The sequence below is a fragment of the Rattus rattus genome, chromosome 4 (genome assembly GCF_011064425.1).
Source record: "Rattus rattus isolate New Zealand chromosome 4, Rrattus_CSIRO_v1, whole genome shotgun sequence".
Lineage (NCBI taxonomy): Eukaryota > Metazoa > Chordata > Mammalia > Rodentia > Muridae > Rattus > Rattus rattus.
The window spans coordinates 180,403,344-180,607,614 of NC_046157.1; the positions used below are offsets into that span (position 1 = coordinate 180,403,344).

Genomic DNA, 204,271 nt, shown 5'->3' on the forward strand with positions numbered 1-204,271 from the left:
AGAGGACTGAAGTTAGATGTTTGCCCAAGATTCATCTCCAGACTTGGTTGGGCTAGAAATCACATGGCCGGTGAGTGATCTGCCTGTCAGCTGGGTGCTCAGCTGGGTGACTTGGGCTTCTCACGAAACTTTCCTAGAGTCTGAACAGCTTTGGGCCAGTGTGCTTCCTTGGTGACTGGGTGGGCTTACTGGAGAAGCAGCTCTGTTGTACCAGTGACAGACACTGAAACAGCACACAGTAGGAAATGCTTCTTTCAGCTCAAGGCTTCATGGGTGTCTGTCCATTCTGGTGAAGAGGGCGTGGCAGAGCAGTGCAGTTCACAGCACGGTGATGAGGAAGAAGAACCAAGACGACACAGTGAGGGCCTAGAACACAAGGGAGCTCACGTCCTCCAGCTAGGCCCTAGCTCCTAATTTCACCATCTCCCGATAATGCTGTTGTATGATGATTCCATGAAGGGAGGGGTTCGCCACCCGTGAGGTGAGAGGCTAGAGGTGTGCTTTATTAATTGATACACATTTATTTTAGGATGTTAGGCTTATTGATTCAACTACCATAGGTTTATTTATTTTATGGGTAGGAGTGTTTTGTCTGCATGTGGAAGTAAACACAACATGCATGTCTGGTGCTCTCCTAGATGTTTCTTAATTTAGCCAAATCGACAAGATGGCCATCGCAGGAACAATCTTTAGAGACAAATGACCACATCCGGACCCCTCACTCCTCCATTTCCTTTTTAGTCATCTCCCATCTCTCAGCTCTATCTACTTCACTCTCCTAGCCTCTCAGCTCTACCCCACTCTTCAGGTCCCAGCCGCGCTCTCGTCGGGATGCTCCTGCATCACTGCCACCACCTCCCAGTGCTTCCTTGATGCCTGGATTTCTCTTCAATTTGTGTAGACCTCCTCCCTAATGGTGAGCATTTTGTTTTTTGTTTTTTTTTTGTTTTTTTAGAAAATAAACCTTATATTAAGAAATACAATTGAGGGCTTGTTGAGATGGCTCCTGGGTTAAGGCACTTGCAGTCAAGCCCGTCAACCTGAGTTCAACCTCTGGGACCCACAGGCAGAAGAAAAGAACTGACTCCTACAAGTTGCTCTCTGACCTCCATACCAGCATCCTGGGGTGCTGCACACCATGCATGTGCACACATGTGCAAACACACACACACACTCACAAAATAAATAAAATGTAACAAAATGCTTAAAAAGAGATGCATTTGTATACAGCAAAGCACACCAAATACAAATGTATGATAACAGAAGCTGCTTATGTCCATAATGAATAAAACTCTGTCAGCACCTAACACCCCCTTACCGTATCCTACACTGATATGGCCCACACCAGAAACAGCTATTTTGTTGACTTTTATGGAAACTACCTCTACACTTTATTTCTGCCTTTTACCACCTAACTGTTCATCCTTAAAATATAGTTTAGTCTTCATTTGCTCCAATTTTTTATATAAGTAAAATTATACAGGACCTAGGTTTTTTGTCCAAGTCTTCATATTCGGAGTGTGAAACCACAATAAAGTGTGAATGCCCATGGCCCAGGAATGTATGTTTGTGTTGCCTCAAATTCCACAGCCCACCATGGATGAGGCTATCTGGGCTGTGCGTTGGTTTGCTTTTCGTATTTAGTGAGACAGGTCTCACTCTATAGCTCTGGTTGCCCTGGAACTCACTTTGTAGACCAGGCTGGCTTTGAACTCACAGTGATCTGCCTGCTTCTGTCTCCCAAGTGCTAGGTCTAGGCACTTACAGTAAAGTAGCACACAGGAAGACGGAGTAGCAACACCTGCCTGCCTCAGTTGTTACTAACAGCATCCTTCAGTTGTTGCATCTCCAAAACTTGGGAGACCAGCTTGGTCTTCATCAATGCCAAGAAAGCTGAGGCTACACAATGGGACCCTGCCTCAAAAAATACCATAAAATACATTTTAAAGCTTTTTGATAGCTCTAAGGATGTGAGGTCAGACATGGGAGGGCAATGCAAGGGGCTAAAAATAGCCCGGGATGGTTGGGCTCTGGCTTGCAACATTTTAACTCTCCATAATCTTGAGGTCCCTCATTTGACCTTGTGGAATGCCCACTACAGGTGTTGCTTTTGCTTTCCGCAGACTTTCAGTTTCCAGTATTCCTTGTTAAATTCCACTTTCTGATGTTTCCACTTCTCTGCTCATGAGCAATGCTGATCTCAAAGGCTTTTTGTTTGGTTGGCAGGCATTTGTCTTGCTTCTGCTTTTGGCTTTGGCATTAAGGTAATACCAGCTGTATACATTACAGCACTCTGCCTTTCATATTTATTGATGTGTATTTGAATGCTCCATTTGCACATGTGCCTGGTGACAGAAGAGGGCATTAGATGCCATGATAGATTGTGTTATGAGCCACCATGTAGTTGCAGGAAATTGAACTCAGGTCTGGGAATTGAACTCAGGTCTGGGAATTGAACTCAGGTTCTCTGGAGGAGCACCACTGTGCTCTTAACCTCTGAGCCATCTCTCCAACCTGCACTCTGCCTTTCTACTTTCTAGAAGATCATGTAGTATTGATGTTGAATATTTTAATGTTTGGCAAAATTTCTTTAGTAAAACCATCTGGTCCTAATGAATTCCTTTTTCACTGCTCTCACTGCTGCCCATTTGGCACATGCGCAGTAAGCTTTCTGACTTTGATTCAACCTGCTTGCTGTTCTATAACCTGCCGTATCCTTTCCTACGTCTGGTAATCTTTGTACCCTCGTCTGCCTTCCCTGATGCCGATGTAAGCTTTGCTCTCTTTTGATTGCTTTTATGATGTGTATATGAAGCTTCCCTTTTACATCAAGCATGCCTCTGTTATTTGATATGCAGTGACTTTACTGTAGATGGATCTTAGTTAGGTCCTACCCTTTTCCCCCACCCCAGCCTACCCTACCAGACTTTTAATCTATTTGTTTAGGCCATTTACATTTACTGTAATAACCAGCTTCTAGGGCTTGAGTTTGCCATTTTATCTTCTGTATGCTTCTTTGTTGTTTTTGCTTCTCTGCTCCCATTTTTCTGATTTTTTTTTTTTTTACCTAATTACCCTTTCTTAAGATTCCATTTGATTTGTCTACAATGTTTTCGGTGTATCTGTTTATAAAGGTTTTTACTGGTTGTTTTAGGAATTGCTGTGCGATGTATCGCCTTTTTCCCTCCTTACTGAGTTGAGTTTTGACTAGTTCAGATAATGTGCACATCTTTATAACTCCCCATGTACAATTGTGTTAAATATCCGCCCTATCCACATCTATGATCACATCAGGTATTATAATTTTGCATACATTTAGTTTGTGTACATTTAGTACTGTGGCCTTGCGCCCCCCTCCTCCCCCTTGTGACTGCAGGTTACACATAGGGCCTGCTTCCCATGGTCCCATGTAGGGCTTGCTTCCCATGTCTTTTGGCCAGGCTACATGGTGCGACGTTTCCCCCAGCCCCCATAGCCTGCTTTTTAGGGAACCTCTCATGCCTCACATGGTATTGGTTCTCCTAATGAAGCTCTTCTTTGGGCTGAAGGCCTGCTCTTCCCCCAAAGGACCCTATCTCCTAAAAGCGTCTTCTCTTCTGAAGGGTGATCTTGCAGGAGCTCCTTCCTGTGTATCGACCATTAAGTCCTATCACTCTGGAGACTATGGCAGGACAACAGCAAGTTCAAGGCAATTTAGCAAGAATCTGTCTCAAAAAAAGCATTCTTAATGAAGAAAAAAAAATTCTGGTTCCAGCTAACTGATGGCATTCTTGCCTAACATCCACAAGGCCCTGGGTTTTACCCACGGTACCCTGAACAAAAACCAAATTCAAAACAAAACAGAAACCTCTTTTCTTTCCATAGAGTCAACATGCCTATTTACCCACTCAAACATCTCAACCCTTTGCTGGGTCTTTATGACCACATTTGTAAACGCTTTTTTTTTTTAATTAAAAAATATAGAACATAGGCATATACATTTTAGCACGTGCTATATATAGTCACATAGTGACTCTATTGGGCCAAATACAAAGAGAAAGGAGGGGAAAACATAGCTTTCTATGCAGTACTATCCAGGAGCCAACTACAGTCCGCCCTCCAGCGCAGCAACATGAGCCCCAGATTCTGCCAGAAAAGGAGTGTGACGGTGAATTGGCTGTATATAATTTTTACTAAGACAGAAAAGGATGCAAATGATTTTTAGACTAGAAAGAGATTCGTTCCCCATTGTAGTCTGCTCAAGGTTTCCCCCTAAAATAAGTTGAGCGCTGTAGAGTTGAAAGGGCTGACCCTAGGAAGGGTGAGTGGGCAGAGGAAGGTGTGACCCGATCAATCTTAAGGTGCGAGCGGGCAGCATACATCCGTTATCTTCCTCCTCCTCTTCCCCGCATCTTCATCTTCCTCTCTTCTCAGGCTTTCTTCACCAGATTCTCCCGATTCTTTCTCTTCATCACGGCCATTGATGTCGGTTGTCTTCCACCCCAGCAGCATCCATGTCAGGAACCAGGTCATACCGCATAGATCTGGCCGTGCGAACAGCCTTCTCCTCGATGAACTCTGTCTGCACCTGCTTAACACCATCAGTGTGATGGTTCACATTGTTACTTTGATGGGATCTATACTCTCCAAAGACAGAAAGCTCTGGACATGTCTGCAAGGGCTTTCTAGATGAGGTTAATGAACACCGGAAGTTCCACCCTACCTATTCAATCAAGTGAGAAAACAAAATAAAACAAAACCAAGCCAGCTGAGCACCAGCTCTCATCGCTCTTCCCTGACTGGATACAATGTGACCAGTTGCCTCTGCTCCTGCCTCCACGCTTCCCATAATGCATTTCTCTCCCTTCAAAGCCCCTCCTTCTTTCAGTTGCTTTGTTCTGGTATGAGCTGCAACAGTAAGACAGGCAACTAATAAAGTCAGTAAACCAGGAAAAGAAGCGCCCTGATTATTCCTGCCTTATGCTCTCTCTGTGTCTCCGTCTTTCTCTGTGTCTCTGTCTCTGTCTCTCGTGTGTATGTGTGTGTGTGCGTACACAGGCTTACATATGAGGGGCACATGTGTATGAGCTCATGGATGTGGAGGAATCATATCCCATTTACATACAACATACACAGCACACATGCACACACATACACACACATACACACACATACACACACATATCATTATGTACATATACCTTCCTCCTTATTTCATAAGGCAGAACTCTCATTTAGACCTGGAGCTCACCAATATTGCTACTTCTGCTAGCTAGCTTGCTCTGTCAATACTGGGTTTCTACTTTCTGAGGCCAGAATTACAAGCAGATCACCATGCCTGCCCAATGTTTACATAGGTTCTGGGATCTGCACTCCAGCCTTCAGATAGTCTTACTGTGGTCCAAGCTCTCAGCAATCCTGCTCAGGGTTCAGAATCCTGGGATTACAGGCATGAGTCACCATGATTGTTTCAAGTTTTCCTTGTTAAAAGGTAATTTCCTTTAACCTGAGATGGTTCAGTGGTTAAGAGCTCAAACTGCTTTTACAGAGGACCTGAGTTCAATCCCCAGCACCCACACTGGGAAACTCCCAACTACCTGTAGCTTCAGCTCCAGATATCTTGACATTCTCTCTCCCCCATCCCCCTACCTATACACAAAAATTAAAAAAAATAAAATAAAATAAATCCCCTTTCAAAAAGTTAGTTTTCGGCTTAAGGACACCCATAGAAATGAGAGGTCTGAAGTTAAGTACATTAGTTTTCTTTTCTCTGAGAATGTTCTCATTCCCTGCCCCCATCCCTGGAGGATATTTTCTTTGGTCACTGGATGTAGAATTTTAGGTTAACAGCTCCATTCTGTGTTTCTTTCAGTTTGATTGGTTTTGGAATTAACTTTTTGAGATATAGTCTCTCTGTGTAGATGACGTGGACTTGAATTCTTGATCTTCTCCCCCCACCCCTCCCCAGGACCCTCCCCAGGGTCCTGACATTACAAGTGTACACCACCATATCCAGCAGACACAGGTGTTTAAAAAATATTCATTAGATAATTCTAACATCTTTGTTCTTTTGGTGATTGCCTTTTTTTTTTTTTTTTGGAGCTGGGGACCAAACTCAGGGCCTTGTGCTTCCTAGGCAAGAGCTCTACCACTGAGCTAAATCCCCAACCCCGGTGATTGCCTTTTTTAAATTCAAATTTTAGTTTTTTTATGAGTTTTTTTTTTTAAACAGTGAATGATGTTTCGATTTGATTGATGCCTATACATTTGTGTCTGTGCAGGACTCTCTCCTCTCTACAGCCTCTATTTTCGGTGGCTTCCTCTGGTACAATTTCAGGAGTCGAAGAGGGTCAACCTCTCATTGCTGACAGACGGACACAACTTGAAGAGACTTCTCATTTCTGCTGAACAGTGGACCACAAGGTATCTGGAGACTATTCTTGCTGTATATGAGTGTCCCATTCTTGGTCCAGTGTGACCTCTGCTGACAACAGAGGGTGACAAGGTTGCTCTAGGAGAGTCCTGATCTCCCAGTGGGTATCCTTTGATGTCAATCTGGAGAGGTATTAGGGGTTCTTGTGGTAGCTGGGCCAGGGAAGAGAGCTAGCTCTCCATCTGGCTTTTTTCAGATAAGAGGGGTGTTTGAGTAGAGTAGTCTGGCTAGGCAGCCCCTTCCCTAGAGCACGTGTCTAGAGAGAGCAAGCCTGCTGTTTTATCTATGTCAGTTGGAATTTCTGGGTTTCAGCTTCTTTAGAGTATTGACTGGAGGAGGCAAAGGCAAGCCCAGAGGTAGGCGAGAGTGTGCGTTATCTTGTTGTTCTTTGAATCTCAAGGTCTCTCATCTGCCTGCTTTTTCTCTCTGTGGTTCAGAGTTTTCTCCTGGTTTATCGAGCTCTGTAATTAGCACTGAAGTTCATAGGAGGGAGAAGGACAAGTGTATCATGCTTCCTCACCTAAGTAACGTGTAAAATGATTTCTGATAGTTTGACTTGTTGTTTTCTAATGTTTCACTAGAGCAAAAGAAAACTACCTAGTGACCAGAGAGGTGACACAGCACTGGCTGCTCTTCCAGAGGACCCAAGTTTGATCCCCACCATTCAATCTGTTACTCAAATTCCAGGGGACCCAACCCCCTCTTCTGGCCTCGTCAGCACCAGGCACACAAGTGATGCACAAAACACACATAGCAAAGCACCTGTGTACATAAAAGAAGAGAAAAAGAAATATACACAATAAGGGAAAGCCATCCTTGGAATTCTGAAATTTCTTTCTGTTACTACTGTTTCTAGTGATACTAACAGTGGTGCAGTTCTGGTGATAGAAACAATGTTACTATTTCTAATGATAAACTACAAAACTGTTGCAAGTGCCCACCTGGACCCTGCCACATGTGTTCTGACATGTTCCAGGTAGGCTAATCTAAGCTATGATGTTTAATAGCTAAGTGTATCAAATTCATGTGCACCCCACTCCATGTTATGCAAGGAGCAGCAAAGCAAAGGGGAGTGGGGGGGGTAATGTCAAAAAATGGTTTGGTTTTGCTTGAGATAGTCTTCTTAGGTAGGGAGAGAGAGAGAGAGAGAGAGAGAGAGAGAGAGAGAGAGAGAGAGAGAGAGAGAGAGAAGACCTGGAAAGAGTTTGCAGGGCTGAATATGATTAAAATATAAAACCCTCAAAAATTAGCCTAAAATAACTCTGAAAGCAAATAAATAGAGAGACATATATAATGGTGAAATAAATTTGGCTGGAGGAACATGAATTAGAAAAGAAATACACATTTCCCACTTCCCCATGCTGACCCTATGTTTTTCAGCCTGGCTGTCCCTACTAACTGGTTTTTTATATTTTACTTTGTTTGGGAGTGCTGGGGATTGAACCCAGGGCTTTGTACATGGTAGGCAAATGCACTACCACTGAGTTATACCCTCAGCCCAAGCCTTCCTTCCTCTTTCTTTTATGTATACACAGGCACATATGAGGACTAACACCGGGGTTTCAGAGACTCACACATACTGGGCAGCATACATATTAACACCACAGTTGATATATTCCCTGCCCCCCTTCCTCTGCATCTTGCTCCTAAGTATGGAGTTTGTGGTGAACACGCCCTTGGCTATTTTTTAGAGGGCTTGAGCAATAGACACCTGTAAGCAAAGTCTGGAGATTTGCTCCTGGCTGATAGTTGATGACATTTATAGCTTAGAGGAAAATTGCAAAGACAGCTATGGTCATTAGCATTTCATCTTGGACATAGTGAAAGTAGGTTATGTATATTTATTTTATTTTATCTATTTATTTAAACTGGTTCTCAAGTAGCCCAGGTTGACCTCAAACTAGCTGAGGAAGACCTTGAACCTTGGTTCTCCCGCTTCTACCTCCCAAGTACTGGGGAAGCAGGCACATATACAACATCCAGTTTTATGCAGCACTTGGAACTGAGCCCAGATCTTCAGGCATGCTAGGTAAGCATCAATTGATCTGCACTCCAAGCACCTGTGCGATTTTAAAAGTCTGACACTGCATTTTAGGTATGTTCTAATGTGGGAGTTTTTAATTTATCACCTATGGCTGTAAGTAAACATGCTCCTACAAGACATGCTCATGGCAGTCTGGGAAGCCAGGTACAAAACAGCTCAGTTGATATTCAACTATGACATTTCTGCCTGAAGCTGTTTAAGGAAAGAGTTGTGCACTCTGTCCTTCTAGGAGGATTAGCAGGCTACTGTTAGGATGAATGGAAGCAGATCAGAGGGAAAGTCCACCATGAGATCATCTAAGGAAACAGCTCAAGTTCTGTAGAGCATGACCTGTTTCTCATTTTTACCCATTTGCTCAGGAAGCCTCTTATGGACCAAACATCCAATGAAGTGTGCACTGTGTTCTCATCAGTATCAGCTCAATCACAAAGGGTGTGGCTGTTAGGGTATGTTTTATTAAACAAAATGCAGTACTAAAACACAAAGCAAATGTTAAGGTGAGTTGTGATTCTCTTGAGTTGCAGAAGCAAATCGGTTAATTGTTAAACATTCAAGTTACCATAGAATAAGCTGATAAACCAATAATGAGAAACACTAAACAAACAAAGATGAAGGGAACCGCTCTGTCAGGCCAAACGCTAAGGAGTAGTAAGAACTGTGAATCTTACAGCATTTAATTTCGATCTTAATATCCACCCCTCAGCAATGTCTTATCTGTTATTGACAAGAAATATAAAACATCAAACACCAGCATTGGCAATAGGGGAAGAAAATAGGCCCTTTGATACAGTCAGAAGATAAACTGACAAGGTATTTGGAATGTGTTCTGGTTTGATTTTTGTTGCTGTGATAAACATACTCGGATTAAAAGCAAGTGGCTTCCACTTCCAGGTCACAACCCATCATCCAGGGAAGCCCCAGCAGAGACTCAAGGAAGGGAGGAACCATATGGAAATACTGTTTGCTGCCTCACTCACAGACCCATGCTTAACTAGCTTTCTTAGATGCCAGGACACCTGCCTAGGATGGTGTAGCCCACAATATCTGGACCATCCTGAATCACTTAATAATCAAGACAGTCCCCCCACAGACATAGCCTCAGACCAACCTGAGGTAGGCAATTCCTCAATTGGGCTTTTTTCTGAGATGACCCCAGGCTGTGTTACACCCAATCATAAGGCAAAGCAGGACAGGGGGATAATTAAACAAATTTTACTTGATCTGCTAGTTCTATTGTGACATAATTGCAAAAGTCTGCCTCATTCTAAGTATAGAGATGTTCATTAAGCAATAATGATAATCGTGTCCTAGAAGTCATCCCAAGCATGTTTATTTGGAAATCAGTCAAAAACTATGGTGTGCAATGAAGTACTGTTCACCTATTAAAACAAGTTAGATGTTTCTATGTTCCACATGAAAGAAAGATCCCTAAGATTTTATGTACAAGAGGATTTTAGGCCGTTAATAGTTGCTAGGGGAGACAAGCATTCTCTTCAATGGTATAGCCATTGAAGGTAAGTTGTCTATGATTCTATAAGTAATGCTAATGAAATTCATTGAGTCACAGACAGACAGTCAGTCAGACACACGCACACAACAAAAGACATAAAAGTGGAAAAAAGGTTTGTTGGGAATAGGAAGGAAAAGAAGGGGTGGGAAGGGAAAACAAGAGAGTATTAGGGTGGTGATGTGATTATATATATATATATATATATATACTATATGTGTGTGTGTAGAAATGCCACAATTTAATTCATTATTATATAATTCTATATCATTAATATATGCTAATAAAGTTCCCTTTACACAGAGATTTATTTATTTATGTATATATGAGCCCTGTCTGAATGTAAGCCAGCATGCCAGAGAGGACATCACATCCCACTACAGACGGTCATGAGACACCATGTGGTTGTTGGGAGTTGAACTCAGGACCTCTGGAAGAGCCAGCCAGTGTACTTAACCACTGAGCCCTCTCTTCACCTCATAAAGCTCTTGATGACTACATAGCAGTGATTGTATTTAAGAAGATAAATTAAGGTTAATGGAGAGAGAAGCTAGTTACTTTTGTGCTGTTGTGATCACAATACCTGGTCAGGTATGTGGAGTCCATCATGGCGCAGGAGGCATAGCGGCTGAGACTGGATTCACCTGATATAGGAGTTTGCACTGTGGCTTCCTCGAGTTCTCCACAAGTCAGAAATCAGAGCTCAGGCCTGAAACAGGGTTGGGCTATAACCTTTAAGACCCTCCCTAACCTACTTCTATAAGGAAAGCCCCATCTCCTCAAGATTTCATAGCCAGCAGGGCATAGTGGAGTATACCTGTAATCCAAGCATGTGGGAGGCAGAGGCAGGTGGATCTCTGTGAGTTCAAGGTCAGCATGATGGGAGTGTGTGGTGCAGCCTGAAGTGTCCTCAAGACTCCTTTCTACTGTTCTGATGCAAAGCAGTTGCCTTCTCTTTAACAGCACTAATCCTCTTTCTCTCAAAGGTTTACTGATTTTTGTTTTCTGTGTATGAATGTTTTACCTACGGGTATGGATATGAACCACGTATATGTGGTGCCCACAGAAGCGTCAAATCCCCTGGATCTGGAGTTAGGGATGGCTGTGAGCCATCATGTGGGTGGTGGAAACTGAATTTGTGTCTTCTCTTAACCGCTCATCCATTGTTTCAGTCCCACACCACTAATTCCGTTAACAAGTGGGCTCCTTTTCTGGCCAGATGGTATGGATCTTATAACTTTTGGCCCCTGCTTTTGCTTCCAGTTCCCACTACAAACCTGGCTAGATGTGATAAATAGTAATCGTGTCACAGCGTGAATCTATGCTGTTTTGAAATTTCCTCTGTCAAATTAGTCCATTACTCTAATACTTAGCTACACTCAAATTTTCCATATTTGAAAGAAAGGTAGACTTTGTTTTATTTGGGCTTGTGGTGTTTGTTTGTTTGTTCTGTTTTGCTTTATTTTTGTTTCGTTATATCTGCAATCCAAACTTCATGAGTATGGCCTACTGTCTGAATCTCCGTTGGCATTCTGATCTTCCACACATGTACCACAATAACTGTCAATCTCTGCCTACAGCCTTCTACAGATTCTCTCACCGGCATCTCCAAACAACTCAAAAACTCCTCCCACAACCACTTCCAGAAGCCTAAGAACTACATGGTTAGTCACAGTCACACAACCCCACTCTTGATACCAACTTTCTCATTGGTGACTTTTGCATCACTGTAAGCTTGATACCTCACAGAAACAACTGAAGAGAGGAAAGATTAATTTTTAGCTCATGGTTCAGCCAATTGTGGTGAGGAAGGTTATGGCAAAGCAGTCTAGTTCATGTCAATTTGATGAAGGCTGTTCTTATTAAGGTAGACCAGGAAGCAATGGCACAAGGCAGGGACCAGGTGTGGGTATAAGCTTCAAAGACCCATCTCTAGTGATCTACTTCTGCCAGGTAAGCCCCAACTCCCAAAGGTTCCACAGTCTTTCTAACAGTGCCACTAGCCAAAAAACAAGACATGAGCCTGTGACGGGCAGTTCAGATTTAAACAATAACAATATATTCTGTAGTGCTTGAATTGTTTCAACCATCTACACTTTTGGTTTTTGTTTTATTTTGCTTTTCATGACATGGTTTCTTTGTGTAGTCCTGGCTGTCCTTAAAGTAGCTCTATAGACCAGGCTGGCCTTGAACTCACAATAATTCAACTGCATCTGTCTCCCAAGTGGTGGGATTAAAGGTGTGCACTGCCACTGCCCAGTCTCTTGGAGTTTTTTGTTTGCTTATTTGTTTGTTTCTGAAAAAAAATTACTTTACCCAACGGACACAGTGAAATGTCCAATATATTCAAATGATTTGATCACATTCAAAATAGTATAGTCTCATAATGGGCAAATGGAGACCTTCATAAGAAAATGAATGTTGGGGTTGGGGATTTAGCCCAGGGGTAGAGCGCCTGCCAAGGAAGCACAAGGCCCTGGGTTCGGACCCCAGCTAAAAAAAAAAAAAAAAAAAAAGAAAATGAATGTCAGCTGGGTATGGTGTCAAACAACTTTAATCCCTTGGGAGGCAAAGGAAGGCAGATCCCTAAGTTCAGGGCCAGCCTTGCCTACAGAGCAAGTTCCAGGACAGCCAGAAGTACAAAGAGAAACTCTGACTAGAAAATAATAAATAAATAAATAAATAAATAAATAAATAAGAAGGACAGATGGACAGATGGACAGATGGACCATTGAGTCTAGAACATTCAGTTGCTTGGACCAAGTGATTGGGAAGTCAAGGCCCCTCTCTCTCTGTCTCTGTCTCCGTCCCTCTCTCTCTCTCTGTGTATATGTCTGTCTGTCGGTTTGTCTCTCCCAAATTGGTTATGAATTTTAATTCCTGGTCCTTGTGGTCAGCACTGTGACGCTGAATTATACTCACTTCCTTATTTTTTGAGACAGAATCATGTATAATTCCCCACAATTCCCCTGCCTTCCTCTCCTCAGTGCTGGGATTATAGGGATGTGAAGTCAGGTTCTCTGGAGTCCTGGTCAACGACTGACCATGTATCTTGTGGTGTCTAGAAAATTATTTCTAAACGTATCTGAGATTTCAATCCATTTAGATTTCATTGTTCCATTGGCTAATAGTGAAGAAGCTCAAATGCATTGGAATAAAAACCCATGCTCAAACCGCAGTCAGTGCTGGTGACCAGACACACTTCAGGTCCTTTGGGGACTGTGACATGCAGTCCCACGTGTCAGTTCACTGTTGTGTCCTCGGGACACAAGTGTGGGCTGTTGAATGGCTTAGAACACTGCTCCAGGGTAACTACACATGGACCTCTTAGTACACGAAACTCAGTAAACCTTTCACTAATTTTCAAGTCTTATTTGTTGAAGTATAACTTGCATTTAGAAATGTCCCAAGCCACAGTGTTCAGCTTAAATCTTCACATGCAAACACCTTACACTGGGCCCTGACCTCTACCCAGATCAAGCACCCAGCAGACCGCTAGTGCCACTCTGAGTAAATATACAGCAGAGGTCTGTAACTGGCCTTTAACACTAAAGACTAGCTTTCAAAGCTTTGGTCCTTATTTTCTTGTTAGAGCTTTGCTTATCTGGTCTGTGTGTGTGCATTTGTGTGTGTGTGTCTATGTGGCTATCTAGGTGTATATATCTATGTGGCCATGTGGATGTGTCTGTGTGGATGTGTGTCTATGTGCATGTGTCTATGTAGGTTTCTATGTGTGTGTGTGCACGCGCGCCTATGTGTGTCTATGTGTGTATCCATGTGTGTGTATGTGTGTCCATGTGTGTGTATGTGTGTCCATGTTGTATATCTATATGCGTGTCTGTGTGTGTATATGTGTCAATGTATGTGTATATATATGTGTGTGTGTATTTATGTGTGTCTATGTATGTGTCTGTGTGTCTTTGTGTGTGCCTATGTGTGTCTATGTGTGTATCTGTGTGTGTGTATGTATGTGTGCCAATGTGTATCTGTGTGTGTATGTGTGGGGGCCTATGTGTGTCTATGTGTGTGTGTGTTTTTGTGTGTGTGTCTCTGTGTGTGTGCCTATGTGTGTGTGTATCTATGTGTGTGTGTGTGTGCTTATGTGTGTGCGTACAGGTAGAAGTCAGAGGATAGCTTGCAGGAGTATGTTCTCTCCTTTCTCTATGTGGACCTGGATCAATCTCAGATTGTCAAGTTTACCCACCATCTCTCACAAGTCCTTTTATTGTTAAATAGGTCACGCAGAGCTGGGTTACTTAAGCAACAGGGGGCAAATGTGTTTTAATCTATTTTGTTCTCTAAGAAAACCTCTCGCTATCTTTTAACTTATCTTCTGGGCTCACCATGTTCTTTTTGAAAACCATTATGCAAAATATCTTAGATTAAATAAAGCTCTTTTAAAGAAGAATTTTTCCAAGGCTCCTCCCTAGTTATACTTGAACTTTTAGCATGCTCTAGAGATCAGAGAAAGCTTAACAAGGTGGAACAAGGAAATGAATTACAGAAGGGTCTGACTTTTCCTTTCTGTCTGAGTTCTGTTTTTCCTACCAGCTCTATCTGCCATCATCTTCCTAAGGATTGGGTTGTAGCTCTGCAAAGTTACAGAAACATGTCTTCTGTCTCAGAATAGTATTGCTTATTTGACATCCAAAAAGAAATGCAGGGTGGCTGTGGAGAGATGGCTGAGTATTTAATGACACTTGTGCTCTTGCAGAAGACCTGGGTTCAGTTCCCAGCACCCACGTGGTGACACACAATATGTAACTCCAGTTCCAGAGGATCTGGCACCCTCTCCTGGCCTCTGTGGGCACCTCGTACACTTACTATACAGACATACATGCAGACCAAACACTCATACACATAAACTAACAATCTTTAAAAGTTAACAAATCCTGTTTTTAAAGGAAGAATAAATACAGGGAAACCGTAGACTTGGTGCACAGAGACCACAAGGAGGCGGGTCCTGAACCGATTTTGTTTGGATTTAGGGAATTACTAGAGTTCCAAAATACCAACCTAAAGGTTCCTGACATTGGACTTCCTGTAAAGGTGTGACTTTGGTGGAGTTCCAGAGTTTTTGAGAAGGACAGTCTCTGTTTTGCCACCAACAAGCCCAGGATTCCAGCCTGGTCATGAGGTAACTTCATGGGCCAGTTCCATCCACAGCTGTTGTGTTTATAAAAAGTTAAAGGAGAGAAGAAATATGTTTTGGTGGATATGTATTCAGGTATGGGGGAAGGGAGTGTCTCCTCAAGCCCATGCTAAAGCATCCTTACCCCCTGCAGGACCAGCCACATGACAGTATAGAATAAAATAGGGTTTATTTAGGGCATGGGGGGGGGAGTTGAGAGGGGAGTAGAGACAGAGAAAGGCAGAGAGAGAGAGGAAAAGGGGAGGAGGAGAAGTAGGGAGGAGAAAGTGGGAGGAGGAAGGAGGAGGAGGAAGAGGAGGAAGGGGAAGGAGGAGGAGGGGGAGGAGGAGGGGGAGGAGGAGGGAGGAGGAGGAGGGAGGAGGAGGAGGAAGAGGAGGGAGGAGGAGGAGGAGGAAGAAGAGGAGGGAGGACGGGGAGGGGGAGGAAGAGGAGGGAGGAGGAGGAGGAGGAGGAGGAGGAGGAGGAGGAGGAGAGGAGGAGAGGTAGAGGCTGGTCATGAGCCTGTGGAGAGAGAGGGGGGAAGGGAATGGGGAGAGAAGGGGAAGGGTCGAGAGGACAGAGCAGGAGCAAGAGAAGATAGAGGGGGTGAGCAGCTCCTTTTATAGTGAGTCAGGCACAGCTGGCTGTTGCCAGATAACTGTAGGGTGGAGCTTAGACAAAATGCTAACAACCACTGCTGTTGTCTATGGGGGCTGAGAATATTTCAGTCCAATTCCCTTTCAGCTCTGCTGAGCGACATGAGAAACAGCCTACAGGAGGCTGCAGTTGGCAGTGGTAAAAACAGCCCAGCCTGTACAGACATCAACCCTGACCTGAGAATATGGTCAAAGGGTTGGAACGTGGGCATAAAGCCTTCAACAGTAATCGGTACAAACTTCATTTAGCGTCACCGTGAATGGTGTTGGGTGTAGTGCGAATTACAGAAGTGGTCCCCACCAGATGTCCAAACCGTAGAAGCAGAAATGGCAAGGGTATTTACTCAGGGTCTTGACCATCTCAGCACATCACACTCACCCTTTAACCTACTTCCTTCAGAATATCTTGACCCATTAACTCTGAATATATTCCTGTTAGGAATGGTCCAAGCAAACTCAAGTCGTGGTTAGCCCTTAGAATGACACAACATGATATTTCACCCAGGAAGAGAGATGTAGCAGCCAAGGGGCCAGTGCTGTGTACCCCAACGGCTATGACACGGAGCATCATGGGGCACAATCCCCTTTTGTTCTGAAGCTCACAGGAGTGGCAGACTCCTGGGAGAAAGTAGGACTGGGGTGAGGCTCCCCTTAGTCAACTGCACTGCACTCAAGACTGTGATTCCATCTAAACTCCTGGCTAACTCAGGATTTCTGTGAAGCAATGAAGCAAAGGCTAGAACTCCTACCTCTTGACCTGGCAGGAATTTACATCAGAATTTACCACTATCACTAAGACATTTCTTGCAGTTCAATACTAGAGAGCTTGCCTACTATGAGGTACTAGGTTCTATACCCTGTATCCAAAAAAACAGACACACAGACACACACACACACACACAGACACACACAGACACACACACACAGACACACACAGACACAGACACACATATACACAGACACACACAGACACACACACACAGACACACACATACACAGATACACAGACACACACACACACAGACACACACACAGACACACACACAGATACATACACACAGATACACACATACACAGATACACAGACACACACACACAGACACACACACACAGACACACACACACACACACAGACACACACAGACACAGACAGACAGACAGACACACACACACACACAGACACACACACATACTCACACATACACATACACACACAGACACACGCACACACACAGACACACACAGACACACACAGATACACACACAGATATACACACATAGACACACAACACACAGACACACACACACATAGACACACAGACACACACACACACACACAGACACTGTGGTTGGCAAGACAGCTCAGAAGATAAAGGCACTTGCTGCCAAACTAACAATTTGAATTCCGTCTTCAGAACCCACATGGAAGGAGATGGAAGGAGAGAACTGACCTCTGACCTTCACATACGAGTGTTGCCGTAAAAATAAAAAGCAGTGGCATTGGTTCCCCCTCATACCCTGGCGGTCACTAGTTCATGCTCCAACGGGCCATTGAAACTATGGCTAATTCATCTCAGATTAGTATCTCTCCCAACAGCTTTCTATTAGCCTCGAACTTTCTAGTTCCAGCCACCTGGTAAAATCAAGACTCAACAAACTATAACCCAATAATCAGATTTACATGTTAAACTCTCAATCCACAATACATCCACACAATAAATTTACAGCCAATTCATAAGGATTCAATTGATAGGATATAATTTGCCCATCTAGACAACACAAAATCCTGTACACATCCATCCCTTAAGAATGGTCCTAACAACCTGTAATATATACAGAGAGAAATCGTAACATCCGCCGCCATGTTCTCTCAGCTGCCTCCTCCTCGCTCTGGCCTCCTCTGCCTCTCTAAAACTTTTCTCCCATCCATTCTTCCTTCTCATCCAATGACAGGCCTCATTCTATCCTGTACTTGAAAAATGACATCAACCTACATACGAGCCATGGCCCACGACTGTGAGCAAGTAAATGACTAATTAATTTAAAATAATAATAAAAAGTACTGATATATTCCCTGACACATATTTTTCTGACAAAAAACTCTCTTCTTTATATCTAAAAGTTGGATGGAAACACACACACACACACACACACACACACACACACACGCAGTCACTCACAAGCACATCCACAGTCACACACACATACACATGCAAACACACATAAAACCAAGCAACCGTGTCAGTGACATTTCAGGCTGTTACCCAACAGTAGTTAATAAGGGTACTAGGAAACAGCCATGAAAGGCTCTGGGGCCTGAACTCAGGATTACCTGTGGGGAGCATGGAGGAGTAGCGCTCTGAAGGCACTCAAGCCAGGCTATGATGGGAAAGGCTCCATCGATACCACTTAGAACACTTCTCATTATTGTTCATGCCAGACAGGACTTGCAAGTGACCTAGACTGCTATTATAGGCCAGCTGGAATATTTTTTAGGAGACAGCTGCCTAAGGAGAAAAAATGTAAACCACAAGCATCACACAACAAAATTCCACCAGCGAGTCCCCTAGGCTTCCCCAACTCTCTACTTAGAGCCATCCCAAAGAGTCTTCGCTTATTGAGTAAATAGTGTCAGAGGAGTATACCCATCAGTGAGGAGCTAAGAGATAGCTGGCAACACCAGTGGCAAAGCCATCCCTTCTTACTAAAGCACCACCAATCAGCTTTTATGTCCAGTTGACAAGATGGCTCAGTCTGCAAGCAGGACGACCTGAATTTACATCTTCAGAACCCAAGTGAAAAGCTATCACGGTGGCAGTCACCTGAGACCCTAGCACCTGAGGGCAGAGGCAGATAGATACCTGAGTTCACTGGCCAGCTGGCCACGACAAAGTGAAGGTTCTCAAAAACAAACAGATAAGGTAGAGCATGATCAAAGACCCCTCTTAGTGCACATGTGCACACACACGAACACCCGTATACACACACATGCACACACTCCCTACATGCCACCTCCCAACAGACACCGATGAAAATGTATACATCACCAAACACCCAAGACTCATCACATGTCAGATTCCACCAAAAGAACACAGGAAGCACAAGATACCAATTTTTCATGCTGGATGTGGTGGCTCACGCCGTTAATCCCAGCACTCAGGAGGCAGAGGCAGGAGGATCTCTATAAGTTCAAAGCCAGGGCAAGTGAAACCCTGTATAAAAAGGGGGTGGTGGGGAGGAGCAAAGGCTTTGTTATTCTGATGAATTAATCTTCCAACTTAACTTTCCGTATTTACTTTTAGGGACTGTTGAAGAAAATAAGATGAGACACTTCAAACACAGATCCCAGAGCACCCTGTTAAATTAAAAGAACAACAGAGAAGACACAGCAAATCCTGTTGGAAACATCCACCATCCTCCAATCTATTTACCTTCCCTTAAGCTCCCACCCACCTACCCCTTCCAGTACATTTGATACTGGGGATGCAACCGGGCTTCCTCCATTATCAGGCAAACTCTCTACCAATGAGCTACACCTCCAGCCCCGTTTATTACTTTAAAACAAAGTCAAAAAACATTTCTTCACTGGATGGCACAGTTTGCAGCATGGGAGCTGGGGATGCTGCTCAGTTGTAGGATACAAAACTTTCTGGTTCCATTCCTAGTACCACTAAACAAGCACCAGACCAAAGCGTGTCGGTTGTACCACGTGGGTTGATGTCTACATGCAGGAGAGCGCAGGTGCAAGATAAGGCAAGGTCTGTGATTGGGCAGTGAGAAGGAAAGGGAGGTGCAGAGTGTTTGAGAGGCGAGAGAGACAGGAGAGGGAGGGAGAAGAACCAAGATGGAGGACGAGAAGGACGACCCAGATCTGTGTGGCTTTAAATAGCCACAGGTAGCTATGAATACCTTTAAGGGATGGATGATTACAGGACATTCTTTCTTATCTAGGCGGGCAGTTTATATCAGTACCAGTTGGCTCTGAGTTTATTGTGTGGACGTTTTGTGGAGTGAGAATTTACTGCTATGAGTCTGATTGATAAATTACAAACCTCTAGAGTTTTGGTTTGCTGGGTTACTGGGAATTGTGACTATAACTACAAGGGGGCAGATCATTGCATAGGGAAGATGTGGCAGCGACCCATTGAGGGAACTTAGTGAGTCGTATGGAGACATTTCGGGAGCTCTGGGCCAGAGCCTGCTGAGATGGGAACGTCCTGCTGGTGCTATGTGGCCCACTGGTGCTGGCACTGGCGTGAGATGGTCTTCCACCTGTTTTGTTTTTGTTTGGTTTGGTTTTATTTTGTTTTGTTTTGTTTGACAAGGTCTTACTATGTAACCCTGATGGCTCAGCCTTGCTCTGTAGGCTAGACTGGCTTCAAATTTACTTGTTTCTCCCGAGGGCTAGGATTAAAGTCTTGTGCTCTAAGGCCCAGCTTATTTTCCCATAAGGCATATAATTAAGAATGACACTTTCTGAAAGGCCCTTGTGACAACGCGAAACGACTCCTACACTGGTAGTGACATTTAGTCACTTTGCACAAGGACAGTCCCTGCAAGATCATCCTTGAGTATCTAGTCACCGTATTCAACGTCTACACGTGTCATTTGTCTAAATAATATGGAAAGACAGGGAAAGGGCTGATTTAATTTATTGATTGCATAAATCATTTCATCTTATCATCTTGGTTCTATTCCTCATTTTTTAAACCAAAAATGACTGCCTATTTAATGATAATGAAGTATTTCCAAGGCAGAATACTTGTCAGCATACCTTGAAGAAAGTGAATTGTGAATCGTGAATATCTGTAAGGATCCCGACAGGAAGTGACGTGCTTGCTCTGGATTCCAACAACCAACATGTGAGCTAATGTTTTATGCATTTTTCTGGTGATTAAAAAGTAGGCTTAAAAAGATTCTAAGGACCAGTGAGATGGCTCAGCAGGTGCTAAGCCTAAACTTAACCCTGGAACTGATAGGTAAGAGAAGAGAACCAACTCCTGAAAGCTGCCATCTAGTCTCCATGTGCTTACTGTGACCGGTGCTCACGATAGGCTGGGTGAGAAGAAAGCTATGGGTGCTGAGGCTGAGGACAGACCTGTGCTGGGAATATGGAGGGGCATGTGTAGCCAGAAAGAGGAAACAGGTCAAATTTCAAACAGGAAGTTTCTATTAGATCCTTAAAGGCTATGCATGCCTTCTGAATGACCAATGCCTGAACGGAGATAGATAATTACAACCAAGCTGTGGTTTGGGGCAAGCAAGAGAACCATGTGAGAGAGCTGGGCCAGGAGATTAGAGGCCCAGGTTCCATTTCCTCCATGGTGTCTGTCTTAGTCAGGGTTTCTATTCCTGCACAAAACATCAGACTAAGATGCCAAGAGGTGAAGCCAACTGAAGCGCTCATCAACTGATGAGTGAATTTTTTTTTTAAAAAAAAGTAGCTTAGGGCTATTGTTCAGGTGAGAAAGTGCTTTCCCCAGAACCCACATTAAAAAGTTGCGTGTGGTGAAAGCACATGTGATCTCAGAGCTGGAGTGGAGACAGATGTATCTCTGGGACTGCTGGCCAGTCAGCCTAAGCAGTAAGTTCAGGCAACCGGAGACCCTGCCTTAAAAATCAAGATGGACGGCACTCGAGGGATGGCATTTGAGGTTCACCACTAGCTTCCTCACACACATGCACCCACATAAGTATGAACACAAACATATACAAGCATGCAAACATGCACATGCACACGCACGCACGTGCACACACACACTCACACACAGAGGCACACATGTACAAAGAACATAGTACATATATGCAATGGGATACCAGTTGACCTTAAAAAGAATGAGATCTTGTAATTTGTGATAAGAGGGACAGAACTGGAGATAATCGTGTTTAGTGGGATAAGCTAGGCAGAGAGGAGAAACAAGTACCACATGACCTTGCTTAAACACAAAGTCTTAAAAAGTTCATCTCTAAGAGTCGAGAGTAGGTGGGGGAGACGAGGGGGAGGGTTAATCGATGGATCGATCATTACTTTTCTGTTGCTGCTACTGACCAAATGCAACTGATGGAGGACTTTACTTTGGCTTGGGGTTCCAGAAGGATAAAGCATCCCTCACAGCAGGAAGGCAACAGAAGCAAAGAGTGTGAACCACGAGTAGGTGAAGTATATTCTCTCAAAGCCCACCCCCAGTGACGTACTTCCTTTAGCAAGGCTGTGCTTCCCAAATGGCACCTCCGACACTGGACCAAGTGTTCTAACGCCTCAGCCTTTGGGGGTCCATTTCTCACTCACACCGCCACAGTGAGTATTAAGTTATAAAGGAGAAAGAGACTCAGTGTAGTGCCTCACGGTAATGCGGTGTAAACGGCAATCACTGGCTGTGCGTTTCAAGGACAGGAAGGTATGACTTTGAATGCCTGCATTGCAAAGACAAATTCTGAGGAGACAAATGTGCTTAAGCTAACTAGAACATTAACGTATAGACATACTTTGACTATATGGGCACCACATTGATATGTATAAACATTTATGTCTTGTGAATAAGTTAAGAATGCAGTAAGTAAGTGAAATCACAGTCAATTAAAAAATGTGTGTTGTGTAGACGTCAGTATATGTGTAGGTGTCCTCGGAGGACAAAAGAAGGAATCAGATCCCTCAGATCCGGATTATAGACAGTCGTGAGCCACCCCTGTGGTGCTAGGACCTGAGCTCCATTCCTCTACAAGAGCAAGTGCTTTTTATCATTGACCCATCTCTCCAACCCCTCTTAATTTTTTTTGTGTAGTACCAGGGATTGAACTTGGGGCCTTGTTCATACTAGGCAAGTTCTCTTCCACTGAACTATATCCCCAGCCATATTAATTATTTTTTTACAAAAAAGTGATGCATTAAATAATTTTCACACGACGATAAAGTAATGGCTTATGGTTATATTTAAAAAGTAAGAGAGGTTGGGGATTTAGCTCAGTGGTAGGCGCTTGCCTAGCAAGCGCAAGGCCCTGGGTTCGGTCCCCAGCTCTGAAAAAAATAAAAAAAAAAAAAAAAAAAAAAAAAAGGAAAAGTAAGAGAGCCTTGTCTTCCAGAGATAGCTCCTTTAATACTTCTTAACAGGAAGAAGACCTGGAAAGGTGGCTCAGTGGGATTCTTGCCACCATGAAGCACGAGGACCTGAGTTTAATCCCTGAGACCACAAGGTAGAAGAGAGTCAACACTTAAAAGTTGTCCTCTGACCACCACAAGCATGCGTCGGCACACACATTTAATCCCAGCACTTGAGAGGCAGAGGCAGGTAGATTCCTGTGAGTTTGAGGTCGTCTGGTCTACATAGAAAGCCCCAGGTCATCCAGGACTACATAGTGAAACTTCGTGAAAACAAACAAGCAAAAACCTTAACAGTTGATCATAGTAAAATTAAATGACACCTACACGGGGACTTGTTATATTGCTTTCAACAGTGTCTACCCGACACTAACTGCCTAGCGTTGGGTCAGATTTCACAGGCTCAAGGTACAGCCTCCACACAAGACCCTCCTGATGCTTTTTCCCAGCTGTAAGCTCCAGGGTTTCTTGATCCTTCATGACTCTGACCAACTGACTGCAGATTCGTAGGTTCTCACTGTGTCCTCCGACTTGGTGATGCCTGGAGTGACTCGCATAACACGGAAAAATGTCACACATACGAGAACCGTTTTACTACAAAAGATGTGAGAGAGAGGACATGCAGATACTTTGAGCACAGTTTCAGAGGCATGCATAGTCTGAGCTTCCAAGCGCTAAGGACCTATCGCCCACTGCTACACTGACATGCCATGATCGGGCCAAGGACTTTGTTGTTGAGCCCATGTTCAGGGGACACTGGCATTTCATTATGTAGCTTGACTGGTGTAACCATTGGGACACATGAGATTGGGCTCAGTCTTCTCCCTGGAAGTCAGAGATCGGCTCCCAACACAAGACTGAAAGACGTAACTCTCTAATCCTGTGGCTGAAATCCTGAATTCTCTGGTCTGGCTGGCCAGATCCAGAGCTAGTACCTGTAGGATGATGTCATTATGCATCGAGGTGAGTCCAGGATAAGGTGAAGCCTCTCATTGGATGAGAAGGAAGGGTAGGCGGGGAAAAGTCTAGGAAGAAGAGGAAGAAGAGGAGGAAGAGGAGGAGGGGAGGAGGAGTGTGGACCAAGACAGTGTCTGTGGAGGAGGATGGTTCAGATTTAGGTGAGCTAGATTGATTTTATCTTGTCTAGGTGGTTTATATCTCTATGAATCGGCAGTGAATTTACTGTGTGGATGAATTGTGAATTGAGATTTTTTAAAAATTTTTCTTTGTGGATTGAGAATTTAACATGTAAATTTTTTTAAAGATTTATTTTATTTATTTCATGTATACGAGTACACTGTTGCTGTCCTCAGACACACCAGAAAAAGGCATCCCATTACAGATGGTTGTGAGCCACCATGTGGTTGCTGGGAATTGAACTCAGGACCTCTGGAAGAGCAGTCAGTGCTCTTAACCACTGAGCCATCTCTCTGGCCCTAACATGTAAATCTTATTGCTAAATTACAAGTTTCTGGAACTTTAATTTTACTGGGCTAAAGAGGACAGCGCATGGAAGAAACGGTTGAGAGGCAGTTGGAGCATGTGGATCTGGTTCTGTTGCCAGCTTGGAGAACGCACAGGGTCCTCAGAACGAGAGGTGTGTGTGTGTGTGTGTGTGTGTGTGTGTGTGTGTGTGTGTGTGTGTGTGTGCATGCGTGTGCAAGAGAGAGAGAGAGAGAGGTGGGGGGGCGGCGGGCATGGTAACTACCGCCTAGGGAAGCAGCCAGAGTGAGCGGATCCAGTTCCCGGAAACTGATAGAAAACGTTTCTTTTTAATCTTTACCACAACAAGTACCAGTATCAGTTTCATAAACTCGGGTATATAGTTCAGGGACATTCTTTTGCAGGAAGCTGGCCTTACATCATTGCTGGAACTCTATAAGCAGTAAGGTTGTACTCTTGCACAGTAATGGAGCCTGCCATCCACAGGGTGTAAGACTAGATGGCTGGATGAACAGTCAGCAGGAAACTGAAGAGCGGCCTTGAGTCTGTGGAATGTGCTGGAACTCAGGAGGACAGAGTGAATCCGAGTTTGTTCATGACGCCTCTAGTAGACAGGAGAGAGGCCCCTTCTTGTAGAACCAATTGTACTCGTTAAGCCCAAGAGATCCTGAGGAAGGGCCCAGGGGAGGGGAGATGACCCAGCAGATAAGCAGAACTGTGTGTGAGACATGTGGTGGCTGTTGTTTCTGTCCAACCTTTCCCATTTCATATGAGGCTCCCCTGAAGGCCCACAGTAATCAGAATGAGCTTGTGGGAAGTGAGGCTGGTATAAATTATAAGGACACCATGTCATACCGGCCAAAAGCACACATTTGCTAGAGCACACACCTGCAATCCTAGCACTAGGCCAACCAGACTATAATGGCAAGAACTCTGCCTCAGAAAAAAACAAAACAAAACAAAACAAAAAAAAAGCAACAAACAAACACCCAAAGCTAAAAACAAAACCTAAATAGGTCCAGTGAGAGGGCTCAGCAAGTTAGAGTACTTGCTGCCAAATCTGATGACTTGAATTGGATTCCCTGAACCCACGTAGTAGAAAAAGACAATGAATTCCCATGAATATTATTATTTCTTCTTCTTCTTCTTCTTCTTCTTCTTCTTCTTCTTCTTCTTCTTCTTCTTCTTCTTCTTCTTCTTCTTCTTCTTCTTCTTCTTCCTCCTCCTCCTCCTCCTCCTTCTCCTCCTCCCCCTCCTCCTCCTCCTCCTCCTCCTCCTCTTCCTCCTCCTCCTCCTCCTCTTCCTCCTCTCTCTCTCTCTCTCTCTCTCTCTCTCTCACACACACACACCTCCACACTAAATGCAACTTTAAACATTGATAGAATAAAGAAATAAGCAGAATGATAACCCACCAATAATTCTGTCTCTGGCTTAGACGTTTAAAGCCCTTTAACATCACCTTGCTGTTTTAAAAAAAATGTTCTGATCCTATAAAGTCCTATGGCAAATACATCATTCTTTCTCCTCTCCACTATAGACACATTTTAAGAATGGAACCACTGTTTGCATGGACTGGCAAAAGCCTGTCATTCCAGCCCTGGGGAGGCAGAAGCAGGACGGTTGTAAATCCTAAGTCAGTCTGGCCTACATAGCAAGACTCTTTCAAAAAAAGGAAAAAGTAAGAAAAACTACCATCTTATTGTTACTTGTGAAGTATGATTTTCCTGTAATTATTTGAAAAATATCTCTTTACAAAAAAGGAAAGAGACCCATCTCCTTCTCCAGGGATAGCCCAGTAAGTGAGATGCCTCTTTGTTACAGACTGGGACCATTCCGGAAAACCACAACCAATCAAAATGCAGAGTTGTGGAACCCAGACCCAGTGGTTAAAAACAAAAACCAAATAAAAACCTTGCCTGCACGTAAGGCTCGGGAAACCTTACAGAAAAGGAGGCAGAAAGGTTGTAAGAGCCAGAGGATTAAGGAGCTTGTGTCCCCTAGTCACTTCAGACGCTACACCCGAAGTGACTGCCCAAATGTGAGGTCAACATGGAGGACGCCAAAATATAAGCCAAAGAGAACACATAAGAATTTGGGGGCCTGAAAGCAGCCTTCCTGCCCACTGGGAGACCCGTGTGCTTGCAAAGATGTGGGCTAAAGTTGGAGTGAGAGCGTTGAAAATAATGAGCTACGTGAAGGTAAGAAGTGGCCCGCCGCGCACCACCCGAAGCCCATGCCTGCTTCCTCTCTCCCCTTGCATCCGGAGCAAGGGGAACGGGGTTCGGGTTCGTAGGGAGGTCAGTGCGCAGGTCAGCTCATCCCATCATAGGCACGGTCAACAGCAGAGAGTAGTAAGTGCGTGCTTGGTGCTTAGCTAGCCTTCATAGTTCATACAGTCCGGGACCCCAAACCAGGGAGTATTACCTCCAGCTTTCTGTGTGTTTCTCAAAGCTTCGCCGTCGGAGCTCCCAAATGATGCTCCTAGATGCACATCTGTACTTCAACGTCCCAGTAGCAAAGCCAAGTGCGCCGACCTGCTACACTACCTCCCCTCCAAATGAGGTGACAAGTGGGATTTCACTACTTTACGTTAAGAGAAGAGCTACTCTAGGGAATTTCTTTTTAAGTTTATGGAGTCTTGTGAAATATGTTGTTTTGCTGGGATGGCTATGAAATATTGTTTTGTTTTTTAAAAATGAGAAATGCGGGGTGGGGGATTTAGCTCAGTGGTAGAGCGCTTAAGGCCCTAGGTTCAGTCCCCAGCCCCGGAAAAAAAAAAATGAGAAATGCAAGTACAACTTGCAAAATTTTAAATTGAAAACCTGATGAACCCCCTGATTGAATCCCCTGGACTCACATGTTAGAAGGAGAAAACTTATCCCCACAAGTTGCCCTCTGACCTCCACGTGCATACTGTGGTGCACCATACACACACACACACACACACAGACACACACACACACACACACACACACACACACACGCACCATTCATAGTACATTGGTAGCCCTTCCAGTGCCTTGTGGACTCTGCTTTAACATCTGCCCAAGGGGGCATATCTTGCCGTCATTTCTGACTTTGGTGATGCAGGGAGCCCAAAGGAGGGAAGATGCCCTTGGCCTGGCTTAGCCCACTCAGCCATCATCTGCCAGCCCCAACAGCCAAGGACCCCAGAGTTTGCCAGCCCTCTTCAGCCACTAGGAGATAAGCCATTTTGTTACATCCCTCCCATTCATGAAGAAAGTAGGACAGTGTCTTTGTGTTTTCTAAATCCAAAGTATCGTTTCAAAGAAAAGTGTACCAACAAGACTTAAAATTGAGCTATGTTCTGATTATATCTAAGTCAAGCGGCAAAGGGGCGAGAGTGTCGGACGCAGGGCGCTCAGGCAATAAAGAAGGGAGAACTCACAGCAAAAGCCATGCACGTGAGAAAATGGCTCTGCGCTGAAGAGATCAGCAAAGGTATTAGCAACCTTCACAACTGCGGAGAGTGTAGAAATGTCTATTTGGTTTCTAGAAAATTGCCTGTTTCCTCTTTGTAACAATTTGATTACATCCATATGTCTCCGCCCCGGCCCAGTCTGCCACCTTGAGGGGCCAGCTCCCTTTGTAGGTCCTTCCCGAAGCAGCCATCTTAGACCGGCCATGGGTTCTACCTCGTCTGTCCGCTGCTCTCCCTCCCACCCTCACCCTCATCAGTACACCATGGGCTTCCAGACAGCTAGTGTACCACACTGCCTCTCTAATCCGAGAGCCTGTTAGATGAAAGGAGTTTCTGTTCTTGTCGGGTTAATGTTCTCTGAAGAGACTTTTAACAGACTCGTGGGTAAGGTAGGAAAAAAATATATCAGAATGTGGTACAGATTAAGAGGATGTTGGGGGTTAAAAAAAAAAAAATCTCCTTGTTCTCTTCTAGTTAGGAACCAACACACAAAATGGGGAAGGAAAGAGGCTCAGACACAACAGACCTTTTGGGTTAGGGAGGAGTTTCTCAGAATCACTGATTAAAGTTGGCAGGCAAAATAGTTTTCTAAGATTGCTCTGTTTCTATAGACAAAAGCAGGCACTGTTTCCCAGTGCCTCTGTGTCTGGAAGTTCTTGTCCTTCTTATATTAAAGGTTCAGGTTCTGTCATGGTTTTCAGATAGTAAATGCCCCCTACAGGCCCTTGTGCTGAGAGCTTAGCTCCTAGCTGTTGGGGATTGTTTTGGAAGCTTCTGGAAACTTTAGAATATAGTATCTCCTAGCTGAAGGAATATGTCACAGTATGGATTTGAAAATGATACTTGGGGAGCTGAAGGGGTTTGCAACCCCATAAGAACAACAATACCAACCAACAGGGACTAAATCACCATCCAAAGAGTGCACATGGACAGACCCATGGCTCCAGCTGCATGTGTAGCAGAGGATGGCCTTGTTGGGCACCAAAGGGAGGAGAAGCCCTTGGTTCTACCAAGGCTGGATCCCCCAGTGTAGGGGAACGTCAGGGTGGGGAGGCGAGAAGGGTTAAGTGGTTGGATAGGGAAAAGGGGATAACATTTGAAATGTAAATAAAAATATATCCAATAAAAAAGAAAAAGAAAATGATACTTGATCCCCAGTCCACAAAAAGAATTAACATAGGCCCAGCAGGGCAGTGGTAGCAGGTGCCTTTGACTCCAGCACTCTGGAGGTAGAGGCAAGTGGATCTCTGTGAGTTTGAGGCCAGCCTGGTCTACAGAGTGAGATCCAGGACAGCCAAGGATACACAGTGAAACCTTGTCTTGAAGACAAATAAAAAGCAACAAGAAGAAAAGAAGAATTAACATAGGCTCAAAAGTTGTAAAAAAAAAAAAAACCCTTTTTTTGCAACTCAAATGTGAAACTTAAGGGCAATTTCATCTTCATCATCTTCTTCATCATCACCATCATCACCATAAGTCAGCAGCTCTGGGGTTGGGTAGGCAAGCCAGTCCCACCTCCTGATAGACTGAGAAAACAGAGAACACAGAGGCCAAGAGACCAATGAAGAGCTTGGAGTAGGAGTTCTGCTACAACTGGCTGTGACATTGCAAGGGAGAGCAGGGGGCTCTGGGTCATTAGTCTTCTCATCTGAGAAGTGGGAGTTGCTTTCCTAAAATGCGTTTTAGCAAACAGACCCCGGCTCCCAACTATGAACAAAGACTACCACAGACATTTCCAAACCTGTGGCTATTGTGGAAACTTGATCTGTGGCTTTATGTTACATTCTGGTCCAGTTCTTAGGGTTGCCAAGGTAACTGACCAGCATGGCGGCCAACAATGGAACTTCCGGAGGAAATAGGTGTCATTCTCCAGCCAGCAGATTTTCAAGAGTAGCTTTGACAGCCTCCTGGGGTGTTACACATTGCAACTCAATAACAGCTGTCTTTCACACTGATAAACTAGAACAACAGCAATTGACACTACATTGCTCTGGGCAAAAAAGTAGCTGCGCGGCGCTGCTCCCCCCCCCCCACGTTTGCACTGAGGTGATTAGGAAAGAGCGGTTGTATTTTTACGGAGTCCAGGAGAGGAAACAGACTTCATCATACTCCTTTGGAAGGGGGATCTGAAAGAAAGCATTGTGCCTGAGAACCCAAGACAGCAGACGCAGGACTGGAGGGATTAGGACTTCCTGAAGGTATGTCCAAAACGATTTCTCATATTTAAACATGAACATGCCTACTCATATGCATTCCACAGAATATTTCCATCCCCACCCCACCCCCCAGCCAAACACTTTCAGGTCTTTTCTTCATTTGGTATTTTTCTGGTATTATTCTGATGATATTTCCAGGAGATGGGAGTTGGGGGAGGAAATAGCAATAAAAAGAAGCTGTCTTACAAGCTATTTGTGTTGTCTTGAGACATTTAGGTTGGATGACTTGTTAGAGTACATTGCATAGAGCTATTAAACAGATGCTGCTCGAATTTTTTGAGGCAGGAAAATAAGGCATAATTCTACAACACAATTTCACACACATCTACCGGCTTGTGGTCTCTGCGATAGATGTGATAATGGCAAGAACGATAAAGACTTGCTCACATGTTCACATGACCATGGGACCAGAACTGAATGAGGTGGGACCTGCCTGCCAGCCCAAGGAAATTGGGAGATTTAAGGTCAGGGAATAGTTTGAGCCCAGCATTCTCAAAGACTGCAGAGCTGGATTCTGGAACTTTCTAATCACTTAACAAATATTTATACATGAATTGATGGTGGATGAATGGAAGGAAGGGAAGGAGGAAGGAAAGAAAGAGGAAGGGAGGAGGAAGAGGGAGTGAGGAAGAAGAGGGAGTGAGGAGAAAGAGGAAGGGAGGAGAAGGGAGGAGGAAGGAGGGGGAGGGGACGGAGGAGATAGGCACTTGCTATGAGTTCTCATAAAAATCAAATCCCAGAAACTGCCCCCTAAATCTGGAATGTAGAGACGCATGAATTTCCTGTAGGGACTTTGCATGAAATTGTTCTCTCTAAAGAGCTCTTGACAAAGTGGGGCCAGTGCTCTGAAGTCAGAGAGCAGCCTGACTTTGCGCGTTACTCTACAGTTTTAAGCTCCTTAGGGAATGGTTTACTACAGTACCAGGAATAATAGTGACACCTAGTGACACTTCCAGTTATCGTCTCTACACGACTGCCCTTGACAACTGTGTTTTGGTTTTTGGTTTTAAAGGAAAGCTCCACTGAGACCAAGTACAAAGGCGACAAGTGTATTCTGTGATCGCCACCATCTTTTCAACCTGAGAAGTCTTTCTTCAAAACTGTAGTATGTGGGCCAGCCTGGTCTATTTACAGAGTGAATTCCAGGACAGCGGCACTACACAGAGAAACCCTTACTTGAAGAAAAAAACAAAAAACGAAACAAGCTAACAACAAAAGAAAAGAAAAAAACTTCAATCTGTAATAAACTTCCACATCCTCTTTCAGTTTCTGAGTGACACGCTCACGGGATCTCTCCGCCCTAAGTTCTTCAACAGTTTCTACATTCAGATTCCAAGGCTTGTGCTCCTACATAATGCATAACATTTTTAAAAATTTAGTATTACTTTACTTACCAGTTTGGGTGTTTCGTCTGCAGGTTTGCCTGTTCACCATTTGCGTACCTGGTGCCCAAGGAGGCCGGAAGCGGGAGTTGGATCACCTGGAACTGGAGTTACGGCGGTTATGGGTGTGCTGGGAAGTCAAACCTGCAGCCTCTGCACGAGCAGCGAGTGGTCTTAACGAGGAGCCATCTCTCCAGCCCCTGTAAGGCGTAACATGATAACTTACCACGCTAAACAGTAATACGTGCATGGATCATGCTAAGAGCTCGGACACGTCATGAGCACCTTACTGGGTCCTGCTGCCAGATCACGGAAGGCGGGGGCGAGCTGAGGGTTGCTCTGAAGAATGCCTGAGAAGCATTCTAGGAAAGATCTGAGTTCAGGAAAAGGGGTTAAAGGTCCATACTGAGCCCAGGGCAGTTTTTGCCCCAAGCTGTCGCCTATTCCTCCCTGAGAGATTTTATCAGTGCAAGATAATTTCTGTCTGTCATATTTTTCTCCCTCAAGCCTTCCAAAACCTCCTGTTCCTTCTCAAGCCTCAGCCCCTGTTCAGATTAAGGTGACACTGCCTGGCCTTGAGTCTCCTGCAGGGAGACTGCAGATAGATTTGTACAATTTTCCTTTTGTTTGTCTATTGTCAGTCTAGCCCAGTGTCCTGGCTGGTTTTATGATACAAGGTGGTCATGGAGGAGGGAACCTCAGTTGAGAAAATGCCTCTATAAGATCAGGTTGTAGCAAGCCTGTAGGGCCTTTTCTTAATGAGTGACCGATGGGAGAGAACCCATCCCATTGGTGGGTGTTGCCACACCTGGGGTTTTCATCCTAAGTTTATAAGCAGGCTGAGCAAGCCATGATAAGCAAGTCAGTAAGCAGCAGCCCTCCACGGCCTCCGCATCAGCTCCTGCCTCCAGGTTCTTGCCCTGCTTGAGTCCCGGACCTCATCACTTTTGACAATGAACTGTTATGTGGAACTGTGAGCAAAATAAACCCTTTGCTCCCCGCGATGCTCTTTTGTCTCAGTTTCAGCACAGCAATAGAAACACTGACTAAGACACCCAGCCGCTCACGTTACTGAGCTCTCCACTTCCCTCTAACTGAAGAGCGTCTTGATTAGACTGTAGGTCCCAACTGTTTAATCGGGAAGTTGTAGGCTTGATGTTTTTGTCAGGAAGGTCAGAAGCTAGATTCTGTCCAGCAAGCAGGATGACGTCTGTAGTTCAGTCTTCTTACCCAGAAGACGAGATGACAGTGCACACACTACCCAGGACAAAATGTAACGACGGAGGCTTCTATAACTCCTGTATGAAGATAACAAACGACTGGTGTCTTCTCTGCTCATCACTTTCCTGGGCCACACCCACTGCGCTCAGACCACAGCCCCATTGCTTACTAGCTAGCTGTGCTTCCCTGAGAAGCCACTCCTATTCCTCAATTCCTCTTCTGTACAAACCAAACCATAAAAATACCAGCCCCAGAGGGCAGCGGTGTACCATGCTTAGTACAGAGTGATACCAGAAATGTTGGGGTCCCTCCTTGGGGGCTCCCAGTTTCATTAATAAAAGGATTTAAGAGGCTGGAGAGATGGCTCAGTGGTTAAGAGCACTGACTGCTCTTCCAGAGGTCCTGAGTTCAAGTCCCAGCAACCACATGGGATCACCAACCTTCTGTAATGAGATCTGATGCCCTCTTCTGTTGTGTCTGAAGACAGCTACAGTGTATATAATAAATAAATAAATAAATAAATAAATAAATAAATAAATAAATAAATTTTTAAGAAGGATTTAAGAACAGATTCCTAGGAGAGCTTAAAGACAACTTTATTAGTTTAATATAAGAACCCAGGGAAAGCAGGCTGGTAAACCCCAGACAGCTGCCTGGAAGAGCCTAGAGAAGAGAAAGGAAAAGCCACACCACATGAGTTCAGGCCACATGGAGATGAGCCCTGTGGACGACGAGCAGCCGCAGGGCAGAGGGGGCAGCTTTTGAGAAAGGGTAAGGAAGCCCCAGAAAAAGCACACTTGTGTTCTGGCCAGCATCCAAAGGGGAGACAGAAGAGAAGGAAAAGGAAAGGTTGTGTCTTCCTGAGAACCAGGGCCGAGGAAAAGCAGGCAGACCTGGCAGAGCCTCAGGAGAGCTCAGCAGCAGCAGCAGCAGCAGCAGCAGCAGCAGCAGCAGCAGCAGCAGCAGCAGCAGCAGCAGCAGCAGCAGCAGCAGCAGAGCGAGGGGATTCAGGACAGGAAAAGTACAGTATCTCACGATATTTACCTCTTTAGCACAGCTCAGGGTGGGCCTGCCTTCCTGAGGGTTGGACCCTTGGCCAAAGGATTGACCTGCCCAACTGGATTAACTTCTGTTTGTGTCTGTGACAGGGTCTCACTGTGTAGCCCAGGTTTGCCTGGAAGGGACTATGTAGACCAGGCTGGCCTAGAACTTGAAGTGATCCTACCGACTTTGCCTTTGACATCATCCCTGACTCTGGATTAATTCTTTTCTTCTTGAGACTTTGTATTTATGTGTCTATGTGTTCATATATCTAAGGAGGCTGAAAGTGGGTATAAGGTCCCCTAAAGTTGGAGTTACAGGTAGTTGTGAACCACCACATGTTGTTGCTGGAGACCCCAATCCTCCACGAGAGCAGCAAGTCTCCAAACCATCTCTCCAGCACCCTGGACTAACTCTTAAGACAGGAGACAGTAAGTGGTAGTGGTGATCAGCTTTAATCCTAGCACAAGGATGCAGATCCCTGAGTTCAAGGGCAGTCTGGTCTACAGAGCAAGTTCTAGGACAGCCAGGGCTAGCTACAGAGAGAAATGATTTCAGAAAACCTTCCACTCACAAGGTAGTGGTAGTGGTAGCAGCTGGAGAGATGGCTCCATGGTTAAGAGCACTGTTTGTTCTTCCAGAGGACCCAGGTTCAATCCCAGCACCCACATGGCAGCTTGCAATTATGTCTAAGTCCAGCTCTAGAGGATTCAACACCCTCACATACATGCAGGCAGGCAAAACACCAACAATGTACCTAAAGTAAAAAATTTAAAGTCACTAAAAGAAAATCAGTAATCAATAGCACGTGTCTACCTGGAGTCAGATTCTATTTTTTTTCCTGTAACAATAGAAAAAATACTCAGAACATTCTATTTATTCATACAGGGTGTAGCCCAGGCTAGCCTCTAATACTACATACCCAAGGTGAGCTTCAACTTCAGATCTTCCTGCCTTCGCCTCCCCAGTGCTGGGATCACAGGCCCGTGCTGCCATGCTTGTGTTTTCATGAGGTGTTGATGGAGCCTGAGGCTTCATGAGTAAATACCAGGCAAGAGCTCTACCAGTGAGCCACGTCCTCAGGCCCCTCTACGCCATTTAAGACCCTTCATGTGTGTGTGGTTTACAGACACACATACCCATAGGATCTCAAAGAGGGCAGTGTTAGATTTTTCAACACCAAGGTTATTTATTGGACATCGATTTTGTTTTGTCTTAAACACTGAAAGTACCTCCTGGTACCCTACACCAGTCCTTCCAATCTGGCCATAACACGGCACAGCTAGACTGGAGGTCAGTGGGCCGAGGACAGCTGTGTCTGCATCAGCCCAAGCCAAGTGACCGCATCTCTGGGTGCCATGGTTCTCTAGGTGGCTTGACTTCTTTGTTGCCTCTACACGACACAGCCACAATGAGTTTCTCAAGCACAAACCATGTTTTTTTTTCTCCTACCTACATCCATGAGATTCCCTATCTGGATTCTACACTTGAGTTGAGATCGTCCTCATGTTGTTACTGCCACCGTGCCTTGGGGGAAGTTGGGTCCTGTGAGTCGGCCTCTGTACATGGACCCCTGGTCAAGCAGACCTCAATGGGGCCATACTTCCTAAGAAGCGTTTTCTGTCCACTTTTCATCATGTGATGTTTTTTGTCACCACACAGTATTTATGTGGCCTCCCCTCTCCTGTCTGTCCTGGCCTTTAGTCAGGAGCACTTACAAGAGCTTGCTGGGTAACAGTCACTAGATAAATGGCTTGGTGTCTACTTCGGTCTAGTCTTAATCACATGACCAGCCACTTGTGATACTTTGTGGTGAAAAATGGAAACAGGAATGCTTCTCACCGTCACATTCCCCATTCTAGATGGGAGCTTAGGCTTTTCTCAGTGAGGTAGTAACTGCTCCTTTTGCAGAGTCTGAACACCTATCAGACTGCTGTCCATGTCCCCCTGAGCTCAACAGCTGCCTCATTTACATGTCTGAAGAGCCCAGTAAGAGAAAGCAGCCCAGGGTGCTGCACCAAGCTACGAGGCACAGGCAGTGAGCAGTGCACATGCTGACTTAGACAACACCTTCAGAAGGAAAAGTAGGTGTCACAACATCAGGCTCCCCTCTAACAGTCTACCTATCTCTCCTTCCCTAGATCTACACTGTGACCCTCCTTCCCTAAGTCTACACTGGGGAGGGAGGTTTGAACAATGGACCTCACATATGCTAAGCACGTGAGATGCGAACCACACCCAAGTCTGTTTAGAATCTTGTCTTCTGTTTTCTTCCTGAGGCAGAATTTTGTGAAAAAAAATTTTTCAATCATTTTACACCAAGATGATTTTAGATGTCAGCAATGACTACTGAGTGCTGCCCCAGCGTGAAGGAACGCGTTGGCACTTTCGGCTTTCTGCGGACTTTGGCTCCAGTACTGTGAGCGCTGGAATTAGTAAGACAGAAAGGCAACTCTCACCAACTCTGCTTCTCTGGGCCCAGCACTCACTCCCACCCAACTTACAGGACAGGCTGGGGGCGTGGCTGATACAGCAGGCTAAGGCCCTGGGTTCAACCCTCAGCAACCACATCCACCTCCGGCACAGGGCCGTGAGAATCCAACTCCTCAAACTCTAAGAACCAGGCAGCAGAGGAAACCTTCACGTATCCAGAATTACCTATGTCCTCACCACCTTAGATCAATCAAATATTTGTTTTCCTAGTCGGCACTCTATACTTAGCATTTAATGGCATTTTCCTAGAAGATACAAGATCAAAGGTGTAACTAGCTCTTAAGATGCTAAAGTGTATTTAAAAGTTCTGAAGATGTGTTATAAAGTCTGAATTTAGAAAAAAAAAAAGTTGGAAGCCTGAAGAAAGGAGTACCCCAAACTATCACTCGTTTGTTTTATACTCCACTTGAGTCAGCATAATCTTTATTTCAAAATAACATTTTTATTATATAAAAATGTAAAAAAATCCAGCAAAACCAGAAATGCCGATATATTTTCCTGGGCTTTCACATTGGTTGATTTTTTTATTTGCATCTCATTTTCAGTACAATTTACAACATTGTCCCCGTTCCAGTCTGATTATACACATGCTAAGTGGCAGAAAGGGTCTGGAATAAATATATTAAAAAAGAGGAAAGGCTGTGAAACTAAGTGGCCCGCAGTAGGTCCTTAGGGGGTGTGGGGGTGGGGCTGTCTGAGAAACCAAGTGGTACACAGTAGGTCCTATAGGAGGGGGTGTCTGAGAAACCAAGTGGCACACAGTAGGTCCTATGGGAGGGGGTGTCTGAGGGACTAAGTGGCACACAGTAGGTCCTATGGGAGGGGGTGTCTGAGGGACTAAGTGGCACACAGTAGGTCCTATGGGAGGGGGTGTCTGAGGGACTAAGTGGCACACAGTAGGTCCTACGGGGTGCGTGTCTGAGACATGAAGTGAATAAGGAAACTCAACAGGAATGTCAGCTGCAGCCCTTCAGTCATCTTTGTCTTTCGCTCCGTGCTTGAGGATGCGCGTGAACTCGATGTAGTTGAAATTCCCCTTTTTGTCGATGGGGGCCTCCCTGTACAGCTCATCCACTTCCTCATCTGTGAAGCGGTCGCCCATGGTGGTCAGCAGCTCCCTCAGGTAATCCTCCTGGATGGTGCCTGGAGGGCAACAGAGGGCGGGCTCTAGGCACAACTCCACAAAGATAGCTTACTCTCCTCAGGCTACCACACTGTTCCCAGCCACTCCAGAGCACTCTACTAACACTAAGTGATTTTTTAAACGTGGCAAAATGGAGAGATGGCTCAGTGGTTAAGAGTGTAGGCTGCTCTCCTCAAGGACCTGGGGTTCGACTCCCAGCACCCACAACCATTTGTAACTTCACTTCCAAGGAGCTTATGCCGCCTTCTGGCCCCTGAAGGTGCCAGGTGTGCACAGGCCTCCCTGCCACACACACACACACACACACACACACACACACACACACACACACACACACACACACACACACACACACCTATAACACTTAAGACACAGAAAACCAAAACTTGTAAAAACCACAGTATAGAAACACAAAGTCAGGCAAAAATTAAGAGGGGGCTGCCTTCTAAAATCAGGTAAAAATTAGTAAGTGGCTGCCCAGAACAAGAGGCAGTGTCACTAACAGCCAATGCAGGGACAGCCTCATGCCAGGACTGGGGGGCGGGGATACCAAGGTGACATGTGAGACCCAGCAGGAGGTCTGTGCATTAGAAGAGGAGAAATGACTGAAGGAAGGATGGGGAGAGGACAGTGAAACTGGAAAGAAAGGCTTTTCACACTGAAATGTGCTTTTCCAGAGGAGCAGGAAAACGGAGACAGAAACAGCAGAGCCCTAGGTGGCCCAGAGACACAGAACACTGAGTGTTCACGCTATGAACCCTGCTTTTCAGAGAAGCCAGGGTTTCATGGTCCAAGCCCATCTAACGGACCCTAGACACTTAGGATCATGTTAGGAAGCTTAGCTTGAAGTGAGATTCAAAGGTGAACTGGACAGGCGAAGTCGTTTCATGACCTACAACAGATCTATGGCCAGGCCATTTCTGGTCCCACTGCCACATTTTAAAATAACAGGATTGGTTAGTTTGGTTTTAACCAAAAAAAAAAAAAAAAAAAAAACCCCAAAAACAAAAAACCCACACACGTTGAAAAAATGTCCCAAAATATACTCCATGTACTCTAAGGTGAGGTCAGACGGATGCACACATGTGCAATATTACCTGTGGCTTCCTCATCGAAGCAAGCGAAGGCGTTTCTGATGACGTCCTCTGGGTCGGTGCCGTTGAGCTTCTCTCCAAACATGGTGAGGAACATGGTGAAATTGATGGGGCCCGGGGCCTCGTTCATCATGGCGTCCAGGTAGGCGTCGGTGGGGTTCTTCCCTGTGAGGGCGCACATATTTTTAAAAGGGTTTTATTACATTTACATGCAATACACAGGATACCGCCTGCGTGGAGGTCTGAGGGCAACTTTTAGAAGGTGGTTCTCTGCTTCTGCAAGGGTTCTGGGGAGCCCTCAGGCATAAGACAAAGTGCCTTTCTGTACTGACCCATTTTGCCAGCTTCTTCATTGATTTTCATTAAAAACCAAACAAAGAAACAAACACCCCGAACTCTCAAACTTCGGCAGGAAACACCACAGCGTCACACACTGAATATTGATTCTACATTGGTTCATCAAGGGTTGTCTCAATGCCAGTTATTAAAAGAAAAACCAGCAGGAATGTTTCCAAGTCTGATACCGTTGCCTATGGATTATATGCTTCAAAACTCTAAGATGAGCATCCGAGTTAAAACCGTTAGGTCAGCTTGGGACTGGCAGCTTATTCTGAACAATACTGCAGAAAGTACTGTCAGCCGAGTGCTACTCTCCTGCCACACCCTTCTGTGTGCTGAGGGAACTGGACTGCTCACTGTAAAGAGAGACCCTGATTTCAGCTCCCACTGAGAACAAGCAGCAGCCGGAGAACCCCCTGACAGCGAAGGGGGGACAGCACTGCACAGGAAAGGTCTTGGGGAAGGGCTTTGAAAATCGGTTCACCTACGGGTCTGGAGAAACCTGGAACTGAAACCCAGTATTCCAGACACCAAGTCTGGTGCCATCTGCCCTATACAGCCTCTTGTGAAAAGGACCGGCTAACGTCAGTGTCTCAAAGGCCCCTTCAGACGTGGAGTTGACACACTCGAAAAGGGTGTGTTGATAGCATCTCGGATCCAAGGAGACATCTCAAGAATTATACCAGACTAAACGCTGGTAAATGGCTGGCCCACCCAGAATCCGGGTGACGAAGGACGGTTATTCAGCCCACTACACCGCTCAACTCGCCTGTAGTGACAGAGCCACTGAGCACATGAAAACAGGCGAAAAGGCCACTTCCCCATGTGTAGATCTCACCTGACTCTCTTGTAGCATTCGGGACAGAGGGCAGGGGGGAATGACTGTAACCCAGAGATCAATGGATTGATTTTGTGTGCTCGAGCTCGTGTGCATGTATACATGTGTGCATGTCTGTGTGTGTGCGCGCTCATGTGCGTGTATACATGTGTGCGTGTGTGTGCGTGCTCGCACGCTCACATCCATCAGTACTGTGGCGCATACGTAGAGGACTGAAAACAACTTCCAGGAACCAGGCCTCTCACGCTGAGTCTGTCACCAGACTTGGCAGCATACACCTTTACCTGCCAAGCCATCTTATCAGCCCCGTTAATGGTTTTTAGAAAAAAATTAAACTACCATCTCTCGGTCTCTCCGAGCATTATTATGGAAATCTTTTCTTCCTGGGGTCCATTTTGAGTAATGCCACCCTTCCTTCCTTCCTTCCCAGACAACCATTGTTAGCTACGAGTGGTACCTCTTTGTTCATGACCTGTCCTCTACCACAGGCTATCACCCACTGTGTATTATTAGCCGCATTTGTTACTGCGACCCCTGATCTCTTTGCACCTAGCCAACATCACGCAAGACGACGCGACGCGACGCACGCACGCACGCACGCACGCACGCACGGCTTTCAGGCTCACACAGACACAGTCTACTCAGCTAACAGGAACAATGCCTGCCAGGTCCCCACCCTGCAGCTGAGCCCTGCTCCTTATCAGGGCACCGCCCACACCTGAGAGCTTCTCAAAGGTCCTGAGGAACAGGGGTTATGACAGAACAAGTGACCCAGAGGTGGACTATCACGGGGGAATGCACAGAAAGGCTACCCAGAGACGCCAGCATGTCGTGCAGGTCCTCCTTGTCGATGAAGCCGTCCCGGTTCTGGTCGATCATGTTGAAGGCCTCTTTAAACTCCTGGATCTGGGACTGGTCAAACATGGCGAACACGTTGGACGTTGCGCGCTGAGGGCGCTTTTTGGTGGTCTTGGTCTTCGCTTTTTTGCTCGACATGGTGGCGGTTCAAATCTGAAAATACACAAATGAAAACAATGCATAGTACGTAAAGCGAGAGGGGTATACACATCTAAGACAGATAAATAAATAAGTAAAAACCTTTCTCTTTCGTTTTTATAACAGGGGTCTCATTGCGTAACCCCGGCTGGCCTGGAATTCAAGTTGCATGCCCAGCTAGAGTAAAAATATCCTAATAAGGAAATTTGCTTGGAGAGGGTAAGACTAAGCATGTCCAAGCTTTATTTCCAACATGACCATTAAGGTGGATTTTAAATGACAGAATTTGTCAAGTAACTTTGCATCACATTTCACAAGGTTAATTTTTTGTTTTATTTCTTTTGTTTTTGAGATGGGGTTTCCTCTATGCAGCCCTGTCTGTCCTGCAACTCACTCTGCCTATGAGTGCTGGGGTTAAAGGTGTGGGCCACCGCTTCCTAGCAAGACTAATTTGAGATTTAGCTTTTATCTTTAATTATGTGTGTATGTCTGTGTGTGGGAATGTGCACGAACGCAGTGCCCACGGAGGCCAGAAGAGGGCGTTGGAGCCCAGGAGTTGCAGTTACAAGGCCACTGTAAAAGCTCCCAAGACTGATTTTTATCATTGGAGTTTATAGGAACAAAGTATCTATTACAATGCATGGTGAGAACCGAGTGGATACTGTAGGCAGCACTAGGGTAGCCAGACACAGTGCTCACCTTTAAAATACATCATCTAGACCCACTTTCCTCTTAGACTTCTGAGCTGTCCCTGTGTTTCCACCGTTTGACAACTTCTGAAATTCATCATCTTCCCAATTATTCCTAGAGATTCTGTAAGTGGCTTGGGTGTTACCCTCCACTCTGCTCACAGACGTCGGCAATTTAACTGGCAAACAGGATAATCCCCACCCACCCCCCCTTTTGCATCTTATTTTTTAACCCAATAGGGCTTGATGTAGTTCAGGCTGGTCTTGAATTTGTCATCAGCTAGGTAGGTCATCGCTGATAACTTAAACTCTTGGTCCTCTTATCAGTCTTTTGAATGCTGGAATTATAGGCATGGTACATGCCCTGGCTGCATTTTAAACAATATTAGCAGATGCATGATGATGCTTTGGTCGATGACCGAGTATACGATGGTGTAAGCCACACGGTCTTGTTCTGCAGCAAGCTGTCCTACCTGGTTTTGTGATCGTGTATGCTGTCTGCAGAGCAATGAGACCACCTAACAAAGCTGTTCTCAGACTCCATCCCCATTAGTAGACAACGCACCACTGCGAATGGAGCACAGTACTGTTGGCTTTGGAGTTAGAAGCCAAGTTAAAAATCTAAGTCACAGGTGACTAGCTATATATCATGTGAAATCTCACAAAATATCAGGCCTAGTTTTTTTTTTAAACACATATGTTTGAGCCTTTATTATTCTTATGTGTATGAGTGTAGCCTTCATGTATGTCTGTACACATGCATGCAGTGCCAATGGAGACCAGAAGAGGGTGCTGGATCCTCTGGGACTGGAGTTACAGATGGACATGAGTCTCCAGGTACTGTTGGGAGGGGTGCTGCTTACTGGCTTCTCATCATGACCTGCTTTCTTACAGAACCCAGGACCACCAGCCCAGGGATGGCCCCACCTACTACCATTGGCTGGGCCCTCCCACATCAATCACTGAGTAAGAAATGCCCTACAGGCTTGCCCACAACCTGATCTTATCGAGCCATTTCTCAACTGAGGTTCTCTCCTCTCTAATGACTGTAACTTATGCCAAGTTTAATAAAACTCACCAAAATAGGTTTAACCCCAGGTTCTCATGCATGTTATAGTATGCTCTCCCAGAGAGCTATGCCCCAGGTGTCAACCGGCTTTCTAAACACTTTACATACTGGAACTGTCAGATAAAAGGTTTTCTTGTGTGAGAAGTACTCGTTTTATTTCAAGATTTAATAGATATTAGCAGTCTGAAGGCACAGGTAAGTTCTATCAGCTGAACTTTTTTCAAACTTACCAGAGTAACACTTTATTTAACAAATAACCTGTCAGTTGTGTCACGCTGAGCGTTAAATCAGAAATTCCTATATTAAACACTTGACAAGACAGGGCCAAATGTGAGGATTTGGTTAGGGAGCGTGGCTTGTGAAAGAGAACTGGGGGGCAGTGCCACAAAGCCTCAGCGTGGTCCCTGAATGAGGGGAAAGGGGAGGCTGACAGGTGAGAACACAATCACTCAAATCACTCACTGGCCTTTATCAAAACGTGCTGCAAAGCCAGTGGCTGACTGGGACAGCACTCCAGCTTGAGTGGTGTTAGCAAACCCTTTCTGTCTGTCTGTCTGTCTGTCTGTCTGTCTGTCTCTGGAACCCACCCCTACTTACCAAGTGTGTGCTGACGTTTCCCTAAGCACTCCTTCATTAATGCTTGTCCTTATGTCTCTATCAAAGGTATTTGTGTACACGTGTATGTGGAGGTGCAGAGGCCAACAGTGGGTGTCTCCCTCAGACGCTTTCCACTCTATGTATTTATCGTGTAAGCAGCATTTTGCCTGCCTGTATGTCTGCAGGCCAGATGAGGGCACCAGATCTCACTAGAGATGTGAGCCACCGTACAGTTGCTGGGAATTGAACTGGAAGACCAGTGTTCTTAACCATATCTCCAGCCCCCTCCACTCTAATTTTTGAAGCAAGGTCTCTTGCTGCACCTGGGGAGCTCACCAACTGGCTGGTGGACCAACGAGCTCCTGCCCGCCTCCTCAGCACTGGGATTTTAGTGCACTTATGTGCGGGGGTGGGGGTTAGGGGTGGGGGGGTGGGGACTGGGGCTGGGAATCTGAATGCAGAGACTCACGCTTGCATGGCCAAGCACTTTACTGACTGGGTCATTTACCCAGTCCTAAAACGGTTTCTTCTTATTTATTTATTTATTTATTTATTTATTTTTGGAGAGCACTTTACTGACTGGGTCATTTACCCAGTCCTAAAACGATTTCTTCCTTCCTTCTTTCTTCCTTCCTTCCTTCCTTCCTTCCTTCCTTCCTTCCTTCCTTCCTTCCTTCCTTCCTTTCTTTCTTTCTTTCTTTCTTTCTTTCTTTCTTTCTTTATTTTTGGAGCTAGGGACCGAACCCAGGGCCTTGCGCATGCTAGGCAAGCACTCTACCACTGAGCTAAATCCCCAACCGGTTTCTTCTTCTTTTTTTTTTTTAAAGATTTATTTATTTTATAAATGTGAGTACACTATAGCTGTCTTCAGACACACCAGAAGGGGGCATTGGATCCCATTACAGATGGTTGTGAGCCACCATGTGGTTGCTGGGAATTGAACTCTGGAAGAGTAGACAGTGCTCTTAACCGCTAAGCCATCTCTCTAGCCCCTAAAACTGTTTCTTAAGAAACCCACCTTTGGGCTGAGCATGGTTGTGTACACCTTTAATCCAAGCACGGTCTACAGAGTGCGTTCTAGAACAGCTGAAGCTACAGAGCAAGATCCTGTCTCAAACAACAAAAAAAAAGGAAACCCAACACACACACACACACACACACACACACACACACACACACACACACACACACACACACACACTGTTTAGGGTCTTACTATGTTTATAGCCCAGCTGGACTTGGATTTATGATCCTTTCGCCATTGTTTCCTAAGTGCTGGTAGTTCTATATGTTCAAGGTCCTGGGTTCTTATCTCCAGAAGCACAAAAACAAAATATACACCACACACACACACACTCCATAACATACTCACACACCACACACACACCGCACACACCGCACACACACTCCATAACATACACATCAGCTGAAAAGCAAGCAAAGTTGTATCAAAAACGATGAGGAGCCTGGGTCCAGAGCAAACGTCCCCTCTTGCTTGCCTTCTGAGAGAACTATCTTGGCTTCCTCTACGTTCTCACCTCTGAAGTAGAAACTTATGCTTTCTTTGGACAGTCAGTTGTGTCGGATGGCGTTCTGCTGGGGCAGACACGTGAGGGAACATGTCGCTGAGGCAGACACAGGTGAAAGGACTCATAATGAGGGATTCTTCACTAACAACACACACATTATTGAGTCACCTTACATTTTGTGGCTGAGCTCCATTTGTTATGACTCCACAGAGAGAAAGGCACCAAAAAACTGAGGGTGCTCTGGTGGCTTCTTGTAGCTCCTGTGGACTCAGGCTGACTGGCAGAGTGATGTCAGCTCATACAGACTCACGTGCCGAGGCAAGGCCCATGGAGGACATGACGTTTGGATGAGTAAAGCAGGACTCAATGGACAGTTACGAAGGCTTGCTTGCAGAGCTGGCTTTGCAAAGCTTCTTTGGTCTCGAGTCGTTGTCTTTGCTGATCTTTACTTCATTGAGAGGCCGGGCAACGAACTTCTCCTGGAGTCCCTGTTGGTCCTGCCGATTCGTTCAGCAGAGGCCTGGCTGTTTCTGCTGGGTCGTGCCCCCTCTGCTCACTCTTCTGCTACCCCGACACGACTGAACTGGGCTGCTGATATATTTGTATTTGCGAGTGGCTCGAGCTGCCTCTGCTGAATCCTGTGAACCAGACTGATTTCCTGATAACGCAGATTGGGTTTGCTCCAAAGAACAATTTCTAAACTGGTTCACGCCCCCCTGTCCTAAATAACCTTTCTTTTCCATTACTTCTGGTGGGTGGTGGGCTAGAGGAGAAGTTGAGAGAAAAGCGTATGCCTACTCACCCCCACTCACTCCTCAGCCCTCAGCAATGGCCTGGAGCCCACAACCTCAGGAAGTCTTTCTTCAGGGCCTGCACTGTACTTGACGCTGTGGGCTATGGGAACGCTGCCCTCCACTGCGGCCTTAGTTCTCCTACTTCCAGGATTGGCCCACCGCAATTTCTTCTGCTCCCATCTCCCGCCAGACACCCGGGTTTCCCATGTCCTGGCGTTTCTGACAGGGTTTCACTATGCGTCCCAGGCTGCTGTAGAATCCTCCTGCCTCTGCAGTGTTCGGGCTCTGGGCTTACACCTTCACCTTGAGGTGAAGATTCACATCCAGCTGTCAAGGCAACAAGCCCATTTTGGACATCCCACAGACACAACATCAACATGCTGGAAACTGGAAACAGAATCTACTATCCCCTCCCTCAGCTTCCCCAGCTTTCAGCCCCCCAACTCTCCTAGTCGGGAAGCTAGGAGAGTTCTCTCTAAATCTCTCCCTGGTAAACAGTCCTCAGATGTGTTCCTCTGCCTCATTCCTGTCACCACGGGACAGCCCACCTCCATCACTTGAGACAGCTTCTTCAGATCCTACCTCTCCGGAGCCAGTATCAAGCATGTACTACCACACTTTAAAAAACAAAAACAAAAAATTGTGTGTGCCCACACATGTGTATGTATATTGGAGACAGCATTTGAGAATTGGTTTCCTCCCACCACATGGGTTCAAACACAGGCTGTCTGTCAGACCTGGCAGAAAGGGCCTTTATGCAGACGTTTTGTTGGCCTCATGCACAATCATTACACACACACACACACACACACACACACACACACACTCTCTCTCTCTCTCTCTCTGGAGGGCGGTAAACACGAGTGGAGAAAGTTAAACAGCCTGGCATTAAATGAAGCTTCCTGCCTTTGGAGTGAAGCAGCTGAAGCCCAGAGAGTAAATAACCCCCAATGTGTGGAGAGGCTACCTCAGTAGGCACACTCAAACCCTGCTGAGGTAACCTCTCCACACACGCACCCCTCCTCTTTCCCGCTAACCTCTCTTCTAGCTATTGTTGCTCACTTAAAAACTTTTCAGAGCTCTCAACAGACGTGAGCACGGGTTTCTGAGCGGTGATTCTCCTCTGCACTCAAATCATGTGAGTCCAAACTACAGTGGAGAAAGCATGTGGACAGTCCGACTGCACCAGGAGCGACTGACAGGAGAAGCCAAGGCTTGGACTGATCGTGCGGTGAGGCAGGTCAGATGTGGTTAACAAGCAGCAACACCTTCTATCAGCCATGATTTAACAGAGAAACCTTTATGCTCAACTATTAATGAAAGTGCTTTAGGAGGAGGGAATGCCTTACCCAACCCCCTACCCTTAGACTTCAGTCACGGATGAAACTATTTACAATAAATCATAGCCCAGGATGTAAATTACCTTTAACTAAAAAACAGAAGGCATTTCCTCCTCAAACACTGAGGTTTTTCTCTGTACATAGTGAACTCGGGGATTCTTGTGATGCCGGCTCACACCGTGGGCGGGGATGCAGGAAGCTGGCCTTACGGGCGACATAAATGTCTGAGATCCAAGTCATAAACTGGCAGAAAGCTGTGAGTCTCACCGTGCCTGCCTGGCTTACTCAGGCTCAGAAAGATGCTGAGAGCACATGCCGCCGCCGGCCGCCCAAGGATCCCAACGTCCCTTTGATGCTCCCCCAAGTATCTGTCGACACCATGGGCCAATAAACACTGCCCTTCCAGCATCGTGCTCCAGCCACCTCAAGTTTATTAACAAAGCTGATGCCTGAGCCTTAGTCCAGCCTAACAGGAGGGAACGTAGGGAGTAGAGGCCAATTCAGCTCTGAAGATGCACCAGGCTGGAGCTGGAGAGTTTGGTTCATTAAGGACACTTGTTGTTCTTGTGGGTGACCTGGGTTCGAATCCTGGCACTCACACGGAGGCTCACAACTGTCTGTAACTCTAGTCCCCGGGGATCTGACACCCTCTTCTGACCTCCACAGGTACCAGGCGCGATGCATAGACGTACAGACATACACAAGGCAAAACACTCATAAACATGAAATAATTAAATACGTTTTCGTAAATGCACTAGGCATCTCCAATGTACAGTTAAGGTTGAAACCACTTAGTCCACACTGGCTGTGTGCGTGTTCAGCTTCCCCCGGCTTTTCAAAGTTGGTCAGTATGGGAAAGAGGAGATACAGGAGGCCTGGGTTTTAGTTCCAGGTCTGACACCGGCACGTGTTTGGCTTCTAGCTATTTCACCTACCTCGTTCCTCTCATCCATGCAGGGAGTGACTCGTGGGCTAGGAAGATGGCTCAGTTACTGCTTAGCCTTTGAGCATAAGGACTAGAGATGGCGCTGAGAATCCATGTCTAGAGACACATGCAGGCCACCGGAGACGGTCGCAAAAAGAGGGCAAAAACACCTAAGGGATGACACCAGGGATAGCCCTCTGGCCCCCACATGTATATGCGCATGCACTTACATACATGTTAAGGGGCAACTCATAGCCAATAGTTGGCAGCTAGTAAATTATTTGCAGTCTGCAGGAAGGTTTGTTTAGTAGTAGCCCCCAAGATGACCTTTAAAATATTAAAAAATTAGCTTGCTAATTTTATTTATTTGTTTGTTTGTTTGTTTATTTATTGTCTGTGAGTACACTGTTTTCTCTCTTCAGACACACCGGAAGAGGGCACTAGACTCCATTACAGGTGGTTGTAAAGCCACCATGCGGTTGTTGGGAATTGAACTCAAAACCTCTGGAAGAGCAGCCAGTGTTCTTAGCTGCTAGCCATCTCTCCAGCCCTTGTCAATTTTTTTTAATGGTTCATTTTATTTAAAGCTCTGAATTTCAGAGATCCTGAACAAGTGCAGAAGGAATCACCAGATTAGCACTCACAGATTCTTGGGGCAGCGAGTACTATGAGAAATATGCGCCCTACACACTACCAGCCCCCCCCCCCCGCCTAAGTTTTGCTACCTGTATGGTTCTTGATGGCACTGAAACTCTATCTCCCCTCTTGCCAAGGTGGTCGTCGGGTTCCAAGACGACCCTCAACAGCTGTCACTGTGCAGTCACTGAAAGTGGAGGGTGAAGGGTAGACCTGCGAGAGCAGAGTGCATTGTGCAATGATGTTGGTTGATGGTTACAACAGACATTGCATCCCCTGCTTGCTCTGCTGTGAGTCAATCTGCCGATGCTTGCACCAGATAGCAGGGAACTGAGGCCTCCTGCAAAAGCCAGCGGCAACAGGCCATCCACCTGAGCCAGCCGCACTGGACACAATCCCTTCAGATGCCGACAAGCAAGGCTAAACTGCTTGGAGGTTCCTGGTTTTTAAAGAATGGAATTTATTGGCCGGGTGTGGTGGCACAGACCTCTGATCTCAGCACTTCAAGTTCAAGGACAGCCTGGTCTCCAGAGTCAGGTTCCAGGACTGCCGGGACAGGTTATAAAGATCTGTCTCAAAACCAAAGCTAAGAGCAACAGCGGCCGCTACCCTGCCAGGTATGCCTCATAGGTACAGAAACAAAGTTAAAAGCTCTTTGTTTTGTATCCACTGGAAAGCAGCAAAGCCCTTGTTCTGTGAATTCTTTAAGAGTGACTGAGGAAACACCTTTGTTTCAGCCTTCAAGCCACAGAAGTCTACAAAGTTCAAAAGGATCCACCAGGTGACTGGGGAATTTTCTACTTCTGGTAAAAGAAAAAAAAAATGTGACTATGATAGAGTGCTAGAACTCTGCCCCGTAGGCTCTCCCAGATAGGTCTCCCACTCACCACTACCATCCTATCTCGTATTCCTCTACTGCTGTGCGGGTTTTTCTTGCTTTCTAATGACAGCTTCCTTCAAAGCTCTATCCCTGGACTTGCTTAAGTGCTGGTTGAGAAAACCTGTATCTCAAAGGTGCCACTCAAGCTGGGTGTGGCACTCTCCAGCCTAAGGCGAGAGGATAGCTGCAGGTTCGAGGCTAGCCTGGGCTACATAGTAAGTCCCCAGTCACCCTGGTTTCAGAGTGAGGTTTTGTCTCAAAAACTGAACCACACAGCACAAGCCCTAAGATCTAAAATCAAAACTCGCCACTGATTGTTGGTAGATTAAGGAGAAAAGGGTGGAACTGGTTCTGTGGGCCACGGAGTTGTAAAACAATCAAAGTTTAGGGGCTGGAGAGATGGATAGTCAAGAGTGCTCACTGATCTTGGCAGCTGAGATACCAAGGGGTGTGTGTGTGTGTCTGTGCAACCAGGGAATTTTGATTTGTGAACAGATGATTCACAGGAGAAGCCAATGAAGGTGGGAATCACAGACTGGTTCCAGGACAAAAACTAAGGTCTTTTAAATTCCATTTTGTCTTTTCCTATGTGTGTCAAAATCTAGAAATTTCACAGGGATTCTCCCGTAATCACCATGGACAAGATTACTTATTGTTGAATGACTGGATACAAGACCAGTTTGAAGGCAGCAATCAGAAAGGGAATTCCATATATATATATATATAATTTTCAAATTAAAATGCTTCAAAATTAACCTCATATGCTTAATGACAAATAATTGGTTTTATGTTACATACGTAGTTTTTTTTTTAAATTCCATAATTATCTTTCTTTTAACGAGCCAAACACGATTTTTATGACTTTCCTTCACGTCGGGCAAGTCTGCTGATATATATTTTCACACTCAACCACAGACACTACTGTTCTCGCTTCTCCCTTACAGGAGTTCTGTCTGGGTGTCCCTGACAGTCAGCTCTCTGCCCATGCAATAACCCAATTAAGTTATAAATGTTAACATCATTGCAGAAAGTCCCAGAGGTCAACTGTGTAGGCCACCCCACCCCCTTCCCGGGCCAAACTTATTTGGATATCTTTTCCTTTCTTTATTGAGACAAAGCCCAGTCTGACTTCAAACTCAGGAGTCTCCTGCCTCAGCTTCCAGAGTGCTAACTCACGACCTTGAGCTGCTCTTGTCCGGGCTTCTTTTAAGTCAAACGAATGCATGCTTGTGTAGGTCTGACTTTCCTCAAACACGTTAGTCAGTGCCGTACACTTTATTCTTTCCTACTAGTGAGTAGGATGACATTGCCCAATAATCTACAAACACCTTTTCACAGCCTTTCTACTTGGATTATAGTCTAAGAAGACTGCTTGCACATGGCAGGCACCAAATAAATACCCGGTAAGCAACAACATACACATAATTAATTTCTCCCCCACCACAAACAATATTGCACACACTAACGTTCACGGTGAGGTGTTGGATTTGAGCACCCCTAAAATAAGGCTTTGTTTTCCCCGCTAGAGTCTACCCATGAGTCAGCACACACTCAACCACTTCACAAAGCCCACCAACTAGCTACCCCTGGCTCAGTACCTGGAAGGAACATTAATAACTCAGGACAGGCTACAGGTGTACCAGTCACTGGGGCAAGCCTGACACATGCATTAATAATTAATCCTCACTGCAGCTTATAACACGGGCTCCGCTGTTGTATCAATTGTCAGACAAAAGCTAGGAAGTGGCAGAAGGAATACCAGCCACAGGACACGTCCCACCAGCCCCGGGTCCTTCGTATCAGCAGTTCCAAGTGCCCACCGTGAAAACTTCAGTTGAAGCCGTCGGCAAGGCCGATGTGTTCCTTGAGGTGAATGTGAAGTATGACGTTAAGGACACAGAACCAGGGAGGTGCCGCCTTTAAGGTCTCTCTGGACTCCCTTTCTCTTCCGAAGTCCAAGGGCCTGGTCATGGAGAGCACGCCCACAAAGAATGGAGTAGTTATGGCTACCTCCCTCTAATGTCTGGAAATAAGTCCAGAGGTGACACCACACCCAGAGCCTTAAGGGACGCCAGTTTACTCCTCTAAAAAGTCATATAATCTTCCTCTAAGTGTCGGGTGTGCTCCCCACACAACCTCTAATAAAGAGGGTAACAAGTTTGCTAAGGTTCATTTATTCACCTGTCTTTCTCCCTCCCTTGTACACAGTGAGTTCCCAACACCCTTATCTCCTGTTGTCTGGCTTCTGCCAGGTAAGGGGGGGGACTCGGTGATCAAGCTTCAGAGGGAGGAAGGGAAATCTGCTTCGCCCACCGTGTGGAACTTGTCAGAGAACAGTCAAAGATGCTGGTAACCAGGGTATATGAAAGTCACCCCTACACAGCTGTATCCTTCAACCTTGGGGACATTGGCTCCATCCTTGGCTTTCCTAACTTTGGTCAATCATCACCTGGGGATCTGTCCTTCAGAAGCTGCAGCTCAGTAAACTCAGCTTCCTCACTGCAACATAAACGAATACGGAAGCAGCCATCACAGAATTTACTTTATTTAACCTAGTATCCAAACAGGAAGAGCAATCAGGTGCCTGTGTGCGCGCGCGCGCGCGTGTGTGTGTGTGTGTGTGTGTGTTTGTGTGTGTGAGAGAGAGAGAGAGAGAGAGAGACAGAGAGACAGAGAGACAGAGACAGACACAGACAGTCAGAGAGAGAGAACGAGGAGTGAGCTCACAGAAAAATATTGGTGGCACCATACGAATTCCTGAAGTGATCCCAGGGAAATGACACCATCTCTGAGTATCACTTTCTATAATCATAAATTAGAAGGGTTTTAGGACATAACTCTGTAAGGATTTATTGAATCAGAAAATGCTGTGATATTTCTCTAACACACAGGACTACAGCCAAGCCATCTTTAACAAAAGCTGTCAACCGGATCCCCTAAACATCCTTTCATCGCGTTACTTCCTCGTAGAGGATCCAAGCGACTCCCCAAATCCTGTTACATAATTTTTCGTTTCTCATCGAGTTTTCAATACACCTATAAAAGAGGTCTAACTTGGCTAACTTCGTTATTTTTTTTTTTTTTTTTTTTTTTTTTTTTTTTTACAGGAGTAGCCCAGGGCCGTGTATACAAGAGCCCTACCTTCCTCTTTCCCAGCTTGTATTCGTTATTGCTCTGCTCCCTTCGGGCTGATCTCCTGTGCTTCCTGTTCACAAGACACGACGCCCACCTTCTGAGCTTTTGCTCAGTACCCCCCGGCAGAGACCCACCAATTCCTTTTGTATCCCTTGCTCAATAAGTTCTCCATTCTTTTCAGCTTTCTTTGAATTGTCCTTCTCTAACAATGAACTACATCTTTGCAAGACCTAAGACACGGTAAGAATTTATGCAAATCGGCACATTTTAGCATTTACTAACCACGAACCCTAGTACCGGTTTCTGGTTTCCTCTGGCAGGAACCGTGCACCAGCCGGCTTCTCCTCCCCCAAAGCGTCTAGAACGGATGCGCCCAGTTGCGCTAACTCTCAGCTTGGACCTGAAGCCTGCAGACGCGGCAGGTGCGGGCAGCAGTGCACCAGGTGTCAGTCATCGGATGTCGCAGGCCCTGTGCACACGGTCCCCGGGCCCTCGTTCCACCAAGGGTTCACCAGCACAGGAACCACGCAGGGCCTCGTCCGGAGCCGCCTCCGCTCCGCCAGCCGAAGGCCCCGCTGCCCGCAGGGTCCAGGCGCGGTCGCGCAGCACGAGGGGCAGAGGCGGCCAGGGGATGCCCCGCGGGGCCGAGAGCCACTCACCTGACCTGAAGCTGCACGCACAAGAGGACCAGACGGGCGACTGCAACCAGCGGAGGCTGCGGCGGGACAGTGGAGGCGCCGCACTTCCGGCCCGGGGGCGGGGCGGAAGGAGCACCGGCGAGCCCGGCGCGACCAACCGCGGCAGGGGGGTGCTGTGAACATTTTGAAGACTCCAGGGCCCGGCAGCCAGCGGCGGTGATTAACTTGGCTGCGCGGCCTGAGGAGCTCAGCCCAGATAGCCGTGAATACAGATTCCCCAGGTCCCTGGCACGGCATCCCACTGCCGCAGCCGTCCCAGCCTGCCCGCCTCCCCGGCACCCCGTGCAGGTCCCGCGGCCCTTCCGCATTCCCGGGCGGAGGGAGGAGCGCCAGCGCTGGAATTTGACCCGGGTGGGCTGGGAGCCGCCCTGGTTTGGGGGTCCCCAGGCGCTGACAGAGGGCAGTCCGAGGTTGCCTGACTTAGCAGAGGGTAGCTGGCCCGGCTAAACTGAGTTTTAGATAAACAGTTTTCAAGAGAAGGAATGTAATCCGGAAGAGGGCGGCGGCTGAGCATTCTCCAGAGACCACCACAAACACCCTCGCTTATTTGAAACTTCATTCCAGCCAGTGGCCTTTACTTTCTCCCGCTGGAGTTCATATTCTAGAAGTCTCATCAGAAATCCCATGTCAGACCCTGGTGGCTTCGATTCCAGCAATTAGGAGGCAGAGGCAGGATCTCTGTGGGTTGAAGGGCCAGTCTGTATACAGAGCTAGTTCCGGGACAGCCAAGCTACACAGAAAAAAACCACTTCCCTTCCTACCCACCCTCCAAAACTCCTACAAGGTAGGAACACCATGGGCCTCCAGCACTGAGAATCCGTGTACTTTTGCACAGCAGTCCGTACAAAACAAATACAACTTAGGGGCAGTGAGATGGCCCAGCAGGTAAAGGTAGTAGGTTCTCAGGGCCCACAGAGAACAACCAACCCCTGCAATTTGTCTCTCTGAGCTCCGTAAGCAGACACCAGGGAGGGAATGTGCAGCCTTCTCCCCAAAGTAGTAGATAAACTGTAAATAAAATAACCCTCCAAATCAATTGAGGGTGGTTTTAAATCTGAGCTTGAAAATCTGGGCCGGAATCTCGTAGGTCTGAGGTGGAGAGTAATTTGTGTTTTTAGTAGGTGTCAAGTGATGCTGATGCTGTTTCTGGTCGCGAGTATTCTTTCCCTTTGATCCCCTTTGTCCTCGAAAGTCATTACTTAAATAATTATGATTCTTATAAAATTATGGCTCTTTTACAGTTTGTTACAGAAGTCTACCACTACTTCCTTAAATCCTCACTCTAGGCGATGTAAGATCAGTTAATGAGCAGGACGTAGTGGCACTAGTGGCACACACCTTCAATCCTGGCACCCCAGTGAGAGAACAGGGAAATTTAATAAGGCAAAAGTCCCTCTCAAAAAAAGAAAAAGAAAAAACAAAAACAAACCCAGAGTACTTGCTATGCAAACACGAGGGCCCTGGTTTGAAGTCCCAGCATTGTGTAAGGGCCAGGCTTCCTCTCTGTGTATACAGGACTTCATCTCTAAGGATAGGCCCTTTATGCCCTCCTTTCAGGATTCTTTTCAGGGACCCGCAGGCAAATCAAACAAAAATAAACTACAATTTGAATATCGGCTGCATTCACACACACCTCTTTTTCCACATCTCTAATTTCTGTAGCAAACTTAGAAGAAAGCATTCCTATTTCAGATGAGGAAGGTGACATTTTAAGAATGTGAGGACAAGGATCTACCGGGGCACCAGGAGGGGCTTAGTCAACCACACCTAGCTCCAGATGGATGCTGCTTTTTGATCATAAAAGGGCCATTATGAATAGCATTAATGCATTTTTATAAATGAATAAATAGGTCGACAAAGAGTAACTGGTTTGCCTAAGGCCACAAAGCCTTGAAGCTGCAAAACTGGGACTTGGAAATGCTGAAAGGTCTCACCGGCTGGTGGCAGCAGTTCAGGCCTTTCATCCCAGCACTAGGGAGACAAAAGCAGGCAGGGGCCAGCCTGGAGTTCCAGAACAGAGCTGCACAAAGAAAACCTAGCGGGAGGGATAAGAGTAGTGGAAAAATTTGACGCCAGAGCCCCAGGGATGGCGCACTCCCTACACCTCTGTGGCTTGACACTACCCTCCTCCCTCCTAAAGCTAGCATTCTCTGTTTTTGTGGGCTGTACACCCCCCCCCCCAAGCTCTCTTAGTCAGTGTCTACCTAACCCTAAACTTCCTGTTGGTCATCAGTCTCCCATGTTTGGTAGAAAGAGGTTCCTTTCTCAGAGCCTGAGCTTCCACTGTCTTTTATGCAGTCACATTCATTTCCTGGCCTTTAAGTAACGGGTTCCTCTGTCAAATTCAGTTTGGGCACTGGAGTCCAGTGGCAACGTAACTGTAAGGCAGGTGGGGCCTGTGGGCACCGGAGTGATTTGCTGGGGCTTTGAAGGTGGGGGGCTAACCCAGAGGTCCTCGTTACAGAAACTTTTAGGGACCATCTTCATTCAAGCCCATGGGTAGAGGAGATTCTGAGAGCTTTTACTGGCGGCCATTCTTGCTTAAGCAAAGCCCAGCTACTCAGCAGAGAATCCTAGTGCCAAATTAAGGAGACTTAATTCATACAGGGTCGACCACCTACTGTTCCTAACAGCTATTTAAGGGGTTGCCCGGATGGAAATGGATGTTGCAAGAGAGAATTTTAGTAGTGATTTTTTTTCTCCCCTACTTAGAAATAACTTTATTCCTCACTGAAGATTTGTTAGCAAATCAGAGGTGATATGTTTAGGTGTTTTTCTTCCCTCTTCAGTAAAAGTGGAAATCCAGCAAGACTCTGAGTGGGTAAGCTGGAAAAAGTATTTTGCTTAAAAATCTGAATAAAATTCAAGCAGGAAATTAGGGCAGATTTCTGTGAGTCTAATCTCGAAGGAAGCAAAGAGTAGGTGTTACTGGTTACTAGTCCCCCACCCCCATTCTACAGGACTGAGATTACCCGGTTAAAACCTCTGGCTCTAACACCAGCTTCTCAAAGGCATTCCTAAGGCATTCCGTAATTGTTTATCAAATGAGGTAATGGTCTCCCTCAAGGACAGTCTTTCAATAGCATAGAAGTTTGAAGCACACACCCTGCCACCCCTGTGTTTCAAACCTTTTTACACTCAGGGACTTTTTGAAACATTAGAAACCAAACAGAATAAAAGTGTTTTCTACTACATAATTAACTGGGCTACCGTTCTTGGTTCTCAATTATCAAAAATAAGCCGAGTTATTTTTAGGATCGAAACAATGACCTCACTTTCCGGACAGCTGTTCTGACTGTGGGTAGGTCAGGAATGTCTGAAATTCACATGGACTTAATGAGGAATCTCGGCATAAACGAACTGGTCTTTTAATAGGGGTTGTTAAAATAAGGAAAAACTGTATACGACAACAAAGTACTGTGTGTATTCCCAACAGCTGGGAACACAGAGACATCTGTCCTTTCCGTTAAAAGCGTTCCAAAGACCCTTTAGAGCTGAAATCGTTAGTAAGTAGCACAAATGAAAATTGGCTGCTCTTACTTTAGCTACAGAAAGTAACACACAGACGTTTAAGGGGAGGCTGAGCTACCCCAGGGGTCACAATTCAGGAATTATTTTCCAAACTGGAAGACAAAGTCTAGGGTACCCAAGGAGGGCTTTATCTGATTTCCCAGGAGGGAGAGAGAGATAAACAGGAGCAGAGGAAACTGGGATTGCCATGGAAACACAACTGGAAGGAGTGGGAGCAAACCCTGACAGGCTGTCATTCACCTCATCTACCCTGCTTGGGGGAAAGACGCGGTAAAACTAAAAGTCAAGTGGGAAAGAAGGCTAAACAACTAAGTATTTTATCAGAAAGTTTAATTATCATTCAGAAAAAATTGAGTGGATAACTTTCTCTGAAAAAATATACTGACTCTGTGGCTGCAGTTATTACAAGGGACAAGACTGTCTGTAAGTTAAATCACCTTACGTTCTCATCGGACAATGACAGAAAGTCCCGTTTCCAGTCTGATGATAAAGGTACACGTGGCCCAAAGTGGCTGAGAATAAATACAAAACAAGAAAGGCAAAAGGCAGGAAAGCAAGGGCATGCGACCGGCTCCAGGAGGAAAATCTCAGAAATACCCCAATGGCAACAGGGACGTTTGGCTGGAAGCCACAGCTCTTCAGTCATCTTTGTCCTTCGCTCCGTGCTTGAGGATGCGCGTGAACTCGATGTAGTTGAAATTCCCCTTTTTGTCGATGGGGGCCTCCCTGTACAGCTCATCCACTTCCTCATCTGTGAAGCGGTCGCCCATGGTGGTCAGCAGCTCCCTCAGGTAATCCTCCTGGATGGTGCCTGGAAGAGAAAGAATGGAGCATCAGAGCACCCATCCTCATCCTCAGCCTGTGTGTCCACCAGCCCTGCAAACGCCAGGAGACAACCAGATCCTTAGCGGTTACTCTGCTGTCTGCCTGCCCCACATCCTTTGTGGCTTGGTGCACAAGGACATACCTACCATACAAGCCAGTGCAACAGGTGCCTTGTAACCTGCCACCTGCCATCATTTCCAGGAAACACACACGCTGAAAGTAAGGCAGTCACTTGCAGGACAGAAGCAGAACCCTGTGTCAGCCCTCATTTCTTTTCTAGCACCAGGCATTTTAAAGGGCTCCCCAAGTAACTTGTGTGCATGATGATTGAGAACCTTTAATATACTATCGACCAAAAAAAAATGAAACAGATTTAATCATAAAGCAAGAAAGACTGACAACTTGCTAGTGTGTGAAATTAATATACTAAGAACACGTCCCACAAAGTGAGCTCAACAAATGAATTAAGATTAGAAAAGAAAGTTCAATCCTCTGTAATAAAAAAAGACCCCTAAAATCTTAGAAGTGTAGCTTTGTAGAAATAAATCATTGACTCCAGCCAATTCACTTAATTAGCACTTAAGTCAACCGTGATTGGGAATAAGCGTACAACTAAAATCTATCAATCATGCTCATGTCCAGAGAGAGACACAAATAAAGAATTTGGTGCATGGAAAGAAAGGAAGGGCTTGGGGTTGGGGATTTAGCTCAGTGGTGGAGCGCTTGCCTAGCAAAGGCAAGGCCCTGGGTTCGGTCCCCAGCTCCGAGAAAAAAAAAGAAAAAAGGAAAAAAAAAGAAAGGAAGGGCTTATTGTTTTTAGGAGCAGAGAGAAAATTGTACCAAAAAACAAAACAAAACACACTCACTTGTGCTCAATTGAGCCTCTTTTGTGGATGAGGGCCATGTGTATGAAAATCAGAAGACACCCATACTATGCTGTGGAGAGTCCTGAGAGCTAGAGCGAGGAGACCATGCCTATGTCAGCTGCCCATGACAACCCCTGGCATTTAAGACTAGCCTACATAAGGCAGGTATTCAGGGGTCCTCCCTCTCTACACACACCTGCTCAGCCACAAAGCGGAAATCTTAGGAAACGTGCCCATATGCTTTCTCTGCCAAATGTTGACTGGACAACATTTTTTGTTTGTTTAATGGTTTGGTTTTTTTTGAGATATAGTTTTCTTACTAGATAGCCCAAATTCCGATTCCCAACTCTACTTCCTGATTGTCACTGCATCCGATCCTTACAACAGCTTTGTGAAATGGGTCACATTATTGTCAGTTTCATTAAAAAACAAAAACAACAGAACCTAACGAAGTAGTCTGCCCTGAGTTACGTAGCTATGGCACAGCAGCAGCGTTCTGAAATCAGGTAGCCTGATCCCAGAGTCTAAGCTCTGCTCTGGGTGTTCACTGTGCTGTAGTGCACAGCAATTTATGAGGTTGCAATATATGTCACTTACTCATTTCACCCAGTACTGACAGCCAGCACCTTGGGGAATTAACTTTGTTACGTAAGAGAGTAAACACGTTTCCCAAAAGGTTCCCAGGGTACCCGAGGCTTCTGAAGACACTGACGCTCAAGGGAGGACCCAGGCGAGTGATGAACACAGGCCAGAAAGCTGCAAAGAAAACTCCACACAGTGCTGAGTGCCGAGTCCCCACGTTGAAGTCACTAATACCCTGCCACATCATTAAAACAACTTTGTGATTGAAGGCTACCCCGGCTTACCGATCGCTTCCTCATCGAAGCAAGCGAAGGCGTTTCTGATGACGTCCTCAGGGTCGGTGCCGTTCAGCTTCTCTCCAAACATGGTGAGGAACATGGTGAAATTGATGGGGCCCGGGGCCTCGTTCATCATGGCGTCCAGGTATTCATCAGTTGGATTTTTTCCTAAATAAAAGGAGCCACACTCGCAATCATGTTAATATTCCAATTGTTAATCATGGTAAACATTCTAGCGGAAAATGAAAGCATTTGGGTCCATGACAGGAAAACTAGGGAGGGGGAATGCGCATGCTGAGTGCAGTCCCCACAGAATCCAAAGGGGCTGGACCCTCCCTCCCTGCAGCTACTGAACGCGAGTGCTGGGTACTAACCCAACCCTCTCTGTGCAAGCGGCATGCACTCTTATCTCTGAGCAACGGCCCCAGCCCTCACTTTCTCAAATAACAACCCACATCCAGGTAGGAATGCAGACACAAACAGCCCTCCAGTCCAACCCAGAGACAGGTACCCACCAGGAAACACTACTTCATGAAAAGAATGAAGGAAATTCTATGCAATACATCAGCACTGCAAGTGGACATTACCCATTGAAGCCAGCATATCGTGCAGGTCCTCCTTGTCGATGAAGCCGTCCCGATTCTGGTCGATCATGTTGAAGGCCTCTTTGAACTCCTGGATCTGGGACTGGTCAAACATGGCGAACACGTTGGACGTTGCGCGCTGAGGGCGCTTCTTGGTGGTCTTGGTCTTCGCTCTTTTGCTCGACATGGTGGCGGTTAAATCCTAAAAGCAAGAATTCAAGGGGAATAAAATCAGTACCTAAGATTACTAAGTATGAATCACAATAGTGATTAACAAAAATAAGTGGAATTGTCTTTACATACGACTGAGACTACTTGGTCAGAGCCATGTCTCAGTGGGGTGACATAACTGTGTAAAAATTTCATCCCAACAACCAAACTAAAAGGGAAAAACCAGTCTAGAGCTTTGAGTTTACTCACTCTTAAAAGTTGAAAGTCTTTTTTCCACTAAGGATTCCGATCAACATCCACTCAAAGCAAACAGCATATCAAGATTACATATCCCCACCACCACCATAGCGCTCAGTAACAAAAGAAAAGTAAAACCAAGGAGAGGGTTTGCTTGGGTTGGAGGGGGGTAGATACATGGGAAACGGCAGTTCTCATATAAGGGAACTATGGGGCTGCTAAGGAACACTAATTCATCGTCAGAACCTTATCCTTCTGTAGCTCACACCTAAATTAGCCGACCCACTCTGTCAGAGAAGGGAGGTGGCAAGGCTGACTGACTGAACAGGTCTTCCCTCCTACTCTCTAAGACTAAAGTCATTCTTCCACATTCAGGTAACATTTCAGATTGTACCCACGCTTCAGGAACATTTTGATGAAAGGCTAACAACAACAAAAATAGAATATGAAGTTAATCCACCAAGAGCCAGGTCTTACAGACTTTAGAGTACTTAGAGACTTAACAGTAAGTACTTCACACAGACCTGTTGTTCTGTGAACGGTAGCTGCTCTCAGCCACTGGATATAATTAAAGTTTCTCATTTGAAATCAGAGCACAAGTTATAAAGCAATTTCATTTAAAAAACATCTTAAAATCATAGATATTATCTTGTTCTCTAATAAAATTTATCCCTGTAAAACTTAAAAATAAAAATATATTTTTTTCCAGTGAACACTCAACTTTAAAATAATATGACATTCTCCAAGTGGAAAATCCCATAGTTATCAGATAATAAAATCCTGCATACCATTCTTCGGAGGTGAAGTGGAGATGACAGTATGAGGAGTCCTGCTCGGCAGGACTACGACACTCGGGAGTTATATTCTCCAGGCTGGGCTAAAACAGGCACGACTGACTTCACTCTCTGACCAAGATAACAGTTTTAAAGCTTACGTTCTGAAAACAACATTCAGCCATGATTCCACAAAGCACCATGCCCTTGCTCTAAAAATAAGGCTGTGGACTGCAAAGAATGAACCGCTACCTAGATTCCAGCACCCCAAGTGACCCTGAGAATGTTTCCTACGAGCTAAAAAAACAAAACAAAACAATTTCTTACATTCTTTCCTTGATTACAACACACCAACAGACTAAAATTATGGAAACAGTTAGAAAAGTCCCGCTCACTTTGCTTTTTATCTAAATCGTGCTTCAGATTTGAGAGGGTATCTATCTTATAATGATAGCTGGTCGCAACTCTAGTTATCCACCCCAGAGAGTTAGGCGGTACAGTGGAATGACTCTGGAAAGATGCCCTACAAGGCAATTATGTAGTCTCAAATTTCTACTTTTATTTATCCTTTTGGAACCTATTGTAACCATTCCCAAGTGTGCATTTTCAATCTAATGTCCTCTGAGGCTGCACATCTCATTTACAACACAATGTTGTGTATTCTTCCCTTTGGAGCTAAACAGTTTAACCACCAGGCCACATGGAGAACATCATTACATCTCTTAAATGTGCTCAAGAATGTTCAATATTTTAAGTACAGCATGCCTTTGCAAGGCAAAAAAAATCTTCAAAAATAGCCTGTTTTATATGATAATCTTGTCTTCCTTCCCCCAATAACCCAGGAAAATAGCCGACGAAGGTGAAATTTTTTAACCTACAAAATTCTCATGTAAAACTACATTTGATGGGGGTACTGTTAAAATTCCTTTATAAAAATGCTTAAAATGTTAAAAGTAACATTGATTTTTAATAATATATCCTATTACTTAAAGCATGCATTTAAAAATTAGCAAATGCATTATAAAACAGTTGAAAAGAAGTTTTATTTAGCATTAACAATAGCTTCACACGGAAGTTTAGTGAATTCCATACTTAATTCAACTGTATTAGGACCAGCTAATTATATTGATGTATATCAAATGTCACTGGCATAGAACATGTGTGTGACTCATCTTAAAGAACAGTTAAAACACAGAGAGACAGAAATGCAGTAAATGATTGGCTCAACTTAGGCGATGAGCTACACACTTCCCGTTCCAGAGGAATGACTCTCAAGTTAAAACAATGCATAAAGGTGAGGAAGAAGTGAAGGGGGTGGTGGTGAATGCTTTAATCCCAACACTGGGAGGCAGCGGGACCTGTGGGCCTCAGGCAGCCAAGGGCACACATTGAGACCCTATCATCAAACACTGACAGTTCAGAATGGTCCCCTTATTCCTACAGGATCAGAGAGAAAACTATCGCTATCTTCAGAATTAAGATCAGATGCTCGTCTTCATGGAGTTAATTCTGTCCGAATCTGGTAATGTGGTGCTGAGCAAGTTACTCCCGGGCCTCGACTCTTTCAAGACGACAGTGATTCACAGGTCTCCACACTGGAACCCGGAGCTTCACAGCCATGGCATGGCCAAATACCTTCTACACAAAACACCACCAAACCACAAGCATGTTCGGAACACCCTCAGGTAAAGGAGCACAGAGACAGCAGAGAGAACCTTTGTGAGTGGCAGTCTCCTCTCTGCTGTGGTTCTACACAAGTGAGGCTGTAAAATATAATGCTCAAGTTAGTTTAAGAAGTTAGAGCTAAATAAAACTGCAAATATTTTAACTTAGGGTGTATGGCAGGATCATCTGAGATCCCCACTTTGAGGGCTTTGTGAAAGATCTTTGGTATGAAACTTAAGAAGCAGAAGATTTGCCAGCCGGCCTTCTAGAGAACATATGAAAGTTTCAGAGCATCAGAAAGAAAAGGAAGGGGGCGGGTGGTCAAGACGGTTTCTGTTTACAGACGGAAAGGAGTCTGACTTAGTTTTAAACTAAGACAGGGTTGTAGCAATGCGTGTTGTATGGTGTGGGTTGTTCTGCAGTTCTGGATCATGTACGCTAGGTATGCACTCTGCCACTGAGCTACATCCCACCCAAGAAGTTTCATGTTTTAGCAGTTGACTAAATGGGAGCCTCGTGATTAAGGAAGACGTCAGACTATGAAGACAGCCTCGAAGAGGCTTTCTACACATGCCGAGGGCAACCAGATTTCACAGAATCTTTAGAAATGTAGAATTTATAGAAACTATGATAAAGTTTGATGTGGGGCTCATAACTGGGCTTATAATCCTAGCCCTTGAAGCAGAAAGACCATCTCAAGTTCCAGGTCAGTCTGGGCTAAAAGGAGACCCTATCCAAAATAACAAACAAACAACAACAACAACAAAAAAGCAGCCTATGAAACCTTTTAATCCACACTAAGATATACCTGAGATTGCCTAAATTTAAATAGTAGGATCTCACATGCCTAAACTAGTAATAGATATAAATTCTTAATAGGACATTTACACTACAGCCTACTAACTTAATATCTTTTAATAAAAAAACTCTTTTAAAACTGGGAAATATATCCTTTGGAAAACTCCCATTTCAAAACCTCACAGTGTGGTAGCACCTAGGTATGGCTTGCTTTGAAATCCAGATCAAATCAATGCACTTTTTTACAAGACGAGATGGGGGAGGGCGATAAACTCAGTTTTTTAAAGTATATTTTCAAGCTGGTATTTCAGTTTCAAGGAAAACCACGTTTTTACTTCTTAGGCACACTTCCGGTTGAGAGTCAGCTTGGATCTTCCTAGACAGCCACACCCAAGAGTTCTGAGCACCTTTAAAAAAGTCATTAGTTGCCAGGATTGACTAATGAACCACGCTTCACTTTTGAAGACAAAAAATGCTTTTCTAATTAATCCTCATCAAAAGCCATCCAGAAAAAAGAAAATACCAACAATTTTAGTGGAGATTCACTTTCGTCACCCTTTGACACAAATTTTGCACTAAAGAAGTTAAAATCTTAAAAGATCCCTAAAGATCTTATATATTTACATGCCTACTGACTCTTAATGTCAGGCAAACAAAACTTCAATCTCCTCTCTGTTCAAATACCACTTTTAAAAGTTCTACTTAGAGGGACGCGCGCTGAGCTGCAAATACAGGGCCGAGGGCGGCTGTGCTACGGTTTTATCCACAACTTTCTCGGTTCCCGCAAGTTTACGTTAGCAACTCAACAGAGCTCCGGAGTCAGCTCTGTGGGGCTCTGGTTTCGCGGGTAGGCAATGGTCCAAGGCGCACGGCGCTGGCGAGCTAAGCAACATTTCCCAAGATCCAAGTTTGGGAAGCAGAGCGACTTCTGCGCCCCGGCTGCCCCGGCTGCCCCGGCTGCCCCGGCTCCCCGGCCCCTGGCTCCACGCCCCGCTCTCCCAGGGCTCGCGGAGACACACCTGCCCAGGTGCGCTCCCCAGCCGCGGCTCCCGGCGGCCCCCACGTTCACCGCCGCCCGGCGAGGACACCTCCTGGGGCCGGGCCACACCCGCTCGGCGGCCAGCACCACTCACCCTGCTCAGCTGCGAGAACCAAGAGTGAGCGTCTCTGCGAAGCTTTGCCGCCGCCCTCACAGACTTTCTAACTTTCCAGCCGCCCAAGAACGGCCACTTCCGGCCTCCGCTCGCAAACCGGAAGGAAGCCTGGCGGCCATTCTCCGCCGCCTCTATGGGCCAGCCCTGACGGGAGGGGGACCTCAGGGAAGGTGTCAGAGCAGATGGCGGGCTCAGGGCGCCGATGAGAAGTACCGAACGGGGAGTTTAGGGCTGAAATGACCGTGTGGAGGACCTCTCGGTCTAATTACTGACTCTTCGTCTTTCTCGCGTCTGCGTTTGAACTGTGATTCTGTTTCCTCCCCCCCCTTCAGCAGATGGTTGCGCCTGTCCTGGAGCTCTCCTCTGCCCGCATTCCAGAGCGTGGAGAGAGGCGGGGAACCCCGTCTAAGTCCATTTAGGGAAATTGAGGAGCGAAGTGCCGCGGGTCTCACGTGACTAGCCTTGGCTCCGCTCCCCAGCCGGGCGCCCCCGCTCGGCTGGAGTGCGCCTGCGCGGGAAACTAGAGTGAATCAGCGTGTGGGTCAGCGCCTCAGCGTCTGGGCGGCGCAGAAGGGAGTGTGCGAGCAACTCGAAAAGTATGAAAAGGAATTTTAAAATAGCTCCTCACTTTTCCCACGCGGGACGGAATACTAAAGTTTCAGGGCCGCGCTGCCTCTTTGGCCCACATAGAGTTCATGAATTCAGTTTTGATTGTTCCGCTCCCTCTTGCAAAACGTTCTCTGGAACTTTCTTCCAGAGTCCCCTTTTACCCTGATGGTGACTCCTGCCTGCCCCACCTACCGCTCCAGGGTGAATGATGTAATTGGAATAAAGTGCTGGACCAATTTTCTCGCCGGGTCTTCTTGCGTGGCTCAGCTGCTAACAATAGTTCCTCTTTAAAGGAAGAGGGGTCACAATCCTGGTGAGACAATAAAGATATATGTTAAATATCCCTAAGATCAGTTGTTTCCTTCAAGAAGCATTCGTCCCATTAATTAGTGATGTGATTTAAAGTTAATTCAGAGGCAAGGCCAATGAGAGAAAAAAATACCGTAATCCTTAGATGGCAGAAACAAAATTTCCCTCCCTTCTTTGATACTCACTTGGAGTGGTAACTAAAAATACAAGTAACTAAGTACTTCACCTCCAGCTCCCTAAGCTAAGGTCTTTAAGAGAGGGTTCTGGGTTGTCAAGGACTTAAGAAGCCCAACATGACTTCTAGGGAAGATTGGGGATACAGCTGTGACAGTACAAACTCAGAGGTCTGAGCAGTCAGAAACAGAGGTGGCTTCTGAGGCAATGCGGCTTCCGCAGTGCATGCACCTCCACAAGGATATGGTCTGCCCTACTGGAAAGCTTAGGTCTTCTGAAGCTCCCTGTCCGGAAGGGGAACACCAAAACCCATTCTGTGGACGAGGAAATGAGCAGCTTCCATTCCGTCTCAGCTGGAAAACAGCATCTTGTTGCTTTCCTAGGAGTTGCCGATGTATCCTTACCAAATTCAATAGGTTTTAAACTGGTAAGTACTGTGGAGGGGCTATGGTTTGCTCGACATAAATGAACAGTTGTTTCCTCAGGATTGGGTTGTGGGTTAAAAGAGAAAGGGCAGAGAATTACAGGGAACAAAAATGAATAGATTACAGAAGAACAAATAAACCTACCTGGAAGCTAGGAAGATGTTCCAGAGGCAGTTTGCCCTGATTCTAGGGGTTAATAGAGGGAAGGAGGGAGGGAGAGACAGAGACAGAGACAGAGACAGAGAGAGGTGTCAGGTCATCTGGAGGAGCAAAGAACCCGGCTCATTTGAATTTGGTTTCTGTTCACCCTGTATTCACTCCCACAGGTAACTATGGATATATGGATATACCAAGTCAATGTGGAAAGGACGTCTTAGACCCACTACGGAAGGCCTCTGACACTGTCAGATGAACCTGTTCTTTTGTAACCTATAGGAAATCTTCATGAAACAGCAGGTGAGCCCTTTTCACTCCACGTTTGACAGTCTGGATTCTCCACCATATCTTTCCTTTAGCAAGCTGTGTAACTTGGAGAACAAGTCCCTCTGTCGACCTCAAGCCCAGCCAATTTTTCTGTATCCCTCCAGCCTGCCTTACAAGGCTTTCTGATTAAATGAGATCATTTATAATGCCATTTTAATTAAAGACTTATTTATTTTTCATATATGGATATTTGACTGCATATATATCTGCACACCAGAAGAGGACATTAGATCCCATATATGTGGGTGCTGGGTTTTGATCCCAGAACCTCTGAAAGAACAACCAGTGCTCTTAACTGCTGAGCTGTCGCTCTAGCCCCTTACTTGCTGTGGTGGTTTGAATGGGCTTTGCACAGGGAGTGGCGCTATTAGGAGGTGTGGCCTTGTTGGACGAAGTGTGTCTTTGTGGATATGGGCTTTGAGTTTCCAATGCTTAGACTCCACCTAATGTTGAATGTCAGTCTCCTCCTGACTACCTGCCAGGACAGTCTCTCCTGGTTGCCTTCAGATCAAGATTCTTGGCTCCTCCAGCATATATCTGCCTGGATGCTGCTATACTTCCCACTGTGATGATAATGGACTGAACCTCTAAAACTGTAAGCCAGCCCCAATTAAATGTTGTCCTTTATAAGAGTTGCCTTGGTCATGGCTTCTCTTCACAGCAATAAAACCCAAACTAAGACCCTTATAAATTTAAAGGAAGATTTTTCTAAGTACAGAAGAGTGGCTCTTAAACTCTGTCTGTGGGATTGTATGTGGGGTGGTATGGTGTAAATGGTGCATGTAACTCATTGTGCAGGTGTACACACCGTGCATGAGATGTCTTCCTCTATCACTCTGTCTCTCCCTGAATCAGGAGCTCCCTGTTTCTATGTGGCTGACTGGCCAGCAATCCTGCAGAATGCCTCCCATACCCTGCTGGTGTCTGCCCATCAGTGTTGGAGATATGGGCTTATCAACAATCTCCCCGACTTCTAGTGGCTTTCAAATTTTTGGCAGAAACTTAAAGTTGGAAATTTATACCAGGACTGGCTCAGCCTAATGACCAGACCTAATGACCTAAGTTAAATCCAGGGACTCACATGTCAGAAGGAAAGGACCAACTTTCACAAGCTGTCCAATGGCACAAGCCATGTAGGAAAGGCCATAGCAAGCAAGTGAATTTTCTGGAGTTGGTCCACCATTTTGCATGGCTGTGATGGGTGCACTCTGGAGAGGCATGGGCCCCAGAGACTTCATCCCACAATTGCTTCTCCCTGGCATTCCTGCCACTATTATATAACCTGTTGATTCTTGGGCATCAGCACACCCTATTGGGCAGATTTCCTGAAGATCAATAGGAAGATGTACTTTCATGTAATAATGCTTTTTAGATGAATTGATTATTTCATTATTCCTGATAAGGATTTTATAGAACTCCAGAACTGATTCAAGTAATTTTAAACCCCTGAAGAATAAAAGGCTGCAAACAGAGCTTGGTATCACAAGCATGTGACTTGCACTAGGAAGAAAACTAGACTTTGGGGCAAATTAATGATCAAGGAAAAGAACATTTCATTCTAGGTCAGGTCCAAGAATGAAGCCACAGGTGAGCACTATGGTAAAGCAAGGCCCTGTGAAACTGTTGCTGCGAACTTATAATGAGCTTATAGACTAAACACTGCTGTGAACTTACTATAAACATCTTTCTGTAACTCCCTTCTGTGTAACATTTTATCTGTGAGGTAAGTTTATAAAGAACTTTTGTCTAAGAAGCTATAAAGGAGCTGAGAGAAACAGTAAAGTATGGCTGTTGGGTCTCTGTTATACCCAACAAATATGGTTATATGTCTCTCTATGTGTACATATAATATGTCTATGTAGGTATGTCTGTATCTAAATGTATGTACACATACATACATGTGTACATGTATGTGCTCATGACCTTTTCTCTATGCTTTTCTTTCTTGCTGTCTCACAAAGAATTAATGAGCTCCAAGCCTCTCCAAGCCAACAAGTGGCTCCAGAGTTGAGTAAGGAGCCCAAGTAATTAAGTTTCTTTCCTAATCCCCCACTGCTTTCAGCAGGAGCCAGTTGCCAGAAGCCAGGGAGAGTTAATTGCCAGAAGTCATCAGCTTCTGGAACATCCTATGTTCCACCTCAGTAGCTAAAGGTCAAGGTTAGACCTTGACAGTCCACTGATGCACACCCACAGAAATAAAGAGATATGTATCACCAAGTAATGCCTATCTGTGATGCTTTGCAAGTTTTCCTATTCTATTTAAAATCTCTATTAATTCACATGGCTGCGATGTTAAAAAGAAATCACAGGCTAGGTGGCTCAAATAACAAGAATTTGTTTTCCACTCTCTGAAGGCTGAGAAGTCCAAAATAAAGGAACTGGCTGGTTCACTTCTTGCTGAAACTGTTACAGTTTCAGACAGCCACCTCCTTGCCCTGTCCTACATGGCAGAGAGAGGCTTTTCTCTCTTCTTCCTATGGCTCCTAACTGATGAGGGCCTCACCCCACGGTCTGTCTAAAATTTTTTTATCTCCTAGGGTCCTCTCTTGAAATCATGCCCAAGTCCTCCTAAAATGTGAGGTCATGTTCCACCAGTGCTGGGGTTCTCAGGAGCCGGGGGTAAGGAGTGCAGACTTTGCTTCTAAAGGAACATTTGTTAATGTCAGGAGACGCTTTGCATCTTTATAACCAGAGGGCTGCTTCTGGCATGTAGAGAGTAGAAGTCAGAGATGCTGCCAGAAGGGCTAAGATTGAGAAAACACTACACTACTGATTTGGAGGCTCAGTATTAAGGGATGACTTGGGGGTACTCTGAGTACCAAATGGCAGAATTCATTGTTCCTTCCTCATAGCAAGACAGTTGTTTTCTGAGGTCAGGTCTAAAGAGAAAAGGAGAGCTAAAGTTACCATGTGCCCAGCATATGTTAGGTGTTTATGTAACATTTAATTCTTAACTCAGCTGGGGAGGTGAAGGCATTGTCATTTGCTTTTCCTACACATGCTGAGATTCATGATATTTCAGTTATTTGCACAGGTTATCTAAATAGTCACACAAGAAGCCAAAAGTATAAGTTATTTCATTTTCCGGGGATAGGAGAGAAAGAAGTAGTACAGTGCAAATCAACCCTCACTTCTCTAATTATTTATGAACACCAACAAATAGTTGGTAATTGACAGCTTACTTGGGTGTGTATAGCTAGTTAGCACAGTTAAAAAACCTATGTTTTCTATTTAAAGAATCTAAAGTGCATGTTTCTGTGTGTGTGTGTGTGTGTGTGTGTATGTGTGTGTATATGTTTGTGTATATGTCTCTCTCTGTATATGTATGTGTGTGTCTATGTTTGTGTATATGTCTCTCTCTGTATATGTATGTGTGTGTCTCTGTGCATGTATGTGTGTATGTTTCTCTCTGTGTATGACTGTGTATATATTTGTGTGTATGTCTCTGTATGTCTGTGTGTATGTGTGTGTATGTCTGTCTCTCTCTGTGGATATGTATGACTCTGTATGTGTGTATGTCTTTCTGTGTGCCTCTGTGTGTATGTCTCTCTGTGTGTATGTCTCTCTCTCTGTATGTGTGTATGTTTCTCTCTTTGTATGTCTCTCTGTGTGTCTGTGTGTATGTCTCTCTCTCTCACTCTGTATGTCTTTGTGTGTGTATGTTTCTCTGTGTGTGTATGTTTCTCTGTGTGTGTATATATGACTCTCTCTGTATGTCTCACTCACTTCGTGTATGTGTGTATATGTCTCTCTGTATGTGTGTATCTCTCTGTGTGACACAATCTCTCTCTGTGTGTATGTGTCTCTTTATGTGTATATGTGTGACTCTCTGTATCTCTCTCTGTGTGTGTGTGTGTGTGTGTGTGTGTGTGTGTGTGTGTGTGTGTGAGAGAGAGAGAGAGAGAGAGAGAGAGAGAGAGAGGGAGAGAGAGAGAGAAGAGAGGTAACAATGATGAGCTTTAATCTATTAGTCTAGGAAAACAGTAGGAGGCGCTCTTGTCTTTTAAATGAAGAGAATGTTTAACTAAATCTGCCTGATAATTAAACTTGAAGCAACAGAGCTACAAAGAGACTACAAATCGTGTATTAAAAGGATATAGAAAAGTCAACATGAATGAAGAATTTCTGGTTTTTAAAATTTAGTCAATATTTTTCTTAAAAATTTTTAATATTTATTTACTTTATGTGTGAGTGTTTTACTTGCATGTATGTATGTGTAGCATGGGCCTTTGGGATCAGAAGAGTGTTAGATTTGCTGGAAGTGGAGTTATGAATGCCTGTAAGCCCCAGGTAGGTGCTGGGAACTGAACCTGGGTCCCCTGCAAGAGCAATCATTGGTCGTAACTGCTGAGCCTTCTTTCCAGCTCCCAAACTTATTTTTTCAATGTAATATTATCATTAATTCTTTGAAAATTTCATACACTCACAGAATGGACTTAATAAAAATTGTTTTTAAGCCGAGGAGTGATCATTGCGGTGAAAGCATGTGGGACTGAGGCTGGGGATGCAGCATGGCTGGTAGAGTGCCTGAGTTTGCTCCTCTGTACCACATAAGCTCAGAGCGGCAGTACAGCCTGTGATCTGGGCAGTCGGGAGGTCAAGGCATCCTCAGGCTCTAGTGCGAGGGCTGTAACTCCATATTATAATCATTTCATATAAAATGCCTCATGAAAGACGGGGTCTCAGCACAACCTTAGAGCGTTATAAATGAACAAAATTCCTCCAAACCAGATGCTACTAAGTTTAAAAGCAGAAAGTTGGCCAAAGGATAAAAAAAAATAGATATGGTAAAAATTTGAAGTCATGAAGGTCAATACCTGTTTTCCTAAGTGTCATAGGTAATGAAAGACCTCTTTTCGAAAATGAAAAGAAAGTGTATTTTGGAAAACAAAATATGGAAACAGAGCCAGAACTGGTGGTGCAGGCCCAGAACCCCAGATACTCAGGAGGCTGAACATAGGCAATGACAGATACAAGTCCTGCCTGGCAGATCAGGTTCAAGAGCAACCCTGGGAATAACCTCGCTCTTACAATGTGTGTGGCGACCAACTGCAGCCGTGTCGTTCAGAAACACAAGCATAGCAACGTGAGGAATGGAATCCTGTATCGTTGTTGGGTTGAGTATATAAAATTTTTAAATGGCTTCAAGTTATCTTTAACACATGACTAAACTTTAAACTGTACAATACAGCGACATAAGTCTTGACATGTGCATCTTCTTGTGAAAGCCATCACTGTACCTATGACAGTGAATGCTCACATTACCCTGTTGTTGTATATTATAAAAGCGCATGACCGGTTCCCACGAGTTCCCACTCTGCGTGGATCCGGTGCCCTTGCCGTTTCCCTGTCAGCTGATTTCTCACACTGACACACTGTCCCCTAGCCCGGTTGTTACCACGCCTGAGACTCACATCGTGTTCCGAGGGCCTAGCATTTTATAGCCTAGCACAACTTCCTGTCACTGACTCCACTCACACTCCCAACCACCCAGTCAAAACACGACTCAACAAACCCAACAACCAGGTTTATATGTTAATTACTCAATTCGAAATACATCCACACCATTAATTTACAACCAATTGACAAGGGTATAAACCGCTCACCTAGATAAGATATAGTTTGCTCATCTAGACACACAAAATCCTGTACACATCCATCCCTTAAGAATGGTCATAACAACCTGTATCTATGAAGAGATGCATGACGTCTGCCTCCATGTTGCTTCTCCCCTGCTCTCCCTCTCGCTCTGGTCTCTCCTCTCTAAAACTTTTCTCCAGTCCATCCTTCCTTCTCGCCCAATGACAGGCCTCGCTCTATCCCATACCAGCCTTCACCTGCATAATGACACAACCTACATCAGCCTCAGAGCTTCATGCCCCTTTGCAGATTTCTCTGACTTTTCCCGTTCCCCCAAATCCAGACAACCACCAGTCCCTTTATGTTGGTAGAGTTTACATGAACATGCGCTTTTATTTAATTAGTCAAAGTGTTACTATTAAACAATTTATGGTCCTGCTTTCATAAAAAAAATATAAAAAGGGAAAAATTGAAATGGAAATGTCTTGTGACAAACAGATATATCCAGAATACAAAATGTTTAATATACTACTCCATTTTCACTCCTTCAACGGCAAGCAGGAGAGACACGGTTCAAAGAGTTCAAGAGAAAAACTTTAGGGAACCACACAAACCCAGAAGTTCAGGTTCTAGCCTCTTGCTTTTTCGTCTCATGGGCCAAATGGTCATTCTCTGACTGCCTACATCTGGGTTTGCCCATCCTCTACCAACTGCCTTCCTCCACCACCCTTAGCTTGTGGCCCCTCGGAACTTCAGATTGCCATGTGTCATAGGGTTTGCATTGCTGTGAGGAGACACCATGACCAAGGCAACTCTTACAAAGGACAATATTTAATTGGTACTGGCTCACAGGTTCAGAGGTTCCGTCCATCATCATCAAGGTGGGAGCATGGCAGTGTCCAGGCAGATGTGGGACTGGAGGAACTGAAAGCTACATATCTTGATCCAAAGGCAGACAGGAAGAGACTGGCTCCCACATGGCTAGGAGAAGGGTCTCAAAGCCACCCTCACAGGGATGCACTTCCTCCAACAATGCCACACCCACTCCAACATAGCCAAACCCACTCCAACAAGGCCACATCTCCTAACAGTGCCACTCCGCCGGCCAAGCTTATACAAACCACCATGCCATAGTCTACCTCATTCTAAATATACTTATATCATCTCCTGGTTTAGCCCTTTTGACTTTCTTTTTCTGCTGCTAAGTGTTGTAGCAGTATTTCCAATTTGGTGTCTCAAAGAGAAACATGTAATTTAGCTTCATTTGCCTTTTTGAGCCATTCTGTAGGTTGCTTGGTGGTCAGGATATATATCAGGTATTTTTGGATCTGGAGCCAACCACTATCTGTGATTGGAGAGCAAGAACCCCGCAGCAGGCACTGTAAGCTGAGTTAGCTATGCTCAGGAAAGGAAGGGTGTGTGTGTGTGTGTGTGTGTGTGTGTGTGTGTGTGTGTGTGTGTGTGTGTGTGTGTGTGTGTCTTTCTGGAGAGAGAGAGAGAGAGAGAGAGAGAGAGAGAGAGAGAGAGAGAGAGGAAAGTGCTTACCTTACCTGTCATAAGCAGTGTAGGTCTTTAGAGCTTGCTGGAAATGGAATTAAAGTTTAGCACGTATTTACTAATCTTGTGACTTTCAGTAACTTTAATGAATCGGAGGAGCCCTGACCTCTCTGAACTTTATTTTTTTCATTCATACTTGGGGGTAATAATATCTTTCAGAGACTTGGTAAAAACAAAAAGTTAAAACAATATCTGCACGCAGTACATTGGAGTTCTCAGCAATGTTGGATGTTTATAACAGTTTAATGGTGATATTAAAAAAAAAATCTACCCATAGATTGATATATCTCAGATATATTCTGTGTCAGAGCTAAAAGATAGCTCACCCAAGAAGAAAACCAGATAGGTACAGATATTAACTTTAAGGATGTTCAGTCAAACAAATTTTTAATGCATTTAAAAATAGTTATTTCTTACTTACATCAATTGAATGTTTTAACAAAATAATCCAAACATTATTTTTCCAATCTAATTTTTCTATTTTGTTTTTGTTTTTGAGATGGGCTGGCTTTGAACTCATGATCCTCCTGCTGCCACCACCTGTTACAAGCACAAGTCATTACACTGGCAAACACTGTGGTATTAATGGGTACTGAGGAACAATATACTACATTTGGTTTCCGGTGCTATAGATTGAGCAGATTTTTATAAATGGCAGTCCCACAAACAATACCTTGGAATTCATAGTACCATCTGGAAAAATACTTCCTAAGCAAATAATTGAGAAGGAACACTTTTGTAGGTACAGATATATATAGCTTTCTTTCTAGTGCAGAGGCTTTTGTGATTTTTATAACTAAAAGAGGGGAGTTGGTTTTTCCTCTTCTGTTGTGCATTGGAATCATCTTGGAGCTTTCAAAAAGCCAGCGATTCTGAGTTAATTGTTCTAGAATACAGCCTGATCCTGACTGTGCTTTTTAACACTCCCCAGGTGAGACTAACATGGACCTATGAGGGAGAATTGCTCTTGCCCCTCCTTATCCAGGGACCCATGAAAGCACAAGAGCCAGAGAGGCTAAAAGGCCTCTCAGAAGAACACACGTGGGCCATGGAAATGATGATGTACCTGCTGCCTCCTTCCACTCAAGTCCTGGAAATATGCATGTGGTCAGCACTTAGACTAGGCAACAAAGCATGGGGAAGCAATACAGCGCAAGGTAATATGGATGACCACAGACAGAGTAGAAAGTAATGCATGCAGGTCAGTGAGAACCACAGTAACTGGGGTCCATCCCTGCCATTCACCCAGAGCAGCAGTTGTTCCCTCTGGAGCTGTTGCCTCCTTTTGGGGAGCACAGTCCTTTCTTGCCTCTCTCTGATCCACTAGACGCAAGTCTCTCTGTTGGAAAGGTGAAGCTCTCAGCATCTGGGTCAGCAAGAGACCCCCTCCCACACACCCACACACTTTTTACCACATCAATTAACCATTCTGTGGCATTCAATATGCCACTCCCACTCATCTCTAGAACTTCTCACCTCCCCTAACCAACATTTGGTAGCCATTAAAGACACTGCCCCTGGCATCTGCCATTCTGCTTGCTGTCTCCGTGAACCTGACTCCTGTAAGCTCAGGGCATGGTGGTTTAGCCGGCTCCATCACCAGAGCTAGAGAGAAGCAGGGTAGATGGCACTGAACCGTGTTCTGATCTCCTACTTGTCTCCCAATCGTGTGCTTGGCTGCCCCACAGTTCTTGTTTCTCCATCTCTTAAATAGTCTCTGCTTCCTTATCAAATGCCCACTGTGTGTCAAGAGCTATGCTAGACATGGGAGTCTTACAAAAAGTTCAGCTTCTTGTCTGCAGGCAGCTCACAGTACGGGAGATAGGTGTGCATGTGCTAGGCAAGCAAAGGAGTGGCTCATGTGGAGCAACTGAGGCTTTCAAGTCCCAGAGCTTGGAGGAATTGCTGTGGTTGGAAGTAAGGGACAAAACAGAAACAGAGGGGTGGGGCTGGAGGTGTAGGTCGGATGGCCAAGATCCCCTAAACTGTTAAGGAGTGTAGCTGGGAAAGCAAGAGGACCCAGGAAGGTTCTAAAGGAGAGAAGATGCGAGAGCTCTGCCTGAGTGCATCCTCAGTCTCCAGCTGCAGCCCTCATTCTGCCCGGTCATTAGACCTGGTTTACTGTGGTTCGTCATACTGCCCAGGCTTTGTGACAGTGTATCTTAGTGCTGACGCACAAGGTCATCACAGCTTCTAAATAGCTTTGACAAATTATATACAATGTGTCTGCTAATCTGGAAAATAAATGGACTCCTGAGCGAAGTTTGCTCTAGCCTTTGTGTGAAACAGGGATGAGGCCATCATTCTTCTCAACATGCAACATTCCAGATTTTCTGTCTCTGGGGATTGAAACATTGTTTGCTGACACACATTTGTGAACAATGAGGAAAGCATTACCCCCCAAGCCAAGCAAAGAGCCTGTCAGAACCACAGGAAGGGGAGTCAGGTGGGGAGAAAGAGAAAAGGAAAGACAGGGCAGACAGCTGCCTGACTGTTCTTAGTGTTTAGCATTCACAGAGCCCTTTATTTACCGGTGGAGGGCAGAGGGGCATGCTGAGAGCAGGCTATGGGTCAAGGTTAAAACAGTACAGTTACCGCCTCATCATCTTGAACACAGTAGGGTATCTTAGGCTATAGTAAAGGTAGTTAAGGCTTAGCTAGAACTTGGGACTTGCTTGTCATTTAAGATGCTGTCTCATTCATATTAGACTCTGCCCTCCTTCCTGCAGAAGATGCTGTCTAGGAAGAGAGGTGTCAAGGCTGGAGTTTGGATCTAGGGTGGTAGCAGGAGCCAAGAGCAACGCTTTGCCTCTCCAACCAGTACTGCTGTGTACTTCTGCTTGTGCAGAAGGGTTTGACCAGCCTCTGCAGACCTAACCAAGGCCAGCCTCTGCAGACCTAACCATGACCAGCCTCTGCAGACCTAAGGCCAGTTTGCTAGCAACCAAGGGCTTCCCTCCTCAAGTAAACATGGAAGGTTTGGTTTTATTTAACCTTGGTTGTCAACTTGAAAGGAGTTAGAATCACCGTAGGAACATACCTTGGGTGCATCTTTAGGGGTGTCTCCAGAAAGGTTAAACTGAGCACACATCTCTCTCTGCTCTCTGATTGTGAACACAGCACCACCGTTGGCTTCACGATGCTGACACCATGCCTTCTGCTGACATGGACCACACCCCTTGACCTGCAGGCCCAACCCTTCCTTTCTTAGGTTTTTCTTCAGTTGTTTCATCGCAGCAGTAAGAAACATAATTGATACAGAGGTCTGGCAAAGTTAAAGTCCTTGGGATGGAGGAAAGAACTGAGAGAAGGAAATAGAGGCAAGAAAAGAATAGGAAGATATTACTTTTTAAATACATGAGTGCAGCATTCCACAGAGAACCAACACCTCCTTCCGTGAAACTGTTTGAGCTTACTGGCGGCATAGAGCCTACTCTGGGGACACAGGAGTAGACAGGATCAGAGTGGATGTTGGGACCCTGCCTTACCACATACCTGGTAGGGCTGTACCATCACGGGCTTGCCCCTTTTCAGGATCACTGACCCAGAAATCCTTCCCTTCTGCCCAGTTTGGAGGTCGTAGCCTGCAGGGCCTGATGTAAGACTGCTGGCTTCATTTTGCCAGTGCTCAGATAACTAGCTCTAATTTTAGCTCTAGATTTAGTTCAGATCTGGTTCATTTAATAACGAGGTGAGACTTGGCTTCTCATAAGAATTCTAGGCCCTGCCTTCCTATCCTTCTCTCCCTTCTATCGTCCTCATGCCCCCTCCCCTATTTGCAAACCACAGTCTTTAATGGAAACACAAACACATGTGAATTGTTTTCAGGGACTTTAGAAATTAAAAACATTTAAAAAACAAAACCAAAAAAACCAAAAACATGCCGACGAGCGGGCATCTCAGAGGTAAGTTGTCAACTCTGAGCAGTTTCCCTTTTTAGTACAAAGTGTTCTAGATCAGTTTATGAGTGAGGACAGAGTAGAAGTCACGCTCTAGACTGACAGCACACAAAAAAATCAATCTAGAGACAACTAGAGAGCAAATGTGGGTTCAGAGCTTTAGAGGTGAAGTGGTTCTTGAAGTCATTCAATAAACAGCAAGATTAGACACTAGATGCCTCAGATACCTGAAGCCCCACCTCTGAACACACACAAACACACACACACACACCACACATATACATACCTACATGTTCACATACATATACATACACTCACCACATACACATACCACACACACACACACACACATACACACACAAGACACACACACACGCACACATACACACACACATACACAAACAAGACACACACACACACACATGCACACACACATGCACACACACAGAGCAACTTTAAGCTAGGGAGGATACAAGCTAGTTACCATACAATTATAGGTAACTACAGCTGCAGCCTTCAAAAGAGCCCATGGAACAATTCAGCTAAGCTTTTTCTTTTTTCTTTTCTTTTCTTTTTTCCATTCAAAACAAACAAATCAACTAAGGAGCAAAACCTTGTCATCAAAAAGGAAAAGAAAGCTCACATTTTAAAATTAGTATCGACCTAGTACCTTGGTCACTTCTCCTGCTAAATCTCTTTGTCTTCAGTATAAGCATGTTTAGGGTAAGATTAGTTATGATTTTATTTTTTATTGGATCTATTTCTTTATTTACATTTCAAATATTATTCCCTTTTCTGGTTTCCTGTCCATAAGCCCCCTATCCCCTCTCCCTCCTTCATAAGGGTGTTCTCCCCATCTATCTCTCCTTACCACACCCCCCCACATTCCTCTGCACTGGGGGTCCAACATTGGCAGGACTAAGGGCTTCTCCTTCCACTGGTGCCCAACAAGGCCATCCTCTGCTACATATGAAGCTGGAGCCATGGGTCAGTCCATATATAGTTTTTGGGTAGTGGTTTAGTTCCTGGGAGCTCTGGTTGCTGGCATTGTTGTTCTTATGTGGTTACAAACTCCTTCAGCTCCTTCAATCCTTTCTCTGATTCCTCCAATGGAGGTCCCATTTTCAGTTCAGTGGTTTGCTGCTAGCGTTCGCCTCTGTATTTGACATGCTTTGGTTGTGTCTCTCAGGAGAGATCTATATCTGGTTCCTGTCAGCATGCCCTTCTTAGCTTCATCCATCTTATCTAGTCTTGGTGGTTGTATATATATGGGCCACATGTGGGGCAGGCTGTTTCAAGGATCTTCATTGAAAAGAGAAGGAAAATTTTAACCCCAGGGCCTGTCTCAGTCTCCTTTCTTCCCCGTTGGTAGCATGACATTAGATTTCCCTCTTTGTTCCTGTCTTGTAAAGGCAAGGGATTCGTTCAGGTTTTGTTTCGTGAAGCACTAACCAGGATCTCTTATTCTGTTTCCTATTCTGTCATAATGTAATTATTCCTGGGGACCTCTCATTCTGCTGTGCTGTGCTGTGCTGGCTGTACCACAGTGCCGCACTGGTCAGTCGGCTGTCTAGAAATGCTTTGTGAACCAAACTGAACAGATGCAGATCTTTCTTCTCTCCTGTTGTAGATATATGAGTTTTAGTTGTGAGTTAAAGCTGACAGCCTAGGAGAAGGCGTTTGTACTTTTAGGTGGAACTTAGTTGTCATTATTATTATTGTTATTATCATTATTATTATTATTATTATTATTATTATTTTATATTCCGTTCCGTAACGATGCTCCTTTCATCCCCGGACCCCCGCCGTCCCCCTACACAGAGTAATGATCTGCTACTAATTACTTTGTGTCCTACTCTAAAATGAAAACAAGCTGGCAGAGTTCTAGGGGACAGATGCAACTTACACATTTATTTTGTCTTTTACTTAATCATTACTTTATACTCAGAAAACATTAACATTTTTCTAATTAATTTAAAGAGAAAATTGTATATCTACCATAAAACCATTACTTTTAAGGAAGGAACTATCTAGAATTCTCCTCTCCTCTCCCTCTCCCTCCCTCTCCCTCTCCCTCTCCTCTCCTCTCCCTCTCCCTCTCCCTCTCCCCCTCTCCCTCTCCCTCTCCCTCCCTCTCCTCTCCCTCTCCCTCCCTCCCTCCCCTCCCCTCCCCCTCCCCCCTCCTCCCTCTCTCTCTCTCTCTTTCTTTCTCTGTCTCTCTCTCTGCCGCCTCCCCCCCCTTTTTGGTATATAGAGGTCTGAAATTACAGAATTCAGTTTTTTTTATAGACAATGTGACCACAATAATCAGCAGGAAAAAGAAAAGAAAATAAAATCTCTTGGAACTATGCGAGGCAAATCTATTAGCTAGAACTCTTTTTAATAAAAAACTTTTTATTGATACTTTGTGAGTTTCACATCACACACACCAGTCCCACTCATCTCCTCGCCCCCTCATATCTGCCCTTTACCCTTGCAACCTCCCCCCACAAAATACACACACGTGTACACACACACACACACACACACACACCCCACCACCACCACCACCACCACTAATAACAACAACAAAAGGCACAGGGAACATCTCATTGTGGAAGCTGTCATATGTCACAGTACCTCCCACAGTGTATCCCTCCGTCCACATATCTTCACTTGCAAATGTTCATTGCAATGAGTCATTGGTTTGATTCCAGATCTCTGGTTTCTGTGATACCATCAATACTGGGTGCTCATCAGAACTCTCTTGGTTATCCTGTTGTTGCCCTATGCCACGGAGATCTGCAGCTTTGGAACAGCAGGACTGGCCCTTTGACAAGTCCCAAGTGTTCAAAGATGATATAGATTTGGGGTGGGCCAATTCAGAGCCCTGGATCTGGGTGTAGGTGCACCAGGTCTCCCTTATCCACACTGCTCCAGCAAGGCCACCCAATGCCACCACTGGCAGGTGACAGGGTCAACTCTCCTGCTCTCGTGCCCTTGGTACTGGATAACCCACATCTGCATCTCTGGAGCCAGCTCCACTGTGATACCCAGTCGTGGTTCAGGGCCCACTCTCCCACATACTGCAGCCTGAGAGTGGCAGGGTCAGCTCTCCCACACGCATACCCTTGGAGCTGGCTTATCCACACCCCTGCCATCAGGACCAGCTCCACTGTGCTACTGGGTCAGACACACAGACTGCTCTCCCAGCTGCTGCTGCTGCTGGTAAGAGATGGGGCCAGCTTTCCAGATCACTGAAACCAGCTCTCCCATGGTGTCTTTCAACGCTGTGCTGCATGTGTCACCAACAGCACACACAAAGCTGTATCTTGGCATTAAGATTCCATGAGGTCCATTTCGAGGATCAGATTCCTACACCTGTTTTTAGCTCCAAACACAAGCGGCTCGTTGCCCTGCACGTTCACTTACAAAGCAGTAAAGTATTGAACACAGCCCCAATAACCCTCTATTTAAGTAAGTCCTCTATTTGGTTTTAATCAGGCCGCACTCATTGAGCCATTAACCTAATCCCACTGCTCCTGCAGCTTCCTGCCGTGCTCTTCTCTGGGTTTGGGACTACCCCTCCCCATGTGCTGCTATATTTATCCACCTTCTTGGCCATAAAAGGCTGGCTGTGGGGCCCTGACATTCTGCTGCCTGACCACATGCATTATTTTTGAACTGGCCCCCAGAATCCAGTCTCCAGCCCTGCCTCTTAGCTTTTTCTTGGGTTCAGCCTAGGTGGGTCTTCATTCTCTCCCGCTCCTCGACTGCAGCAGTGGGACATCCCCCCATCCCAGAAACCGGTAAGCGACACGGGGGTGGCAAATGTACTCCAGTAGTTTCTGTCTGCCTTCTCGCCTCAGCAAGGAAGTAACAGAGGAACTCCTTGGAAGGGAAAGCAGGGCAGCAAGGTACCTGCCTGGGCTGGTTGGCTGTTTTGCCATCTTCTCTTGAAATTAAGCTGCTGTTTCCGGAACCGAAAGATCACGTTTGTCTCAGGTTCAGTGAAAGTACTCTCTCAGGGAGAGGAGTCCTGAAGGGTTTGCAGATCTCCTCGAGTGCAAATTAGGCCAGAAGGATACAAATTCTCTTTAAAGCCACTAATTCAGGATCCAGTAACTTAGCTCTGGGGGGGAGGGGGATGGGCAGTGAACTCTGGCGTGAGAGAGGCTTGTGGACAAACTCTCGAGAGCATTGTGATATTTCTGACTTGAAAGTGACTGGATAATACAGAGGTGGCAGACCTGGCACTACGATCCCAAAGCTATCTGCCTTCTGTAAGTAATTTCCATCAGCTTTTGGCCCCTGCTGCCAGTATTAAGAGTATTACAGTGCGGTTGCAATTATGGAGTTAGTATTTCTTCCTAACCTTCCAAATTATCTTTTTTAGAAGGTAGGTTTCAGAAGCACAGAAGACAAAACAAAAACAAAAACTAAAAATCCTTTATTTCTGACACATTCCAGCTGTTGTGTTGCTAAGCCTGGCTCACTTGAGGAAAGGAAGCAGCTGGCTATACTTTGGTTCCAAGGGTCAGTCAGCACTGGTGACTTAAACCATGTTTACTTGTAATACATGACCCCTGTATATTAAATAGTAGATATTAATAACCTAAGTATACTTGGGGCCGATAATGAGGAATGGAAAATGGAATTGGGACAAGGTATTTTTTTGTGAGAATGATAGCATTTTGAACCATCTGGGTAGCACTATTAGTTTATAATACAGTGAAAGATCTTTTATTATTTGTAGTCACTCTGATTGACATCATTACAGAGACTTCCCTAACATTTCATAAAGATAATACAATGTATTCTAACCCTTTCATACTATAAAACACCATCTAAAAATTATTCAGTAACATAATTCTGCATATTTAGTAACAGAAAAAGCAAATCTATTTAAGGATTGAAGCACAGTTGCTTGCTAGTAGCTATCCCCCCCCCCCACTTAGAAAAATGTCATGTGGACTGGTATTTTCCATGGGACCTCAGATATATATTTCTGGAGTAAAGTTTGCTGGGTTTTCTTCTCTAGAGAGCACATATTGACTTTTTAAACAGCTTAAATAAAATCTAGTTTTAAATATGACAAAAAATTAAAAGGATTCACTCCTCACTTAAGAATTTTAAACAAGACAAGTTTAGAAGAAAAAAAAACAAACCTTTGCTTAAAAACAATGTTCTTACATATTTTTGAAAATAATATTGTAGGGGTTGGGGATTTAGCTCAGTGGTAGAGCACTTGTGTAGCAAGTGCAAGGCCCTGGGTTCGGTCCCCAGCTCCGAAAAAAAAAATATTGTTATGCATGAGAGTATTTTTTAAAAAACTAGGGGGAGGTATCTATAAAATCACCACGTGCCCTCGTTTCCCACGTGACTGATAGTCTTCCTTTTGGTGAACTCGTGATTTACAGAAGTAAATATGAGGGCTCTGCGAGCAGAAGCACTTCCTGCTAAGCCTGATAGCCTGAGTTTCATCCCCAGAGCCCTCATGGAAGGAAAGAATGGACTGATGCTAACAAGTCGTCCTCTGTGCTCTGTGTCCATGCTGTGGCACACATGCACCCCCAGACACACAAAATTAACTGATAGACAGATATGACACTGCCAGAGCCACACTGAGGCCAGATTCTTTATATCCCTATATATATTCTCTCATCTTTCTATATGGAATAAATACCATTTTGCCCTTTTGAAATGTTTGTACGATTTGAAGGAGCTCACGTTTATAAAAAATTGTCAGACTGCAAGGTTTAGCTATAGCGCTTTCCTGTGTGCAGTCACTCTCACCTGCCTCCCTCCACCTGGTAAAGGGTGTTACCGTGAAGTTTTAGCTGATCTGAGACTTGCACAAACCAGGCTGGCCTCAAATTCAGCCTCCAGAAAGTCCTGGGATTAAAGGTGTGCACCACTGCCCAGAGATCTTCCTGGTTCTCAGTTTCATCTACGAGCCGTTGACTCCGAGATTTAGATATCCATCCTGTACTTTAAAGTCACACATCTGGCTTCCCACTTAAAACCTCAGCTGGACTGTGTAGCAAGTACCTCGGATGGAGAACACCTCAGGCTGGTTTTGTGTTTTTTTCTCATCGCAAGATGATATTTTTGTCTCTTCCTCCTCTCAGATAATGGCAACCTCAGTCTTCTAGTTAGTCAGGCAAAAAGCCTTGGCAACATTTCACGCTCCAATCAGACGGTCCGGTGACCATTGGTTATCCCTTCAGACCGCACGAAAGGTCTGAGCCCTTCTTACTGGTGCCCTTATTAACATTAGCCAGAACTAGAGAAGTGACCTTTATATTTCTCTACTTGATCCACAAGAACAGAGTGTCCAGGACTAGAAAGTTTAACCCACAGAAATATATTTCCTTTCAGTTCTGGAGCCTAGAAATCCTCCAAGTGTTGTCAGATTTGGATTTTTTTTTTTTTTTTTAAATAAAGCTACTCATCTAGAGGACCCAGGTTCAGTTCCCAACACCTACATGGCAGCTCAGTGCCATTTATAACTTCAGCCCCAAAGGTCTTTTGCCCACCACAGGTGCCAGGCACACATCTAATGTACACACATAACATGCAGTTAAAACTATGATAAAGCTGCTGACGGCTTGTAGACGGCCTTCTTCTCCAATGCCTACATGTGGTAGTCACTCTGTTATGCGTTCAGACATGATCCTCCCTTTTCTTTTATTCTGGGGATACCAACCTGTCATGCAAAGGCCCCACTTGAATAAGCTCATTTCAGTTTAATTTTCCCTTTAAGGACCCAGTTTTCAAATCGAGTCCCATTCTGAAGGATTGGAGACATTTTAGCATATCCATCTGAGGGCAGGGGGTCATAATTCAGCCCAGTACAGCCCTCTAATTGACCTCTTAGCTTTATTTCAACAGGATTGTCAGTTCAGAATCTTCTAGTAGCTTCTCAGCTCTCTGAGTAAAAGTCAAGCCCTTAGTATCTACTCTACGACCCCATACTATCTGCCCTTCACCTCTTTGACACCATTTGTACCTTCTCTGCCTCCTCCAAGTCTTACAGCCCCGTGGTCCTCAGTCCTATATGGAGACTGATGCATTCCCTCTTGCCAGTACTTTTGCATGGGTACACCATCTGGAGCTCTCTCCAGACAGCCTCTTGCTCAGATGTCTTTCTCCTTTGTAGCAGTCTCTAATGAGGATGTTTTACATTGTATCCCCTCTCACTACTCCACGGCTCTTAGTTTTCCTTTGTATCAGTTTCTAATGAAATGTTTTACATTGTATCCCCTCTCTTACTTTATTCCACGGCTCTTAGTGCATTCTAATATACTTCACAATGATTACCTCTCACTGCTGTCAATCTCCTACAGAGATTCCTGCAGAATACTCAGCCCTGCCTTCGGCCACTGGAGTAGGATTTTTGTTGTTTCCCCCCCCCCCCCTGTACTCGTACTGGGATAATTTCAGGCTCCTAGCAGGTGCTTTTTTTTTTTTTTAAATGAATGCCACATTACTTCCCATCATTCCACAATTTCCTTAAACGAAGCGCACATCAGAACAGAGTGTCAGAAAATTAGAAGTAGGCGTCACAAGAGTGTTTGGGAGAAAGGCACCATAGCCAGAGAGAAAACTCTGTTCAGGACAAGAAATTATGGCTAATGATGGTGGTGCGTGTGTGGGCCTTTGAAGAGGGGGATTGTGGGTACCCACTTAAGCAGAATCTACATCCTTTCCCATTCACTTCTCAGAACAATTGCAGACTACATTTTTCTCCATTGGTTGAGATGAATTGTTCTTTGGGATCATTCAATAAAGAACTGATTTCTTGCAGGTTGCCTCCTCCCCTCAAGGGCACGCGATGTCTTTGCCTTTTTATCAGAGGTCCCACCAGCACTATGATCTCAGTTACCGTAACAAGGACCTCCATACCACCATGAGCCACTACCAACAGGAGAAGAAGCGCTCTGCGGTCTACACCCATGGCTCCACTGCCTACAGCAGCCGTTCCTCCGCAGCACACCGCCAGGAGTCAGAGGCCTTGAGGCAAGCATCAGCCGCCTCCTACCAGCAGCAGGCCTCGCAGGCCTACAGTCTTGGAACATCGTCATCCCAGCATTATCAAGGGTCTGAAGTCAGTCGGAAGACAGCCTCTGCGTATGATTACGGCTATTCCCATGGGTATGTCAGGAGCAGCCCTCCAACCTTGGGCACGTGCTCTAAATAATCAGATTTCCTGTCTTCTTAAATATTACAACCCTGTTTTACCAGGTGTGTGTGTCGGGGTCAGGGGTGGGGGTGGGGACTGAGCACTGTGCCTTAACCTTTCTCCTCTCTGGGCTGTTTGATATCCACAGAATTTCAAGGTCTCACTGGAGTGTCTTGTTTGAGTCATCTGCTATGGTGATATTTCTAGAAGCAGGAAAGTTTGGTTTCTACTCTGGCAGCAACAGAGGCAGAAAACATCTTGACACTCAGCAGGTTTTCTGACTCTCGTGATGTTTCTGCTTAGAGTAAAAGCCAATACAGAATTTAAAACGCACAGGTCCTAGGGCATTAATCCCCAGCAGAGATGCACAGGAAAATTTCAAGACCTGAAAACCAATGCTCAAAAGTCTGAGCTGTTACTCGAGCGACAGATGTTTTCTTTGTCCGGAGTATTTTGCACAGAAGCATGGCCTTCTCTCAGTGAGCTGAAGAAGAATAGGAGCAAGCAAACGGTGTGCCAAATTAGATTATCGACCAGACACAACGAGGGAGACCGCACTCCCAAACAAGAAAGCTACGTTAGGATGCGAGGAAGAGCAAAGCGCAGGTGAAGGTTTGTTCTGCAAAGCAAACCCAGGCCCTCCTCTCCTCGGGAACAGCAAAGGCAGCATAGATGTGCACTATTATATCTAGAAATTTCCCACTTCGATCTCTTTGCCGGGGTGGGAGTAAAAGCTGCTTTCCTGACTGAGGTCTTCTGTGTGCAGGAGGGAAGTCTCCCTCTTTCAGGAGTTTTAATTTAGGCGTATGTATGTGTGCCTGCTGAGTTTATGCGTTTAGGTGTGCACGTTTCCACAGAGTTCAGACGAGGGTGTCAGAGCCCCTGGAACTAAAATTTTAGGTGGTGGTTGTGAGCCCCACAGTGTGAATGATGGGAATAGAGCCTGAATCCTGTGAAGGGGAGAAGCTCTTGACTGCTCAGCCATCTCTACAGCCCCAGGACACGCCATTATAGTGGTTTATAGGCTGTGGTCCAGCCAGTCTAACAATAGCTATCAACAGAAGGTCCAAGAACCCAGGAGTCGTTCAGGCTACAAAGCTGGATGTTTCCTCTGGTCTCCAGCACATGCCCAGGTCCTGAAGAAGTAGGTTGTAATGCCTGTGTAAGAATGGACTTGTCAGTGAGAGTGAGGGCAAACAGGCAAGGACAAAAGCTTCCTTCTTCCACATCCTTTCCATAGGCTGCTGTCAGAAGGTGTGGCCCCGATTAAAGGTGGATCTGCTCATCTCCAAGGTCTCGCCTCCTTAGAAGATCCATATTAAAATTGGGTTTTACCATTTCAAGTGATTTCACTAAGAAAAACAAATCCCTCACTGGTATACCCAACCACTTGGATTTTGGTGAATTCCAGATGTGTTAAAGTTGACAACCAGGAATAACTACCACAAGCCCGCCCTCTGTCAGCTCGACACCCAATCATATCTTCTTATGTCATGATTGATTTCCAAATGAAAATAACAACCAGGTTATAATTGTAGCTAATAACAGTTCCACATACGCCTTCAAATGCATTACTTATTTGTCCATGTCAATATCATGTCTAACATGATATAACTATCCATCAAACAACTGAAATGCATTATAAATTTCAGAATAGGTGACAGTGTACCTTGAGGGATATCCCTTTAGCATCTCAAACCTTAATATGATAACCACTAAATTTTCTCTTAATTGATGTACTTACACATTTATCATTCATGATAAGAAACCTGAGGAAAGGAAACACAAATATCTGTACAAATACTCTCTTAACAAATATGACAGAAACACTCCTGTCAGTTATGATCTTTGTTTCTGCAACTGGTCGCATGGTCTTAGCTGGTATTTATAACTACCTGCCTCTACTATCCATCCTGTGTTTCCTCCAGCAAGAGCCTCAGCAGGTTTCAAACAGCAATCTTATTGATTATTGGATATCAAAAAAGAAGTGTTAGAGTGAGTTTTCAGTCACTCAAAGGAGGAGGCTGCTAAGACATCATTGTGCAGTGGAGGCTTTCCTGGGAGAAGCCCCACAGATCTGCAGTTACCTTAGCTGTGTTTGCGTGTCTAGCCCAGTGTGTTGGGTAGATGTTTGTTTCCTCAGCCTGAGGCAATTTTTATTTTACCACTTTTAAGAATAAAACATTTTGGGCTGGAGAGATGGCTCAGCGGTTAAGAACACTGACTGCTCTTCCAGAAGTCCTGAGTTCAATTCTCAGCACCCTCATAGTGGCTCACAACCATCTATAATGGGGTCCGATGCCCTCTTCTGGTGTGTCTGAAGACAGCTACAGTGGACTCATATACATAAAATAAATAAATAAATCTTTAAAAAGTGCATCAATTAACAGAGCATGCCTTTCCAGCCCTTGGGTGGTAAATGAAGGAAGGAAGGTTAGGAATTCAAGGTCATCTTCAATTACGCAGTGAGTGGGAAGATAACCTGAGCTACAAAACAAAAACAAAAAACAAAACAAAACAAAACAAAACAAAAAACACCCCCCACAAAAAAGAATAAAACACTTTATGGGAACTAAAAAAACCACATGTAAGATATATGCAACTTTTGGGCTGGAGAGATGGCTCAGTGGTTAAGAGCACCGAGTGCTCCTCCAGAGGACCTGAGTTCAAATCCCAGGAACCACCTGGTGGCTCACAACCATCTGTAATGGGGTCTGATGCCCTCTTCTGGTGTGTCTGAAGACAGCTACAGTGTATTTATATATAATAAATAAATCTTTAAAAATATGCAATTTTAAATTAAGTCTATTTATAGTCTATAGAAAAAAATCGCCAATCTTTAAACATAAACATTTCTGGGCTATGTGGCTTATGATCACCTACTTCCTCTAATCCTCATCTCCGATGTATTGGGCTGAGGTGGATGTTTTATAATAAACATTCTATCTTACGTCTTCTAAAGTTTAAGTATAAAATATATGTCCGAGCAAGTGGAAAAGGTATCTCTCTCTGGGCACACAGAATGTTCCTGGAGAGATAATGCAGTGGCCTGAGTGAATCGATGTGGAGAAGGCAGAAACTCTTAAATCCCTGACCTACAGCTGTCTTGGTGTCAGGGACAGTGACCTCATGAGTGTTCTGACAGGTTCAGTAACAGAGCCCCGAGTCTGCTGGGGTTTACCTGGAATGTACGATGGCAACACTCTGGTTTCCACTCAGACTGGAACAGGATCACTTTGCATATCACTTTCATAGGTCATATTCTGCCACGGGATATTCACCAGGACCTCGAGTTGGCTGTAAAAATGGAAATATTGTCGCTGAGGAGAATCTACTTCTTTTAGCGCTTACTTCAAATGGGTCACCTTCCAAAGGAAAGTCGGGAGGAATTAGCACCGCGTGTGTGCGTGTGACAGCACCGGTTTGTTCTCCTGAGAATGTTCCATAGCTACATTCAGGAACTTCATTTAGGGAGGCAGCTGTCTTGCAGGGAGGAGGATTAGATGTTAAATATCTATTTTCCTGGACTGTCTGCACTGGGTCTACAGAGATGGTATTTTTATTATCGTGAAGTTGGTAGCTAATTTCTTGTATATTAGTTTCATCTTCCCAAGATGGAAGAATTGATAGACTGTTCTACGTTTATATTTTTTAAATGTTTTTTTCTTTAGCTCCATTGCAAACCATTTAATCTGATATGCTTTATTTAGACTCTGTATGATATCCATATTTCTCTATAATCTGAGATATCATCTCAAGTATTAGTAATGGGACAGGCTTTTTGGAGAGAGTGGGGGATCTTGCCATGTAACTTTTTTTTTAAAGATTTATTTATTATATATAAGTACACTGTAGATGTCTTCAGACACACCAGAAGAGGACATCAGATCTCATTACAGATGGTTGTGAGCCACCATGAGGGTGCTGAGAATTGAACTCAGGACTTCTGGAAGAGCAGTTAGTGCTCTTAACCACTGAGCCATCTCTCCAGCCCAACAAACTATGAAAGGAACAAACCGTAAGCATTTCCCCATTTCTACCCCACATCTTACTCCACTGTGTGTGGGGGTTGGTGTTCATCAACAGCGTGCGATGTTCAGACGAGACTGAGTTCAAGATTCTTGGTGGGAATAGGATGAGCTAGAAACAGGGCATGCTGGGAGAGAAAGTGCCAGTTCTGTCTTTTTCTTCATATCTTTCAGCATAAAAAAGAAAGAAAGCTGATATAGCCCAGAGGCAACTCAGTCTCTCTTCTTTAGAGCTAGGAATAAAGATGCAGGCTCAACATCTCTAGGTTGCTTTTAAGTTTATTCTGAATGGAAGGATTCCTCCTGCTAAATGAGATATCTGGATTGTGAACAATGTTGCTACTAAAGGCTCTTTGCAGCGGAGAGGCATCCCTCTGCAGTGGATGTAAGCACTAGGCTAGGTCTATTTTTAGCCTGTACTTTGTGGTTAGATGTCCGATGCTAAGGTGGAAAGTATGGAGATTTAGATGTGCTCAGGGCTTGGCTGACCTTAGTGCGTCTTATTTGGTGTCAGTGTGGCTGCCCCACTGATTGGTTACTATGTTATAAAACACATTAAATGCCTTTAGTACATGGTTACATTGAGGAAAAAAGACCCTCCCCCACAAACAGCGCAAACCTTGTCAGAATGGCAAGATTGATGTTTTGTATAGCAGTGGTATCAACAATAAGTGTCATCAATGAGGAATGCAAGGGCTCTGTGTGTGCACATGTATGTGTATGCAGGTATGGAGACCATAGGTCAATGTCAGCCGTCCTTCTCCATTACTCTCCACATTTTCGAGTCACGCAATCTCACTGAATTCTTTAGAATTCAGCTGGATTAGCTGGATAGCAAGACCCTGGGATCCTCTCACGTCCATCTCCCAGTGCTGAAGATATTGGTGTACGTTAAACATTCAGCCTTGTCCATGGCTGTTGGGAATCCCCATGCTTTTATAGCAAGCTTTACATCCAAGCCATAGTCCAGTCCATGTTCTGTAACTCTGGGTGTTCTACTTTTGTTCCACTTTCCTCTGATCCTCAACTATACAAGAAGAAATATGACACCATTATGTTGGTACTTAAATATACTGCAAGAGGGCTGGCAATATGGCTCTTTGGGTAAAGGTGCTTTTGCCAAATGGATTGACCTGAGTTCAGTCCTTGTGCCTGGGGTGAAATGTTAGGTCAGTCAGCACCCTCCCTGCTGTGGGGAAGCCTGAGGGAACTGTTTCAGCAGGCTTGACCTTTCCCAGCACTCTCTGGGAATGAGGAAATAAATTTGAGGTCACATCTAGTCAACTCCAGCACCATCTACGCTGTGATGTGCCAATGTGCCTTGCACAAGGAGAGAACAATTGAGTTTAAAAGAGGCAGCCTTAGACACGGGCATCTTTATTCCATTGTTAAGTCTCTGCCCAGAAAACAAGGAGCAAGCTCTCCCATTCCTGGTATAAAATGGATCATGCTGGGTGTGGTGGCTCACATCTTTGACCCCAGCACTCAGGAGACAGAGGCCAGCCTGCTCTACAGAGTGAGTTCTAGGACAACTGGAACTATGCAGAGAAACTCTGTCTCAAACAAAACCAAAACCAAACAGCAAACCAAAGCACTGTTAGAGGACCATGGACACTAGACGCTTGGTCATTACAGAGGCTGACAGTTGCACAGCAAGCTGTGACCCCTAGTTTGACCCCTGGAGACCAAGGAAAAGTAGAGAGAGGTGTTGGGTATTATGTCAGCTATAGACTCTTCATATAGATAGGGTCCAGACTTCTTGTAGGTCGAGAAAGTTCCTTTCTGGTCTCATTTTCTTGAGAGTTATTTAAAAATATTCACTTTTTCTGCTCTGTGTGCTTAAGTATACGTATGTGTACCACATGCATGCCGGAGCCCGAGGAGGACAAAGGAAGCTAAAAGACATTTGTTAACTGTCATGTGGGTTCAGGAAACTGATCCTTGGTCCCCTGCATGAACAAACGTGTTCTTGACCACCGAACCATCTCTCCAGCCCCCAATGAGAGATTTTAATATATAAAAATTATATGTATATATATACACTAAATTTTGTCAAAATTTTAACACCTATTTTAGATGACAATGTGAGTTTTATTTTTTTTATTCTATTGAAGAAAATGAACTTGGAATGACAGGGGATTACTTCCACTTGGTTTTATATCCTATTATACTTATTTTTTAAGGACTGGGGTTAGAGCGAACATCTCTTTTGTTGGTTTGATTTTTGAAACAGGGTATCACTTTGCCTTGGCTGACCTGGAGCTCACTAGACCAGACTTTGAAGTCGTAGACCTCTGCCTCTTGGTTACTGCGATTACAAGCATATGCCACCATGTCTGAAATCTATTAGATTTAGGGTTTTTTTAAAAATTTTTCATTTATGGTTATGCATGTGAGAGACTGATCCTTTTTTATGTGTACCATGTGCATACCTGGTACCCAGGGAAGCCAGAATGTTGGATACTCTGGCACTGGAGTTACAGATGGTTGTGAGCCACCATGTTAGGGCTGGGAATTGAACCTCAGTCCTCTGTCGGAGTAGCCTGTGCTTTTCACCACTGTGCTATCTTTCCAGCCCCAGATTCAGCTTTTCAGTGCTTTGTGAAATTGTTTATGCTTCCACATTCATAAAAAGAACACTGGACTGTGGCCATATCTGGGTGTCTTGATCAGAAAATACAAACTTTACAGGACGAATTGGACAGTGTTATGTTAATATATTCTTTTAAAAATATGAAACTAATTACTATCATCTCTTCTTTGCATGCTTGACATCATTCATCAGTAAAAACCATTTAGGTGTCTGCATTTTCTTGTGAGAATATTTTAAATTGTTAATTCAATTTCTCGATTTTGGTCACTTCGAGTTTTCCATTTTGCTGTGAGATGGCCTTGGTCATTTTGGTCTTTATAGGATTGTTCCATTACATTCTAGTTGTCTACTGTGTCAGCACAGGTATATCTGCATACTTAAGTCTCCTTAATTTGTAGGGCTGATTATGTTGTTTCTGCTTTCGTTCTTGGTTTTAATAGCATATTTCCTTCTCTTCATGGTTAATCTGCTGAAATTTTTGTCAGAGTTTCCTTTGGGGGTCTTCATTGATGTGGATATATACATATATATACATATATATATATATATAATTCTGCTTCCTATTTCATTGCTTCTTCTTTAACTTTATTATGTCACCCTTTCTCTTGTGCTCATTTTAATCAACTTCTGGTAGCATGTATGTGTTTAGGCATTACGGGTTGAACAGAGTCTTTTCATTCTAGTTAAGCTTTACCTTCAAGCTATATCTCCTATCCTTCTTTAATATTACCTTTTATTTTGAGGCAGGATTCACTCTGTGATCCCCCTGCTTCAGCTGTCCCACAAATTATATTCTAACCTCCACACAATGCAATATGCAACTATACAAGTTTCAAGAAGAAAATTACTTCTTTAAGAGATTTTATTTATCTTATGTAAGTATAGTGTTGCTGTCTTCCGACACACCAGAAGAGGACATCGGATCTTATTACAGATGATGGTTGTGAGCCACCATGTGGTTGCTGGGAATTGAACTCAGAACTTCTAGAAGAACAGTCAGTGCTCTTAACCGCTGAGCCATCTCTCCAGCCCCAGCTGGAGTCTTGATATGTTGTGTTTTATCATTGCCTTTTGAAGAGAGGAGAGGATGAGCAACTACCTCAGTACTGGGAATCCTGCCTCTCTGCATTGGTCGTGTGTGTGTGTGTGTGTGTGTGTGTGTGTGTGTGTGTGTGTGTGTGTGTTTGTGTGTGTGTGTGAATATGTGTGTATGGGTGTAAGTGTGGTGTGTGAATGTGTGTGTATGTGTGTATATGTGAATGTGTGGTGTGTATGTGCATGTGTATGTGTGTGTGAGTGTGTGTATTTGTGAGTGTGTGTATGAATGTGTGTGAGTGTGTGTGTGCATGGGTGTTTGTGCATGTGTATATGTGCATGTATAGTGTGTAAGGGGCAGCACAAGTGCACATATGTGTGTGTAAGTTGAGGGCAGATGTCTGTTTCTAGTGTTTTTCTCAGGTGCTATCCACCTTCTTTTGAGACAGACTATCTCCTTGGCTTGAAGCTTGCCAAGTAATTTCAGTTGACTGGCCAGTGAGCCTTAGGGTCCTGGTGTCTCTGCCCCTCAAAGACTAGGATTAGAAATATACATTGTTGCACTTAGCTTAGAAATATACATTGTTGCACTTAGCTTTTAACATGGGTTTTTGGGGATTGAATGCAGGTCCTCACACTGACATGGCAAACACTTTATCAACTGAGCCATCTCCCAGGTGCCTGCATTGCTCTTTTAAAATAGCTCTACAGCTATTAAAACTCAGAGTCAGGGTATGATCTCGGGATAGCAATTTGATTTCACTTCAGTCAGTAAGCATCTACTGAACGTCAAGTATAGATAGAATCAGTGCTGGGGATCCAAAAGTTGCTAAGTTCAATCTTCAGTGGGAAAGACGGCAGAGAAGCCAGCAACACAGTCCAGTCTTGAGCACATAAGGATGAATGACCCTGAGTCCTCGGCAAAGGCAGCAAAAGTAGCCCACGCTGCACTGCTTTTCTTCACAGAGTATTTTTCAGAAAGTACATTAAGCATTCCCATACCTACCTATTTCAGGAACCAGAACAATTCCCACAAGTCATGTGATAATTACCAATATAATTTTAAGGGACAACATCTTAATTCATGTTAAGTCTAATGGTTATCTTATTTTTATCTGGCCTGTGTTGATTTTATAACTCCAAGCTCTGATTCAATAAAGACATCAACATCAGAATCATTCTAGGCAATGTGGAATGGTATCAGGGTCTCCAAAGTTGTGGGGAGGGGCAGGGAGGGTCTGGGGGGGATCCACAAATTAGGAAGGTATAGGGATAGTTAGCAGCTCTTCCTTTTCTCCTTTAAATTTTTCGTAATAATTCAGTGTTTCATCAAGGGAGACTGTATAGTTGTGCATTCAGAGAGTTTACGGATAAATAAGTACGTGAGAATAAATATCTTTTGACTAAGTGCAACGTTGCAGAAGTTGAAGACCAGCAGCATAGTAGCAGCTGCTGACGATTAGGAAGGCATGGGTTCAAATCCCAGTTCAACCACCAGCTTGCTATATGAACATGTGAGAAAGGCTGTGATCTCTGCACCCATAAAAGAATAACCTATTAAATAAGCATCATCAAGAAGTTACTGTCTAGCTCTAGCGTTCTAGAAAGCTTTTCATTTTGCTTTTCCTGTTAAGTATTATTCTGGCACCATCCAAAAGAGAGAGAATACTTTTTGTGAGTCTCGCTCTGTAGCCTTCACTGTTGAGCATGCTATGTAGACCAGGTTGACCTCAAACCTGTAGTTTGGCTCTGCCTCCCAAGTGCTAGGATTACAGATGTGATCCAGCACAATGGACGGAGTATTTTAATTAGATGCACATGCCTGCTTATTTCTGAGTTCCTAGAATGTTTCCAGAGAATGATTTCTGGCCTTCGACTCCGCCCCCTCTCCATGGTGCTGCTGGCTATAGCTAGAATACATGCCTGGATACTTGTCTAAAATCTACTAAATGTAGACTTATTAACAGAGCTATGACTTAGTAATATTCACGTGCAAAGAGATAAACCTAGACACAGTCACAGATGGAGCACACTCAATGTGATTGATCTGATCAATTAACTTCCAGGAGCACAGGAAACTTCGTGATCTGAGTTAGTAATACAGAATAATCAGCACAACTTCAATAGGTAAAACACCTACATAGCTTTATGTGTGGCAGCTTTACCTTCTACTCAGAAACTGAGAGATGAGACAAGGATCCTCACCAAAATTTAGATATGACTAAAGTCCCAAGAAATTAATAAACCCTTATCTAGGTTTTTAGAGTCAAAGAAGCTTAAAGTCTACACACTTTACTCTTCTGGAATCACTTTTCAGCTTAATGTTTGATGTATTAAATGTTAGACTCTGGTTTCATGGATCACAATGAAATAGACTGATTATTCTTTTCAAATAATGGCACTGATTATTAGTATGTGGTTCTTCAAAAATGTATTCCTAGTTTAGTTTTGTTTTCTAGTTTCAGTAGATAATTTGGAAGCTGAACATAGTTGCATGCACCTGTAATCTCAATATTTTGGAGGAAGAAATAGGAGGATCACCGTGAGAGTGGGACAGCCTAAGATATATCAGGATCCTATCTCAGTCAATCAATCAGTAAATAACTTGACATTACTAAGTCATCTAGTCAAATGGTTATTTAATATCTACTTCACACACTTTGTAAGAAACACTTAGCTAGTTGTAGTTATACATGCCTTTATTACAGTACTCAGAATGCAAAGGTGGGCAGATCTCTGAGTTCTGGGCTAGCCTGGTTTACATAGTGTGTTCCAGGATAGCCTGAAATCTTGTCTCAGATTTTAAAAGGAAAGAAATAATGAGTTGAATAAGATTTAGAAAGGATAAAAATGTAGCAACCTTGCATTTCCTATGTTATATTGTATAATGTGTAGCAACATAGTACTTTTTATTAAGCTTTTTCAATATAAAATATTAAATGGGAGCTAATGCTATTGCCACCAACCTCTAGCATCTAATGTAACTATTAAAACTCAGCTACTATGATTCACCTGTAAGACTAGGATAATCTTATTTGGGGAATGTTCTGTATAATACGTTCATATTTGTCTTCCAGGAAAAAGGAACAAACAAAAATAATGGGGCATCCTAACTTCTATTGCAACCAATCATGGAAAAACGAATTTGCAAAAAATTTGCTCATAGAAACAATAATGAAAAAATAGAGTAAAAATAGAAGGGTAACGAGAAACTTCCACTGTTCTCGAAGTCAGGAAGGCAACGAAACACTTGATACCAGGGATTGTTTTGTGTAGCAATGGAGTAAAGAGGTAGAAGCAAATCCAGCTTTAAACTCAGTTTAAGCACAGGCCGTACTTTGTGACCTGAGGTATAAAATGCACTCCTCTTGCTGGACATCAGCCAGGGACAAATTTCACTCTGGCTTCCAATTGGTAAGCAATCCACAAGCTTGACTTCAAGGTTCTAACCTTTAGCTTTAAACCCACACCATAGAAATGAGCTAGCGTTCACCCTGAGTTGCAGACTCAGGGAGGACAAGGTGTTTGATACCTCCATGTGATCTCACCAGAGGATCAATGGCAGTGCCCACCTGGCATGCACAGCACAGACTGGGGGAGGACAAGGTGTTTGACACTTCCACATGATCTCACCAGAGGATCAGTGGCAGTGCCCACCCCTCACACATAGCACAGTTAATAGACAAGGCGCACAAATACTCATTCATGGGTTTGTGCTTAACGACTACTCAGAAAACTGGGTCCCTGTATACCCTGGAAATCCTCGACCCTTATTGTTTTGTTCAGCACCACTTGCTTTCTGTGCTACCCAGCTTTATACCGTGTGCATGTTTGGCCTGTGTTCTGCTTTTGATATAGGTAATTCTTTTTGCTTTTATAAATGTTAAAAACAATTATTTATTCCTTGTGCGTGTGCTTGTGTGTGCGTGCGTGCAATGCCTATAGAAGTCTATGTGCACCATGTGCACAGAGAAGTGCTCTTGAAGGCCAGAGGGCATTAGATCTCCTGAGCTAGATACAGATGAGAGTGAGCCACCATCTGAGTGTTGATAGACAAAACCCAGTCCTCTGTGAGAGCAGTAAGTGCTCTTTAATTCTTTCTCTCCCTCCCTGCCTCCCTCCCTGCCCCTCTCTTTCTTCTTTTTTTCTTTTCTTTTTAAGACAGGGTTTCTCTGAGTAGCCCTGGCTGTCCTGGTACAACCTTTGTGGAACAGACTGGTCTTAAACTTAGAGATTCTCCTGCCTCCGCCTTCAGAGTGCTGAGATTAAAGACCTGCGTTCAGTGTTAACCTCTTAGCAGCACAGCCTTCTCTCCAGTATCTCCAAACTTAACCATTAGGCAACAGCCAAGGCTTGAATGATTTTTACTGGGCAGCTTGCTATTTCCTGAGAGATAAACACTCAGAGGCTTCACCTTCTTTTCAAGAACTGTCCAGAGCAGGAGCTTTAAATATCTTATTTTCTTTTAGAGTTGAAGTCCACAGGAGAAAACTAAGTACAGAGAATCCCCACACAACCCCCTCTTGTTGACATCCTTCATCCTCATCGTCAACAAGGAGTTTTCAATCTTCAGCCTACACATTGGCTTCCGGGACCTATGTACTTCATCAAGTTATCTGTATGAAAAGTACATTTTATTTAATTCAACAACTACATAAGTTAAGGCTATATTTTATTTTGTTAATTTTTTTAGTTTCTATTGTTTCCCATTTCCCTAGTGAAGATTTTAAGTTTGAGGGGGAAAGCCATGAAATCTCTATTACCATTTCCCCCTAGTGTCTGTCTAGAGTATATTTACATAATCTGTAATCCTTCTAACTTTCATTCATTCCTAAAGGGGAAGGATAATAACACTAGAAACCCAAGGTTCCAGGGAAATTCCTCTAGGGTATGGTCTCCACTGTCTGCTTTGTCTACAGTATCTTAAATGCAGTTTGTGTTCTGTCTAATGTTAGGCATCTTATTTCAGACTCACAGATTCCAGTCTGCTATTAGAAGATTATTCATCCAGGTTGAGTCCTCAAACCAAGAGAGCCAAGCGGAGCCTTCTGTCGGGAGAGGAGACTGGAAACCTGTCAGGCAACTACATGGTGCCTATTTACTCTGGACGGTGTGTGTACTTTCTCTTCCTGTGTGGAATTGTTATAAGTGAGGAGTCAATAGTAGCTAACATTTATTGAGGACTTACTAGATACTGGTTTACAAACGACGTAGGAAGCCTGGAGCCCACACTGAGAAAGATGGGCTCGTTGAAATCAAGGCATTCCATTTCCAGATGCTTTTGTCATATATATAATATATATAGGATACATGACAAAGAAAAGTGGTTTGGACATAACGTTTATCTAGTCAGTTGACATGGGAAGTAGAGCTTTAGTTATGAGTGGTGAAATACAATTTTTTTTTCTTTTTTTCGGGGCTGGGGACCGAACCCAGGACCTTGCGCTTCCTAGGCAAGCGCTCTACCACTGAGCCAAATCCCCAACCCCGTGAAATATGATTTAAAGTCAATCCATAGAAAGTAAAAGAGATTCAAAGCTATAAAGTGTAAAGGAGGTAAGGATGTGGAAGGGTGAAGGAAGGAGAGTAAGAAAGGACCATAGAGGCAGGAATATGATCAAAATGTATACAATGTATAGTGTATGTATACAATGTCAACAACAAAATTACTTTGTAGAATTAGTATACTCTGATGATTTTTTTAAGTTATGTATGTTAAAATCCCAAACGATACAATGTCAGGGTACTGAAGAGACCCACTCTGCATCAGAGTCTTGTGTGGCATTTGGACATTGGTTTACACACATGGCAGCTCTGGTCTGTGCACTGCAGCAGAGTTCACACAATTACATCTCTATTTAACTGTACATTGTCATCTTTTCTGGAAAAAATTCATAACTTTATCTTTTATTATAAACACACTGAGTTGATCAATGTAACTCCTCAGTCAGTTTACTTAGCTTCTTTAAGTCTTGCTACCATGTATCTAAAGTAACAGTAATAGTGTTTACCTTGTGGACTTTTGTTTGGATGGAATGGAGTATCATATGTGAAAGGCACCAGAACCACAATAGGAACCATGAATCTTGTCATTCTTAATGTTAAAGGAGGACACTTTCTTCTATAATAAAGAGATTCTAATTTACCAGGATATTCAAGATTTGTTTTTTTGTTTGATTGTTTGTTGTGTATGAATATTTTGCTTGCTTGTGTATAAGTGTACCACTTTCATGCCGTGTTCATGGAGGTCAGGAAAGGGCAGTGGATCCCTAGGAAACTAGAGCTACAGAAGGGTGTGAGTTGACACATGGAAGCTGGGAATTAATTAGGGTCCTCTGGTTAAGTGTTCTTAACCACTGAGCCAACATACCAGGGTTATCTATTGGCATGGGAGCCCCTGCCTGAGCTCAATGAAACTGGGTAAGCTTGTCATTGCTATGCTGTTTCTACATTCTGCTCCATTGTTTCAGGCAAGTGCACATCAGTGGAATCAGAGACTCAGAAGAAGAAAGAATTAAAGAAGCTGCTGCTTATATAGCTCAGAGGACTCTTCTTGAGAGTGAGGAAGCAATCATGGCCTCCAAGCAGAGCACAGCCTCCAAGCAGAGCACAGTCTCCAAACAGAGCACAGCCTCCAAGCAGAGCACAGTCTCCAAACAGAGCATAGCCTCCAAACAGAGCACAGCCTCCAAGCAGGCCACATCCACCTTTCAACAAGAGGAAACATTTGAAAAGAAGTCAAGGAACATTTCAATTCGAGAAAAGGCAGAAGAGCTGTCGCTGAGGAAAACCGTAAGGAGCTAATTTCAGCCTACTTGTAAGAGTGGAAATGTCTTTTACAGGCTGTGTGTGAGCACATGTGTATAAATAGACTAGTTTGTTTCAAGGGCAGAACTATGTGGCATCAGGAGACAAAGCTAATGGAAACAAGGAGAAAAGGCATTAGAATATGTAGGTCAAATGAAAGCAAGCTTTGGAACCTCAAACTTCACGGAATTTCAGGTTTGAAAGATTTAAGTATGTTTCTAGAGCCCCTTTAGAAATCCACTCTAGGGACATTCGCTCAGTCTTAAGGTTTTAAATAACCAAATCCACTTTTAAAACCAGAAATTATTTAATCCTACTGTAAAAATAAGGGTCAAAATGTAAAGATTAGCTCTGAGACTGTAGTAAGGTGATACTGCCCGTATACCATATCAAGCCTCAGGTCGAATCCCCACCACGCTGTAAACTAGGACATCATGGTAGCCTGTAATCCTTGCATTTAAGATACAGAATCATGAAGAGCAGAAATGTAAAGTCATCCTCGACTATAAAGTGAGTTTGAGGCCAGCCTAGACTACACGAGAACCTATCTCAAAAACAAAACAGAGCAAAAGTAGAATTTTGGCTTCTCCTTGTTGCGTTAGCTCCCAAAGGAATTTAACTTGGTAGTCTCTTGAGAGTGATTGATTGTTACCTTCTTGCTTTTTCCAGTTAGAAGAGACCCAAGCATACCACGGAAAACTAAATGAAGACCACCTCCTTCACGCTCCCGAATTTATCATCAAACCTCGTTCTCACACAGTCTGGGAGAAAGAGAACGTGAAGTTGCACTGCTCCGTAGCAGGCTGGCCAGAACCCCGCCTCACGTGGTATGTTTTCTTTGTGGAAGCTAGTAGAGTTGATGGCCGACTTAAGTTTACATCCAGAGAAAGCACGCTGGATTAGTAGCATGCTAATCAACAAAGGTACCTGTAGGCTTGTATGTGTTTCCAAAAAAGTTAAAGTATGGAGACGGTTTTACGAATGGGAAGAACAGATAGTCCTTGCATACGGACACCACAGCTTAATACTTTAGGGTCGTAACAGTGGGAGGGTTGACTGAGTGCTTGCCGTGCTAACATGACAACCTGGGTTTGGGTTCCTGCACCCATGTAGGAAGCTGAGTGCTCCTGTAATCCCAGTGCTGAAGAGGTGGGGACAGGAAAGGCCCTGGTCCTAATTTAGACAAATCGTGAAGCTCCAGGTTCAGAGAAAGACCTTATCTCAAAAGTATGGTGGATAGTGATTGAAGAAGACACTTGATGTTGATCTGGCCTTCACGCGCGTGCATGTGCACGCGCAAACACACACACACACACACACGCGTACATACATATGTGCGTGTATATATATATGCACACATGAATAGATACTCATACACGAAAAACAAAACCTCAGAGTATATCCATCTTTTTTTGTTTTTCTTTTCTTTTATTGTGTATTTTCTTTATTTACATTTCAAATGTTTTCCCCTTTCTCGATTTCCCCTCTGGAAACCCCCCATCTCATCCCCCCTCCCCCTGCTTCTATGAGGGTGCTCCCCTACCCACCTTCCCATCCACGAGTGTATCCATCGCTATCCCTCTTGCCTCAGAATCAAAAACAAAAGCAACAATAGCAAAATACCAAAAATGACTATGAATTACTACGGCAAATAATTTATAGCAAGCAAAGGTGAGAAATGCCACAAAATGTTTCTAATATTTCAACAAAAGTAGGTTTAAAATTTTTTTCTTACAAATTTTCAAATATAAAAGTAAATGAAAACTTCATTGCTTTTGCCCCACCCTTCGCTATGACTGTAAAGCCACACCATCCAACCTTTAAAAGAATTCTTCCCTTTACTTGACAGAGGGCACCATTCATCGAGACTCATTCTTTACACCAGTTCTTCCAGGAGGTAAAAGCCAGACGCTGCAGCCGAAGTCTTCTCTTTCATACTCAGGGGAAAATACCATTCAAAACAAAAGAACTGGTGGGGAAGGTGCTGTTCATGATTCTGAGAGCGAGAGTTGTCTCTGGGCGAATAGAAATGTTGAGAATCAGTGTCCACACATGGACAGCCAGCTTTGGTGATAACAGGGTCAATCCAGGGGTGTGGAGCAAGAAGTTCTACAATTTGGCCTTGCCATGTTACAAAAAAGAAACACAAGATGAGTAGTCTGAAGTGGATTTAAGGTTCTCTCAGAGAGGATCCCTGGAACTTAAGCCCAGTTTATTCCCAGGTAAACCCACCTCAGGGAAGAGATTCTTTATGGGGTTTGTGTCTCTTCTTAGACATGGCGTCTTTTCTAAGAAGCACCGCCAGAATTCTAATTTATGTCACAACACAGGTGCAAGCTGTGTATTTTCCACAGGCATCCTCTTCCTCAGAGAGCAGGGAACTCATGACCAGGTGAGACCCAGAGCTGTTGGTGATCACACTGTTATTATTCAGGATTCTTTGGTGCCTGACTGCAGCTTCCTGGCACTGGCACCAAGTACAAATGTGAGAGGAATTTGGGCTGTAGATGGGGGCTTAAGGGAATATACTTGTGAGGGTGCTTGGCACAGCCATGCTGGGCCATGGCTCTCAGAAGCATGTCCACCAGGGTCTGGTTCCCTCAGAGCCTTTTCCAAAGACACTTGGGCTCCAAGTTTCCACTGGCCACTGTTAGGTCATGGGAGTCTGAGGTCTAACAAATGTGAGCGGGCAGCAGCTGTTCTCCTGGCCAATCTCATATTACCGGCCACATCTATTTAAGTGGAACTCAGAGGTTACCCAGAGAACGCTGCACAGCAGAAACGCAACACTCAGCAAGGCCAGGTACACAACGTGTTGGCATCCCGAGATCGCACTGAAAGTAGAAAGTGTCCTGTTTGCGTGTTCTTGTTCAGCAGAAAAGTTGTTTGCAGAGAATGCCAATGCACCAGGGTGTTGAAGCCATCACGGAGGAGACATCTCTATTGTGGGGGGAAATGAAATCTTAACGTTTAATAGGCCATTCTATACAACAGCCTGTCTAACATATTATTGGTTTAAAGGTGGAAACAGAATTTATGTTGTTTTATTTGCGTCTATTCTGGAAGGTTATGTTAGAACCTGAGGAGAGCAACTGCTCCCAGTGGAGTGGGATAAAAAGGCACTATGAGCAGCCTTACATCCCTGGCGCTTAGAGTAGACAACTGTGTCTCCATCTTGCTTCCCATGAAATGGTAAGACATAGAGAATGAAGGAAGCACATGCTTTTAATGGATGGGAGTGTGTCTCAGTTGGCAGAGTGCTTACCTAGCCTGGGTTCTATCCCCATGACTGCATAAACTGAGCAAGGTGACAAGTGCCTGTAACCCCACCACTCAGAGATGGAAACAGGAGGACAGGAAGTTCTAAGTCAACCTTAGTTATATAGGGAGTTCAAGGCCAGGCTGAGATCCAGGAGACCCTGTCTCAAAAAATGTTATTTGTAAAAAGAGAAAATTGTTTTGGTTGTGGATTTTTTTTTTTAAGTGCTAGATTTAACTGTATTTCCTCTTTTAACCACTGAGCCAACTCTGTAGTCACAGATACTTGGTTTTTACAGTGGGTGATAGCTCCTTTTTATAAGTTGGATTCACACCAGCATTCCCACTTGCTGTGAGATTTAATGAGTTTAAGGTCACCTCGACTTGCATGGCTTTGTGATAGGAAAAAGATCATAGGGCATATTTGTTTCACTGAGTTTCACTCCGCCGAGGTGCTCTCCCTACCTCTCCTCACCGTCTATAAGAGCTCTGCAGCAAGGCCAACATTTGTATATAAGGGTGAAATGTGCGAAACGCATTAAACGGGGAAAGTCACGGGACAGTAGAGTGTTACTCCAGAAGTACACGAAGCCTCATTAATTAGTGGAAGTGCTGTCCATACAAAGGACTTAAGCCTCTGGGAAGCCATCCCAGGGTGCAGATTACTCTCCATAGCTGGCTGATGACTGGCTAATTTGGAATTCCACTTTCCAGAAACAACAAGCTGTGAAGTGTGTGTGTGTTGTGGGTGGGGGTGGGGAGGCAGCAAACCCCTTCTTTCCCCTCTGACCTAATACTGAAGGCGGACAATCTCAAGTGACCCAAACCCTGACTGCTTTGCAGTGGAATTCCCTGCAGAGTAGAACAAAAGCCCTTTCTGGCTTAGTCCTTCTGTAGGGCTTTAACCCGGAGTTTCTCCGATGCATTGAGGCCTTCAGCATTCCATGGACAAGTGTTGTGTATTTTAAACCAGTTTCCTTTGCCAGGGAGTCATATGGCTGTGAATGTTTAGCTGGGAAAGCATAAAGGTGCTAAGCTGAGTGGTGCTGGAGGGTGGGAACGGTGGCCCAGCGGTGGGGAGCTGCAAAATAGCACTTTAACTCAAACTTTATAGAGCTATGAACAACATTGTTGACTTGAAGCCGGGCTGAGCGTGGCTCGGTCATTCGGTCAGGCAGCACATGACACAATGTTTAGTGTCACATTGACCCCCTGGACTGGGAAGAGCTACAGGAAAACCGTCATCGTGTGGAAACCAAACCAAACTCAAACACCCAACACACCCAGCAACCACATCCACAGCCACCACCAGCACAGTAACACCCAAGCAAGCAGGAGGTGCTCAGCTGACCCGAAGCTGTCTGAGCAGAAAGCGTACCCCTTTTACTCCTGAGATTCAGAGCTGATGGCAGTGGTCTCTGACCACGTGTCCCGACTGTCTGAAGCCACTTCCAGGCTTTCAAGAAGCAAAAAGGCAGCAATGTGTTCTGAGTAGGGAGTGAATCATACAGCGTGCCAGCCACCCAGCCGTGACCCTTGGGCTGGAACAATCCTCTTCATTTCAGAGCCGAGGGAAACTCACTGTTATCATGCCATTCAAAGTCATCCACGGCACGAGGCACGCGTTTTTCAGAACTCGATTTCTTTAGTTAAAAAAAAAAAAAAGATGGTATAATTGAACTATTTTATCATACAACAATCCGATCCAACACTGATCATCTGATACACCCGGGACTCCCTCAGGAGTGGGAATGGAAGGAAATGTATATCACACAGAAATGATGCCCCATCATCGAAGGACTAGCAGCTTAGTAAGAGAGACGCAGACCCAACCATAACTTTTAAAATTACGTTCATTTAGTGTGTGTGTGTGTGTGTGTGTGTGTGTGTGTGTGTGTGTGTGTGTGTACACAGGCCATAGCATATGTGGGGAAGTCAGAGAAGAACTTGGAGGAGCTGTTTCCTCTCCTCCTAACATGTAGGGCCTAGGGATCAACTTCTAGTCATCATCATGCTTGTTGGCAAGTGCCTTTCCCTCAGAGCTATCTCACTGCCCCTCAACAATAACGAGGATAAATGTCGTATTTAGGGAGTAACCATGATTCAAAGAGATGAAAACAGTTGATAATCCGTAGGACTTGTGAAGAGGAGTGTTGAAGACTTGGCATCTCACACATGGTGTCCGCGCATGTCTCTGGGTGTCAAGAGTCTTCACGGCTGGCTTGCAGCTGCATGGAAATGAGAATCAGAGAGCAGTGTGTAGGGACTTGGGAAATAGTGAGCAAGAGGACCAGGGTTCAGATCCCCCAGAACCCATATAAATGGCTGGTCACCATGGTGGCTCACCTAAAATTTCAGCCTTGTAAAGCAGAGACAGAGGCTTTCCAGAGCAAGTTGGCTTCTGGACCTGCCATATCATTGAGCTTTGGGTTTGATTGGGAGGCCCTGCTCCAAGGAAAAGGGTAGAAAAGCAACTGAGGAAAATTGCTGATTTCAACCTCAGGTTTCTATATGAACGTGTACCAGAACATACGTATATGTGAACACACAGAGACATGCACATATACCATGCACATATGTGCATAAAAGGAAGAAAAACGAACTGTGCGACTTAGGAATTATATTAGACTTCTATTTCTATATCGAAATACCTAGGGCTACCTACACAAAGGTAAGTTTATTTAACTGTTTTGAGCAGTGTAAGTGCCAACACTTATGAGGTACCCCTTGGCAGTGCCACCTCATGGCAAATGGAGTCACAGTAAGTGTGCATTGCCGGAGGGAAAAAAATGACACAGAAAACAGAGAGGGCTCGCTCAGTATCTTGGAGTTAACAAGGCACCACAGGCCCCCAGTGATCCAAGAGCCTCCCCAGTAAAGATTTCACTACTTCAGGATGCTGCAACACTGGACACCAACCTTCTAAAATGTGAATCTTTGGGGACAGATAGGGCAAAAGAGTTAACGGAAACCAGTATTTTTCTCTTGTATCACTTTCCTCCTCCCCATCTTCTGTTTTTCAAAAGTCTAAAGAAATGAAAGGCAGCCACACAGAAAACAACTAAAACATGAAACTTTCACACGAGCTGGGAGCCAGGCAGTCTTGATTCAAGTCCCAGCTCTGCTGTGTCTGCCTTTGCCACAGGGGTGACTTCATTGGGGAGTGAGATTAAATACTGTCCTAGTCATTGGGGAGTGAGATTAAATACTGTCCTAGTCATTGGGGAGTGAGATTAAATAGTCCTCACATGGTGGTTGTAAGGACTTGACTTCCTGATGCTGTAGATAGACAGAGCAGGGAACCCTTTGCCATCTGTGTTTATTAATTTTATTAGTTATATTATTAGTTTTACCATAATTAGTTATAGTAACTAATTATGTATTAGTGCATACATGTTATGACTGGTTCTCATTAGTTATACCATTAGTTTTACTACACATGAGGTAGTTTATCTGAAGGGTAAGCAAGGGATCCCTTGCTGCTGCTTCTCCTCCTCTCTCTTTTTAAAAGATTTATTTACTTATTACATATACAGCATACCGCTTTCTCACTGCATGTACACCTGCAGGCCACAAGAGGGCACCAGATCCCATTACAGATAGGTGTGAGCCACCGTGTGATTGCTCAGGACTTCTAGAAGAGCAGACAGTGCTCTTAACCTCTGAGCCATCTCTCCAGCCCCTCCTCTCTTCTTTTTAAGAGTGGCACCATAGCACTGGCTATTGAGACCGTGGGGACCTGAGAAGGTCAGGTGCCTCTCACAGAATGGAAGTCAGTGCCTCACAGAGAAGCCCTTCTGTGTGGCCTACCTTCTGTGAGGGAGAGCAAGCTGCAAACAGGACCAGAACAGTTGGAAGTCTCCTGTCATGATCTGAAGTTATCTTCAGGCAAAAGTCATTCTTACTATGACAGAAACCAAGTCATGAGTATAATGGCCTTTCTATGCAGTGGCATTGTTACTAAGAATAACATTCGAGGATGGCAGTAGGAGAAGTAGTGTGCTTTCCTCCCACAGTGAGAGCCAACAACAAAAACCCCAACACAAGGCTTTCATTTTATCTTCACTATAGTCGACTTCATTGTTGTTGTTGTTGTTGAATATAACGTTTATACAAAGAAATGTGTGTTATATATGAAGGAAGAATTCGGGCGAGTTTATTTTGGACTGAATACACTCCAATGGAGCCCGAGTATAATTAGCACCCAAGACATCTCCTTTATACCATGTGCCCACCTCAGGAAATTCACCATCTCGACTTTGAACAAAATCAATGAATCGTTCTGTTTCCCTACTATTTATTTATCTATTCACTTTCCATCCCAACTTCAGCCCTCCTCCCTCCTCTTCCCCCTTGCCCCTCCCCTTCTAGAGAAGGGAAAGCCTGCCCATGGGTTGCCCCTGCTTCTCCTCCTCCTCTTCTCTTCAAAAAATAAAAATAAAGGGTTCGAGTGGATGAGCCTCTTGTGGCACCACAGCACTGGCTATTGAGAACGTGGGGACCCGCCCTGGCAGCTGAGTTGCAGCAGGACTAAGTGCGTCCCACTGCAGCCAGACAAGGCAGCCCAGCCAGGGAAAGGGGATCCAAAGGCAAGCAATGGAGTGAGAGACAGACCCTGCGCAATTGTTAGGGGACTCGCACGAAGACCACGCTGCACATCTGCTACAAATGTGTAGGAGGCTTAGGTCCAACCCGTGCATGCTCTTGGGTTGGTCGTTTAGTGTTTTCTGATTTTATATGAATAATCGCCACCATTTACTATTTCATAGAAGCAGCTTTTCATTACTGCTATGTGCATGAGATGCACACGTGCTATGACTGGTTCACATTTTTCATATGAACTTCAATGACGAGGAGAAAGCACATTGAGAGGTTTTATTGTAGTGCTGGTGAGTTTAGTTAGGCTTGGGAAATTTGCATTACTTTTTTCTTTTTTCAATAGATGGAATTATTGCGCTTCACTTACAGGTGTATTTGCAGGAACAATAAGTGCGTATATGTGTGTCTCTTTCTCCTCCCCAACACACACACGCATGCACGCATGCACACGCACACGCACATGCACAGAGGTCAGTCATTCAGTTAATTACTCTTTAATCTGTTCATCTTGCTTCTGTTTTCTTACAGGTATAAAAACCAGGTGCCTATAAATGTCCATGCAAACCCAGAAAAGTACATCATTGAAAGTCGATATGGAATGCATACTCTTGAGATCAGCAAGTAAGAGCACATGAGTGTTTGTGTGTGTCACCACCAGACACTCAGGGACACATCTTGTCACTCAGGTCACAGACAAAATTTACCTTCTTTCTGGTCCCCATGCAGGTTTATCTAACGGTCTTTATGTATACTTCTTTTCTTTTCTTTCACATTTTAAAGTTCACATGTGAGGTTTATTGTAGCTTCATAATTTTCTTTTTTTAATTGGTAATTTTATTTATGTACAAGTCAAATGTTATTCCCCTTCCTAGTTTCCCCTCCTAATCCCCATCCCATCCCTCCTCCCCCTGCTTCTAGGAAGGTAGTCTCCCACCCACCCACCCACTCCTGTCTCCCCGTCCTGGCATTGCCCTTCACTGGGGTATCGAGCCTCCAGAGGACCAAGGGCTCCCCCTCCCATTGATGCCAGATAAGGCCACCCTCTGCTACACCTGCAGCTGGAGCCATGGGTTCCACCATGTGTTTAGGTGACATGTATGATGACTAAGTCTGCTGTGCACACACTACCTCCTGCCTCAATCTCACACTTGAATTTCCCAAAAGATGATAAAATGAGTATATGTGTTTTTGTTTATCTCTGTATCTGTATGTCCTATAGAAATTATTAAGAAAACAATTGCTTAAGTAGGTGTCTCTATGTCAGTGTCTCATCACAGAATTCCAAACCCACAGCACCGTGTTCTTATATTTTTAACCAACAAAAGGCACAGGGATTGGGATGAGTGTCACTGGAACTGAATAGAATGGGAGAATGGTCTTCCCTGCAGCCCACCAGCAACTATGGGACACTGTGTGCCTTGTCAGTCTGTGTGGGTGAGTCAGGGATGACTCAGGGTTAAGCAAAATTTGAAATGGAAACTCTGTTAAAATTTCCAAGTCCTAAAAAAATGCATAATGTTTGCTAAGATGGTTTGAAATGCAAACCCGATTATGTGGATGGGAACAGTACATCAGCACCCACAGTTCCAGTCCAGACAGGCCGCATGTGCTGAGCCGTAAAAGGAAAACTAACTAGTCATCCTCGCAGCATTCATGGCCTTCTCAGTAGAAGAGTTGGCTCAATAGACACTGGGCTTCAAAGAGAGCCCAGAGGTCCCTGCACTCACCAAGCCCTCATCTGCAGTGGAATCGCTTCTCAGTAAGCAGTAATAAGTCTCTGGTTGTTTCTAAAATTAAACAGCTCTGAGAAAGGCAACTATATTTACCTTCCTGGTCAGCAAGACACAGTGTATCACAAATGAAACCAAGTAAACCCAGAGAAAGAAGGAAGAACGTGAGAACTAGAGTAATTAAATACAAAAACAGTCTGCTTGGAAAACAGTCCACCTGGAGTCTCAGTCTGACCTCAGTGAGGACGTTGTTCCCACATCCATCTTTGTACGACTTTCCTGTCCGTGTACTGTTGTATGTTGTACACTGTCCGTGTTGTCCGTGTACAACATAAAGGAACTCCCAGAAAGTACTTGTGATATGCTATGAGCTGAAACTTCCATTGGAGCCCAAATATCAGTAGAACAGATGAAGTTTCTTATGTTTTGAAACTACAACATGGAATGGTATAAAAGACCAGTCTTGTGCAGGTTTGCGGCTCAGGGAGGCTGTGGGAAACCATCATGAAAAATGGTTTCTTTCTCTTCCCTGTCATCCTGATGCTAGACCAAAACCTCGTTTCTGGAGCAGGACAGCATGGAGTCCTGCTCAGGGTCATTACCTGTTCCAATGCTACATGCATTGGTGGGCACTTTCTCCTTTGGTAGTAAAAAGCAGTTACTGGATGCAATTGATATCCTTAATACTTTGTTAACTCTTCTTTGGCATTTTAAGTGAACCAAGGTTAGGGTCGCACTGGATCACAGATATTCTCTTAACCATCCTTCTGCAGTGTGAACATCAGCAGGTGACTTGGGACTATATAACGTACCACGGGATCAGAGACAGTCCCTTCATCAAGAGCCACATGTGAGCCATTAATTTACAATCTGCTCTGTTAGCAAAGCATTCCTTGAGGAAACAGCCGACTGTTACAAGGAGTCACGACCACGGTCATTCATCTTTGTGTGTTTTTGCAGGTGTGACTTCGAAGACACGGCTCAGTACCGGGCCTCGGCGATGAATGTTCAAGGAGAGGTCTCAGCATACGCCTCGGTGGTGGTGAAGAGTGAGTTTGCTTTTGCTTTGTCCAAAGTGGATTTAAAACTCCTGCCCATGCTAAAAACCCGGGCAATCACAACGTGGCTCACATGTGTCCTCTTGTCCTCTCTAGGATATAAAGGAGAACTGGACGATTCTCTCCTCCGCGGTGGGGTTTCCATGCCTCTCAGCTGTAAGTTTAACAGCACATTCGCTAAGCGCCATCTTTATGCAAAGTGTAGCACAGTAATGCTCAAATTCCAAACAATGTTCTGAACCCCTTGGGTTTAAGGAAGCAACGTGATTTTTAAAACAATTAAATAAATTCACGATGCTTATGGAATAGTGCATGCCAGGTCGGATATACTACCCACTAACCAGTCATGGTTTAAAAACAGTCTGCTGGGGGTTGGGGATTTGGCTCAGTGATAGAGCGCTGCCTAGAAGCGCAAGGCCCTGGGTTCCGGCCCCAGCTCCAAAAAAAAAAAAAAAAAACAAACAAACAAAAACCAGTCTGCTGTTTTTAAAGTTCTTTGGCTTCTAGTCTGTTTCCAAGGTTAATTGATTTGTCCTTTGTATTTTAAAAGTAGCCTGTTTATATTTGTTAAACTGATCATATGCTCAGACAGTCAGGTCCACACTTATTTTCTACACCTTAAATAATGAGCAGTGAGTGTGGGTAACTGTACTTTTTGCTACTTTATTGGGTTCTTATATCTACCACCCTTCTCCACTCCAATCCCTTCCAACCCCAACACTAGGTAGGAGAGAAAGAGGGTTAGAGAGGACAGGGACATAGACACCTTTAGACTACTTCCTGTTGATTAGGGGCATCAAGTTCCTTGGGGCAAGTTCCGTCTTCCTTGCCAGGATATTGGCAACCAGCAGCAGCTGCAGTGGCCTCTCAAGGCTCTGGCTTTCTTATACCCTCTGAAATGTCCTCAGAATTCCAAACATAAACCATCTTCCGCTGGCAGAATCACGCCCCTGCCAGAGCACAAGACAAAGCAGCTGTAGAAGGTTTGACGCATCCCCCTATCCCACACTTGGGATTAAAACGAAAACATATTCACATGGCATAACTGTTTCTTTTTAAGAAACCCAAATTCTCACTACAAGTGAAGCTCTGAAAATACTTAATACTTCTACCTTCTCCTGGCTTGTTTTTCCACTTCCCTGGTTTGGTTTGCTGTTGGTAGACGACCTGTTGACTGACTTCACGAATAACTCCAAAGTTATAACCCCTGGTGTCAGTCCGCAGGAGGGATAAGGGAAGGAAGTGATCTTTCCCCATCGCATCAGTGACTCTGAAACCATGACATAGCTCCCGAACTCCTCACGATTGGTGTGATACTTCATTCCCCAGTCTCTGACTCCACTGTGCTCATTCTTGTGGCCAGATTTCTCCCTTTTTCTTCGCTTTCAAGTCAGATTCTGAAAGCCCAGATTGACTCTTTCTTCCAGAGCTTCTTTGATCACCTCCTGTACATCTGAATGCGTTAGAACATCTCTTCCTAACAGAAATGAGAGGGGCTATAGTCATAAATTCTATTAATGTGTGTTTAGTACCTGCGTATGTGCTGCATGCTTAGAATAAGCTTGTAAGCTTCACAAACAAAGCTGTCTGCTCTTGGTCTTGTTTCAGTGGTTGACACAAACATTTGTTTTCTAATATGGGCAGGTTTTTTTTTTTTCCTATTTGCATCAATTCACTTTAAAGTCCTTGAAACCTTATAAAGTTTTGTTAAATTTTTATTTGTAGTATGTGATGTGGGAAAGCACATGTGACACAGGCCTGTAGGAGTGACCGTGGAATTCTTTGTCCCCAGGTTCTTAGAGCTGGCTTCCCACTGAATACCAAAGCAGTCTTTGATGGTCAAGCTCAATCTCAGATACAGAGAAGTTAGAGATTGCACTCACTTCCACTTGGGTTTGGGACCTTAGAACTGATACAGAACTTTCTTATAACTCTCCTCTCTCTTCCAAGGCAGCTCTGGAGCCAGCCTAACCTCTGAAGCCTGTGCAGGATAGGATCCAGTCAAGTCTCTCAGGTTTCATTGGAATATTATCACATAGAAATTAGGCAGATGGGAGAGGTTCTTCAAAGAGAAGCTATTTCCCGGTTGACTAGTGGTTGCCTGGTAACACACAAGTTGGAGGCAGTACCATGGGTTGGTTGAAAATAAATCAATCCTATTAATTAGTCATGTGCTTTTCAGAAAGTTACTTCATTTTTATGATCTATGTAAAATATTGCAAGAAACATCAATAGGAAAATACTAAAATCTTCCCGAAGATTATTCTTAAAATATTTATAGGTTGAGCAAATGTCTAAAAATTATCAACTCTCCTAGGTTAGGAAAGAAATTGCTACATAACTGACAGGTTATTTAATGTGCAGGGCACTTTACATGGATACATAGTTGCAACAACCTGGTCACAGAGTCTTTCTCCTTTCAGATGGGGGGACTGGAACTCAGGGAGGTAGTAGACAGCCAATGCCATGACCTCATAGCCCATAACTGCCAGAGTGTACTTCTACAGTCCTTTCTTATTCTGTCTTGTCTCTTTTCCCAAGGCCTTGAAATATTATATTGAAAATACAACCTGCCCTTCATTAAGTTCAATTTTGTCAGGCATTCTAAGGATTTCATAGCTATCAACTCAGTTAAGCTCACAATAATCCTATCAGCTAAGTACCATGATGTTCTCTACAGAGAAACTTTTGTGTAGGACTCAGGGTATGGCTAGATGACTTCCCACATTCACCCACAGAACTTTCCAGAACTTTGATTTTCAACCAACACATTGTACTGCCTCCAACTTGTGTGTTACCAGGCAACCACTAGTCAACGGGGAAATAGCTTCTCTTGGAAGAACCTCTCCCATCTGCCTAATTTCTATGTGATAATATTCCAATGAAACCTGAGAGACTTGACTGGATCCTATCCTGCACAGGCTTCAGAGGTCAGGCTGGCTCCAGAGCTGCCTTGGGGGAGAGAGGAGAGTTATAAGAAAGTTCTATATCAGTTCTAAGGTTCCAAACCCAAGTGGAAGTGAGTGCAGTCTCTAACTTCTCTGTATCTGGAGTTAAGCTTGACTATGAAAGACTGCCTTGGCATTCAGTGGGAACAACCTGAGGACAAAACATCCCACTGTCACCTCTATTTAAGCAGTAGAATTCACCTCAAAATCTAAGATTAAAAAGCTCCTATACTATAGGTAAGAAAGTCTAGGCTAAATGTGGTTTTTAGTTTACATTTGAGACATTGCATGTGACCCTCTAATTTGGGTTCCTTATAATAATAAATATAGACATTTATCTTATATGATCAATGACTTAAGAATTTTATGCAAATGAGATAGGCATATGATCCATACAGAACTTCCCATACAGAACTTGAGTTTTGTCCACATAAATAATTTGGTCTATTTTTAATCTCAGCTGTTTTCTGCCTAAGCTTATTATAATACTCTATCTCTTCAAAGAGAAAGAGAATACACTACTGGTATTTATTTCTGTTGTACCCAGTTGCTGTGACCCCTTACGGCTATGCATCCAAGTTTGAGATCCACTTTGATGACAAGTTTGATGTGTCTTTTGGGAGAGAAGGAGAGACCATGAGTCTGGGCTGCCGTGTGGTCATCACTCCTGAAATTAAACACTTCCAGCCAGAGGTCCAGTGGTATAGAAATGGTGAGTCTTTGGACTGAGTTCTTAATTTGCTTCTTAATTAGAGATGCATGTGGATCAGTTGCCGCTCTGCTTCTCAAGGCTAATAGAACCTAGAGGCTAAAGACAACACACTGATGTACTAAGTTTTAACATACATTTCAAAATGAAGACATCATGTATATATGTGCATATCATACATATACACATATGTACCATATATACACACATATATGTAACACACACACACACACACACACAACTGTTGTTCTGTTTAATCCCTGAGACAGGGTCTCACTGTGTAACCCTGGCTGTCCTGGAACTCACTATGTAGACCAGGCTGGCTTCAAACTCACAGAGATATGACAGACTCTGCCTCCCCAGTGCTGGGATTAAAGATGTGTGCCACCATACCTAGCTAAAATATAAATTTGAAGGTAAGATTTCCTTGTCACCAAGTAATATGTGTAATAAATTAGCAAAATCCTTGATATTTACTTTACAGGCTAGGTTGTTAGATAAAGTATTTTAACTAATAGGTATCATTTATAAGAGTTGTATAAAAATTTAAAAACATACAATCTCACAAAATAATTACATACTAATTACGTAAAATTTTAGAAGCAATTCAGACATTAGTAATCTTACTTTAATGCGATAGTGTATTTTTTTTAGGTTTCCTTTTTTTCTTTTTTCTTTTTAAATTGGATATTTTTAAATTTACATTTCAAATGTTATTCCCCCTTCCCAGTTTCCCATCCATAAGCCTCCTATCCCATCCTCCCTCCCACTTCTTCTATGAGAGTGCACCCTCTCCCCAACCCCTCCCTCCCACCCTGACATTCCCCTACACTGGGAGGTCCAGCCTTGGCAGGAGCAAGGGCTTCTCCTCCATTAAGGCCATCCTCTGCTACATATGCAGCTGGAGCCATGGGTCTGTCCATGTGTACTCTTTGGGTAGTGGTTTAGTCCCCGGTGATAGTGTATTTTATTTTAAAAGTTTATAGTATATGTATTCTTCTTGTAAAAAAATGTAAGCTAGTACAAAAATGGATACAAAATAGATAAATATTACAATGTTCACTTGTTTTGTTTTTGCTGGGACTGACTCTTGAGGACGGTAAACAATGCCAGCACACAGGACTGCTCTGGAAGGCTGGCTGGGCTGGGTTTGATGCTATGTAGCCACTGGCTTGACACTCGTATCATTTTGTCCTTTTTAAAAAATTTAAAAATTGTGTATGGGTATTTTGCCTGTATGTATATCTGTGCAAATAGTGTATGCACTGACAGAGGAGGCCATTAAATTTCTGCCGGGGACCGAAGTTACAGATGGTTGTGAGCCACTGTGTGGGTGCTGGGAATTGAGCCCAACTCATCAGACAAAGCAATGTTCCTAATCACTGAGCCATCTCTCAAGCCCCTCATTTTATCTACAAACTTACATTTTATATGTGAAATCCCATGGGACTAGAGAGCATGAACATAGCAGAGAAGACAGGCCAACTGGTCAACCAGGCAATACAGGCTTAGGCTAGTGATGGGCTGTGGGCAACATGACCACTGAGCTAAGGGACTGGCTATGAGGTGTACATTTCAATACTTGGGACATTCTGAGGCCCCAACATGATGATTGGAACAATGACCTGGCCCAGATTGGAATTAGCAAGACAGTGGTAGCAGTAGCAACAGTGAAGTGGTGACTCTGGATCCCAGAGGACAGGACATATTCTGTAGGGAAGCAGTATGGGGAACCACAGTAGGAAGAAGCTTCCCCACTTGTCAAGGGCCATACAAGAGGAAGGACAAATTACTTTAGGACTCATGGAATTTGGCCTACCTGTTACCACAGCCACATGGGTGAGCCTCAGTGTGGGACAGCCCCAAGGAGCATGTGTCCCATGGACGTCATGCTGTTATGGAATTCGGCTGTGCTTGCTGTCCTCACATCCCTCCTAATCTAAGAATTGTGTGAAAACTTTAAGGGGGCTTCCAGCCCCTCACTGGGCAGTGTCTCTGGCATTCACAATTCTAATGCTTAATCTCTTTCAGGCATTGCCCCTGGAGCAGATTAATGATTCAATCACCACCCTAGAGAAGAACTTAGAGATGTAGATTGTCAGCAATGACCACCACCTTAGAAAACATTTGAAAAAATAAAATTGTTAGTGAAGCTAGGTTAGATGGTCTTGCTCCTGGCTGTGATGTAAGAAATCTTAGGGAACAATTTGAAGCTCAGAAAGGCACATCCTTATTAGTTAAGCTAGAGACCTTCATGGTCAGGGAACAAAAACAATGGCAACATTGGCTGATGTGACTCTCACTGAGGCTGGACTGCTGATGAATGATTTCTTACACCTCAGCTTCCTGACATGATTTAATAAGAATTGTTGATGAGTACATATGCATTCTGAGGATTTATGACTGTTTTTAATACAAAAAGTTTATATTTGTGATTCTTTTAAGAGTCTTATAAGATTACTTTTAAAGATAACTAATAAAATAATCCATCCTTTGTAACCACAAATTGCTGCCTGCCAATAAGAGAAACTGTCCGAGAAAACTATGCTGCTTGCCCACACTTTGTTCATCTATAACAAGTCATTTAGTTACGAATGTACGTGGGTTTGGGGGATAATTTGTGTTCTTTACCTGTACTACGTAATGTTATTTTTTGGAAACGTATTGGGGAACAAACACACGTTTTTCATAATCATTTACTAGAAGAAAACTAAAATGTAACCACATTGTAATTTTATACTGCTTGAAATATTTTGCTGAGATATATAAACTATGGGAGAAAGAATAAAGCATGGAGGCTGCAACATTGTATTTATGTATGTATATATGCATGCATGTATGAATGTATATATGTATGTTTTGCATGTATGTATATGTTTGTGTGTGTGAAGTTATTGGACTCTGCCTTTTGTTTCATCCACTCAAGGTGTGTGTGTGTGTGTGTGTGTGTGTGTGTGTGTACCCGCCTGCTGAGTAACTTCTCTCATTGCTGGCTGCCTTTGGCAGCATCCCCTGTAGGTACCTGGATCCACCCCTGTCAGCAGCTCTAATCACTGACCCCCAAGGGCTGCCTGCCTCAGTTTACCCACCACGTGGATGCCAAAGTGTGTCATTGGCACCCACCTACCACAGAGACCATCTCTGTGGGTTTGGGACAGGGCTGCAGGAAGGCAGCAAGCTTGTCAGTGAGGTACCACCCACTGCGGGGAGCTCCTGGAGATTCCAATCAAAGCGCCTGAGGACATTAGTCTTCTTGAGAGTTTGGGACCCTGGCCGAGTCCTAAACATGAAGTTTAGAGATTTTAGCTTTCAGTGTAAAGACCATGCTTTTCATGTAAGATTCTGAGTGGGCCAGTTTTTAACAAAAGGGACAGCTGTAGAATTAATTTTTCCTAATAGCTGAAAGAGCAGCGATGGGAAGTATTAGCAGGCATTTGGTATTAAATATGAATGGTGACTTCTAAAAGTTAAGGGGCATACTAGAATAAACATTAAAACACAACTGCATAAGTTTACATTTAAAATTAAATTCATACAATACAAAAATGATCTGTACAGCTGAGTCTTTTACAAAAATTCTTCAACACTCACCAATTCTAGAATATTAAAATTTATATTTATCTGTTGCACATAAGTTATGATACCTTTTTTTGTAGTCTGTATAACCCGTTATAAGTAATAAGATATTTTAAAATAAAAGAGGTTTAGTTAGGGTTACTCTTGCTGTGATGGAACACCATGGGGAGAGGGATTTAATTGGCTTATATTTCCACATCACAGTCTTTCACTGAGGCAACTCAGGCCAGCAGCTCTAGCAGGGCAGGAACCTGGAGGCAGGCACTGAAGCAGAGGCCATGGAGGGGTGCAACTTAGGGCTTGTCCTCCTGCTTTCCTACAGAACCACCTCCCTAGGGTGGCCCCACCCACAATGGGGAGCTCCTTAAAATTCAGAAAGTAAACAACTCAGAAGTCTCAAGAAGTCCCTAAAACTCACATCAATCACTAATTAAGAAAATGCCTACAGCAGGATCTTGTGGAGGCATCTTCTCAGTTGAGATTCTCTCCTTTCAGAGAACTGCAGCCTGTGTCAGGTTGACATAAACCAGCCGGCACAGACGCAAAACTCAACACTTTGAATTTCTCCGCTCTTTGAACAAAGAGCTTTTCGTTTTAGTTTTGCCAGATGTTACAAATTACAAATGTCTGTCGTGGAGCCCCTCACTTTTGCGTAATATTCTCCTTAGTATTAAACACACCAGAATGGCTTGAAGATCTAAGAGTCAAATAACCTTCAATGAAGACAGGAGACAGGGAAGGGATGGAGTGGAGAAAAATCAATGAATCTGCTTGTCTTCTTACATTTCCAGGAGCACCTGTTTCTCCCTCAAAATGGGTGCAGCCACACTGGAGTGGAGACCGGGCAACACTCACGTTCTCTCACCTCAACAAAGAAGATGAAGGTCTCTACACAATCCGTGTGCGAATGGGAGAGTATTACGAACAGTACAGTGCCTACGTCTTTGTTCGAGGTAGGACCTGGGGAAAAGCACATAGCCGCACACAACTGCACACAACTGCACATGACCACGCACTGCTGCACACAACTGCACACAACTGCACATGACCACGCACTGCTGCATACAACTGCACACAACTGCACATGACCACGCACTGCTGCACACAACTGCACACAACAGCTGCACTTAAAGCCAGCCAGCAGCAGCATGTTTTAGCAATGGTACGAGTCGTTAAGAATCCTCCCAGATCACCCAGGACAGGAATGTTCGGTGCCCCCACAGGCACCACCACAAAGGTAAGTGGTTTGCAACCTGTGCCTGTTGCTGACCATAGGATTTGTCTTCAGTGGGCCTCAAGGGCAGAGAGTGGAGCTTCCAGATCCTTGTGATCTGGAAAGCTGTCTTAGATCATGGATGCTGCCACAGAAAAGGCTGCTGTCTACCTGGAGGCTTCATCTTTAACAAGCATCTTGGGGCGCAAATGTATTATTTCATTCCTGACTCCTCCTTTTCATGGCTTTGGTTTGATGAAGAAGGAAACAGGTGGTGGAACTTAACTCTTAGGACAGTCATTGGTTTTAAGTTTTTACCCGCTGGTGTCTTGAATGGGGTGGGTATGTGCTGTGGCATGTTATTCTTCATATGTGCAATGTCATGTTGTTCACATATGTGCAATGGCATGTCACTCTCCACATGTGCAGTGGCATGTTGCCTTCCATACATGCAGTGGCCTGTTGCTCTTCATATGTACAGTGGCCTGTCACTCTCCATATGTGCAGTGTCATGTTGCTCTCCATGGGATCCTAGCACCTTCAGCCCACGCTCTATGTAGCAGTCACTCAGGTATAGCCACAGAAGAGACACAGATAGTCTCAAGAAGACAAAGTATATTCTGCTCACAGGTCTCAGAAAGAGGAGGCTCCTGGAGGTCACCAGGGGTCGATGGCTCCAGAGCCCAAAGGCCAGGAACAAAGGGAGAGCTTGGATTGTGGCTGTCATTGGAGTCATCCAGAAAGGACAAAGTGTAGGCTTGGTTAGATTGACTCTGGGGGGCTCTGACATGTGGAGGTCCCCTATAAGTGCCTGGTCATGGGTAGAGGGCAGGTACAGGTGTGGGAGGCTGATTAAGAAGTACTGCTGTGGAGAGATGTTACTGCTGGCTTGCTCAGCTTGCTCTCTTATAGAACCCAGGACCACCAGCCCAGGGACAGTACCACCCACAATGGGCTGGGTCCTCCCCCTTAATCTCTAGTTGAGAAAATGCCTTACAGCTGGGTCTCACAGAGGCATTTCCTCAACTGAGGCTCCTTTCTCTGTGACAACTTTATCTTGTATCAAGTTGACACACAAAACCAACCACTACACCAGAAAGCAGGTGAACCCAGTTCAGGGCACCAGCACCATGGTGGTGGCTTCCACCTGTACTTCCACTGCTGGGGAGACACTGATAGGAGGATCCACAGGGCTTTCTGCCCAGCCTTTCTTTGCCTAATCAGCCAGCTCCAGGTCCAGTCAGAAAGCCTGTCTCAAAAAATAGGGTGGAGGTTGATCTAGCGAGATGCCTCTGGTCTGTATACACATCAGCACGTACCTGTGCACATGCATACCACAACAAAACAAAACAACAACAACAACAACAACACACACACACACACACACACACACACACACTCACCACAAAATTTAATAAAAAGAAGAAAGCATAGTTCCCTCAGAAGGGACCGCAAACACAGCAGTAGAATTGGGTCTTCCCATTACCCACTACTTCAGTGTTGTCCCAGGCTGTCACCAGCTTAAGAGGGAGAAAAAGAAAAAGAAAAACTGGGGGCTGCTCACGTCACTTCTGTTTGGTGAACAAATATCTCGTATATTCCACCTATAACATTCACCAAGGATGACCTAGTGTTCCCTGCCCACACTTACCGGTCACAACAGTGAAAGGAAGACTGAGTCCTGGGGACTCAACACGCTGTGTCATGTCCAACGGAACACTGACAAGCGATCACTAGCAACTGATAAAAGAGATGTGAACATCTGAAACTCGGGAAATGTGGCAGATTGTCTCCTCCACAGAAGCACCATGGGCAAAGCCAGGTATTGCTGAGGGAATGGAAGAGGCAGCCTTCATAAAGGTTGCTATGGAGACAGGCTCCCTGGGACTCATCAGGAAGTTAGGTTAGCCACACCACCCGGATAGATGTGACTAGATTCTGACTGAATGTGCAAAGTCTTCCCTTTCCCTCCGCTGTCTGGAGAATGCCTCTAGTTATTCAAAACAACAACAGAAGCAGAAACAAAATCCCCGATGGCCTTGTTCTGAGAACTCTGGCCTGGCTGGGTTCCTCTGCATCTCTCAGACCCCACCTAGAACTGTGCCTCTGCCAGACTCCACATGATTGACTCCAGACACAGAGAAGGGGCCAACAGTACAGTTTCACACATACCAGATTTTATAGTCCACAAATTAAGAAAGCGGAAACATGCTAAAATTTACCAGATGTTAATATGAAAGAATCGAGTAGATAACTGGAAAGAAAAATATGAGAAGATTTCAGCAATTGTATGAGAATTTAACAACTTGTAGAAAAGCTTACTTCTTCCTATTACTGCTAGGACTACGGCTATAAGTATTGCAGTGTTGTGAAGCTGAGGGCGCAGTAAGTGTAGGGCAAACTCTGTCATTCAGGCTCATGCTTTAATTTATCCATTTGAAAGGATGTACTTTTAGAGTCCTAAAAACATCTTTATTTAGGTATAAACACACATAAAGTTCTCCCACATTAACTGCACACTGCGTGTTTTTAAATACACGTGCAGGGTTAACAGGTCACCACCCATATCTTCCTCCTTGAACATTTCTGTCAGTCTGGGTTTCCCTGGAGCACTCCCGTGTCCATCGTGTATTCACAGGCACGGCTTTAGTATTTCAATGCCTGGATTTGCCTCACGCTGTCTGCTGACAGGCAGCAAGATGGTCCCTACTCTTTAGTGTTGTTAAGGGCGCTGGCGCTGTGGATACTCATACTGGTGGGACAGTTTTTTCATCTCATTACAACACATACCCACCAGTTGAATTGCTGGGTCGTATGATACATTCATATCCATCTTTTTCAGAACTACATGCATTTCAAGTGATACTTTATGTGTTTTCATACTTTTTGCTTCGTGGCCTGTGAGGCTACTCAAGGGCATTCTTTTTTTGGGTTCTGGTGTTTTTTGCTGCTTACAAAGTAGCTTCTACATCAGCACTGTCAGTATCCTTTCTGTAGAAACATTTCAGAGCTGAGCACATTTGGATAGGCTTTTATGACACAGGTAATTTGTATGTAAAATTAATATGTTTACAGTGAAAATACTATTAACAAACAATAAAAAGAGAAGAGCCACTTATATGTTGCCATCAGAGAAACTTAATGTCAACATTTGTTACATACTGTCTTCTACTTTAATCCCTCTCCAACAGGAGCAAACACACACACACACACACACACACACATACACACACACACACACACACAAGGGGTGGTGTGGTAGAGAGAGAGGGAATGGCAAACAAGTACTTGCAAAGTGCTGTTGGCAACTGTGGCATTATGAATTGCAGACAAGTGCTTTACCTGCCCTACTGAAAAGACAGCATGATTTCATGATTTACAACTCCCTGGTGAGGGCTGGAGAGATAGCTCAGTGCCTACCACCTACACAGTAAGCCCCCAGCACCGGTGTAAAAGCCAGGTGCAGCAGCACATATCTGTAACCTCAGCACTGGAGGGTGTAGGGCTGGGCAGAGGCAGGGGGACCCCTAGAACTTTAGCTTCAGAGACGTATAGCTGACTCCACAAACTCCTGGTTCAATGAGAGACTGTCTCAAAAATCGAGGTGGAGAGCACTCGAGGAAGACATCACTCCTTGAACTCCAGTCTCCATACATGCATACACATATGCATGCCTACCCATACACACATGTGCACACACACATACAAAATAATAAAAAAACCCAACTCTACCAGGGTAGGAGAATGCAGAAACAGGCCCTCCTGTACAAGGCTGTGATTATGAATCGGTTCAAAGTCTCTGAGGGTGTTTTGCAACTATGTATTTAAAGCACATAGTCCAACTTCTCCAGTTCCAGGACAAAGTGTACAAAGATGAAGACAAATATTACATAAAACCAGAGAAATCCGGATGTTTACCAATGAGAGTTGTAAAATAAAATGTCTTTATCTATACATATATTTTAATAGAGGTATAAATATATATGAATGAATATAAAAAGTTCATGCTCCACATAAACAAAGAAATACTATATACCAACGAAAACTAATGATGTATAATTATACTTGTTGAAGTGTATCAAGCAAAAGAAGTTTTCATGAAGACTGTGACCCAAGTTATTTAAAAAAAACCACATTTAGCCAGGTGCAGTTGCATATATCCATAATCCTCAAACATAAGAGGGGCGCAAGAAGATCAAACACGAGTTTGTGGCCAGCCTGTGGCAGTGAATTCTAAGCCTGGGCTACATTAAGTAATCATTATCATGTTTGCTAGGTGTGTTGGTGCACACCTATAATCCTAGCACTCGGCAGACCAAGGCAGGATGAGCTATTATAGCAAGACTCACTATTCTGAGTTATAGATTTAAGGAGATTTTAACCTTCTTAATTATCACCTGTTTTATAATCATGTAGTACCTTTATAATGAATATAAACAATAAAAAACATTTTGAACAAAGTTATTACTTGCCTATGTCTGAGGCCAAACTGTAATGAGTAACAACTGTAATGACCCATTTAAGTAGCCCACTGGAAGTTAAGCTATTTGGAAGTTGGGAGAGAGAAAGATAAAAGCTTTGAAGAGGGTGAAGGTTGACTGAGTGGGCACTGTGGTGGGAGCTGTACAGCTGCAGCTGCTCGTTGATAGCACTCCACAGCTGGGCTGTGTTCCTGACGTTCCCAGCATGCTTGGTTCCCCACACTGTGTTGTCTCACCCTGAGAACTCGAACGTTACTTTCAACTATCGTGTTTACCGCTGTCTTAGTTAGGGTTTCCATTGCTATGATGAAACCCCGTGACCGAAAGCAACGTAGAGTTCAGTTCGTCTCACAGCACATAAATCTACCAGTGAGGGAAGCTGAGTCAAGAGCACAAAGGGAGGAACTGATGCAGAGGCCACAGAGGAATGCTGGTTGCTGGCTTGCTCATGCTGTTTTCTCATAGAACCCAGGACCACCAGCCCAAGGATGGCCCCACCCAATGGGACCTCCCATCAATCGCCAATTAAGAAAATGCATGACAGACTTGTCTATTGGCAAATCTTGTAGAGGTATTTTCTTAATTCAGAGTCCTTCTTCCCAAAGGACTCCAGCTTGTATCAAGCAGATATAAAACTAGCCAGGACAAGCACCTAGAAGAATGAACTTAGGAAAGCAACTCTGACAAGTAGCCACATCCAAGTTCAGTAAAAGTCCACAAAAATGCTGGAAACAGAAGTCGTGATTGTTTATGAAGTAACATAATCATCAAACAGTGGGGCCACCATTCTCCCAGCTAAATTGGGGTTATTTTTGTGGTGTTTTGAATTATGGACCACTAAAGTGAAACCTTTGGTTTTCTGGGACAACGAATGTTGGTCAGCTGGGGTGGGAGCCACAGCTGATTAAGAGGCCAGTGTCCTTAAGGTAGAATTTTCTGGGAAGTGTTTCCTCAGGATCAGTATGTGGAAGCTGTGGTCCAGAGGTGGCCATAAGTGGATGAATGCCTAAGTAACTTGGTAGATCATCAAGCCCACACCCCTGAATGACATCTAGCAAACTGCGTTGCAGAAATGCTGGTCCGTTGGCTCTCTGGATATCTCCTGTCTTCTGTGGTCTGTTACAGTGTGCCCTGCTTTCTGTTACGTCCCAAATTCAGCAGCTGCTCAGCTAGCTGACTCTGCTCTGTCAGCGTGGCAATTAGTCCTTCCATGTGTGGAGTCACAGGCCCCTAAGACCAGGCCGTGTCTGTGGTGTTGCTAGCTGTTCCCCTAGAGCAGTGGCCTCTTCTAGTACCTGGGCTTGCGAGCATCAACATGAAGCACTCTTGCTCTGCTCTTCCTTCTATCTCTGCCCTGCTCACAAAGCCTGGGAAGAGAGAAAGATGCCCAGGAAAGCACTTGTTTCCTGTTGCATAGCATGAAGGGATTCTATGTTTTGCCTTGACCGTGGTTTATTGGTATCCTTCTCATTTAGTGTGTCTGCAGGAGACACTTTTACCCAGAGAACGTGCCCTGATGGTTTATGGGACATGAAGCAGAGTGTTCAAAACCCAAGTAGCCTGGGCTCTTCACAAGTAATGCCGACCTATTAACATTAAACCCAGAAGTCGGCAAAGGTTTCTGCCATCGTATCAAACACCTTGGCGTCTCGCAAGCATCACAGAAGTGTAGATCACAGGGAAAGGTTGATTGCCCATTGAGTTGTCAGAAGTGTTTTCCCCCGGGTAAGAGGCTCCTATGTGTCCCAGGCTCTCCTGACTAATTCTTTCTATGAAAGGGCTGTTTGCATGCTAAGAACAGGCAATGTGTTCCCTCCCCCATGCTTACTGTGGCCTTAATCATTCTCAGGTAAAGGGTTGCCGGTGATATATTTTTATATTTTTTTTTATTTCCTTTCCTTATGATTCATGAATTTAGCCATGCTTGAAGAAATGGGGAAGGGCTTACAGTCTGGGGATCTTACTACACGAATAGTCAGTGTCCTCTGTTTTCTGTATTATTGTAGACTTTACTAAACTCAAGTGTGGGCTTTGGGTCAGAGTTCTTTTTCCTAAGTATCTTCGGTTTGGGAACTGCCATCGTGTGTGTGTTCATTTTTCCTTTTTTTTTTTTTTTTTTTTTTTTTTAACGGTCTTCTATCTGCCAGGCTCTGTCACAGGATGTAGTTTAGTTCACATGATTCAGCCCATGGTAGACTGGTCCCACATTTCAGGGCCTGTAGTGAGACACTGTGTGTGTTAGAACCACCTCAATTCATGTCAGCTCAGAAGAAGAGGGAGGTAGCAAGAGGGAGCCAGGCAGGACATAACCTTTAAACGCAGGTCCCACTGACCTGCGTCATCCAGCCAAGCCCCACCTCCCACAGTCCCACTGCCTACTAATAATCTATTCAATTGCTAAACCATCATTGGGTTAAACCTTTGATCAGGCCAGAGCTCTGATGATCTAATGGCCTTGGAAACACACTCACAGACACATTCGAATGTGTGCTTTATGCCTCTCAATCCAATCAAGTAGATGTCAGTAACCATCACATTTGGTTAAAGCGATGTTTTTTTCTCCAAAAGGACAATACCCATTTAATGGTGGGTTAAGTTCCATGGTTTTTCTTCCCCTATGTATCTCTATACTTAGGTAACATGAGGGGGCTGTTGTTCATCTATTTGGAAGCCTGTCAGAGATAAAGTACCATTGCCCAGTAATGTCTTAAGAATAGATTTTTCTGGCACGAATCATCTAGCTGATGTCTCCCTATTCATTTTGGGGGTATGTTTTGGGAACCAAGGGTGAGGAGAAAAAGTTCATCAATTCCTTTCAGAGCCCCTTTTATTCTCTAGCATGATGTTCTTCCCCCCGAAAGTGAAAAGCACACCTTGTTATATTGCGAAGCAAATTAGGAGATTTGAAGCTTGTTCTATGAAGCCAAATATGCAGCTACGGTGATGTGTGGGGAATGTGTGCTCTGTGACCTCAGTCTGCCCAGCTGGCAGAGCCTGGCTGAGCAGTTAACAGGATCCCTTTGTCTCTGCAGATGCTGATGCAGAGATCGAAGGAGCCCCTGCTGCACCCTTGGATGTGGTGTCTTTGGATGCTAACAAAGATTACATCATCATCTCTTGGAAGCAGCCAGCTGTGGATGGAGGGAGCCCTATCCTGGGATACTTTATTGATAAGTTAGTGCTTGGCCTTACCTCAGTCATACTTCTGTGGGTGTACAGACGTGCACTTGATTTCTCCCATCATTCAAAGTGAAAGGCTTTCTCTGATTTTTTTCCTCTTCTCCCTCTCTTTCTCTCTTTGTGTGCATGTGTGTGTAATATATATAATTTGTGTAATATACATGTGTGTACATACATTACACACAACTACATACATGTTAGTACCTACTTATTTACATTAATTAATCCTTTAAATTTGACAACCAACTCAAGTCACTAACTTGGCAAAAATACAATGAATTTGTAAACGTAATAGCAGAAGCCACTGTAGAAATGAAATAATATACTGAACATCTGCATTCCTAGTATGGCAGTCATTTAAAAGTATTGACTTTGAGAGCACAAATTAATTCCTTATACCTTACTATGTGGTTTTAAGTTATCCATATTACATAAGGAACAGTAACAAAAATTCAGTATTGGGCTACATCTTTACCCAAGAGTCTTTAGACTCTTGACTATAGTCTTCAGAACCTATGGATCCTGAGATCTGTGGATTTTACACATTGACACATCTCCTGGGTTTTGGGCAATGTAAGCAATGAATTCAAACTATTGGTCCAAGTCTGTGATCCTCTTAGGTGTTCTTCCAATTCTTTTTGCTTTTGGCTGTGGAAACAATTAGAGACAGTTTGATGTCAATGTATCCAACCTCATATTTGTAACAATAAGTAAAAAAAATAGTATACTTACTATTCTCAGTACCTGAGGGAGAAATGTTTGTAACCAGTTCTTTCTATTTAGAGATAGATGGACAATGGGATGGAAGATTCACTTGCTTTTGAGGAATTATGGAAGGCAGGAAAATCCACGCATGCTGTTCTTCTCTTGCCCTGGTCATTATAAATGAGCACAGCATGGCTAATACCTACTGATGGCTAAACACTGTTCTAAACACTTCATGTATTTACCACTAACCCATAACCATCCTGGACAGGCCTTGGTATTACAGGTAGGAAAGAAAGAGCTGGCTAAAGCCACATGCCAGCCAAGAAATGTTAGCTTGCATAAGGTTACATATAGGAAGCCCAGAGCTAGAATTAAAATACAGCTCAACTGTAGGTCAGTGCTCTTTCTGCTCCAACGCGCTGTAGAAGCTTCTAGAGAAGATGCTCTTCACCTTTTTTTTTCTTGCACAAATGAAGGTTAAGAAGCACATTCTGGTGTCACTGAGTCATGTTGGCAGTGCCTGAACAGACAGACAGACCTTGGGAAACACAGATAGAAGAACTGCTATAGTTCCCTCGGCTCCCTGCCATTCCCCACACACAGCAACTCCCCAAACCCTGCAAAGCAGACATTTAAGGAGAGTGCATGGAAGACACGAATTGCAAATATATTTTATAGAAATTTACATAATGTTAAAGGCAACAGTCATTATCCACATCAAAGAATGTAAAAGATAGTGAGGAAGGGAAGACCCTCCCCTCCTCCAACCATCTCCCAGGTTTTTTGGCCCTGCCCTCCCATGAGAACTAGATGGGAATTATATACATTCTGAACATAGTGTCATATTGGGGATGCATTTCAAGCTAAAGCATTGTGTACGACTTGTAAAAAAAAAAACAAGGAGTTGCTGTATCACAATGCTGCACAATTCACTCGGATATCGAGTCCCTAAAGCTGTGTAGACTGGCTTCGATATCGTCATAAGAACTATCGTATTATCTTCTGGGCAGTTCTCTGACTCGGGTCTTGAGTCCCAGCTGCTACAGTAACAGGCAAGTGGAAATCAGTTTCCCCACACTCCATTTCCCGGTGGATATCATCAGCCTCATTGTTACAGAGACAAGCATGGCTGGGCATGGTATGTGGTCCCAGTACTTAGGAGGTAGAGGCACGAGGGTTTTGAGTTCAAAACCAGCTTGGGAGAGAGGGCAGAGTAGAGGATGAGGAAAGAAAAGAAACAAAAGTGTTACAATAGGGGTTGGGGATTTAGCTCAGTGGTAGAGCGCTTGCCTAGCAAGCACAAGGCCCTGGGTTCGGTTCCCAGCTCCAAAAAAAAAGAAAAGAAAAAAAAAGTGTAACAATAACCTCCTGACCCTTGTACTCACACAGAACATAGCGATCACCAAGTAAGAAAACAACGAGCGGCTTTGCAAACTGCAGTGCAAATAGCTTTTCGTTCTGTTTCATTTGGTTGGTTCACATTTTGGAGAGTCTCCCTGTTTAGCCTAGACTAGCCTCAGAGTCATGATCCTTCTACCTCAGGTTCCCAAATGCTGGGATTACAGGTATGCAGCACCATGCCCAGCTGTACACTTATCTTTTTAGGTCCCAAATTATCCCACAGCAGTTCTGCTTTTAAAAGAAAACGCCTAAAGAAGGCAGAGAAATTACTAGCAGTGACATTAAAGGTGTCAGTGGGGGTAGGGATGAGGAATCCTTTTCCTAAACCTGTTCTGCATAAAGATTCTGGAGAGCCAGCTCAGTGGTTAAAGCACTGGCTGCTCTTCAGAAGACCTGAGTTCAATTCCCACCACCCACATGGCAGCTCACAACTGTCTGCAACTCCAGTTCCAAGGGATCCAACATCTGTCCTTGGCAGGCACCATGCACAAGTGGTGCACAGGCACTCATACGGGCAAAACACCCATACACATTAAAAAATTAAATAAAAAGGATTCTGGATATCTGATGGTTTTCTTACCCCCATCCCTCACTCCTCTTCTTGACGCACAGTTTAGAAAGGTCTGAGGGTTTGTTCTTCATGTTAAAAAATGACAAGTTGCTGGCTGGTAAGATGTCATAGTGAGTAAAGGTGGATGGGTACCCACACCCCACATGACAGAGGAAGGAAAACTCCTTCAAGTTGTCCATTGACTTCCACATGCACTTTGTGGCACTGTGCACACAAACACACATAGAGTCACATACCACACTCACACACAGACATATACACAGACACACGTACATGCATAGACATACATATTATAAACACACACACACACTCACACACACTAATACACACAGACACATACACAAACAGACACACGCACAGATACATACACACACTTGCACACTCACACTTGCACACACACACTTGCACACACACATACACACACACAAATACTTGAGATTTTTAAAAGAAAAATTTAAAACGACACATATTGAACTTGAGAGGAACTGAGTGTTTGAAGTCTAAGCTGAGAAGCCGTGCATGAGTTCCCGGTTTTGACACAGGTCAGATCTGACGTGCAGGGTGGATTCGTGCCTTGGCCCTCTTCACTTAACCATAGTCCGAGTAAGATTCTGCTAATCCCTCTCTCCCTCAGGTGTGAGGTGGGCACAGACACCTGGTCTCAGTGCAACGACACGCCCGTGAAGTTTGCTCGGTTTCCAGTCACTGGTTTGATAGAAGGTCGTTCCTACATATTCCGAGTCCGTGCTGTGAATAAGACTGGAATAGGCCTGCCATCTCGAGTTTCTGAGCCCGTGGCTGCTCTGGACCCAGCTGAGAAAGCCAGACTTAAAAGTAAGTCGTTTTAATTTCTCTGCAGCTTTTCTGAAAAAACAAAACCAAAACAAAACAATCACACCACCACCACCACCACCACCACCACCACCACCACCACCACCACCACCACCACCACCACCACCACCACCACCACCACCACCACCACCACCACCACCATCACCACCACCACCAAAACCCAAAACAAAACCAAGAAACCTGTGGTAGCTGTCACTGCAAGTAATTCCTCTCCCGTCCACTAGAGGGAGACAAGAACAAGAAATCCTTTCTGATCAGAAAAATCCCGTGATTGGGGTGAGCCCAAGAGCATAAAAATAATTTGTTTTTGATTTTTTTCTTTAAAACCCTCATTTTATTTTATCTTTTTAAAAACATTACTCAGAAAAGTGTATCTGTATTCTAAACATGATGTGAGGAATGAAATATGGGAGCAAACCGCTTGAAGATCATTTTTTTATCCACATTATTAGTATATTCCAAATATAACCTCATTTATGGTTTGAAGTGAATCTCTTGACCTTGAGGTCTTCATCAAAGCACTAATATTGAACCCTTGTGAGCTTTTCTGTGTTGATTGAAAAGCAAATTTGAGTTTCCATTTAGATAATAAAAAATAATCTTGGGCTGTCGGGATGGCTCAGCCGGGAAAGGCTCCTGCTGCCAAGCCTGACTATCTGAGGTCAATGCCCAGGACCTCCGTGGTGGAAGGGGAGTTCTGACCCCTGTACTCTGACTTCCATATGTACCATGTGGCATCTGTGTAATCCCATGCACCGACAGCAACAAAGACATACATGTACACACATACACACAATTAAAGTATAATACAAAATCTATAAAAGTAATAATCATTTTACCTATTTACATCTATTTATCTTCCAAGTCTGAATGTCAAAGCCATGTACATAAATTCTGCCTCCTACAGGAACCTGTGCGGCATCCCCAATACTAGGAGCTGTAACAGCATCGTAGGCATCCCTAGATAGTAACATTTCATTCCGTCCAATGGCCCTCGTCACAGTCGGGCCAGCAGTTGTGAGGGATGTGCATGTGGGATGCTTGTGGACAGCCCTTGTCTTCGCCTACTACATGGCGATGGTGTAATTCTTCTGTTGTAATCCAGAGGTTTCCAGACACTACCAAATACCCCAGTGGCTACAGGATAACCCTCGTGGAGGATTATGGGTCCGTGCCACGCTTAAAGTTTATTCTTTGCCTCAGTTACTTCTAGTGATATCACAAAACCCCAAGATACATCTCTAGATGTATTCCTCACCTTTAGACTCCCTCTCTGTTAAGTTAGGCAATTCCATCTCAGACTTTCCTCTACTCCCTGATGAATTCTAGTAAAATAAGACTTTTGTGAATGAGGAACAAGGTTATCTGTTGCCTTCCTGTTTAGTGTGTAGACTTTGGTGAAAACATTCTTTCTTTCCTAAATTATGTATGTATATATGTATGTATGATATATGTATCTATCACCTATCATCTATCTACCTATCTATCATCTATCAATCATCTATCTTTTATATACCAATCATCCATCCACCTATCCATCTATCCATTGCCTGCCTATCTATCTATCTCCATCCATCTATCATCTATCCATTGCCTATCTATCTATCTCCATCCATCTATCTATCATCTATCCATTGCCTATCTGTCTGTCTATCTATCTATCTATCTATCTATCTATCTATCTATCTATCTATCTATCTATCTCCATCCATCTATCTATCATCTATCCATTGCCTGTCTATCTAGCTATCTATCTATCATCTCCCTATCTGTGTGGGTGTATATGTGTATTTGTATGTGGGCATTCATGCCAACAGTGTGCATGTGGAAGCCAGAGGAGACAAGCAGCTATCAGGAGCCAGTTTTCCCCTTCTACCATGTGCGACTGAACTCATGTCATCAGGCTTGGCAGCAAGCACCTTTACCTGCTAAGCCCTCTCTTCCACCCACCATTCTTTTTTTTTCTTCTTTTTTTTTTTTTTTTTTTTTTTTTGTTTTTTTTTTTTTTTTTTTTTTTTTTTTGTTCTTTTTTTTTTTGGAGCTGGGGACCGAACCCAGGGCCCATTCTTTTTTTTTTCATGTTTTCAGGGTCACAAGATAGATTCCCCCAATATTTAAAAAAATTTTTTTACAAGATACATTCCCCAATATTTTTCTTTTAAAAATTTTTATTCTTCTTTTATATATTAAATCCCCACCACAGTTTCCCCTCCCTCCTCACCTCTCAATACCTACTCCACCCCTTCTTCCCCCCTCTCTCAGATCCTCCATTTCCCTCCAGAAAAGGGCAGGCTTCCCAGGAATATCAATGCAGCATGGCATTTCATGCTATAATAAGACTAGGCACGTCCCCTCATATCAAGGCTGGGCGAGTCAACCCAGCAGGAGGTATTCTTTAACTTTACCATCTTTCTTCCTTCCTCCTTCCTCAGGATCCAATCTGACTTCCCATGGTCAATACTCTCCAAAGACAACAGGAAGGGTTTGCTCCCATTTGGCTCTCCAGAGTAATTCTGCCTCCTCTTATCTTCATGACAATAGATGGAGGGCTACAGGGCTTATGACTGTCCTAGTGATGTTTCTTCCAAATGCCCCATCTCTGAAGAAGGCGTGGGAAAGCCTGTTTGCTTCAGGGGCTGTGTACTGAGCAGTTATGGGAGCACAATTCCCTCAGTTAGCTTGCATAAGTAGAACTGCAGAAAATTCAGCGCAGTCCAGAGAGACTCTGGGCTCTGTCAGGGGCATGCGTCACACAGGACTTTACACACGTTAGTAAAGATGCATCAGGCATTCACATAGGAGAACTAGAACCTATTTGACTAGCCCAGCCAGTTTATTGGTTTATCAAAGAGTCAACAGCCCGTCTGTGAACATGTGACTTTTACTCTTGTCCTGTTCAGGTCGTCCTTCAGCACCCTGGACTGGACAGATCATTGTCACTGAAGAGGAACCTACAGGTAAAAACTCTGGCCTGTCTAGATGCCACTGTTTTGCTGTGCGACTTGGCTTTGTTTGTAAGAACATATTATTGTCCGTGAAGCTTTCGAAATGTCCTGAGAAGGATGATAGGTGAGCTGTGGAGTGGCCGCGCTGAGGATTCAACCCAGGCCCATGGACAGGCCAAGGACATACTTCACCTTTTGAGCTATACTTCCAGGCCCCAAAGGATCACGTTTCATTTTAAAAGACATATTGCGAAGCAGTTGTCACATGATAGACTGTGCACATGTCAGTGTTCAACTTGACAAGTTGTGTGCACGTGTGACGTTGTTGCTGTCATCCAGACAGCAAACATGGCCGGCACTTCTACCCTATGGTGTTCTTTCATGGCCGCTCCTCCTTTCCCCATAGACATGCCTCCTGACACCACAGTTAGTGTTTTCCACACTTTGCATAAATACAATCATACTCATCTTTGTTTTCTCTCACCAGCGTACTTACTTTGTGATTTATTCATGTAGATGTGCCCGTCAGTTAGTTCCAATGTACCCGTGCCCTGCTAAGGGTTTCTGTGAGCCATATGTGTTTGTGTAGACTCGTGGATGTCACTGCTCTAGTGTAAATCCTTAGGGGAGGGATAGGTAGGCCGTGTGACAGGTGCATACTTCATTTTCAAAGAAATTGCCGTCTGCCGAAATGATTGTTCCGCTTTATATTCTCACCTGCACTGTGTGAGAACCCCGAGAGACCACTGGTTGCTAGTCCTCGGGGGAGCAGTGTTTATAAGGCAGCCATTCCAGCAGGCTGTGGTGTTGCTGTTTGATTTGTATTCTCCTAATACTGAAAACCTTTTCAGGTCCCGTTGCTGTGTTAGTTGCCATGTTGCTGCTGTTCTTAAATCTGAGCGCTTTGCCTGTTTTCCTGGAGCTATTCTGACGTTTGCTCTTAGGTTTTAGTCACTGACTTACTTCAGATCGATGCTTTCTAGGACCAAGTGGAGGACCAAGTCGTTATTGTTGCTCGAATGTGGCTGTCAATGTTTTGGGACTGTCTATTGAAAAGAGGGCCTGGGGCTGGAGAGATGGCTCAGTGGTTAGGAGCACTGACTGTTCTTCCCGAGGTCCTGAGTTCAATTCCCAGCAACCACATGGTGGCTCACAACCATCTGAGGTGGGATCTGATGCCCTCTTCTGGTGTGTCTGAAGACAGCAATATTGTACTCATAACATAAAAGAATAAATTTTTTGAAAAGAATCCTTTACCCACTGAATTTGCTTTGGCACCTTAGTCAGATTCCACAGTGCACATCTGTGGATCTACTTCTGGAGTCCCTACCGGCCAATTTTATTTTCCCTCTACATCAGTGTCACTCTGTCATGGCTACAGTCACTCTGTGGTCTTCCTTTGTTCACAAGCCTCATCTATAGGACTGAAGTCAGGGGTCTGAGCTCTCTCACGTTGTGTCATCACGTTCAGTTTCTACAAAGATGCTGCTCTAACAACTGAGTTCCTCCATTTGTGAAAAGGCGTGTGCCGCACTTTTCTTAAGTCACCAACTCAGCCATTCCTGCTTACGCGTCCTGCACGTTTTCCTCAGATTAATCTTTACTTTATATCTCTGATGTTTTAAATTACATTGTTTTACATTTTAGTTTTTATGCTAGTGTATAGAAATGCAGTTATCACTTACATATTACACATTGGCCTTATGTCCTACACACCTTGTCATTTTGTTAATTCTCAGAGCAATCTGGGTATCTTAAATTGAAGATCCTTGGGGTTGTAATATAAGACTATGTCATCTGTGGTAAAGATGAAGAATTCTTTGCTAGATCCTCTAGTACAGTGTGGAGTAGGAACAGCAAGGAGCCGTGAGATCAAACCTCAGTGGGGCTATACATAGACTTTACCACAGATCTAATGTTACTGTGGAGATTGAGTGTGTGTGTGTGTGTGTGTGTGTGTGTGGGTCTTTGTGTGTAAGTGTGTGTGGTGTGTAGTGTGTGTGTATGTGTGTATGTAGGTATGTTTGTGTGTGGGGGTGTGTATGTGGGGTGTGTGTGTATGACGTGCATATGTGTGGGTCTGTTTATGTGTGGGACGTGTTCACACACACGTGCGGGAACACACACATGTATGTGTATATGTTTGTGTGTAGTTCATGCATGTTGGCATGTGCATAGGCACTCATACATGCACAGGCATGTGGGGGGTTGACAGCAAGTGCCTTTCTCGAATGTTCTCTACTTAATGAGTCAGGGTCTCATGCAGCGAGAGCTCATGGGTTCCAGCTAGTAGCAAGCTTGCCCAGGGGATTCTGTGTCTCTGTATCCCAGGCACTGGGAAAGATGGCAGACAACCCCTGCCTGGCTCTTGTATGAGCTCTGCAGAAGCGTCTTTACCCGCTGAACCATCTCACCGGCTCTTGGGCAATTCTTTGACATGATTGGATTTTAATCTATTGTCATGTGTTTATTAGTTGCACCAGTTTTCTTTTTTCCTATTTTCTCTTTTCTTTGGACTTGAGCAGGCTTTAGTTTTTCTCTCACCTGTGTTATCTTGTTCTTCATTGTAGGCTTTGATATCTGACACTTACGCTTATTTTCTCAGCCCACCTTTTCCCTTCCTTGGTGCCATTACTGTCATACACTGTATTTGTGCATAGATTATACACTTTAGTATCATGGTACGTTGACTTCAAGTAGTCACCGATCCTTCAGAGACATGGTAAAAGTTAGAAAAGAGTTTTCTTTTTTAAAAAACCATGATTTTAAAAATCTATTTGTGTTTGTTTCATGTATGTGAGTGTTTTGTCTGCTGTATGTAAATGCACTCTGTGTACATGGTAACGCCAGGCAGAGAAGGCATCGGATCCTCTGGAACTGGAGTTATAGGAGGTTGGGAACCACTCTATGGGTGTTCTCTAGGGAGAACAAACCCTAGTCCTCTGGAAGAGCAGCCGGTGTTCTTCAGGGTGGAGCCATCTCTGCCGCCCCTGAGATCGTCTCTACATTTACTCACGTTTTAATCCTTCCCTTCTTCCTCCTTTCCTTCGTTTCATACAAGGTCTCACAAGCATGTCATGCGACCCGCCCTTCTTCTTCTTCTTCTTCTTCTTCTTCTTCTTCTTCTTCTTCTTCTTCTTCTTCTTCTTCTTCTTCTTCTTCTTCTTCTTCTTCTTCTTCTTCTTCTTCTTCTTCTCTTCTTCTTCTTCTTCTCTTCTTCTCCTTCTTCTCCTTCTTCTTCTCTTCTTCTTCTTTTTCTTTTTCTTCTTCTTCTTCTTCTTCTTCTTCTTCTTCTTCTTCTTCTTCTTCTTCTTCTACTTCTTCTTCTTCTTCTTCTCTTCTTCTTCTTCTTCTTCTTCTTCTTCTTCTTCTTCTTCTTCTTCTTCTCCTCTTCTTCTTCTTCTTCTCTTCTTCTTCTTCTTCTTCTTCTTCTTCTTCTTCTTCTTCTTCTTCTTCTTCTTCTTCTTCTTCTTCTTCTTCTTCTTCTTCTTCTTCTTCTTCTTCTTCTTCTTCTTCTTCTTCTTCTTCTTCTTCTTCTTCTTTTTTTCTTCTTCTCTTTCTCTCTTCTTCTTCTTCTTTCTTCTTCTTTCTTCTTCTTCTTCTTCTTCTTCTTCTTCTTCTTCTTCTTCTTCTTCTTCTTCTTCTTCTTCTTCTTTCTTCTTCTTCTTTCTTTCCTTTTCCTTGAATAGATTCCAAAGTTCTAGCTGACCAGATTTTCTTTCGGCAGAAGCCACATCCCTTAACTTTCTCTTAGGGCGGATTTTCCAGTTATCATCCTTTGTATGTCTGAAAAGGTCTTTGTTTAACATTCACCTTTTAATATATCTTCGTTGAATATAGACATCCAGTTTGGCAGTCTCCAGGCAGAACTTTGAAGGTTTTAGTTCAGTTGAGAGGCAGCCACAATGGCGTGGGGAGCTCGTATCAGTTGCTAAGTGCCACGGGGAGCTCTTGTGTCCCTTGAGCACATGGAGGTTTTACAGCTCTTTAAAGCATCGCGTGCACCAGACAACAAACTTTAAAGAATGGTCCCAGAGCACTAGAAGCAGCCAGAGTAAAGAGGAATGAAAGCTAAAAGAGTAATGAAAGTGACAGCCTCAGAAAGCAGAATTGCTGGCGAGAACAGCTGGTGTCAAACTGTTGCTCAGAGCATGTCCTACACCGTAACAACCACTCTGAGCGCAGTGCACCGAAACCGGTCCCCAGGAGAAGTTTCTAGAACATATGCCATATCGTGACGCTCCCAACTCAAAGGCAGTAAATCCTGTAGGAAGAAACAGGTCATTGCACATTTTAACTTTAAACTTAAAACTCTGGCCAAAGTCCTAGCGATGTAGATATTTTTCTTGAGTTGGTTTGTTGAAAATGAATGGATCCAAGAGCAGCTTCATAGTTTAATTTCTCATGAGGAAGGCACTGCTGAGAGCTGTACAGTGTGGTGTGACATTAACAGCCTTGGGTGGGGGTGACAGGCCATTCTCACTGAAAGTCAACCCTTATTCAATAACACAAATGCTTACTTAGGGAGGTCTAGCAAATCCCCTCTTCTTTTCTAGTGATGCACATTTGGTCATAACAAAGCCATTCGAAACGGGCTTTGTCTCAACAAGTTGTTGAGTTTTCATCCCATGGGAAACACAAGTACTTGATATAAATTACTGGATTAAATTGATGTTTAGGCATTCAAATATTAAATTGGTCAAAAAGAAACGGTTTCTGACAGCTCCCCACAGAAGGTAGCCTATGTTCTCAGGACACTATAGCTATTTCTGTAGCTAACAGATAATCATGTGGCTTCTTTTTAGGGACAGGATGTCTCTGTTCTTATTGAGACATTTTAAATCAATCTTCTGAGATAGATGAATCAAATATCAAAGTGACTTGGGGTCACTGTAGAATAAAGAAACCCTAGCTTTTTAAGGAAATTGCCACTCTCCATTAGACTACATATGGTTTTCATAGTTGCCTGTATTTATATAACAATTAAATTATTTTAGGGAATGAAATAAATGGCTACATTAGACTAATTTTCATCAATAAAACTTCAATAAATTCTTCTGCATGTCCCATTCCTGTCAGGATTGGTAGTATCACGGAGGGGATTAGAATCCTACCATCTACTAGAACATTTACTATCTCACACACACACACACACACACACACACATGCACATACACACATACGCACACACACACACGCACACAGAGAGAGAGAGAGAGAGAGAGAAAGAGAAGAAGAAGAAGAAGAAGAAGAAGAAGAAGAAGAAGAAGAAGAAGAAGAAGAAGAAGAAGAAGAAGAAGAAGAAGAAGAAGAAGAGGAGAAGAAGATGATGATGATGGTGATCTGGACTTATAACTAACTGTTGTCATTGTGATTTTTGTTCCTGAGTCTGGAGTACATCTTTTTTCGCTGCTTGCTTCTCAGATATTGTCTCTATGGCTGGCTTTAGAATTTCAATTATGGTGTTCATCACTGGGTGTCGTTTTCTTCCTGTAGGTTGTGCTTAGGCTCAACACACTTCTCAGGTCTGTGGGTTCAGTATAGGTTCTTTAAATATTTTTTTTATCCCCTTCTCCCTCCTCTACTGTAGGAACTTCAATTATGGGCCACTTGAGACCAGTTGACATTGTTTCTCAGCCAGTTGGTGCTGTGTCCCCTCAGCCTTCATCCTCTTGAACAAAATGGAATGTTTATAGCCATGGTCCACATTTGTAACACTTCCATTGTTTATAGCCATGGTCTACATTTGTAACACTTTCATTGTTTATAGCCATGGTCTACATTTGTAACACTTCCATTGTTTATAGCCATGGTCTACATTTGTAACACTTCCATGTCCTTGTCTACTAATCTTTGCTTAGCCACTCAGACATGATGCTCATTCTGTGACCTGTGGCATCTCTGGGTTTGTTACTAATAATAAATCCTCCCCTCTCTGTGTACACTTGCTTTCATACATACTTGGGTTTTTTTTTGTTGTTGTTTTTTTTTTTTTTATCAGATACCAGATATTTTGAGTTTATTTTGCTTGGTGCTGGGTTTATGTTTCTAGAAATGCCTTTGAGCCCTGTTTTGAGGAAACAAATCTTTTCAAGGTGGCAGGGAGTTCAGCTGTTGAGGAGAGAAGGAGGAAGGAGGAAGGAGGAAGGAGGAAGGAGGGAAGGAGGAAGGAGGAAGGAGGAAGGAGGAAGGAGGAAGGAGGGAAGGAGGAAGGAGGGAAGAAGGAGGAAGGAGGAAGGAGGGAGGAGGAAGGAGGAAGGAGGAAGGAGGGAGCAAGAGGAAGGGAGGAAAGCTGTGTTCCAAAAAAGATGCCGAAATTGTGAGGTAAATCCAGAGAACACCACGTGACTCCCACAACACTTCTGATCTTGACCTTGATTAACCCCACCTTCTCATAACCCAGTCTGGACTGCAGTTTGCACTTTATGTGCTTTGGAACACAAGCGCCTTGCACAGCTCAACTTCGATTTTCAGCAATTCAACTATAAAGCACTCAGAGACAAGTCTGATCCCAGGTCTCTTCCGCTGTCTGTATGCTAAATGCACAGTATCATCTGGAAAACCGGATGAACGAATGACTTTGTTTTCTAGAGAAGAGCTTAGAGACGAGGTTTCCTCTCTCACAGATGCGAGAGAGAAGCATCTGTGGTCCTCCATGTGCCCCCGGCTCCCCCTGAGTATATGCAGCTCACTTTCCCTTGTTGTTTTTCAGAGGGTGTCATTCCTGGGCCCCCCACAGACCTCTCTGTCACCGAGGCCACCCGGAGTTATGTAGTGCTGAGCTGGAAACCCCCTGGGCAGCGAGGCCATGAAGGCATCATGTACTTTGTAGAAAAGGTAAGACCCCAGCACTATCAGCCGCGCCACCTCCTAATGTCTTCTTTCCTTAAGCTGTGCTCTTTTCTAATGACAGGAAGTGAAGGAGGGCAGCGGGAGGAATAATCGAAGTTGTTTAAATCCTTACAGATTATGAGCGGTCTCCATTGAAAATGTATATGCCACACGGATCTTTATCACAGCACCCAAGACTAGCCCGTGCCCCTGAAACTACAGATTGCCTGCATGGCGGTGTTTTCTAGTGCCGCTCCTCACTCTGGTGTTGGCTGTTTGCTGGTTCTTGTGTTGATGAGGAGACATGATGAGGGTAGATGGAATGAGAACAGAGACGATACTTTAGACAGTAGGGAAAGGTGAGGACAGTGAGCCTTCGCGCACCACGGTGTGAAGCAGTCTCTTCACCACAACAGAGTGGGCAACGAAACAAACCAACCCGAGTTGCCAATTCTTTTCCCCAAACGTCTTATAATCACGGTGGGGATCAGACTATGGGAGGGCAGCACACAATGAAGCAGATGGGTGAGGAGGATGTGAGAGCCTATCCGATCATGCCGCCCCACCTGATATCCAAGGAGCTAAGATGAGCACATGGTACAGGGGCAGCGGCGGGCCAGGGCATTACTGAGGACAGCAGCCAGCACTGAAATGCATGAGAATCGTCAGACAAAGGGCAGGAGTCCGTCATGAGAGCATGGCTCCGGAAAGGATATTTAAGAAAAACTTAACACGAAGCTCCAAGTCCATGGTTAATGAAGTTTTGATTGGTGTGTAAGGGCTGTAGGGCACTTGCCTAGCATTTGTGATGCCTCTGGTTCAGTCCCCTCTGCCACAAAAAAATGAGATTAGGATCTATTTTTCTTTTTGTCTGACATGTAAACACATTTATGTATTTATTTATGTATTTATTCAGAGTAATGTGCTATTGTCAACCACAAATGAAGCTAGTGTTTATGATTTAAAATTTAATATTTGCAAAATTATAAAAAAGGAATCCTTCCCACCCCCCCACCCTCACAAAAAAATCTGAAATTCACTTTTCCTGTTCTATCTGGATTGCTACTTTGATTGTTTGATTTCAGAACAACTGTCAGGTTGCCTTCCCTTGCATTTACCTTGAGAGGACTCAAATCTCAGGACTGTAGCTTATGGAGTCGTCTGCAAATTAGGTGGCAATATAAAACTCTGTGTGTTCTACAGTGCTGGGTTTGAAGCTCAAGTTCACACATACCAGGCTACTCCTCTGCCTCACTTCCCCTCCCCCCCTTCATGTGATCTAATCACTGCCTCCTGAGTACTGTGCTTACAGGCTTGTGCCTCGAGGCCTGGCCAACATACAGACTTATATAATGAGTTCCGTTATTGTATTTTCATGTAATTTCATAGCCTTCTCTCCTCCTCCCCTTCTTCTCCCCCACCTTACTCCTCTTTCTCTGTCCCATGGTCTTGTTTTGTTTTTAGAGGTTTTGTTGCTGCTGTTGTTGTTGTTGTTGTTGTTGTTTGGGTTTTTGGGTAACCCAGTGGGTTTCACTAGGGTCGCTTACAGGAGCATGGTTCAGGGATTGTTTATGAGAACGTCGGTGCCTTACCAGCGGCTATTCCACTGGAGAAAATGTCACCCCTTCACTACCAACCACTAACTAAGAAGTGTCCACAAGATCGTGCCTACTCCATGACCTAGAGTGTTAGCCAGCCTAATTATATACAGATCTTTCAATATACACACCTTTCAGTATGCAAATTTTAAATATATGCTTATATATGTATATAATGTATATATGCATATATATACACATACATACATATTTATGTGTGTACGCACATGGCAGCACATATTATGGAAGCTGGTTTCCTCCCTCCTCCATGTGGGTCTCAGGATTAAATTAGGCAGGTGAGTCTGATGGTAGTGGCCTTTGTCCCCACCGAGCCATCTCACTGGTGAAGTATGTAAGCATATGACAGCCCTGTAGTTACTTCAAGTTGGTGGCTCTCAGGAGTTACACCAGAGGAACACAGGTCACAGCTTGCGGCTCTCCTGATTATTAATTAATTTTCTTGCAGTGAGCTTTTCTGCGGTCCCTGAGGTGGGATGGCTCCCTTCTCGTCTCCAGCAAACTGCTAACAACAAACTCGTGGCGCTTTCCCATGCCACATGGGCTTCTTTCAAGAGTCCGGTTTTATGAAATCTAAAAGTATATTTAGAGTTTCATATCTTATAAATGTTATCCACTAATACAATACAACTTGGGTGGTGTCCTAGGCACTTTTCCACTTTAATAGAAGCAATGATAGAGTAATAGCTAAGCATGTACTTCCTGGTATATTTCACACACACACACCCACGCTCACTGCATTTCTTTGAAACACTGCCCAGGAAGAGGCTCTGAATTAGCCCTGGGACTGTAATTACCGTTTTGCTGAAACAATGACGCATAACAACCCACCCTGAGACACGGTCTTCACATGAATCAGCACTGGCTTCTTCTGTTGACCATTTCCTCTGGCCACACCAATCTGAATTTTTCCATGAAAGTCTGTAACTTTCCCAGATCAAAATACATATCATCTGTTATTAAACGATTAAACACTTTTTTTTTTTACCAGCATGCTCAGATGGATGGAATGAAAGATAATATTTAAGAGTATGGCATCACATGGAGAAGCTTCACAGAGGGTATTCCACTCTTACAGCATCCGGGATGCTGGATGCTGGAGGAGTAAGGACGCAGACATAGGATGTGCAGAGACCTGGGATGCATTTGCAGGATTTTTTAAACGCCAAGCCGCTCTGCTCTAGGTCTCTTTCTGGTGGGCCATTTATAAGGTTTTGGCCTTTGCACAGGTTTACTTACTGGTCCCCTGACACATTTTTCACCAACCTAGAACGTTCATACATCCACAGTGCTATCTCCTAGGCTATCCTATGCTTACAGTTGATGGAACTTTCACCGGGGATTTGTATGCACAGGAACTATGTGCTGGTCTGCCATGTTACAGGCTCATACTCAAACATTGAAGCCGTGCCTGTGATCCCTAAGACGGTTGAAACTGAGGGCCTCAGTAGAGAGAGAACCAAGTGAATCAAGATCTTCCTTTAAACTATCCTATCCCACTGCGTTCTTTCCAGCCTCAAACTTTACCTCAGATGGCTCATGTCTTGGGTATTTTCCCTCATTTCCCTCTCAAAAATCTAGTTACGTCAGTCGCAGAACAATGCCACTCACTCACTGTGCTTTATCTTTAGGAATGGAAGTGAAGTGTGGTGTTTGCCGGAGGCTGCGTAATGAACAGCACTTGTTATATACCTTCGTAATTCTTAGCAGCGACCCTGTGTGGGTCACACTTTTATTTTCATTTGCCCATTTTATAAATAAGGAAACTAGGTCATTGATAGGTTTTATAATTTGCCCCAGATCACACAGTAGGTACAAGGCAGAGGTAGGATTCAAACATAGGGAAATCTTGGCAGGGATCGGTAAGTCCAACTATGGGATGAGCATCTCTAATCCAAAAATCCAAATTCCTGATCCAATCCAACACACTTAAAATGTTTTGAGATTTGGGTTGGGGATGATTAAATAGTAAAGTCTATGTAGGTTTCACACACACACACACAAACACACACACATGCATTCACGCACAATTCTAAAATTGCACACACTTGTAGTTCTGCACACTTGAAATAAGGGATAAGCTACCCGCATTGTGCTGGGCTGCTTCCAAAGCTTAAATCTGCTCCTCTCAATAGTGGGGGCAGTGCAGTCAGGCAGGTTGAAATTATAATGGCTTATATCATCCCCAGCGCAGCAGAAAGCAGATATTGTCTTTTTTACTATGAAAGTAAAAATGATAAATAATTGCTCTGGTCTTTCCCTGAGGAGACACGCCAAGAATATAAAGATGTGGGAGAATTTCATCACTTACAGGAGCAGATCACACATGCAAATGACACTTTACCGTGAACTGTATTGGAGGAACACCAGAGTTTCACCTTGTTAAATTTACCTGTTATACAGATGAGAAGGTTGAGGCCAAGAGCACCCATTTCACATTCCAAGGTCATCCAGCTCCTTACTAGTTGGGTCTAGACCCTTTGGGTCCCTTCTGTCATGCTCCTGAAACATGTCAAGTCAACAGAAATCACACTGGATAGTGTACTGGAAACTTCTGTGTCATCATTGACAGCTAGTCTGCCTATTACGAAGTACAGATTTCTGGGAGATTATGTTGAAAATGACTTTTAACGTATAAAAATCTCAGGCAAGAGCAACGGAGTTGTGCCTTTGCTGACCAAGAGCAGAGCTGGGCTTAGGGTTCGGAGAAGGGTCTTTTAGTTCTCTTCAGACGGTGCTCTGTCCTGCTAGACTTGTTCTCTGACTGTGCCATGACCCGTCAACTCGGAAACTCACATCTTCATCCAAGGGCTTCCAAGTCACTGTAGGAATAGAATTTATTCATTCATACATTGCATAATTTTTTGTTTGGTTGTTTTGTTTTTGTTTTTGTTTTTTGAGACAGAGTCTGCTCTGTATCCTATCTGGCCTGGAAGTCGCAGTAGCCCAGCACGTCTTCGATCTCATGACTTTTCCTCCTGCTTCAGCCTCTTGAGGGCTGAGGTAACATACCTGTGCCACTACAACTCTGAGGTAACCTGTGCCACTACACCTCTGAGGTAACCTGTGCCACTACACCTCTGAGGTAACCTGTGCCACTACACCTCTGAGGAGTCTCTTTAAGTTTGTTTGTGTTTTTAGAAAGTATTTTATGATTTATTCCAAAATTTGGGCACAGTTTCACAAAGAAACATCTTTGGACTGCTATAACCTTACATACTTGTTCATTCACTCAGAGAAGAAACTCTGAGTGCCCTTCTAGGCTGAGGCAGGACATTGAGCTCGTGGAATGCACCTTCTGGTAGAGGAGACAACGAATAATTACATTTCTACTAGCAACAAGTGTTTTGATCACAAAATACAGCAGGGAAACGTAGCAAGAGAAGGCCCCGAATTCTTCCAAACTGGTGAAGGGAGGCGTTTCCGAGGAGGCGACAGCTAGTGCAGGGCGGAAGCAACGTTTCAGAAATTTAAGTATCGAGATGGTTTATTGAATCCACCAACCCCATCCTTCTTTTTTTTCCCCACCCACCCTCGAAGTAAAAACTTCTATAAGTAGATGGACAGCTTGCTTATATACAAATGAAGCAAAGTGCTAAAATTGTTTATCAAACACTAAAAAGCTGGATTGAATGTAGAATCTTGGGGCCTCCAGATGTCCTTTCTTCCACATCTCTTCTCCAGACCCGCTGTAGAAAGCAGGGCGGTTTGTCAGCAGGTAAATAGGCATGGGCCCTCTTTGTGCTCCGGGCGCTTCCAGTGATGTCAGTGTTCCTGTTGCAGTGTGATGTGGGAACGGAAAACTGGCAGCGTGTCAACACAGAACTCCCAGTGAAGTCGCCTCGCTTTGCTCTGTTTGACCTGGTGGAGGGGAAATCTTACCGCTTCCGTGTCCGCTGCTCAAATTCAGCAGGAGTTGGTGAACCCTCAGAGTCAACCGAAGTGACCGTCGTAGGGGACAAACTTGGTAAGTGTAGGGTCAGACCAAGCAACTGTGACATTATGTGGAATTCCAAACCAAGAATAAAACAGCATGGCTTTGCTCATGCAAAACAGACATCACAGGTTTCAACAGCGGCTATAGTAGTCAGTGTCCTTAGACATTTCATTTTCTCATGTTTCCTAAATGACATTTGTTTAGCACAATCCATTATAAAGCAGAGCAACTGCATGTTTTACATGAATGTGCAAAATATTAATACATGCATTTTCTGCACACGTGGTGGAAATGAAATATATTAAACAACCTTGAGTTTGACCACCATTTTCCTCTTTACACAGATATCCCCAAAGCCCCTGGCAAAATCATCCCAAGTAGAAATACAGATACCTCAGTGGTGGTTTCTTGGGAGGAGTCCAAGGATGCCAAAGAGCTGGTTGGGTACTACATCGAGTCCAGTGTGGTTGGCTCTGGCCAGTGGGAACCCTGCAACAACAACCCAGTGAAGGGCTCACGGTAATGTATTTGTGTGTGTGTGTGTGTGTGTGTGTGTGTGCTTGCACGTGCGTGTGTTCATGTACTCGTTCACTTGTATGTGTGCATGTGTGTTCCAGGATCACTGTAACTACACGTAGTACACACATCCAGTGGAAGAACACACACACACACACACACACACACACACAGGCACATGCACACACACACACCACACACACACAGGCACAGGCACACACACACACACACACACACACACAGGCACATGCACACACACGCACACACACACACACACAGACACACACACACACACACACACACACACAGCTAGAGAGATGACTAAGCAGTCAAAGCATCCTGCTGTTGCAGAGATCCTGCTCTTTCTAGTTCAGTTCCTAGCACCCACATTGGAGATTCACAACCCCGTGTAACTCTAGTTCCAAGGGATCTGACAGTCTCTTTGGACCTCTATGGGCATCTCCATATACAGGCATACCCCCAAACATACAGATATAATTAAAATATAATATAGGTTTAATTTAAAAAATTAAGAACACATATACACATTTTTTTAGCTAGCCAAGTGAATTTAAAGGTGAGCATGGCTAGTGTAATATATTTGGAAAAAGGACTTGTGATGTCAGATGCATAAGAGAAACATAAAATATCACCTAAAAGTTTATTTTATAATTCTTCCCTGATTCTCTTGAATATTTTTTTTTCCCACTGACACTTGATGGTCTTTTACACACAAAGTAGTAGCAGACTTTAAGGACCTAACATGCTCTACTAGATGTGTACACCTTGGTGTTTCAAAAGAACAGCACTTTACAAACTCTGAACGTCAACATGATCAAACCCAGGACCAAGCAGACAGAAATCCCACAGAAACAGGGCATCTGCATAGTTTGCCACCTCTTTGTATCTGTTTTCAATGTGGGAAAAGTTGGGTTTTCTCTTACTTTTAATTGTTTTCTCAACCAGCCAAGCTGCTTTAGTTTAGGACAAATCTGAGAAGCAACCCTAGAATATCTGATGGGCTTGTTGTGCAGCTTCTGCCTGGCCTTTTCCCAAGGCCACAGACTCCCGGAGCATGAGAGGAAGCAGAACCCCAGAGGCTGGAGGCCACCAGATTAAGGGAGAGGGCAGCAGATTTCACAGGACATTTATTTCTTAGACTGAAATGTTCGTGCATTCTATTCCTATCCTGGGGCACTTAGAAGCCCAGGACCCCAGCATCTACCTTTAACAACAATAACAACAACAACAACAACAATAACAACAACAACAAAAAAAGCAGGGGCCAGTGAAAGCCAGACAGTATGTTATTCATCGTCATGTCCATAACTAATGTCGTGACCCCTGAAATGCTCGATAGATATTCACCAAACCACTCGACCCTACCTAGACTGAAAGATTCCGCTTCCTTTATTAAATATTTGAACAGTGAGTGGTAATGGCGTCATTAGCAGAACTGTTAGTTCCTTTAGGTTACAATCTTCAGGGCTGGTTTCCATGCTACAGTGACTCCTGGAATGCTACATATAGCTACAGCAGCTACATATAGCTACAGCAGCTGTGGAGGGGTATGGTGGTTGTAAATGTGAATCTACCAGGGGGTTCATACCTTATTGTTGGAACTTTGTATCCACATGGTAGTTCTGGGGCCAGATTCCAGTGCCATTTCTCTCGTCTCTGGCATAAAGGAAGTAGCAACTAGGTTTTATCATTCCCTTACATTTTAAGTCTATACCTGAAGTAGCTACCCGTGATGTTGTCAACAGACCTATTACTTAGTCAGTGCCTCATTTGTGCTAGACCCACTAATGATATTTTAAATACTCTCTAATTTATCTTTAGGCAGAATTGATATGTGGTAGACTTAATGTTTCCTTGTCGAACATTTTCTGATGAACATTCAGGAGAAGCCAGGCACACACACACACACACACACACACACACACACACACACACACACACTCCTCTCCTCCCTCCCCTCCCTCCCTCCCCTCCCCTCCCCTCCTCCTCCTCCCTCTCCCTCCCTCCCCCCTCCCCCCCCCCCCTCCCTCTCTCTCTCTCCCTCTCTGACAGTGAGTTTTATAAATTGCCCACATGGTCTTCTTGTCTAAGGTGCATATATTACTGGAAGCTCTCAGTGTCTTTTCCCTCTTTTTGAAAAATGAATCTTTTCAGTACAATCCAGGCGTCCAGACCATTCAGTTAAGCTGCCAATCACTTCCCCTAATGCTCTTCCTAGGAAAGGCTCTGAAAGCTTTCTTTCACCTTTTAGATTTACTTGCCATGGACTGACAACTGGTCAGAGCTATATTTTCCGGGTCAGAGCAGTGAACGCAGCTGGACTTAGTGAATACTCCCAGGATTCGGAAGCTATTGAGGTCAAAGCTGCTATTGGTAAGTTCCTTTTACATATCTTGGTCAAGGAGAATACTGAATCTTCCTAATTTTCCATCATTTCCATAAGCGGTTTAGAGTTTCTAATTTCATTCCATGGTTCCATCATTAAATGACCATCTTCTCTGACTCCAACTGATGCTAACCTTCCGTAGCTGACGTCTTACAGGTCTCCACCACTCACCAGCGTCTACATTGTAGTGTTTCCATCTTCACATCCCAGTCTCCTCAGACATTCCCCAGTGTACGAAACTTCATGCTAACTTCATGTTCATCCCAGGACCCGGCAGGCCACCCCACTTCCGTGAAGTGGTACATCACCATAGCTTGTGTCATACTGTGTCTAAAAGCCATCTCATCTGCAACAGAGCCTGGCTTCTTCCTAACAGCATATTACCATGCAGCCGAAATTCATACTAGACACATGCGGCTGCTTAAGCACATATTTCATCTCTGTTTGCAAACTAACCAACAGAGTAACATCTTTAAAAGGTAATTATACGTATATGTGTGTTGTATCTCCCAATCGTGGGTAGAGTGGGTAAGGGATCCAGCTGGTTCAGAAAAACAGAGATAAAATGTGCGTATGCTAACATATGAATGGAAAGAGCACATTGTTATGATGTGTAAAGCCCCAATATCACTGAAAAAAAAAAAGATTAGGTGGGTGTGACAGTGTGGGAAAGCTGAAACAGGAGAATTATGAACTGAAGGTCCTGTGCTACATAGCAAGACACTGTCTCAAAAGCTAGAGCAGCAGAACTACAACAGCCACATTGAAGGTCAGCTTTCTCCTTTGCCTTCCTGTAAGGTGTACAGTAGTAGACATATTGTTGTATGGGTTGGGAGGTACAACATTGCTGTTGCACTAACAGTCACGATTTGTATAAGTGTTAAACAGTGTCTTTAACTTTGTGTCTGTGCACTTTGCGGTCCTTTCTCTATTCTGTTGAATATTAGAGCATCTATCTCCCAAGAGATTTGCTTTTTCCTGTATAAACTAAAAACCTTTGGGGTTCCGCAAATAGAAATGGTTCCTGTTCTGTCTGCAGTTTGTTTCTGTTCTCGTTTCTTCTTCTTCTTCCAAACTACAGGGAAGTTAAACTGTTCCCTGGCGTACATTGTTAAACCAAGATTGGTTTTCGCTCTGCTTGCCGTCCTAAATGTCGATGTTCGTTTTGCTCCAAGAGTAACATGTACAGGGTCTAGCTCATGCCGTTTCTGTTGTTGTCTGGTGACTGTAGGGGGAGGAGTGTCTCCAGATGTGTGGCCTCAACTGAGTGATACGCCTGGTGGACTAACAGACTCCGGGGGGGCCATGAGTGGAGCCTCCCCGCCAACCTCTCAGAAAGATGCTTTGCCCAGTAGCAAACCTAATAAACCTTCACCACCCAGTAGCCCTTCCAACCGGGGCCAGAAAGAAGTAAGTAAAGTAAATGGATCAGTTCAGGAGGAGCTCAGCCCGCCACCCATGGAGGTAGCTCCCAAGGAGCAAAGTAAATCTGGGCCCCTGGAAAAGAAGAAGGATCCAGTAGGTGAGAACTGCCAAGTCCACCCCTTCATGCATCATCTCATCATTGCCCTCACCTCTCACTGTCCGGATCACTCGCTTCCTCCGTGTTCATGCTGCCTCGGTGTCGCTTCTGAATTTCATGTTTCTATCAGCCATTCAACGCGCTTTCATCTCATACGCTATCAGAGTCATCTTGTGGCGTTTATGTGTCATTTCTTAGGCTTAGCAGTGACAAAATGTTTACAGGACCTCTTGGGTGAAGTGAGTTAGTCGGGAAGATAGTCTACACCCTAGACATGAGGGTAGGAAGGACTTGAAGATCAACCGGGTCACGTGCAGCTCTTTGACCCATTCGTGCTCAGGACATGCACAGGAAAATATTTCACCATGAAGTGACAGTGGACCAAGCTCAGAGTTATTCATTTCTGTTGTTCAACCTCGGGCTTTTAAACGACTGTTCATATTTCACTCAAATCAGTAGTTCTTGGCGGAAGTGAAAAGCTCAGAATAGTATTATAGTCACGGAGAGCTATATCCTATAATACTCCTTCCTAGAAGGGACTCATGGGAGATTATATGTTAGAAAGCTAATTATGAGCTGGGTGGGTGCTTTGGGTTAGTGTGTTATATAATGTATCATATAAAAAGCACTGATAATTTTTAAGTGTCTCTTGTCCATTCCCAATCTCTTTCCACTCCAGCTTTCATAATTCTTCTACTTCCCTGTTTTTAACCCTTATTTATGTCATTAAATAAGAATAAGTGGGGTAGTCTTCATAAGTGTTCTGAAATAGGATACACACACACACACACACACAAACACACACACACACACACACACACACACACACGAAATGACTTTATCACAAAGGTTATCTTTGTCCCCAAAAGTTGCTTTCCATAGGAACGAGATAATTTATGTAACTCTCACAAATTCAAACAAATACCTGGAAACATTCTGATGTGCTTGCACAGCTAGAAGGACTTCTTGCTGTCACCACACCTTTCTTTCTTCATTGCAAACCATCATTTCGGTGGCCAGATGTAAAGGGGACCAGCAAAGCCGTGTAAATATACAACGGCTTTTGCAATGTCCTTCGGGCATTTTCTCTAGCTGGGCACTAGCAAATGCAGCACTGGCTGCCTAGCCTTATGTGCTGTATACCAGGAATTTAAAAGCACAGGAGTTAAAATGGCTGTGATAAACATGTATCTACCAAGAGAAAGACATATGGAGAGTTGTGCCTTGTGCTGTAAAGTAATTTTTTAAAGGAGCATTTGGCAGAGCTCCAGGACATCTTCCTGACTGGAGTATACACAAACATCTATCAGGATGAGTGTATGGGGATACAGACCATTTGGAACTGTGTGGAGATGATAATAATAAGCAAACTGAGATAGAAACCAAGATATATACAAACTCTACTGTCAACAGTGGCCAAATAAAAACAAACCTTGAAACAATAAAATTGTAGATTCCCAAAGGGAATATTTTGTCGCATGGGGAGATCACTTTGTTGAGGACATACCATTTCTCCAGACGGATTTTTAAAAACTCTTCGTTTGATGATTACAGTACACTTTCTCAGTATCTCTTCTTTTTCTTGTGCACCAAGCCAGGCACCAAGTTTCAGACCCACCTTGCATTTTTCTCACATTTTCATTGTGCCCTATGTCTAGCGCCCTCTTACACAGTGCCAGGCCAGGATGATGAATGTACTCAGACTCAGAAATGCATGTCTCTTACTCATGAGCTCTTCGTCTCGCAACAGCGGTGCCATCTCCACCCTATGACATCACTTGTCTTGAAAGTTTTCGAGACTCAATGGTTCTTGGATGGAAGCAGCCAGATAAGACCGGCGGGGCAGAGATTACGGGCTATTACGTGAACTATCGTGAGGTGGTTGGCGGGGTGCCAGGAAAATGGAGGGAAGCCAACATCAAGGCTGTGAGCGATGCAGCCTACAAGGTGAGCGAGCGAGCACGTCTCTCTGTGGAGTGACGCATCCTGTGCATGGCGAAATGCTTGCATGTGCACACCCAGGACCTGTTAAAGGGTTTGTGTCATCTAGCCAGTGTCCATTGTCAACACTAGTGTGACTCTGTGAAAAATATCCCTTGGTGATAAGATGACTGGCCAAGCCGGACTTACATTTTCTCTTTCAAATGTAAGCGTAACTTTTTAAAGGATATTCATTACAAAATGTGTATTTCTTGTGAGAACTAGTATTTTCTTTTAAAACTTGTGAAATTATCTGTAATTATATATCACTAGATCCCAACGTTGCTAGATCCAATATCTCTGGTTTGTTTTTAATTTTCACTGTTAAAATCATGATGAGTAACCAGCTTACTTGCCCTTCCTCCTCGTGATGCGTTCTCTATGATAGTGTCTCTTACACCCGGAAAGAAGAACATGTGTCAGGGAGTGGAGGAGAACTCCTGTCAGTGTGGGTGGAGTGGGACTTCACTGCTCCACCTATCATGAGTGACTCTTTATGTGGGCTCAGCTGTTGACCATAGCATCACCTGCTAGGTCCAGTTGCCAAATCCCAGCACTCCAGACACACACACGGTGAGAGTCCAGAACAAGGTCAGGCCAGGCCACCAGGAAATACCCTATGTTGAAATCAGTACCACACTACTTCTACCTAACATTTGAAATCTATGACATAGGAATGCTAGCACAAAACTGTTTTATTTTCTGTCACAGGTTCTCATTAGGTAGCCCAGACTGGCCTCAAACTTGTAACCATACTGCCTCATCCACCGAGTACTGTCAGCATGCACCACCACATCCAGCTACAAAGTTGTACCTCCATCACATATGGTATCCCACCAAACAGCTCTATCATGATATGCCATCTATTCCCTTACTGATTACTGTGCAGGCCATCTTACAGATCTGCTGCTGCTGCTGATGCTGATGCTGTTGTTGTTGTTGTTGTTGTTGCAGCAGGATACTTGATCATGCTGTGAACCCTGAGATTGTGTTACTTACTGAACAAACCTGTTTCTAATTGTAGTGCAGCTCAGCCCTTAGCACACACCTTTAATCCCTCTGGTTGGAATAAAAACATGCCCTTAGTATATGTTTTTAATCCTAAACATGAAGGTAAAGTTAGTTTGTAGAAGAACGTACCCATGTTTGAAAGTGATATCTAATTGAGAGGTATAAATCGTAACATCATTGTTATGTTGCTTAATGTAACTAAATACTGCAACTGTAACTTTCATTGTTTGTCATCTCTGAGGCTCCTTGTCTCCACCTACTAACCTAGGCTTAGTCCTGGAATCAGATGAATCAAAGAAAGATTTGACAGACTAGGGTATGCCCAACTCTTATAGAACAGGAAAGAGAAGCTATTTAAGAAAGCACAGGAAGGACGGAGGTAGTTTCACCAGGACAGATGTAGAGACAGGTTGCAGAGGGAGAACAAGGTAGACACAGGTGAAGGCAGAGGAGAATGAGAAGGAACCAGAAGATTAGAACAGATTGCCAGAGTTAGTTTAAGACCAAGCAGAGCAAAAAGTCAGAGGCAGAGAGAGAGAGAAAAGGGGAGGGGGGGGGGAGAGAAGCCAGATTGAATCAGTTAGCTTCGAGAGGAATTTGAACCAGAACAGCTGAGGTGAGATCAGAAAGAACTAGGAAGGGGTGAGCTTATTCAACAGAAAGTCTCATTAGCTGAAAACCTTCTAGGCCTAGATTGCACAGAGCCTAGACGATTCCAGGACTAAGTCTAGGTTAGCAGGTGGAGACAAGAAGCCTCAGAGATGACAAACAATGAAAGTTACAGTTGCAGTTTTTAGCTACATCAAGCAACATAACAATGATGTTACAATGCATGCTAACACACATAGGCACAGTTTCTAGGCTTGTTGAGTTAGAACCTCTGTTAGTCTTCCCCTCCTCTGTGCAGCTCTCTACTGCTTCCTGAAGTGTGTGGAATCCTTGGTCTGCATCCATGCCCACATTTGACTATTCAAACATTCTCAGTTTTGATAATTTGAGTGTCAAATGAGTTCCAAGGTCTTTTCCTGTAAGCAGGCTCCGTTTTTCTATACTCTTCTCTAGTACGCCATTCAAAGTCTCACTCACTTTCTTCATGGTTTTCCTCCCAACCTGCAGCAATCTTTAGTGTTGTAAACACAATTAGCGAATGCATGTCTCTTAGCAGAAAGGTCTCCCTTAGGCCAGGGTCACAGAGATTCTGCATTTGGTCACGTTCTAGAAGCCTTTCGGATGCTCATATCTGAGTCACTAATTCAGCTTTGAGGTTCGTATGTGTTGTGAGCCGAGGGTCAAAATCGATCTCCCCCCAACGGAGGCACCGTTCCACAAACACCTAGTGAGATTCCTCTTTCCCATGATTCTTCTTACTCACGTCTGTCCTGTGCTCTGTGTCCTCTGCACTGGTCAGTTTGTCTGCCTCTGACAAATTAACAGTCCACTAGTCCTGTCATCACTGTTTACTGGCAAATGACCCATCCTCCCATTTCCTTGTGCTTTCAGGGTCACTCAGCTCTTTGCCCTTTGGTATAAATTACAGATCCAGGTTTCTACTAATTTCCGCCAAAAACCAAGACAAAGCACAAGGAAAAATTATACATTGAACTAAAATCTGTTAGAATTCTGATGGAAGGTGCAGAGAATTTATCTGTATGTTGAGGAGAAATTGGTAGATTAAATATATTGATTCTTCCAGCTCTTGAGCATTAGTAGTTTTCTCCATTTATTTGTGTGTGTATGTGTGTGGCATACTTGTGGAGGTCAAAGGACAATTCACAGAAATAAAAAAAATGCAAATACCGTATAATGATTTTTTTACATATGGCTGTTTCACTTTTTGTTAACTTAAACATGAATTTATAGGTTCTTTGGGACTCTCTTAGAAATAGTCCTATTAAATGCAAATAATACATTTACTTCTTCACTTCCAAATTTTACCAGTTATACTTCGTTTTCTTATGTTACTTTCTACCTACAACCTCTAACAGGAATGGCAATGTTGTCATTACAAACATGATCCTTTGGGGGGTTTTTTGTTTGTTTGTTTGCTCATTTGCTTGTTTTTTCATTTTTTTTTTGATACAAGGTCTTACAGTGTAACCTAGGTGGCCTAGAACTTGCAGCAATCCTCCTGTCTCACATCTGAGTACTGGGATTATAGGCACATACCAGCACACAACCTTTTCGTTTTGTTATGATTTTGAAGTGCTAAGGCTGGAAGCCAGGGCCTCATGCATGACTGATAAGCACTTTACCACAGGATCACAGCACCAGTCCTTGGTATTTATCTTACAGTAAAAACATTCCAACATGAGCATTATATAGTTACTTTGTAGCTAGTATTACCAGATGAAGGAGAGTTTTATTTTAGCCCTTGTTTGTTAAAAGTGAATTTGAATTTTTTTTTTAAAAAAAAAGAATCAGAGTGGTCACATACTATATTTCCTTAGAATAGCCAACCAATTGAATAAAAATCTGTAGTCCTTTGAAAAAAATATATACTGTATTTTGTTGATCAGCTTCTTGCTGTAGTGCAAATGAAAACATTGTCCGGAGAGTAGCTAGAATGTTATACCAATGAATGGTATGAACAGTACAGGAAGAGAAAGCTGTGGGATCATCTCACTAGAAAACCTGCTCATTTAAAATGTTGCTTTATGTATTTCGAGATGACATTATTACATGAAGACCAAGTGAGTCTTTCATGCTAATGGTTAAGTTTTGCCTTAAAGACAGTGTTTTTGATTACTGATGATACTGTACAGGTTTTCCTTTTAGTTGGTGTTTACATGGCTTGTAACTTTTTATCATTTAATTTTCAATCTTCCAGTATCTTTATGCTTTTCATGTGCTTTAGAAATAGCTCAGAAGTAAGTCATGTGGTGTAAGTGTACAAACCTAGTACTATAGAGGCGAAGGCAGGAGGGCCAGGAATTCAAGGCCACCTGGGCTATCTGAGACTCTGCCTCAAAAAAGGAAAAAAAGAAAAAGAGAAAAAGAAAGCAGAGAATTATAGAATTACACCAGTTCCCTTGGCCTGACGGTTTATTTTATATCATTTAGGAATCTTTAACCTTATCAGCAATTGTTTTTAAAGCTAATACCGTATTTTATGTATTTTCGACTTGGTCTTTCTATTATCCATTGACTGCTTTTGAATATTTAAAACATTCGTGCACATTTATTAATTTTGTGTGTTCCCACCTATATGGAGGTCAGAGGACAACTTCAGGAGTCAGGTCTCTTCCTGTCCTGTGGGGCTGGGGGATCAATGCACCTGTGTGGGCCTCAGGCTCAGCGGGGTCTTTATGCTTTGAGATATCGCATTGACCCTGAATATATGTTAACGTCATTTCCTGTCCTCCTACTTTACCTCGAGGGACATGTCCTGAGGTTGATTTTTAATGGGTAGCTGAACAAGTTTTCAATCTGGTATCACTCTGTTTGTTTTGTTCTCATCTCGGGAACATAAAACCTTATAATATTTTCGTCCAGTTACCCCCTTCCTATCTCATGGGCTTCTGTTTATTATTGACTTGTGTGTTTAATATTACGAATTACTTGGGTCTTTTGTTTATTTCTGTTTTGTCTTATTATTGCCTTTTGGTTACACTATGTAGCCCCGCAGACCCGGAACTTGCTATCTAGCCCAGCCGGGCCTCAAACTCACCTACCTCTGACTCCCAAGTGCTGAGATTAAAGTTGCCCACCACCACACCTGGCACAATTACTGTTTCTTGGATTTTACTTTTATTTATGTGTTTGTGTGTAGTATACCTGCTTGTCTGCATATGCACTGTGGGCATGCAGGTACCCTAAGAGGCCAGAAGAGGGCACCAGATTCCCTGGAGCTGAAGTTACAGGCAGATTCTCTTTAGATTACAGTGGGAATGTGACAGAAAGGGTGTAGTTTACAGGCTGTAGCCTAGGATAGATCCACTACAAGAAGTAAATAAACTAAGGGTTGGAGATTTGGCTCAGTGGTAGAGCACTTGCCTAGCAAGCGCAAGGCCCTGGGTTCGGTCCCCAGCTCCGAAAAAAGGAAAGAAGTAAATAAACTACATGTTAATCACCATAGGATGCTTGTCCCATCAAATTAAGTAGGTAAAACACTGACAACTGCTTGTGATGTTGTCCACGTTACAGATTAGCGAATTGAAGGAAAACACAGTGTACCAGTTCCAAGTGTCAGCAATGAACATCGCAGGGCTGGGAGCGCCCTCTGCAGTGAGCGAGTGCTTCAAATGTGAAGAATGGACCATTGCTGTCCCGGGTAAGCTGGGGGCTGTGCCTTTACTCCAGCAATATTTGGAATGACCTGCGGTGCTATCTAGAGGGCACTTAGGAGGCAAGAATCCACTTGCTATGCTTGCCTAAAATGTTTTACGATAGCATGAAATGGTAGATAGCAGTGTAAACTTGAAAATAAATTCCTCATGCTCCCATGTCAACTAAAACCCATAACTACCATTGCTCAGCCTCTGTTTGGGGGACTGAAAGAAAAAGGCTTTGCACCAAGTGAGCTCTTAGGAACTTTTTATTTGTCTCTTAAAGGCCAATTAAGAGCATCGGTTCATATCCCACAGCAAATTTACTGCCAGAACCATTTCCCGCATCCTTCCCTGCTGCTCTCCCTGCTCTGAAGCACGCACCTACCTACACCCAAATCGTCCCCTAGAGACCAGGCAGAGATGGTGGCTTCTCTCTGTTAGCTATCTGCCCTCCTCCCTCTTCCTAGCTCGTCACTAAGTTGCCTACATGGGCTTATCATGCCTGAATGGGCTATGAGCCTGGCTTCTCTCTTCTAAGCCCCAGTATCTGTATTGTCCACATACCACACCCTTCCCTCAACAGTCATGGAATCTGACTAGCAAATAGTCTGTTTGGAGGTTGTCATGGAGGTGGCTGGATACAAGAGGAAGAGAAAAAAGAAATAAGCAGATAAACCTACCCATGCTTATGCCTCATATGGTGCCATAAAACCAAACTCATATAAACGTTGAATATTAACAGACTTATTAAGTCACTAAGGTCCCAACTAGTAATGGGTACATGGTAGATTATTTGATTTTGCTTCTCATTTTGGTATTGATTTCTGACCCAGATGTTTTGAATGACACAGAACTCCTGGGTTTGACAACTGTCATTGTAGCATCATAGGTTGCATGAACACTTCAGATCACATGATGGCAACCTGTGTGGGCAGCCACCCTGCCCACTCTACCCGTTCTACTGCCCCGTCCTCTGTTTGAAACCCTGCACCCCTGAAGAATTACCACATTGCCTTACTCAGCAAATACCTCTCTACTTTGCTTCTTCCAAATGTGAACAAAAAGTTAGCAAAAGAAACAAGAGGTTCAGGGCTTGTTCAACATCAGCAGATATGCAGAGACAAACTCCTGCCTTTGAGCCAGGTGTTAAAAAGTTCTTTTTGCCACGGTCCCCTTGGTGGATCTGTTTCCAAATCCTTATCCTTCTCAAAGTTCAATGTGACCGCCTACAGACTTAGCAGTTATGAGCGAGCCTGTACTAAAGGCCCCCACAAGGTAAGTAGCCATGTCGACAAAAAAGTTGCAGGTTGGGCTCAGAAAAGAAACCCCCCACAAACACCCCGATGCTTCCTTGACTTTGTGAGGAGTGTTGGGCGAGCAGGTGTCAGAGTACAGCCTAAGCACTTTGTCTTCCTTCCATTGTGAAGGTGTCTAACCTGAGGTACGAGTTAAATGACACATGGAGAGTCACAAGAGGAACAAGTGGCAGGGTCAGGACTTGAAATGTGGCCTTCGTCCTCCCTGAGGTGATGCAGCAGCACCCAGTCCCACCTGTAGAGAGGGCCAGCCGCCCCACTGGCCACAAGGATGACCCAAGTTCACAGTCACCACAGCCCTTTGCTAAGCAGAACATACCATACAGTTTGATGCTAATATTTAAGTATATTTCCGTAGACGATACTGGAAAACGAGAACGGTGCATATTTGAAATTGCCAAACCAAAGTAAACAGGAAGGCAAATGTTGAGCTACCAGTTGAGCGATGCGGAAGCCTAACAAGGCAAGGCCAGTGTTTGCTGTTGAAGTTAAGTCCCTGTGAGTCACTTCAGGTGGTTTTGATTGGTCGGTTAGACAGAAGTTGTTTATTTGAGTGAAAAAGGAGATATCTGCTTGAACGGCAGCCAGCGGTCACACAAAGAGACACACGGTGACATCACAGTTCAGACTCTATACACAGCATCCGTCGTAGGGTCTTTTCCTCAGAGGTTGTGAAGGCTTCTGTGGGCTGTGTGCTAATCACCCTCAGAGTGACAGAAGAAGGGATGACTCTGTCCACCCGAAAACAGCCTGAGGGAAGCCAGGTCAGCTCTGAGAGGCATCTCAGTGTACCCTTGACCACCAGGCTCTATACATTAGTGTATAGCAGCCATGGAAACTTGCAGTGGCTATAATCGGGGGCTGATAGGTCTCTAAAGAGACTACCATCCTGAGGGTCAGCTGAGAGACCGGAAGGGAGACTGCGTGAGCACTCAGAGTGAGTCTCCTCGCACACTGACTTCTGCTGCTCTCTCTCTCCCCGACCCAGGACCACCACACAGCCTGAAGCTCAGTGAAGTCAGGAAGAACTCCCTGGTTCTGCAGTGGAAGCCTCCGGTCTACTCAGGCCGGACTCCAGTCACGGGTTACTTTGTGGACCTGAAGGAAGCCAGTGCCAAAGATGACCAATGGCGAGGACTTAATGAGGCAGCCATTCCAAACAAGTACCTGAGGGTGAGAGGCTGCCCTGTGATTTAGAGTGTGCTTTCTCTCCCTAAGCATGAAAACCATTAACACTAAGCTAACAGAGTCAGACTGGACCGGTTTCATATTCTAGGCTCCTGGTGAGATTCCATTCACTTGGCAGTAATTAGAGATGGGGAATTTTTTTTTTTTTTTTTTTTTTAATTCTTGAGACTTGGGTGACATTTCACCTGAGTTCTTTAATCTGGCTATGAAAGGCATCCTCCAGCTCCCTCCTCTTTCTCTCTTTGCTCTGATTTACCCCATTTCAGCTTTTGTTCCACACCGGTCTTAAAACACTGTCTCTGATTGTGGCCGTGGCCCTTCCCTGGAGGGTGCTGTCCTTACAGAGTTCACACCTGTAACTGAAAGTTCTCTGGCGGCCATGCCCTGCCTTGTTTCGCTTAGTAGGACGTGCCTGTGCTTGCACGAACTCCCCAAGCTTGCTGGCCTTCACCCTTACTCCAGGTCCCCTGCGTGTGCTTACTGAACCTGTGCCTAACCACACACAGGCACTGCTCAGAAACAGCAAGTTCTCTGACTTGTGTGGGCTGTGTTTTGTGAGCCAAAAAAGACTGTCCCCACCCCCACCCTCCACCACCCTCCAGGCTGGAGACGGAGTGCCTGAAGACCCTAAAGCAGGACAAGGGCCAGGCTTCCGTGGCATGTTCAATGTGACTTTATCATAACCACTCAGATTTGCATTCTTCATTCACACTGAATGGTTCACACCTGTGTCGGTAATGCGAGCGAGCAAGCGTGTGAAATGAGGAGTAAATGGAAGGGCAGCCCCATAGGAAGAACAACAATATCAACCAATCAGAGCCCACCCCATAGGAAGAACAACAGTGTCAACCAATCAGAGCCCCAGCCCCACCCACCACCCAGCGCTCCCAGAGACTAAACCACCAACCAAAGAGTACACAAGGCTCCAGCTGCATATGTAGCAGAGGATGGCCTTATCTGGCATCAGTAGGACAGGAGGCCCTTGGTCCTGTGGAAACTCGATGGATGCCCCAGTGTAGGGGAATGTCAGGGCAGGGAGGCAGGAGGGAGTGGGTAGATGGGTAGGGAGCACCCTCATAAAAGCAGGGGGAAGGGGCATGGGATATGGGGTTTTCGGAAGGGAAACAGGAAAAGGGGATAGCATTTGAAATGTAAATAAAATATCGAATTAAAAACATAGATTATAGGAAAAGAAAGGAAAACCAAGAGTATGTAGGTTATGACTTTGTCACGATGTTTTCCTCGAGCCGGGGCGATGGGAGAGTGTAGATGTCCTCCTGTCAAAACAGGACAGGACTCTGGAATGTGGATCTCTCTCTTCCTCGCGTGTTACAGAAACCCAGCTCACAGCCACTCGTCCCCTATGTGTCACCGCAGATGTGTCAGACACCTGGTGACTGGCCTATTTTTATCAGGAGGAAATGTTTCTGTTCCTTTCTTAGCATTATTCTCATCGTAGAATTTGAAATATATTAAGCTCTATGCAGTTGGCTTGTGCCCTAGCTCAAGTTCATTTACAGATTGAACTTATCTCCACTTTGAAATTGTTTTTGAAAGTCCATTAGCTCAGCTGAGTGTGGTGGCAAGCCTGTAATTCTAGCACTTGAGAGATAAGCCAGAAGATCAGGAGTTCAAGGTCAGCCATCACCATGTAGTAAGTTCCAGGCCAGCCTGGTCCACACAAGACCTTGTTTCATAGAACAAATCAAAACAAAACAAAACAGCTAAATTCATTAGTTCCAGTGAGATCTACCACTGTATAATAATAGTCTGATGTCATCAAGATATAATCCAGTAGTTAGACTTAAAATCTAGCAGTCTGAGCATGAATAGTCTAAATTTCATAGTCACAAATGTTCCCCAGCACTGTTTGCTTTAAGTCAGATTTTGAATATTGGTCTCTACCACCGCATTAGGGGAGAAATTACGTGTAAATGTTATTTCACAATTATATTAGTATCCTGTCTATTTAGTGAGAAATAGGCAACAAATGTGCAAGGATTCTGTTTGTGTTTTAGTGATGGAATATATTTTAAATTTTATTTTTGTTTTAGTATATGTGAGTGAGTATTTTGATTGCATGTATGTTGGTGTGCCGTGTGTACCTAGTGACCATGGAGGCCAGAAGAGTGGGTCAGATGCCCTGGAACTGGAGTTACAGACAGTTGCAGGCTGCTATGTGGTGGTGGCTGGAGTTGAACTGGGGTCCTTTGGAAGAACAGACAGAGATGAGCCGTCTCTCCAGCACCTGCAATGTACTTTTGAATAAATACAAAATGTCTCACTCAGAGGTGTGGTAACATAGATGCTATTTTGAACACTTTGTATTTTACCTTCTAGGCAAAGAATAAAACAGCTAACTCACTCAAAGTGTGTCTGTATTTCAGAAACATACATGTTTCTGACTCAGGAGGTGCTTAAATTATCTGAGAGAGAGACTGTGACAATGACAGGCTTGGAAGGGACTTTAGCCATCCATCCAGTGACAGCTGGTCTACAGAGAAGATACCGATGTCAAAGCCGCCAGGCTGGTACAGAGTCGGCTCTAGAGCACAAACCCTGATTCCTTGGGGTTGTGTGACTAAAGGTACCTACAGAAAAAGAGCACACGTGCATATGAGACGTAAGGCTCTCATTATCTCTAAACCTGCTCATTCCAGGTGCAAGGCCTCAAAGAGGGTGTCAGCTACGTGTTCCGTGTGCGGGCCATCAACCAGGCGGGTGTTGGGAAGCCTTCTGATCTCGCTGGACCTGTTGTGGCTGAAACTCGTCCAGGTGGGTCCTTATTTTTTCATCTCTGGCTTGAAGTACCACTCAGCAGTGGAGCATTTCACTATCGTGCACAGGAGCCAGGGTTTACCAAGGACGAAAGGGGGGAAAGAAGCTACTCATGTAAGAGACTGAAGTCACAGTTAGCCCACCCTTCTTCGTTCTCTGTAGGCGCCGTCTGGTAGTCAATAGATATACCCTTAGCATGGGGAAGTCACGTATTCCTTCAGAGGGTCTTCAGATCTGGGATTAGCCAGGTTTGAAGTGGGCTAGGAGGTACTGTGGTTAATACCTAATCGCTTCGTATTCCGAACCAACTTAAGCACGTATCCTTATGATGCTGCTCCTATTATAACCTGGCCATTAGCCCTGAAACTTTACAATTACAGAGGGAGCTGGACAATCCCCGGGAGTGGGTACAACTCTTGCACAGATTAGGATATATAGAGGTTCAGCTCTGAAGTTAAACCAGAGGTCAGCATACTTTCTGTCAAGGGCAAAGTAGTATTTTCAGCATTACAGCCACACGGTCCTTGTGACAGCTCCTTGGGCTGCCAGGGCCTGAAGACGATCACAGAAAGTCCCTGAGCAACTGTGGCTATGCTCCAATAAAGCATCATGTGCACACATAAACACACTGTGTAACATTGTGTGCTCTGCATATTATGTAAACAGTAACATATATTCTGCCCGCTATAAAATTTGAATTGCACAATATGCTCCCATACCTTGAACTATTATCCTCTTTTGATGCATTTTTTTGTCGTGTGTTCCATCATCCAACAGCACGACAGTGGTGATCCCTTTCCTTTTCAGTTCGTTCTGTTTTAAAAGTTGTATTTATGTTCACTGAAGTTTCCTAAAAGAAAGCACCAGTGACAGTGAGTGGTAAAAATTATTATCCAGTCACTTGTTTAAAAATTCATTCTAGCATAAAGGGCTTTTGCTTTCGGGAACGAAATGACCAGAGGGCAAAGAGAGAAAGTCATATTTTATTTTCCTGATGAGAAAAATGTAAACATAGGAAATTTCTACTCCTTGAAACTCCTGTTACTTGAATAGTATCGACAGTGCACTCTCTAAGTCTGCCCACTGCTTCCTGTTGACTGTTTTTGTCTCCTCCTAAACCAGTTGGTAGGTATGTGCTTGACAAAAGTGATCTTTACAGAATGGGACAGATACTTCTACACTTCATTGTAACCTTTGCAAAATGCCAAAGAAAGAAGAAAAATGCTACAAACAGACACACAAAGACAGCAGGACATATATAAGTATATACACATACATGTATCTTGGGACCGTACCCCTCAGGTGTCAACTGTGTGAATATCAGTGGTGCCAAATAGATATTTATATGGGTCCACGTGCAATGCCTACCCCTCAGAGAACATTTAGATTACTGTGTGAGGGAACTCTCTATCTAGAATAAAGCACCTTTTAAGCTATTGTTTCCCAACTTGATTAAAGAAAACCTAAGTCGCCCTTTTTGCCAAAGCAGTACCTTCATAATGGCAGGCTGCCAGCCAGATGTGGTGTTACCATGACTATCATTGAGGGTTGGCTATTGACTTCCCGATTGCAAGTTCCATGTTACTGATTTGGAAAAGTCACATCTACGGCCATCCCATTCTTGGACTGTAACTGTAGCCAACAGCTGCAGACATGAATACACGTAGCTGTTCACAGTTTAGGAAAGAATCCTCGGGCACACAAAGTCAAAATGCTTTGCTGTGACGTTTGGAATTGGTTTCTAGTCAGCAGACACGTTCACTCTTGCAACACGACACTACATGGCAGGTTCTGTATGTGCCCTGGGAGCAGTGTATTTGCTCATTAGGTTTATGACCATGTGGGACCAAGAGTTTACAGCTTGGTATGGTGAGAGCTAAAGCAGACCTTCGTACAATTCTGCAAAGCTAGAAACTAGGCTAGAAACTAGGATTCAGAGTTTGATTGAGTTGCTGGCTAACAAAACTTAAAAGTAGACTAAAATTGACTATATTTATTAAGTTTCTAAGGGTTCAGTGTATTATTTTGCTCACCTTATGTTAGAATGAATAAAAGGAAGAAGGAGAGAAATGATATCAATTTCAAGACTTTGGGTGTGAAACTTGCAAACTTGCCGAGAAAATACTTTAGGTCATTGGAATCCTTTGCCTTTATTTGAGACGAACACCTTCCCTTGCGATACATTATTAAATTCTCAGGTAGAAAATAAAGCTTATCAAGTAACAGCACACCAAAAATACACTTAACAAGATACTTCAGATGTAATTGGATTTCAGTTGAAAGTTCACTTAATCCACTGGAGTCAGTAGGATCACTGGTCTCCCTTTGAAGTCAAAGCTCGAAGAGATACTGCCCAGCCATTGCTACAAAGTCCAATTGTGTTGCTAATGAGAAGCCAGACAACAGACCAAGTGTGCCTGTGGTGATTTCCCAAGACAGCTGCTAGCCAAAGAAACCCACAGACAGAACGGGTTAGAAGTATGTTATATGGTGATACCTAAAAAGACATTTTTTCTCTTGATGCTTGACACTTTTAAACAGTATCTGTGCTGATTGTATCACAACAACAATGGAGGAGGAGGCCAGGTGAGCCAGATCAGATAGGGGATAAGAGAGACCTGGCCTGGCAGGTGATCTATCTGGAGGTTAACAGTGGGCAGTGCAGCTTGTAGTCATTCTTTTGAGAGAAACAGAGCAGCAGGCAGGAGAATCACATAATGGGTAGGAGAACCGTGCAAGGCCTCAAGTAGGAGCTGGGCACAAGCACAGAGCAGGTTAGGAGAATACATTCTCCCAAAGAAAAATGAGTTGAGATTCAGTTAACAGCCGAGTGTCTAAAATTTGGTTGACCTAGCGGCTGGTAAAGCCCTGAGAAGACAGATGTGGGCAAGCGGCCTCATGGTGGACACATAACGGACTCTGAGACAGGAGGCTGGCTGGCTCCGCAAGATGAGCAATACTGGCTAATTCAGAAAACTGTTCTCGTACCTGCTTCCTAACTGTCCCTTTGACCCCAGCATACAGTTCTCAGTGGTGGCAACTGGCATAAACTTCAAAGGAGGAAAGGTTCGTTTGCCTCGTGTCTGAGAGGTTTTAGTCCATCGTGCAAGGCAGACATAGCATAGCAGCTAATGGTCTTACAGACAGGAAGCAGAGAGTAAGAGAGGGACTGGAGGCCATCTTCAGTGACTGACATCCTCAGCACAGGACCCACCTCCTAAGGGCTCTGGGCTTCCCAAAGTAGGACCACAGGAATCACCACAACTACCATCACCACGACAACCAAGCATCGCCACATGAGCCTATGGGAGACATTTCATATTTGAACAACTACTACCTTGTTTTGAGCAGCGCGTCTCTTGTAGCATCAGAAATGTACCCTTCATTCTAGGCATCTCGTCATTCGTGTGGCTGTGAGGAATGAGCTGGGAAAATCAGGGCCAGTGGAGGCCACAGGGTAGGCGTCAAGGTGGTAGGCCAGTCAAGTGTGATAAGTAAAAGACAGCTCAGTGATACGAGCCACTGGTGACCATTGCTCCCTGTGGTTTGAGCTGTCTGCTCCTCTTTTGAGGGTTTTTAAAAACATACGTATGTCATACTTGTGCACATATGTACATGGAGCAGGACAATGAGGCTTAGAATACTGCTCACGTAAAAGGTTTAAAAATCATATCTCTATCTTGTTATGGAGATAGGCGGGAAAGTAAAGAGCTCACTGAGATGTAATCGTTCTCATTTCCTTTTCTAAGAAATAGAAAAACGTGTCAGAATTAGTTCATTTCCCAGTTGTTTATGTTATCTCTGGTCATTTCTCAGCCCAATTTCATACCGAGAGTTCCCAGGAATTTTTTTATCCTTAATATTTGAGGATATTTGAGGTTGAAGAACTGACTAGGGACAACTTTTCTTTTTCTTAAAGATTTATTTGTAATTGTGTGTTGTTTGTGCTTGTGTGTATGCATGCATGAGTGGGGAGGAAGGGGAGGGGGATGGGGCTGTGTGCACACAAGTGCAGGCGTCTGTGAAGCCGGGAAGGTGTTGGGTCTCCGTGAGCTGCCTCTTGTTTGTGGGTGTCGGGAACCAAACTTGGACGCTGTATAAAACTAGAACATAACCGCATAGTCACTGAACCATCTCTGCAGCCCCAGGACAACTTTTAATACCTTGTCAGGCCCAAATAATCTTTCATTCTTTTCTCTACTCAAATCTCCCGGCGTACGAAGTGAATTTCCATGCTCTTAAACAGATTCAGAAGTAGTTTCTGAAAAGTCCCGAGTCACTGGGGACTTTGGTTCTCTTTTCCAACTGGGCGGGCGGGCGGGCGAGGTGAAGGAAAGTGGGCTGACCTTTCACCTAGATGAGCCTGCCTGCAGGGAGTCTTTCTTTTCACAACAGACTCGATCCTGCTTCTAAGTGTAAAGTGATGTGGAAAAGTGCTTTCACTTCACTTGCTTGTTTATCAGCATATTAAGGCACGGATAAATAATTAGAGTTCAGTTTTAAGCATCCAGCTGTTCTTTTTATCTGAGAACTCACGGCTAACTCATCAGGTAATTTTCATTTTAAGACTCTTCGAAGTCGTTTGAAAAGATTATACATTTCAATAAATATTTTTGATGCAATGAACTGAGCCTTCTTATTTGCTTTCTGTATATGGCTTAGAGCCAGAGTTACCAACCTTATTCACAGCACAGGATTGCAACGTAGTGATACCTTTACTGGACAGAAGGTATATGGTTTTTCTTTTTCTTTCTATCTCCTTTCTGGTTGCTTTCTCTTCTTAACATGTTTACCAATAGCAGGTTCTTCTCTGTTTGTTAAGCTTAATCTGCTAAGGAAGTAGCCGGTTAGATTTGTCAGCATTGCCACAGTGAAGAATAAATAGATCCCATGTGACAGTCTGGAATTCCCGGTGAGCAGGACCCTAAAGTGGACTTTGGCACCTGAGCCCTCCGGCTTAGAGAACTGTGTTCTCTTGTTTGTTGGTTTGGAGCCAGGTTCCAGGTGGGTGAGGCTTTACAGAACAAAGGTATTTACTGATCAGAGAGGGAGGTGGAACCAAGGGACCTACCCATATGCTTTCAGTTTTCAGAATTCTGCACTGAATTCTCATCTTTAGCCCCGGGGGTGGGGAATTAAGAGTTTAGACCAAGCAATACTTTTCTTTTATAAACTTAACTCACGTCTTTGCTATAATAAACAGCAAACAGGGTGATTCATTTTCTCTGGGGAAGGACTGCAGATAAGATAATGGTTGATATGAGTAACTTGGTCATGCTTCCAACGCAGACACTGTGCAAAAAGAGAAAAACAATTTAGTCAATACCCATACAAGGAGGATGTCACTTCTGTCCTCCTCATAGTAACACAGATATACAAGTATGCTAAATTTATATTCTCACAGGGACTCTTGCAAACTCTGCATTGTAATACTAGCTAGGCCCAAGCATTCTTTAGCACCAGCCTTTACCTCAATTCCAATAAGCACAGTGCTTCACTACTTTATAACAAGGGGGTGTCTGGACAAAAAAACAAAAAAAAAAAAAAAAAAAAAACAAAAAACAACCCAGGGCCTACAACTTGACAAGGACCATGTGGCAGATGCTTCACTTAAGGAACAATTAGACTTTTCATTGATTGCTATTTTAGATTAACAATGAGTCAAATATGATGATAACCATTTCTTAAAACTAAGACTGAAAAACTCTGCAAGACCTAGCGCTGTCTGTGTTCTTCCCTCTCCACTCTTTACTTGTGTTAACAATCACTGTTCGGATGTATACATAGATACGGAAGTGAAAGCTTACATTGTCGCTGGGAAGAACACAAAGTATCTCAACTATCAGGATCAGGATCTAGGATAGTTTCCTCCTGAACATCTCCTAACAAGACTCTGGCTCTCTTGGTTATGTTGGACAACACCCAGAATGAAGGACTTCAGTGGTACTGTCTAGAGACAAAATAACATTTCTCTGGAAAGCATCTATAGAAAAGTTTTCTAACTCTTTGAAAAAGAATAAAGCTGTAACATTCAGAGACTAAATGTAATTTTTCTAATATACTGAAACAAATGGAGTTTAGGCTGATGACTGGATTTGCATACATTTGCATACATCGAGTACATTTTGCTTTTTTTCAAACTGGATTTGGCAATAGATGTGCTGTTGTACAAACTTTAAATTGCTATATTGGAAGCCAGTGCAATTTATTATAAGCCCCCCCTCCAAATAAAATAACTCTAAATTATTTCCTTTTAAAATCCAGAAACCAATCTTCTTGAAACACATTGGATCTCTTGAAATTTATCTCCATTTAAATTTTCATATGGCTCAATGATAATCTTCTCTAGTTGTCATTTCCAATCTAGAGAGACATCTTCAAATTGATAAGGTTATGGGGTAAGTAGAGAAAGTTCCCGTACATTCTTCCTCTGGATATGACTTACGATTTTGAGTGAGAGAATGTAGGTGATGCTTATTTTTTCTATTTTCTCTTGGAAATGTCTCTGTAGTTTAGTAATGTCTTTCTATTCTTTTCTGGTTACCTAGTAGGTACAGGATTTATTGAAGCAAAAGTTATGAATCCACTTCCCCTTTGCTCAAAACTTCTTTGTCCGTAATGACAATCAAGTCTGTTCCCAACTGTGGTGTCCATTTCCATCAAATTTTCCTCAGTTCCAGGCAGACAAAACTGGCTCTGGTGTTGCCTCTACATAAGAAACATGACAGATTCATTTAATTCCTTGTCACAGGATGGAAGCTGAATTTCAGAGAATCCCTGGCCTAGTCCAGCCTTGCTCTAAGGCTAAATAAAGGAAGGCATTTGAACACGAGAATTCTTGGCTGTCTGGTTTTATCACAAATCTCAACCAACTGCCTTCTTTACGATCTTCTAGGTACCAAAGAGGTTGTTGTGAATGTGGATGATGACGGAGTCATTTCCTTGAACTTTGAATGTGATCAGATGACTCCCAAGTCAGAATTCGTCTGGTCCAAAGATTATGTCCCTACTGAAGACTCTCCACGATTAGAAGTTGAAAGCAAAGGCAATAAGTAAGGAATGCCTCTATCCTAGTAACACATTACCTCTTCACCACAAGGACATATGATAAGCCCTGCCCTTTACTTACTCTCCGTGGCATAAGAAGATGAAGTCATTACTATTCTACATCTGGTATTATACGAATCCATAACCAGTATAAGCCTTAAAATAATCCTTCAAATGCACAGTTCTTGGAGTAGAACACATTTGGTTAAAGAAAAAAAAAACAATAATCAAACTATAAACTTCTCTTCTGGTTCACTCAGTAACATTAAAATGTTTGGTTGATCTTAGATGATAACATGGCTGTTTAGAGCTTGAGAAAATGAACTAGAATATCAATCTGTTTATTAATTAGCTGGTGTGTTCCAGACAAGGTGCTGGGTGCCAGAGAACCAATAGAAAACAAAGGAGAAGCCTATCTCCAAAGGCACAGGCATTATACAGGGGCATGATCCCAGTTTACTATCAGTTCTGATAAGAGAAGTATAGGGTTGGTGTAGAAGCACCCAGAGCCACCTGCAGCATGTTCTACCTGTAGGAGAAAAAACTAGGCTCCTCAGAAAGGGCTAATCAGGAGAATGTGTACTATATATGCAGCAGAGCTTGGGTGAGATGGGACATTCACACCTGTGTCCTCATCATCCTACAAGAACCCAGGAAAGTCTTCTAGTGGAAATGACGTTCAAACCAAGACACCAAGAGTTAGCATGGTTTAGCTTAGTGGGATAGGGGTGGGCGGGGACATGACAAGTGCCCTACATGACGGGACTAGCATGTACAGGGTGTCAGAAACGAGAGGGTGACAGGCCCACAGACCATGCACAGTCTCATCTCTAGGAAACATATTTTGTTTTGAAGGACAAAAATGGTCTTTAAAGACCTCGGGCCAGATGACTTGGGCACCTATTCTTGTGATGTAACGGACACTGACGGGATAGCGTCAAGCTACTTGATAGACGAAGAAGGTGAGTTTAAATTGGTTCTCCCCGAGTCTGCTGTGGCTTTCCTTTCCCAGTTGTTATCAAGTAGCGTTTGCTTCAGTAGGTAAAGGCTTGTCTTCCATTTTTCTATACAGAGATGAAACGTCTGCTCGCCCTCAGCCAGGAGCACAAGTTCCCAAGTGAGTATATTTATACACCTTGCACACTTGCAGATTTTAGTGGTTTTGCCAGGGTTCAGCGTGTACAGTAGAACAAATGAGAGGTCTCTCTTTAATTGAGAAAAGTTTAAAGCCTTACCTGATGGCCCAGGGCTGTAATCTTCATTACTTAGCAGAGACAGGAAAAAGGCAAAGCCTACCTGGGCTACAGAGTTCAAGTTCAAGACCCAACTAGACAACCTCAAGACCCTACTTTGAAGTAAGAGTTTAAAAAACAGGGAGCTGGGGGCAAAAACCACCTGAGTTAATGGTCTTGTCTGGGCTACATGGTGAAATCCGGCAAAGCAAAGGAAGGAGGGAGTAAGGAGGCCTGGGAGGAGGGAGAGGAGAAAGAGAAAGAGAGATGGGGAGAGGCGTTAGGATATACATCACAAGCCAGCAGCCACAAATCCACTTTCTAGAAATGACACTTTTCTTTGCTATGTCCTCCTCCCTGCAGAAGTGCCAAGGTACTAACATAGAAAAAATACTCCATGGGGCTCTGAGGGCTTTTCTGGCAGGCACAGATGCCCGAGTTGACCCCCAGCACCATTCAAAACCACACACAATGGCACACACGTGCTATCCTAGCACTTGATACCACAATTTCAAGGTCATCCTGGGCTATACAGCAAAGTAGGAAGTTAGAGACCAGCCTGGGCTACCAGGGAGCCTGTCTGAGAAGGGGCCAGGAGGAAAAAGAAAGGGAAGGGAATAGAAACCCCCACCCCCACCCCTACCCCCAACGGCAGTGTGAGAATCTGAAGACGTAATATGAGTAAATATTCTTCAATTTTTTTTAAACCCACATGCTTTGGGATCACACTCATATGTCCTAAACATACTCATTTATGTTTTAGGCAACTCCATAATGTTGGCACGTAACAGGAGACTCCAAGCTCTAAAGACAATGTTTTATTCTCTTGGAAAACAGGGTGAAAGGCCTCATCCTGCAGAAGGCCCTCCTGAACCGTTCACATGCCCTTAGACAAAGCACCTTCCGTATAAAAGATTAAACTCTGCAGCCGACACCTAAAAGAAGGAACGTTTGAAATAGCACCTCGAAGATTCCGCTGGCCTAAAAGGATCCCTTACCCACCAGCCAGGTTTAGATAGCAAATTAAAGGGTGGTGTATACTCTCCCTCTTTTAAATTAGGAATCTAAAAGATTCCTCAATGCTTGCTTATATTTCTTATGACTATGGCGTTTCAGGAGCTCCCAGCCCACGGCATTAGCTTCCTCTGTGTGCTTAGTAACCATAAAACCAGAAAGTATTATCGTGGATGATATAGTTAATTCTGAAAGCTATGTGGAAGGTGGAGGCCTCCCTGGATGTTCTTGGCGCTGTCACCCTGTGTGAACCATTTCCATTTCTCTGGGCTTCGCTTTCTTTTTCCAGGATTGGCAATCCTGACAGTTCCTAGGCCCTAATCAGAAGCTGTTTCTAAGGTCTGTGTTTACAGCCTCTGCTCGAGCCTGATCGCAGTGGAAAGGAGCTCTAATCTAGTTAGTAAACAATGCTCATGTATCCAGGCAACGCCTCCCCAACACATTTATATTTAGGTTAAAAGATGGTAGAGAGCAGAGTCAAGGCAGGGTGTCACTGTTAAGTTCACATCGCCTGGGCCTTCCCGGGTCGATGATCATGCGGACTTGAGACAGTATAATTAAGGGCTTTGTAACCAACTCGTATTGTTGGCATCTGCACTGAGATGTTTTATCTTGCTTACGCCTAAGGATTTAATTGTCGGTGCTTGGAGAGAGGACGAGAACAAACTCAAGGCTTCCTTATTACAGATCAGCTGTGACATCGTGGTTGGCACAGAGGGAGAGCCCAGGGACATGTTTTAAACTATGAATGTGAAAAACATACCCCAACCCAGAGAAGCTTTTCTTAGACCCTTGGAACAGCATTTTAAATAGGACAGTTCGGTATTTCTTTCACCAACTGCAATGATGAGGTTACAAAAGGAAACCTTGAGAGAGCTGCCAGCTAGTCAGAGCAATGTATCTATTTTCTCCGTCCACACCCACTTCCTCTTGGTCAAGGAAGACATTAAGTCATTTTCTTGAGATTCATGAGGCCTTATATGTCTTATTTCTCATCGAATGTAAATTCTAAAAATCCCATTCCTTTATCCTTTAACAGAGTAAGTTCTCCTGTGTCAAGCCATTTCAGGAATATTTTGAAAACCAGTAAGCATGTGCCTTACTGGTTTTAATCTATTAATCTACAAATAATAGGTTTTGCTAGAATAAATAAACTGCCAGACAAGGTGATTTGGATCTGAAAGAAAGAATATATATATATATATATATATATATATATATATATATATATATGTAAAAATTGAAAATTATATGGCCCGCTTGGCCATTATTAATAAGTTGCAGTGTGGCAAGTCAGTTTGTCTGAGTGTAGAAGATGCAATATCATTTATATCCTGTATCAAGGTTCTTCATTAGTAGGTACTTGCTATTGCCCTATCTACCCAGGTAATGGATTATGTGTGCATACACACACACACACACACACACACACACACACACACACACACACACACGTATATCCATAACTACAAATACACTGCCAGATGCTCCTAGTTTTCAACACACTATATTTTATAATTATAGAATATTGTCTAAGCAACTGGAGGAAAAAGCAGATACCCAAATATGAAGAGCCAACATTTATTGAGCATTTATCATATGACAGGCCCTTCCTGGGGCATTTAGTTGTAATGCATCACTTGAACATCCACTGATCCAGAAAGTACCATAGTGGTCTGATTTTAGAGGTGAAGAACATGAGGCCAGTGGAGCCAATAATTAATCCAGTGCATGTGGCTGGTGAAGCCCAAGGGGCTGACTCCATGTTATTCTCACAACCATGTCATAGTCTGTCTGAATGTGTGTGCTTGTCTGAAAGCTTGTCCTCTCTGTGGCAGTTCATGGCGCTCTGTGTTCCTTTAGACAATGTTCTTATGACTTGGGGCAGCAAGAGAAAATCAAAGACTCCCAAGAAAGCCAGTCCCTTCCTTGGCATTGCTACTCCAAGTCACATTACCATACATTAGGACCTCCATGACGGGTTCCCCAGACATTTCTGGAAGATGGTTTCTATTCTCAAGACTTGTAGCAAGAATTAACCTCTAGTCTTGGGAACTGTCTTTTCTCTGCTCCACTCAGACATTTATTTATTCACACTGGAAAACCACAGTCTTCCATATAGAAATGGAACTGGGACAAAGAACAGTACAGAATAGCAGGGACAATCACAGGCTTAGCTCTGTGTCTCCAGGGTCACAGCTCTTTCTTAGCATTCAGCTTTCTCATCAATAAACGTAGTGGGGACCAGAGAACTTAACCTCTGTTTACTGATCACTAACGTATCCTGTTACCCCCATTTACTGATCATTAATGTATCCTGTTGTACCCAAATTAACTGTCTGATCTCCAAGTGAGGCACACAATATCCATGTTGACAGTGAGGACCATGAGGCGTAAGGAGAGGAACAACCTCAAAACCTGTCTTCTCTCCCCCCAAATGCATCCCCTCGTATAGACTGTCCAAGAGTCCCTTCAGTTTTGAGGCAGAACACATCTGTAAATGATTTTATGGAGTAGATAGGGGGAAGCACAAAGAAAGGCATCCCTGACATCTGGCTGTTAAATAGATTTTTTTACTGGCAAATGTTGGGGCTACACACTGGCCATCCTGGATCATTGGAGAACTTCTCTCATTTTACCATGTGACTGCCCTTGACTAACCTTGACTAAAGCTTCAGTAGGGTCACAGAGGTAACTGGAAGCGCCCCTTCATCTCCCTTGTTTTGACAATTGAGACAACTATGCTTCAAAAAGGGTGAGATCCCATGTATGAGACTCAAGGCCCCTGGCCCTTCGTCTGAGGCCTCCCGTAATGTCCCTTAGTCTGAGGTCCCCTATAATGTCCCTTAGTCTTAAGCCCTCCTATAATGATGTCCCTTTGTCTGAGGGTTCCCTATAATGTGCCCGTCACCTCTGGATCATGTAGAACAGGGGTCTACAATTGCTATTGGTGTTGTCCATCTTTTTCACTTATTAGACTGTCTGTTGTCACCCAGTGTATGATGACTTAACTATGTCTGTTTTTATTTTCCCTAGCTGTCCCGACTAAGTCAGAGCTGGCAGTTGAAATTTTGGAGAAAGGTCAGGTCCGGTTTTGGATGCAGGCTGAGAAGCTGTCTGGCAATGCCAAAGTCAACTACATATTTAACGAGAAGGAAATTTTTGAGGGGCCGGTAGGCTTTTACATTCGTTGTTGTTGTTTTCAATTAAAAATATTCATTTTTGATGTTTTACTTTTACTTAATTTTAAAGAATTATATATATGCTTGTATGTATATATGTGTTCAGGGAAGAGCCTATCAGGGGCCACATCCCAGGAAAAGACTGGTTCTCCCTCTCTTGGCAGTCATTACCTGCCTGCAGCTCTCATTTAGGGATAAGGCATTATGAGATCCCCCCATCTACGATGGCATGGCAACTGTGAAGGTCTTATTTCTGTGTAAGCATCTACCTACACAATACATTCATTTTTCCAGTAACAAGATATTTAGGCAACGTGCTGAGTTGTCTAGAAATACTAAAATTCTGACTCTTTGGGGTTTGATTTTTTATTTCATTGGAGTTATTGTCCTCAAAACAAAGTATTTTCCTTGCTGGTTTCTCTGGCTTTGTCTTCTTCATGTTAAAGAAATACAAGATGCACATCGACCGAAACACTGGCATCATCGAAATGTTCATGGAGAAGCTGCAGGATGAGGATGAAGGGACGTACACATTCCAGATTCAGGATGGAAAAGCAACTGGCCATTCTACCCTTGTTCTCATTGGAGATGGTAAGGACGCTGGAGGACAGTCAGCGGGACACCTGGCGACTGTAGAGGTCAGCTGTAATAAACACCCATGGAGGCCATCGTGGTTTAAAATGTGGCACGAGTTTTTTTTTTTTTTTTTTTTTTTTTAATTAACTTGAGTATTTCTTATATACATTTGAGTGTTATTCCTTTTTTTCCAGTTTCCGGGACAAACATCCCCTCCCCTCCCTTCCTTATGGGTGTTCCCCCTCCCAACCCTCCCCCATTGCCACCCCCCCCCACAGTCTAGTTCACTGGGGTTCAGTCTAGCAGGACCCAGGGCTTCCCCTTCCACTGGTGCTCTTACTAGGATATTCATTGCTACCTATGAGGTCAGAGTCCATGTATAGTCTTTAGGTAGTGGCTTAGTCCCTGGAAGCTCTGGTTGCTTGGCATTGTTGTACATATGGGGTCTCGAGCCCCTTCAAGCTCTTCCAGTTCTTTCTCTGATTCCTTCAACGGGGGGTCCTATTCTCAATTCAGTGGTTTGCTGCTGGCATTCGCCTCTGTGTTTGCTGTATTCTGGCTGTGTCTCTCGGGAGAGATCTACATCCGGCTTCTGTCGGCCTGCACTTCTTTGCTTCATCCATCCTGTCCAATTGGGTGGCTGTATATGCATGGGCCACATGCGGGGCAGACTCCGAATGGGTGCTCCCTCAGTCCCTGTTTTAATCTTTGCCTCTCTCTTCCCTGCCAAGGGTATTCTTTTTCCCCCTTTAAAGAAGGAGTGAAGCATCCACACCCTGATCATCCGTCCTGAGTTTACGTTTGTTCTAGGCATCTAGGGTAATTCAAGCATTTGGGCTAATAGCCACTTATCAATGAGTGCATACCATGTATGTCTTTCTGTGATTGGGTTAGCTCACTCAGGATGATATTTTCCAGTTCCAACCATTTGCCTACAATTTCATAAACTCGTTGTTTTTTGATAGCTGAGTAATATTCCATTGTGTAGATGTACCACATTTTCTGTATCCATTCCTCTGTTGAAGGCATCTGGGTCCTTTCCAGCTTCTGGCTATTATAAATAAGGCTGCGATGAACATAGTGGAGCACGTGTCTTTTTTATATGTTGGGGCATCTTTTGGGTATATGCCCAAGAGAGGTATAGCTGGATCCTCAGGCAGTTCAATGTCCAATTTTCTGAGGAACCTCCAGACTGATTTCCAGAATGGTTGTACCAGTCTGCAATCCCACCAACAATGGAGGAGTGTTCCTCTTTCTCCGCATCCTCGCCAGCATCTGCTGTCACCTGAGTTTTGATCTTAGTGGCACGAATTTTGAAAAGGCTGCCAGATGTCTGTGTTTGTAATAGCTGCCAGTTTTGTTTTACCGTTTCCTAGCTTTATGACCTTGGAGAAGTTATTTAGTCTTGGGGCTTGGGAGATGGTTTAGTTAATAAGGTGCTGGCAAACAATAAGACCTAAGTTTGGATCACCGGTTCCCACACAAAATACCCAGCATAGCAGCGCTTAATGCAGAGGCTGAAGACCCCCCTAGGGCTCGCTGGCAGCCAGGGTAGCCAAATCAGTGATCTCTAGGTCTAGTATAAAATCCCATCTTTAAAAAGCAGAGAGAGATTTGTTTTTTTATTTTTAAGTATGAGTATATGTGTGGGTATCTGCAGACGTGAGCTGGAATTACAGATGGTTGCCACCTGCCCAGTATGGGTGCTGAGACTTGAACTCAAGTCCTGTGTAAAAGCAATACAATCTTTGAGTCTTAAAAAAATTAAGGCGAGAGTTGGGTGTGGTGGTACAAATTTTTCATCCCAGCAATTGGGAAGTGGAGGAATCTGATCTCCAAGTTCAAGGACAGCCCGATCTATACATAAGTTTCAGCACAGCCAAGCGATATAGTGAGACCCTGTCTTTGTGGGGTAAGTAGAGAACAATTAGCAAAGATATCCTATGTCTACTTCTGGTCTACACACACACACACACACACACACACACACACACACACACACACACAAACATGCACTCACATATACATACATACACAGACACTCCATACACACACATACCACATACACACTTAAACTCACACACATACTCTCACACTTACATATTCACACAAACTCACACGCTCACACATGCATTCACATCCACCCCCCCACATACACATATATTATACACATCCACTCACACATCCACTCACACACTCACACATTTATAGTCACACATACATACACATATGTACACTCACATACTCACATACACATACACATTACAAACATATACACTCATGCATACATTCATATACATTCTCACATACACATTCACAATCAGACACACATTCACACCTAAGTACACTAACACTCTCACATTCACATTCTCATATACATACACACATACACACTCATAAACACACACTTTCACACTCACATACACACATACATACTCACAAACATACATTCACACACACATTCACTCTCACACATATGCACTCATACCACACATTCACACTCATATACACTCATAAACACACTTACACACTCTTACACTCCCACATACATATATATAAACACACATACATATGTATAAACATACACTCACATGCAAGTTATATACTTTTCAAAGACCATATCTTTATAAAAAGTAGAGCAAGTAATGTCACCAGAATCTATGGTATCATAATAATGAAATTGGGTCAGTGGGTGGCCAACACAGTGGCTGTCATGTAGGTCTGTGCTGCTCAACTCAATTTCACACTTCCTTGTTTTTTTCAATTTCAAGTTTATAAGAAGCTACAAAAAGAAGCTGAATTCCAGCGACAAGAATGGATCAGGAAACAAGGTAAAAATAGACACTTAAAAAAATTCCAAAGTTATTTCCATAGCAAATTTAAATGAGCAGTATTTCATGTTTGCTGAAAATAATTTAAAATAGTAAATATTAAATATGTAGGCACAGAAATATTTTAAAACTAAATCCCTAACTTTAAGGAAATCTGACTTCAAATATAAATCGACTTGGGGGTTAAGGATGAGCTTTGGTCCTGTAGCTGCCACTAGTTACAAGATGGCTTATGTCATTAAAATTCCACAGGCCCACACTTCGCTGAGTATTTGAGCTGGGAAGTGACTGGCGAATGTAATGTCCTGTTGAAGTGCAAGGTAAGAGATGGGTGTGTTTTAAATATTTGATTCAGGAGGAATAAAGATAAAACTGAATGTGGAACGAAGATTCCCACCTCCCAAGCAGCAGACGCAGCCTTTCTGTTGAATGTTACGGACCCTTTGGCTGGTGAGAGGCAGAGTAAAACCACGTGAAAATGTGTAGGGAAGAGTGAGGACTCCTGCTATTGCCCCTGAGTTCCAGAAGGGCATAGACCCTTCTGGCCGCAGCTTGAAGGCCCTTCCCCCAAATGTCCAGATCTGAAGTGCGTGGGGTTTAGGGTGGATTTTGTTTTGTTTTGGATTTCAAAATAATTGTGCTTGTGTACTGAGACATCTGAGAGAAAAACCCAAACCCACGTATGAAATACATTCATGTTTCACGTGTACTTCACAGGCATAGCCTGAAGGTATTTTATGCACTATTCTGAATAATTTTGCACAGGAAGCGAGGTTTCGTGGTGTGAGGTGTACCACCTGTGGTTCCGCTCTGATGCTCAGAAAGCTGAGGATTGAGGAGCGCAGGGTTCGGACTTTCAGATTTTGGATAGCCAACTCCTGTCGATCTCGGAATGCTGCACATTGATTTTTGTTTTAGGCTAAATCTGCGTTCTGAGTAGTAGGCTATTCTTGTGTTTGGTGAAGTCTCTAAGTCATGAGACTCGAACAGAAGTGTGGCTGAGTGTGCCCAGCTCTGTCTGATTTGAACAAACCTCTCGGCTCTTTTGTGATTGCAGCAACTTGTGTGTAAATCCAGCAACTTACTGTTGTATTTTATAATCCATGGAGTCTGTGAACTAAATATTTAGACTCATAAGACTCAGGTGAGCCCCTTGCTCTGAAAGATTGAGAAAGGGTCCCAGCTTACCCACAAAACACCGCTGGGTGCTATTCTACTGCAGGAGTCAACACAGACAAACATTTCCTCTGCCACCCCTGCAAGATAATCCAGGAGACCAGGCTCACCTAAGGCAGGAACTGGAGGCACTCTAGTTTCAAGAAACCTCAAATAGATAAGGCTGAGACATGGCTCGATGGATTAGAGCACTGGCTGATGTGGGTATGATGGGCCATGGCTTGAATTCTAGCTCTTGGAGGAAGAGTGGATCTGTATTATGAGTTTAGCCAAGGTTGCATAGTGAGACCAAGAACCAGGGTTCAGTGCCTAACACCCAGGCCACAGATGGCAACTGTCTGTTACTCAGTTCTAGGGGATCCAACATCCTCTTCTGGGCTCTGTAAGCACCAGGCATACATGTGTGGTACACGTGCATACATGCAGGAAAAACACTCACATGTATAAACTGAACAAATCAAAAAATCATTTAAAAGAATGAATTGCTCAGCAAGCCCAGAATATTTCTAGTTTCTCCCAGTGTACCGACAGTTCACGTTGGCCACCTTTATCAATCTTGCCCAGTAACCCAGTAGACTTCTGTGATTTAGCAGCTAATAGCTTGTGTGTGTGTGTGTGTGTGTGTGTGTGTGTGTGTGTGTGTGTGTGTGTGTGTGTGTTTTTTACAGGGACTTGCACTCTGCCACTGAGCTATGTCTTCAACCCAGATGAAATTCTTTCAACATAGTAAAATATGAATGCTCTTGTTTATAAGGAGCCTACTAACTACTTTTCTGTTGCTGTGATAAAGCACTGTGACTGAGGCAATTTATAGAAGAAAGAATTTAACTAAGCTTTTGGTTCCATAGGCTGAGAGTCCTTAATGGCAGAACAAAGGCAGGAACAGCTGAAACAGCTGAGAGCTTGCATGCATGTCAAACTGCACACTGGGAATGGCATAGGCTTTTGAAACCTAAAAGCCCACCCCCAGTGACACACCTCCTCCATCAAGGCCACACCTCCTCCATCAAGGCCACACCTCCTCCATCAAGGCCACACCTCCCCCACCAAGGCCACACCCACTCTATCAAGGCCACACCTCCTCCATCAAGGCCACACCTCCTCCATCAAGGCCACACCTCCCCCACCAAGGCCACACCCACTCTATCAAGGCCACACCTCCTCCATCAAGGCCACATCTCCTAATCTTTTCCAAATAGTTCCACAACTGAGAACCAAGTATTCAAATATATGAGTTTGTGAAATTCATCTTTATTCAGACCACCAAAAGTAAATGCTTCTCCATTTTTATCTTGAAATCCTCTATCATCTTATCAGTCATTTAGTGGGTGACTAGGTTTTTTTGTTTGTTTGTTATGCTTTCTTGATTTGTATGAAGTCCTTACTCTTTCATACAATTTTAATTTTCAAGAATTATGTGGATATAATCCTCCTTGTGAAAAATAATTCAAATGTTTTAGAAAAAGCCCAGGATCCCTCTATGTCTATGCAATGATTTTACCCATCCGAGATTTATATATATGGGTTAGTATCTAAAGGCATCTTATCAGAATTGCTCAGAAGGTAAGTTATTAAACCCTACTTCCTTTATCTATTTATTTGTAATCTTTCCTTCTCTTTTATTAAAGTTTTAGATATAGAATGGAGCTTACTCATCCTGTTCATTCTGCTGCAAGGGTAATAATGCAGTAGGAAATCTCTTTCTTTGGTCTTGATATTTTTATTTCTATTTAATCACTTGTGTATATTAGTGTATGTAGAATTCTTTCGTTCAATGTCTACCTAAGAACTATGGGATGGAGATGTGGTCTCACATGTTAACCAAGCTGCTTTCAAACTCAGTTGGACTATTATACTGTACCACCATGGCACACGGATCCAGTGGTTCTTTTTTTAAGTTGGAAAGTACTTCTTTGATATGCCTTGATTGAAAGAACAGAGTGCTTTTCCTTGGCATCGATTCTGAGCTGGTTCAGAAACACTTGAAGCTGGCCTGACTACTGATCTCTCTCTGCTCCTTTAGGAGTGAGCCCGGCAATGGGCAGTCTCCATTCCATTCCAGCTGCTCCAATATAGCCATGCAGAGAGCAGTCCCACTGCCTAATGCAGAGTTCCTGTATTTGTCATGGAAATTAGATGTTAAGACAATTTTTACCACTGAAAATAGAGATGCTACTGATTTAAGCTTATTGTCTGGTGTTTCAGACTGATTTCTTTATAACCCTGTGTCCTCTGACTCCAAATTCAGTATTTTTTCTTTAATACGCAGGTGTATAAGAACTGCTTACCTCCATAAAAATGACATTTGTTTCTTTACTCCGAGGAGGATAATTATGACTCTTCTTACAGGTGGCAAATATTAAAAAAGAGACTCACATCGTTTGGTACAAAGATGAGCGGGAGATCTCAGTGGACGAGAAACATGACTTTAAGGACGGCATTTGTACCCTGCTCATCACAGAGGTGGGTGGCCTCAGACATGCGAGCTGCCGGCTCTGTATCACAATTCGCTCAACAGAAACTAGATTCATCATTCATTCCATGCCCAAAGGAGTTATAACAGCTTACATCTAACTGCTATAAAACACCCGCATAAACCCAGTGGTGGAGACAGAGAGATGGGTGGGTCCTGGGGCTTTGTGGTCAGCTCGTGTAGCTGAATCAGAGTTCCAGGTCCCAGTATGAGACTCCACCTCAAAACACAAGGTCATAGCTGGAGAGATGGCTCGGCAGTTAAGAGCACTGAGTGCTCTTCCAGAGGACCTGGATTTGATTTCCAGCAACCACATGGTGGCTCACAACTGTCTGTAACTCCAGTCTAGAGAACGCAATGCCCTTCTTCTGTTCACAGTTCTATAATCCTTTCTCAACTAAAATAGTTTGTGACTGGTTTCCATAGAAACCCGTGTCACTGTCCACAGTTACCTCGTGCCTGTGGTGTAGAGACAGATGTACAGTCAGAACACTCATACGCATCCAACAAAAGTAGAAGGCTAACAACAAGACAGACAGACAGACAGACAGCCCCTGAAGAGTGATGCCCAAGGTTGACCTCTGCCTCCACTCACATGTTGTATGCACATCCATACATACCCACATGACACACATGCATACACACATGGATGTATACTCCCACACAGCTGCACGCACAAACACACAGACACACAGACACACAGACACACACACATACACACACACACACACACACACACACACACACACACACACACAGTTTTAACAACCAAGTCTGAGCTGTGATAAACTCCTATGTTCACTGTCTCCTCAGTTTTCCAAGAAAGATGCTGGATTTTATGAAGTTATCCTGAAAGATGACCGGGGAAAAGATAAGAGCAGATTGAAACTCGTGGACGAAGGTGACTCTACCAACTGCCGTGTTCTGTCTCACGGGTTCCACAGCTACCGGAACTATGACCAGGGCTGGGTTGGCCACGGAAGTCATGCTGACTTGTGTCCACCGATTTTGATTTAATTGGAATTCCAGCAGAGCAAAGCACTGTTCTTTTTACAAAAACGTTTTCCCCTTTCGACTTCCTAGAAATCAAAAATACACTTTTGATCCTTAGGGAATTTATAGCCTGTGGGCCACTGGAAGTCAGCTTTCAATTTAAATCATTGTTGTTGTTTCAACTCTACAGAAATGTTAGGATCAAAACCATCTCTGGAAGAATGCTGAAAAACAGCCCATTGTGTTAGGGTGGTAAGAAAGATTCATGTGTGAAATCTGAGCTCTTGGCAATTATTAGCAGGTTACAGCAGCTGTTCCCATTTTTCTGAGACTTACTAAGGGCAAATATATCATGATAATGCTTAAAACTCCCACCCCCAAATGTCCAGTTTTTTTCCTCAAATACAGCAGGGTTGTAATGGCCTCAGAGGCTGTAGTTGGCCCTCCAGTTCTCAACAGAGGTGGGGCTCCAGTTAAAGGACAATCAATTCGTTATGAATTGATGACACAGGTAAGAAAACTCCTGTAATTCAAACTAAGGCTTCCTGGGACTTAAGAAGAAAGAGCTTTCCAAAGCCAACAGGCTCTCTGGAAATGTCACTGCGGCCTTTTCTAGAATGTACATACGATATTAATCACAAGCCAGTCGGGGAAAGCATGGATCAAAATAAGCAGAAATCTTTTTAAAGCTTTATAAAACTGAGTCACTTTACACTATCTGTCAGATGGCTTTCACTAGACAGGGACTGTTTGAGAACTAACAGCTTGAAATTCAACCTCATATGGAATATGCTAAAGTTTTGTCTATGGCCCTCTATCTACAGCCTTCCAAGACTTGATGACTGAAGTATGCAGGAAGATAGGTAAGCTACCATGTCCTTGCCACAGCCAATGCTTTGGGAAGCCCCTGCCAGGAGGAACCCACGGGTGTATTAACCGTGTTGCTTTCTCCCTCAGCTTTATCCGCCACAGACCTGAAAATCCAGAGCACAGCAGAGGGCATCCGGCTGTACTCCTTTGTCTGTTACTACCTGGATGACTTGAAAGTTAACTGGTCCCACAAGTAAGTACGTGTGAACTGACTTGCCAAGTAGACATTCCCCCACCCCCACCCCACACAGGCAAGCAGGAGGAATGAAAACCAAAACCCAACCCCTTTCAAGAAAGAGGCACCATACTGAAGAGCACACTGAACAGAACACTGAGGCCCTGTCCTTACTTTTAGCTGTTTCCCTCGTCGCACGCACAGTGAAGTCCTAGCGATGTCTAGCGTTAGGTCTTTGGGTTATGTCTTTGCTTGTGACAGAAGTATCATTATTCATTGGCATCTCTGTAATGTACCTGGAACAGCCACACATGGCTACCTCTGGTCTGTCAAGCATCCAGAGATGGGCTTGCAGTCTCTATGTGTACAGTCAACTCTTGTGCTCTGAAACAAGACTGACAGGGTGAGCGCTAGGAGGACTGCAGGTTTCCTGTAATCTGTACTTGAGCCATTTACCGTGAGTCCTGAAGAGAGTTCTGGCTTGTCATTGTCAGTTACACCAGTGGCGCAATTAGGCGCAATTAGCATCTTGTATCTTGCTTGTCCACCTCCAGAAGGCGTTGGGAACCTGTGTTTGAATCGGATTGATCTAGAAGTCTATCCTAATCCCAGACTGCTTTTGTGGAATGACAGGGGAAATACATCAAATTCACCTTGGATTCCAGAGATATCTGAATCAAACCAGACTTCCCAACCTAATCCTGACAGTATACTCAACTTCTGGGTTCCTTGAGACATCCTTGGCAGAACGAGAAAAGACACATGGTCTAGATAATCTGAAGGGGTACAGCCACCTCTAGTCCAACCTAGTTTAGACATTGATTCTAAACTATTACCAGAGTTCTGTAGCATCCTTTGAGGATACAGACAACAATGACTTTATATTATTCCTTCCCTGGACACTAGCAGTCTACTGGTCATTACTACCAACTAGTCAACATGTGAGTTCTTCCATAGCTACTGCTCTGGGAAGGAAGCATCCTTCTCGTTAGGGGAGAGAAAGCTCAAGCTTGGGGTAGTGATTTAGTTGTGGGCACATAGCTAAGTGGTTGTGGGCTGTGCCCAGTTAGTCTGACTTTAGAGCTAAGATAGCTCATTCTATCATACACACACACACACACACACACACACACACACACACACACACACACACACACACACACACAGTGCATGGAAAGTTTCAAATGCAAGCAAAAAGAGGCTGACCACTGGGTACTAAGGTATAGACCATAACAAAGTGTCTTTGTTGCTTTTGACTGTGACTGGCTATAATACATGGTATATTTCAAAAAGCTGTAGAAAAAGATTTGGAAAGTCTTCACTGTAAGGAAATTATAAGCAGTCCATGTGTCACCTTTAATCCCAGAACTTGGAAGGCAGAGACAGAGGGATCTTTTTGAGTCTGAGGCTAGCCTGGTCTACATTTAGTACATTCTAGGCCAACCAGGGACACATAGAAAAGAAAGTTAGTTTGGGAAGATATTTTTAACCTGATTTAAATAGAATACTGTGTCTTCATGATAAATGCATACACTGAGGGTTGTCATGCATATATTTTTAGTGCACACATGTATATGTGTATATTTGCTATATATATGCTGTGTTATATGATGAAAATGTTATGATTGAATGCAAAATGAGGACGTGACTCCCCCCAGGCATGGTGGAGGAGGAAGTTTACTGTAGGTATGAGAGAGAAAACAACCAGAGGCATTTGGAAGTATCCAGACTGAACCGGGCCATGAGAGGAGAGAGACAAGGGTAGAGCTAGAGAGGAAGCAAGAACCAAGAGGCCAGGAGCAGACCAAGACTGCAAGAGCATAAGAGGGCAAGAGACCAAGAGACCGTGCAGCCAAATGGCTGGATTACATAGGGGTCAGAGACTGGGGAAGGGAAGCCCCTAGACTGCAGAGTTAGGGGACAGGGCAGGTGAGAAGGGCTAAGAGGAGCCAGGACTCTGTAACAGGCATTAGTGACACTGAGAGAGACTGCCAGTGTTATGACTACTTTGATATGTTAATTAGGCACATCAGTTTGCCAACTGTCCTGAGTTTGAGACCTAATGATAACATAAGGCCTGGTGGCACCCAGCTATAATATTTTAAAAACTGAGGGGAAGAATTATGAGTTCAAGGCCGATATGGGTTACCTAGGGAACTTCCAGCCAGCTGGGCTCCATAGCAAGATCTCTGCCTCAAAAAACAATGTCAGAAGTCACGTGATGCTGAGGATGGTGGATTACAGGTACACACTGAAATCTCAGTACTGAGGAGACAAGAGGATTGAAAGTTTGAGGGCAACTCGTGCCACAGAGCAAAACCTGTCTCAAAACAAGCAAGCAAAACTGAAATAGCAGACCTAACGCTGCCCCAGTAAAACATGTGTCAGTGTGGCTCAGTGGTAGAGCACTTACCGAGCATACACAGGGCCCAGTTCAATCCCCAGCACCACAGAGAAGAAAGGAAGAAAAAGAACAAGGTAAGTTGAACAGTTAGCCAGAGCCAGGTCCCACAGAGCATTCGCTAGTGTTTACTAACATGCAGACTGGTATTTGACTGAGCTCTTGGACATCTACTGAGTTCTGGAAGTAAGAAGTAGCAAGTTAAAAATGCTGGTGTGGAAATCTGTGGCTTTGGCCCTCTGTTCTCCTTTTTCAGAAAGTGGTACAGAGAAGTAATTAGAATTTAAAATAGACCAAATCCTAGGACATTCCTCCATGACACCTAAGACACTATAATATATCAGTGTGAAGAATGAGGGGAGCAGAATTAGCTGGATCATTCATCACAGTGGTGTGCCTTACAGCCAGTGAGGTGGCTTAGTGTGTAAAGGCACTCGGACCTGAGTTCTATCCCCGATGGAAGTGGGAGGAAAGAATGAACAGCAAACTATTCTCTGACCTCCACACATGCACTGTGGCATACCACACAGGCACACCCGTGTGTGTGCACATGCACATGCACACACTCATGCATGCACTCACACACAATGCACACACATGCACATGCACACACACAGTAATAATTAAGTACATAAACGTAATAGTATTTTAAGTTATATACTTTGTAAAAGAGTCGTTTATTCAAGGGCTAGAGAGAGAGCTCAGTGGTTAGGAGCACATATTGACCTTCCAGAGGGATCCCGAGTTCTAGTCCCAGGGACCATATCAAGTGTTTCACAAGCATCTATAACTCCATCTCCGGCTTCGAGGGCAACTGCACTCATGTGTACATAACCCCCACCCCAACACACATGCATGTAATTAAAATAAGTCTTTTAAAAACATCGTTTTTTTTTTTTTAATGAGCGCATTGAAAATATATTTTCAGAAACTTGCCATCAGAGTGGCAAGGCATGGGCTTCCTGGTGTTGGTCTCATTTACGGGAGTTTGTCTTCTACTTTTGTGCCCACACAGGGCTCAGGGCTTGAGAGTTGTATTACTGGTGGTTTTTTCCTTATTTTTAAGTTGGAAGCATACTGAGAAGAAAAAACACACCTTTAAGTGTTAGCCTTGATTTCGCTTTATCTTCTTTGGCAGGTCATTTAATTCTATGAATTTTACTTTTCTCATATGAAATGAGAACAATAGGACCCATTCTGTCAGAAGTACTTACCGTATAGAAGGCATCATTGTGCAAGCCAGCCAGAGACTAAATAATTCAAGCAAAGCCAAGATCTGTCTTCCTGTCTAAGAAAAAGCTATTATTCAGGCTAGAGACTGCAGGATACAGATGTGTTTCTTCACCCTGGTTTTATGGCATTTCAATTGCTAATGTATTTGAAGATCTGCTGACAAATATGCCATACCTCATAGCTTGTAGTTTTGTAAGAAAAACACCAAAAATGAATTGGAAGCTAAATATTTTTAGGTGAAAATGTTTTGTTTTTTTAAAGTTCACTTTGAAATTGTATTTAAGCTATAAACTTCGTACATGCTTTTTTGGAAAATACGTATGTAGATACTATGAAATGGAAAGAGTTTTTGGTGCAGGGTTTGAAGACAGGGTTTCTCTGTCTCCTTAGCTGTCCTGGAACTCACTCTGTTAGATAAGGATGGCCTTGAACTCAGAGATCTGCCTGCCCCTATCTCCTGATTATTGGTTTTAAAGATGTGTGCCTAGAAGCATTTATAATATGATATCATCAATAGTTTGGTTAGCCTCTTACGTGCATTTAAAGTACATTCATCTAATTTTTCTCCTTACATAATTGTCATTTTATACATGTGTGTATATATATGTTAATTTTGTATACTGCTCTTAAAATGTTTATTACATTTATTTTGTGTGTGGGCTCATGAGCACACAACACAGCACACAAGGAGGTCAGAGGACAGGTGGTAGGAGTCAGTTCTTTCCTTCTACCATGTGAGCTTTGGGGCTTCACTCTAGTTGCCAGGCAACAAGCACCTTTAGCCCATTATTACATTTTAAAATTTCCTCACAGTCCCATAAAATCTTCATGGAGCATCTTTTGACAGTATGAGGGTACTGTTCTGCCATGCTCTATTTTCTCTATAACCGTAATGTTTTTATGTCTCATCACAGTTGCGGCTCACAGGGTAAGGGCTGTGTTTCCTTCTGTTTTCACACTGGGTCATAGCACATGCCTAACTCTTGTGACAGCCACTCTGCTTTTCATTCATGTTTGACTCTACTCCCAAGTGCATATTTACATACCCTTTAATAGCTTTGGAGCAACATGTGTCAACAGCTGTCAGGCAATGATAGTCCCAGTCAGTGTGATTTTTAACTTATCCAGTTTGGCCATAGAACATTTGTGTTAAATATGCAGTAAAATTGTATTTAGTTTGGTCTTTCACCTTTAAAGAGCCTCTTAATCCTGGAAACAAACCCAAGCAAACCCAGAGATAGTCAGCACCCCTGAGAAGGATTGGTCTTGAAATCGACACTCAGGCTACTGTGTGACTTAATAGATGTTTGGGTTATCAGTTCCTGGACCCTGGAATCCAAACACTGGGCTTCTGGGCCTATAATCACCCTGAAGCAGAATAGCCTAGGCAGGTCTTATGCTTTCTGAAAGCCGGAGAAAGTTTATGGGATGTCAACCTAATAAAAGCAGAGGAATGATCAGCTGTTCGCAGAAGCAAGCACTGATGACACTCTCTTCCCCTTAACAGTGGGACTGGGATTAAGTACACGGACAGAGTCAAGAGTGGGGTGACCGGGGAGCAGATCTGGCTGCAGATCAATGAGCCCACTCAAAATGATAAAGGGAAATACGTAATGGAGCTCTTTGATGGCAAGACTGGACACCAGAAGTCGGTGGATCTCTCTGGACAAGGTAAACGTACTCACTCAAATTCACGATAGAACAGACCAAAGCAAAATGAGGTTGTTCCACTGGGGATGTCAAAGGAGTTTGGGATGCTTGGGTTGAGTGGACCTGTTCTGTCTGGTCACTCTGAGTCCCAATCTTTTTGGAAGACTGTCTTGTTTTTACATTCAATTTGATTATATGTCACCTTATATGAATGAATGACGCCATTCACTTAGATCTGGTCATCTGAGGGCTAGTGAGGGAGCTAGGCTACAATAATGGCCTCCAGTGTATTTCATTAATAGTGATTTTGGCAAGGTAGTCTTAATCGTGGAGAACTCAGCGGGCAAACAACTGTAGAAAGCAGATGGAGACAGCAAACGTGGAGAGAAAGTGCGACCCTCACAGGAAGATTCTTAGAGGAGGTCAGCTGATTCACAATCGGCACCAGAAGAGCAAAGAGTGGAAAGGCAACTGTGCAGAGGGGTTGAGATCTGAGCATCGTCAACCACTCTAAGGAAGCAGTTGCTTTAACTAGAAAGACTGACCATGCAGAGAATCAATGACCTACCACAGTGCCAGAAAGTGGATGGTGAGAGACCAAGGGCAGAAGGGAAAGGGTTAACTCTGGATGGGAACAAAGGGTCTTCTCTGCCTGAAACTATAGAGGAGCGAATGGGAAGAAGCAAAGGAAATGAGGAAATGCTGAGCAGAGCCGTAGGAAGCTGGAGAGCCCGTGTCCGAAGGTCCCAGATGTCTTAGTTACCTGCTGAGAGATTGGGGTGTTCCTGAGATAATGGGGGTGAAAGGAGGAACAAGTAAATGGCTTGTAACAACCAAAGACCAAAGGTGGTGCACGATTCCTGAGTAAAACTAAATGAGTTAAGCGAACAGCTAATATCACCATGCTGTTTCTCCCCATCCCATAGCAGTATTCTCCCCTCTATTCTTTCTGAAAGAGTAAAACCGTCTAGATGAAAGTCACCAAAGGAAGACCGGCTAAATCTCACCCAATCCTTGGTGCACTAGGATGTAGTCTTGGTGTATCATACTCTTCATGTGTTTCAACCTCAGGATAGAACCACAATTTAGAGAACAGTTTTCTGGGCAGAGAGAGAGAGAGAGAGAGAGAGAGAGAGAGAGACAGACAGACAGACAGTGTGTGTGTGTGTGTGTGTGTGTGTGTGTGTGTGTGTGTGTGTGTTTTCTGATTCAATTTCTACCCAAATGCCAACAAAGACTCCCTGAAGGATCTGTAGTCATGGGAGAAGTTGCAGCGAACAGACAGGGGCCTTCTGACCTGTGTTACACCAGCAGCACTGTTGATCTCTCCCAACGTTCATCTGACTGTGGGACATACACTAGAAAGGGGGAGCAGCAAGTGGGTGAGCAGATTTAAAACATTTCAAAATTTATTTTTACCAACAAAGCTTATGCAACTACCCCACTTTAATCTTTCATAAGACAATGGCTGTGGATCTCCTCACCAGGTTGCCATAGCCACCAAATACATTAGTTTGACCTCTTGTCTCTTTTTCTCAGTGTGGTGTGGGGACCAGAAACAGTTCTGTGCTATCATCCTGTGTTCAGCCCAAAGCTCAGTCAGTTTTCAGAGGAGAAAAAAATAAGACCTGACTTTTCCTTAGTCTTCCATATGTAAAGTGCATGTGTGTGTGTGGCGGGGGGAGGGGGCGGGGGCAAAGGGGATAGATTAGTGTAACCCTGTTAAATCTATACTCTGTAGATTTAAATAGGATTCTTGGCTAGGGAGATGGCATCATAGGTGTGAAAGTCTGATGGCCTGAGCTGGTCCTCAGGTGGTGCGAAAGTCTGATGGCCTCAGGTGGTCCTCAGGATCCAGATGGACGGCTGAATGTGGTGGTATACACCTGTAATCTCTACTTCTACCCCGAGATGGGAGTGTGGGTGGAGACAGGAGAATTATCAAGGAGAACTCAAGGCTGGCCAGCCCCGAGTAAACTGAGCAGCAGCAGAAAGGGGACCCTGCCTCACTGAGCAGCTGGTGAGAACTGGCTCCTGAAAGTTGTGTTCTGATCTCTCCACACAAGTCAAGGCATATCCTCAACATACACAAAAATAAATCATATCTCTGTGTGTGTGCATGTGTTCATGTGTGCACATGTATGCATATGCACATGTTTGTGTGCATGAGTGTGTGTGTGTGTACATGAGCAGGTATGTGCACACATGTGTACATGTGTGTATGTGTGTGTTTGTGTCTATGTGTGTGTGAGCATGTGTGTGCCTGTGTGTGCCTGTGTGTGTGTGTGTGTGTGTGTGTGTGTTTCTTGGACCACAAAGGGGATGGAATATGAAATAGAAGGATTTCTAAACAAACTTGCCTTTTTTCATGAACTTCAGTCAAGTGTCTCACCCAGAAGTCACAGGGATAGGATTATTTTAGAACCCTGTGATGCTCGTTTTCTTATCTCAGTCGCCTCTATCTCTGCTCCACTGTGGCTTGAGAAAAACCACTTTAGTGAGAGGAGGGAGGAGGGACCAAGGATAGGGAGGACCATGAACAAAGCCCACTGATACACATGTGAGCAGTGCCATCGTGACACCTATTGTTTTCTATGCTAACAAAATCGTGTTTTAAAAAATAAAGTGGGTGGTTGGGGAGGGGGAGCATCCTCATAGAAGCAGGAGGAGGGGGATGGGATGGGGGGTTTCCAGAGGGGAAACCAGGAAAGGGGATAACATTTGAAATGCAAATAAAGAAAATATCCAATAAGAGAAAAGGAAAAAAACCCTCAAGTGCCAAAAATAATAATAAAATAAAATCAGTCTCTGTTCTGCAATGGATAGCACACTGGAGTTCAGGCCAGTCTTGGCATACAGTGTGATAACTGTGACTCATTGTGCTCTCCTGGCAAAATAGAACAGAAAATCTAACACGAGGACATTTGAACCATCTAGCCAGGAGCCTATGAGGGCTAATTTAATAAGAAAAAGCTTTCTTTTTTATCTTAATTTTCTTTCAAGGATGTTTAGACAGCACACTTTTGTTTGAAAAACTTACTGGGACTATTAGCTAACTTTTTTGTTTAAGGTTGAAGGCTTTCTGCTGAGACAAAAAAAGTCTAAAACCTACTACTTCATATTTTCTACACAGAAAGTACTTACTTTTCTTGTTGAGAATATTACATTGTAATGTGAAGCCATAGGCAGCCTCTTGGAAAGGTGGTCGGTGACCTAACCTTGTGACTTTAACCAGCCCTGTGTGTCATCAATTCTGACAAACTTTTAACTTTTTTTCTTTTTTCTTTTCTTTCTCTTAAAGCATTTGATGAAGCCTTTGCTGAATTCCAGAGGTTAAAGTAAGTTCCCCTTCCTGGCAAGGGCCACCTCTACTCAAGTTACATTCCTGGAACCCTGTGTTCCACTGGCCTATCTGAGTATCAGAAAGTCTTTTGTTTCAGCAAGCATAGGAAAAGCCCACTTGACACTGTTAGTGGAGCTGCCAAGTATCTCTGAAGCAGAGTGCGGGCTGGCGTCCCTCCTCTCCTTTGTGTATTAAATGCAGTCTGCTTTTGTTGCAGCTCCTTGTGTACCTCAGAACAGATTTATAATTGAGAGAGCAGCTTTCCAAGTCTGCACTGACACATGCCTGTGTGTGTTTACCTGTGTGTGTGTGTGTGTGTGTGTGTGCGTGTGAAATGATACTAACACAAATCTTCTTTGTCTCTCTCAACCACAGACAAGCTGCCATTGCCGAGAAAAGTGAGTAACCACCTCCACACTTAGCATGGAGGCAATCGAATTTCATTTCCTGGCATACCTACAGATGATCATGAATTCTTTTCTTGCCAGGTTTGGTAGTATAAGCCTTTAAGCCTAGTGCTTGAGAGGTAGAGGCAGGCAGATCTCTATGAGTTCTAGACCAGCTTGGTCTTTATAGGAGATCCAGGACAGCCAAGGCTACATAGAGAGATCCTGTCTCAAAAAAGAAAATAGGTTTTGTCTTCTTTCTTTTATAAAATTATAGATAGCCTACATATATTTTTCATTTTAGTCTTGTGTCTGTAGGAAGGTCTCAATTATGACACCTGGCTCTTGTAAAAAAAAAAAATCCCATTGTTGCAAACCATATGGTAGGTATTAGTCACTTATAGATACAATGTATCAGAAGAAAATTAGGCCCAATGAACAATATAAGAGTCTGAAACACTGTCTTTTTGACATTGGACAAACAAGGTTCAAGAATCACAAACTGAATGAAATGCGGCTGGGAACCAAGGTGTTTGTGCAAGAGAGGAGGCCTTGGGGTGTGTTATAGAAGGGTTCTTTCATCAAATGCTGAGACTGTCATACCCAGAGCATGCATGTGTCCCTAGAGTTCAGCACCCCTCTTATACTTATCGATGTACTCAGCCACAGATAGACAGGCCCAAGCACTACCAAGAACCAAGAAAAGAGAGCTATCTAAGGAGAGCCTCGAAGGAGGCCCACAACTGCACAAGCCTCCAGAGCTCCCATTTCAGTACACAGCTGGTGATCATCACAGGGAAACCATAAAGAGGCCACTGCTCAGAGCCTCTGCGTTGTTATGTGTTGTGCTTTCTTGAGCTTACACCTTCTGAACTACACAAGGGTTAAGCTGGATAAAGCCATGAAAATCATACAGCAGGTCTTTGTGTGACAAGGTGGTTCCAAGCTGGTGCTGTAGGTACAGCTCCCGGCACCTGTGCGTGTCTGCAGTAAGTGAAGAAGGATGAAAACCGTGCCACTGAGTCATTTCTCATTCTGCACGTTGAAAGCTATGAAGTAGCTAGCAGGACAGGGAAGAACATCATGGGAGGTCTGTGTCATTAAGCATTTTGAAGCCATGATCATTAGCTTTCCTTGTTGCAGAGATTAACCAGAAATTCCTGTGCTTGCAGATCGGGCCCGGGTGCTGGGCGGTCTCCCGGATGTTGTCACCATTCAGGAGGGCAAGGTGAGTCCTTTCGTCCCTGCCTCCGCATGGGGAGCGGTCCCAACACCCTACACTGTGGTCCTTCCTTTTGCATCCCACCATCTCTGTCTGCACCTGACCAGAATAAACAAATACAGGGTTAAAAGTTCAGTGTTCCAGTCGTATTGTCTTGTAGGGCTAGCATCAGGACGAAATCCAGCCTCTTCCTTTGATGTTAAACTGGTATTTCCTGGCTTCTTCCACCCAAGAGGCAATGAACGTGATCTCTAACCTGTAAACCGGGCAGAGTGGTGCACGCCTGTACTCTAAGAACTCAACAGGGAATCCAGCAGAGCTCAAGGCCACCTTTGGCTGCATAGCCAGACCCCATATCAATCAAAATAGGTTTAATATACATCTTACAAGTCCATAAAGACCTGAAGTGAAATAAAACCTTTTCCTACCCAGAAGAGCAGCGACTGCCGTGGTGGGTGTGGGAGGGCTGACCATGCAGAACTTGTGTATCAAAGCAAGGCTGCAGATCCCATGCAGCACATTTCTTTGTGCGTGGAAAACACCATAGTCCACTTTCACCTTAACCTTTGAGAGCTGTTTCTGTTCTTAAACTTTGTTCTCCACTTTCCTCACCTAATGGGGCTGAACTCACTGGGCAGTCATGACCATTACAAGAGAATGTGTGTGGAAGTACTCAGATCCACAGCTCAGATCTCAAGGATGGACACTAGTTTCCCACAATGACTACCTACGGTGTTTGTGGCGTCACTTTGACTTGGTTACATTTCACCCCAAGTAAATCGCCAGATTCCAAAGCCTGCACCTGGTCTGTTCAGACAGATTTAATGATGATGACTTGACCATTTAAAAATTATTACATGCATGTATCTCTTTATTGGTGGACACGCTATAGCATGTGTGTGGAAGTCAGAACGCTACTTGTAGGTATCCATTCGCTCCTTCCACAGTGTGGTACTGGGGGATTGACCTCAGCATCACACGCTCATAATCCCAGCACTTGGGAGGCATAAGCAAGAGAATCACAGGTCTAGCCTGAGCTATACAGCCTGTCTCAAAAACTTGCTAACTAACGATGAGCTATAAGGAGGCTCTGAAATCTACCTGGCTTTACTCCCACAGAAGAGGTAACAAGTGATCACTTAAGACCTGCTGAGAAGATGTTTAAAAGAACACTCCTTTCCTAAATTAATACCAACTTCGTTCCCAGTCAAGAATATCTAATTTAGCACTAGCCTCGGAGAGTGGGTAAAGGCATGGTGAAATGTAATGTCCCTACCTGAACTGCACTGATAAGTGGCACACAACAGAAATGCACAGTGGCAAAAGCAGGAAGGGTGTGGGGAGACTGAATTCCTTATGCATTGTTGGTGGGATGTAAGCCAAAATTATATCAGCTCTCAGCAAGAGCCTGGCAAATTCTCGGGAGAAAAATGAATCATGTATGTATCATAGAGCCCAGCAACTGAACCCCGGGCATTTATCCCAGAGAAACGGAAAAGTCTGTACTCTATTCATAGTAACTCTATTCATGAGAGCCCCAAACTGGGAACAGTGCATATGACCTTCAGGGACACGCACATATACTGGTCCTCTAGTCAACAATGAAGGAGCAGAAGGCTGATTCAGCAGCATAGGTGCATCTGCAGGGCATTGTGTGCGGACTAAGAAGCAGTCTGGAGAGTTTGCATACTGCAGACCGTGTTTATGTAACATTTTGAAATGGCAGTGTCTTATAAATGGGAAGTTGAGGAGCGGCTGCTGGAGATTAAGAACAGAGTTGACGATCAGAAACGCAAAGCTGTGGGTCCCAGTCTCAGTGGATGCATCCATAACACAGCTCCCACACCTGAGGCCCGGGGATCACTGCAGAGGACGGGGTGGTTCAGTGGATGCATCCATAACACAGCTCCCACACCTGAGGCCCGGGGATCACTGCAGAAGAGGGGGTGGTTCAGTGGATGCACCCATAACACAGCTCCCACACCTGAGGCCCGGGGATCACTGCAGAGGAGGGGGTGGTAGGATAGATAGTAAGAGCTGGAGGATCAGGGGGTCTATGTGCAACCGTGTCTCCTACTAACATCAGGAGCTGCACCTGTAAAGTCTCACCTTGTGACCCTCCCCGACATGAGCTGACCAAGCAATGGGCATGCCAAAGTGGGCAGGGAGAGGACTGAAAGGCCCAGCTAGAAAGGCAGAGAGACAGAGGAACAGTCTTTCCCAGGGAAAATAAAACCAACTGGTTATCCAATACCAAATGGTCAGTCCTGAAATCACACATACAAGTAACATTGTATTTGTTGTATATAGGAATATATATGTATGTATACATACATTCATGTATATAACAACAATTAATAAAAAAAGAGACCATGAATTCGAAAGAACAAGGAGGGGGTTGTGGGAGGGTTTGAGAGGAAGGAAGGGAAGAGAGAAATGATGAGATTATAATCTCAGCAATTATATTAAAGTCTCAAAAACAAAAGATATACTTTAAGAAGGAACAGGGTTGAGAGGTTGGGGTGGTTCGTGGAGCTTTGAAAGGACAGCAGGGAGCTTGTGGTAATGAAGATATATGGACCATGGTGGTAGGTACCAAATGCTACCCATTGAGTAAAACAATCTTCACAAACACAATAAGGCAGAGTAAAACCGCAGCCCCAAATGCCAGTCTCAGAAGAGCTTCAACACGCTGGGGAATGTTTTACTTAGGACACACGTGGGCCAAGTGGCAACACAGGTCGGATGGGGTCCAGGGAGCCGAAGAAATGAGGAAGATGGGATGGGGAAATTACCTAAATGGTGTAGAGCAGCTGCTGCATTCCACTGCTGGGCCCCGTGACGCAAACGCAACGCATCACTAAGCAAGGTGGTGAGGAGGGAGTGAGATTTTCTCTGCTGATGCAGCCCAGAGGCCCACGTTGGAGGGAGCAAAGAAAGGTGTCTGGGTGTTTATGGAGGAGAAGGGAAAGAAAGCCCCTCAGTGTGCTGATACAGACAAGCATTCCAGAGTCCCAAAGCCCAGCCCTAAAGATGCTCCTTGCACCTTACTTCAGAGCATAACCATGGGCACCCAACTTTAAGACGCCTAACCTCTTTAAACCCCAGCCTGGGAGCCTGGGAGTTATTGCCGGTGTGGACTTGGATCAGAATTAGCGGATTTATCACCTCCCTTCCGTAACCCTGTCTTTGCAGGCACTCAATCTCACCTGCAATGTGTGGGGTGACCCAACCCCTGAGGTGTCCTGGCTGAAAAATGAGAAGCCGCTGACCTCCGACGACCACTGCAGCCTCAAGTTTGAGGGCGGGAAGACGGCCTTCTTCACCATCTCAGGCGTGAGCACGGCAGACTCCGGCAAGTACGGGCTGGTGGTGAAGAACAAATACGGCTCGGAGACCAGTGACTTCACCGTCAGTGTGTTCATCCCCGAGGAGGAGGCAAGGAAGGGGGCATCAGAGCCCCCAAAGGGCAACCAGAAGTCCAAGTGAGCAGAGACTGGGGGAGCTATGAGGAGAGCCAGGGCCAGCTGGCCACCCACCGTGCTGCTGCTGTGAAAACGATTCAGTTAGAGATGAGGAGGTCCTCCTGGTGTCTCCCTGCTTTGTGCTGACTTAGGAGGAAACCATCAAATCTCTTACTCCTATAGGCACCAATAAAGGACACTTTAAGGGTTTTTAATCTACAATTTCTGTAGTAAAAAAAAAATACATTAGGAAATGATTTCAAGGAAGAAGGCCAGAGAATGTCGTAGTGGTGCTAAAAGAGAGCAGAAGCAAGGCCGGGTTGGAAGCTGATGAAGTAAGTTCTTAGGGATTGTGTCTACATCTGGCGCTCTGTCAGAACAGAGGCAGCTGCTGTGGGCTTGAGTGTGGTGGGTCACTGTTACTGTGGTGATGGTGCATTTCTGATGGCAGCCTTGGGAACTGGCCTCCCCCAGTGTGAATAAAGTCTTTCCCCTCATGTCTCTCCAGTCTTCACTGTTGGGTCCTTTCCACCTCTCCCTGCTTGTTGCTATAGCTCTTTACACCCTGAGGGCAAAAGCAGTTCCTTCTGGACTCGGTCAGATAAGCCATCTGAGGTCACCCAAGGCTCAGAGTTCAAAGCCACACTGACATTACTTATCTGATCCCTTACCCTGTACTCCATCACCAAGATTGAAGCGTGTCAACTAATTATGATGAAAGGCCCAGCATCTGGTAAGGGGGCCAGGATCTTAAGGACCTTTTGGCTGCCCTGTGTGATGCCAGGAAGGCAAGCAAGAAAATGAACTCTCAGAGGGGAGGAGGTTAGATCCAAACTCAGCCTTCGGTCAAGAACCTTTTCCAGAGGCGACCAAAGCATTCTACTGTGCACATTCTAACTGCATCCATCCTGCTTCCCTGGTTAAATCCTGTTGAAGATCCTCCCCCTCCACACCGTCAGAGATGAGTCCTGGCTATGAACACTGGGGGCTCAAACTGTGACACCCAGAACGAAGCAGTCTTCCCTGTGCTGCAGAAATGGCTCCTGTGCATAGAGAGCGTTAAAAAGATCAGGGCTGACGTTGGCTCTAATCTGTTGGTCTTCACTGTCCACCTGCTGTCTGCTGCTGCAGCACTGAACCCAGGCAGGAGCAGGACACTGAGTTCTTAGACCCAGAGCTTGGTTCCTGGAAAGGGGTGGTTACTTGGATCTCAGCTTCCTCTCTGGGGCAGACCTCCCTTCCACATGGATCCCCACCATGAGGCTCTCACCAAAGCCAAGCTGGTGGGATCGCCTGGGCTTGGCTGCTCTGCTTCTAAACTAAGTAAACTCCATTTCTTTGCAAAGCTAGCAGGCTTCAAGTCCTTTAGTATAGAAAAATATACATTCTAGCATAGTTAACAATTGTATTTCCTGGAAACCAAGTGAACCCCAGTTAAGGTCGCTGTCCAGACGTAGTCCAAACTCTCCCTGCTTCAGCCAAAAGCTTCGTGGGGGCAAGTGGATCCAAAAGGAAAGGACTGCTGAGCATATGCCTGCCAGGAAGCCCAAGAAGAGTCCAGCAGAGGCAGACTCTCATGCTGAGATAGAGGCTCCTGAACCCTCCACAGAACCCACAGCACAGCACACCTAAGAGCCAGCAAGCAGGGTCCCAGTACTGGGGGACTAGAAGTGTGTGGGAGTCCATCCCACCACCTTGTCCTGAGACCTACCCAGGCTGGAGAAGAAGGCATGTTAAATCACACACACACACACACACACACACACACACACACACACACACACACACATGTATGTGTGCACACACACATTGCGATAGCACATTCTGATTTCTGAGATTGTATGAGAATGTGAAACCAACATGTACTCCCACTGGGAATACCACCGTGTGATAGAAGGACCTGTTGGGAGGACATCAAGGAGGGGGAGAAGAATGTTTATATTCAGGGAAATATGTACTAGGATTTCTCAACAAACCAATTCTAAGAACTATTACAGCCACTATAATGAGTGAACTGTATTAGCCACATCACAATCCAGTAGCTTTGGAAACGATTTCTTTTTTTTTTTCTTTTCTTTTTTTCGGAGCTGGGGACCGAACCCAGGGCCTTGCGCTTGCTAGGCAAGCGCTCTACCACTGAGCTAAATCCCCAACCCCTGGAAGCGATTTCTAAACAGAAGGCCACAACTAAAACCACAGACATGATGATAAAAGAATCCTGAAGTTTCCATCTAGCACATAATTCATGCATCTGTGGTCGGCTGTAGACAGTCTGTTGACACAGTCATCCTGGATCACAGTAAAAGTCTGTTTATAAGATTTACATATGCAGGCAAGAGACAAAGTCTGAACATTTCCAGGCCCTGGCAAGTACATCCTTACATTTTTTTCCCTCTATTTAAAAGTTTAGTCATTAAAAAAAATAGTTTTAGGACTACTGTTTATAATGTTAAAAAATTCTCTTTTATTTGTTTAATTATATTGATCAGCTGATCTTTTTTCCTTTTTAACCATTGTTATCTGGCTTAAACAATATTCCCAAGAAATTAACCTTGACTGCCTATTTAAGTATATTAAAAACAGAAAAAAAGCCCCCCAAAATTTGAGTTCTCTTAAATGTTCTCATGTGATATAAAAACCTAGATATAAAATGAAAGTCAAACATTCTAAGTTAGAATCAAAACCTGAGCTGTTACTAGGCTAAATTATCTGAAACATTCCAAGTACACAAAAATGAAGGGGCTGGAAAGGTGGCTCAGTAAAGTACTTCCCACACATGTATGAGGACCAGAGTTGGAGCCCTAGCACCCCATAAAAAGCCAGGCACGGGTTGGGGATTTAGCTCAGTGGTAGAGCACTTGCCTAGCAAGGCCCTGGGTTCAGTCCCCAGCTCCGAAAAAAAAGAAAAAAAAAGCCAAGCACTGTGCACTTATGATCCCAGTGCTTGGGAGGCAAAGACCATACCATCCCCAGGGCCCTCTGCCAGCCAGTCTAGATAAAGCAAGGTAGATGGCTCCTCAGAAATGTCACCTGAGGCTGACTACATACTCGCACGTGCGTACACACACACACACACACACACACCCTTACACTAACACTCACACACAAACACACACACCCTTACACACAGATGCACACACATGCACCTAACTCACACAATATTCTTACATACTCACTCACACACACTGTTAGATACACAAACATACTCACATATGAACACACTCAGACACCCATATGCATACTTACACACATGCACATGCACTCACATTATACACACACACAAAATGCACAGACTCTATAAAGCCACAATACTAATCTTATATAGATAGAAGCCCTCACAGCAGGGACTGGAAATTAATGCTAACATCAGAACAAGAGATATGACTCAGTTGTTCAAAGTGGGGCTATGCAAAGGAAGCTTAGACAAAACAAAAGTGGTTGCAGCAAAAAATGTCTCCAACGGACACAGAGAGATTGTACAGGCTTGCCATCTGCCTGGAGGTGGTTCTGGGGAGGAAAAAAAATGAACAGACTCTTCGAATCAGTAATGGCTGCGTGTGGGGCCCACATTTAGAGCACGGCATGGTATGAGTCCCACAAGAACACCCATAAAAGCAGGAAATGAAGTCTGGAGTCCAGAGAAGCAAGTGTAAGGCTTCACTACAGAGGACTTCTGTGTCTAACCACAAAGGATTACTGTTCGGAGGATTGTTCTCGCAGGGACAGCTAGAAAACCTGGCTGATTATACAGCAGGAAATGTCTGGGGCCTGGGGTAGCCCACACACAGGACTGTGATTCCTACAGGGTCTGGGAATGGGTTAGAGCAACAGCTGTGACTTCTCCAGCTGCTTGCTTGGATGAAGAGCCCAGGCTATGGTTCAACCTCACTGCACTGAAGAGGAGGAGGTAACTAGGAAGCTTATTAGTGAGAAGAATTGCACAGAGGCCAAGGGACCAGAGTGCTGCCCCTTGAGTGACCGGGGTGAGTTCTAGAGGGAGTGGTCAGACAAACGATTCTTGGAGCTCACATGGGCTGGAAATAGTTCTCATTGCCACCAGTGCAAATGAAAAGGGTGACACACACGGTGTTGGGCAGATGTCTCAGAAGTTCCTCACTTTCACTCTGGAGGCCAGTAGTCCTAGACCGAAAGCTGAATGGAAGCTGTTCCAGTTCCCAAAGCTGAAAAGGAAGCTGCATGCAGATAGAGATGGCTCAATGGCTAAGTATGCCTGTTCTGAAATCATACGGAAATGAGTTCAAATCCTCAGCATCCACATAAGTAATCAGGTATGGCTCCAAGTGTCTATAATTCTAGCATAGGGACAGAGACAGGAAAGCTCACTGGCCAGACATCCTAGCCAAAATGGCGAGCTTCTGGTTTCCTGAGCGGCTTGTCTCAGTGTAATAAGGTAGAAAGCAATAGAGAAAGACAGCCCATGTCCTTTACTGGCCTCTATGCGTTCATACAGATATATGTGCATATACACACACACAGAGGCATACATGTGTGCACACACACAGGCACCACACACGGAGAAATGTGTGTATGCGCACACATACACACAACACACACACACACACACACACACACACACACACACACACACACACACACGGACACAAACACATGGGAACAAGCCTAAAAAGGATGAAATTTCTGTAAGTGTGGAAACTATGTGTCAGAATCATATGCAAAGTACTTCAAATGAACACAGTATTGAATGGTGTAACAGTTACAATAGCAAATAGCCAATCCAAATTTAGCAGGCTCTTACACTGGGGGTGTTGCTTCTGGGAGAATACTAGCCTCACAATGGCAATCCCTTATTCAGGTTCCAGCACCCCAAATACATACATACATACACACATATACATACACATATATACATATATACATACTGTATACATACATGCATACATTTATATATATACATACATGCATTCATATATACATACATACACATATACATATGTATGCACATACATACATTTATGCATACACACACATATATACATATGCATATACACATAATACATGCATGTATACATACATTCATACATATGCATACATACATACATTTATACATGGATAAACACATACACATACATGCATACATTTATACATACACATATATACATACACACATACATATATACATACACACATATATACATTTATGCAAACACACACACATTTGTATATACATACACATACACATACATGCATACATACATTCATACATACATATACATACATAAACACGTACATTTATACATAGATAAACATATACACATACATGCATACATATATACATACAGACAGACAAGTAATATAAATAGTATGCCTGCAAAGACATAAGACGGTCATAGCTGATGGCTAGAAGAAAAGTAGTCATGAAAACAATTGCAGCAATGACATGAGTCTGGAGCTCATGACAGAGCACATGTTAGGTGAATAAGTAATTTAAACCAGACATTATAAATATAGTACAGGCTGCTAGCACAGGTCTGTCATACCAGCAACTAGGGAGGCTGTGTCAGGCAGATCGTAAGTTCAAGGCCTGCCTGGGCCATCTTGTGAGCCCTTGACTCAAAATGAAAAAAAAAGGGAGCTGAGAATGTAGCTCATTCGTATATTCCTTGTGCAGAGCATGTGCGAGCTAAATTCAGTCCCAAGTACTGACTGCAAAAAGACTTAATATCTTCCATGTATCCAAGGAGCCGAAGAGAGAATGAATACATTAAGCAGGAAATGGAAGATTACCAAAATACAGTGAATTTGCAAAAGAAAAATATTCATAAGGAAAACTCTTTAAAGCAGTCGGAAGACCACAGGTTACACCGCAGTGGAACAAAGGTAGGCTATTATGAGACTCTGCCTGGTAGGCTGTAGAAAGGGGAGGGGTTGCGTGAAGGATCAAGAACATTAAAGTACCAAAGAGCCGGGCTGGAGAGATGGCTCAGTGGGTAAAGGGACTTGCTACCAAGTTTGAGGACCCAAGTTCAGTTCCCAAGAGTCACATGGTGGGAGAAAAGAACCCACCTTTCATGGATGGTTCACTGATCTTCACACACATGCTGCAGCACACACACAGACACACACACACACACACACACACACACACACACACACACACACACTGTCTTGTTTAGGGTTTCAATTGCTATGAAGAGACACCATGACCACTGTAACTCTTATAAAGAAAAACATTTCATTGGGGCTGGCTTACAGTTTCAGAGGTTCAGTCCATTATCATCATGGAGAGAAGCATGGTTATATGCAGCCAGACACAGTGCTGGAGAAGCTGAGAGCGCTACATCTGGACTGCAGACAGCAGTAAGAAAGAGTTAACCACTTGACCTGTCTGGGCTTCTGAAATGCCAAAGCCTGCCCCTAGTGATTCACTTCTTCCAATGAAGCCACACCCCCTAATGGTGCCACTTCTATGAGCCTATGGCGGCCATACTTATACTCACACACACACACA

At 44.0% G+C, this 204,271-nt stretch overlaps 3 protein-coding genes across 7 annotated transcripts; 1 reads left to right on the plus strand and 2 right to left on the minus strand.

The window, feature by feature from the left end:
- Window positions 1-36,567: 36,567 nt before the first annotated feature.
- On the minus strand, window positions 36,568-52,841 carry LOC116899712 (myosin regulatory light chain 12B). Its single transcript, XM_032901748.1, has 4 exons — window positions 52,749-52,841; window positions 40,312-40,510; window positions 38,326-38,487; window positions 36,568-37,227 (listed from the first exon to the last, which is right to left on the minus strand). The coding sequence occupies exons 2-4, from the start codon at window positions 40,493-40,495 to the stop codon at window positions 37,055-37,057; spliced, it is 519 nt and encodes a 172-aa protein (XP_032757639.1). The 5' UTR covers window positions 40,496-40,510; window positions 52,749-52,841; the 3' UTR covers window positions 36,568-37,054.
- A 3,790-nt stretch (window positions 52,842-56,631) lies between these two features.
- Window positions 56,632-64,760, minus strand: LOC116899713 (myosin regulatory light chain RLC-A). 2 transcript variants are annotated; one of them, XM_032901749.1, is made up of 4 exons: window positions 64,231-64,760; window positions 59,457-59,655; window positions 58,876-59,037; window positions 56,632-57,129 (listed from the first exon to the last, which is right to left on the minus strand). In XM_032901749.1, the coding sequence occupies exons 2-4, from the start codon at window positions 59,638-59,640 to the stop codon at window positions 56,957-56,959; spliced, it is 519 nt and encodes a 172-aa protein (XP_032757640.1). In that variant the 5' UTR covers window positions 59,641-59,655; window positions 64,231-64,760; the 3' UTR covers window positions 56,632-56,956. The 2 variants fall into 2 exon arrangements, with proteins under 2 accessions (XP_032757640.1, XP_032757641.1); XM_032901750.1 differs by having other exon boundaries at window positions 64,117-64,358.
- A 20,343-nt stretch (window positions 64,761-85,103) lies between these two features.
- On the plus strand, window positions 85,104-198,288 carry Myom1 (myomesin 1). Of its 4 annotated transcripts, XM_032901752.1 has the most exons (38): window positions 85,104-85,423; window positions 98,077-98,217; window positions 99,578-99,719; window positions 99,786-99,899; window positions 100,584-100,741; window positions 108,300-108,392; window positions 110,462-110,550; window positions 110,656-110,715; window positions 114,055-114,219; window positions 118,584-118,745; window positions 126,519-126,660; window positions 129,981-130,180; window positions 133,099-133,155; window positions 139,856-139,980; window positions 145,374-145,557; window positions 145,872-146,046; window positions 148,316-148,437; window positions 149,682-149,972; window positions 151,723-151,919; window positions 157,107-157,233; window positions 159,536-159,720; window positions 162,396-162,510; window positions 169,409-169,565; window positions 170,416-170,522; window positions 170,633-170,677; window positions 174,843-174,979; window positions 175,435-175,579; window positions 178,336-178,395; window positions 178,648-178,715; window positions 181,921-182,034; window positions 182,858-182,945; window positions 183,862-183,900; window positions 183,995-184,100; window positions 189,224-189,387; window positions 192,668-192,704; window positions 193,085-193,107; window positions 194,268-194,323; window positions 197,513-198,288. In XM_032901752.1, the coding sequence occupies exons 1-38, from the start codon at window positions 85,104-85,106 to the stop codon at window positions 197,804-197,806; spliced, it is 5,004 nt and encodes a 1,667-aa protein (XP_032757643.1). In that variant the 3' UTR covers window positions 197,807-198,288. The 4 variants fall into 4 exon arrangements, with proteins under 4 accessions (XP_032757643.1, XP_032757642.1, XP_032757645.1 ...); XM_032901751.1 differs by having other exon boundaries at window positions 99,578-99,899; XM_032901754.1 differs by lacking the exon at window positions 149,682-149,972.
- Window positions 198,289-204,271: the final 5,983 nt, after the last annotated feature.

Excerpts from the sequence above, each read along its gene's own strand:
- Myom1 (XM_032901751.1), top strand. The coding sequence starts at position 85,104 with ATGTCTTTGCCTTTTTATCAGAGGTCCCACCAGCACTATGATCTCAGT. Across the intron at positions 182,035-182,857 it reads GTACCCTGCTCATCACAGAG|TTTTCCAAGAAAGATGCTGG; the intron begins GTGGGTGGCCTC and ends CTGTCTCCTCAG. Across the intron at positions 193,108-194,267 it reads AGCTGCCATTGCCGAGAAAA|ATCGGGCCCGGGTGCTGGGC; the intron begins GTGAGTAACCAC and ends CTGTGCTTGCAG.
- LOC116899712 (XM_032901748.1), bottom strand. The coding sequence starts at position 40,495 with ATGTCGAGCAAAAAAGCGAAGACCAAGACCACCAAAAAGCGCCCTCAG. Across the intron at positions 38,488-40,311 it reads CGACATGCTGGCGTCTCTGG|GGAAGAACCCCACCGACGCC; the intron begins GTAGCCTTTCTG and ends GCGCCCTCACAG. Across the intron at positions 37,228-38,325 it reads CTTCGATGAGGAAGCCACAG|GCACCATCCAGGAGGATTAC; the intron begins GTAATATTGCAC and ends GTTGCCCTCCAG.
- LOC116899713 (XM_032901749.1), bottom strand. The coding sequence starts at position 59,640 with ATGTCGAGCAAAAGAGCGAAGACCAAGACCACCAAGAAGCGCCCTCAG. Across the intron at positions 59,038-59,456 it reads CGATATGCTGGCTTCAATGG|GAAAAAATCCAACTGATGAA; the intron begins GTAATGTCCACT and ends CCTTTTATTTAG. Across the intron at positions 57,130-58,875 it reads CTTCGATGAGGAAGCGATCG|GCACCATCCAGGAGGATTAC; the intron begins GTAAGCCGGGGT and ends TTTCTCTTCCAG.